Source organism: Polypterus senegalus, chromosome 18 (genome assembly GCF_016835505.1).
Source record: "Polypterus senegalus isolate Bchr_013 chromosome 18, ASM1683550v1, whole genome shotgun sequence".
NCBI classification, from domain to species: Eukaryota; Metazoa; Chordata; class Cladistia; order Polypteriformes; family Polypteridae; genus Polypterus; species Polypterus senegalus.
Genome location: NC_053171.1, coordinates 15,349,108 through 15,637,465, shown reverse-complemented (window position 1 = coordinate 15,637,465; position 288,358 = coordinate 15,349,108). Strand labels below are relative to the sequence as shown.

Genomic DNA, 288,358 nt, shown 5'->3' with positions numbered 1-288,358 from the left:
TCTCTCATTCTCGGTCTCAGTTGGCGTGCGTCACTCATATAGTCAACATCCATACGAGTGTATACTGTTTACTATAGCATGGTGACCTCGTGTGTGTGTTGTAACGTGTGAGTCCCTGTCTTGCACACCAAAACACGAAGCTGAGTCTCAGTATTTTAGCAACACCAACTTTATTCAGCTTGAAACAGGAACAGCACCGTTATTTATTGTAGCGGGATCTGCCGCCCTCCTATACGCAGACACAGCAGTCGGGCAGAGTCGGGGCCAGGTTAGTGGCCAAGTAATCCTGTGCCCTGCATTTCTAATGTTCCTTGTATCACCCATCGACGGCAGGCGCTTATAGCATGTCCACAATCAGATTCACTTTTGCAGCAAACTGCTACAGAGTTGGGGGCCTTGTTGTTCTTCCAATGGGGGAATCCCAAAAGAGTTTAGAAACCGTACAGTGTGGAAAGCATTTTTTATTGTGTCCAAGTGTTGTGACTCTTCAGGCAAAAGCAACTGTCATTGGAGAGGCTCCTTGTTAAACTTCACCTGTTTGTTGTCTGGTACAAATCTTGTAATCGATATTTAACACACTTCCTGTTGTCCAAATGACTTGACATGTCGCACACTTACTCACTTCCAATGACGATACATGAACCAATAATCAGTTTCACTAATTGATCAATGAATCCATGTTTATCTATCTATCTATCTGTCTATCTAATGAAGAAATGAAACTGTCATCTGAAGAATAGTTCAAAATTTCACCAATAGATGGCGCTAGTAACAGATAGAAATATTAAAGGAAGTGTTAAAATATTGATTACTAAATTCTACTAAAACAAACCCAAGTCTAAAATGTTGAAAATAATATAAATATATATAAATACTTTTTAAAAACCACACTTATATTAGGTTAAAAGGTAAAAAATAGTAAAAAATAAGTCTCTCACACATCACTCGTAAAATAAAAGTGTGGGTGCTTTTCATCAATCAAAAGACGCTTCTTAAAATCGTAGCTACAGCGTCCACCTTTTATTTTACGAGTGATGTATGAGAGACTTATTTTTTACTATTTAGTACACTTTTTAACTTACAGTTTTTCTCAAATGCTAAAACACAAAAGCCAATCCTTTAAACCAAATGACCAGTTGTCTAAACACGTTTACTAAATCTAGCCATCATTTTCCAATATCATAAACACATTTCACATGAAGACACAATTCACAAAACACAATCCTCCGTTCTCATAAATCTAAGCACATTTTTCCTTGCTAAAACACAAGTTGCAAAAGATCTGCTCATATTCTCGAATGAAAGCTCATGTGATGCAAAATGCTTGCCACAGTCAACAATATTTGAACACAACGAACACACCTGGCGTCATTCATTACACACAACGACTCAAAATTGAAGACACTTGTTGCTAATGCTGTGACCGCACGTAGAAAAGCAAGTTCAGAGTGCGCAGGTTGCTGAAGATTCCAAACAAACACAATGGATGAAGGCAGAGTCAGGGGAAGAGGAATTCGAGTCAGAGGAGGGAGAGGAGCAGGCCAACGAGGAAGAGGAGGAGGCCAACAAGGGAGAAGAGAAGGTCCAGGAGGGAGAGCAAGACAACCTCGCACCATCATTACGGACGAGATACGAGCAACAGTCATTGACCATGTCATTGTCCATGGCATGACAATGGCTGAAGCAGGACTAAGAGTCCGTCCAAACCTGAGTAGGTTCACCGTGGCCACCATTATCAGGGCATTCAGACAACACAACAGGTATTGTACTCTATCGCTTTCTTTGTCACAGTACAGTTTTACAAGCCTGTGAAAGTAGTCTATTGGTTTCAAATCAGTTGTTATTGTAAAACATGTCAATCGACAACACACGCTTCTTTCTTTAGAGTTGAAAGAATGCCACATAGAGGTGGGAGGGTCGCCATATTTACAGCGGCACAAGAAACCCTCAATGTGGATATGGTTCGTGAGAACAACCTCATCAGACTCCGGGACTCATTGCCGATAATGTCAACTTTGAGAGCATTGATGATGTCAGCTTGGCCACAATAGACCAAGTTCTCCGGCGCCAAAAGATGTGGAGGAAACAGGTCTATAGGGTTCCCTTTGAGCGTAACTCTGCGCGACACAAAGACCTACGTTACGAGTATGTGCAAGTAAGTATACATCCATGTTCACAGTACAGTTAGTGGACATACTGTGTTGCTCAGTGGCCTACATTACTTCTGGACAATACTGTGCTACCTGATTGACTGTTGTTCTGAACACCTGTGCACTTTCACATTTTCACAGAGGATATTACAGTTGGACGCGATGGCCAGACCTCATGAGTACCTCTTCCTGGATGAGGCTGGCTTCAACCTGCAGAAACATAGGCAAAGAGGCCGTAACATCATTGGCCAAAGAGCCATCACTGAGGTTCCTGGCTAACGGGGGGGTAATATTACTCTTTGTGCGGCCATGGGTTCGGAGGGGCTTGTCCACCGGCATGCTGTCCTTGGGTCTTACAACACCCAACGTCTCCTCACCTTCCTAGAGGAGCTAAAAGACATCCTCCTGGACCGCCAACAACACCATCCTGGGCCCGCACATCACATTTATGTGATCATTTGGGACAATGTCTGCTTCCACAGAACAAACCAAATCAGAGAGAGGTTCACCACCAACAGTAACCACTTTTTAAACGTCTGTCTGCCACCCTACTCCCCTTTCCTGAACCCTATAGAGGAGTTCTTCTCATCGTGGAGATGGAAAGTTTATGACAGACAACCATACACTAGAGAGAACTTCCTAAGGGCAATGGAGCTGGCCTGTCTTGACATCCCAGTGGAGGCCTTCCAAGGATGGATTCGCCATTCCAGGGCGTTTTTCCCGCGGTGCCTGGCAAGAGACAATATAGCCTGCGATGTGGATGAGGTGATGTGGCCCGATGCAACTCAGCGACATGATGCCGCACAGTGATTGTGGTGTGAATGAAGTAAATAAAAAAACTTCACACCCTGATCCTGTTTTCAAGAGTACTGTTGTGTGCAAAAGATTCTGTTTTTGCATTGAGTTGTGTTACAGTCGTGTACATGCACTTCATATGAAACTCACAAATCTAAATGCCTAATCCTCTGCAGAGATCTAAGAAGATCCGTTACTGTAAAGTTTCTAAAAATGTGCATTGGCAGTTATGAAACAAAGAACCTTCTCACACATTGAGCATTGTGTTTTCAATCGTTTTGCTGTAGAGTGTAATGATGTGTATAGTGGTTACAATTTTGAAAGCTTCGAGCTGCTCTTGTGGTGTGAAAGTTTGAGTTTTGAAGTGAGAAGGTGTGGTTGTGTTTAGACATTGGGGAACATGGAGGAGACGTTTGTGAAATGTGTTTTAGCATTTGAGAAAAACTGTAATATAAGCGTGTTTTTTTAAAAAGTATTTTATATACAGTATATCAAGTTCCTGTCTGTCTGCCGTCTGGTGGGCTACCTGTACTTTTTCGTTGTTTCCTGCTCGAGGTCTCGATTGTCTGCCATCTTGCTGTGTCCTACGAGGAGAGGAGCGCTCCTGAACCCGTCCACCCGTCTTCATCATGTCAGGAACGAGCGGTCGGACTGTCTTTACATTCCCATTCTGGCCTATCCACCGTCCTCATTACGTTTCGTCCGTTTTCCATGGACTTTGCTGTGTGTTTAATGTATAGTCACCGTACAGGGTGGTATTGTTGTTTTCATTTCTTTCATTACATTCTTTAATTGTTCTTTGATGACCACTTTGCTTTGTTTTTGTCTCTCTTTATGAGTGCGTGCGGGTCGGGCCAAGGCTGGGCGCGTCCCTGGAATGTCCACCATAATCCTAGCGGCACCGGACCGCTACAACGCTCAATATTTTATCTGCACACACGACACATACTGTATTCATGTTGAATTGGGGTCCTTTCAGGAGATTTTCCAACTCTTGATGGCTCACCGTAATCAGAAGCTGGCTCTCCATCAGACCAGGTTAACAAGAGCACCTCTGATGTTTGAAGTTCAAAATCGCGGCCCGCCACGTTTACGAGGCTTTCAGTTGGTTTAGAAATGTCACACTCAGTGAGCCGTTTAATTGTCCCCACCTGCTTTTAAGCCCAATGCACTCCCGGTTGTCTTACGTATTACACGTCTGGCCCTGGGAGACTACATGGGTTTCGAACTTCTCCGGATCTGCTGGTACAGGCTGGCTGACTGATCTCCATCTCCTGGACAGAAGGTGTTTGGGTGCCAGTGTCCACCCACTGCAGTGCTTTACTTTCTCGAGCTTAGCAGGTTCCATGCCAGGATGCCGGGTTCCACTGTGCTCCTGTAAATATTAGTGAGGGTCAATGGAGCTGTGGCCACACGTCAGAGGAGATCAAGGCCCAGCTGAAGTGCTAGATGCCCATGGTCACTTCAAGAAACTTGAAGCCATGTGCCAGTGATTGTGGTCTGCCTTCTCCTGCCTTAAGTGTATCATCTGCTCCTTGTCTTTGCTGACACTGAAGGTCAAATTGTTGTTATGGCAGACGTCTTCAGAAGGGCCGCTCAGGGCGAGGATGGAGCTGAGCAGTGTGGATTGGGAAGGGGCAGCCCAGAGACAGATGATGTTCAACTTCAGGGGCTCTTCCTTGTACTCCACTGCTCGGACACCCCACCTGTGAAGTCCTTCAAGTCGTGACACAAAGCCGGGCAGCGTCTGCGTTTAGTTTGTGTGTCGGAGGAGGAGGAGGAGAAGCGGATGATTTCTGCCACAGAGTAGACTGGTATGTCCCAGCATGTTATATCCACTGTATAAATAGAAATCTGAGGACAAGCGCGCTCCCATCCAGTCAACGTGCTGCAGCCCATCAGCATGGCGGAGTCGCTATATGAACTGACAGAGCATGAAGGAGAAAATTACATTGGGGTGTGCAAAATGAAAGAAAAAAAAAAAAAAAACAGCATAAGCGACATATTGAGGAGTCGGCATTCAATGAAAAATAAAAAAGGCCTCGGCTTTAATCACATTCTACATTCCGCTTGGCTCTCCTATCACATCACAGATGTATACTGTATATAAATATATATGTGCGTGTGTGTGTGGACGACTCGACGGTAATGACATTTCAGAAAGAAAAAAAACGCAACAAGATTCCAGATGACAAGTCGGAGAAATGTCAGTCGGAGTTCTTCCCAGTATCTCCTACATTTCACCAGCGACTAAAGAGGATTAAATTGGATTTGAGGCTGACATTGACAAGACGTGACGCCCCAGAGACCGCCGCCCAGACCCCTGAAAGTAAGAACAGCAGCCTCTGTGATTGAGTGCATGGTCTCGGCAAAGGAGGAACCTCCTGGAGATCCCAACAGCGTCTCCTAACTCGAGGCATCAGAGACTGTGCCCATTGAGAGGGACACGGAATGAAGAACGAGGCTCCTGTAGTGAGTGCTGGGGTCCTGCATTGGCACCACAGAGCACCAGGGTGTTCTGCTTTTAACCGCCCTGCCCGTCATTCATACATCAGATGCCACACCAAAGAGCCCAGAGCTGGGACGTAATTGGAGTCTGTTGGAATGACAAAATATATTCCAACAGATGGTGCACTGCAAGCGTTAATGCTGAGGTCAACGTTGACTACTTAGATTTCAAACAGTCTTAGAAGAGTAGCGCAGGCTAGTTGACATAATGAATGGACTCCGTTGTTTTACTGCTGTTTTCTGAACTGGACCTGATCTTGCATTTGGAGAAAATGTTCACTAAGGAGGACTCTGACTTTAATGGCAAAGAGTAGCAAGTCCTTAATCAGACAAACTGGACTTACCAATCGTAGTCACCCAGTGATTCTTATGAAAGCAGCAGGTGACGCATCTATCTGTCTGTCTATCATATAGTGCCTTTCATATCTATTATATAGTGTGTGGAAGTTGGCCTGGACACAGACAGGCAGACACGTTCATGTCACCCACAAACACGTTTATTATATATACGTACAATATTTACAATAATGGTCACTCAGACCCAGTCCAGTGCACACTCACAAACCCCAGTCTTGGCCACTCAATGCCTTTTCTTCGGGCCACCTCCACACTCCTCTCATGCCTTGTCCTTCCGCCTCCCGACTCCAGCCCTGAATGAATGGAGACGGCCCCTTTTATACAGTCCCCGGATGAGCCCCAGGTGTTCCCGGCATTCCTCCCTTGGCCACACCCCAACGTGGCGGAAGTGCCGGCTGTCCTCCTGGCAGCTCTCCGGGCGCCGTCCTAATTCTTCCCCCCAGCACTTCCTGGTGTGGCGGAAGTGCTAGGGTAACAGGTCCCCAAGGCATTGGGGCGCCTCCTGGCAGTGACCACGGGCCCCTACAGGGTGGAGCTTCCATGCCCTGTACCCGTGGCCCCCAGAGCAACCAGGAAGGCGACCCCCACGTGATCCAGGGTGGGCTCTGACCCACATCCGGTCCCTCATGACGTCCCGGCCAGGTCATGGACCCTGGCATCCCTGACAAGTGCCTTTTATATCTACCTATGATATAGTGCCTTTCATATCCATCTGTCTCTGTTATATCTTACACCACTATTATATTGCCTTTCTAATCTATAATATAGTGCCTTTTATATCTACCTATGATATAGTGCCTTTTATATCTATGATATAGTGCCTTTTATATCTACCTATGATATAGTGCCTTTTATATCTATGATATAGTGCCTTTTATATCTACCTATGATATAGTGCCTTTTATATCTATTATATAGTGCCTTTTATATCTATGATATAGTGCCTTTTATATCTACCTATGATATAGTGCCTTTTATATCTATTATATAGTGCCTTTTATATCTATGATATAGTGCCTTTTATATCTATGATATAGTGCCTTTTATATCTACCTATTATATAGTGCCTTTTATATCTATTATATAGTGCCTTTTATATCTATGATATAGTGCCTTTTATATCTACCTATGATATAGTGCCTTTTATATCTATTATATAGTGCCTTTTATATCTATGATATAGTGCCTTTTATATCTACCTATGATATAGTGCCTTTCCCATTTGTCTGTCATCGCTGATGTGTAGGTAATTGCTCTCAATTATCTTCCACTGCCTGGGATGCCCACACTATCATCTCACTTTTTCTCAAATGCCCCATTTCTGCTGTATCAGTGCCAACAATGGCAGCTCATAAGTGCCTCAAAAGCTTCTGCTGCGCTAATGCGATTGCCGCCTCATTAGAGCACTAAATGTTTAGTTCCATATTCAGCACTAAATAAAAATCCGATTAGAGTCTTGATATCAGCCTCCCATTTAGTCCCCTCAGCCCACAAACGAGCCGCTGATGTTTGTAAGTGAAGTTTTGTTGATTGGATTGTTTCTGTTTGCCACTCTCTGTTGCTGTAAACCGATGTGCTGATGTAGTAAACAATAAAAAGGCTGCAGGCCCGATGGGCAGTGATGGCACAGCTTGGCCCCTTGTACCAACGAGCATTGGCGCGCCCTTCACTTCATGGTTCCTGCCTCCTGCTCATTGCTGCCGGTTTGACTTCCTGAATTGGATTCGGCCAGTTGCAGTACGTACTTTATTTTCTTTTTGATTTTTTGCAGTTGTAGACATCCACAAAGGCTGACAAGATGTACATTTGCATAGTTGAGAGCACCCGTTACCAGTTACCAGTTTCCAGCTCCCATCCAGTCCACCAGTGCACTTCAAGTGGCTGCAATTGCTTTCAGATGTAAAGATGAATAAAGTTTCACTTGAGGGGCTCCTTCAATGAGCTCCTTGTTTGATGCCCACTTGCTTCTCTCGGATGGATGATTAATGAGCACTGCAGGCCACTTCATGCTTGTCCAGGCAGCAGGACGTTTTTTTTTTTTTCCTACCTTCATTTTAATCATCTGATTCTCATTTGCTGTGAGAGTCCAACAGGCTGAGTAGGAGGCTGTAATGTGACTCTTTAAAAAGCTAAATTAGGAATTGAAAACATCGGAAATATTAACATTCTGTCACTTTATAAGTGATGCCAGTCCATAAAGAAGGCAATCGTTCAGCTCCAAATAACCTCCTCCTTGCAGTCAGTGCCACCCAGCCATTTACTGAAACAACCAAATACTATTTTATAGACAATATATACAGTGTATTTGATCATATAATCTCACAGTGAGCAAATCAAAGGGTGCATTAGAATTTGTCATTTAATATAGCGCCTTGAGAAGTGAATATCATGCTGAAACATTTAACAAATCTGAAGTGACTTACCCAGCGAGGAAAAGGCAGAAACGGAACCTGCGGTGCCAGGGCTTAAGTGGAGCGCCTTACATACTACCGTAGACCACACCACTTAAGGTAAGTGAGCTGCAGCTCGTGATTTTATATAGCGCCTTTGCAGAGCTGAACACAATCCAAAGGCTCTTCACAGAGGCAAAGATACCCTTTCAGGATTTCAGTACTAGAAGCACAAGTCATTCATGAAACTCGGCCGGGATAACACAGTGAGTGGCAGGCACAGAGCCTGTCAGCCTTAGCTTTATATAGCGCCTTTCCGCTACAAAAAATCTCACCACATTTTACAGGTACAGTTGAAGTGAGCAGAAAAAGGTTATGTAATATCACAGAGTGAGTCGGTAAAAGACAGCTGGCACCGTGACCCTTCATCTACAGGTATAAAGTAATAGGGAGGACTGTTAGGTACAGTAGTGCCTTTATGATCTACTTCATACGGGGCCTTTCTTACCTGTCCATGACACAGTCAGTCAGTCTGTCTGTCTCACATATACTGTTGTTCACATCTATCTATATAATATAATTATCAATTTATCCAGATTTTTAATCTTGTCTACTATACCATCTATCTCTCTATCTATCTATCATTTAATTGTCAGTTAATCTAGATTTTTAAACTTGCCTACTCTATCTATCATATAGTGTCTTTCCTATCTATCTATCTATCTATCTATTATATAGTGCCTTTCATATCTATCTATCTATTATATAGTGCCTTTCATATCTATCTATCTATTATATAGTGCCTTTCATATCTATCTATCTATCTATCTATCTATCTATCTATCTATCTATCTGTTATATAGTGCCTTTCATATCTATCTATCTATTATATAGTGCCTTTCATATCTATCTATCTATCTATCTGTCTATCTATCTATCTATCTATCTATCTATCTATCTATCTATCTATCATATAGTGTCTTTCCTATCTATCTATCTATCTATTATATAGTGCCTTTCATATCTATCTATCTATCTATCTATCTATCTATCTATCTATCTGTTATATAGTGCCTTTCATATCTATCTATCTATTATATAGTGCCTTTCATATCTATCTATCTATCTATCTATCTATCTATTATCTAGTGCCTATCTATCATATCTATCTATCTATCTATCTATCTATCATATCTATCTATCTATTATATAGTGCCTTCATATCTATCTATCTATCTATCTATCTATCTATCTATCTATCTATCTATCTATCTATCTATCTATCTATCTATTATATAGTGCCTTTCATATCTATCTATCTATCTATCCTTTCTTCTCTCTCTGTCTGTCTATCCACAATAGGAACATCAGAGTTATACAGTGAGTCGGTGGTAGAGATTGCCGAGATGACCTTTCTTGTTAGATAGCACCTCTCCACCATTTCAAGTCACATTACAGATTGAGGATTCATAAGTTGCAGTGCGTAGCCACACATCAGCGATGAGGAATGCCAGTGTGATCAAGAACTATCGCACTTGGGCCCTTTCTTTCTTTCTTTCTTTCTTTCTTTCTTTCTTTCTTTCTTTCTTTCTTTCTTTCTTTCCACAGTGTCATCACTGGCAGGGTTTTCTGGTTTTCTCAAAGTGAAATAAAAGGTCTGTGGTAAGAACTGTAGCCTCCACCTCCCCTTTCATGTATGCCTTTCCACAGTGAGTATAACGTACTTTAAAAAAGTTGCTTGCATTATTTTCCGAATGTCAATTCTGACGTAGTGAGTGACTGGTGCCAATGCCCCTTTGATGTAGTGCCTTTCCTTCCGAGTGCAGTTTGCGTGGCAGTCATGTGACCCACCCGATGTCGAACACAGACTCAATGACAGGAGCTGATCCTGGGCCCTTTCCTTTAATATGGTGCCTTTCCATAACTAGGGCCATTTCAAGGGACTTTACAGGTACAGTTATGTTGTTTTCATAATTCCACGTTATAACCTCCAGCAATTTCTATGACTTGTGTCGGGTCACAAGTGGGTCAATGATGGGCACTGATCCATTTAATCATATAAAGCGCCTTTCCATAATGAGACCTTCATCATGCACTTCACGGATGCTGTCTACGTCCATAGTGTTATCAATGGCAGACTTTTACCAACTTCCTCATGTTCCTTATAAGAAGTCACTAGTAAGAACTTTGACCTTCATTTTATATAGTGCCTTTCCCTAATGAAGCACGTGCAATAAGTTATATAGATACAGTAAAAGTATTTCCACATATCCACAATTTATTACTTTCAGGCTTTTTGATTGTCTTTAGGCCCCTAGAAGAATGTTGAGGTATGATTTGTATCTCCATCCCTCCATTATCCAACCTGCTATATCCTAACTACAGGGTCACGGGGGTCTGATGGAGCCAACACAGGGTGCAAGGCAGGAAACAAACCCTGGGCAGGGCGCACACACACACACACACACACACACACACACACACACACACACACGGGACAATTTAGGACCACCAATGCACCTAACCTGCATGTCTTTGGACTGTGGGAGGAAACCCACGTAGGGAGGACCTGGGAAGCAAACCCGGGTCTCCGAACTGCGAGGCAGCAGGTTTGTATCTTTGACCTTTAATATTATATAGTGCCTTTCACAGATGCTGTCCAATTATTTCTGTATTTCTACGGTGTTAACACCGCCAGGCTGTGTGACCTTAAAGAGGTCTGTAGTAAGAGTTGCATCTGTAGGTCTTTAATATTATATAGTGCCTTTCCGTAGAAGACTCAACCCGAATGCACATTTCATTGACATTATTTCCACAAGTTTATGATATGATCCATTTAGATGCACGATGAACGCGTGACCCTGTCACTTGATATAGTGCCTTTCCTTAGTGAGGCCCCTTGGCAGTCACAGTACCTCTCATTCCATATTCGTCAGTCAGCCGCACACCGAGCCGCACACCGAGCCGCACACCGGGCCGGACTGGGAAGTGAGCTGGCAGCCTTTTGGTGCTCCATCCAGCCCCCTCGCTGTCAAGCTGCTCGCTCCTTGGTGGTCTGGGATTACAAAGTCAGAGGTTTTCAGTAAGTTGCTCAAGGTGGCCTTAAATCAAATGCAAAGTGGCGAAATAAAGAGCTGAAGATCTGTTAGCAGCGCAGAGGCTGATGCCACTCGGCGCCAAGGGCTCTTCACTGACACTCCTTGGCTTTGTCGGCACAACTCGCTGCTTCCTGTCATGAAGAAGCAGATGGAGACCTACAATGATGTCGAGCAAAGGAAAGTACCACAGAAAAGGAGAAAGTGAGGTTTAGTGCGGCTGACACGACGTGATCATTAAATGAAGCCAGCTCACACGGTGAGAAGGTCGCTTTGGGGCGCTCAGATTAACACGGCTGATAAATGGTGGTTTAGGGAATGCCAGGAACCCACCCAGCCTTGGCGCGGCTTCCCAAGGGGGAATGGGGCAATGAACAGCCTCTGTTGTACAGCAATTACGGGTCATGAAGACACACAATAGGTGAGTCACGAATAAAAAACATTTAAGAACCGCTGCTCTTATGACCTCTCTTGATTGTCGGTGGTTTTAATGTTTGGGCTCATCGGTTTGTGTGTCTGTCCCGGTGCGACGTCCCTGTCATTCCAACAGACATTAACATTGCCATACCAAGTGGCCTACAACAAGACATATGCATTGTGTTTTTCATTCCAGCAGATGGCCCAATGGCCTGAAAGAATCCCATACCAAATGGCAGATACCAGAGGCGTGTACTGCAAATGTTAAAGCTGAGGTCTGCCTTGATTGCTCAGAGTTCAGCCCGTCTTAGATGGGTATACACGATGTACTTGTAGTCTTTAGCGGACCCGTTACTGCGATTAGTCATGCGGTCACCAGAGGGGGACTTGAGAAATGGCCTGACCGCAGCTTTCTGCTTTTGTTTCATTTTTGTTGTTTCTGAATTATTATATTTCATGGTTTATGTAGGCCTTGTTAGTTATTTTTATTTAGTATTTATGTACTGCTGAAGGTCGAAATGTTTTACATTACCAAAGTTTTACTTTACGCTAAAGTGTAGACTCTGCATTAAAAGGTGCAATTCATCAAGATTAGAACACTTATTACCAGGACAGACTGAGAGAACAAAAGATGTGCCCTTAACTAATTTATGTAGTGAATAACCCACCAGCCACAGGTTATGAAGAATTATAAATACTCGGCTATTTCAGTTCTGTCTCAGTTCAGCCTGAAAGAAGTGCAAAGGATAACTTTGGAATTTTTCAAGTCAAAGTAATTTCTTCAGAAACGCAGCATCCTAGCTGTGCTACCCATCTAAGACACGTTTGAACTCAACGTAGACTTCAGCATTAATGCTTGCAGAGCTCCATGAAATGCACATGTCCCTGTTGTATGTCATTTGGAATGGGATTCATGAAGGCAGTGTTAAAGTTTGTGATGCGCCATTTGTTGGAATGACAATGAAATGCACACGTCTCTCTTATATGTCATTTGGAATGGGATTCATGAAGGCAGTGTTAAAGTTTGTGATGCGCCATCTGTTAGAGTTATAATTGCAATGCACATGTCTCTCTTACTGTATATGCCATTTGACATGGGATTCATAAAAGCAGTGTTAATAGTTTTTTTTTCTTATGAAAGATTCTTCCTCCTTTATAACAAACAGTTTGCATGTAATGGAATTATATACCATATATACTTGCGGATAAGTCAGGACTTGATTTTACAGAATCATTTCCGGTATTTTATAATGTTGGTCGTGTAAGTCAAATGCAGAAAACTCGCGCTATTGGTCCTCGAGATTACGATATGCTAATGCCCACCTGAGAGAGTCACCACGGAGCACACGGCCTTGTATTGTGCCCACGTGACCACACGGTGACACCTGAACTATTCCAAAGTGACGCTTGCACTGTTTTGTGTTTTTTGTATCTCACACCTTTCTCGTAAGAGCATCCCTTATCTACGATGGAGCGTTCAATCAGGAGAAAATATGAAGCTGGTTTTAAGTTAAACGTCATTGAAGTGGTGAAAAAAATTGGTAACTGTGCTGCTGCAACAAAATTCAATGCGTCTGAGAAACTGATGAGAGATTGGAGGAGGCAAGAAGATGTACAGTATGAAGAGAAATGCCTAGGACAGAGTGTGCTCTGCGAACTGGCATTGCCTCTTGGCCGGCACTGGAAACTCTGAATGGCTTTCTGAACAGATATGTGATTACAGTTACCTCACCGATATCTCCAACCGTTCAAAAAATGTAAGTGTCGTATTTTTGAACAGGCGTATAAGTCAGGGTCTGATTTTATGATCGATTTTTTTGGGTTTCAAGACCCGACTTATACACAAGTATATACGGTACTTTGGTTCTTTTGTAGTCAATGATTGATTTTTAATTGTTCAGTATACATAATTGTGTTAAGGGTTCCGTTTACTCTGTTATGCGATATTTATTTTAGTAAGCTGGTTAATTTGTATTTTTTGTGATTTTCATGGTAGTTTTATTCTAATGTTTGTGATATGCCATCTGTTGGAATAACAAATGCTTTGTTAGTCAGTCAGTCAGTCAGTTTCCAACCCGCTATATCCTAACTACAGGGTCACGGGGGGTCTGCTGGAGCCAATCCCAACCAACACAGGGTGCAAGGCAGGAACAAATCCCAGGCAGGGCGCCAGTCCACCTCAGGGCACACACACCAAGCACACACTCGGGACAATTTAGGATGGCCAATGCATCTGACCTGCATGTCTTTGGACTGTGGGAGGAAACCCACACAGACACGGGGAGAACATGCAGACTCCACGCAGGGAGGGACTGGGAAGCCAACTTAACTGCGAGGCAGCAGCGCTACCTACTGCGCCACCGTGCCACCCATGCTATGTATGTGCCATATTATATAGGATTCATTAAAGCAGGGGTACTGTGTGTGATGCTCCATCTGTTGGAATGACAGAGACATTGCAACTGGACAGACACACAGACAGACACACACAGAAACCCATTCCTTTCCATCCATCCATTATCCAACCCGCTATATCCTAACTACAGGGTCACGGGGGTCTTCTGGAGTCAATCCCAACCAACACAGGGCACAAGGCAGGAACAGATCCCCAGGCAGGGTGCCAGCCCTCCACAGGGCACACACACACACCACAGACAATTTAGGATCGCCAATCCACCTGACCTGCATGTCTTTGGACTGTGGGAGGAAACCCACGCTGACACGGGGAGAACATGCAGACTCCACGCAGGGAGCGAGGACCCGGGAAGCCAACCCAGACCTCTTAACTGCGAGGCAGCAGTGCTACCTACTGCGCCACCGTGCCACCTAACTCATTCTTTTATGAAGGTGAATATTTTGAACAGAATTGTGCTCTAAATTTAAGCAGTTTCTATAAATGTAACTAAATATATTGCCTGCCCTTGCGTTTTACAATGGAAGCCATGTGTACAGGGCGCAAGTAAAACACATATTTATTACATGTAAGAGGCAAATGCTTTTTCAGAGGAACGTTACAGCATCAGCTTTAACTTCAAATCCGCGTTCAAAGCCGAAATCCACGGTGTCAGATGTTAAATCCATTATTGACAAGGACAGGGTTATTATTCACGGCTGAATGTCGGTTTGTTTAATTCACGCGCTTTTACACACAAAGTCAGAGCTGGCGTTAAATCGAGGCTGACGGGCAGAGGGCCGATCGACTCCCTGACATGTTCTGTTAGAAACGCCGAGTTTGCCTTCAGCCTGAATGGCCATGAAATGAAAGGCGGCTTTGGAGCATTCATCGTTGAGGTTGGCAGGCCGTGACATACGCTGGCGGTGGAGCAGCAGGAAAAGGTCGAAGTGAACAGAAACGACCTGGACATCTGACGACCGGGCAGGAGCAACGGTGGCCACCCAGAGAACTGCTGGGAGTTTTATGACTGGGCAGACGTAAAGAGAAGAGCTCATGTTTCAGACTGGGCCTTTGTCTGTTGGTCGATGCGTTTTCAGAGTCTTCTCCATGCTGTCTGTTTCTGGGTGCTTTGTAAGCAACGTAGGAGACGACACAAAGCCCGCTGTTGAGGCCGCTAACGACGACACCTCTTCATGAATTTTAGAGAGTCCAACATGATTGACTTGGGCCATATTCACCTTGCAGCTCAGTTCTGATTTTTCTCACTCCTACTCTCACTGGGCAAATTATTACGCTCGCCTGTCCAGCTGTTTATTCGTGCAATTATCTAATCGGCCAATCACGTGGCAGCAGCACAATGTATGACCGCTTACAGATGAGGGTCAGGTGCTTCAGTTCATGTTCACATCAAACACAAATGTGAGCTCCGTTAATTGGACTGCGATGTAATTATTGGGGCGGCACGATGGCACAGTGGGTAGCGCTGCTGCCTCGCTGTTAGGAGACCTGGGTTCGCTTCTCTGCCTGGATTTGGCATGTTCTCCCCGGGTTTCCTGCCACAGTCCAAAGACATGCAGGTTAGGTGCATTGGCGATCCTAAATTGTCCCTGGTGTGTGCTTGGTGTGTGTGTGTGTGCCCTGCGGTGGGCGTGTGCCTTAACTCCGCTTAGCTAGCGAACGAGAGAACAATTGAATTCAACTTGGTTTGATATTTAAAATAAAGTGTTACTTAAGTGGGCGGCACGGTGGCGCAGTGGTATCGCTGCTGCCTCGCAGTTAGGAGACCTGGGTTCGCTTCCCGGGTCCTCCCTGCGTGGAGTTTGCATGTTCTCCCCATGTCTGCGTGGGTTTCCTCCCACAATCCAAAGACATGCAGGTTAGGTGGATTGGCGATTCTAAATTGGCCCTAGTGTGTGTCCTGCGGTGGGTTGGCACCCTGCCCAGGATTGGTTCCTGCCTTGTGCCCTGTGTTGGCTGGGATTGGCTCCAGCAGACCCCCGTGACCCTGTATTTGGATTCAGCGGGTTAGAAAATGGATGGATGTTACTTAAGTTAGGTCTTGATGAGTTTGAGTCTGGATATTCTCTTAAGTGTATGAAAAGATAGACTGCAATTCAAATTGTGGATCGTGATTTTTGTGTTAAAAGGATCGTGATATGATTTTTTGGAAAGATCGCCCACCCCTAATTTGACTAATCAAGTTTTCAAAGTTCTGTAGGATTCATTAACCCTTCGGTGAGCTACTTGGAGAGGGGTGGCCAGCTACCGGCGATGTGCTGGAGACCCCTGCTTTAGATGGATCAGATGGTGCCGGGGATCCCTGTCTCTAATGGGATCCTGATATGTCCTCCAAGTCCCATCAGGCCTGCTGCTCTTTCACAGACAATTCGGAGAGGCGCAGCAGGCAGGCGCTCACTTTAACATGCAAGTCTGATCTCAAAGCACAGATTAGGCGCCTTTTTATAGCTACAGATCAGTGGCTCCCCCAAATCGTTATTGATACTGCACGAATGCACAGCTCACACATTAAAAACACATTTTTAATCCTCAGCAGCAGGAAAGGAAAATATATATATATATATATAAAAACATTAATTAAAACAAGAAAACATGCCCAGAATTAATTTCTCCTTAGTAAAGAACATTCAATTACGAGTGCCTCATATTAGGCCACAGACAACGAGCAGATTGTTTCCATTTGAGCAGACATGAAGCGGCGGCATCTGAGCGCACACTTGTGACAGCAGCCACGCGGCGGGATGAAGGGCACGGCTGGGTGGGACGCAGGGCTTGGGGCTTCTGCTGAAACACCAGACACACGCAGTAGTCGGAAGCTTTAAAAAGTCCGGACACATGTTTATGTTTTTGATAGATATTCATAATTTTTTTATATCAAGATACCTTTAAATTGATTTAAAAATACAGACAAGACATTCCCAGTGTTACTGCTTGAAATGACTGGTTTTTAATTTATTATTCCTGTGTGACTGCACAGCCCAGTGCTCAGTTGCCGTCCCTTCAGTGTCCTGATGATCAACGTCCTTCACTTATCTTTAGTTCATTGTGTTTAAATGTTAATTGGTTATTAGAGGAACCTTTGTCATCGCACTACCACTGCTGGCCCCTGTTATTCTGCTCACTTGGGTAGCAAGATACTGCCATTCATAAAGTTCAGTTCAAGGTCCAGCAATAGCTAAAATTAAAACGTTTCCTCAAGAAACACAACACAACTCTTTGGTTGTTTGCATAATGAAGGTTAGTCTAAGTGACAGGTTGCCAAGAAACTCAAGATTTCATACAAAGGAATCCATTACTGTCTTGAAAATGAGGGTGCAAACTGGATGAGAGCAGGACAGGAAAAGAAGGTCAAGGTCCAGATGGAAAAATGACATCAGTGTGTGTAGTGTGGTAGTGTGTGAAACAAACACCTTTACAGGTCCTCGATTGGCTTCTTCATGAAATACACACCAGATACCAGTGTCACCTGCAGCAGTGGAGACCGCACTCAGTCAGCATTCCAGTTCATCCCAAAAGGCGTTCAGTAGGGTTGAGATCAGAGTCCTGTGCTGGTCACTCGAGCTCCTCCATCTCTTCATGGACCTGGCACATAAGGGGGCCTTTAACAAACTGTTGACATAAAGTTAGAAGCCCACCATTGTCTGAAATGTCTGTGTATGTGGCATTAACGGAACTCTTCATTGGAAAGAAGTGACCTAACACTAGCCAACCAAACTTTACACAGTAGGCACTGTGCAGTCTAGAAGGCTGTATTCTCCTGGCATCCACCAAACCAAGATGTGTCCATCAGACTGCCAGATAATGAAGCAGTAGCCATCACTCCATGTTTACACTGCTCCAAAGTCCATCGGTGGCCTGCTTCACACTACTCCACGGTGATCTTAGCATCTATCTATCTATCTATCTATCTATCTATCTATCTATTATATAGTGCCTTTCACATCTATCCATCTATCTATCTATTATATAGTGCCTTTCCCATCTATCTATCTATCTATCTATTATATAGTGCCTTTCATATCTATCTATCTATCAATTATATAGCACCTTTCACATCTATCCATCTATCTATCTATTATATAGTGCCTTTCATATCTATCTATCTATCTATTATATAGTGCCTTTCACATCTATCTATCTATCTATTATATAGTGCCTTTTACATCTATCTATCTATCTATCTATTATATAGTGCCTTATCTATCTATCTATCTATCTATCTATCTATCTATCTATCTATCTATCTATCTATCTATCTATTATATAGCACCTTTCACATCTATCTATCTATCTATCTATCTATTATATAGCACCTTTCATTTCTATCTATCAATTATATAGCACCTTTCACATCTATCTATCTATCTATCTATCTATCTATTATATAGTGCCTTTCATGTCTATCTGTTATATAGTGCCTTTCCCATCTATCTATCTATCTATCTATTATATAGTGCCTTTCATATCTATCTATCTATCAATTATATAGCACCTTTCACATCTATCTATCTATCTATTTTATAGCGCCTTTCACATCTATCTATCTATCTATCTATTATATAGCACCTTTCACATCTATCTATCTATTTTATAGCGCCTTTCACATCTATCTATCTATCTATCTATCTATCTATTATATAGTGCCTTTCACATCTATCTATCTATCTATCTATTATATAGTGGCTTTCACATTTATCTATCTATCTATCATATAGTGCCTTTCATATCTATCTATCTATCTATTATATAGTGCCTTATCTATCTATCTATCTATCTATCTATCTATCTACTATCTATCTATCTATTATATAGCACCTTTCACATCTATCTATCTATCTATTATATAGCACCTTTCACATCTATCTATCTATCTATCTATCTATCTATCTATCTATCTATTATATAGCACCTTTCACATCTATCTATCTATCTATTATATAGCACCTTTCACATCTATCTATCTATCTATCTGTCATATAGTGCCTTTCACATCTATCTATCTATCTATCTATCTATCTACATTCTCAGAAGCTGGACTTTAAAAGCTGCTTCTGGCTAGTCTATCATTCCATGCTTGGCTGGTGGGTCTAGGATTCTTTCTTTTCTTTTCATTTGGGTCCTTGTTGCCCCATTTGTCCATTTTGTTGGCCATATGAAGCACGCAGTGTTGTACAGCTTGGACCTCTTTGTTGTTCTCCTTCAGTTTTTCAGGGCTTTCTAAGCACACCCACAGGTAGTGGCAAGAATACCTTAGAATATTTGTCGTCAGTCAGACCCCACACATTGTGCCCGTCTCCTTTTCTCGCCCACTATAACCCCAAAGGAATCAAACATGTTAACTTTTCAACATCCTCCTCAATATGATCCCTGAGACACGTCGTGGTGGGCCGCCTTCCCACTGCAGCAGTGGATATGCCTTGACTTATTTTAGGAAAGGTTTTGGGTACAGAAGATTAGGACTTAAGTACCTTCCCACATGGGAGAGGTTGCTCAGTTCTGCTCCCATCTGTTATGGTGCCCCAGGGTGCTATCTAATCTTGCCCACTGGGCAGGCCGACTGGTCCTGTATACTTTAACGCCGTAAAGCTATGTTAATAATGGATGCTCACTGGTTTGCATTTCTTCTTGAGCTGCGATCCTTTGTTATGTGTTGTACCGCAGGGGCAATATTTCAGGGTATCTGAGATGTATTGACCCTCCTTTACAAAGCAATTATAGACATTGAGCGTAAATCTGAGCGTGAGACAAGGTTGTATGCAAATTTAACGCCTGATTTACCAAACGCGTGTAAACCGTCAAGTGTGATCACACACCCGGTCCTGAGCGAATAAATCACATCTTATCTTAGGCAACGTGCCCACGGACATTATGGTGAAGTTAGTATAAAAAAAACAACTCACTCTGTGAATAGAATGAATAATTTTTATAAAATATCAAAAAAATATATTTTTTTAAGTCACTTCATGAAAGTAAGGGGAGGAACTGCCGTTATGCTAACTAGATTTTTGTATGCCAAAGAAATTTGCGCTCCTGGGGTGATAATTAGAGTCAAAAGACTCAACAAGGAGCCAAGCAATAAACTGAGCAACCTGACTCCCTGTCCTAGAACTGGTGGCCCATAAATCAGGGAAAGAACACAGAAGAATAGAGAAGAGGGTCCGCAGGCCCAGGAAGTGCTCTCCTGCCCCGAGACGTCCATAGATGACCCCAGAGAAACAAGTCAACAACTGGAGAACTAGTGGTGTGCTAATGTTGTCCATTCAAATCCTATTGTGTCATCAGGGGTTGAAGGCAAGAGCCGACCCTAGATGGGACATCCATGAGTCACAGAGTACAATGACAGAAGTCCAGCTTAGAATGGCTTATTGACCTAAAAGGGACCATTGTGGGCATGTGGCGAGAAAAGCCACACAAACACAGGGAGACATGCAAACGTCAAACAGAAAACAACTGGGCGTGAAATCTGAACCGAGGACTAATTAGTCAGGCGGAGTCTGTCAGTCAATATGGCTCATTTTTTTATTTTCTTTAGGGACTCTGAATTGTAAAAGCAATTCAGAAAATTGGTGAATGGATGAACAATCCGTTTGACTTTTATTTCTTACTTAAATATCTGATGGCGCCGAGTCATCACAGAGGATGACAGAAGACTCCTGGCTGGCTTCTGCGGTTCATTGCGGCGGTGCTGTTGTCAAGCTCGATCTGAGCCGCTGTGTTTTCACCCTCTCTTTAGGTTGAACTGACAAAAGACTTGCAGAGGAAATAAATGAAGCAACAAATGCATAAGGCTAGTGGTTTACTTCTTCCATCTCAGACAGAAAGAAATTGCAATAATTTAATGTACTGTCATATTAAGATGATAGTAGCTTTACGTTTTATGCCTTCTTAGGATGTGCAGCCGATTGAAGAGCTTTTGGATAAGATCTAGAGGAGTCCAGATTGGTATGTCCAGCTTAATGTCTGTCTACTACAGAGTCAGAGGTCTTAAAATAAGAATATGTCCGGCTTAATGGCGTGGGTATCAGCGCTTCTTCATTTCGCCACATATTTCCATGTTGTTTTCTAATTTGCAGGGGTTACTGAATATGTGGAGTCCATTTCTAAAACTGGTTCCATAATTTGGTGTCATTTTCAGTTTGTTAAAAATATTTTTCTGTCTTGGCATGTCATTTCCTCTGGGCCCTTGCCATTAACAGTTTGCAATGCCTGTTTGCTGCCACGTGACAACAGGAGGTCATGGTGTGTGATGTCGCTCGTGTGATGGTATAAAGGCCACCGACGCACCTCTCCTGGAATCTAAACTTATGGATCGCAACAAAGAGCTTTCACTGAGTCACTAGCCTGGTTTATAAAGCCTTAAATAATCTCACCCCATCTTATATATCGGAATGCCTGACACGTTATATTCCAAATCGTAATCTTAGATTTCCAAATGAGTGTCTCCTTAGAATTCCAAAAGCTAAACTTAAAAGAAGTGGTGAGGCGGGCGGCCTTCTGCTGCTATGCACCTAAAATCTGGAATAGCCTGCCAATAGGAATTCACCAGGCTAGTACAGTAGAGCACTTTAAAACACTGCTGAAAACACATTACTTTAACATGGCCTTCTCATAACTTCACTTTAACTTAATCCTGATACTCTGTATGTTCAATTCTTCATAATAATTATTCACAGTGGCTCCAAAATCCATACTGACCCCTACTCTCTCTTCTGTTTCTTTTTCTGGTTTCTCTGTGGTGGCGGCCTGCGCCACCACCACCTACTCAAAGCATCATGATGCACCAACATTGATGGACTGAAAGCCAGAAGTCTACGTGACCATCATCATGAGGTCCTTCCATGAAAACCCTAAATACAAAGAGGACTGTTTGACTTATGTTAGGTAGATTGCCCAGAGGGGACTGGGTGGTCTCGTGGTCTGGAACCCCTACAGATTTTATTTTTTTCTCCAGCCTTTGGAGTTTTTTTTTGTTTTTTCTGTCCACCCTGACCATCGGACCTTACTCTTATTCAATGTTAATTAATGTTGACTTATGTTTATTTTTTATTGTGTCTTCTATTTTTCTATTCATTTTGTAAAGCACTCTGAGCTACATTTTTTGTATGAATATGTGCTATATAAATAAATGTTGATTGATTGATTGAATTCCTTTTTGGTCATTTGGTTTTATCATTTATGTTAATGTTTGTTTGTTCTGCTTACTGTTTGCCTAATTATGCATTCGGAGACCCTTTTGTTTATTATGTAGTTTCAATTTTGTTTGTCACGCCCCCTTTGGTTTTGTGGGTGGTTCCCCAAGAGGCGGGGTCACTTGTCTATCACCGTTGATTGACTGCTCCCAGACTTATAAAGGCTCATGGGAACTGCAGTCCCTCCATGGTACAGTGTAGGTGCCTTGGAGGTGGGTGAGCTGGAACTGCTACTCCTTTTGCTGGTTCACTGGACTGTGAATGAATTGCGCTTTTGGATTTTGGATTATGATTTAAAGATTGTGCATTGGACTTGTTTGAGTATTTTGTTATTTTTTTGCTACTTTGTTAATAAATTCTCCATTAACTGTATATCGATTTTTTTGTTACCCTGCTCTGTACAAACCAGGGGTTAACAGGGATGTCTCCCCTAGAGGGACATTTTCAGGGTCTTTTGAGACACTTCAGGGTATACTTTGAGAGTTCAGGGCATTTTAGCCTGGTGTAGACCAAAGCCAGCCACTCAAATGAAAGAAAGCTGGGCTGACTGTCGGTGCAGATCCTCAGGGCGGCAGGCTGGTCTGAGTCAGGCCCGCATCTCTGAGTATTTTTGAGGGGATCGTTACATTCACAATGTTTAGTGGCGATTTCCTTCCGACTGTGTTTTTCGGATGACATTTTGAGTTTTGATTACCAAACTTTTGACTCAGAGTTTCGACCTTGGCCTGTTCATCTGCCTCCTGCTCCCTTTCAAGTCTTTTCTTGTCGGCTTTTCCCACCCAAGCTGTACGCCTGCTGCCATTGCGCCCTCTTCTGCGCCCTCTTCTTTCCTCACACCTCATCTCCAGTGAGAATTTTGGGAGTTGACTTCTTTGTGTTCTCCTTTGTGTTAAAATTACTGGTATACCGGTTTTGCCTTTTAAGTTTTACACATCTGGATGTTGCATTGTGGCCACAGATTAATTAATTCTTCACTTCATGCCACAGGGTTTTTGTTTTGCCGCTAATTGGACTTGTCTTTTAAATTATTTCCTTTCTTATTGCTCTGTTTATTTTTCTATTTTTTGTTAATGTGCAGAATTTGATTAATTACCATTTCTTTGCCTTAATTAATGGATATTTTTGTTACATTTCAGCCTTATTAATAGTGTCAGATGGCATATTTGTGTTTAGGATGGTTAATGGAGTTTTGCTATGATTAATAAGGATCAAGTTGTGATTATTAAAAGTTAAGAAAACGAAGAGGTCAAAAAATAAGTCAGGGAAGAGAATACAGGCTTGGTTCAAAATAACAAAATAAAAAAAAGTCCACAGAATCGAGCGCCAGAAACTAAAAGTCTAAACTAAATTTCTACCAGAGAAAGGTCCTTAGACTGACTAGCATTTGTTTATGTGTCAGGATTGGGTGTTGGCTCAGTGCATTATGGGACCAGTGGCCGGCGTACTGACTGTAAACAACTGGGCCTCTGCCACGCCAAGATGGCCACAAAATCAATAAACAATATGACAAACATGTACGGAAGGTCTGGGCCAAAATGAGGACTCTGCAGGTTTTAGCTTTCCCTGTCTTGGGAGCAAAAAATTGCAACAAAAGTTCTTGTTATTATTCCATGACTTGGTTGGAATTAAATCATCACAGTTGTCATTATGTCTCAGAGAACAATACAGAGCATTTGGCGCTTGTTCCACTGGCACAGTGTGATGATGGCACCTCAGAATGGCTGGTGATAAAGTGCGGAGCAGAAGGCCAACACCCAGAAGCACACTTCAGTCTGGAGTCAAAAATACAAAGGATCATTCAGGGCAAGTGGGGCACGGCACACATCCTCCAGCAGATGGCGCTGCTGTGCCAAGATTACGCAAGCGGTGGGCCCACCTCAGCAATTTAACTCTTTCAAGGCTGATGTTGACTTCTGTCAAAATTCAGGGGTAGAGGGTGTTAATCGGTCGTAAACTGATACAAAACTTGCCCTTACTGTTTAGTTTGACTCTCTTTGCTTGAAGGAAAGTTACATAGCTGTGTTGATTTGACCTCAATTTCCTGCGTGTGCAGCAGCAATGAAGAGCAAACAGCCTTTAAAATGGCATCAGCATCTGGCAAGACTAAAGCCAATGTACAGAGCAAAATACTCCATGGACGTTGTCTGTATTATCACTGAATCAGCGTTTTGTCTTGGTAGAGTTAATATCCATCCATCCATTATCCAACCCGCTATATCCTAACTACAGGGTCACGGGGGTCTGCTGGAGCCAACACAGGGTGCAAGGCAGGAAACAAACCCCGGGCAGGGTGCCAGCCCACCGCAGCATACTCATTCATCCCAGGTCAATTAACCTATGGGACACATCTTTGGGATAAACACTTGGAGAAACATCCAAACACACACACAGGGAGAAGATTCAAGTGCCACACCGACCATACTTAAACACATTTTCAATGTTAATTTATTCATTGTATCCATCCATTATCCAACCCGCTATATCCTAACTACAGGGTCACGGGGTCTGCTGGAGCCAATCCCAGCCAACGCAGGGCGCAAGGCAGGAAACACACCCCGGGCAGGGTGCCAGCTCACCGCAGGGCACACACACACACACACACTATGTGCTCACAATGACGTGTGATATCTGAATCAGCACCCTCATTCGTGCAGGTTGTCCAGAATTTTCTTGACAGTCACAGAGCGGAGAATTATGCGGAGTTTGTGGAGAACCTGCTGAAAGTATATCAGCTTACGGGAGCCCGAATGTCACTGAAGACACATTTTTTTCCACCAAATCTAAGCGAGGTCAGAGATGAGCATGATGGGGAAAGATTTCATCGGGATACAAGGGTGATAGTAAATCGATATCGGGGAAAATTCACTTCGGGCATGATGGGTGACTACTGTCGGTTCATGCAAAGAGAGACGGGTGCGCAGTTCAAGCATAAAAGTAATTGCCTCAGACAATTTTGGGCACACGGACCTCACTTTTATATTGAGGTAATTTGACATAAATACATCTTAACGTGTCTCTGGTATCGTCTTCTGGTTTGTTTTCAGAATAAGACACGTCAAAACAATTTTGGTGGACCAGAGTCCAAACTCCAGATATCGTGTTGATATATTGATATTCAAAAGTGTCAAAACATCAATGATGTGTATTTCAAAAACCTGACATGCTAGCCCAGGGGTCCTCAATCCCAGTCCTGGAGAGCCGCAGTGGCTGCAGGTTTTTGTTCTGACCTGGTTGCTTAATTAGAAAGCAATTCTTGCCAATAAAGCACTAACAAGCTATGAAATTAAATGAACTCTGCTATGTCAGGTCATTCTCATATCCTAGATTTTCTTTCCCTTTCTATCATGCAAATGATTTGAAGGCTAAAATGGACGAGTAATTCTCAGTCCTTCACTTTTTTCTCTTCATTTTTCTTCCAAGTATTTAATTAAACCCAATGGTGCAGATAAATACACACGGGTGTAAATGTAAATAAGCTAAATGAAGAAATGCTGCTCTCTCTTGTCATGTGCATGTTATTGATAATAAGGAGCAATTAAAATAGCTGTTTAAGACAAAATGAAGCAATAAGGGCTCAAAATCACTAAAGTGAAGCAGAAGTGTTACTTTAGCAATAAGTGCTTTTTATTAAGCAACTGGGTTGGAGCAAAAACCTGCAGCCACTTCAGCTCTCCAGGACCACCGTGATTGAGGACCCCTGTGCTAGCGTAAGTATAATTTCATATATGAAATCAGCATAAAAAACTTAATAAAGAGATGTTCCCAGTAACAAACAAATATTTCTTTGTAGACCAGTGGCGTTGTTCCGTTTTCTTCAACATAACATTTTTGAAAGGTTACCCACTAGCTAATAATTACCAATTGAAAAATATGTATTAGTAGAAAATAACCAATACTAGCATAAAATCAGTATCAATGTTATCTTATGGAAGGAGAAAAGGAATTGAAATGTTTCCCCATCCAGCTATTCATATTAGTTCAAACACAGTAATTTGTTAAAATGATATAACAGAGAACATGGAAAGGAATTGATTTAATGTATGACATGAATATGAATGGCACACAATGGCAAGAAGACCAGCAGCTGGTGAGATTGTTCACGTATACCTGAGACTAAAGGATCAGTGGCTGGGCTGTTAAACCAGTGAAGCCCCCGCGTCACGACAATGCTGTCCATTTCCAACACCGTCCTGTGTTTATATCAGTTAAGGCAGCGGGCGTCTATTCCATGTTATTCATTACTTCAAACACCATTTAGCTGCAGGTTGATAATGTTGGTACTTTACAATAATAATCTGCAGACAATATCCCTCAGTCAGTTTAGTCGCATGTATGCTTACATCATTACTTTCCTATTCCAGTTATTTCCAGAGACGTGGCTTCTTATTGTGCTCTGTTAGTATTAGCAGCAGGAGAGGACGCTGCTGTGTGAGCTGTTTGGGCTCGGTGGGCTCTGACCACGTCTGGGTCACTTGTATTGGGTATCGGACGAGTAAAAGAGGACAATACACAAAATATACAAAAGTTCAAGCAACTGCTCTCAAGGTAAAACTGAAACGATACACTCATTCCTAGTTGAAGTTGAATAGGACATTTCTCTAATTTTAAGATGGCCAGTGCTTTTCAAATGGGACATTCTAAAACTTTAAACTTCATACAGCTTGATCTGTGCAAGATATCATAAAGACAATGGATGAAAGACGCTATCATGAGCAATCTGGGTGACTCGGATGTTGGACTGAGTGGCCTGTTCTTGTCCCCGTTGCTCTAAAAATGATCTAATGCCAGCTTGGAGCACAGACACAAGGCAGGAACCAGCCCGGGATGGGATGTTAATCCATCATGTGGAACACTCAAACCACATTCAGATTCACTCCAACACACTTAAAATATAAACAGAGAATCCAATCCAGTAAGGACCCTCAAGAAGACGATGCCACTTCTGGTGAGGTGACCCCAGAAAGGGACGAAAGGAGAGCAGAGGGGTCCATGTCAGCATTGAACATGGTGGACATAAGGGTGTGTACTCAATCCCTCCAACTCAGGACCAGCAAACCCGTTTATGTTGTGAGCTGGAGTTCCATATGTAACACGTATGAAAATCCACCGCATATCAGACAGAACTAGAAACAAGAAGACAGTCAAACTAAGGGGCTTGTGTGGCTCTGGCCACAGATGGCTCCATTCTGTTTAGCTGATGGCTTCACTGAATCATTACATAAAGATACATTAAACCTAACCTTCTCAAGTCTGCTTAATCCATGTCATGGGTGCCAATCATGGCAACACCAGGCACTGCAGCAGATAGGATGCTAGTCAATGGCAGGGCCCACTCACTACCTGTGTAGGGTAACTGGCATCTCTTTGGAGATATGGGAGGAAAAGTGGAGCACCTGGAGAAACCCACACGGGCTCAGAACATGCCCATATGCCCTAGACAGACCAAGAGCTGGAGATGGAGCAGGACTCAAACCCATCACGCTGTGCCACCCTGCGTTAGGAGTGTGGCACTTCTTTAGAATTTCACGATTAAAGAACAGGAAGTGAAGACATGTGTGGTATGACGTAACGACTCCTGCTTGTATGAAAACATTGGAAAGGTTGAACTGCTAATGATCTGTGTTCACCGACCTGTTCTTTTGATTGCCACAAATTATCAGGTTTAATTGTCTGTCCCGAATTAGCAATCTGCTTGGCGGCCTGCACAAAGCTGCTGTGAATAGGAAGCATGCTGTCAGGACTTTAATGAGCTCCTGCTATCCGCTGTGACGGTATTGACATCGGTCGGCGATGAGTGAGAGCCCGCTCATGTGTTATCATCTGCCTTATCAGGGGCTTCATTCAAGTAATGGCTGCCTTATGACACAGAGGACATTCTAATGACCTACCCCACCCCCTCACTCTCGATTCATGGAAATCAGGGACAGTGGGGGGGAAACGTAAAGCCCCTGAAGAGGACTATAAGGAAATGTGAGCAGGATGCACCCCACCAGGACTGTAGCCAGGAATTAATATCAGGTGGGGATGAGGAAGAACATGAATCATAATTCCACTTACAATCAATCTCTTGGAAGTGTCATACAATACATTTCACCATGGGGGGTCAGATTCAAAGCCCTTAATCTTTGTCTATACTCCTAAAAACAAAGGTGCCAAAGTAAAAAAACAAAAACATTTTAGTTCTCAAAAGAGCCATCCACATGAAAGCTCTAGAAAGTTCCGTACACTTAGATCCATAACAGGCTCCAAAATTCGCCCTGAAGAGATGACAACAGATTTATCAAATACCACTGGATTGATACATTCATTCATACAGCACCACGGGCTAAGTTCAGGTATTCTTCGTCCGTTTGTAGACATGGGTGGGGGATGAGGGGGGCAGACATAATTCTCAAATGAGCGCACACATCTGGGGACAACCCGGTAAAAAGTGTGCACGGCAACGGCTTCACCCACAGCGCTTCTTCTTAAAACGCCCGCCACCAGTTCCTTCAGTCCGTGCGCTAAACTAAAATCGTTGGGGTTCAGGGAGAGAGCAAAAGAAACCGAATAAAAAAATTTGACGTGGAAAAGAAATAAAAAACTAAAACTGCTATTACCCATTAAGGAGCTCAGTAGCACAAGCTAACCGAAGCTTAATGATTCATTTGTACAGGGGAAGCACTCCGAGACACAAACACACACACACACACACACCCAGTATGTAGACCACCGCAACTACACGCATTTGAGAACTGCTTCTGTCTGCTATGATATCGTTCTGTTATTTTAACTCCTCCATCACTATATGACATAACAACAGCAAACAGAGTTTAGATAAGCCTTGCGGCCTGTGCATGTACGACGTGTTACAATGCTGTGCCTATTCTGTCACGGCATGTTTGCAGTTCCTATTAGACGGTAATGTTACGTTTCTTTAGTTATTCGTTTAGACGTGCAGTTGGAAGGTGTGTGCCGTGCAGCCTCGTCTGTGCGTCTTCTGCTGTCATCGGGCAGATTTGTTGATTTTGGTGTTTGGAGTCCTGAAATCTGCATCTCCTGTGGCTCCTTGTCATGCACTCTCTCTTAATGGTGGTCCTTTTGATGGAGTGTGACATGCTGTTTACTTCAAGTACATATTTTGTAGTTCATATTTTCATGAATACAGCGGTCAGTTCTTTGAAGCTTATGTCGACTCCTGTCGTCATAACAATAAAGAACGGAGAGCACACACGGCGCCTGTGACAACATATCGCTCACATTTACAACTCACTTATTCATGTCCTCATACGGCCACTTACAAGCTGATGCTACAGAAAGGTTTTTCCCTTGCATCAGGCTGTGTTTACGTGCAATGTGCTCTTTGTACGTGTGACACACATTTATATGTCTGTTCACATTTTTTTAGGAGGCAGTTCAATTGTTAATTATAATCAGAAGTTTGCCATCTGTCAGACCAGGTTAACGAGAGCCCCTCTGCTCTTTGTAGTTTCAAATCTCCGCCCCTACTCTGAGCCCCGCCTTCACGAGTCATTGGATTGGTTTAGAAATGTGACAGTCACTGAGCTGTCTACTTGACCCCACCCACTTTTAAGCACAATTCACTGCTGGTTGTCTCCAGATGTATAAATTGCACGTCGGGCTTTGGTGAGACTACCTTCTAGGTAGCAGTCTAGACATGAAAGATTTCTACTTTGTCCACATACTGTATTAGGAACATTTTCTAATCCTAAAGAACCAACATCATGTGCAAAGACTCCTTCCCAGAATAAAATGGTTCTTTGTCAAGCAATGGGCCTACAAGGAAACACACAATCCATTAAAGTGCCGTTAACAGGACCAGTATGCTTAAGAGGGTAAGCACCCCCATCTCTTAAAAAAGATGAAGAAGAAGCACCCCAGTCTCTTAAATCTGCAGTCCCATACCGTCAACTGCACCTCAATTAGCGTTAAATGCTACTCGATCAAATAGCAGAATGAGTAGCGGTATAAGCCTCCCACTTCTCCCTCACTGGTTTGCCCCGTAAGGTGTGCACTCACCCCTAGTGGTTGGAAATAGAACTGCAAATCGCGGGGTGACCATTTTAAGTCTGATTTGATTTTAGTAAGGTGGAGATAACTTCACTCTTGTAGTGGTCCGGTGCCGGTAAGATTCACACCGTCGAAGATAAAGTGATGTATTTATTTTTTTGATGGAGATTCCAGGGACGCACCTAGCCTTGGCCCGACCCTCACACACTCAAAAGCAGGGACAAAAAAAGCCCACCAGTAATAAAACAAGAATATAATAATAAATTAAAACAGCAATCCCATCCCAGTTTCCCCTTACGGCAATGTGCAATGAACATGAAAACAAACCACAACAATAAACACTCACTATAAAGTCCATGGGAAACAGCAATGGATGAAATGCAATGATGGAGGTAGAGAGTCCAGAGATCAGCACACTGAATGGAAATGTGAAGATCAGTCCTACTGGGCTTTCCTGACGAAATAAAGACAGATGAATGGGATCAGGAGCGCTTTCTTCACAGGATGGCAGCAAATCCGCAGACCGTCCTCTTGTGCAGGAAGACCCCAGACGGACCATAGCCCAAAACAAGAGACGATCCAGGACAAAACAAGAATCCACAGGTTATCAGAACGGAAGGTAGACAGACAGGAACTTCAGGCACCAAACACAAAATACTTCTCTTTTCTTTTGGTAACATTAACCCCCTTTTAAATGTTGTGCCGGCCTCCTTGTACCCAACAGCCCCTGCACCCTCAGCAGATGACCAATCAGAGCCACTGCAGGGACTGCTGGGAGTTAAAATTTCAAGCACAACTACACTGTGTTATTCAAAACACAATAAGAGTTCAGTCTGTACCAGAATAAAATTTAAACCAGTCCAAGTACTGTTCATAGTTTGCTTGTTTGTTGTAAACATTTTATTGATTTTAAAGAAAAATAGGAACAGGCAAGTGAGAAATGTCATATCTCTCTATTATATTATAAAATAAAAAATTCTTTGAAGGAGAGGAGACGTGACTTTCTCAGAGAGACACTTTCACGTCCTGTGAGACGAGACTTTGTGCCAAGAGATTTAATCAGGCCCGGGGCCGGAAATAAAAGACAAAGAGTAGATGACAAAGTAGATAATAAAAGTACTATAATTCGAAAGTCTCAAAAAAATGATAATAAAAATCGCATTAGCACAAACAAACGGAAATTATTACGGAACAGCTAAAAGAGATCGAATATATTGTTCGGATTTAAACTAAGTTGGAGACTTGTAGATTATCTAATTCATGTTGCCTTCAGGGAAAAGTAGTGTTTCTTCCCAATGAAGAGGCGTATCCACGAGAATTAAAAGATTTGTTGTTTGGTGAAAGTGAAATCCCACGAGAGAAAATTTTAAAGTCCCACCCACATCTACAACATTTACAACCACGCACACGGTTCAATCATGTCTCATTTGTGTGAATGCTATTGTCAGACACAGTTCGTGTAAAGTGAAAGAAACGATATTCACTCTCGGGCAGTCATACATTGCGTTGTCACGATGCAATTCCAAACATGGAATCAAAATTCAATGCGATATTGACGAAAAAGTAAAAGCAAAAAGAGATCGAATATATGGACATAGGTGATATGACAGAAGTGTGTCGTGTAAGATGCAGATTAAGTAGCAGCAGCTGATCGAGCAAAGAGGAGGTAAAAGAAAAACTGTCTTTGTTTCCCATTGTATCACCGTTTAAGAGGGGGTTTTGGAGGAGAGGCCGCGTCTCCTTGGCATGTGTTCAGCCCCCTATTCACAACACAAGTGGCAGAGACACGAAGTGGCTGGCGCATAGCACAGGCTGGTAAGGGGGGGTTCGGGGTTGGTTTGGAAAGCAAAGCAAGCAGGAGGAAAAGCCCCCTCGCACATCAAAAGGAGAGAAGAGACCCCAACCCTTACAGAGACGACTGAAAGAAGAGCCGTCTAAGAAAGTAAAATCCCAACTTACTGTAAGTAGGTGAAAGGCTCCTCGTAAGCCCAGCCTCTGTTTCAGAGAAGGGCCTAGCAGTAGACCTCTGGAGCTCCGCTGACAAGCCAATGGAATCGCACGTTTATGTCACATTGCCTACGTTACCAGAATACATGCACAAATATTTGCCTCACGTGTGCCCTCCTCCAAAGCCTTTCCTCATTATCCTCGTGTGTCTCAGCCTGTCTTTTCTGGCACTTCCTCTCTCGATATGTTCCCACAAAAGATTGCTTCTCAAATTCTTCGAGTCACCTCCTTGTCCACTGTTTGACTGCTTCCAGTGCTGGACGGGACCCCCCATTACGCGCTGTGAAAACGCCATTCCTGCAAATACTACCTGTGTTTGAAGGTGACTCTTAGCATTCCTCCTGTTTCTTTAGTTGGTATCATTGTGTGTGTCAGCCTCTCTGGCCCAGCACTTCCTGGTTTGATCACATTTGACTGAGCAACCAAAGCCAAACAGACTAATCAGACCCCCACAGACGGTAGCGTTTTAATTAAATAGTAAAAGGATTCTTCAAGAAGTATCTGGCCGTGTCTCACACACTACATGACAAGAGACCTACTACAAGACAATCCTACTTGATAGTCATCCGAGTTAAGACAGCCCTCCCGTAACCGTTACCAAAGGCACCAACAAACTTTTTAGGTTCTTTTCTCGGTAAACTGGTTATACAAACATAGCCGTTACCTTTTACTGGTCTCATAGTACGTTTTGTACCCCGCCAAAAAAAAAAATGTACGCCTTGTGCAACCTGATGCCTGGATGACTTGATGTGTGTACGTTGTGCATCTCCACAATTCTGCTTCTTGGTTTTATAAGTCCCCATTTTAGCACTCCTTGTCACTTTGTCCTTCATTTGGAATTTTCCTTGGGTGGTGTCCCGAGCACATACCCAAATTTCACACACAACCCCAGATTTTCCCATTGCTAACATAAGCCCAGCATCGTGTGACCCCAGCCCAGCCATCGGCCTCCCTACATACAAGTAAAGGTTAGAGAAGCATTTATTCTGAAAGGCCACCGAACAGCAGACGTACAGATGTCTCTCATTAACAACAATTTCTTGATCGGTTACCACATTGGAAAAGTACTCCTGCTCGGATCGCTGGATGCAGAAGGGGCATTGGGGGGGGGAGCCATCACTACATTACAGTTCATTACTGTTATTTACAGACTTGTCGTGGCGAGGCAGCGCATTATGAGAAGATCAAATCCGCCTGTCCACAGAAGCCCAACTGAAAACAGGCGGACAGTCATCTGCAGTCAGCCTACATCCTCTTCTTTTATTATTTGAGGACATGAATAATAATGGGATATTTGGGCCCTTTTATCATAGGGATATATCACTGCTGCACAATTCAAACTTGCTGTGGGCAAGGTGAGCGAGTGAGTGAGTGAGTGAGATTCATTCCCTCTTTTTAATGCTGGTGAAGGTGGCTGGGGCCGAGTGTCTTGGAGAACACAGCGCAATGAAAGAGTCGCATCCTCATGGCCGCAAGGATGGCACTTGCTGAGAAAGCCAGCCTGCCATACTGTCAGCTAATGCAGCTTTCCAAGTTATACACAGTAGACACTGTAACTGTTAATCAGAATCAGATTCGCAGTCTCATTTACTGGCCAAGTCTGCCTGCATGCAAGAAGTCTGACTCTCCAAGTACATTTACATGGCAGACATCCACACAAACTGATAAGCACACACCTGAGACACAAGACAACAAAGTTAAGTAAATGCATGCAAAGTGCAAGAACTACTGAAATGAACACCGAATTACACGTTACTCTGCTGTCGGTTAACAAATGGTGAAAAAGAAGCTGCACAGGAAAAACCCGACAAATACGGAGTATAGGAATAATAACTGAGGATCATACTGTGTGTGAGGACATGAGGGCAACCATTAAGAAGAGTATCAGGAAGGCAGTCAGACTCACTTGTCATTCACCGGTACGTAATGTACAGGAATATTTGACTTGGTAGATTTGGAGCTGCTTATAACATAACACAATGTCACTTAACATAAATAGCTGAAAAACTTCATACTGTATAATGTTGCAGAATAGTACAAGAATAAATGATGATGTGCAAGTGAAAGTGTGAGTGTGTAGAGAAGACTATAGCAGATAATATGTCAGACAAGCTGAAATACCCGGTGTTGCCCAGGAAGAAAATAAAGAGTTTTTTTAAATTGTTTGAGAAAAATATCATTTAAAAAAAAACACAAGTTTACAAATAAAAATGAATTAACAAACAATGAAGACTCACTGATGTACTTGTCTTGCCATCTTGTATGTATGTATATTATCATCCGGTTGACGCTCTGAACTGGCCAACTCTCTTTAATTTCAAAAGCAACAGGGGCGCGGTGGTGCCACTCAAACATAAAGAATGCTGGCAGTCGCCTCCATTATGCCCTCTGGTGGTCGTTCGGAATGTCAACTGGATTTTAGGGTTGATTTCACCCTACAGTATTTTTAGTCAACCAATGAGAAACATGAAAATCGCTCCAGCTGTTCGGACGTGATGCTAGCACATACATACATACATACATACATACATACATACATACATACATACATACATACACACATTGACTTTTATATATACAGTATAGATAAGGCGCAAGACGATCTCAAAGAGATTCTTTCAGTATTTTAGTAGTAACAAAAAAACAGTCCAGAAGGAGGTGAAGTGCATCAGGAATAGTAAAGGGGGATTAAAAAATACAGACAGTGAAATAGCGGAACACAAAAGTGCTGCCCCTTGGGTCTCTAGACTCACATTTTTCAGAGGTCCTCACAAGTGAAGAAGTTCACAACCTCCCAGCAGTAACAGGGACTACTAAGGAGATACTGAAGGACTGGAAATTATAGAGAGAGAAGAGCTGCTCAGATTAAACAGGCTGAAATCAAACAAATCACCAGGACCAGATCATATTTACCATCACGTTCTCAAGGAGGTCAGCAAGTGCAGATATAATCCCTTGATGCAAATTTTAAGGAAGTCACTGTGCATTGGGGAAATTCCGAAGGACTGGAAAATGGCAAATATTTTCCTGTTATATAGAAAAGGTGACCGGGCAGATCCAAGCAACAATAGGTCCAGTAAGTTTAACGTGTATGACAGGAAAATTAATGGAAGGAATTTTTAAGGATAAGATTGAGCAACATCTGGCAAGGACAGGAGTTATTAGGAACAGTCAGCATGGGGTCAGAAGAGGGAGGTCATGTTTTACTAACATGCTGGAATTCTATGAAGAGACAACAAAAGGAGTGGAGCAGATGAGATTATTAACCTGGACTTTCAGAAAACATTTGATGAGGTGCCACAGTGGGAGTACGGGGTGTGGTGTGTAGATGGGTGCAGAATTGGCTCAGACACAGTTAACAGAGGGTGATTGTGTGAGGAACCTCATCAGAATTGGGCGACGTTAAGAGTGGCGTCCAGCAGGGGGCAGTGCTGGGGCCGCTGCTATTTTAATGTATTGTACATAAATGATATGGATAGGAATATAACTTACAATCTGGTTATGTTTGCAGATGACACTGAGTTTGGTGGATTGGCAGATAATCGAGAATCTGTTGAATCATCACAGAGGGACTTGGACCACAGGCAAGCTTGGGCAGATTTGAGACAGGGTAAAATTTACAGTAATGTCAGTAAATGTAAAGTATTACTGTACACGTAGGAAGTACAATTGTTAGGTTTGAATACACAATGAAGGTCTGGAAATCAAAAGTACTCCTTATGAGGACTTAGGGGTCACAGTGGACTCGACACTATCAGCTGCCATGTTCAGAAGCCATGAAAAAGGCTAACAGAATGCCAGGTTATATAGCGCCTTGATGTGTGCAGTACAAGTCACAGGAGGTTCTGCTCAAGTCTTTATAACACACTGGTGAGGCCTCATCTGGAGTCCTGTGTGCAGTTTATGACTCCATAAAGACATAGCAGCACAAGAAAAGGTCCAGAGAAGAGCGACTGGGCTGATTCAGGGGCTACAGGAGATGAGTTATGAGGAAAGATTAAAAGAGCTGAGCCTTTACAGTTTAAGATGAAGGAGATCAAGAGGAGACCTGACTGAAGTGTTTAAAATGATGAAAGGAATTAGTGCAGTGGATCGAGATGGTGACTTTAAAATGAGCTCATCAAGAACATGGGGACACAGTTGGAAACATTAGGAAGTTTGTCTTCACACAGAGGACCACAGTACTGTGCTAGACATGAGGTGTTTTAGAGACCTTCAAAACTCGACTTGATGTTCTTTTAGAATAATTGAGTGGATAGGACTGGTGACCTTCATTGAGCTGAATGGCTTTTCTTGTCCAGACTGTTCTGATGTTCTAATTAGTTTTATATAAGAATATCGCGAGATGGTGGACTGAGTAGAGACCATTTGTGAGCTTGATGCCCTCTTATATCTGCTTGTTTTGACATACTTTAGTTTATCGCATCTGCCAGATGGTAGAAGCACAAATCACTTGTATCCTGACGTTAGGGGTCCGTTTTTGATATTCATGACCCTGGAGTAGTTACATGTCCTGTAAGGTGGGATGACTGGTCCCAGCGGTCTCTTTGGCAGACCCAGCTCTTTGTTGTTGCCTGTTCTGTTCTTGTCTTGTTCAGTTGCTGATCCAAACCACACTGTGATGGATGAGCTAAGAACAGACTTGACGACGATTAAAATCCAATGGAGTGGCTTGTCTCAGATAAAGCCGCGAGTCTCCTGGAGAGGCAGACGTTGAAAGGTGTCCTTCTTATCACTCCTCTTGTTTATTTTTTTCCTTATGCTAAGGGCACACACAACAGGGGCTGCCATAGCAACCTATAATATTGAAGAGCCCCGTACTTAATAAACTCCACAGTTTTTCTTGCATGGTGCTTTATAATGGCAGAGGAATGCAATTTGTACAGTTTGATCTGTTTATATGACACGTCCAAGTACATGACAGTGAAAATAAAAATGCATATCCATCCAGGCAGGAAAGGCAGACTAAAAGATAATAGGACATGAAACAGAAATCACATGATCAACAGCCAGGTGAAAAATTAATTCACTACCCCTTTTCTCAATTCCATGGTTTTAACTTTTGGCCTTTAAGGGGCGTTAGTGAGTCCAAGCCATGATAACCTCAGGTAACATGAAAAAGAGCCGAATTGTTAATAAAAGTAAACACACCGGGGAAGTAGACATCCCAGTGTCACTGGGGGTTTCCTCCCACAGTTTAAAGACACGCCGGGTGGCTGAACTGGTGATGCTAAATTGTTATGTGAAGCCTTAAATTCTTATTCTACTGTACCCTTTAAATCCTTCCCCATAACAGACTCAATCAGTCCATGCGTTCAACGCTAAAGATGTTTTTACACCTACAGTGCCCTCCATGAAATGTTTCACTCAAAGACACAAAGAAGACCCGTAGCACCTGCTGATGTCCATGGATCACAGACGGCAAGCAGCCATTGCATGCAAGGGATATGCGACAAAGTCCTAAATATGACGTTGTTGTTGTGTGTGTGTGTTTTTGCCCAGAGTTGGACTTGCGCCCTGTCCTGGTGGTGTTCCAGGATTGGCATCGGATGATTGCTGGGATTAGTCTTCAGCTACCATACGACCCCACTCAGGATAAGAAGGAAAGGAAAATGGATGGATGGGTAAGAATACACTAACCAATTGAAAGGAATGCATGATAGTAACAACAGGAAACGATTCCTGCATGAAAACTCCATTAGAAAGACACAAGGCTACATTTTGAAAATGAAACAAGGGAGGAAAACAAAACTCGGGTAGCCATTTTTAGCAAACTGGTCAAGGAGGCAGTTGCCATGAGGTGTTGGGCTGAAGCTCTTTTAAATGGAAACTGGTGCTGGGAGAGGCAGAGGTAGAGATGAAGATGAAGAAAGAGGCAGAGTCAGGAATTGTCCTCTGGTCTTAAGGTTCATCTGGTGTTACCTTTAAATCCTTCCCCAGAACAAACTCAATTAGTCCATGCGTTCAACGCTAAAGCTGTTTTTACACCTACAGTGCCCTCCATGATGTTTCACTCAAAGACACTAAGAAGCCCCGTAGCACCTGGTGATGTCCACAAATTGCAGACAGCAAGCAGCCGTTGCATGCAAGGGATATGCGACAAAGTCCTAAATATGACAACGTCTTAAACAGACCTGCCATTGCTGTGTCCCAAACATTACGGTGCCCTGAAGTGAGGGGACCAAGTAGAAAAAGTGTTGTCATTTCTACACAGTGTGACTGAAATGTGTGCAAATTCCCCCAAATGAAAGTCTGCATTGTGCACCTTAGTCACATTTGAATTGTCTGATTTGTAATTTTAAACTGCGGAACAGAGGGGTGAATCAAGGAAAAGTGTGCCTTTATCCCAAACATCATGGAGGGCACAGTAGCTCAGTGGTTAGTGCTGCATAGCAGGGTCTCTCCTTACTCACAGGCCACCAGAGTGAAGGAAAGCCGTGCTGCCAAACTACATCCAGAGATGTTTCAGTACTGCACCTCACTCAGCATGTGAATCTGAAGACCAGTCTTCAACTGATGCATGGCGGCTCTTACAGTAAGGTCTGCCTCAACAGAACTGTTTTCACTGATTTGAACCCATGCTGCACACACACACACACTCGGTCCTAAAACATGACATGGGAAAATTAAATTGTGAGAAGGGAGTCCATGTGGAAAACAAAGCTCCCATTTAATATTGCTACCATCGTTCCAACTGGACAAAAGTGACTTTGAGTTATTTTATTGGGAAACCTGAACCCTTAAACAAAGCCCTGGACGCTCGTTCAGAGTCTAACGATGAGGTCCTGTCGATGGAAAATGTGCAGACGAAAAGGCATTGTTGTGTCTGACGGTATTCAGTCCGGACCACCCAGTGGTGAGTGGAGAGTTGCTCCCTATCGCATTTCCATACACAAAAGAAAAAAATCAAATTATGGGCAAGAATGACAAAACGGCGCAGATACTGGGACGAATTAATGAATGGGCAACAGCTGCACTGGAGAATGACAACTCATTACAAATGGCCACCTGTTGTTAAGCTGGAGCTGAAAACCAGAGGAGCTGTGGTCTCCTCTCCAACATTTCCATGGAGTATTGTGGTCACTTCAAGTGAGGTTAGGCTGCAGACTTCCACAGTGCTGTGAGCCAAAACCACCAATTGTGTCTCATGATTTGCACATAGAAAATTCTGAGAAGGGCGCGGCTGTGGGGAAGGAGCACTATAAGACCCACCTACTAAGAGACACGCCCACTGCACAGCTCACCCACTATAGGACACGCCCACTACAAGACAGGTTCACTGTGCAGCACAACTACTGCAAGACACACCTACCTCACAGGACACCTACTACAAGACACGCCCACTACAAGACACGCTCACTGTGTGGCACAACTACTGCAAGACACGCCCACTACACAGCATGCCTAATACTTGTTAGATCCCTAGTTGGCACTTGGTGTTGGTCATTTCCTAGGCCCATATGGTACTGTGGGTGCCAGTGGTTGCCAGATTTTGTTTAAGAGGTGTTTCCATGCCTGGCTGATGTTCTGGCATCATCAAGAGTGATTCGTTGATTCTTTATGTCTTATGTTTGATCCAGGTCTTTATTGGTGCCATTTGTAGGACTCTCCACCGCATGGGTCGCTTCCGCCATAGGAGTTTGTGTGGTAGCTGGCAGTTATCTATTCTATAAATGTGGCTGAACCCTCGTAACCATCATTTCTGAATCTGCTCCTCAATCATCAGCTGGTGTTCACATTTGCTTCAAATACCCTCATTTGGAAGTCAGTCGTGAAGCAAGACTCGTAGAATTTGGCATAGGCAGCACATTTGGAAAACTTTCAGCTTGGTCAGGTCTGATTTGAGTTGAGTTCAAGTTTCTGATCAATAGAGAAGGGTCTGCAGGATCGGGGTCCAGAAGATGTGAATCTAGGTTTTTGGTGGAGATATTGGTTCACTTCCACAGGCACCACTTGAGGGAATTGAATGTAGCCGTTGTGTAGAAGATTTGGGTGTGGACCTCTACTGTGAATGCTAATATTAGACATGCTCACTACAAGACGTGCTCACAATGTGGCACAACTACTGTAAGACACGCCCACAGCACATTACACCTACTACAAGACACACCCACAGCACATTACACCTACTACAAGACACGCCCACTACATGGCATGCCTACTAGTGGACACACCCACTTTTCACAGCTCATGATGACCTTACATGGCTGATTTTCTGTCTGCTGCCACATTCCTTCAAATTGTGGGCCCCCGTGGCCTTAAATACACATACTGGGCCAATACGGAGTTAGAAGTCAGCCTCAGGATGGTGACGTGTTCATTTTCTCCGGAACATTCCAACTCCATACGGTGGATCCACCCAGTTAGGAATCAGGAGCTGGCAAGTGGCACTGCTGACCTCTCTCCCTTCCTCCACCAGGGTTCGCAAAAGACCCCATATCTCTGTCTTTCTCTCTTTCTCACTGCATGTGTGCTTTTTAGCTACTGAAAATAAGAAATGAAATAAGCAACTCGGAGCGTGCAGACGGGCGGGCGGGCGCCTTTGAACATCTTTCAAGCAGATGATAATTAGGGAGCTTTAAAAAAAAACCATGGCATTTATTAGGGGGGTCTCGAGTAGTTTCCTCATTAAGAACTCCTCTCAGCAGCTGCATTGAGATGCCCACCCTGAGGGGGGTGGGGGAGGTATTTGCAGTCAAGAATCAGCCTTAAGCCCCACGTTGTGCCCACCCCAGCTGGAATGTCCTCTTTGGTGCTCATCCCAACATCCCCCACTCCGAGCTTTAAACGTTCCTCAGCTGATTTATTACAATGGTGACGTTGTTTTGCTGTTGTTGGCTTCCTCAATGCTCTTCAAGGCCGTTTGTTAAGGAGTCAAGATTCTGCCAAGCTGGCAGACAGATAACTTTTAAGACTAAATAAATAAAAACACAGCAGACTGTTCAGGTATGGCAGGGGCATCACTATTCTGTTCAACATATAAAGTGATGTTTGAAAGCTGCTGATAGACCCTCGTAGCCAGGCCTAGAGGTGGCGGGGGGACCCAGCAAGGCAAAGCATGAGATCTGGCTAATGGGCACTGCCAAGGGCAGAACCATGCCAATGAGACCTCTGCAATGCAATCTAACCTCTTCTAGTAGGATGGTACATTGGTTAGTGCCACTCACTCATGGCTCCACAGACCTGGTGGAGTTTGTGCTGTGGGAGGAGGTGAGGTGGAGACGTGTGTGTGTGTGAGTGTGTGTGTGAGTGAGTGAGCAGATTTCTAGCTCGGACGTACTCTTTCCATTTCTTCATGGCTGATTTCGGGGACCTGCATTCCATTTTCTTGTCACCATCCCCTGATCTGTGCTTTTCAGTCTCCCTTTCATGGAGTTGCTTGTTGTGTTCTTTTGTCTGTAGCGAGTTCCTCTTAAGTTGGATGAGAAGCCCGGCACACAAAAAAATCTCCTACTCTTAGGAAAAATAATTCTATTAGGAACGGAACCAGACTGAACCTTAGCCCCAATTTGATCCCCTCAGCTGGAGAGGTCCTTTATGAATTTATAAAAGGAAATAACCACCCCAACAATTATTAAAACAAACAAAAAAAATATACATTATAAATCAATCAAACAAAACAATAAACACCCTTTAACCAATCCTTATCAAATCTGTAACAACTAAACAAACACTAATTAATATGCCCACACCCTTAAATCCTGCTATAATATACTCCTCAGAAAACGGCGAAACAGAAAAGAAAGAAAGAAAGAAAAAGAAATGGAAATATCCCCTATTTACAGACAGCACAAATATATCCAGAGTACACACACACACACATACATATATATATATATACAAATTTAAATTAGACACACACACATTTCCCACACGTTCCTCAGTCCTGTTTATATTAACTTTGTTTTAAGTTTGTATCCAACCGGCCAGGAAACTCTGCGATAAACCTAACGTTCAAGTCAAATATATTCCACCGCCTCATTATAAATCTATACAAAAGAAGCGATCTCACCGGCCTGGCAATGACTCTTCTGTGTCTCGGTGTTAATGTCTGACTATGGCAGATGCCCGCATCAAAAATGCACAGTAAAGCCGTGCGCTCGGAAGAAACTTTCTGATTAGCCAGCACTCCTTTTCCGTGCGCTCAACCGTTATTGTACCGGAGCCTTATGTGCTTTACCAAATAGCTTCTTTTCTATTCACCTTCATAGCTCCTTCTTTAAACCCTCTTTCTTCTTTTCTTTAAAATACGCGCCTCCTTGCCTTTTAAAGTCGGTTCTCCTTAAGTCACACCAAAGCGCGTTTTGGCAAGGACCCACAGGCGTGGTTTGGCTCCCTGCTCCCCTTAAAGAGATATCACTTAAGACAATATTCCCTCAGACATAAACTCTAAAGGGAGCAAGCGGCAGAAACAGTTAAAAGCACACAAAATATATGACAACCGTTCCATGTCTTCATTGTGTTGGTAGGTCCACCGTACTGACTCACCACAAGTTGGCCCTTCCAGATGAGGGGCATTTAGATGACAATCAACTGAAAGCCCAGACAGACAGGCGACCTCCTTCTAAAGCCAGGTGACTGCACCAGTGATGAGTTAGGGGTGTCATATTAAAGGGGGTGAGTACTCATGAGATCAATTATTTTGTGTTTTATATTTGTAAGTCATTGAGACCACTTTGCAGAGAGAGCTCTGTTTTCACTTTGGCATTAAAGAGTCTTTTTCTGTTGATCAAGATCAAAAATTGCAAATGAAATCTACTGAGATTCAATGTGGTAGAACAAGAAAGTAGGAGAACATCCAAGGGGATGAATACTTTCGATAGGCACTTAATATTATATTGTTATACTATATTCTAATATAAACTGCTCAAACAAATTAAAGGAACACTTTGAAAACACATCAGATCTCAATAGGAAACAGAAATCCTCCGGATATCTATACTGATATAGACTGGGAAATGTGTTAGGAACGAAAGGATGCCACATCGTTTGATGGAAATGAAAATGATCAACCTACAGAGCCCTGAATTCAAAGACGCCCCAAAAATCAAGAGTGAAAAAATGATGTGGCAGGCTAGTCCATTTTGCCAAAATTGAATTGCAGCAACTCCAAATTGTACACAGCACTTTGTATGGCCCCTGTGTTCTTGTATACATGCCTGACAACATCGGTGCATGCTTCTAATGAGATGACAGATGGTGTTGTGGGGGATCTCCTCCCAGATCTGGACCAGGGCATCACTGAGCTCCTGGACAGTCTGAGGTGCAACCTGGTGGCATTGGATGGACCAAAACATAATGTCCCAGAGGTGTTCTATTGGATTTAGGTCAGGAAAGTGTGGTGGCCAGTCAATGGTATCAATTCCTTCATCCTCCAGGAACTGCCTGCATACTCTCACCACATGAGGCCAGGAATTGTCGTGCACCAGGAGCCACTGTACCAGCATAGGGTCTGACAATGGGTCCAAGGATTTCATCCTGATACCTAATGGCAGCCAAGGTGCCTTTGTCAAGCCTGTAGCGGTCTGTGTGACCCTCCATGGATATGCCTCCCCAGACAATCATTAACCCACCACCAAACTGCTCATGCTGAATGATGTTACAGGCAGCATAATGTTCTCCATGGCTTCTCCAGACCCTTTCACTTCTGTCACGTGCTCAGGGTGAACCTGCTCTCATCTGTAAAAGCACAGGGCACCAGTGGTGCATCTGCCAATTCTGGTATTCTATGGCGAATGCCAATCGAGCTGCATGCTGCTGGGCAGTGAGCTCAGGGCCCATTAGAGGACATGGGGCCCTTGGGTCACCCTCATGAAGTCTTTCTGGTTGTTTGGTCAGAGACATTCACACCAGTGGCCTGCTGGAGGTCATTTTGTAGGGCTCTGGCAGTGCTCATCCTGTTCCTCCTTGCCCAAAGGAGCAGATACTGGTCCTGCTGATGGGTTATGGACCTTCTATGGCCCTCTCCAGCTCTCCTAGAGTAACTGCTTGTCTCCTAGAATCTCCTCCATGCCCTTGAGACTGTGCAGGGAGACACAGCAAACCTTCTGGCAATGACACGTATTGATGTGCCATCCTGGAGAAGTTGGACTACCTGTGCAACCTCTGTAGGGTCCAGGTATCGCCTCATGCTACCAGTAGTGACACTGACTGTAGCCAAATGCAAAACTAGTGAAGAAACAGTCAGAAAAGATGAGGAGGGAAAAATGTCAGTGGCCTCCACCTGTTAAACCATTCCTGTTTTGGGGGTCATCTCATTGTTGCCCCTCTAGTGCATCTGTTGTTAATTTCATTAACACCACAGCAGCTGAAACTGATTAACAACCCCCTCTGCTACTTAACTGACCAGATTAATATCCCATAAGTTTCATTGACTTTACGCTATACTCTGATTAAAAAGTGTTCCTTTAATTCTTTTGAGCAGTATAATATGATATGCTATGTATTACACTATATACTATACTACGAGGGGGAGTCAAAATATAGTTAGAAAATGGAATGAATCTTCACAGAAATGATCATGTCATTTCTTAATGGAGTCTCAATGCGCTTGCTCCACCTGCCTGGATTCCAGAAGAATAAAAAGGTTTGTCTTATCCTCACAACACTCGTGCACCCGAGTTATTGTCAAACGCTACATGCTGTGGGGTACTACAGTCGCCAGTGCAAGTCACTGTGAAGACCAATGTGAAGCCAAGCGATGGGGGCTGCCGTCTCAAGGAGTCAAGACCATGCCCGTCCACACACTGCTAAGAGTGGCAGTGGTGTAATCTCGCATTTTCCAGTTGAGGTGGCTGTCAAAAATCAAGCCTGTTTTGTCTAAATGCAACCTTGAAACAGTGATACGTGCTTTTATAAGCTCTCGTCTAGATTACTGCATTGCGCTTCTTTTTTTGGAATTAGCCAGGCCTCCATTGCTCGCCTCCAGTTGGTGCAAAATGCCGCTGCTCGATTTTAAACTGGCACAAGAAAGCATGAGCACGTTACCCCAATTTTGGCTTCTCTTCACTGGCTTCCAATTCGTTTTCAAATCCATTTTAAGATCCTTGTATTTGTTTTTAAATCCTTTATTGGTTGTGCCCCATTTTATTTGTCAGAACTGCTGTACCCTTGAGTACCGTCTCGCTCTCTCAGGTCAGCAGACCAGACGCTTTTACTGCTCCTAAGACACGATGCAAACTTCGAGGTGATTGGGCTTTAAAACTGTGGAACGATTTGCCATTGCACGTTCGGCCGGCTCCTTCACTAGCTGTCTTTAAAAACACACTTTTACTCTCTGGCTTTTAACCCAGTATGATATGTTGGCTATCTGTGTACCTTTTATTATGAATCTCTTCAGCTCTTGTGTGTTTCTGTTTCTTTATCCCTTGGTTATTGTGTGTCTGATATGTTGGGTATTATTGTACAGCACTTTGGTCAGCCTTGATGTTGTTTTTAAAGTGCTTAAGAAAGAAAGAAAGAAAGAAAGAAAGAAAGAAAGAAAGAAAGAAAGAAAGAAAGAAAGAACGAGCACCAAGGCTTGCCTGGAGACACTGAAGTTTGAGGTATTGCCACATCCTCCTTGTTCGCCAGATTTGGCACCGTGTGATTACCAGCTTTTTGGACCTCTAAAAAACATCTGGGTGGTCGTCAATTCAAGACAGATGATGACGTGAAGAAAGTGGTGCACGAGTGGTGGTGAGGACAAGATAAAACTTTTTATTCTGCTGGAATCCAGGCAGGTGGCGCAAGTGCATTGAGACTCCATTGAGAAACGACATCATCAGGTTTCTGAAGGTTCTTTCCATTTTCTGATGAATCCTATTTTCTAACTTTAGCTTGACTCCCCCTCGTATTGTACTCTGCTATATTGTTATATTACTATATTATCTGTTGCTATTGATGTTTGTTTAATAACTGATTCTGCATGTTTATGAGCCCAGTACAGGTTCTTGGGGGTCTCGTGCTGCGTTGTGACATTTGTCAGTGATGCCAGGGTTTTTAAAGGTCAGTGAAAGATTCCGTTTCAAGTTTGCAGATTCAAAGTATAACCTCTCTTGTGCTTTTAAAATTCTTTATTCGACTCGGTCTCTAATTTTTGTCCTTGGTTTTGTCTTGTACTTTAGCTTTGGTAATGGTCTTTCCCAGTTTTTCCACCTTTTATTCTTCTATTTCTACTTTTTACTTATCAAATGTTTTTGTTTGCCTCCTAGCATAACATCTTGCAAGTGTGTAGTTTATGCTTCAACACATCCATCCATCCATCCATTATCGAACCCGTTATATCCTAACTACAGGGTCACGGGGGTCTGCTGGAGCCAATCCCAGCCAACACAGGACGCAAGGCAGGAAACAAACCCTGGGCAGGGTGCCAGTCCACCGCAGGGCACGGCTTCAACACATCTTTACATAAATGACCAGACTTGTGGTGAACAACTACAATTTTGGGTTCTTGCTTTAGGTTTGGCTACTGAAATGGCGACTTGGTTTTGGATGCTTCCTCTCCATTTACACCCACCGCCTTCCTCTATGTTAGGCGTAACAATATAAGAGGGTTAGGTAATGGGAAGGATTTAGAGGACCGCACCAAGAAGGGCATGATGGTTGCAGAGGCACTTATCTGTTTCCATTTTTATACCCATAGCTCCTGACTCCACCCCCAGCTCAGCATTTGACTCCTCCTCCTCTTCCAGTTCAGCAAGGAGCCACAGAGACGATGAAGAGGAGGACAGACCGAGCGCAGTGTGTTATAGAACTGAACCAAGAAGCATGAGGGTGAAGCAGAGTTGGGCACCTGGCCTCTTTATATTTATTTCTTTTGCCACCTCTCACTTATTTGGAGACATGATTTACAACACAGAGTAATATTTACTTCTTATTAAATCTGGTGCTGAACGTTAGAAGAGGAACCATCAGGCGGCTGCCAATGCATGCCAGCTTGTAAATAAACGCACAGCAAGAGTAGAAGTGACATGCCAGGCACATGTCGCCATTGCAACTGTTGTCATTGGGTTAATTCCTCAGGGGTTTGCTGTTTTTACTGGGGGGTGCCAGGTGTGGCTGTCAAGAGTATCAGACCACCTCCTTATCCTGAACCCCTGGCACCCAGGCAGGCAGACGGAGTAGAACAGGGCCAGGCTGTGTCTGTGCCTCCTGCCGGCCCAAGCTGACAAGCTGCAAGATTTTTTTTGTTAACAGCTTTTTGCGTGAAAGTATGGCCCCCGCTGTCTTGCCTGCTTTCCTACGGTGGGCTCGTGAGAAGTCTGAGGAGAGTATTAAGTAAATATTTACTGAATTGGGAGCTGAATGAAGAACACCGGGAATTAACGAGAAGAACAGCTTGTGTTTAACAACCCGCTGTTCCAAGTCGCCGCCAGCGGCGCTCTATCGTGCCAGTGGGTACCATTAAAAGTAGACGCCGGGAGCAAGCGGAGTGCAGGGCAGCCATCCTTATTCTGGAATCAGCTTTTCTTTTCATAAAAAAAAAATGTTAGTTGTAGTAACGCGAGCTACGGGAATCAAAGAAAAGAGAACAGCAGGACCACCGCTCTGCACCCGTAAGCCCCCCTGCTGGAGAGTTTACACTTGCGTGATGAGGCCACATTACATACAAATGTGTAATTAAAGAGACTCGTAGACATGTGGGATGAGTGAAAAAGTAGTGTGGTGGGCTTCAGGGACCTGTAGACCCTCTACTTGATGTTATGGATGAATGCGATGGAGGCACAGGGTGGCCTGAGTGGCCTGTTCTCATCATAATTGTCCAAAACAACTAATTGGCCTGTTTCAGATTTTTCAAAACAAGCGTAATCTTTGGGGGAGACGAAGAAAAGAACAAAAACCACAAAATCCAGTTCTAGTTTGGACGATGCCATTACAGGATCAGTCATTACTGATTATCTCTAAATGCTGCTCACCTGTATACGAATGTGAGCACTCCTAGGTGGGCTTACCCGCCTAAGACGGGCTTACAGCAAAAGTATACTTGGTAACATTAAGTTCTAAATGATACCACCTTTAACACGACGTTCTTCATAGTTTCATAATGTGTGAACCAGCTCATCTGATGGCACCTTTTCTGATGTCGGCCTCGGTGCCACATGGCCCTTTCTTCAGCCCCTCTTTGCCACAGCTCTGCCATTCCTTCTCTGCTGCGTAGTTCTTTCCTCAGCTGTTTGATTAGTCTGTGCCACTCTCGTTGCTCTGGCATTCCTTCTCTGCCGTCTGGCCCTTTCTTCGGTCAAGTACTGCTCTGCCATGGCATTAACATTTCCTAATAGCTGCCGTGCACGTCCTTCTTGACGTTTGTTGCCCCTCACTCAGCGGGCAGATGAAATATTTTGTACCCACTGAGCGTTCCTCACTTCAGGGAGTTCCACGCTGTCTTTGAAGCCTTCTCAGCTTCTGGTCCCTTGTCCTAATTGCCTCCCTTTACCATTTGGTCAGGTCAGCTTTACTTCGCCACATCCTTATGTTGCACCCGCTTTGTGAACCAAACAGACACACAGACACACACACAACATGGACACTTGTATTCTACACATAATAAAGAACTGTTACTGTTATGATAGGAGTGAACTGAAAATAGCAAAAAGGGTACGAGGTCTCCAAAAAGCTCCACAAGCCTAACCCTAGGCAGCCACATCCCAATCTCCATAGACTGGCTTCAGCATACACAGACCAAAAAAAAAAGGGAAAATGGTTAGTTAAGTTGAAATAAAAAGTAACGATGCTTTCCCAAAATATCCAAAAAGCCTTTTAAGGTAAAACATAAGAACAAGGCCATTGCAGAAGTGTAATGAATAAAGTGTCACGCATGCGTGCCTGGGGACCACCTTCCCTGCTCTATATCCTGGCGTGAGACGGTCGCTGACTCTAACAACATCTTCCCTTTCACCCAACGATACCCCATAGAAGATGCCTAACCCCACCCCTGATGGCCAGAGAAGACTCCGCCTCTTCCTGTACAAGCACTGTAAATTCGGCCCCCGCCAAAAAGGGGGTCGTCAGAGGTCAAACGGATGCCTGAGATGTACAGCGCTCCCGACATGTTGGTGGTTTCTGATTAGCAGTTTTTTGGCTCTCTTTCCTTTTTCTTATATTAAAAGGGGCTGCCTGGCTGGTACCCCAACTTTTTTTTTGGCTGTCAAAACCAGTCTGCTTCCCTGGCCACATTACAAACGATATTTAATTGAATGTCGAAAAAGAAGCACAGACAGGTGGAAAGAGTAAAAGGATTTGCCAGGAAAAGACAATCCAGAGCAAACATGTCTCAATACCCAACTATCATAAACCAAGAGCAGAAGCACGAAGATTCAAGAAATCCAAAGAAGTGATGAACTCCGGAGCGGCGGTCTATAAACTACTAAAGGGCCTGCTCACCACCGTCCTAGTGCACAGCCTGAGGCCGGGGTCTTCTGTGGTGAGATCAGGGCGGCGTCCTGGGGCTCCACCCACAAAACAAAAGGAACAAACGGAGAAAACAATACATACTTAGGAAGTAAACAAATCTCTCTATTATATAAAAAACATTTGGGACGAGACTTTTTGGGCGATGAGACGTGATCTTTTGAAGAGAGACAAAGAGACACTTAAGAGAGACAATTTCACGTCCCGCGACAGAACAAAGAGGAGCTTAAAAAAATGAAAACTTAAAGATGACACGTCCACGACTAAGCGAATCAGAAAGAGAGGCGCGACAAAAAGAAACACATAAGCACAGGAGAGAAAAGAATGCAAATTCTGAAAAGAAATGTAAGCAAAGACTTAGGGAAGAAGAAAGATCTACACGTTGAAATGCTGAAACAGTTGGTGGTGATGGTGCGGAAGATGAAAACATCAACTTACAATAATATCCTGTAGAATATCTACAACCATTAACACCATCCGGTCTCCCACCACCCGAATTACTGTTGAATAAAGGACGTATCGTAATGTTACTGCATAATTTATGTCTGAGTGATGGGCTATGCGACAGGACAAGATTAGTTGTATTCAAAATTGGTCAAACAATTCTGACATGTAAAATTTTAACAGGCGACAAGAAAGGTAATGTAGGACATCTTTAGGGGATAACATTAGACACCGAAGGAGATCTTGATATGCCTTTTGTATTAAAACATTTACAGTTTCTCATTAGAATAGCTTTTGCAATAACAATTAACAAATCACAGGGACAAACATTCAAAAAAGTCGCTTAATTTATAAAAGAGAAAGAAACGAAATTCACTCACAGGCACATATACGCTGCATTGTCACAATGTAACTCCACGGAATCAAATTTAGTTGCGCATTCTGATTGATAATCGAGCAAATGAGAATTGTGTGACTTGCTCATGGTTACGCTTCTGAAAATCAAACTAAATAAGAATGATGTCATTTGTTCCCAGATTTAGTTTGAGAGTCAAATGAATGGGACTCATGCGACTTGTTTGTGGGTAGTGAGTAGCGTGACTCATTAACAGGTAACGAGTCAGTTTGAGAACCAAAAGAATGTGAATCGTGTGACTTGTTCATGGTTCATGATTCAGTGGAAGCATCAAATTAATGAAAATTGTACAATTTATTTGTGGATAGTGATTCAGATTGAGAATAAAATAAATACCAATCGTGCGACTTGTTCGGCAATTTAGTGCTTCAAATGAATGAGAATCACGTGACTTGTTCACGGGTAATGATTTACTTTGGGAATCAATTGAATGAGAATCGTGCAGTTCTGCTCACTGATTTATGTCTAAAATCAAACGAATGAGAATCATGGGACTTGAGTGTGGGTAATGAGTCAGTGTGAGAATCAAATGAACGAGAATCGTGTGATTTGTTCAGTGATTTAGTTCCAAAATCAAAGCAATTAGAATCACATGACCTGTTGAGCGATTTAGTGCATCATATGAATGAGAATCACGTGACGTGTTTGTAGATCCTGATGCAGTTCATGAATCAAATGATCGAGAATGCTGCTGCTTGTCTGTCTGTGGGTAACAAGTCAGTTTGAGCGAGAGTCACGTGACTCGTTCACGGGTAATGACTGACTTTGAGAATCAATCGGACAAGAATCGTGCAGTTCGTTCCTGGATTTAGTTCTAAAATCAAATGAATGAGAATCATGGGAGTCGTTCAGCGGTGATGACTCGGCTCAGGGGGTTGAACTGATGAAGGATCAGGTGACTCGTTTTTGGGTGATGACGCAGTTTGAGAATCAAATGAATGAGAATCCTCTTATTTGTTTGTCAGTTTCCAAACATGGAAAAATTGGTGAATGATGTGTGCCGAGTCAGCCAATGAGTCATTAAAAGTCCACCATAATAATAAATTTATTAATAAAAGAAGAATGTAAAGTTGAAAGCAAAAAATTATGACAAAGTAAAAAAAATCTACTTCAGTTTTGCGTGATTGTGAATGTCCAAGGGGATGTGTTCACTGCCACGTTTGTATATTCGATTTCAAACAGTACCGATAACACTGTACACACAAAACTTTTCCTGTGCTTTCCGTGCTGGTGGGCAGTTACTGTCCTGTATGCGTACGAGGATGGAGAGAATGGCCAGCGACGTCTCTCGTTTAGCGGGGTAACAATTCAGTTCAAGCTTGGAGGAATGACAAGCGAACGAGAATCAGGAGAACTGCCAGTCAGAGCAGCGGCGCTCGCACATGCGCTTGGAACATCGTCCTCCAAAATGAAAAGCCGCCAATGGCATCCCGCCTGTGCCATCGCCCTCTTGGTGCACTTTGCACAAGCAGGTCGATGTGGAGGAGTCTCTGAAAAGCAAGTCGCCCGCCATTAGTAAGTCCCAGAGCAGTCAGAAGGTAAGGCTACCGTTAGCTGGGAGAGACGCATGGGATTAGTGTCTGTAGGGGTAACAGGAGGACAGGCCCATAAGAGGTTCAAAGTCATTTTGCCCGTATGGCACTGGCACTGCCCTGCTGTGTGTTCTTGAGAGGGTCGTGTCCTGTTCTCATCTGGTGACATCCTGTTTGAACCCGTAGTGCAGAGGATGAAGAAGCGGGCACACGTGGTCCGTTCAGAGAGTGTGGCTTCTCCTATGTGGTCATCTGCTCTCTCTGCTTGGCTCAATGGCCGCTCATACTGACACCTGCTGGCGCGTTGCCCCTCTCTGTCTGCCGTCATAGTCAATCTCCACAATGCCTGCCATCCAGGAATGTGCAGGTAAGAATCTCAGCACACAGCATAAACGTGACAAGAAGGCAGAGCTGAAGCCAAGTCCCCAGGAGCAGCACTGACCTCTGTGCCCCCCTCTCTGCTTCAGTTCCGTTTTTCTTACGTTGCTCACCACTAGGTAGCAGGCCGTGCCAAACGTGTGCCATCTCCACTGCCTTGCCTTGTTTGATGAGCTGTTGCTTGTTTAATATGCCTATAAATAAACTCATCCCACCGAGCGTACCCCCGTCCGTCGTTATTAGAGGGGCTGGGAGCCTGCGAAGCCGGCAGATTGTGCCGCTCCACCACTGCCGTCTCCAGCGCACTCGAGTGACAAGCAGATGGCGGCCTATAGGAGCCAACGGCATCATGCCTGGTCAATGAAACTTTATTGGGAAGGACCTCCGATGCGGATAAATGTCTTTAGACGGAATAATTAAAATGGCTCTTTTCATTAGCCGGGCCCATCTGTTAAAGCGCCTTGCCTGATGGAATTGCGCACCAGTTGAAATGAGGGGAGGTGGGCAGCAGTTACCACGGCACACCTCCATCCCATAAAACCACAGGGGTTGAGTGTGACTAATGAGATCTCTCCATCCTCAAAATGCCCAGGAGGGCAATTAGAGAAGAAAAAAACAACAACAACAACAACTCGCTACCAACTGGCAGCCTGCTGCCCCCAGCAGAACAGGCACTCCTTGGTAGTGCCCACCATACTGGCAGTAGACGTGTGGCTGTGTGTCACAGACACTTGTACACATGTAGAAATACCACTTGACCCTCTTCCATTATTGAAAAGGGTACATTACAGTGTAATGGTGTGGTATAGTATAGCGTGGCATGGTACAGAAAACAAAACATCTCTTGATCCTTTAGTTTCCTTCAGACTTTTCATTACTGAACAAGGCAGAGTTTGACAAAAGGTCTGAGGCCTCAGAAGTTAAGCCACAAATGAGACCAGAATCCTACCAAGTTGCCCTGGATAAGGAAGACTCCAAAGCAGCCTGAGTTCCTAATTTATAGGCTGGCCTCGGCCTACATCTCCCCAAATTAGGGCTTTGGCTTCAAAGTTCAGAAATATTAGCAAGGTCCTAAAACAGGGGTGCCCAAGACGTCGATCGCGATCGACCGATAGATCGCAAAGGTAGAGCAGGTAGATCGCGGTGCATTAAAAAAAAAACATTTTTAGATGTGAATCTATCATATATCCTCCCTATGGCATTTGCCACTTGATTGACATGCAGGGCGGCCAGTCTGAGATCTCTTCTCTTCTAACACACTGGTCATCCCGCACACACGATCAAACGCGCGAGCTACTGCAAAACTCCGGCTACCTAAGTGATCTGGTTAGCCTTCCAATTTATATCGACTAAAGAAGGGATTTAAAAAATTGTTTGGGGAGGGTATGGGCTGGATGTGGAATTGGAAGAGGATTTTTTTTCTCACAATGTCACAATCGAAGTGCGTTTGTCTGATCTGTCAATCTATCATTGCTATTCCAAAGCAGGACAATGTGGAAAGGCACTTTCAAACTGTTCATAAAAACTACGAAACTGACGTCCTTCCGGGTTGAAGAAAAGAAGTTTTTATCTGACCCAGAAGTGTTACCAGTCACATGGACAGAGAGAGCGAAACACTTCTGGGTCGAAGACTATAAAGGATTGTGGGAAACCCAGAGCGTCGAGCTGAGTTGGGAGGAAGGGAACAACGCGTCTGGGTGTGGAGGATTGATTATTGATATTATTATTGTATTGATTTATGAATATTGTGGCGTGGAGGGTGGTTTGTGCACATATTTATTATAATAATGTCAACATTTGGACTTTTATCTGGCGTCTGGTCCGAGGGTCCAAGGGGACAACAGCACCCCCTATCTGTCACAATATATATATATAGCGTTTATAATATAGATCATTTCAACCTGGTCATTTTAAAAGTAGCTCACAAGCCGAAAAAGTGTGGGCACCCCTGTCCTAAAAGTAATCAAAATGAACCACAAGGGAGGGGATAACCGTCAACCCCTGGCTTGGACAACAACAGATTACTAAAGGAATTTTTATAAAGAAAGTGTTTGTTTATTAACAAAGGATAAAAAAAAAAAAAACAGAAAAAGGATTTGCCTAAAAGGAAACCCACAGCACCCAAGTCCCAATACAATAATCCAAAAAAATCAAAACCCAAAGACAGAGCAAATTTCAAGAAATACGAGAGAACACAATGTCGCAGAGATAAATAAAGTAAAATTACCAGCAAGTAACCATAAACATAAAAAACAATAGTCGCAGAAAAGATCGTAATTAGTGAATTAAATATTAACAAAAAAAAATAAATACATAAAAAATAATGTAAACATACGCCTGAGAGGAACCCTGGTTTAAACATAATAGTAGTATACAGTAGTATTGTATGGTATGATATGGTATAGTATAGTACAGTGTAGTATACAGTAGTATAGTACAATACAGTGTGGTATGGTATGGGGTAGTATAGTATAATATAGTGTCGCACGTAATCATATAGCATAGCATAGATGAATGTAGTATAGTGTAGTATAGGATGGTCTTATACTGTATGTTATGGTCTAATATACAGTAGTATAGAGTAGTATAGTTTAACATGTTGTAGTATAGTATAGAATGGACTGTAGTATAGCGTAGTGTGGTGTAGTATACTATAGTATAATGTAGTAATTCAGTACAGTACACCCCATAGTATCATTTTGTACAGTATATTGTAGTGTTTAGTATAGTGCAGTGTTTCGTAGCCTTTGTAGGGACCCACTTTTCCACGTGGCAGTGTGTTTGTGACCCACGGGGTCTCCCTTCGTCAACTTGGCCTGATTATCTGAGCAGGGGGGTGGGCAGGAGGAATTTAGCACGATTGTCAGAGCTTGTGTACCCCCTCCGGATCACCACAGCTTCAGATGAATCAAGTGCAATCATCAATGTCGTCAGTGTCTGTCTGTGTGTCTCCAGCGCTACTGGATGTCTACTTTATTAATTATGAAAATCGTCAGACTGAAAACCTGTGGCCATTGTGGACCTCCAGGACTCATGTTGCAAACCCCCCGATTTAAAGGGTCCAAGTCTTAAATGAAGATAATTAGCAGGAACAAGTGGTCACTGATGAAGAAAATGCTGAGAATGAAAGGCAGCAGCCACTGTGGACCTCCAGTGGTCCTCCCCTGCCCTGAAGAACCACCTTGGCGCCCTTATTTTGCACCCCCAAGAGAAGACCCTGATGGACACAGGGTGGGGTGTTCAGTTTATGACACTACTTTCTTACTTTACAAATGCACAGAGATCTGGAGCGTAGCCCCTCAAGCAGCTTTGGGCTCAAACCAGGAGCCGTCCCGGACGGGTCTCCAGGCCATCATGGGGTGCTGTCTCAATGGACCACTTTAAAGTCGCCATGCGCTCCTCTTTTTGAATGTGGCAGGAAAGCCAGACCAGCTAAATGGGGCAGGCATGAACACCGGGGGGACAGACAGGGGCTATGGAGGTGGGCTCAGCTGCTCATGCCATGCCATGCAACCCCTGCACTTTAATGTGGCTGGCAGAAATATCAAACATGACAGAACTCCATCCACGTGGGTGGCAACGATTTGATAAATGCGGCTGCGCCACTCGCCCGTGGTGACTCAAGTCCAAGACCACGCAAGAAGTGACCTGGCAGTGCCAGGGTCAGCGATTGTCCATCATTAGTATGAATGTTCATCCCAAATGCCCTCTTGCTACCTGGAGGTCCACCCTTTGGTGGCAAACATATCCATGGAATCTTAACAAGAAGCAGGGCCTAACACACAAATTCCATTTACAGCAGCCGCCTAATTGGGCGAATGACGCTAATGAATTGTTTACTGCTTTGTATTCGGAGCGCCTGGAGTCTTTATTGTTTAAAGTGGGAGAAAATCCCCCTAATCAGGAGGTTGGGAGAGGGGGGTTTGCGATGCCAGTCCTCGTTACTTTACAGACAAACATTCAATTGGCAAAACAAGCCATTAAAGACGGAAAGGCAGCCAGCAGGAGGTGGGCGACCATTACAGGTCCCGGCAGCCTCGTCAGCACCGGCGTGAACTTTTTCATCTCGTGGCTTCCAGATCATTCCGCTCTTTCTTCACGCCAGCTTGCTTTAATTAGCGAGAGTAAGTGGCAGCATTTGGCAAAGTTTATGGGCGCTGCTTGAATGAGTGAAACGCCAGTCGGGCCGGCAGCAATCTCGCTGATTGGAGTGCCGTAAATCTGTGGGCGCACAACGTGGGCCTCCAGCAGGTACCGGAGCGCTGCTGGGGGCTCGTAAATTTCCTTTTAATGTGAAGACCCTGCAAGAAGAGCACAGGCCTGGAGTCCCTGCTGGGGTGGCACACTCATTCCCTTCTTGGCCAATTCAGATGGGCTGCTTCTGAGGCTGTGTGATGTGACAACCTCCCTTGTCGATGCCTGAAGCCTGGCAATGTGGTTGGTTTGGTCCTGGGGGCAGTGGACACTGGTGGTAGGTCTTGGCAACTGCTGTGCCAGTCTATGACAAATACAACAGAGAGGACTGAGAAGCTCTAGGGAGGTGCTGCAGAGGGTGACATGGGGCACACAGCAGGAACAAGCAATCCATCACACTGACACATTTAGGGGCAGATCAGAAGAGCCAGGAGACATGGAAAATTCACACAGACAATAGTCAAGTAGATCCAGGATCTTTGAGGGTGCAGTGCCAAGGACAGTATCACCCGCCACTAGCCCAGCCAGTGTTCTTCTACAAATTATACCCTCCATCCAATTCAGGGTCACTGGAGCCAAAGTCAGACGTGCTAGCCATGTGGTGAGATGCAGCTCTGGACTGGCTACCAGCTCATCACTGGGCATAGTCACACGTGGCCACACTACACCAGTTTAGAGTCACCAGCTGGCATGACTCGCTCCTGTGTTGAAACTGTGGGAGGAAACTCGGACTACGAATAGAAAACACACAAACGTGGGATATGAGAAGAACCCGAAATATTCTGGAATAACCGGCATCAAGACAGGGCACACACACACTCACACCGGGAGTGCCAATGGAAAACGTTGCCACCACACAGACGGTGAACGGGCTGGGGCTTGAACCCATTGTCACATGGGGACATATTAAAGGCTCTGTTGATGAGCACCTTTGCTCTTCATCCCTCTGTAGACCAGAAGATTGACGGCTTTGCCAAGTTTGATGTCACTTCCGGGGTCCGCCCACCTTGCCCCGCCTTTTCCTGCCAGAAGTCCTCATTACTGGAAGATCCACCATATTGAAGGACTTGGCAGGAACGACTTGCATCTGTCAGGAAGATTTTTCTTTTTGCAACGTGATTGTGACACAGAATTTTAATTTCCAGCTATATGGGGTTTGCCAGCGGGTGCCCTGACACCTCATGCCTGGTCTCTGATCTTTTTGCCCCCTGGTCCATGGAGTATTGAGGGAGCCACCTTAACCACTAGGCCACGAAATGTCTCCCGGGATTCTTAACTTTCTAAATTCATGGAGAGTTGCGCCTGTCCAGGGGGCAGGAAACAACCTCTGGATGTGATGCCAGGGCATGGCGGGCACAGCAGGGTTGCATCACAATGCCTTCAGTCTCCTTGAAATGATTCTGGTATAGCAGCGTCACACCGTTACAAAGAGCCTGTTGTTCACAGGGGGCGAGTCGAGTCCACCACAGGTCACTCACATCTGAAAGTGGCAACCAATCAAACCAACATGGCTTGGTGATGTAGGGTACAAGTGGCAAACCCACATAGAATAGGTCTGGATTAGCAGTTGAACCCAAGTGCACAAGCCATTTAGCATAATACTTTGGCGATACCCCAAACACTGCCACCCTTGGTCCTGTATGACTCTATTTTTTCCACTACAGCCACCCAGACCTTTCCTGGATGGGATGCCAATCCGGTCGCTCACAGGGCACACTCGCTTATGCCAGCCAGTCTAACCTGAGTGTCTTAGGGAGACACAGACGACAAGTACAAGCACGGCCAGACAAGGATTGCACTAGGAGTTGAACCCGACTCTTTGGGATGCCCACCATGCTGCACAGACTGGGTTTAAGGTAGGACCCCTGATGGGCCGCCACTCCATTACCCCCACCTGGAGGAATCATTTAGATGCTTTTCCATTACAGTGATACATCCTGACAGGAATCGGTCCGGGATGGGAAGCCATGGTGACCCTCAAATTTTGGGAATGCCGATTTCTGGACTGAAATCTGAACGCTGTGTCCAGGCTGAGAACTGAAGCTGAGACCCCAAAGCTGCAAAAGGCAGTGCCACAATAAAAGACATTTGGAAATCACAATTCAAAATGGTCCACGCTGATCAAATCGTGGCACGACGTTCAGTGCAGAGATGCCAAGTAGGGAGAAATAAAACAAGGAAACTGAAAAACGTCATTAACCTGGGAAGGAACTGCCAGCCATTAATCAGTGGCCATTGGGTGCCAGTCTGTCACACCAGCCTCCAGTCCAGGGTAGCAGGAAATGATGGAGTCTGGGGGGCAACGCAGGAACTAACCCCCTGGGTGCCAGTCTGAGTTAGACGACCCACCTTTAAATATTTTGATGATGTGAGGGTGCGAGAGATGAAGGAGTCGACTTGTCTCTTCTGCGCTAAGTCAACACGGTGCCATCGTCTTCATTCCTGTGTCTGTGCGTACAGTCCTCTGACTCGGGGTCAAAGAGAAACCCATCGTCTTCTACTCTTTTACCGCCAGCTCTGTGAGGGTCCAAACCCAATGCTCACTGATGGCTATGGACTCAGGTTGGTGGGCTTTAGCAGTCCTGCCCTTCCACTTCTTCTTTCTTTTTATTGGTGGCTGGCTAACCAACTGTAAAGGTGCATTACTGAGGGGTTGGGAGAGGAAGCCCAATAGCTACCATTGTACCACCTTGTGCCAGACCACCTGGACTCACTGCAATATGCCATTCGGACAAAATTGGAGCTGGCAGCACTGGGAGGATTCTGATTTTTGATTTCTACATCATCCAGTCATCGCTGTTAAGGGGTCAACTCAGTGATATGCGGGTGGATGAGCCTGTGGGGTCCTGATAATGGACTGTCTGTCAGGAAGACCACCATTTGTGAGACTCGAGGACTGTGTGAGTAACACTGGAGGACCACAAGGCACAGGCCTGTCTCCTCTCTTCACTTTGTACACCTCAGACTAGAAATATAAGAGCAGGTCAGGTCACCTGCAGAAATTCTCAGACGACTCTACACTTCCGGGGGGGTATTGACAAGGGGGACGAGACGGAGGAGAGGAGTCCGGAGGAGAACTGTCTGCAACTTGACCATCAGCAACACCAAGGAACTGCTGATCAACTTTGAACACACCCTCCACGTCTGGTCGCTATTCAAGGAGTGGATGTGGTGGTGGTCCACTCCTACAAGTACTTGGGGGTCTACATCAATGGCAGGTTGGACTGGTCTAGTAACATAGAGAGGAACTAGAGAAGGAAAGGCAGAGCAGGCTCTTCTCCCTTAGGAGGCTGAGGTCCTTTAATGTGTGAAGTGACGTCCTCCACATCTTCTGTAAGTCTGTGATGGCCGGTGTGCTGGGCTGGTCACATCACTTCAAGAGAAGCCCACCGAATCAACAAGCTAATAAAAAGGGTAAGGCTCAGTTATGGGACACACTCCGGACCCCCTAGAGGAGGACAGAGTTAAAACAAAACTGAGTGCCATCCTGAACAATGCTGCACATCCTCTGTGTGTGCCACACCAGCACTGAGGACAGAAGTGTGTGAAGAAACACCAAGGGGGTCCGGCTCTATTCAATAAGGGCGCGCAAATAAAGGCGAGCTTCAAAAGGGCGACCAAAATTGAGCGCGGCGAATAAAGGCGTTTGTAGATAATTTAGTTCAGATGGCTCTAGAATATGTGAAGAGCAACAAAGGTGCAGATCTACTCGTAGTCGAAGGCTACACATTCAGAAAGGAGAAAACTATCAACGGGAAACACATCTGGAAATGCACTGAATATAGGATTGGAAAATGTTCGTCTCACTGTCATACCAAATTTGTTCCAGAAATAGTTTGTTAGAAGTTCATGCATTAATTAATTGAATGTTTTAATATTCTTGCTTTCACCTTTTTATACATTCAATCATTGCCTTTATCTAATATATTTTCTGTAATAATTTTGTTGCGTTTGCCTTTATTCGCTGCGCCCAATTGAGGTCGCCCTTTTGAAGCTCGCCTTTATTTACGTGCCCTTATTGAAGGATACCCTTCACACCAACAGCAATACGCCTGCATAGCCTCACCGGGGCTGCCAAGTCACATATTTTTCCTTTCTTTTTGAAGTTTTCTTCCTTTTTAGTCAATCTGGTGTTATTTTATTTATTTATTGTGCTTCCGTAAACAGTTAAATGTCACCCTGGGGACAAATAAAGTCCCCTCTCTTTATCTAAATGACCACCCAGCCTTTCTTAATGAAATGGCCTCATATTGCCCAGTAACCCCTCTGTATCTGAATATCTCTTTATGATTCCCTTGGGGTCTTTGACCGTACCCCCACCACATGACCCCTGGTGACACGTTTATTTCCCGTAATCTGATTTCTGTCCTTTTCATAAATTTTCCCCTGCAGTTATTCGTGCCAGCAGGTCTCTGGTGGGTGACACTGTCCCCGTGTTCCTGACTTCCATCTTTCTGGACCTCACAGAAATGTCTGCCCCTTTAATGTGTGTGTCCCCTTAACATCTGCCAGGGTACACAAACCTCATCTTTAGTTAATTCATTCATTCATTGACACCCGAGCCTTCAAGGAATATCAGTTTTAATATCTTTGAGCTTCTCTGACAGTTCAGCCAACTTGACGACGCTTTCATTACCAAATCACCTTCACGCTCATTGGGAGCCCCGAACAATCCCCCCCAGTTAATACAGCCTGTGTGTCTGCGATGACGCATCGTGACCGTGACGGCCGTTAGACGAGCCCACCCTAAGACTGCATACACAGAAGCCCACTAGGGCTGAGCGTCTCCTACAAACTGTAGTGCCGTGACGACTGCTGCGCCGAGAACACAGAGGGACATACAGAGCCCACCATGAGGTTTACTTTTTTTTTTCTTGATTTAGCCTTCTGCTTCACAGTTTAAAATTACAAATCAGATGTGACTAAAGCACACACTGCAGACTTTCCTTTAAGGGGACTTGCACACATTTCGGTCACAGCAAGTAGAAATGGTGACACTTTTTTTCCCATTCCTTAATCGCTTTCTAAATACTTTTTAACAGCTAAATGAACGTTTCTGGTGATAAGGTGAACATGCGGGGTGACTTTGATGTATTAGATTGTAATCAACTGAGGGAGATGTGTGCAGTACAGGCCAATTTTCATTTAAAGAAAAAAATAAAAACCTACGCTTCAGGGTGGTCCAATGAAGAATGTGGGGTCCCATATGCCACATATGGTATGGCGCACTTATCCACGTCATGTCTGCACCCAGGTGTTTTCGTTTTGGAATCCAGCGGCATTTAGCAAAGGGAGATAAAAAAGCCAAAGCTGTCAGAACACTGAAGGGCTGCATTGTGCTGAGCCGCCGGGCCACCTGAGAAGTAGCGAGGGGCACACTCAGCCCCAGACACATCCGCGCACCTCGGACACTGCGGGGTCCAGTGAGGGATGCTCATTCCACAGGCACACGCGTGCGCTCTGCCAGGATGGAAAACGTTTGCCTGTTTAAAGTTGTCCTCGCCCAGACTTTCTGTCACCATTACTAGACGATACTATTCTCAACACAAAAATCTGCACTTTTTAAACTTTATTCATTTTGTTAATTTTCCCCATAGAGTTAATAACGTTTTCTCTGATCTAATAAAGTCAGGCAGTTTGTTATTAAGGTAACAAAACAGCAAATAATATGGTACTTTAGTCTAAAAGTAGAAGACAGTGTGTTAATTCTACAAGCTGTTCGATTGTACGACCGCCGTCAGACCATATCGTCCTGCGTACTGTACGTAAACGTACTTCTGAGGCTTGATAACGACTGAGAGGACGGAGCAGTGGGCGGGGCCTAAAGGGGGCGTCGTCTTACAGGCTTCAGAATGTCTCACGTCGCTGAATCAGCCGGAGGCTTCAGAGTGTCTCGTCAGCAGTTGGGGTCGCTGCATTTTCACACTTCCTCCCAAGAAGCCTAATCGGAATGTTCCCTGATTGGCTTTCACGGGTTGCTGGGGGCTTCTTTTCTAAAATGTAATGTAATGTTTTGAATGTACAAATACTGCTATGGTCGTGCTAAATTCAGCTGATATTAAGTGACCCATTTCAGGGCTGAAATTGATCGATGAGAATCCAAAGACCCCACCAGTGATGGCCCAGATTTCCCGGGTAATTCCCTCTTTCTTGACGCCTAACCCTGCGTCCGGTGGATTTTACAAAACTGTCCGATTGTCCGGGTTTTTCACACTGTAGCCCATCATTGCCAGATTTACTTTTATTTTAAATTCATCTCCGTTCTTTTTAGGTTTTACTTACCATATAATTCTTAACAAACATCTGATGAACCGGCAACGGCGATGCAGTAGATGAGTGGTTTGTGCCGCACATATTAGGGACATTATGGAAGTACAGGAATTACAAACGCCGTGTGTTATCTATCCATCATCCAACCCTCTATATCCTAACACAGGGTCACAGGGGTTTGCTGGAGCCAATCCCAGCCAACACAGAGCGCAAGGCAGGAACAAAACCCAGGCAGGGCACACACACACTAAGGACAATTTTGGATCAACAATGCACCAAATCTGCATGTCTTTGGACTGTGGGAGGAAACCCACACATGCAGGGAGGACCAGGGAAGCGCACCCAGGTCTCCTAACTGAGAGGCAGGAGCGCTACCCATTGCGCCACTGTGCCACCCCTGGTAAAGAGATATCAGATATTTTTGAAATTCATTCTATTGCCAGTCTTTGACAAGTAGCATGGCTAGTTATAAATATTAATCATCAGTAATCAAAATAATGCATGAGACACCACTACAGTCTCACACACACACATGGTGAGCCTAACCTGCTTGGAGAAACAGCAACAGGGACTCCACAGGTTGGTAGTTTCAAGGCAGGGGACTTGACTTCATATCTACTTGTAGGTCACATTGATGTACAATGATCTCGGGGACATTCTATTTTCGCATCCTCACGTATCAGCAGTGGTGGAAAAGCCGAGAGCCATAAGGAGGAGTTCATTTCAACTCTCAACAGCTTGGAATTCTTGTGTGGGCCAAATATATATATATATATATATATATATATATATATATATATATATATATATATATATATATATATATATATATAGATTCATAGAATCCTGAGTCTCTATCTGATTGTATAGGTTGTGGTGGACAGCCAGTTCCAATGCCTGGTAGGGATGCCCATGCTGCATCTGTTCCGGGGAAGCAACCATGGGCAGCTCAGTACCTCCCCCGGGACGCTTGGTGGAAGCCTCCCTCGCAGACGGTGATTCCCCAACCACCCGCAGGGCTCCATGGGAGATGGAGTCCTCCACAGCCTTGTTGGGGGCTCGGATGGCCGCTAGGGGGAGCTGCATGGAGTCAGCAGCCTGGCTGGATGATTCTTCAGCCCCACCCGGAGGTGCAATCAGGACCAGGTGGTCAAGCACCTGGAACACTTCTGGGTGGGTTATAAAAAGGGCCAGCCACCACCACTCAAAGAGCCAGAGTCTGGAGGAGGAGGAGGACTAAGCTTCAGGACGAGTGGTGGTAGAGGAGAGAAAAAGATTGTTTTGGTGTTGCAGGTGTAATTTGGGACTGTGTATTGCCTGTGGGTCACGGGGAAGACGTGCGCCAACGGGTGAAGAAAAATAAAAGTTTGTTTATTTTTACACGTGCCTCTGTGTCCATCTGTGTTGGGTCAGGCGCCTATATAGCACCTTTGTTACACAGTGGATACCTACCAGGTAACGTGTGTGGTTGGTCTGCCAGTCTGCAAACATCCACCACGGGGCCCTCTCAGTTGCTATACGCAGATCATGGAATGTTTACATAGTTTACTGTCAAATAATGCAAAGAGTACACGTGTCATCACTGACGCTGACGTCCGAGGTTCGATCCCTGTGAGGGGTGCAGTGGAGTGTGTACGCCTGATGAGCCCAAATAAGAGCAAAACACGTGTTGCGTACTCTTTGCATTATTTGATAGTAAAACTATGTTATATATATATATATATATATATATATATATATATATATATATATATATATATATATATATATATATATATATATCCTCTTTTTGATTCAAGAAATATGGTAACCCTTGTGACAGGGGCACTTTGGGTCCTTCAACTAATCAGGCAGCTCATGGGCAACTAAATCTCACTCTGTGTATGGCGGTAGAGCGGCTCAGGCAGTTTGCCAGTTCAGGTCAGCAGACGATCACACTAAAGGAAGCTGAAAGCTTTAAAATAATCAAACATCTCAACCGCACAATTAACTGACGCAGAAGGGGAACAATAAGCTTTAAGATAAATGGCTCGTTTGTTAGTGCCTGAGGGGGCTGGCTATGAAGATTGTCTCGGTCCCCGTGGGTCTGGTGACCGTGGTGAAAGTGGCTCCATGTTCCTTGACTTTGCATAAGGTCAGGTGCTGTGAATCGCTTGATCCTGGTTCCAGCGCCCTAAACCCATCGTTGGACTTGGTACTCCAATACTGGTGAAGGAGATCGATCACAACCTCGTGGGCAGATGCTGGAGGCTCCTACAAAGCTGCAGGATCTATAAAAGTGAATTCTGAACGCAGACTTGTTTGTGTTACTCTGAAGCTCCAGCGTAGGTCCAGTAGGCTACCACCTTCTAGGAAAATGAGACTGGAGCTGGGCAGACCCCAAGACCAGGCTGTTTCTACCAAGTTTGCATGCAGTGAGTGTGAGGAGCTTATGGACTTGGGTGCAACTGTCAATCCAAATGTGATGTCGGAGACCTTTGGTGAGAAGACCCTGAAGGGTGCCGAGGGTTGTGTTGGTGTTACCGGTGTCCCCAGAAGGAGGTGTTGCATCTCTCAACATCTGTTTTATCTCGCAGGGCTCTCTGGATATCATCGAGAGGAGTCGCAGCACACGGCTCCATGACAACTCCGGTCTGTACCGGGAACTGAGAAGGACGGCTGGAAGAGCTCTGAGGGCAGATTAGGAGGCGTTTGTTAGAGGAGTCTGTGAGCAAGTGACCACCATCTATGGTCTGTGTCCTTACAGGTGACGCTGCAGTTGTGACACGCTGGGCTGGCTACTTTGAGCAGCTGTTTAATAAATGTCTGTTCTTTGCCTACAGCAAATAATTGGATTAAAAGTAAACAGTCCCTTCGTTGACAGTCTTCTGTCCCAGGATTGCACACAGCGCCCTTGTTTTTTACGTTGACGGCCACGTGAGCCCTGCGCAGGACTTCTGTGCCACCCACCCAGTGGTGCTAAGATAGCCACTGGCCCCCTGTGACCCTATTCAATATACCCCTCCGCACATGCAAGATTCGATGTGTGCCTACAATGTCCGTTTCATTCTTGTCACTTGACTGCATGCTATGCCCGTGTTTAATCTCGGCCTCCATAGCTGTGGCCGGCAGTGTGTCTGCAAAATCATTACTGGGGAATAATGCAATAATGTACGGGGAGATTCACTTGACAGAGACCCCCGAATATTCTGTAATAACAAAGCAATCTGAACAAAACAATGTGCAATGTGCTCCTCATTATATGGAGCTTCGAATAAGCCGGGTTGCCAACTGCGTCGGAACGATAAGGTAGGCGCTGGACAGCCGTCGTGAAGTTTAACCTCCGTTTGCAAATTCTGGGTGCCTACCGCCCGTACCCCTTCACTCAGTCACTCGACTTCTCATCAGGATGGCAGTGTACAGCACAGTACTGAGCAGCGCGTCTTCATGGCCCGAACCTATCGGGTCACCAATTCGTTTAAGCGATGTCAGAGTCAACTTGAAGATCGTGAGTTAACGGAAAGTTACTTCAGAAAGATGGAGCAACGTGCCACACATCGGCAAGGAGCATGGCAGAAACCGAGTGCATCTTTGGCAACAGGGTCATTTCAAAGGGGCTTTTGCTACCACGGTCGCCAGATCTGACAACACCAGACTTCTTCCTTTGGGGTCTGCTCAAAGGAAAAGTCTATCGGAACAAGCCTGGCACTGTGGAAGATTTGAAGGAAAACATCCAAAGTGAAATTCCTGCTACTCCCCCTGTGATGCTTGCCAATACACTTAGGAACATGGGGCACCGCGTCGAAATGTGTCTGTCAGAAAACGGAACCCATTTCCAGCATTGTATGTAATGCAATCGATTACACACACGTCAACGTATACAGCGTCTTTGTTTGGTTCAGCTTGTTGTGTATTTTTACTTGTTTGTGCCAAACAACACATAAGACGTAGCCGCCACTCTGTGAGTGGAAATGTCCTGTAAGGCCGCGGCCCCCATGTAGCACAGAATCAGAAGAGTCCTCTGATCTTGAGGGTCTCTGCATTCGAATGCTGTGTACCGACATAAACGGCATGGCGTTGGGCTGCTTTTCAGGAGATTTTCGGTTTCAAGTGCCAGTGATATTTGGCCCCCGTGGCCTCCTCTCTCTTCAGAGACCTTTATGCGCTGCTAGCTCTCGCTGCCCCTTGCAGGTTTGTTTTTATTTTTTATTTTAAAGTGCTATTTGTCTCTGCGACTTTATTTTTAACCGGATAGTCTTTAAGCCCCCTTTGACAGCTCCCACAGCTGTATTTGAAATGCAATGCGAATCCGCAGGATCCTTCAGTGCTGCTCGGCATTGTCCTTGAAATGTAATTCCTCGCATATTTCCGAGCTGTGGCATTCAGTGCGACATGTGGCTGCTTATCCGTCACTGGTCTTGTCAATGACATTGTCACTTCAGGCCTTGTCACCTCATCTTTGTTTTAGGAGAAGCACATCTCTATAGAGTGACGCCATCACACGGCCCAGGTTCATTCGTTTCTTGCATCTTTTATCGTGCTGTTGGTGTTGGGCTCCACTGAAGCCAGTTCATGGTCATGAGTGGGTGGGGTTTAGGCCTGGAGCCTGTCCTAGGGGGATCTGGGGCACGGCAAGTGCCCACCCTGCCACTACAGGGCCTTTCAAAATAAGATGGTGAGAAATGAACCAAATGAGAAGAATGAGCTAAAGTCTTGCTGGATGTGTAAAAAATCACATAGCAAGTCTCCAAAGAGGAATTCATTCTCCACCACGATACACGACCCAGCATGAAGCGGATATTGCTGATTGTTTATAGCGCCATTCACATCAGGCATCGCCAGAGCCACTCCATTGAATTCAGGGTCATGGGGGGAATGGAGCCCATCCTGGCACTTTCTCCCCGCTACATAGGAGACTACAAGGCCCACTTCAATGAACAATAAGAAATAGCTCCAGATATGCAAAGCATTCAATTATTCAACTTAATATTTTTATTGAGCGCATCTGTCTCGTGTAAGATTGTCCAAAATTGATCCAACCTGTGAACGTTGCAGTGGAGCTCCAGCCTCACTAGGCCACATGTTTTGGGCCTGCACCAAATTAACATCATTCCAGGCAAAAATCTTTAAATGCCCTTCAGACAGCCTTGGCATCACAATTCCTCCTAATCCACTAACAGCTGTGTTTGGTGGGCTCACAGAGGGGCTTACAGTGGAGAAGGACAAACAAACTGCAATTACCTTTATGACACTATAGGCACGTAGACTTATCTTGGTCAACTGGAAGAATCCTAACCCTCCTCTGTTAAGTCAGTGGGTAACTGATATTATATGCTATCTGAAATTGAAAAAAATCAAATTCACACCTCAAAAAAACCTGGCAGGATATGATCAATAACATTTTAGAATAAGCACTTATATTGGGGAGAAAGACTCCTTTCCCTCTGTACTGTTCTCAGAAGTTTTACTCTGGCTGTTGGCCTTACTGTCTTTCTCATGGGTGTGGGTTGTTGATTTGAATTTGGTTTTATTTAGTTTGACTTGATTGTATGGAATGTTACACGCTTTACATAAATTCAATAAAACTATAAAAAAATAGCTGGATAAAACTAATACACTATATAATAGATAGATAGATAGATATGAAAGGCACTATATAATATATAGATAGATAAAGTACTATATAATAGATAGATAGATAGATAGGAAAGGCACTATATAATATATAGATAGATAAAGTACTATATAATAGATAGATAGATAGATAGATAGATAGATAGATAGATAGATAGATAGATAGATAGATAGATAGATAGGAAAGGCCGTAGGTGTTAGATGGCCAGACAGGGCAGCAGCCCCAGCGTGGATGTCCTTAATAACATTTTCACAGGCACAGATTTAAGAACAGACATTTTTTTATTAATCTTATTATTCACAAGAAGAAGCTGATGCAAGCTGCCTTACTGTACATTTTTACAAAGGATCTCCAAAATCCCATACAAAAGAATGATCGTAGAAAATATGATCTGATATGAAATGCAATATTACATCCATTGGTAGTGTAAAGTCATCCATCCGGCCATCACCCCAATGAAGGCAGTAGGCCATTGGCGAGTCCGTTGTTTTAGATAAAACAAAACTGTTTGGCAAATCGCTTGTCAGAATAATCGTTCACCACACAATACCAAAAAAAAAAGAAAAAAAGAATAAAAATAAAAACCACAAATCAAAGAGGATCGCCAAATACCATGCAGCATCTCCAGTAGGGCCTGAGAGTGGATCGTCCAGCGTGTGGCTCTCTCGTTTGCGTTGTGCTCTCCAAATGCCTTGAGGTCTCCTCACATCAGGCGGACACTCCAACGCTGACCGATGTGCTGACTGATCTTCCAGTCAGATGGGCAAAAGCTGCTTGAAAATTCTTCCCTTATTTCCAAAATGTTATGAATAAAGTGATGAAAGCGTTGGTCATCTGCAAATTTGGTTTTGGGTCACTGCACCCCTGACGTCACCTGAAACTCCCCCCACCAACCCCGGCCGAGGCGGGACGTGCATAGTGCAAGGCTGAGCACCTTAGGATACTGGGTTGCCATTCACCACCCGACCCCCATTCTGGGACTCTGCACTGGCAGCAACCACAAGGCAAAATCTAAAAAGAAGGTGGACAGCTGTGCCAACGTCATCGGAGGTGCTGTTAGGGTGCCCACCACCCCGGCCGAGAGGACACCCCGCCCCCCACCAGAGGGTCCAATGTCACCAGAAGGAAAAAAAAAAAAAGAGGAGAAATTTTAAAGGCTTTATGACCCATTGTATAACTTCTGAGGTTTGACATGAAAGGCAAAGTCTGTGATGCAATAATCATAAACTTATTGCTTTTTTTGCTACTTTTTTGTTGTCCATACTGTATACTCATATAAATACACTATACAATCCCATATAAAATACTTCTTTAAATACGCTCTCGGTTTGCTTAGGTATGCTGGTTTTAATACTAGCACCAATACAAAATAGCAGGTACTCAAAATCACCCAAAAATTCCAAGGCACTTGCAGGTTTTGTGTCCACCGTCTGTCTCTCGACTCGGCGCGAGTGGCTTTGTGGCACCGTCCAGTACATCTTCACTTCAGCCCTCCTTGTCCTGCCTCTGCTCCTCTGGTCCCCCGTCACATTCATGTCCCGTCATCTGCCATTCACTCACCTCGACGCTCTGTCTGTCAGTTTGTGTGTCTGTAGGTAATACTGTCTTCTCTACCCTCAAAAAAATGGCTTTGCATTACGCTTCTCAATGTCTTCTGCTCGCAGTCCTTCCTTGCGTTCCTCCATTTTTTTCTCATTCGCTCGCATTCTGCTCTTCACACCTCAACCTCCCGTAGCCCCTCTGGGCTGTCGGAGACCACACCAATGTCAAAACAGGTCACCATCATGACGTGTGACTTGCATAGATTGACGCAATACTCCAAGTCCTCTGTGGCCTGCTCCAGGGCCTCCAGGTACTCCTGTGACTCCTTGTCCAGACTCGGATCAACTTCGACTGTTGAGGACAAGTGAGAGGGGAAGAAAAAGGAAAGAAACAATAGGAAAAGGATCATTTGAGATGAAAGGTGCTACATAACGGAAACAAAGGGAAGAAGAAACCACTGATGTTAAATCAATCTGACATTCATCACAATAAAAGGTGCTATGTAATGCAAAATGAGGGGTGCTGTACCATGCAAAAAAAGAAAAAAAAATGTTCAGTCGTGTTGCTATATAAGAGAAATAAAGTCAAAAACAGTAATATTAAATCAGTTTTGACATTCAGTATTACTTTTGTGCTAATTATCAATAAATCAGTTTGTGGCATTCATCGTAAAGGAGAAAAACTAAATATAAAGAAATAAAGAAAGAAAGCGGTAATGTTAAACCACTTTATAACATGCCATAAAATGAAAGGTAATATGTATGCAAATAAAGAAAGAAACCAATAATGATAAGTAAACAAAAAAGCACACACACTTAAAAGCATAATAAAGAAAAAATAATCCAGTAATATTAAATCACTGTGTGGCATACAGTTAAATGAAAGGCACTATATAATACAAATAAAGAAAGAAATTAGTAATGTTACATCAGTTTGGAAGATACAGTTAAATGAAAAGTGTTATATTATGTAAAGAAAGAAAGAAGTCAGTAATGTTATATCAACTTGTGACATTCATTAAAATCTATCTCATTCATAACTAGATAGATGGATAGACATGAAAGGTACTATATAATGGATAGATAGACAGATAGATAGGGTTGATGTATATGACATGTTAATGACCGGCAGACCCCTTATAAATGTTAGAGACATGATGAGGTTCAACACCAAAGGGGGGGGAAGCTAAAACTCTTCCAGAAAGAGCAGGTGGTCAGTCAACTTCCAGTAGTTGTCTAGTACTCATACACTGAGAGGGGCTGCGGACCCAAGAGGGTCCACTTCTCTACTTGTAATCAGTAGACAAGAAGTAAATGTATATTTAGTCAGATTAGTCTATGATTTTCTGTAAAACATACTTTTATTTGAAATTTACATATAGGTTATTGTCCCAATATTATGAAATAGGAGTACAACAGTCTGAAGCTCAGAGCTGGCTTAAGACCTGGGGCATTCCTGTTGCTCTTGCCCAAGAAGAAAGCCCCCTAGCTCCCTCAAAAGAGCAGTTATGACTGGCTGGATTAGAAGACGTGCTGATCCGCAGGTTTCCTTGGTATGTTTCATTTGAGACTATGTCGAGCATTTAAAAGCAAGCTAGGCACTCTTCCCCTAAATCTTCACTGCTAGTTCAGTGTTATTTTCAGCATTACTAGAGTTCAGTGGTCATGTCTGTTACTTGACAATTTTTGGAATAGGTCTTCATGGTGGCTTGATTTTCTTTCATGGCTTCACTAAGCCTCCCTGTCCAACCTAAAGGACTGGCAATCATGGACTACCATGGGTTCCTAAGTGAATGGGCACCCTTTGCTGAACACTCACAACATGTCTTTCCAGTTAATTACAACACTGGTGAAAGACACTGGCTGGCCAAAAAGCTCTCGTTATGGCTTGTAAAGTGCCTTCAAATGCCCGTGTCCCATACTTTTCATAAAATGCAATTTGATTTCCCTTAAGAACTGCTTGGCTATTCAGGACAAGCAACTTGCAGCCGGAGAATAGCGCCTCCCTGAAAGGTGCCAAAGAAGCTTTTGTCAACTCATTTACTCCAAAAAGCTGCATTACAGGAAAACCCTCTCCCATCTACAAACAGCAAGAGGATGTTAGGCCTCAGCAACAGAATAGGCAAATCCCAGACAACTGCGAGGCAGATGTGAGGAGCTGCCATTCTGAGCATGCAACTCACATTCCCACCATCATCGGTTCACACCCCTCCCCCAACAGAGAAGGACTCGGCAAGCCGATACTCACACTCTCCTAGCCACTTGCCGGGATCCATCATCAGCCTCTGCTTTGTACCCTCCAGCTCCTCCTTCAGTATTTCATGCTTCTTCTTCAGCTCCTTAATCTGTTGTTGCCGTCGCTCTAGCAGCTTCAGTTTTGCATTGAAGTACAGCAGGCCCTGTAAAAAAGACGTGAAGTGGATATGAAATCGAGCCACAGCAGACTCTGGGAAGGATTAAGCAACTGATGAAATGGCCTCAATTGATTCTTGACTTTTATCAAAGTGCACATATTGTTGTGCTCCCCTATTTCACAGCATATCCTGTATAAATGTGCTGCCAGGGATTGAGACCACTGGGCTGACAGTGACAAGGACAATACAGTGATTAAAATAGTCATCTATTTTTGAACCAGTGTTCTCTATTACAGGGTCAAGAGAAGTATTAAAATATGTGGTTGACTGATGTAACAACTACCACTTTAAGCCTTGTCCCTTCTGGATTCCTGCCCTTGCCATGAGGCCCACAGTTTCACCATTTGAGACTGTGGTACTGCCATCGTGAAATTTAATTTCAGAAGTGTAAAAAAGGATGCTGGTTTTAAAGACAGAAAACCACCACAGCCGTGAACCTGGCTAGCTGCTATCCATGGTCCTGAAGAGGGGATCAGCATAATGATGGCAAAAGTCTTTATGTGGGGAAATTATGTGGTAACATTTTTAGAAGAACATCTTTGAGTAGCTAACATCATAGAAAAAGTCGTATTCTTTTAAAGTATCTGAAGAGGTTGGATAAAAAAAGTTTCTCACTCCTGAGAAATCTTTTGTAACAATTATTTTGCAAGCACTGCAAAACTATATACTCATTTCTGTGTGTAACAGATAGATTGATAGAAATGAAAGGTACTATATAATAGTTTTGATGTGCAAGGCACTATAGAATATTGATAGATATGTTGTGCAAGTTGCTTGAGTTCATGTAGATTGTATTTTGTGTTGCACTATGCTACATTATATTGTGTTATGTTATAGGTTATGTTAAGTTATGTTTTGCTATGTTATGTTTTGTATGATGTGCTGCACTAGTTAGATAGATAGATAGATAGATAGATAGATAGATAGATAGATAGATAGATAGATAGATAGATAGATATTACTGCTTGAAATGACTAATTTTAATGTATTATTCATATGTGACTGCAAAGCCCCATTTTCAACAGCCATTCCTTCAGTGTTCCAATGGTCAACTCCCTTAGCTTATCGTTAGTTTGTTATGTTTAAATGGGTTATTAGAGAAATCTTTTTAATTGCATTAGCACTGCTGAAACCTGTTATTCTGTTCACTTGGGTTGCAAGGACTGGCATTCTTAAAGTTCATTTTGGGGTTCAACAATGGCCAGAATTAAACTTTATCAAGGAACTAATAAATAAATATATACATTTTTTTCTGCAGAATGAAGACTACTGTTCCATGTGACAGTTGCCAAGAGACTGAAGACTTCATACTAGGGTGTCTTGAGAAGAGGACAAACTGGACTGCAGCAGGATAGATAAAAATGCAGATGTTCCAGATGCACAACTTACACATTATATATATATATATATATATATATATATATATATATATATATATATATATATATATATATATATATATATATATATATATATATATATATAAATAAAAGATATACTGTACTCTGCTACAGTCATAAGAAAAAGTATGTATTTTTTTTTCTTTTTCTAACTAAGATAGTCACTGAAATACAATAGACCACACCAAAATGGCGGCAGCATACCAACTCAATCATAAAATTAAAAAAAAGGAATCAAACTCAAAATTATCCAAAGAATTGGTACAAAACCAAGAAGTAATAAAGATTCACAACACTTACCTTTTCAACATCTTCGAATGGCTGTAAATAAAGAGAAGAGAACAGCATTAAGGGGACATTCTATATTTGACTTTTATCATTTGAATCTCATATTTGGTCCACCAGGTGCACCGGGTCTGAATTCTCTTAAGATCTCACTCCAGCCATGCCAACATTAAAACCTCACATCTGCAGTACAATGGCTGATCTTACTTTGCTATTTTATTTCAGGTTTTTCATTCTGTTGTTCTGCATCTTTGCCAGCATAAGAAAGATATCAGCTTATTCAGCATTCAAGGTACAAGCTTTGTTTCCTGCCCATTTGTTAACATAAGGCAGCCATGCACATGCAGTCTTGTCAGTGAAGCTCACCTCGGCACTCTCCTCCAGGCGATGTCTCTGGAGCCGCTCCACATCATCAATCTCGTAGACTTTGATTTCAAAGGGCTCTTTCAGGGTCCCGGCTAGAGGTGGCAAGTCAACCCACTGGCCTGTCGTGCTTGGCTTCCTCCCCAGGGATGACGTGTCGGGCATGGGGGTGGGAATGAGGCGACGTCGCTGGAGGCCTGAAAGAGGGCGACAAAAGTGACAACTGAATCCCTTAAAAATGCCCAAGTCATAATATCCTCAAACATACACTATGTGCCATTTTTGTAATGCATATTAGCTGAAGTATGCAGTGTTGCCCAGGTATTTTTGTATAAGGTGTTAAAGTAAAAAAGCAAATATTGATGTGTTTTTAATAAGAATACTTCACCCAAAATGATATTTTTATATGTTACCCCATGTACTTTGTAGCAGTGGTGGAGAAAAAAAAAATATTTGCTTGTATTCTTGGAGAAAGTTTATAAATAAAGAGATTCTCATAAAATGGGATCCAATGGTGACCAATGCTGGACAATGGCAAATGTTGCAAAAAACATCCATGAAAGAATAAACAATAAATAGGAAACTCAAAGACTCATGAGAGGGACCTTTAGGCTTGAAGATCCACCTCTCCCCGTCATTAGCTGGTCAAGTGTCCTGTATTCAGTTCCAAAGGTTGTTTATATACCTGATGATAATTCAGGAAGGAACTATGTAACAACTTTTAAGCAAAACAGTTTTTGCTTTGTATGTCTTGAGCTACAAACAAGTAACACAAGGTTTTTTTTTTTATTTTTCATGGATATTTCTCTCAGCATTTTTCATTATTGGTCAAAATTGGATCCCATTCTATAAGAATTTTCTTATGTTCTTTCTCCAAGAAAACAAGAGATTAAAAAATTCTGGACCAGCACTACAAAGTACATGTTGTAAGTAACATAAAAATATATAATTTTTGGTGGAGTATTCCTTTAAATGTTGGCTCGTTTGTCATTGCTGGTTGTTCCATCCATCATCTGCATTACCTCTCTATCTGTGTGTCTGCCCTCGTTAATTTAGAATTTTTTCCTTTTGTCTCTAATTGGATTCCATTTCTTTAGTAGCCCCTTGCTGTGTTGGCACCATGGACACTACTTCTTTGTATTTCATGGTTTCATTATTAAATATTTATTAAACGAGATGGCTTGTTCAATAACTGAAACATTGATATGGCAGGTGAGCTGAAACTCGTAAACCAACTTAACTAATATGTACACAAAATGTCGTGAACATCCATTTAGCTGTTTTTTGAGGTCTTTGTGGTGTTGGTTCTTCCATTACAAGTCCTAATGGAATCCTTGAAACTCCATGATGGTGATGTTTTAAATTGTATGAACAATGATATAAATACAGCATTCTGTGACAAAGACAGACATTTTTGAGTTATGTGTGATTTTTGTGTTCATCCCTGTCACACCATATTAAGTGTCATCATATCTGTTGCATCACTGACATGCAGTGTCTCACCTTCACTGTAGGTAGGGCCAAACCTAAACAATATGCCAAATTTATTACCTGAGCTAATAACGCAGTTTTGGTTTTGCACCAAATAACAACCCAGTTTCTCAACTGAACTTTTAAAAGACCTTAAAGTCCTTTCAAAATGTCATGAACGTTCACTCCACCGTTTTGCAGTGATGCATTAAACACATAACCCATTACAACCACCCTTCCTGATTACATTTTTAAAACGTCATGTAGCCTTAATTTTAAGTTGGTTTAGTTTTATTATACATGCAAAATTTCTTCTGTCTTCTTTTTAAAATGGCTGGATCTCATAATATTGGTGTGGGTGTTTTTTTTTGGTCAAAAATGACATGTATAACATGTATGACATGTATTTTACAACGTGTGCAATCGCAAGATGCAGATCAATACTCCATAGCTCTCTTGGCTTAAAAAATGTTATGTATTTGGTAAGTTTGATGGCTTTTGATTACCGCCTATACCCTGCCTCATTAACTCCAATGTAAAATGCCAGTGCAAGCAAGATACTGTACTTTTTAAAAAAATTAATAGAAATCTCTGGACTTTGGAACACAATTTCACTTGGCACATCCATATATACCATATTTGTGAACAAATAACTTTGACTTGCAAAATACTGATTTTATCCTTTAAACCCCCAATGAATTTTCTAAAATGCCATATAACCTATAATTGAATTTGGACCGATGGCAACCTACATACAAAGTTTTATGAAAGCTGGTTGGACCGTTTTTGTGACGTTGGCAAACAAACAGATTGACAAGACGTGACCCGAAGGTTGAAATGATGTCCTTAGTGTAAAAAAATGGACAAACAACATTAAACTAAGTCAGAAATCTCAAAAGACAGACAGAGTGTCTTACAATTTAATTTACAGAGATAGCTCAATTCCTGGGAGCCAAACGTCTAGTTATTTTACAAACACACTTGCTACTGTGCGAACAGCCATTCGTTTTGTGAACCCTGAGCAAACCCACGTGGATACGAGAAAAACATGGAAAATCCACTTAAAACAGGAGCAGGTTACCCTCTGAATCCAGGCCAGTGGTGCTATGAGCCAATAGTGCCGACCCCACTCTGCCATATAGCATTCCATAATATAGGGTGGTCCAGATCTAATTATGCAATTTTCATTACACTATAACTTTATAAATTTATTACATAGAAAATCACCCAAAAAATCCCAGACCATCGAGAAGAGTGCGAACTGACGACATGAAGAATCGTCTTCGCACCGAACTGGAATCGTCCCCGCATAAATCAAAGTCATCCAGATGATCTGGATCTGCATAATTAGATCTGGACCACCCTGTAAATTAAAACAACTGCTTTAAACTTCATTTCATGTTCGTGCAGGTGCTTAGTTGTAACTCCTTCATGTTTTAATATGATGTAATATCATACTTGAGCTCATTTCAATTAGGGGCCAGGAGCCTATACCAGTAGCACTGGGCACAGACCAGGAAACTGCCCTGGACTGGGTGCCTGTCTCATCATAATAATATTGAATTTACATAACACTGAATTTGCAAAAAATTAAAATACCAAGAACCTTAAAGTATATAATTCAGTTTAAATGGCTTCACTGGTAATTTCAGATCCTGCACCAGCTCTGTCAAAGACCCGTGTGCTGCTCTAGTTAAACATGTCACAAAGAGGAGGATGGAGGTCTTAAATGGTCGTGTGGCACACATGCATTTACTGTTGATTCAGCATGTCTATACAACTGGGAAAGAAATTAAAGCAAAGTATAAAAGTAGAAAGCATGACACACACCACAAAAGTGCTGTGAATAGAAAGTAATGAGCAGGACACTGTAAAGTCGGGTAACCCAGACCAAAGCAATGGCAACACTGCATACAGGGCAAGTATAAGGAGGAGACCACCACGTCAGGATCAGGAGGGATCTGGGCTCAAGTGCAAGGGTGACATTTGCAAAGTACAGGTGCTGGTCATAAAATTAGAATATCATGACAAAGTTGATTTATTTCAGTAATTCCATTCAAAAAGTGAAACTTGTATATTAGATTCATTCATTACACACAGACTGATGTATTTCAAATGTTTATTTCTTTTAATTTTGATGATTATAACTGACAACTAATGAAAGTCCCAAATTCAGTATCTCAGAAAATTAGAATATTGTGAAAAGGTTCAATATTGAAGACACCTGGTGCCACACTCTAATCAGCTAATTAACTCAAAACACCTGCAAAAGCCTTTAAATGGTCTCTCAGTCTAGTTCTGTAGGCTACACAATCATGGGGAAGACTGCTGACTTGACAGTTGTCCAAAAGACGACCATTGACACCTTGCACAAGGAGGGCAAGACACAAAAGGTCATTGCTAAAGAGGCTGGCTGTTCACAGAGCTCTGTGTCCAAGCACATTAATAGAGAGGCGAAGGGAAGGACAAGATGTGGTAGAAAAAGTGTACAAGCAATAGGGATAACCGCACCCTGGAGAGGATTGTGAAACAAAACTGTGGGGGAGATTCACAAAGAGTGGACTGCAGCTGGAGTCAGTGCTTCAAGAACCACCAGGCACAGACGTATGCAAGACATGGGTTTCAGCTGTCGCATTCCTTGTGTCAAGCCACTCTTGAACAAGAGACAGCGTCAGAAGTGTCTCGCCTGGGCTAAAGACAAAACTGCTGCTGAGTGGTCCAAAGTTATGTTCTCTGATGAAAGTAAATTTTGCATTTCCTTTGGAAATCAAGGTCCCAGAGTCTGGAGGAAGAGAGGAGAGGCACAGAATCCACGTTGCTTGAGGTCCAGTGTAAAGTTTCCACAGTCAGTGATGGTTTGGGGTGCCATGTCATCTGCTGGTGTTGGTCCATTGTGTTTTCTGAGGTCCAAGGTCAACACAGCTGTCTACCAGGAAGTTTTAGAGCACTTCATGCTTCCTGCTGCTGACGAACTTTATGGAGATGCAGATTTCATTTTCCAACAGGACCTGGCACCTGCACAAAGTGCCAAAGCTACCAGTACCTGGTTTAAGGACCATGGTATCCCTGTTCTTGATTGGCCAGCAAACTCGCTGACCTTAACCCCATAGAAAATCTATGGGGTATTGTGAAGAGGAAGATGCAATACGCCAGACCCAACAATTCAGAAGAGCTGAAGGCCACTATCAGAGCAACATGGGCTCTCATAACACCTGAGCAGTGCCACAGACTGATCGACTCCATGCCACGCCACATTGCTGCAGTAATCCAGGCCAAAGGAGCCCCAACTAAATATTGAGTGCTGTACATGCTCATACTTTTCATGTTCATACCTTTCAGTTGGCCAACATTTCTAAAAGTCCTTTTTTGGCATTGGTCTTAATTGATATTCTAATTTTCTGAGATACTGAATTTGGGACTTTCATTAGTTGTCAGTTATAATCATCAAAATTAAAAGAAATAAACATTTGAAATACATCAGTCTGTGTGTAATGAATGAATCTAATATACAAGTTTCACTTTTTGAATGGAATTACTGAAATAAATCAACTTTGTCATGATATTCTAATTTTATGACCAGCACCTGTATGTGACATGTGATTTACGTCTAATGCCGTTTTCTCAACCATAAATAGTAATCATTTTGAAATGTATGTCATTAAAATAACCTAAGGACTAGCAGCAGAAACAGGAGTGTAGGGTGATGTGCTGTCGGTGTGTTGTGGTTAACAGCGCACTTTCCAAACCAGACAAGCTGATTTTTTGACAGGTGATATCTTTGCACACTAGAGTCCATAATATGAGGTTTATACAGTTTATAAGATGGTCACTGTACGGACAGATGGTTTTGGGAGGTTTCATGCACTGATCAGCATGGCATCCTTACAGCCCCAGGAGGACGGTTTCAATGGCCGCCAGCCTGGCAGCATGTGGTGGCTGTGAGTATTGCTTGTGAAGTGGGAGCTGGATTCCTTCTTTGTGAAGTTTAATCATTATGTCATGCATTGAGGTCACGGCAAGAGAGAACAGTATTGAACATTGATCCATTACGTTTGTCCTACAACAGTAGTCTCATGACAAGAACAGTGGCAGCCTGTACCATGTTGGTCAAGTGTATAGTTAAGAATTTCTTTGCACTTTGTATTTGTGACAATAACTCTGACATTAACAGATGGAGACCAACTGTGCGACTACAAGTTCAGATTAGCTTACGGTTTCAAATTTTCTTAGAGAGTGGTTATCTCAACTTGTTTTTCTCTTTTACTTGTCTGTACAGAATTTGTTTCTGTGTTAAGATGGATGAGAATGCAAATTCACCAGTGCATTTAAATGGGAGATTTTGAAATTTCTAAACTTTGTACAGTGTGCTCAATTCATGGTATATCGCAAGGAAAATTGAACCACCTCAACAAAATTCATTAAACAATACTAAAAATCAAGTGTGCCAAATTTCAATAAAATCAATCCACTGGGATCTGTGTTGCATCATGCGTACAGACAGACATGGTGCTTATTGCATTATATGCAAACGTACCAAAAAAGGACTTCTAGGTGCACTTCCCTAATGAAGTGCAGGTGCCCTTACTAAATGAAGTTCCCCAGTGGGAAAAAAGATAAAGCATGGCCTGTAGTCATCCCTTGTACAAATGGAAAATCTGTACAGATTTTGACAGAGAGAGGTTCAAACATTTAGAATTGCACACATTCATATTTACATCGTAGAGACAGTAGGGCAGCTGGACCTAATTAGTGGGTCAATCAGTGCAGAGAACTTCTACTTGAAGTGAAACTTCATTAGGTCATCAGCTGTTCTTGTCTGTTTAGGAATTGAGGGGGCAGCAGAGGGAAACTGTAGTGGACCCACATGAAGCATCTTGAGGGCAAGAGGAATCCTTTGATACAGACAGAGGCTTCCACAATGCCAAAAAGATAAATAAGACATCAACTAACATGTCAGACATGTGCTATCATGGTGATGATGGTTCACGTAAATGATAAAATAAATGATATTTAATGGTGGTGCACCCAGTGCTTCTGTCCCCCAGTAAACCTAACCTAGATTAAGCAGGTTAGAGAATTTTCTATCGAATTTCACTGATGGCTCAGATACTCCCAGCCAGGAGAAGGAGGATGCCGATTTGGGATGATGAACAAATATTTCATTTTACAAACCTGAAGAGCCCCACTTACCATTCGATCTCTTCTTTGGCGATTTGGATGTTCTTGTACGGCCTGAGGACGACATGCCACTCTCACTCATGGAGTCGTGGGCTGATGAGGCACTGCCCGTGGCCTCACTGTCACGGATCATGCTTTCATAGCCGCTGCTGCCCCCACTATGGTAGAACAGGGCAGTACGACCCATGGCGGGGGGCAGCTCACCACTGAGAATGCTACTGTTGTCACTTCCATGGCCGCTGCTGTACCGCTGTGGCCGCCTAGGGGCAGTGATTTTGCTGTACGGAGAAGGCAATATTGGAATAGGTGACTGGTCATCTCCCAGGTTCACTCCGCTGTCATTCCCGCTGTCTGAATCTCCAGACCCTCTAAATGATCCTACTTTTCCGGAGCTTCCAGAAGCCAGTTCAGTCACTCGGCTATTGGCTGCACGGATGGCTTGCTTTGTGCCCATGATAGTTCCCCTGCCAGGCTTGCCATTAACCCCAGGAACTGACCGAGCTGGAGCTTTACCACTAGGAGGTAAGTTGGCACCTCGTGCTGTTGGCGAGGTCAGGGACTTGGTGGAAGAACTCAGAGGTTTGGAACTACTGGCTGACAAGCTACGGGCTTTGTTTCCATTACCATTGACCACCTTGGGGTTCACATTGCCTTTCACTTGACCTGTTTTGACCAGAGGTCCAGGGGCAATACAGGAAGGTGGAGAGGTAGGAGCTGGTGGGACTCCAAGTCTTGGCACAGATCGACCTGCTTTGCCGTTATGCCCCAGACTGGCACCACTATTCTCTCTAGAAAGGCTAGCTTTGGACCCAACGGATGTCAAGCTGTCACACCTCTCAAGTGACATCTGGCTGCCGTAACACTGGCCTGACTCGGACCTGGTGGCTCGAGCCTTCAGGCTGCCACTCATTTTTGTTGACCCATGGTCAATCTTCAAGCTTGAGGATTTGTGGTAGCTCAGCTCGGCCTTTGACCGCACGTCTAGCTCATCTTCAGACACCGCTACTTGTCTAGGAATGGAGGACTTTCCTGCATCTGGACCCGCAGATTTTAAGGCACTGGGCGGCAGCAAAACCCGGTTCTTTTGATCCAGGCTGGATTTACGGATTGGTGGTGCCGGAGGGGAGATGCCACCGGGCTTTGGGATCAAAGTAGCTTTCTGCACAGTTGCCTTTTTTCCCAAGGAAGAGTATCTGAGGTTCCCATTCAGCCCATCCTGGCATCCCTTGAACTCAGTGGATGATGGATTGGGAATAACAGGAACGGTGCCAAGTGTGGTAGCGCCTCTCTTCAGCTGTGGCATTTTGCTTGGCACCTCAGATTTTTTATTACTTGATTTCTCACAGCCATCCACAACCCTTTGGGATGAGGAACACAGCTGCATCTTAGAAGTGGCACGTGGCACAGCACCACCAATGTTGTTGTTTAGAGCAATTTTTTTTGCTGGCAGGCTTGTGCCACTTCTGTAGAGTTTGCCAGCTATGGCAGAATCAAAGCTTTTGGCTTCTGGGTTCTGGTCCATACGCATTAACCAGGGATCATCTTGCAGGTCATGGCAGTTCTGAGCGCTGCTGCTGTTATGAGGGGAAACTGAGGTAGATTTCATTTTCCTGGGAAGACTGGAATGAACAGCTTGATGGAGCGGGCTGGTCTGGGACAAGCCAAGGTTGGTGGCTTTCTCTAAGGAGCAGGCAGAGGCTTTACCCGACCTAGCAGCCACTTTGGTAGATTCCGGAGTTGATGGGCACTTGGTGGCATTCAGGGAGAGCTTGCTGGAAGTGGCACTGTCACCGTTAAATTCCGAGAAGCAGAACCCACTGTCATCCATGGAACATTTTGCAATTTGAGGAGACAACACATCCCCATGCAGCATGCCAAGAGAGTCCAAACAGAAGGCACCTTCTGGTTCCATGCCACCTGATTTTGTGGCCATAGTGTTGCATGACTGGGCACTGCTACCGTCCAGGGAGCACACGCTTACTTCACTCAGCCAGGAGCTAATGGAAGAGCGCCTGCTGCAGGAAGAGATCAGGGCTTCTTGGGGAAACGAGGACACCATATCTACGTTGGCGCCACATTTTTCCATTTGTGAGGTATAAGCATCAAACTCATCGTTAATGCTGCTGATGATGCTGACAGGCCGGGAGCCGGATGCCAGGGCCTGCAGCGAGCAGTCACTATTGAAGCTGATAATGCTGGACGGCCGAGCTCTGTTCAGCACCCCTCCGATGGACAGCTCCTCCACTACAGTGAACACCAGCTCGTCCTCACCATTCAGCTCCACGGGCTGCTGCAGGGTCACAGTAGTCGTCAAGATGTCTGGATTGAAACATTTATTCCTTAAGGTGGACCGCAGGTGGCTTATTTCCACAGGACTCCTGCTCATGGGATGTCTGCTGCTGAGGACTGGGCTGCACCGCGGTTCTGGTATTCTTCCAGTCTGGTGGCTCATCCCCACCGGTGGAGTCCTGATGATGTTGACCCCATCAAACTCTAGACCATCCTTTAGCTGAGGTGGTGGTGGAGCTGGTTTGGGAAGGGGTCTCCTACTGTAGGCCTTCTCTCTGACGACAGGCTCGCACGTGTGATCCACAGTTTTATATGGTGTGCCTTTTGGCAGACCACCACAAACGGTCAACTTCTCCCCATCAGCGTTTGTCCTTGTGTTCTGCTCAAATGACCCCCCGTCTCCTACAGATTGGGCCACCAAGCAGCTGGAATGTTCAGGCTTGGGCTTGATAGGAGAGCTGCTGGCCGGAGAGTGGGGGAGCCTCTTCAGGGAAAGACCTTCCTGCACACTAGTCCGTAAATAGGGGTCAGCCCCTTCCTTTGACGATTTGAAAGGCACGCCATCAGTTCTAGGATAACCCGAGCTTCCCTCAGCCGTGAAGGAGGAAGGCTCCTCACTGCCATCGATGCAATCCAGCCGTTCCTGTAACTCGGCAAATGTGTTACATTTGAAATGATCTCGGTCAAAACTCCTGGGGGCTCCAGCAGGGCTGTCCTTGACCCGCTTTCGGTTGAGTGAAGGGATGATGGGGACAAATTCTGGTGGGCCTTCATTGTCAGTGAGCTCTCGGTCAGACAGGGCTGCTCCCCCAGGCCCGACGTAGATCACAGTATCACAGGACTGCTCGCTGCTTGAGGAGTAGTCAGGGTCACTCGAAATGCTCAGGACAGGCATGTCGGGGTCCAGGGCAACAGTGCGAGGATGGAACGGCCGCAAATGGGATGGACGGCGAGATCGACCTTCTTCACAGGAACTCTCTCCACCTGAGGAACTGGAGGCGTACTAGAGAAAACAGACAGGAAAAGTAAAAGAGGTTAGAACTGGCCATGATACAGAGACAGAGTGAAAATGAAAGACTGAGAGACGGAAGGTGAGGGGAATGCTCTGGGGCAATGGATGAACAATTATGGAGTTAGACCTAAGGAGACAGTGGGGTTGTTGCTTGTACTTTATGATGTGTATTTATGGTGCTCTCTCTTTGTTCATCCTTTCTCTTGTACTTTTTTAAATAATGGAACAACGTTTGATGTTTTTGGCATTCTTGTCATCAGTCTGGGTTTGGAGGGTCATTACAGTCACCCCTCCCCATTACAGTAGACTGCAAGAATGCAACCCCAAATGGCAAAGAGCTAGCTAAATCACTCACCTTGGATTTTTTCTTTCTCATTCGATGGATTCGAGATGCAAGCTGGATGGTGGTGAGGGTCTCTGCATAGTTGACTGGTAAGTCAGAGATGTGGGCGATCATGGTCGTCCTACAGTTGATGTTCCCCAGGGATTCTCTCAGGAGCATCGTCAGCTTGCTGTCCCTAAAAGGTGCATGGTTCGAAGAACAGACCAATAAAAACTTGTCCCATTACAGAATAAATGTGATTAAAACCAATGGGAGAAACATGTGAGCTGTGAGGAAGGAGGCCTTTAAAGTGGAGAAGCAGAAGATGTGTGCAACCCTACCAAACTTACAAAGTCCTTTCTTGATGAGGCCTGCCACCTTGTGCTTTTATAATGAAAGTTCTTGAACACTAAATGATTCCCTTCAATGAACTCTTTGCATTTTATGTGTACTTTGTATGGTTGGGCTGTAGTTTGTTGTTATGTATTTCTGTTTTGTTATATTTCATGTTGTTTTGTATTGTGATATTTGATGTTATGCTGTGTTATGACGTCATTTTAGGTCACATTGTGTTATGTTACAATATTCTATTTTAAGTTATGTTACAGTATCATATGTGCTGTTAAGATGTATTTTGTTATGGTGTTATGTATTTGTGTTCTGTTATGATATTTCATGTTGTGTTATGTTATGTTGTGATGCATTATATTTGTTATGCTATGATATTTCATGTTATTCTGTTTTATGCCACATTGTGCTGTGTTGTTGCTATCATGAATTTATGTAACTTTGTTATACTACAATTGCATATGTTACATTGTTTTATACTGTTATGACTTATGTTACCTTGCATTATGTTGTGTTACATTGTGCTATATTGTTATGTAATGTTATGTGATGTTGCATTATATGTTACATTGTGTTATAATATTCTGCGGTGGGCTGGCGTCCTGCCCAGGGTTTGTTTCCTGCCTTGTGCCCTGTGTTGGCTGGGATTAGCTCCAGCAGACCCCAGTGACTCTGTAGTTGGGATATAGCGGGTTGGATAATGGATGGATGGATGGATGTTATAATATTTTATTTTTCATTATTATATGTTATATTGTAATTTTTTGTTATGACTTCCTGATGTATGTTACCTTCTGTTATATTGTAATGTTGTGCTACACTGTTCAATTTTGTTATGTTATATTGCATTACAATATGTTACTTGCGTTAAGTTGTGATATTGTATAAAATTGTGCTATGTTGTTATGTTATGTTTTGTTATGTCACTGAATAGCCATGAAGAAAACATTTACAGAACTAAAACTAGCACAAATTCCAGGAGCGTTCAATCTCCTGGCCGTCTTCTAGAACTTTTATGGAAAGGCGGTTCCAAAGCCTCATGAAGCCAGTAAGGTGAATAATGACTTACTTGTATGGGACGTGTTTGGCACCGTTGGCCAGAGCAAGTACCACATTGCCCAGGGCAGTCAAGGACAGACACAGGCCTCCTCCTCCGTCTCTACTCTTGCTCAGGACTTTCTCGCAGCTTCCCAGATCAATGAGGTGCAAGCGGCTCCGTCCACCCGACACTGCAGGAACACACAAAAGAGCGTTTGATGAGAGCTCTGACTCCTGTCATAGCTGAGATGTGAAGTCAGTGATGTCTCCTGTTGTATCAAGAGTACTATAAGAGGACGAGCTTGCTCATTATATGCAGACACCTTAAAAAAATGGAGCTCAGTGCTTTCAGTAGAGTTAACATCCCAACACACTTTACAAGCACAAATCTTGTAAAGTCGAGTGCAAGATGTCACTACAGTGGAATAAATATATTCTTACAATGGTGTTTTAACAGGTTAAGGGATTTCCTCAGAGTTGCTGTATAAGTGAGTGTAGGGAATGAGTTTCCAAATTGTGAATAATATAGTGCCTTTCTATACCAAACACCTTGGAAATACCATGCCATACTAAAACACTTTTCATGTACAGAGCTATAGTGCAATGGATTACATGTGTTGATTTACAAACAGCTCAGGCAAGTACATTTTGTTAATCAGTCATACAATGAAAACGTGAGCCCCCCCCATTTTGGTTTGCTTCAACGTTTTCCAATAGTTAATAGTTTCCACGTATAGTGCTAAAGTGGAAAGGACATCATTTTAAACTTGGGAGTTCAGGCAGCTTGGTGACTTATTTACAGTAACACGATGAATTTGAGTGGGGAATTTAACTGGTATTTTTGCTGTCTAATATAGTATCTTTCAGTAGTGAAGTGCATTCCAAGACATGCCACAACTGCAAGGTGACAGTACAATGGATTACATAACTTTTTTTTTTAGACTGTTGGACTGTAGGATGAAGCAGGAGCACCCAGAGGAAACCCACACAGACACAAGGAGAACATGCAGACTCCACAACAGGGAGCACCCAGGACTTATATAACCTGGCCCCCTTGCTGTGATACCACTGTGCCACCATGCCATGTGTTATATGCTTCATAAATCAACTTCAGGCAGGCTAGGTGATTTCTTCAGAGTCACACTGTGAGTTTAGTCACTGAACTAGCATCTTTGGGATTTCAAATCCAGTGCCCTATTCACTGTACCACACTGTCTGCCTGCCTAATCTTGCATTGGCACGAATATGTATTTAAAAGACAAAATAATCTTTGCCTGATGCTTCTGAACTGCCATGCAAGTTGTACTCTCAGAATCTGAACATTCATTAGATAGGAAGGCAGGAGGAAGTGCACTCTCATTACAGAGAGAGGGTGTTGCCAGGGCTAATGACACATGAAACATTATTCCTGTTCTCCCATCTGCATCCAGAAAAAAATGGAACATCTGACATCTAAACCTATTCAGAAGAGAAAGCAGGCAGAAAGCGTGAGGTTACATTCCAAAAGGGAGGTCTCGGCCTCAAATTCAGTCAAGCTGACAGACCTTTCAAATAAGTGGGCTCCAGACTTATTAGTCATTGGCGTTTATTCAGTTGACAAATGCAGGAAGGGATGCTGTGGGAGTTTAATATTAATGCTGGGCTAAGTGTACCGATTTCTCAAATGGCGAGTGACAGCAGTGTCTTATTAATGCTTGTTGTATTAAATGGTGGGGGTGGAGGGAAGTTGCCATGAAAAATTGTTGTAATTTGGACAAATGATGAATGTCTCAAAAGAGAGACAACCATGGTGGGCAACCTATGCCAAGAAACACTGTCAGAGGAAGTAACTTCCTGAATGGTGTCTTAATAAGGACCCTGCTTTTTTAATGTTATAGCCAGACTGGGAGATGAAGAAGGGGCTGACTGTTCCCACTGAAACATGGGGAAGTATACCTGGGGACCTTCACTCTGACTCCTTCTGGATCCATTATTGTACAGTAGTACACTAGAAAGCTCATCTGAAAGCCACTTACATGCACAACTAAAATTTTGACAAAAATTTTAAACACAGGTCACATCTTCAAAACAAAAGCAATTACAATGTCACACTCAGGACAAAATAACGCTGAGAAGACTTGTCATAAATGAAGCACTACATAGCATTATACAGTATAAATCAGTGAGATTTTTCTGGGTTAGGTACATGTATGATTGTTACTAATTCATCCATTATTTTTAATAATGTAACTTGAGGCCAGACAGGTTGAGTGACTTGCTCAACATCACACAGATTGATTGTGGTTAAGACTTTGGACCTCAGACCCAGAGGTTCAAATCCCACAACTGGCACTATGTGCCCATAAGAACATCACTTTGCCTACCAGTGCTCCAATTGGAAAAACAAAAGAAATGTAACCAATTGTATTTCAAATGTTGTAAGTTGCCTTGAATAAAGCCAAATAATAAATAAGTCAAGCAATAAAGCCACAACCTTACCCATTACGCCACACTGCCCTCCAAACAGAAAATTAAAAATCTGGGAATCAGCAAGTGGTGATGATCTAGTGTTTTGCAACCTACAACCAGTTCCCCCTGTCCGCACCCCCAGGGCACATTTGCCAAACACCACATAAAACACACAACTGATGAATACAAATGCTTTTAAGTGTTCTGGCAGGACTCCCAGACTGAGCCATCGTTAAGTCATCTAGAATGCAGCGGCCCGACTGGATTGCAACCTTCCATCACGTTCGTATGTTCCGCTCCACTACATAACAGCTGCAGCCTGCTTTTGATGTCTAAACCCTTTAATTAGTTTAGTAGGCCAGGCAGCAAATCCAACTTTCATATATCACCTTTACAAATATATCTAGTGGTTTTCTAAACTCATTTTTCTACAAGGTCAGAGGGAGTCAGTGCCTACCCAAAATAACTAGCTCTTGATGGGATGTCTGACCAAAGCAGGGCACACTCGTGTGCACGCCCACCCTCACTCATCCATTTAGAGTCACAGTAAAGCTGGGAAGTGAAAAGAAAAACAAAGTATCCCAAGAAAAGATCAGAAACATACAGGGAGGACTTGCAACCTCCACATGGATGGTAATCGGGCCGTTTTTTTAATTCTGGTCCCTGGAGCTGTGGGGCAATAATGTTTTGAATGTGTTTTGTTTTAAAATGTTTTCTTGTTTTTCCAGCATTTAATGGATAGTCAATATGTGTAAGACAGGTTTTTGAAGGAGCATTTATTTTTAAGTTGGAAATTATTTCAAGAGGGTTGCATTTTTTATGTCATTGTTGCTTTTCCTGCAGGCACTGTGCATTTCCTAGTCATCTGGATATACTGTACCATTACTTTTAAATTGGTGTGTGCTCTGCGATTTTGATTGCCTGTTTCAATTTCAGGCACAACTTCTAACTAAAACCAACATCACATTACATGATTTCTAGTTGGAAGGCATGTCAAATCTCAGCTCCTGATGTCAATTTATATTACTAGTAATCACTGGGCATGTTAAATTACTAGACTACGTAAAGACTTTCCACCACACTTTGACACTTCCAAAGTATCAATAGCTTGCTCCTTTTTCAGATAGCCACTAATGTGCTGTATGATGCATTCCAGATACGGTGAATTCAGGCACAGTCTCTGCCCTTTTGTCTTTTTTCCATTCTATCATGGTACATAAAACACACAACATTATATATATGAGCTTCTCTTCTGTTGGTGAATTTCAAAAAACATTCATTCCTTATCCCTCATTGTTGCATTATATGCATACTTCCGGTAGAGCACACACTGGTTATCAACTCTCGTGCGCTCTCTTTATGACTTATATTTGATTTTGTTGGGTTGAGCTGTGGACTGAGTCACAGAGCATGTGACTTTACAGGACCAGCTTCGTGGAAGTACACTGATGACTGTCTCTGACTCCCTCTGATTATGACTACGACTAAAAATCTCTGGAAAAGTTGTGTTATATGACAGGGTCTTAAGATGCAGCACACATTTCCACATTGGAAAGGAGAGGTGAAATCACTAGGACACTAATGCTGAATGGTTAGTTTACTTTATCAGTAACACATATGCCCCCACACTTAAGTTCTAAAATCATCATGCTTTTCTAGGCTTTCTTCACCACCCCCACCTGACGTCTCAGCAGTTAAGCCTATGCCCAGTTTACCTCCACACTCAATACTAACAGGGGATAGTCTTTAAAGCCGGCTCCCCATAATCCTCGGATTACTTTCAGCACCATGGAGAAGTGCTGTGGCAAGAGAGATGCTCCTGCACAGCCAGTGTCACTAAATAACAGGACTATGGATGGAAGGATAAATGGATTACAGAGACATTAAAATGGCTGTTTGACTACTAAATCACAGGAGAATAAATGGATGGACAGAAGGATTGTGGGAAAAGGGACTAAAGTAAAAGATTAGGGTACAGTGGGAATTTAAATGCAACTGTGTAGCTGTGGAAATGTTAAATTTGGGTAACTGATTGTGGCATTGTGGATATATATAACTGAACAGTGGATGGATGGATAGACTGGAGAGCTATGGGAGCACAGAAGTGAACATATCACAAGGGTACTGTAATAATTTTAATGTAATTATAATGGGTAAATTGAGGAGGGATGGATGCCAGAACAGGAGAAACATTAAAGTGACTATTTGATCAGGACACTGGGAGAACATTAATGCAACTAAATAACAGGAGGATGAATTGATGGAGAGGAGACTTGTGGGGAGAACTGAATGCCTGGGACATTATGGGAATTTAAATGCAACTGTATAACTAGAAAATTTCTGAATGGAGAGATGAACTGTGAAAATCTAATTGATTAGGACATTATGGGAATATTAATGCAATACATGACTGATGGATGGACAGATGTATGGAAGGCCACAAAGATTTCATTTCAGTTTACCCTGCTGCATTAAAAGGAGACTCTCAGTAGATGCATGTGCTTGTGTGTATTAGTATGCCCTGTGGTGATCTGGCATCCTAACTTGGGGTGGTTCCTGTATTCCATCCATAGCTCCCTCAGTCAATCACATTAGCCGAGATGCTGCAATGATTTCATTCCATAAAGTAACTTTTCAGAAGCATGGATTTCTTTTGCAGCAGGGCTCCTAAAAGCCGGGCCCAGTGCTACAGTTCAGTAATTCTATTCAGTTGAAGGACTTCCCTTTCACAGCCGATGTTGTAATCATTTACTCCTGTGTTAGGCAGTGCCACCCGCCTTCAGTTAAATACACCTCTATGTAAAGCCACAGTTATTTTATTCACCCTGCTATATCTCTCCACTTGCTGCCCCGCTGGCACCGCCCATAGCATTGCCACCTCACAGTGCCTTAGCTTCAAGTTCAATTGCAGGTTTCACTGCATTCAGAGCAGCAGCTCATCCAAACATGAAAGACATGTTAATGTAGTGGCAGCTGCCATGGAATGTCCTGGCATCCCTGTTTGAGGTGGTCTTACATTTTCATCTGTGACCACAGAGAGAGAATGATAGATCTAAGCTCAGGTGCCTTTACATTAATTTACCATTAAAGGTGCAAGTGCTGCCTTCTTAATTGAAAACCACCATCACTGGAGAGCACCTGAGGTCAAAAGTGGAAGTCACTCATAGTGAGGAACCTGAAATAAGCAAAACACAAACAAAAAGCCCAAAGTGATGCACTCACTTCCTCCCTTTCCACTCTTCTCCATGCGATACTGGTAGATGTGCAGGGTGAAGAGCATGTGTGAATTCCTCCTGTCCTCCTCTTCGCAGTCAACCCTGCTGGTGCTCCTGGCAGCGACCGCGGCATCCAGGAAGAGGGCGGCCTTCTCGGCGGTGGGGGCCCTCAGCTCGCTTTGATTCTGAAGCTAAGTGTGGATAGAGAGAGAGAGAGAGAGAGAGAGAGAGAGAGAGGGGAAGAGTCATTTTGCTAATTGGGCCCAGGCACACATTTCCTGCCCATTAGATTAGGTCTCCTGGGCAATCTGAGAAACAAATATGCACACAGAGGGAGAGGGATTAACAAAGGTAATGGAAAAGCGCGGGCACAGAGAGACGTCTTGGGCTGTTAAAATGCAAGAGGAATATACAGCAGCTTGAAAGACTCCCACCCTCTCCATCCCGCTCACCTCTCCGCACCCTAGGACCAGTGGGGGTCCATTGTAATGTTAGCACGCGTATAATTACTCGTACTACAAAGCCAGGGATCTGCTGGAGACAAGCAAAACACTCCAACTTCTTTGTGTGCACAAGGACACACATCTTGCATCTCAATAAGGGCTTTGCACACGGTGGGGTGCCGCTCAGTGTCAAAGGGGAAGGCAGGCCGGGGGATGGGGAGATAATGGGGGAGTGGTCGGCTGAAGGCAAAAAACAAAGCTGCTTGTCCTTGAAAGTGAGAAAAAAAGAGCAAAACTTAAAACACTGTCAACACCAGAAAATGGGCATCCCTGGTACAAAATTATGAGTCATTCCATGCGGCGTGATCAGGCGTGTCACACACAAGGCCAAATGGGCTAATATCACCCAATCCATTCCTGAAGTCCTGAGTCATTCCTGAAGGATTTCCATTTAGGCAGTAAGGCTTAGTGGTTAGGAAACTTGACTGGGCTTGACGAGGTTCTGGGTTCAATTCCCATATGCAGCTCACTTAATCTGCCTGTGATTACACTGGGAAAAAACAGCAGTGTCCAACAAAAAGGTTTCTCCCACATGAAATTGTGATTCTAGTCTAGAAAATACTGAAGGGCAATGCATGTATAAAATACATAATCATCATCTCTGTTGAGCAAAACCTGCTGAAACAATTTTAATAAAAGTCAAAAGGCCTTCAACCATTTAACAAGAATAATAACTGCCAAGTTTCATCAGGTTCGAACAATTCATTTTAGAATTGTTGCATCGACGGACTCTCAAGTAGACACACAGACAGAAAGACACCAACTCAAAATTTTCAGGGATACCTAAAACGAGGCAATCCCTCAAAAGATTAAAGCTAAATTTTGACCCCTCTCACTTTATATACAGTATGTATGTATATAGGGTGGTCCAGACCTAATTATGCAGATCCAGATCGTCTGGATGACTTTGATTTATGCAGGAACGATTCCAGTTTGGCACGAAGACGATCCTTCATGTCGTCAGTTCGCACACTTCTCAATGGTCTGGGATTTTTCGGGTGATTTTCTATAATAAACGTAGTAAGTTATAATGTAATGAAAATTGCATAATTAAATCTGGACCACCCTATACTGTATATAAACATATCTAATATAGACCAATCAGCCACAGTATTAAAACCAATTACCTAACACTGTCTAGGTCCCTCTCGTGTCACAAAAAACAGTTCTGATCCATTGAGGCATGGACTCCACAAGACCTTTGAAGGTGTCTTATGGTATCTGACAGTCGTCTAGCCTTCACAATTTTGCCTTTGTAAAAATCGCTCAGAACCTTATGCTTGGCCATTTTTCCTATAATGCAAAGTTTACTGACCCCTTCACTCACTTAATGGCAAAAACATGGTTTCCTGTTTAGTTAAAAAGGTGAAATTTGGCAGGATAGTACATCTAGGGCACTAGGTATCTCTTTAGAAAGGACACTTTGATATATCATAATTTAGGGGGTAAATCCCCCAAAGGAAAAACTAAATACCCAAAACCTCAAAAATGCTTTGACTAATTTGATTGAAATTTGGAGACTTTGTAGAAAAATGAAAATGATCCGAATTTTTTTTTTTTAATTTGTTGATAATAATACTGTACTGACTACACCCTGCCAAGGTGTCACACATTGCTGTGAGAAGCCCAAAGACAAAGAGGGGCAGCGGCTCAGTGGCCTCTTTGCAGTATTCCAGAGTATGCAAATAAAGGTCTCCAGCAGAATTGACGAGCAATACAGACAAACAGCACCACTGACTAATAGGATGGACTGACGTGTGAAGAAGCGGAGGAAAAAGAAAAGGTCTGGCAAAAAACTTGTTTCCACACACTGCGCCTGTTTCAAGTTGTATATTGGCTTTGATCAATTAAAATGGAATCCCTTTTGAATAATAAAATACCAATTCCACTTCATTTAATATGTGTAAAAGTGGACATTGTATATTGTATTATTGTTCATTGTGTGAATATGGTACTGATGTATAATTATGTTATATAATAATAAAATCATTATATTATGTATTATGTTTGGAAATTTGGCATCAAACTGTCCAATATGTAGTGAGAGACTGGGAGCAATACCAAGTTTTCAAATGTAATACTAATGGCAACAATTATGATAATGCTGTAATGTACAGCATATAAAAGATCAGACATGTGAGTCTTGTGAGTGTCTTCTCTGGAAGAAGGAATCTCAGGAGGAGGACATTCAGGGTTGAAGAGTCACTAACTTGTCTTTGATTTCTACCAATTGACTAAAGGAGGACAACATGAAGACAAAGAGACAACACTTCATCTTAAAGCCATGCTATTCTGGTACAAGTATATAAAAGAAGCCCTGCCTCTGAAAGTTGTGGCTCACTTGGGAACAATGTTCTTTTTGAAAAGGACCACAACTTTAGAAGCCAACCCTATTAAAGACAGAATGCCTTTTTTCCTATAATATTTCTTGATCAACACCCAAACTTGCTTCATATACACACACACACAAACACACCCTGTGATGAATTGGTGCCCTGTCCATTGATTGTCCTGCCTTGCATTCATTGCTTGCTGGGATATGCTCCTACTTCCCTATGATCATGTGGATTTGGAATATGGATGAATAGGTGAGTATTTATATGTCTATTAGGGTTGTCAAAACAAAAAGTGACAGATTTGAATTCTCTACAAAGCTGGTTTTATTCTTTATGGTATTTATAACTAACACATTGTAATGAAAACTCCACTTGGCTGTTTTTATATCATCTGAACTGAACAGCAGACAACTGTTCCACATTTGTAGGTGTGCGTCATTCACTACCACCATGTGTGCACTGATTTTGGTGGTTTCTTGAGAAACGAGTGAGACCTTTCTTAACTTTTTTCCATAAGGACTTCAAAGAAAGACGCTGTTCCTTCTGTTACCAGATCCTCCTGCTTCAGCTGTTCAGATTCATTTGTGAGCTTAAGATGTCTAGGAATGTCTAGTAATGGTGGCCACTGCAGGCTTTGCACCAATCATTTTCTTTACTTCTGCTGAGACTTTGTCTTTAAAAATGGCTAAAATTGAAACCTTTACTTACTGCTATAATGTTCTTGAAATTCTTAATACTAAAATTTCCTGTAAAGTTTCACTTATTGCTAGAATGTACTGAGAACTCTACCTTAGAATCAGAATGTTGACTCTTTCATTTTTTTATTGTTTATTAATCACTTAGCCAGTTTAGAATCCCATAGGAGATTACATGACCATACAAATAAAATGATCAGAGTGGAGCGACCTCTAAATATGTTTCACAATCAGGCTGAAAGTTCACAGGTAAGCAAGCTATTCCTAATGGACAAAAATAAGCCTTGTGGAGAAAACATACATCAACTCTTTGCATTGGTGTATGGATCACCATAATATATATGCCTTTAATAGAGTTGGCTATACACACATACACAGTACATATACACATACAGTACACAGTAAATCTGTTATTGTTCTCTTTCCTTTTCTCCAATTAGCATTAAGTTCAGCCTCTGAGATGACATCATAAATCAGGAAGTGCATCAACAAACTCAAAACTCCCCATTTGTAGAAAGAGAAAAGACCTTTCCTTTCTGATTCACAATCCTTTGAGCTTGGAAGAAAAAAAATGACATTTAAGGTACGTAAGAAAACAGTTATTTTTAAATTTGTTATTAAAAATGTGACCCCATGTGCTTCAGAGTAGTAAATTGCTGCTTGAAAGACCATTAATGTGAAACTGATCGGTTGAATGGCTGTCCAGTAACAACTCAATGTGCTTCTGACCACAAATACATATACTGTCCCTTCAGGGTCTGAGTGTGGGGATTCATGAGAGAAGGAGTTCAAGGTGACACGCTGTTCTTATCTGCAGGAGAGGAGACATTGGCCAATCAGAATAGCCATAAAGCTTTCAAGCCCTGCCTCTCCCCATCCCAGTGATATTTAAATGGCAACCCAACAAACTACCATTGTCATTTGGACCACCCAGAAAAGCAGACGCATGTCGTTCCAGTGAACTGCCAAGAAGAGAAGAAACATCACAAGACAAAAGGGTTCTTTTTGCTCCCCTTTCCTTTTTGTTTTCAGAACGAATAAATGCTGCTGCTTGTAGCATCCCACGCCTTTAAGCAAATTTGTTGTCTTTTATTTTATGAGCTACTAGTAAATTATATTTAGGACTATATCATACAAACGTATTTTCAACAGCAGTGGTGTCCAAAAATGATGGGGCACCATCTGAAAGAATACAGGTAGCTAATAAATAGATGTGGGTGCCTGAAGTTTAAACAGGACTGTTGTGAATTTGGGGAGCAGTGAGCCTAGATGCCACTACGGGGTAGCATAATGTAGAGGATATAATGTGAGGTGGGAGTTGTGACATCAGCCAGTGGTGCAGGAGATCCGACTTGGGAAAATGGAAAAAAAGGGGCTATAGCATGAGTTGACTGACTAGTAAGTCAGCTATATTTAATACCCATAAACCAGTACTCAGGGCAGGCACACCTAATGTGCAGCCCTTTTATTATGATTTCATGTTGTTTTTGCCATTTCTTAATTCCCATCCTGTAATTTCTTTTTCTTATAATAACATTTTTATTACCTGTGCTGGTTCATAAGAGTGAGAAAGAAGAGAAAAAGAGATAGAGAGTTTCCCTTTCATTATACTTTTCCCTACCTGAGTTCCACAAATTGGGTCCTCTCGGAGGTACACCCCTGGAGACTGGCCATCCTGGAGACTCCCGCTGGCCACATCTGACAACAGGTCCTTGAGGGTCTCGTCCTTTCCACAGATCTCCACTGCCGATACCCGGATTGAGAAGCGAGTGCCTGTTTTCTCCTTGCGCTCGTTAATCAGTTTGAAAAGCCAAGAAATTGCACAAGGGATAATGCCTAGGTTCTGGGTGGAGTTGTCTTTCCCAATCATGGTGAAAGTTTTACCTGATGGAGTGAAAAAAATAGAATGGAAAGCAGAATTAATGGAGGAAAAGCCAAGAAGCCAAGTTAGCAAGGTGATAAAGCATCAAAAGGCTCACCAAGCCTGACGTGGCCGAAGCAGAATATGCAGCCATCAGCACCATTCACAACTGACTGGATTACTTCAGCCACTGTTCCTGAGCACACCTCAGCCTGAGAAGTGAACAGAGAGACCTTAACAATCACAGTGACCAAAACAGGGTGCATATTCATTTTTTTGATACATGGCAGGGTCAAAAAATTGAGAATATAAAAAGTCAAATGTTATGTCTTCAAATACATGAAAGTCCTATATGTCATCCAAACTCTCTCAACTTGTGCTCAGTGTCGCCCTGTATAAACAAAGGAATGGTCTTAACAATCAATATTACAATAACCATCAGATTTTAGTAGTCGGAGAGGCCTGCTCATGACCACCCCTCACAAGTGTGTGTTGAAACCAACTACTTTTTTGGATCAGAGTCAGAAAATGCTCTGTGGGTGTTAGCTGAAATTTAGCAATACGAAATTTGAACAGTTTGACCCTAAAGAAAAAGTGGCAACATAATGAAACCTGATTAACGAATACAAGAATGTCACCACACTCTGCTGGTATGAAAGGTAATATATTTCAGTTGAATAAATGATTTAACAAACTCCACAGACAATGTGGCCTTAAATGAAATGATTAGATTTAGCGACCTAATAAATACACATAAAAATAAAAAGCTTTAAGGAGTACTTCATATAAAAAGCACTATATTATAAGTCAATAAATAATTTTCAAACTCCATAAACAATTATAACTGAATAAATGATTTAACAAACTCCATAAACAATGGGACCTTAAATGAAATTATAAGATTTACCATTCAAATAAACACATGTAAAATAAAGGCTCTAAGAAGTACTTAGCACGAAAGGCACTATAATCACTATATTATAACTGAATAAACTGCTTAAATTCCGCAAATAATGTGGTCTTTAATGAAATGATAAGAATTACGGACTTAATAAACACATACAGTATAAACATAACAGGCTCCAAGCAGCACCTGGAATAAAAGGCACTGTATTAAAATGGAATAAATAATTTAACAATCTATGCAAACAATGTAGCCCTCTGGACTAGTGCATGATATAATGTCCCAATAAATAAATATGCAAATCAGTCAATCATGTAGTAATTTCCAAAAAAAGACGCTATATGAAAACAAGCAAATGATTTAACACACTACACAAAACAATGCTGCCTTTGAGGAAAGGCTAAAATGAACAGTAAGTATACTAAAAGGCAAGTCCACAGTACAAGGCACTAAATAAAAAACAGGCAAATGTTCATTGACTAGATTAAATGTATTAAACTAATAAATAGATAAATAAGAACTTTAACCAGAATACCTGCTATGGCAGGCGCTATATAAAAGGTGAGCAAGTGCAAGCAAAAAACAGGAAGCAAAGTCTCCTTCATGGCCAGATTAGCAGGCTACGACTAAAGTCAATGTCACATTACACAACTTGTAGTGGGAGTACAAGTCAATTTTGATGACTGCAGTTGCCGATCTCTTAACCGGTGTATGTCAGTTTACACAACTAGTGATCACTGTGGATATCAAATTACAAAACTGTGTGATGACTTTCCAGGACAGTTTCACATTTTCAAAGCAATGTGAGCTTGCCCCCTTTTCTTGGTTACTGACAAAGTCTGTGCCTGTACAAAGGTTTTACACGTTCAGCTGAAATCTCTGCCCTTTTTTTTCTTTTCTCCCATTCTATTTTGGCATGTAAGACATAAAATATTAGATAGATGAGATCCAAAACACCCACATTCCTTATTCCTAAATGCTGCATTACATACATTATACTTCTTGGTGCGCACTCATTTGTTGTCAGTTTTCATGCACACAGAGCTCGCCCATATGACTTAAACCGAACAGGTTTGATTTTGTTGGGGTGAGTTGCAGACAGGTTAGACTAAGTCACTGCCAGTCAAGGAAGTGTGCTGCAGCTACCCAGACTCACTAGGATTATGCAAAGGAACTCAACAAATGAAAACTGCCAGTAAAAATCATGTGACGTGATATGACTGTATAATGGACATGCTGATTATAAAAGGTACTGAGAAAGTAACAAAGACAAAGGTGCTCTGAGACTGGCTCAATAAACAGGATGCTTGTTTGCAGTTCATTTTTAAGACCAGCATTTGACCACCTAGCTGGGGAGATAAATGGACTCTGACCACACTGAAAAATCACAAAGAATTACAGCCCTTTTCCATTCACAGCCACGGGGTGAGAAACTTGTTCCGGTCCTATCTATCTAGCTATCTCCAACTTGTATAGTCACTGTTTGATTTCCTTTTAAACATTGTGACTGCCCAAGGCTTGTCTTTGGGGTCAGAAGTGTGACTTTGAGTTTTGCTCTGTCATCCTACCTGCACCTCTGAGCGCTGGACCTGCCAATCCCCAAGCTCCATTAATGCTATTTATGGAGTTGATTGTTGGCAATGCTTTACGTGTGTGCATATTTGTGTATATTGTTATCTAAATGCGAGTGTGTGTGTGCGTATTTATACTTCTATCATCCTTATATATAAAGCTGTTAATCCTTACCAATTTGAAGGATGTGAGGCCCAATGTATCTTCTCGGTCCCTACGGACAAGTGGAGACGCCAGCTTGGCTTTCTGTTGCTGCATACTAACATTTTTCAAATAAAGCAAAGATCCTTGGGGAAAGCCAAGAATCACACGGAAGAGGCAGCTTTAACAAGTTGTTCTACCTTTTTATTTATTTATTTTCTTTTTTTTGTTTTTTTTTTTAGCGGGCCGGCGGAGTAGCATTCCAATTATCCACCGCTCCACTAAGCATATTCATGAGCATGCCTGTGTACACACGGCCACGCGCATTTAATTAACTGCGTTTTATCCTTTTGAAACTCCAATTTAAGAAGAAAAGAGAGACTTTAAAGCCTTTCCTTAGGAAAAAGATTATATGAAACGTGTCTCTTTCTCATTTTTTTTTTTCTAATACTGAAAGGAAAAAATATCCATACGAAAAAATTATATCTTCAAAATGGAATATAAAATTAAAGAAACTGAAAGAATGTCAGTTATAAATTTGGACATTCTTTTACCTTATTATAGTGTGCCAAAATAAAAGTATATATGCAAAATATAATGCCCTATTGTGCTGTTTGGCACTGGAAATCATAACATCATTGCACCAAACACTAGTTTAGTAAATTGTTTAATACAAACTGAAATGAAAGTGTTATGGGCACTAATGGCCTACACTCAGTTTAACTCCCAAATGATAGGTGACCTCCGTTGATCAGATTTATATACCCAACAGCTAAACACTGAATGTGTACAGGACACCAATCAGCCACACAGTCAGACAAAATGTCATCCTTCAGCACTGGTCAGGGCCTGGCATCGAAACACAGACCACACATGTCAGCAAAATCAGGAGCCTGAAAACTAGATCTGAGTGAGGAACAAGCACAGCAGCAAAACAAGTGCCAGCGTAAGGTGGTATCAATAGCATCTGCCATCACTGAAATTGCTTCTCAGAGGACAGGTAGACAGATAGGTAAGACATTATATAATTAATAAGACAGACAGACAGACAGACAGACAGGCAGACAGACAGACAGACAGACAGACAGACAGACAGACAGACAGATAGATAGATAGATAGATAGATAGATAGATAGATAGATAGATAGATAGATAGATAGATCATGAAAGGCACTGTATAGAATAAATGAATAGATACATAGATAGATCTACATTTATATGAAAGGTTCTATATATCAGAGATTTGAAATATATTATATAACAGTTAGATAGATAGGAAAGGCACTAAATGTCTATCAATCTCTGTTATATAATACATCTCTATTATATAATACCTTTGAAATCCATATAGATAGATAGATAGATAGATAGATAGATAGATAGATAGATAGATAGATAGATAGATAGATAGATAGATAGATAGATAGATAGATAGATAGATAGATACTTTATTAATCCCAAGGGGAAATTCACATAATCCAGCAGAAGTATACTGATACAAAAAAACAATATTAAATTAAATAGTAATAAAAATGAAAAAAATTAAAATAAAATTAATGTTAGCATTTACTCCCCTGGGTGGAATTGAAGAGTTGCATAGTGTGGGGGAGGAACGATCTCCTCAGTCTGTCAGTGGAGCAGGACAGTGACAAAAGTCTGTCACTGAAGCTGCTCCTCTGCCTGGAGATGACACTGTTAAGTGGATGCAGTGGACACTGTTAAGTGGATGCAGTGGATTCTTCATGATTGACAGGAGTTTGCTTAATGCCCGTCGCTCTGCCACAGATGTTAAACTGTCCAACTTTAATCCTACAATAGAGCCTGCCTTCTTAACAAGTTTGTCCAGGCGTGAGGCGTCTTTCATCTTTATGCTGCCACCCCAGCACACCACCGCGTAGAAGAGGGCACTCGCCACAATCGTCTGGTAGAACATCTGCAGCATCTTACTGCAGATGTTGAAGGATGCCAACCCTCTCAGAAAGTATAGTCTGCTCTGGCCTTTCTTACATAGAGCATCAGTATTGGCAGTCCAGTCCAATTTGTCATTCAGCTGCACTCCCAGATATTTAAAGGTCTGCACCCTCTGCACACAGTCACCTCTGATGATCACAGGGTCCATGAGGGGCCTAGGCCTCCTAAAATCCACCACCAGCTCCTTGGTCTTGTTGGTGTTAAGGTGTAAGTGGTTTGAGTCGCACCATTTAACAAAGTCTTTGATTAACTTTCTGTACTCCTCCTCCTGCCCATAGATAGATAGATAGATAGATAGATAGATAGATAGATAGATAGATAGATAGATAGATAGATAGATAGATAGATAGATAGATAGATAGATAGATAGATAGATAACTTTATTAATCCCAAGGGGAAATTCACATACTCCAGCAGCAGCATACTGATAAAAACAATATTAATTAAATAAAAATGCAGTGCAAGTTAAAACAAATGCAAGGTGGAGAGTGCAAGGCAGGTATTACAGATACTAACTTTGTATAATGTTAACATTTACCCCTCCCGGGTGGAACTGAAGAGTCGCATAGTGTGGGGTCTCCTCAGTCTGTCACTGAAGCTGCTCCTCTGTCTGGAGATGATCCTGTTCAGTGGATGCAGTGGATTCTCCATGATTGACAGGAGTCTGCTCAGCGCCCGTTGCTCTGCCACGGATGTCAAGCTGTCCAGCTCCGTGTCTACAATAGAGCCTGCCTTCCTCACCAGTTTGTCCAGGCGTGAGGCATCCTTCTTCTTTATGCTGCCGTCCCAGCACACCACCACGTAGAAGAGGGCGCTCACCACAACTGTCTGATAGAACATCTGCAGCATCTTATTGCAGATTTTGAAGGATGCCAGCCTTCTAAGGAAGTATAGTCGGCTCTGTCCTCTCTTGCACAGAGCATCAGTATTGGCAGTCCAGTCCAATTCATCATCCAGCTGCACTCCCAGTTATTTATAGGTCTGCACTCTCTGCACACAGTCACCTCTGATGATCACGGGGTCCATGAGGGGCCTGGGCCTCCTCAAATCCACCACCAGCTCCTTGGTGTTGCTGATGTTCAGTTGTAGGTGGTTTGAGTCACACCATTTAACAAAGTCCTTGATTAGGTTCTTATACTCCTCCTCCTGCCCACTCCTGATACAGCCCCAATACACTCACGGTGGCGCCTAACTTCAAGAGTTATGTAGTACCTTTCCTATCTGTATACCTATGTTATGTGGTGCCTATCCTATCTTTGTATAATACCTTTCAAATCTATGTTATGTAGGGTCTTTCATATATGTCTATATGTTATATAGTTCCTTTCCTGCCTATCTAGACATGAAAGGCATTATATAACATAGATACACAGTACATTTCCCCTCTATCTACGATATTCAGTATAGTAATTTTCAGATCTATGTTATCTAGTACCTTTCATATCTGTTAGTTATGAAATGTACTATATAAGACACTGATAGATAATGGTAGACACTGAAGCAATTTGAGCTTCTCCCGTGAATTAGAAAACATATGAATGTTAGAGTTGCGGTCAATATGTTGCAGCTGTGCCAAGAAATGTGTACCCTATGTGCAAAATTGGACACAAAGCAGAAGCCAATCTGTCAGTGCATTCCAGCGTTCATGTGCACACATCCACATTCACTTACTCACATTTAGAGTTGCCATAGAACCTAGCATGCAAGTTTTTAAGACACGGTGTTCCTCAGAGAAAATGCAAGTCAACACGGGGAGAAAATGTGCAAAACTCCCACAGGCAATGACAGGGCTTCACATTTAAATCTAAGTAACTGGAGATGTGTGGCTCTAGCCCTAACCAATGTGCCACTGTGCAACCTATCACCAGTGTCAACAGTCTTTAATTTTGATATTAAATACAAATTGGTGAAAAAAATCACATCATTGTTAAAAGATGGACTCATTAAAGATTTAAAATGTACAAAAATGCACAATGGTATTAAGTTCAGTAAAGTTAAAAAAAAGTTAATCAGATAAAAAAAGCAGTGACATGGTCACCTGTCTTATACTATTTCAGGTGATATCAGCACATGGATGTACAGCAGAGTGCCAGGACCCACACAGCGCACATCACACAATGATGCTACCCCTCTTCATAATCACTTTGAAGACAAAATTACATACCTAAAGAGCTTTGAGCTGGAAGGCACTTGATAAAGCCACTCTGGCAGCAAGGAAGGTTAACTAGAATCAGGAAGATGAAGGAAAAGTTGGCCTCTGCCTTTTACTAAGTGGCACACAGAGATCTTGCTCATTTTCACACACCAGTGGGTGCCTGTCATTTGGAGTCTGTTCTGTGTACCCATGCTGTCACCACCTCAAATGAACTAAATAGCTTCTGCCCAAAGGAAGGGGTGGAGCGTATCACAAATCAATTAGATATTCAAATTAACATGTCAGTTCCGGGTACCTTTAACCGATTATTTAAATGAGCAATTATTCACTGGCCCACAATTCAATTCTAAAACACACCCAGCTGAAAAACACTAAAACTGATCTGAGCTGACTTCTCACCCTGGTGCACACTCACTTACCTGTGAGGCATCCTGGGTGAAAACCGCATCAAAGGCAAACATCTTTGGCACTGCGACGACTGCCCTCCTGTGTCCTGAGTTGAGGTTCCCGCTAGCCGCAGGATCGTACAAGGTTAGCTGTTTCTTGCGGGGGTCCACCTTCAGGAAGGACATGGATTCTGATGTGTGATGCCCTCCTTGAGAGGTACAGATGCGGACCATCACCTTGACCTGCAAACCACAAATTAAGACAGATGACTGGTAAGAAATCCATAGGATGGACTGATCTGTAAAACAGTTTAAGTAGGCACCGTGTCCTTGTGGCTCAAGCCGTGGACTGGAAAGCGCAAGTCTGCTGGTTTAATCCTTGCAGATGGCCGACCTGGGCAAGCTGCTTAACCGGCTTCCACTGTCCAGGTTTTAATGACAGAAACCAAATGACTGAATCTGATGTGGGGTCAGATTTAAAAAACTTGTGTATGCAAAAAAAGAGGCTCAAAATGTGCACACACGACTTTCCACACAAAAATCGGGATGTTTTAAAAAAAACCTGATGGGAAAACTTAAGTATAATTACAACAACTCTGACTCATCCACACACATTTCAGAGAAAGTGGGAAATGACGACATCCTTGAACAAGTAGGGAAATTCAGCTAAACCAGCAAAATGATGGCTCACGCATACAGTATAATAACTCCCATAACCGAGGCATTATTATAATGTGCACTGATGTGGCAAACTTATTAAACCTTAAAAAGTGATGAATGTGACATATCGACTCTGTTGTAGTTTCCTTTTAAGAGGGTCATGTATTTGCACTGAAGAACTTTTTTGTTTGTTCATCAGTTTATATAGCCTACTTGTTGTCACCTTTCAGAATCAGAAACCAAAACACAAACATGATTCACTTCCTGTGTACAGAAAACTCTAAACCTCATGCCCTACAGCATACCCATGGCCTGATAGTTTGACTCAAAGTGGCTTGTTTGGCATGGCTTGAAAACTACACAAATGGCCATATAAGAAAAGAATGAGCTTTTAGGGACTAGTAGGAATTTTTTTGTGTCCATAATGATGACTGGCACATAAGCCAATTTAGACAAATGTTGCAGCTCAGTGGCCTGGGTCAACCCATTTTTTTTTATTTTGAGGCAAAGTAGCTTTGATCAGATGACTTGCTTATGGTACTGTACATGTTGGTGGCTGGATTGTTGGTAAGGTAACTGTTTGAAGCCTGAGTTTATTATATGGTCTGTACTATTCACTGTAACAACAATTATGTCATTACACCTGCCTGGTGATAGTTGCTACCCACTCTGACACTGGTGCCTTATACCTTTACCTAAACCTGCGCTTCAGTGCTGTGTGGACCACGTCATGGGAAATTCAGGTCAAAGCGGCTGAATGCATCAGCTCAGAAGCTGCTCTACCTGCCATTGAAGGTCTGAAGCATTGTGACTGAATATTATGAGGTTGATCAGAAGGCTCCATACATGTAAAGTAAACTGCTCAAACAAATTAAAGGAACACTTTAAAAACACATCAGATCTCAATGGGAAACAGAAATCCTCCGGATATCTATACTGATATAGACTGGGAAATGTGTTAGGAACGAAAGGATGCCACATTGTTTGATGGAAATGAAAATGATCAACCTACAGAGCCCTGAATTCAAAGATGCCCCAAAAATCAGAGTGAAAAAATTATGTGGCAGGCTAGTCCATTTTGCCAAAATTGAATTGCAGCAACTCCAAATTGTACGCAGCACTTTGTATGGCCCCTGTGTTCTTGTATACATGCCTGACAACATCGGTGCATGCTTCTAATGAGATGACAGATGGTGTTGTGGGGGATCTCCTCCCAGATCTGGACCAGGGCATCACTGAGCTCCTGGACAATCTGAGGTGCAACCTGGTGGCATTGGATGGACCAAAACAGAGGTGTTCTATTGGATTTAGGTCAGGGAAGTGTGGTGGCCAGTCAATGGTATCAATTCCTTCATCCTCCAGGAACTGCCTGCATACTCTCACCACATGAGGCCAGGAATTGTCGTGCACCAGGAGCCACTGTACCAGCATAGGGTCTGACAATGGGTCCAAGGATTTCATCCTGATACCTAATGGCAGCCAAGGTGCCTTTGTCAAGCCTGTAGCGGTCTGTGTGACCCTCCATGGATATGCCTCCCCAGACAATCATTAACCCACCACCAAACTGCTCATGCTGAATGATGTTACAGGCAGCATAATGTTCTCCATGGCTTCTCCAGACCCTTTCACTTCTGTCACGTGCTCAGGGTGAACCTGCTCTCATCTGTAAAAAGCACAGGGCACCAGTGGTGCATCTGCCAATTCTGGTATTCTATGGCGAATGCCAATCGAGCTGCATGCTGCTGGGCAGTGAGCTCAGGGCCCATTAGAGGACATGGGGCCCTTGGGTCACCCTCATGAAGTCTTTCTGGTTGTTTGGTCAGAGACATTCACGCCAGTGGCCTGCTGGAGGTCATTTTGTAGGGCTCTGGCAGTGCTCATCCTGTTCCACCTTGCCCAAAGGAGCAGATACTGGTCCTGCTGATGGGTTATGGACCTTCTATGGCCCTCTCCAGCTCTCCTAGAGTAACTGCTTGTCTCCTAGAATCTCCTCCATGCCCTTGAGACTGTGCAAGGAGACACAGCAAACCTTCTGGCAATGACACGTATTGATGTGCCATCCTGTAGAAGTTGGACTACCTGTGTAACCTCTGTAGGGTCCAGGTATCGCCTCATGCTACCAGTAGTGACACTGACTGTAGCCAAATGCGAAACTAGTGAAGAAACAGTCAGAAAAGATGAGGAGGGAAAAATGTCAGTGGCCTCCACCAGTTAAACCATTCCTGTTTTGGGGGTCATCTCATTGTTGCCCCTCTAGTGCATCTGTTGTTAATTTCATTAACACCACAGCAGCTGAAACTGATTAACAACCCCCTCTGCTACTTAACTGACCAGATTAATATCCCATAAGTTTCATTGACTTTATGCTATACTCTGATTAAAAAGTGTTCCTTTATTTCTTTTGAGCAGTATATATATATGGTTGTTTCAGGGTGGGAACTATGGGAGTTTGAGATACATTCACGTATGTACATTTACAAGGTGACTGTGATTAATAAAGGTAAATTGAATACAAATGTGGATATGGCAGGTTTTACAAATATTTATTTTTTCTTTTTTAGGTGTACCTATTTTCCTGCTTTTGGCATATGCATACTTTCATATTTGAATCCATGCAAAATGTTATAAATGAGGCCCCTGAGCACAAAATGTGTAGAGTTTGCATGTTCTCCTGTGTGAGTATCCCTCTGGATACTCCATTTTTCCTCCCACATATCAAAGATGTACAGATTAATTGAATGTGAGAGATAGGGAGAAAAAGGGGAAAAGGGAGAGAAAGAGAGAGGAAGAACAATCTCCCTGACTGCTGCAGCTTTATTCAACTTGTTGAATTCCAAAGGGGTTTTCATAGCACAGCCCAATGTGGATTGTTCACTGAAAGATCCTTTAATACATGGTAAATATTAAATTATTTGTGTCATGTTGACTTGATTTTATTGTTGCTTTTCCACCATTGTGGCTGTGAGTCACACTTATAACAAACAGACATGTGCTGCCTTACTATGGTGCATTTCCCAACAGTTATCTATTCATGGAGCTCCCTGCTAAATATAACCCGTCAGCAAGGCCTAGAAAGGAAGCAGTGCTGATTTTAATTTGATTTTCTTTACATGTAACTACTTCTCTGACATCTTGTAAAGCACTTTGAGCTGCATCCTTTGTATGAAAATGTGCTATAGAATACATCTTGTTTATTTTGCATTGTGTTCACTCCATGTGATCACCCGACCCCCCCCCCACCTTCAGCATTTTGGCCAACTTGGGTGTGATGATAGTTCATGGGTGGAAGCATCACAGCAGGCCAGTGATAAAGCAAGGCTTTTAAACTAAGAGGGACAAGCTCATTAGTGTTGACACCATCATATCAATGCATGCCCAGCACACAATGCACATGAATTTGAAGGATTTACCACATACAGTAATCGATAAGAGCTGCCTACATAAGAGGACAGACGCATCTTCAAAGTCCAAGAATAAGCACTGGCGCTGCATACTGTTGAGCAATGGCCACATCCCAACACTGTCAATACACATGGAAAAACATCCATTACTCCAAACAGCAAAACATAGACATGCTGGTATGTAATACCAGTGAGTACCATCCCACTTCAAGCACTGGATATACCAGAATGTTTTAAATAAACTAGTTCTATTTTTTGCTGCATTTGTGAGCACCTTATTAGAGTGGGGACCAGGACAAGCTCCTCTGCTGGCTCCAGCACTTCAGCAGGCCCTTTGGATAGGGTGTATTTCAAAGCCAGTCTACTATAGGGCACACAGACACAAACCCACATACACATGAAAATTTAGGATCAAAATGTATTGCGAACCACATGTCTTTGGGGCAAATGGGAGTACCAGTAAAAAAACTCATAAAGGCACAGGAAGAGCCTGCCAACTCCATACAGATAATGATTAGGATGAGAATTGAACTCAGGAGCTGTGAAGCAGCAGTTGCAGCACAACCCACTGAGCTTCCCAATTAATTAATAATGACGACTGCAATTAAATGCCACCAAGCTTGTCGTTAGCTGCAGAAGCAGATGTCACCATCCTTAAAAAGCCTAATGACCCCACGTTCAGGTAAAGGTCTATCCAAGTCCCAGGGTCATTCATTTAACTAAACTGAGTCTGCTCTTTGAAAAAAGAAATCATTTATCAGCCACCTTTTATCAATCCCCAGAAGGCCAGCCTCAAGTACGCCCACCTAAGCAGGCGCCACCAGACTGGTCTGAGATCATTGTTCTGTGTTGATAAAAATTGCTGAGCTACGTGACTCATTTACCATGCCAACAAGAACAAGCAGATCCTTCAAATCCGTCACCATGTCTGTTTTTATTGGAGGTGAAATTCCCTGTAGAATACAAGGAGAGTGACGCCACAAGCACTTCAAGGATCGTGCACATGCTCTGCAGCCCTTGGACGAAAGCAAAACGGCACATATGGTGAAGAAGAAATCACAGACTTTCAATCGGAATTCATTGAAAAGCATTCATTGAGGTTAATATGGCTGAACCTTCCATCAAATGAAACCTCGGTCACCACCACAAACTTGTTCTTTCATTGTGGTTCTACTAAGCAGCCCAGATGGCATCAGCTACATCATACAGAAAGTGGAAGACAGAGTAATGGATGCAGAGAGGCGAGCACTCAGTGACCACTGTGGCTTTCTAATTTATTTTTTTCATAATTTCCCCCAACACCCTAGTTACATTTTTATATTACATGCAGTAAGTAAATATAATGAAAGAATTGCGGTGTCACCGCTTCATCTTACTATTGTGTTATTCCCATGTATTGCTGTTTTTTTTAAGTATTTTTCTGATTTTTATGTTAATGTTGTTATATATATTTATTGTTAAATATTAATGTACTGTTTAATGTGCAGCCATTCCTTGTACTTTGCAGGTGAAGCCTCAGGAGGCAGGGCCACCCTGACGTCACTGCTGCTGTGTCCTTCCTCTGCCTTTATACTGAGGCTGGTGAGAAGGTCCCAGCAGAGGTTCATTGAGTTTGCTTGAGATTTAGAAAGTATTGTTTACTTTATTTTTATTTCTGTTCCTGGATTTTGCTCCTGTATCTCATATTGGGACTTTTTGCCTTATTTTTGCCAGTAACCCATTTCTTGTTCTTTTTACTGAATACAAAATAAAATCTTCATTTCATAAAGATTTGTTGTTTATTTTCATTCCATCTAGTCAGACGTTACATGATTTCTCTCCACAGAGGGGGCTTTATGAACTTTTAAACCATTTCCCTTTTTTAGGCCTATACAGCCAAAGCCTGACTGTGAGGGTTGGTCGCTGGCTGTCTGGGTTGAGGCCATACCTGGGCAGGTTGGTAAGGTCTTGGCCCTCTTTGTTGAATTAGTAGTAAGCCTCACGTTCTTTCATTGTGTTTGTGTGTCACTTACAAAACTCTTAAAATACAACAATTTCACCCCAAACATTTCAGTGCAAATAATAACTAGAGTTCAGGTTTACATTTTAAAATGCAATGTAGCAGAAAAAACAAAACAAAATCAGTGCCACCCAAAAATGTGTAATCTATGATGGCTCCCCCCTTACACTTCTGTGTTATCACACCTGTTGTGTTGATTCACAGCTCCAAGAGACTGGGTGTGAATCCTAGTACACTCAGTCTCAGTGTGGAGTCTGCATATTTTCTCCTTTATGTCTGTGTGGGTTTTCCTCAAAGACATGCAGGGTAAGTTAATGGGTGACTATAAAGCATGTTGTGCACTAGTACCCACTCCAATGTGGGCTCCTGCCATGCACCTAAAACTGCCAGAACAGGTTGTCTCTGAATTGAATAAAGCAGGTACACAACTGGCTGGATGGATAGTGAACAGTGTGTTGAGCCTCCACCTTGAATGTTGTTGAAACAATAAAGCAAATGCTGTTCTATTAAGAATGACCCAGACTGCTAACCACCTACAACTCAATTCGCATTATTTCTTTGTACAGAACTTTTCATTAAATACTGACTGATTTTGTTGCTACAATGCATTCTAATACAATAGAACAGTGTTTTTTTAAACTAAGGGTTGAGACCCATATTGGGTCATGAGCATATCTGGGATGGTTTGTCACATTATTGTGTAGAATAAATACCCAGAGTTCATTCAAGCAGGAATGCCATTTAGCATTCCATTTACTGTGGTAGTATGCAAAACAATACAATCTACACATAATAGCTTTCATGTCTATGGCATGAAAATACAGTATAAAAAATATTCCCAAGAAACCACCTACTCTACGTCTCCTCTCACAACCAGTGAAAAAAGTCAAACCGAGATGACTGACAAGCAAAGGGGCAGAGAGGCAGGAACAACAGACGAGCTTGTGAAGTGAACAATGTGGTTAATTTTTGGGGTGTTATGAAGGGTGAGTAAAATGCGTTTGGGTATACATGTTGTATACTAAAAGCAGTTTCAGTGGCCATGGATAAACAGTCAGTGCTTCATTGCATGTTTACTTTTATGGCTTAAAATGGATCAAAATCTGCAGCAGAGGTGCAAAAAACATTTGTCGTTAAAGTTTTTAATGTGCTTCAGCAAGGAAGGAGTCTTTCTTGTAACAGTGTTTTAAAGTGGATCAATAAAGTTTAATCTACTATTAGTGTGAAGTACATTTTTGTTGGACCACTGAGAACTGTAAGAATACCAGAAAATATCAAAAGGGTCAGACAAGCAGCAGCAGCACAATGTCCGTCAGTATCATTAAACATTTCAAACTAGACAGCTCACCAAATTACACTTATTCTGTCACTGTATAAAATACAAATAGTCATCATGTCATTCTCTAACTCACTTAATCCAGACCAAGGTTGCGGGGTTGCTGGAGCCTATCCCATATAGCATAAAGAGCAAGCCTACAACAAACCATGGACCAACAATCACAGGGTGAACACACATACACACACATACCAAACACACACTGTGGCCAATTTAGTATTGCCAGCTCACCAAACCTGCATGTCTTTGGACAGTGTGAGGAAGGCAGGGCACCCAGAGGAAACTCACGCGGGCACAACGAGAACATGCAAATACCACACGAGGAGGACCCAAGACATGAACTCTGGTCTCCTTACTGAGAGGCAGCAGGACTAACCCCGCAACAACAAATATAAGTAGTGAATACATTTTTAGGAATAATTTAGCTACTTTTTTACTCAGTTTTATTGAACTGATAAATGAAAGCTGTGATATGTTGAACTATCTGCACAATCATTTGTTAAAGGTGGAGTTTATTGAGAAACATTATTGAAAAAAGTTATTTAAGACAAGGTAAAAAACTGCATTGATTAATTAACTTTTTGACTACTATTCCTTATTCGATGCCAAAGTCTGGAGCACTCTGGTCCAGAGTACAAATGTGTAGCCCAGCTAAAGTTTTCTGTTCACATTCCCCTGGTGTTACGAGGCCAGCAGTTGGCCACAAAACCACTTGTCTGATGCTTTTCCAGCTTACAGAACTTGGTCTGTTAAACTTTATTTGTGAAAGAGGAATTCACATCATGCAGTCTGAGCACATTGTGAAAACATTTCAGCCTCACGTGCAATTGAACTGGAACTGTATCTTGAGGCTTGTCACTGCAAAGTACAAAGAGAGAAAAAGAAACAGCTGCATTTTGGCTTCCACCGAAAAGATGAACTGCAGCGTACTGACTGGATAATAGGCATTGGGAGACCAAGGAAAAAAAAGATGAGGGAGCAGCCTGACATATTTGTAACAGCTGAGTGATGGTGCTGTGTGCTCCAGTCTGCTAGTCTCACCCACTTGGAAGTTAAATCAGACTGTGAGGCTGCCCACACTAAGGTCACCTGGTGTTGAATGAGCCCAGCAGACACATTATTTTGGCTGTCTTGTTTACTCCATTACTGGTTATACTATACCATTTCTGCCCTCATAATATGGCAGATATGTTGTTGAGGGCAGGGCCAAAATGATGGAGACGAGGGGCAGCATGTGGGGCATTCCCCGCTGTCACACAAACCTATTCTGCAAAGAATCCAGCTGCACATTTTGAAGTGCTGAAGGAGATTAATGAAGTGGCTTTCTTAGACTCCTAAACAATGTTGCTCCAATTTGTGTCTCATGGGCACATCCTGCTAAAACCCATCTAATCCAAATCAGGGTCATGAAGAGGTGGTCAGTGGCTATCTACATTGAAAAACTGTTTTTAATGTTAAATTGTTTTCTCCAAAATCCCCACAAACAATGATTCAAAAGCAGAAGTTCCCAAATACTAAACACTGTCTGTAAAGTCTGTGTGGGAAAGCACAGCATCTGCTAATGCCAGCAACATCAAGCGACTGACCTTAGCTCAGGTTGAAACTGCTCTGGTTAAGGAGTCTCTGCTCCTTGGTAAGCTGCCATTCTTTAAAGAACTAATGTACTTTTGCTTAAACAGAGTCATCGTGTTGGTGGTGTTTTGCAGCTTTTAGGTGCAGGACAACTGCAAGTGGATGACCTCCTCCTGGATGAGATGATGGATCCTGAAAAGTTCTGTGGCATTTGCTCATATAAAGAACAGACAAGCAGAGACTGAGCTATGCTGGTGCATGCATCCTGTCCAGGGATCTTATATAAACCCATTCAATCTGAAAGAGGGTCACAGGGGAGTAACCTGTCTAAGTTTGATTCCTGCCTTGCACCCAGTGCTGTTGGGATAACTCATGAACTGTATTAAGCAGGCTTCTGAATGATACATTTATACTGTATGTATGCCATGTTATGGAGTGGCATTCTGTCCAAGGTTAGTTCCAGTGTTCATGGGACAAGCAGAAAGTCCTATTACCCCAAAAATTGATTACTCAAGATCAGTAATAAAGGAGTGATGACTTACTGTATATACACATATACTGATGCAAAGTGCTTTTGAGTTGCATTTGCATTTAATGTAATCTGGCACACTTATTCTTCAAGGGAATTTGAAGTTCTGTTTTTGAGTTGCATTTGCATTTAATGTAATCTGGCACACTTATTCTTCAAGGGAATTTGAAGTTCTGTTTTCATTGAAATACCTCAAATACAAAGCACTTTGCAAAGTTTTGAAATTTCAAGGTATCCCACTGAAAAGCATTGGTAAATTTGCGAACTAGTTTGTCTTAACAGAATGAAAGATTCTGTGCGACTTCAGATATGAATTAGTTTATATCAGCTTGTATATTTCGTCACATCAACTTGTATACAGTATTTTATATCTTTTCCTCTCTTATTAGTTTAACTGCCATTCCTCACACTAAAATGGATCCCCAATACAAGTTTAATTACAAGATTTTTTCAGGACTTTTCAGTCTCAGACTTGACTTACATAATATTAGCTATTCTAGGACTGTTTTGGTATGCTCCTGTGACCTCCAGTCATGTAATTTGACTTCCCCAAAGACTCAGTATAAGCAGTTTGTGACTCGCCCCGACCATATCAAACAGACTCTGTCTTAAATTGCAGGGTCGGGTTTTGTGTGTGTGAAAGCTGACAACCAATGAGCTCAGCTGGAAGTACAATGCATGTAATGCAGCCACACATAAACCAGGGAAATGTGTGTTTGGAAGCAGAAGCGCAGATGGAAAGCTTTTCATTTTGGCTTGTAAAACCTCCCACTGCCTCTAATTAAACAAAACAAATAAATAAATTTGGAATCAAGTGGGACGACCTTACTGCTAGAATGAAGACCCAAAGTTGGTCAAATGTACACATTTTGTTTCATAAAACTGCACCTTCTTATCTGAAACTTGTCAATGGTATGTCCCTTTTTTGAAACATGGTGTCTTTATTTTTTCACGTGATTTTAAGTGGGCATGGACAGATGACTGATTGTTGGGATGGATGGATGGATTGACATATTAAATAAGTGTATTAATAGGCCAGAGACGGACAAGCCAAGCAAAAGTATTAAGGTGGATGTGGTCCTTCAGAGGAGGGCATCCCACACATCTCAGTCTGTGCCATTTTCACCCACAAAACTCCTCCAGTCCAAAAGTTTAAGGTTGACCCCCAAGTGCTCACACCCCTACCAAGTCAGCATTCTCATGCAGAACGAGCTGAGGAGCTTTTTGCACACCATGCAATCAATGGCCTACGTCTAATTGGTGTCATTATACTGTGTGAATACCTGCTGTTCGCTAACAGTGCACGGATTAGTAAGTAGGTGGGCTCAATGGCCTCAGAGCAACTGAGCATAATTGGGACTATCAGGGGAATTGAAAAAAATATTTAAATAAAGAGAAAAAAATAGTAAGAGCAGCTTTCTTCTTTTTTTCTTGTTTTAGTCAATCAGTGCTGAAGGCCTCCTTTGAAATCCAGGGATTTGAGGTCATCATGAGGCTGCTGAGGCTCCATAAATCAGCCTCAGCCTGACTGCATGCTAACTAAAAGAAATGATATGTTTGATCCCGGCTTAGCCGCATGAGCAGCCACAGGTAAGCGGTTTCATATCTCGACACTGACTCCTTAACGCTCCGGCATGTCAGGTACAATTTCACTGCAGCAGAGATGAAGGTGGTAAATGAAGAGATTACGAGAGCCATGATCACCCCTTACTAAACGGCCATCTTTCAGTTGCCCACCTGGGACAAAGCCCCTCCCTTCCCCCCTTCCAAAATGTTCGCAGTCATACCTTTCCAATTCCTGGGTTGTCCTTGACTTTTGACACAGCTCTCAGAAGGCATGGCGGCGCAGGGGGTGGGTACAGCTGCAGGATGGTGCTGAAGTTAGTAGGGTAGAGAGATGACTCCTCGGGGGCAGGCAATGGTGGGTGGTGCTTCTTACGCTTAGAGGAGAGGTTTAGCTTCTGTGCTGCCCTGTACAAGGAAAAACAAAGGAAACCCATGAGGAGGTGTGGAGCTGAAATTGGTGCAACGCAAGGCTGCAGCAAGTGGCAGATTTGGGACAAGGCACTCACAGATGCACGGAGGTTAAGTACCCACCAACACTAACTTAAACAGGGCCAACCCAGAGTAAGCAATAGGACTGGCCTACACATCCTTGGGGGATGTGGGAATAAATCTAGAGTACCTGAAGAAAGCTGGAACAGTAACATAGGGGGAACACAGACACAGTACAAGACACTGATGAGGCTCATGGCTTGAATGAGCATTAACTTAACATCTCTGTACAATGTCTCATTACATTTTAACCACTGTAGATAAAAAGGGTAAATGTGAGTGGAGTACACCCATGTCATACGCATTATTGGTGCCAACACCTCTCAGTAATCATCCCTAATTCCATCTACACTAAATGGGTAAGACAAAAACAGAAATTGTCAAACAAACAGGATGGATACGAGGTGTGGCAGAAAAGTAATGAGACTGGCAACACTGCAAGAGATCTGGCAACGCTGCGCTGTTGTCCTTGATAGAGCACGTGTATCAGTACCCTCCCATATCTCAGTGCGAGTTTCAACTCCTTCTGTTAACTACGTGATTTTTGTGACTGCTATTAGCGAAGTTGTGTTTTTGGTTGTGCGTCACGCAAAATGGAACAGCGGAATTTGGAGCAACGTTGTGCCATTAAACAGCAAGTGTGACATTTGAAAAGTTAAAACAGGCCTATGGGGAACATTCTTTATCCCAAGCTCAAGTTTTTCGCTGGCACAAATCATTTTTGGAAGGCAGAAAACACGTTGAAGATAAACACCGTTCAGGGAGGACTTCAACTTCGAAAACCAATGAAAACATTGAACGTGTGAACACTCTTGTGAGATCAGACCGTCGTTTAACATTAAGAATGTTGAGTGAACAGTTAAATTTGAACAGATTTACCGTTCATCAAATTTTGACTGAACATTTGCACATGCGAAAGGTCTGTGCCAAAATGGTGCCCAAAAACTGCCCTCTCCATAACAGAATTTTTGACCTCAAAAGGCATTCCTGTGGTTCCCCAGCCCCCTTATTCACCTGACCTCAGTCCGTGTGACTTTTTCCTTTTTCCTAAACTGAAAAATGTACTCAAAGGACGTCATTTGGGGACTTTAGAAAACATCCAAAAGAGTGTAACGGACATGCTGAAGACCATACCGGTTGAAGACTTCCAGCGCTGCTGCCAACAGTGGGAACAACGTCTCCATCGGTGTGTAGCTGCCCAAGGGAACTACTTTGAAGGGGATAACATTGATGTTTGAAAAAAAATAAAAACTTTGGTGAATAAAAAATCATTCTCATTACTTTTCTGCCACACCTCGTATATAACATAAAATGAAGACACAATATTCAAAAGACTGATGATTTTATTTTTTTCTCCATATGCATACATAGTGTGTGTGTGTGTGTGTGTGTGTGTGTGTGTGTGTGTGTGTGTGTGTGTGTGTGTGTGTGTGTGTTGTGTAGATATAAATAGCAGCTGAGTAAACATTCAGGCTAGATGAGCTCATTTCAAAAGCTTTCCTATTGTCCATGCATTTTCAAGCCTTCTCTTAAAACATATTTGGTTACACATGTGTGTGCCCAGACTGGAGGCTTCCTGGGCACAAACAGACAAAAGCTATAACAAGCATCATGTTAAAAAGAGGACTCACATTGGTAAGAAAATTGCCCTTCTGCAAGCAACAGTGGAAAACAAAAGCTTTCCAGGGGTCCCACTTTCGTTACCAGAGGCAGACTCAGTCCTACCACTGACTCTCTGTCCAATCCCCAGAAAGTCACTTAACCTGCTTGTAGCTCCTATACATCTATACTCCTAATGCCCCTTGAGAAGGAAATGTTTACAACTACTGTACATAATTAAGTCAAAACTATAGTACAACACATTATGCAAAATGAATCTTGTTTGTTTATAGATACTATGTAATATGTCCCCTGGGAGCACTGAGAGGAGTAGCCTTGATAGCTATTATGGGATTAGCCCGAAACCCTATTTTCTTATGAATATCACAGGGCGTAACTTAGACTCCCATTCAAGGATAAGAAAAAAAATCTGGTCAGAATAATAATCATTGCCACATAAGGATGCATGCAATGACTCTAAAGAGGCTCACTAACACTGAAAAAAATGAAGAGGTCAACAGTGAACATGAGGGCAAGGCACCCCGCTCAGAAGCAAGTCGTCTGTCTTACGACCCGAGCTTCTCCTTCCCTGATGCTTATATGGAAAAAAAAATCAGAATTGTATTGCATTACTCAGACTTATTCATTACTCAACTTAATCAATTCCGTTCAGAGTCACAGTGTCCTGAATCTACCCTGATAGCACTAAGCATAAGGCAGGAACCAGTCCTGGGCTGGCCTCCAGTCCATTACAGAAAGCCCACACTCAGTCAGGCAGGACTGGCCTAGACATGCCAATTCACCTAACACCTGAGATGTTGCAGAAGAATGTGTAAATGTCACATGGGCAGAAAGCAGTCTGGGATACTGCATTCAGAACATATGTATATAATGGTGTTATGTATATGCAACTAGGTATATACTGTACATGTATACATACACACATATAAATACCGTACAATATTCATTCTCATGGGCATGATTATCAATTTACGCCCACTAAGACTAAGACAAGGGGAACAAAGAAGACAGTCCTATCAGCTTCCTTTACAGTTCCATTGCATCCAGAGCCTTTGAGGTGACTAGGTCTCATTTCTCATGACTGAAAAGAGGAAGACTATTCAAACATCTCATACCATGCAAAAGACAACATTGGAGGGAAACTTGCAACTATGCGTATATTGCAACAATATAGTATTGTTGTTTAGGACTGTGGCTCTTCATTTCTTGTGTTTATTTATATGTACTGTGTTTATATTATGCAGGATACACATGAATTGGCTGTATATCAGGTAGTCAAATGACAGACACACACACACACACATTCATTTAGGGTTGGCAATAAGCCATTAGTGGAATAACAGGTTAGGCAGTTTGATCAGGATAGATAGATAGATAGATAGATAGATAGATAGATAGATAGATAGATAGATAGATAGATAGATAGATAGATATGAAAGGCACTATATGATAGATAGATAGATAGATAGATAGATAGATAGATAGATAGATAGATAGATAGATAGATAGATAGATAGATAGATAGATAGATACTGGAAAATTCTTGCTTGAATGTTCAGGCAACAGGCAACACATCACCACTAACTAATGCCATGATAAACAAGACTAGATTAAAATAGTGGGACTTGCAGCAAGGCCCTCATATACTGTATATAAATAATCATGTGTTGCATTGTTGCATTAGAAGCGTATCTCAACTCAATATACAAAATACGCAACTCTAGCCCCCATATCACAATAACATAACTTTTCCAGACATTTTCAGTCATAGCCTTCATTAATATCTTGGCAAGTTGGAAGCCATGGCGGCACGCTCCCGTGACTGGCTGTTGTTGTAGTCCGACATCCCCAGAAACTCGATCCAAACAGTCTGCGACTCAAGATGATAAAAAGCACACAGGTCTGATTATGTCTTAAGCTGTAGTGTGAGCTTGTATGCATGAGAGTTGATAACCAAAAGAGTGCCCATCTATTGGACAACAGAAGACTGGAAAAACATTATCAAGTCTGATAAGTCCCCATTCCTGTTGCAACATTCAGATGGTAGGGTCAGAATTTGGCATCAACAACATGAAATCATGGATCCATCCTGTCTTGTATCAACGGTTCAGGCTGGTGGTGGTAGTGTAATAGTGTGGTAGATATTTTCTTGGCACTCTTTGGACCCCTTAGTATCAACTGAGCATCACTTAAATGCCACAGCCTACCTGAGTATTGTTGCTATCCACAGTATGTCTATCCCTTTATGACCACAGTGTCCCATCTTCTGATGGCTACTTCAGGCAGAATAATGTGCCATGTCACAAAGCTCAGATCATCTTAAACTGGTTTCTTGAACATGACAATGAATTCACTGGACTCAAATGGCTTCCACAGTCACCAGATCTCAATCCAGTAGAGGATGTTTGGGTTGTGGTGGAATGGGAGAGTCACACCATGGATGTGCAGCTGACAAATCTGTAGCAACTGTGTGGTGCTGTCATGTAAATATGGACCAAAATCCATGAGGAATATTTCAAGTGCCTTATTAAGTCTATGCCACAAAGAATTACAGCAGTTCTGAAGGCAAAAGGGGGTCCAACCTGGCACTAGCAAGGTGTACCTAATAAAGTATCCATTGAGTGTAGATAGATAGATAGATAGATAGATAGATAGATAGATAGATAGATAGATAGATAGATAGATAGATAGATAGATAGATAGATAGACACACATTTAGGATGTGGATAGAAACCCAGCATGAACATTGGAAGAACTTGCCAGATTCATACAAACCTAACAGTGCCAAGAAATCAAGCCCACATTCTCTTGAACTGCAAAAGTGCTGCAATACCATGCTGCGTACATCTGTATATAACCATATGCATAAACAGAGGGCTAGCTACAGGTAACTGACAGAATACAGGAAAAAAAAACATCCCAGTGAAGGCAGGTGGTGTGACACTGACATGGTCATCAACATCCCATTGTGCATCAGGTTATGAATATGATTCCTGAGCAGAGTCAGGTGCTCAAAATGTTACAAAGGAGAGAAGCCCTATCTCATCAGCTTTCTGAACCCACATAATAAAATCTGGCAGCACTGTGCAAAGGTCAGAATCCATAGACCTAGATGGGCAACTGACCTGTGTAGCTTTGGGATGTGATAGGAACATCCAGCTAAACACAAGGACAATGCTGGGTCCACACAAACAAGCTTGGATTTGAAAGTACTGTAGATCCGCTATGCTGCTCACAGCTCCACCCTTAAATACATGACCTTTTACATGAATAATCCAATCCAAAATGTTCCATCTACAAATTCTGACATCTTTCTATATATTCTAAAAACCCTACCCAGTAGAACATGCATGTTTGATTTTGTGGCTCCATTTAATATATTTTCCGAGTCAAACACCTTCTCTTTTGGTGGCCAAGAACTTCTCAATTATCCTTTCAGCTGTATGGGACCTGGGACCGTCTCCCTGGGTCATAACGTCAGACTGAAGAACGTTCAGCCTTTGAAGGTTAACATCTGTAACAGCTATCTGTTTTGTAAGTACCTGTTACATTATTTTTCTTAAATAGCTTAAAAACCAAAAGAACAGCGGGTATTGGTTGATACAAGATTAATTATTATGGGGTTCTGTTTCAATCCCATTCTGGCCTGGCTAGGGTTAGGGTGAGGGTTGTATGTGTAGTCACTTAACCTTTGAAGGCTAAGTATATAAAAATATGGAGACAGTTACACTGTAATAAGCATTAAAGAAAGGCAAAATATAAAATCCCAGTACTACTGGATTAATCCCCCTACTCCCAAATAACTTGTGACTCTGAGGAAATCATTAGGTCTGCGGACATTCACATCACACATACAGTAGTTATACTAAAATAAGTGTGTACAGTCCCTTTGAGTGGTATACACTGTAGAAAGGCACTGGTTTAATCACCCATTTTTACTTACAGTACGTGTGACCCTGGGAAAGTCACTAAGCCTAAGAAGACTTAAAATGTACAACTATCATTATCATGCCATTTATGTTTACAGTGGAAAAGCACTGTGTAAAATCTCATGATCACAGGTTCAATGGCTTTCATTAACTTATGGTGTGATCCAGAATGAGTGATATAGGCTCCTGATGTTTGCTCAGTAGAAATATCAAAACACTTATACCATAATGGGCATAAGATGTGCCTTGGGGTGATGCTCATGGTAGTAAGGCATCCCTACTGATGCATGTGTCACCTCATTAAAGTCACTTAAGTGAGGTGAACTCAAAATTCACAAACATGGGTACATAACATTAAAGTATCCTAGAAAGTCACTATATAAAACCTCAAGACCATGACTCTAATTAAGTTAAATAATCTGCCAAGGCTCGAAATGCAGAAATATTAAAACAGTTCTACTATAACCACAAATCGCTTTATAATGGTGTTCCCAGTGAACTGACCCTATATGAAACCTCAGTTCATTGGATCAGTCCCTCTCATTGTGAAATCCAGAGTGTGTCACATAATCTACCAGTGCTTGCATTATTGAAATATGTTACAGGCTTCTATAATGGAGAGAGGATCAGTTCCTTGGAGAAGTGGCCAGTGTGGAAAGGCACCATCTATTGGCTCAGTGTGAGTTCCAGAGTGAGTCACACAACCCTAGCACTGCTTGCATTATAGAAATATACTATAGGCTTCTATAATGAGTATACAAGCAGTGTCTTAGTGGGGTGTTCACAGTGGAAAGGCACTATATAAAACCACAAAATTACTGGTTTAATCTGCCCTACTGACTCATACATGATACAGATGAAGTCACTATGCCTATCTGGGTTTATACTGTAGAAATAAGAAAATATTTGGACTAAGCTGCCTCTGAATATTTATCAAAGTATAAACTATAAAGTGCATTGTGAGAGTGCTTTTTAGTTGTCAACAAACCCATTAGGTCACTGACTCACTAAATACCACTGCCTTACTGTCTGACTTCATGTGAGTCACTCAGCCCCACTGTGCTTGAATGTAGAAATATGGAAGCAAAAATACCGCAGTGATTTGTAATTTCTTTGGGATAAAACCAAAGGCTGAAAACATGAAAGTTAACAATCCACACTTACGGATCATTTTTCATTTTGGATTCAAACCCTTTATTATTATAATAAATATAAATTGGAAATCATCTAGAATACCCAAAAACCATTCACATAACAGCATGGTGGGGCAGTGGTTAGCTACGTTGTTTCAAATGTCCTGGATTTGAATCTCACACCGGATTGTCAACTGTGTGGAGTTTGCAAGTTCTCCCAGTGTCTGAAGCCCTTGTTTTCTGACTACTCTAGTTATCCTCCATCATCACCAGAGATGTGTTCTGTGTGTACGGAAGAGCGTGAGTGTGTCCTTTGATGGAATGGCGTCCCTTCTAGTACTGGTCTTTGCCTTGAGCCCAGGGCGGTTGTGATGCCCCGTATTGTATGTTATCAGCATTTGACCGCCACCTACAGGTGACTCTGCATTTCAAACCTATGCGCGGACAAGATGCCGCTAGTAACCCAAATGCTTAGCGAACAAGAGTACCATCAGCTGGTTTGAATCCTAACAGGCATTCATTCGTTCCGGGGACGCCTCCACGTGCACACTTGCCAGCGGCTGCAGCTGCTCTCACACTCGACATCTTTTTTTCATTCACACAACAAAGCGACACGCGTATGCTAATAAAACTTAACGCTTACGCTACAACTGCCGGCTGGCTTTACTCCCAAGATGTCTATTGTCCTTTTCATTGTATTGAGTGTCACATCCTTCCCTCAAAAGTGTCAGCTCCGATCTCAGGGTGCGCCCATTAGACTTGACAATATGGTTAACGGAGGGAAACATTTCAGAATTTGGGATATTCAGAAATACAGATTGAGACGGTCCTGGAGTGCCTGTTGTCCCGCGCGTCGGATCGCAATTTCAGCATAACGTAAATGTGCCTGCCTGTGAGTACGCAGGACATTTGAAAAACTCGTCTCTTTCTAATGAGAGTCCGGCGCGCTCGCTGCCACTTGGACAACACAGATCTGTTAGCAAGACGCTCTCCACCCCTGAGAAGCCATTCGCAGCATAATCAAGGAATACATGAGAGGCTGATGAAATAATTATTACTTCCATAAAGCGTGCAGGAGGACTCTCCCAAGGGGGTGGTCTCTGAGTGTGAGAGAGAGAGAGAGCGAGCAGGCAGCTCACTCGAGTGCAGAAAGCACCCCTTCGCCAACCCCCATGCGACAGCGGCACTCACATGCCCCTCAAACACAAAGCCACACAGGCTACACGGCGAGTCCCAGAGCCTCGATGACTGGAGTTTCTTGAAGTCTCAGCCTTTTCTAGGGCCGCTGCGGGCCAATAAACTCAAGTACTGCGCACTAACTCGAGAAATAAGGCCGCGCTGGCACGCTTAGCGACTTGCTGCGAGTCTCTGAAAGTAGCAAATTACGACAGACAGTGACAGCGACCACGAGAATAAGGAGGCCTCCGAATAGGAAAGAGTTGCACTCTGGTCTCCATGAGAGGAACATGTGTTTACAATGCCAAGCTAGTGCCAGAAATATTTCTGAGCCATTTTATTTTAATGAGAACAGACACATTAATCGTCTTTGTATTCTCATCATTGTTAACCTTCTCCAACTAACCAACACTGACTCTTAAAGAAAAAAGACAAGCCGAAAGTTAGCCCGCTATCAACTTCGACAACTGAAACACAGCAACGTTCGGCCATCTGCAGTCCCGCAGCCGCTGACGAGACTGGCTCAAAAGAACACAGCAGCAAAAGTCAGAATTTTAAAAGCAGCGATAGATAGATAGATAGATAGATAGATAGATAGATAGATAGATAGATAGATAGATAGATAGATAGATAATAAAAGGCACTCTATAGCGTAGACACTTATCTATCTAAACAGATATGAAAGACACTACATAACAGATTTAAAGACACTGTATAATGTAGATAGGTAATTAAGAAATACACTTTTATCTTTCCTTTCTCTAGATGAATTAGAACAGGCCTTTCAGACCAAAATATCACTAAATCTATTTACCTAAATTCTCCATATTAAATACAAAAAAGTATAGATCATTTTATTGACCCCTGCATGGAAATTTGCTTAGCTGTTTCTTTTGTTAATTAGCCTGGAAACGTTATTAATGCAGAAAGTAGACACAGAGTAAGCTACCTGATGCTGGGTCAAAAACATATTCTTGTGAGTAAGTTTGCCCATGTTTACCCCACTGTTGGCTACCTTGTATGGGATTGTAAGTTTATATTCATTATTAAAGATTAAATGCATCAGAAAAATCAATTGAAAAACACTGAAGGGTGAGTAGTAGATACGGTAGGTAGCTATAAAGGCACTATATAAGGTTTTTAATAGACATCTGGTTAAATACATTTTAATAACACACACACATACACACACACACACACATATATATATATATATATATATATATATATATATATATATATATATATATATATATATATATATATATATATATACTACAACATAATATTCTCAGTGTTGTGGGGGGCAAGAGCCAATGCAGACAGCATTGGGCCAAGGCAGGAAACAGCCCTGATCAGGGCACACACACACATGCAGAGGGCAACAATCAAACAGGGACATTTTGAAGTTGACAATTTGAACTCTTTGGGGATGATTATGGCAAATCAGATTAGTCAAAGGAAATGCAACTATTGATTTTAAATACCTTCTGAGGTGTATTGAATCTTTTGAATATTATGAGATATTGATTACTCAATTGAAACGCGTATAAACACATCTGTCAATCAATCTTTATTTAATATAGCACCAGGCATAGACCTCAACCTCAAATGACATTTAAATAAGCTGAGACATATGCAACATGCAATATCTGTATATTTTTCATTATAGGTCAGAAGGATATTCTTGCTCACTTATTAGTTATGAGAGATATGAGAAACTGAATCTAGGAAATGCACGTGCTCATACATGAATATATTTCTATTCACTCACAAATATAGAGTGCGTAAAGGAAAATATAAATATGTTCTTGTATACGGTCATATACCTGTCGGTGGCTCTAACTCACTCTCGGACAGTTGATAACTCCGCACACCCACACTTGCGCATATTATTTCCTAGCAGTGCCCAAGGAGTGTATGTTTATATAACTACATATCAGTATGCCTGGTCATATACACAAAGACAAGCGCGTACAATTGACATTACCGTATACCACTCTATATCCTGCAAAGCAATATGGTTTATGAAAAAAAACTGTTTAAAAATGAGAGATGGAAAACAAGATGATATTTTACAGAGCCAATTGATTGGAATCGATAACGGGTATAAACCATAAAGAAAGAAAGGAAAGGAGGAGAAGGGGGAGTGCTAGAAAGTGTAATGTATAGATTTACTTACAGTTCTCTCCAATCCATCATCTAGTTAGGGTTTGTAACCAGCCCATGAAACCAATAAACCTTAACTTTCCCATCCATTTGGTTGCGGCACTCCATTATCCGGCACAGAACGGCGGCTGCGAGGGGGAGGAGGGGGGGCTTTACGCTGAAAGGGTGGGGGTTCCCTCTTTCCTCCGCTTGCAATCATTGAGGTTTCCACATGATTACACGGTGACTTCTGACAAACCGCTGAGCTTGACAAAGAAACACAGCCGGCATTGCGACAGAGGCTTGTGCGAGGTGTCACCAACAAGAGTCAGCGAGCGGGTGAGTGAGTGAGATAAATCGGAGCGGAAGGGGGGGCGGCGACGGCGGAGGGGGTCATAAGGGATACACACAGGCTATGAATGAACTCTGCTAAAGTTAATCACGCGGCAGATCGAAGGCCCGCATGGTGGTACTTCAAAACCGCCCCTTGGCATATTCGTTCCTCGAATAGACAGGGAAAGTTGCCAGCAACTCTTCAACCAATTTTCTTTTTTATAGAGCAAGCGTCAGAGACCCTCCTGCATCCAGGTAACATCTGAGGCTACAAATTCCTCTCTCTGCACCCCATCGCATATTAACAAGACGCTACCATTTCCAGTCTCGTGCTATATCCTTCTAAAGCGTGCTGTCGTCGGAAAAGTCCGAAGAAACTGACTTAAGGAGTTTGCACGCTGATGCTGTTATCGCTCACAGGTTCCAGTTAAATATAAAGTCAATCAAGAAAGAGAAAATATCCTGCTCTGTGCTGCTGAAAACGCTGCCAGCTGTCCTTGCCTCTCCCAAGCGCCCGTTCGCCCCCTCCTCTTCCTCTCTCTCTCTCTCTTTCTCTCTTCTCTCACACACACACCAGCTGCTGTATCAATACACTGCAAATATGCAATCACCGCATCGCACTCTCCAGTGTCTTCTTACACGGGGAACGAGTATCACACATACTTTATACAGATTCTCGCACTTCAAAGGGATGTCTGTCATGCCTTTTAGGCAACCTAACCCTTCCCCTAACAGAATATAAAGTGTAATTGGTAAATTAAGAGATGGAAGCGTACACTATGAGGAGCAGTGACAGGGGGGTTTGTAAGACAGAAAAAATGAAAATCCCATAAATAATGAAACAAGACAAAAATGCCTTGTTACTAGATATGAAACACGCTTGCATGCAAAGTACACTTCAAAGCAGGAATGACAATACGTAGGAAAGATAGTGACTCCAGCAACGAAGTTTATAAGAAACTGTTGAGTCAAAAAATATATATGCCCAATAAAACGGAGTGGCACTATGTCGTAATGGTCAGAACTGCTGCCGACCGAATCCACAATCATGGGCTTGACTCCAGCGCCCAGTCGCTGTCAAGTCTTCCTCTGCTTATCCCATTTATTCACTAAAATTGGTAAAAACCGGCATGCCAGGTTAATAGTGGATTTTGAATTGGTGACTAAGCCCACCAAAGGGTTGGCGCCTTGGCCAAGTTTGGTTCTTGCCTCACGCTCGATGCTGCTGGTCGGTTCCCCGTGATACGTGAGCGAAACCTGGCTTCGCCTTTTCTTTTTCTTTGTTGTGATGTACCTTTCAGCATGCAATTTTATCTTGTAACGTTTCCTTCTTTTTTCTCGTTTTTTATTACAAACTGAAATGTAACACTGGATTTGGTGTTGCAAACTGTAATCTTAATAGAGAAGAGTTGAAATAAAATTGCACACATTTAATAGTGGCTCTCAAGCTGAGATAGATAGATAGATAGATAGATAGATAGATAGATAGATAGATAGATAGATAGATAGATAGATAGATAGATAGATAGGCACTATATAAGAGATGAATAAGGAACAATGGGTAAAAACAAAAGTTACCAAATAAAAGATACTGTATAATAGATATGAAAGACACTATATACTAGAAGAGATATGAAGTGCACCATATAATAGACAGATACAGTATGAAGTGTCTATATAATAAATAGGTGTGAAAGATAGATAGATAGATAGATAGATAGATAGATAGATAGATAGATAGATAGATAGATAGATAGATAGATAGATTCACTGGCCACTTTATTAGGTACACCTGTTCAACTGCTTGTTAACACAAATACCTAATTAGCCAATCACATGGAACAGGCAACTAAGGGTAGAGTTGGCACATGCTCACCAAACTTGGGCAACAGAAGATTGGAAAAATGTAAGTCTGATATGTCCCCTTTCCTGCTGCAGCATTGAGATGGAAGGACAGAATTTGTCATCAACAACATGAAAACTGTTCAGGCTGGTGGTGGTTGTGTAATAGTGTGGGGGATATTTTCTTGGCACTCTTTGGACCCCTTAGTACCAATTGAGCATCGGTTAAATTCCATGGAATACCTAAGTATTGTTGCTGACCATGTCCATCCCTTTAGGACCGTAGTTTATAAGGGCACTTTATAACAGATAAGGAACTATACAACATAAGATACAAAAAGCACTATATAACAGAGATATATGAAGGGTACAGTATAACAGATATGAAAGGTACTATATAACACATAGTGTGATAGATAGTGTCTTGTATATCTATTTATCTAAGAGATCAATATATGGATAGAGAGACAGATTATTACTTTTAAAATACTATAATCTCTATTCAATCAAATACTAATAACAATAATATAACATTATATTCAATTAACAAACAGTATAAGTTATAAAAGGAAACTACAATTCCATCATTATTATTTTAAATTCCTTCAAAAGAATTCCATAATCCATTTCCTTAGAACGTTTACCTAGCACATATACTATCCAGTACAGAATATAACACACCAAAAAGCAACTAAATGTTTGAACTGACAATCTGCCTTTCACCCACATTCATTGGTGGCTTCAATTCAAAAGCTCAGTCCCACATGGATGTGTTTCCCCCTTTAATGCCCTATGCTAATTTTGCTGGAAGTGTTTAATTAACAATAATTTAGCAAAAAAAAAAAACAGTGTTTTGCACATTGTAAGCATATTACTGAATAACTGAAGTGTGGACCATGCGGTATGAGTAATATCAGATTTTTTTTACATTAATATTTTTAATATCATTTGCCATTGTCCAGTGTTGATCACCACAGACACATACTCTGTCAGAAACGTTTTCTTATCTCCATTATTCATAAATACATGTCATTAAAAATTTTTCTCAGTTCTCACTACAGAAACACACAGGTTATGTAACACACAAAACATATACTGATATATACAGTGCATCCAGAAAGTATTCACAGCACATCACTTTTTCCACGTTTTGTTATGTTATAGCGTTATTCCAAAATGGATTAAATTCATTTTTTTCCCTCAGAATTCTACACACAACACCCCATAATAAAAACATGAAAAAAGGTTACTTGGTATTTTTGCAAATTTATTAAAAATAAAAAAATTGAGAAAGCACATGTACATAAGTATTCACAGCTTTTGCCATGAAGCTCCAAATTGAGCTCAGGTGCATCCTGTTTCCCCTGATCATCTTTGAGATGTTCCTGCAGCTTCATTGGAGTCCACCTGTGGTAAATTCAGTTGACTGGACGTGATTTGGAAAGGCACACACCTCTCTATATGAGGTCCCACAGTTGACAGTTCATGTCGGAGCACAAACCAACCATGAAGTCAAAGGAATTGTCTGTAGACCTCCAAAACAGGATTGTCTCGAGGCACAAATCTGGGGAAGGTTACAGAAAAATATCTGCTGCTTTGAAGGTCCCAATGAGCACAGTGTCCTCCATCATCCATAAGTGGAAGAAGTTCGAAACCACCAGGACTCTTCCTAGAGCTGGCCGGCCATCTAAACTCAGCGATCGGGGGAGAAGGGTCTTAGTCAGGGAGGTGACCAAGAACCCGATGGTCACTCTGTCAGAGCTCCAGAGGTCCTCTGTGGAGAGAGGAGAACCTTCCAGAAGGACAACCATCTCTGCAGCAATCCACCAATCAGGCCTGTATGGTAGAGTGGCCAGATGGAAGCCACTCCTTAGTAAAGGACACATGGCAGCCCACCTGGAGTTTGCCAAAAGGCACCTGATGGACTCTCAGACCATAGAAAACAAAATTCTCTGGTCTGATGAGACAAAGATTGAACTCTTTGGTGTGAAAGCCAGGCGTCACGTTTGGATGAAACCAGGCACTGCTCATCACCAGGCCAATACCATCCCTACAGTGAAACATGGTGGTGCTGTGGGGATGTTTTTCAGCGACACGAACTGGGAGACTAGTCAGGATAAAGGGAAAGATGACTGCAGCAATGTACAGAGACATCCTGGATGAAAACCTGCTCCAGAGCGCCATTGACCTCAGACTGGGGTGACGGTTCATCTTTCAGCAGGACAACGACCCTAAGCACACAGCCAAGAGATCAAAGGAGTGGCTTCAGGACAACTCTGTGAATGTCCTTGAGTGGCCCAGCCAGAGCCCAGACTTGAATCCGATTGAACATCGCTGGAGAGATCTTAAAATGGCTGTGCACCGATGCTTCCCATCCAACCTGATGGAGCTTGAGAGGTGCTGCAAAGAGGAATGGACGAAACTGGCCAAAGATAGGTGTGCCAAGCTTGTGGCATCATATTCAAAACGACTTGAGGCTGGAATTGCTGCCAAAGGTACATCGACAAAGTATTGAGCAAAGGCTGTGAATACTTATGTACATGGGATTTCTCAGTTTTTTTATTTTTAATAAATTTGCAAAAACTCAAGTAAACGTTTTTCACATTGTCATTATGGGGTGTTGAGTGTAGAATTCTGAGGAAAAAAATGAATTTAATCCATTTTGAAATAAGGCTGTAACATAACAAAATGTGGAAAAAGTGATGTGAATAGTTTCCGGATGCACTGTATGTATTTTTGAGTGAAGTATTTCTTTAAAAAACAGACTGTACATTTTAACAAATCCATTTAAAATCCATTATAAAGGAAATCTTATCCAGCGTAGTTAAATGGGAGACAAAATACAGTCTAAAGGAAGGGGTTTGCACTTCTTGAGGCATGTAATGCCTCATTCTACCTGAGGTTTCATATATTGATAGATTTTCGTCCTAAGATCAATTAAGGTCATATACATCTGATTAATTTAGGTCAATGACACCTATTGCCTATGTTGACAGTCTTCCCAGATCTAATTACTATCGGTATTTAACAAATATGTGTATCTGCAATATTGGTGTTCATGTCTGGGATGCACCTGCATAGAGTTTACATGTTCTCCCCATGTCCATGTGGGTTGCCTTACTTTTATAAAGTTCTTTTCTCACTACTCAAAGGTCTTTACTTAGTGAGTGGAGTGCCACTTCAACCACCACTAATGTGTAGCATCAACTGGTGGATGATGGCAACCATTTTTGCGTCAGTACGCCCACCACATATGAGCTGTTAGGTGGCGAAGTGGTGAGAGGGGATAATTAGGGGGTCAAAATGACCAAGTCATGGTGGCCAATTTATCCTGGACATCAGGATACACCCTGCTCTTTACAAAGGATGCCCAGGGATCTCTTATGACAACAGAGAGTCAAGACCTCAGTTTTACGTCTCATCCAAAGGACAGCGGAAATTTTAACCGCACAGTCCCTCATCACTGCACTGGGACATTTGGATCTGCACTAAAACCACGGGAAAGGAGCCCCCTGCTGGCTTCACAAACATATTTTCCACCAGTAACCTAGTTCTTTCACCTAAAATCAAATAATTATGGTAAGCTAAAAAATGTAGGTATTTCTCAACTAAGCAGGAAGACTTGCTGCAAAAGACACACAAGTGACAAACATGCAGAGTCCTTTGCAAAATCCAGGTAACCAACGCTACTAGCAGTAGCACTAAATCCTCATCTTACCAGTTGTGAATTGGCATTTTTTGGATATATAGCAATGGCCATAGGCTTATCTTCATGTTGGGGATACAAACAATTGTAGAAATTTCAACATCTCAGCACTTAAAACTAAGCTGTAAATGGGGAGAACCGTTAGCAATGTCCATCTCAGAGATATTCCATGTTATCATGTTTCAGATGCATGCTGCTTCTTTGGGGCCTGATGGTCAAATCAAAGGGTTTAAATAATTATAATATAACTGATGAAGTGAGCTGTATAAAGTAAGCTGCTGTTTCTAATTGTTATCGATTTAGTATATTGTACAGTAGTAGTTTTTTGATGGGATGGTTTGTTGTAACTGATCACACCTGCAATGTATTCCACCTGGATAGAGCCAGGTATCCCTGTTTGTGTTTGTCTCATATGCAAATGCACACCTTTGAACCTCTCTCTACCAGATTTCGCACAGATTCCCCAATTTTACACCATGTTTCTATTATTTAGCTGATGACCCACTCTGGATAGTGTGGGGTACCTGTACTTTCCCCCCAAAAAAGTCTTACGAACGTATAGTAAAAATTAACATACCTACACAAATCCCACCTGACAGCCTTTTGGATGAGACGTAAAAACTTAAGTCCTGACTTTCTGTGGTCATAAAAGATTCCTGTGCAGATTTTGAAAAGAGTTGAGAGTTTACCAATGTACTGGCTAAACTGCCCACCATGGCCTGGCCATTCTTGACCCCTAATCATCCATTTGCCCCTTATTGTTCTACCATCTCTCTCAACCCTTCAACATCTAATAGCTAATGTGTGGTAAATGTACTGGCATAAGAATGGCTGCTGTCACATCATCCAGGTGAATGCTATACATTGGTGTGGTTGAGTTGGTTCATCACTGTCATTGTAAATCACTTTAAGTAGGTTAGAAAATCACAATATATATGTAATTAATAAATTATTATTATTATTATCTTTACTCACAAATGCATGGCATTATCAAGCACAGTCCAAAAAAATCCCACTTCTCCCACCAAAAGAAACAAATGAGCTGATGTGAAATTCAATTCAATTCCTATGCTTCACATGAATGAACACAAGTGTTATAAATAGCAACCAAGAAGAATTCCTGCATGGCACAAAACAGATGCAGTCAGTGTGCATTTAAAAATTTCCAACTAATATTCGTTGCACGTGGTGCTCAAAGCCAGCATCTAGCAGATGTTAAAAGGAACTGATGCATCTGTCAGTGTGCAGCTCTAATTATTCAGTAACAAATGAGTGCGTTACTGGCCAACAGGTTACTTATTCAGACATGCATCACTTCAACCCTTTAGCAATTGTTATAAAATGAAACATAATTTTTTTTTCAATTTTTAATCAAATAATTAATTGGCCAGCTAATTAATGAATGCAGTTAACAAATGCATTCAGGGGAATAAAGCTTTTAAAAGGCAATAACTCAGAGCAGCCCAGTGTCTTTATGGCACGTTGAAAAGGCACAACCGTCAAGCCAAATAATCTAAAGATAAAAAGACAAATGCTCAGTCGCACAATTACGCAGCATGCTGATCTTCATACTCTGATTCCTTTCCGTAGCCTTGGGATGCTCCTACAGGTTTTGTATTTTTTTTCAACTGTGTTCTTGCCGAGCATAGCACAAAGGGAGAATGAAATGCAAAAATGAGTTCCTGAGCATGATGACATCTTCATTAAAGAAAGCCTTTATTATCTGCAGCTAGACACAAAGCCCAAAATGAAAAAGAAAGATGTCTGGCTAGGGGGGGGGTTGGCTTTGCCATTGGTTTTATGTCAATAATCTTTCAGAGGTTCTTTTCAGGATTTGTCAAATTAGGAAGAAAAATTCCAGTGCCCAGACAGTCATTAGTGAGTGAGTCCTATTAGCTTGTTTGCGAAAATTTGTCTTGCCTTTAACAATCAAGCGAGCTGTCCTGAGGCTAATTACCATTTTGGCCCCATTTACTATCCTTGACATTCCTTTTCTCTCTGTTTTTACCACGGTGGACAAGATAACATTGGGCTAGTTAGTCAGGCAGTGCTGATTGCCAGGGTTGATAATACCTTGTACTCTAAAAATCAGCCTCGGATAAATAACCGTCACTTGCTCATTTGTCTGGAAAGAAAAGAAATCTGTATGCTAATGATGGGCGATTTGACCGCTTTGGCTGAATTAAAAATAAAAAGGAATTGCCAGGGACTGCCTGCAGATTTCATTGGGCTCCCTGGCGCAGAGGAGGGTTTAAGGGGCTTTAGAAAGCTTAAGCTCTTAACTTAAATGCTGTAGAAATATTTCAAGAGCACATTTGAAGGCCAATGGTAGGATCTGACAGCCTGGTGTAAAAGACAAAAGGATTACAGACTGTATCTGAAGTGCTGAATGGATACAGTGGGCAGCGGTGACAGTGCCAATCAATCGTGTTCAGAGCAAGAGATGCCAAAAAGATTCAAGATATGTTCTGAATGGTTTGAGTGCTAATAAACAGGCAAACCACACCACCTTAAATGTACAACTAAGACTGGTACAAAATCAAATGGAAGTTGTATGGTAATATTGCAATTTGGAGGGTGCACTCATGAGCAGGACCCCCCCCTCCTAAAAACTAACAAACAAAACCAAAAATATATACAAGAGAGGGATTTGAGGAAAACCAAATGCTGCTGTAAGAATTATTGCAAGAATCAGAAAGTCTGACCACACAAATCCAGTTCTGAAGTTGTTACACTCAACATAAGAATATAAGTACAAAAGAAATATGACAAACAAGAGGAGACCATTCAGTCCATCAAGCTCATTTGTTTAGCAAAATCTCATCTAGATACATCCTAAAGATTGTCAAGGGTTCTGATTCCACTGCATCTCTTGGTAGTTTGTTCCAGATTCCCACAACTCCTTGAGTAAATATGTTCTTCTTGGCCTCAGTCCTAAATGTTGTTCCCTTATTTTTTTTTTTCTTTGAGCAGGTGATTCATTATTAAGTTAAAAAATTCTGCTCAGTATATTTTATCAATACTTTTGAGAATTTTGAAGATCTGGATTGGGTCCCCATGCAGTTTCATCTGCTCAAGACTAAAGAGGTTTAATTCTCTTGAATCTGTCACAGTAGGACATGTCCTTCATTCCTAGGATCCTCATGGTTGCTTTCCTCCGCACAGGTCCAAGTGCTGCTCTGTCTTTTTTGCAGTGTGGTGACGAGAATTGCACACAGTACACCAGATACAGACTCACAATAGTCTGAGCATAATGGCCCTCAATTTACATTTAATAGTTTTTACAGTATAACCTAACATTTTATTTGCCTTTTTAATTGCTTCAGCCCATTGCTTAAATGATAAAAATGCTGTGTCAACATAAACCTCTAAATCCTTTTCAGAGGTTGCTTTCGCTAGGGCAGTTTCCTCTCATCTTATATTTATAATTAGTGTTCTTTATGCCCACTCTTCTACCCTAAACTGCATTTCCCAATTGTTTACCCAGTTCTGAAGCTTGTCCAGGTCTTTTCAGTTATTTATGCTTCCTCCTCAATGTATGCCAGTCCTCCAATTCCAGTATCATCTGTGAATTTCTCAAGTTTAGTAACTATATCGAAATCAATGTCATTAATGTAAATCAGAAAAAGTAGCCCCCTGAGAGACTCCACTGATGACCTCACTCCATTCTCCTCTTATCTGTACTCTTTGTTTTCTGTAAGTTAACCAACTTAAGATCCAGTTTTGCAGGATTCCAATTTCCAAATTCAGTTTCCAAACTAATCTTCTGTGTGGGACTAAGTCAAGTAAAAAAGTAAAACTGGCTCCCAGTTAGGCTTAGGACTGATTTCAAAATCCTCCGTCTTACATGTGAAGCCTTAAACGGCCAAGACTCTGCTTATCTACAGTATCTTAATACAAACCAGAAAAAACATTAAGATCTCAAGATGCCTGCCGACTAAAGATTCTAAGGATTAATGAAATAACAGTGGGAGGTCAACCTTTTAGTGACAGGGCCTCAAAGCTGTGGAATGATCTGCCTGCTTATATAAGAGAAGCCCCTCCATTCTCAGTTTCTAAATCCAGGCTGAAAACTCTCAAGTTCAGTGTGGCAACCCCCGATTGGACTACTGAACCATGTTGATTTAAACAACTGAAAACTGCTGCTCATGTCACATTTGCTGATTGGGTGCCTACCTCACCTCTACTTCTGGTAGCCAATGGCATGCTGCCTAAAGGAGCCAGTGATGTACAAAGGATTAACAGCTTTGGTAAATTTAGCTTTAATCTCTGCCCTTTGTTTTCTTTTTTCTATTTTGATGTGGTACAGAAAACACCACCCATCAGACAGATGAGCTTCACTTCTGTTTGTGAGCTCCGGAGCACCTTGTGCTCCTTATTCTTTGTCGGTGCATTGTACGCATTGTCCTTCTGGTTGAGATTTCATTGGTTGTCAGCTCTGATTCACAAAGAGCCCACCTCTGAGACTAAAGACAAAAATCAGACCTGTTTGAGGGGCGAGTCGTGGACTAGTTGGAGTGAGTAACTGGGTATGTTAGACTATGCCACTGACAGTCATGGGAAGCGCCGCCAACTGCTTCAGGCTCACTGAGATTATGTTAATCAAGGCTGCAGCTAAAAACCCTTAGAAAAGTAATCTTGACATTAGAGACCCAGAGATTAATATAGAAATAAGGACTTTTTCTACAGTATTACCTGCATGTTCGTGTTATGTAAGTGCATATTGATTTATTGTCATCTAATATTTTTGGTTTGTTATTTATTCATTCTTATTCTTATCTATTTCTAATTTGTTTGTTTTTTGTGTGCATTTTTTTCTTTGACATCATATAAATCACTTTGAGTGATATCCTCTCAATGAAAATGTGATAAAGATATAAGAGATGTTGTTGTGGTATGATTAGTAATAGAAAATCTAAATTTGTAAAACATTCTTAAAGCTGAAAAAAAAACATATTTGTCCCACTGTTTATATGAGAATCAAATGTCAAATGACTCCCAGGCTCCTGACTTCTGAAGAAGGTGAAATGGGGCAGGCTTTAATATCAATACTAAAGTCTCCAACAGATTTAAAAAGAGTCTCCAAACCTGTTTATAAAACCTCAGTCTTATATCCATTTACCTTAAAATAGCTGAGACACAAACAAGAGTTAAAGTGACCCACATAATCAACCAGTCTGGTGAAAAGTCAGAGGAAGGCTTAGTGTGAACATAAATCTGTACGTCATCAGCATATAAATGCAACCTCAATCCACACCATCTAATAATGTCACCCAAAGGGAGAAGATAAATAATAAATAAGGGTGGGCCAAGTACCAAGCCCAGAAAATCACCTTGTTTCACAGGGACAGACGAGGATTTGCAGCTGGCAATGGACACAAATTGCTGTCTGCCAGTTGGATAGGACTGAAACCATGCCAAAGGCCTAAATAAGACTCAAGATGCTGAATGAGTACATAATGGCACACTGAGTACAAAGCCGCTGAAATAGTCAGCAGACAATTGCTGTTATCAGCAACTACAAGGAGATCATTCACAACATTTATGAGGGCAGTCTCACAGCTATGGTTAACCCTAAAAGCTGACTGATCAGGTTCAAATAGTGGAATCCCATACACTAATGGCACAATACGTATGAAACCAAAACTTCTTTCAATTCTACAAAGCATATGTGGACAGGGCTGACAAACTCTATGATCGATAAATTATCTATGCTAGGAAAAACACTTGGTCCACTCCTCAAAGGACAGGGCGGGCACTTCATTGTTTCTTGTGGATCTCAGATTCACTAATCAGCTTCCAAACCCACTTACTCCAAATTATACATAAACACATTTGAACAATGGATAAACAAGGGGATGAAAATAAAAATGACACCACAGGTAAACAGTTCACTCATGTACCCACTGCTCTGATACACTTACACCAAGTGATAGAAAACCTGGGCAAAAAGAGCATGAAACAAGGAATGACACTAATGACAAGCAGGAGCATTTATTGACTCATTGACTAACTTGATTATTCCAAGTTACACAAGGCAGTGATAAAAAGAGGAATGATAAAGGGACAAACAGAAATATTAGCCCATCTATTCATTTCTTCATTCATTCTTTCACTAATCTACTTTTTCCAAATTATAGAAAGCAGTGGTTAAAAAGAGGACAAAGATAGGAATGAGTCAATGATCAAGTACATCCTTGTAGTCCTTCATTCTTTTATCCACTGTTCAAACACACTTATTCCAAATTATAGAAAAGTGGTGAAAAATAGCACGAAAAGAGGAATGATGCACTGGACAAACAGGGACATTTATTTATACATTTGTTTTTTTCAAACCAGCTTATTGCAAATGTAGATCCAAGATTCTTTAATAAATAAAGGAAATAAACATCATAAAATAAATGTCATAAACTAGTGGTAAAAAAGGGGAATGATACAGGGGATGGGGCTATTCATCCATTTATTTCTATATAGATTCATTTCTTGCGCAAGCCAGCTTATTTCAAATATAAAATGTATTACTCTTAGGCTGATCCCTTTATCCAAGGCGACTTACAACACCGAAGATACAGCTGGCTACATTTCTTTTGCTTTTTTCAAGTGGAATTTAAGCAGGTGAAGGAACCTGCTCCTGGTCAAACAGTGTCCGTAGCAGGATTTGAACCCAACACTTCAGGGTTTGAAGTCTTAACCACTCACTATGCCACACAGCTTGCAGTTACCAGAATTACAAACATGGTGTCGCTCTCCATTTGCAGAACATCTCATAATTTTAAGGTGCTCACTCGCTAATTCCCTACAGTTTTAGCTAAGAGGCTTCCCCTGAACCACTACTCATTACTGCTAGCCTGGTGAACATTATTGACAGTTGATTTGCTCCTCGGTGTGCTGACCATAATGGAAAAAAAAAATCTTGCCTCAAAAAAAATAAAATGTGTCAAATGGTTTATAGTGTTTAGTGTTGTAGCTTTAGACAAAGTGAATGATTAATCAAAAATGACATCATATTATGGAGCTTAACTGTGATGACATCATTAGGGCGAGAGACTCGGAGTGCATTCAGCACACGGGGTCAAGAAAAAGACATTCTAGCACATACTACAATAAGACTGGTGGTAACAAATTGGCTTTCCCCATCTTCTCAGTGGTGTTTCAAGAAGGCCTAACAGCTGACATATTGATTTTTTTTCTTTTCTATGAATATTTCATTAAACTGTGGTCTTTTTATTTTTAACTGTTGACATTTCAAGCTGATGCAATCCTGTTTTTTGCAGGTTAAAATATGTGTCTGTTTTTTTTTCTTCAAGCACATTTGGAGAGTGCATCTAGATAGTTCAAAAGCAATGTGTATGTGTATGTTTATGTACTGGAGAATATTCTGCATAGCATGTTTCTGAATACCTCATTGTACCTATTGTGGGAATGTGTTTTGAGTTTAAATTTTAGGTATGCAAAGCTACATTTGTACATCAGTGTGAGCATGAATGTGTGATTCTGAGTGTATGTTTAGGAACTTGGGGTCAGGTTTTAATCAGTGGGAGGAAAACAGAGTATTCAGACATGAGGAGAACAGGCAGACTCCACACAGAGAGTGACTTGAATTCTAGATGTCTGAGGTAACACCATGTTTGGTAATTCTACACTGGCCCTGAATGAGTGTTTGTGCCTTGCGAGAGAATAGGATCCCTTCCAAGACTAATTCATGCCTTGTGTCCAAAGCTGCTGGGATGGACTGAAATGGAACAAGCAGGGAATAAGAGAGCTGATTTGCTGTTGTGTTATCTTTATCTGAGTGCATTGAAGAATGCTTCAGGGGTGGTGAGATTTAACTTCTATTAAAAATTCAAGTTTGTTATCATGTGTCCAGGGTATACTTGGATTCTTACTTGCACGTCTTCCACAGACAAGTGACAGGACGGTAATACCAACGACAGATTAGGAATATGCATCAGACGATAGACATTACAAAGACTCATGCAGCTGTCAATATGAGAGACCACTAAGGAGCCTTAGGACCAGAAGATAAACATTGAAGTGAGCTAATAGTCCTCAAGGGCAGAGAGAGAAAAGGGCATATCAAACGTGCCCATTGAGATCTGGACTCGGACTAGGTCACTCCAGGACACTCACATTGTTGTTTTGAAGCCATTTCTGTGTAGATTTGATTTTTTCCTTGGCGTCGTTGTCTTGTTGCAAAACAAATCTTCTCCCAAGGCACAGGTTTCTTGCAGGACCAAGTTGTCCTCTGGGACTTCTCTAGGTTTTGCTTCACTCATTTCACCCTCCATCCTCACAAGCCTTCTTCATGGTGGGGATGGTGAGTTTATGCATTATTCAAGCAAGGTGCTTAGTCTAATGGTGAAAGAGCTGAATTCTGATCTCATCAGACCATAGTACATTCTTCCAGCTGACTTCAGAGTCTCCCAGGTGCCTTCTGTCAAGATGTCCTGTGTGTTTTTAATCTTTGTTGCTGTCTCATAAAGCTGCAATTAGTGAAACACCCATGCATGGCTGTTGCCTGCACAATCTCTCCAATCTGAGCCACTGCAGTTTGAGTCTCCTTCAGAGTTTTCAGAGGTCTTTTGGTGTCCTCCCTCACTCATCTTATTTTTGCACAATCACTCAATTTTTGTGGACGGTCAGGACAATGTAGATTAACTGCTCTTCATTGCCATTTCTTCATGATTGATTCAAGCAGATATTCAGTGACTGATATTTTCTTGTCTTCATCCCCTGACTAGTGCAAATGTCATGGAGTTGTGTGTTGTGTTTTTGTGTCTTTATTGTGTAGGTTAGCCCAACTGTCTCACCGCTGGTTGTCCCTTCCATTTTCATGTACATTTAAATGACAAACAACTGAAACCCCAGACAGGTGACCTCCATTGCATACATTCTGGAAGTTCTAAAACCAATTGGCTGCACCAGTGATGATTTAAGGGTATCATATTAAAGGGGGTGAATAGTTATGAGATGACTTATTTTGTGTTTTATATTTGTAATTCATTTAGACCACTTTGCAGAGACCTGTTATCACTTTGACATTAAAGAGTCTTTTTTTCTGTTGATTTGTGTCACAAAAGCCAACTTCTCTTCACTGTGATTCAATGTTGTAAAACAATAAAATATTAAAACTTACAAGGGGTCGAAAACTTTTTATAAGCACTGATCAAATCCTCATAGGTAAAAACCCCCAAATACACAAAAAGATACATATATTACTTCAGGTTCAGGTTCAATTTGGAATCATCTTCCCTGTATGTCTTTGGGGATCCAAAAAAAAAACAACCACCTGGCCCCAGGTAAGACTTCACCCTCTTCCCTCTTCTTTTTCCTTCTCTTCATCTTGCTGATTTAATGCAATCTTGACAAGAACGTTTAATTTATCCTTTAAGTCTCTTAACAAGAAGACATGCCAAGCCACTAAGCCGCCGGCAGTGCTGGAGACGTTTCACTCTTCCCCAATGAGGACCCGGGTGGGCGAAACACAAACAAGCATTCTGTTAGTTTTAAGACAGCCAAAACCCCCTCAGCCGCACCAATCTGCTTCTCACTTAAGCCAGTCCTCCTCTGCGAGATACCGTCTTTAGGGGACTTTGTCAGGTACGCTTCACTAGACCCGATCAGCCCCAATATGCATTACTTTCGGCTCGTCTGCAGTGAAATTGAAGGGAAAGTCAAGTAATTGTGTGTGCGGGGAGGGGGTTAGCTTAGGTACAGTGGCGCCCAGTTGGCGTGGCATCTTCAGAATTTTTTATGCCCCAGTCCTACACTCTGCATTCTGTTCTTCTTTTTAATGTCCATACAATTTAATTACAAGGACTACTAGTGCCAAATGAGGTTACCAGGCAAACATTTGAGAATATGGGCAGGGAAAGGTTGGCTGTTCTCTCTAAAACAGAAACTTTAGTTAACTGAACAAAAATGTTCACATAAAATCACCAGTGAACCTGACTTGAGTGAAAGCTGGAATTACACAGCACCATGCTTACCACAAAGAGCTGGGCATATAGAGGGGCAAAAGGGCTATTAGTTCAAGAGCAGGCTCAGTATGGGACTTTGAATAAAGAATACATAAATAAATGCCATGACAGACACTATATGGAATCAGATCTTATAACAGGTGCCAGTACAGCTTGAAAATCTTCTCAAGTGAGCAGGAGCCACAGTGGCTAATGTGGGAAGCACACTCAACACACCGATTCTCAGTTAAAGGATACAAATAGTCTCTGCTGATGAGGATCCACCTGGGTTATTCTGGATAACACTCTCGGCACGGTGCCCATCAGTTACTGGGCTCAAAGCACTTTAACTGAGCACAGGCCATAGTGGTTAACGCCGTCAACACTGTGCCAGTATGTTACTGTGTTAAAACTGTCTCAACTGAGCAATGCTGACAGTGGCTATTCTGGGTAACACTCTCAGCAGGGTGCTCAGTTAGTGGGCTCAAAGCATCTTAACTGAGCAGGGATCATAGTGGATAGCACACACAACACGCTCATCACAGTGCCAGCTGTTAGTGGGAAAACCATCTCAGCTTAACAGGATCCATATAGTCTATTGGGTGGTAACACTCCCAACATGCTGTCAGTAAGTTACTGTGCCCACCCTGCCTCAACTAAGCAATGTTGACAGTGGCTATTGTGGGTAACACCTTGACATGGTGCCAGTCTGTTAATGGATCCAAATCCTTGCAGCTGATGAGGATCCATAGTATTTATTCTGGGCAACAGCCTTAGGATTATTCCAGGCAGTTACTGGGTCCAAACCCTCTTATCTAAGCAGAAGATATATATAGTCTGTGGTGGGACATATCCTGAATACAGTGCCAGTCTTACTTGTGTTTAGCCACTTTACAGTGGGAGCACACAGCCAGTACTTAGCTAATGTGCAGGACTGGAGGACTAAATGGTTCTTCACTAAAGTGACAGGCAAGAAACATACATGCCAGAGGTCTGTAAATGTCTTTAACCTTTAATACACAGATGGGCACAAAAGGCACTATTTTCATTAAAGAGACAAGAATCTAATAGATGAGGACAAACAGAATAGAACATCAGGATCATTTTGATGAGAACAGGCCATTCAGCCCAGCATAGTTTGTCAATCCTATTCACCTAATTTCTCCAAAATGACACCAGTTGAGTCCCTAAATTCCTATTGTCTACCACACTGTATTGTCATATGTTATGCATGCCTGTGGTTCTCGTGTGTCTGAATAAAAACTTTCTGATATTTGTCTAAAGTTTGCCCCTAAATGAGTTTCCATTTCTCTTTCTTTCTAAAGAACTGCTTCGAAAATAAAAGGGGATTCACTATATTGATTCCTTTCATAATTTTAAACACTTTAATCATATAACTTCTTAATCCACTTTTACTTAAATTCTAAAGGTTCAACTGCTTCCATCTCTCCTGATAGCTCACACCTCTCAACCCTTTAATTAGCCTAGTCGCTCTTCTGTGGAATTTCTCTAGTGCTCTTATGTCTTTTTTGTAAAATGGAGACCAAAACTACACATAGTACTCCAGGTGCAGCCTCACTACTGCATTATAAAGCTTAAGTGTCACCTCCTTGGACTTATACTCCACACATCAGAGCGCAATATAACATAGCAAACTATTAGTCTTCTTGATCACTTCTGTACACTGTCTGGATGTGGACAATGACCAGTTCGCTACAATTTACGGTCCTTTTTATTAGGTGGAATTTCATGTTTTGAAACCTTCCATTGTGTTTTCAGAATAGCATTGTTTCTGGTAATGTGTAACTTTCTAAATCTATTTATATGACCCACAATGTACAAAATTTAATTTATAAATAAATATGCAAATAACTAAATGCATTGTGCAATGTGACAATAAATAAGTAATAACAAAATATGTAAACACAAATAATTAAATATGGCACAAAATACTTCTTTTAATTAGTATTTCTTTATGTACTGTATTTATTTCAGTGACATGACACTGAAGACATGAAGGTGAATTGGTATTGCTAAACTGGTCTGTGCATACGTACCTGTGTGTGTTAATCCTATAATGCAGGGTTTCTTAAACGTTTTTTTTTCTCTTGTCAGAATTGTCCACCTTGAAGAATCACCACCGACATTCATAGCGGAGCAATGTTGATTGCTTATGAAAGCCACGGAAACCCTTTGCCCACCATGCATGATCCTTTCCGATAAAATACAGCAGTGAGTCACAATCCTCTGTAACCCAACATTGCAATGGGCTGGCAACCCAATGTCACAACCCATAGTTTAAGAAACGGTGCTGTAATGCATTGGCACCCTTCTCCAGGTACTGTTCCTGCCTTGCATCCTACCTGCGATCAGCACCAGGTAGCCCATAATAATTGGGATAAGTCAGCTAGTAAGATGGATGGATGGATTAACTTAGATTAAGTTTGGAATCATCTAGAAACTTAACCAATTTTTTTAATACTCAGCTCCCTCTTAGATACATAGATAGATAGATAGATAGATAGATAGATAGATAGATAGATAGATAGATAGATAGATAGATAGATAGATAGATAGATAGATAGACACTGTAAAATTCTTACTTGAATGTTCAGGCAACAGGCAACACATCACCACTAACTAATGCCATGATAAACAAGACTAGATTAAAATAGTGGGACTGGCAGCAAGTTCCTCATATACTGTATATAAATAATCATGTGTTACGTTAGAAGCGTATCTCAACTCAATATACAAAATACGCAACTCTAGCCCCCATATCACAATAACATAACAACTTTTCCAGACATTTTCAGTCATAGCCTTCATTAACATAATCTTGGCAAGTTGGAAGCCATGGCGGCATGCTCCCGTGACTGGCTGTTGTTGTAGTCCGACATCCCCAGAAACTCGATCCAAACAGTCTGCGACTCAAGATGATAAAAAGCACACAGGTCTGATTATGTCTTAAGCTGTAGTGTGAGCTTGTGTGCATGAGAGCTGATAACCAAAAGAGTGCCCAGCTAGAAGTAAAATGCATTCAATGCAGCAAGGAGGAATAAGGAAGGCAGTGGTTTCTTCTATACAGTATGATGTCCCGTGTTTTACATACCACAACAGAATGAAGGGTTTGAGACAGCAGCTGAACTTTTCATACCTAGAAAGCCTTCATATAGCCAGCATATTATTAGCTGACAGAATAAGTGAAGACCTCACAATACTTTGGACAGTGAAATGGTGCTGGAAAATCATCAGACAGTTGCATAATTTTATCACGGTCTGAGATTCCTGGCCATGTAATTTGATATTTTGGGGTGATGAAATCAGCAACTTCAGACGTTAAGTTTGACATCTCCTCTGACTAGAAGTCATGTAATGTGACATCAGTTTAAGATAAGTGGTTTTTTTTTTTTGCATTTTCATAAAACCTGAAACATTAAACTCCCTCCCCAGCACAACACATCTTCTCCATCTCCAGACAGATAGATAGATGTAATAATATAAAAACTGTACCCCTGCACAGCTAAGGCCAACTTGCTTTTTATTTTTTCTTATAGTTTCCATACGAAACCGAAGGAAGAAAAAGTGCATCTCTCAGCCGATTCCTCATGCGACACATGAGACACTGATTACAGGATATAATCCACTCTGTGGCAGACGATCAGGATAAATTGGGTGCCAGCACAATAAATCACTGTAACATTTTTATTTTTATTTTCTTCCCATACCTGGAAAGCAATCACCCCCCATATGTCCATGTTATCATAAACACAATGCCCAATTGCTTCCCACTCTGTGTTGTATGGAATACATCCATGTATAATTGGACTTGCTGCCGTTTGGGCTGCATGCTAAGCCAAGCAGAACCAAATTAATCTGCCTGAGTCCCCAGATGAAGGTAAAGACAACTTTCCTTGCCTGCCTGCCTGCTTGCCTGCTCACCTACCTTCTTGCCTCAACCCCCACACTCCACCCCCAGGTCCCCCTTTTCCAAAACCAATTCAAAAAGCCACTTTCAGCTTCATTGAAATTCTAACAAGCTCAGCGCCTGGGCCTCCTCCATGGCAAAGTCATAAAGCAGAAATAAATGGGAGAAAAATTCATTTACACAGCGATTAGGTAAACACTTAACAGGCTGTCTTGACAGTCTGAGCGGCCCGCTGCTAAATTGCTTTGTGTCTCATGAACAGCACGCCCGGCTTCAGACTCCACTTTAGGTGTTTTTTAATTACGTCTCCTTCCGATGTGTGACAAGTAGTGTGTGATGCTGCAGGGGCTTTACACGAGTCTGTCTTGGTGTAAAGTGACACAATGTGCCATGTGGTCACCCACCACATTCATAAGCAACTATGACCAACAACACCAAAAGAAGACGTAGATGCCAACCGGCTAGAAATCAAAGTAGATCCCGAGAGTTAAGGCCACTTTGTAGGCAAGGACCAAAGCTGAGACCTAAGAGTCAGGAGGTGACAGCCCTAACAAATAACTTTCGTATTTATAGCACCTTCCCTTAGAAAACAGCATGGTAGACAGCAAGCTATCCTTATAGCTCTGGAAAGCCTGGGTTTAAATCTCTTTGTAAATTTTCACACAATCTCCCAGTGTCTGTGAGATTTTCTCCAGTTACATTGGTTCACGTCCCACACCACAAAGATATATATGATGGTTGTAAATTGCCCCACTGACATGAGTGGCACCCCATGCCACATTGGTTCTCAATGCTGTCAGGATGGGCATTAGCACCCTGTGACCCTGAACTAGACAAGTTGGTTAGAAAATGCACACAAGTAGGGGGCACCACCCAATAGCTAAATCTGACACCACTCCAAGATTTTTAAGATGAAATTCCTTTGGATATTGCCATCCATGAAGATGAGGTAAATACCGTCACTATTTGATACATGACGGAAACAAACCCAGGTCTGGGTGCCCATCCATGACTGGATGACACCCACTTCTTACCAAGTAACCAACCAAAGCCACACTGGGGCACAGGAAGAACATGCAAATTCCATGCAAACAATGAGCAGGCCAGGATTTTAACCCAGGTCTCTGGGTGTATGAGAATTTCTGTGGACAGATCTTTCTTTCCCTTTCGATGCCTGTGTTGTTGGTTTGACTGTTCATCTGACCTCCATCTGTAATGGCTTGACTTGTCTTGAGGTTTACTGATATTTTCTGAATGCACTGTCTATGAATATGATTACTCTGTAAATGTGGGTATGAAATAAAGGTGACATGAACTAACCGGGCATTTCCTATTTTAATACACAGAAGATCAAATCAGTACAGAAATAGGAGCAGATGCAAAGAGGGGCCAATGAGGGACAGAACCCTGCTGTTCTTGTTGTCAGTTGGGAAAGAGGCACCTTAGCAAAATTTGGTCAGAGTTGGCTGGTGGGGGGAAATGGACACACCAGCCTGTGACTGTTTCCAGTTCAAATGGCTTATTCACTCCATCTGCCTCACTCTCGGGTGGGATTCTGGCAAGCAGCAGGACTGTGTGAAGGAGAACTCCCAACTCGCAGCGACCGCCTCCCATTGTCATCCAATTCCTGTCTGCTATCGCTTGACATTTCCAGTTCAATGCAGCCACCCCATGCCACATTTGTACTTATTTCAATATGAATTGGCATCCCACTGCTTGGGAAGAATGAGGGAGGCAATTACATGGCTGTTAGTTGAGAAAGTCACGCTCTTACTGAAGAAGACTTGTCGCCAGCTAATTCACATTCATTCATTTTCAAACTCCCCTTGTTCCAGAGTCACGGTGGGGGTCAGAGTCTATGCCAGGCCCTTTGGGTGCAAGGTTGGAATCATTCCTAGAAAGGGTGCCAATGCATTGACAGCCCCAGTTGTGCACACAACCTATTCTTAAACTCTCACAGAACCATTTTAAAGTTACCAAATCTGCATGTGTTGGAAATGTAGGGTGAAAACCAGAATACCTATAGGAAAATCCACATAAACAGAGGGAGAGCATGCAAACCTCACTTAGTGACGAGACATGGGATTCAAAAGAATTTATAAAAGAGCAACACTACTAACTGAAGCATATTATATTATATTATAATAATTGTCAGGAACATTAGTACTTAGGGAATTTCTGTAAGGGAAGATGGAGCAAAAAGAAAGGACTACACACTAATTAATATGCCTTACTTTTAAAGACCATAGACTGAAAGAGATCAAACCTGAAATCAACTGCTATCACCTCCATCCCCAACCCTTTCCAGGACTACTAAATATAAGGAAGACTGACACCCGAAGCAGACATTCACTGCTGGAACTGTCAATGGACCGAGCAGCCCTTTCTAAGACGACCTGGAATTTAGAAAGCTCTTCTTGGCTACTTATAAAACTTTAAGTCAAATTAAATGGGGTTTATTGTGGCTGGGACCCCACAATTTTAATGTTTACATGGGGTTTTTGTTGCAAATGCATAATAAAATAATATAATAGTGGAAGGAATGCTCCCAGAGTAGTAACTGGCACAGGATGGCATGCTATTCACACACTCACAAACACACACTCACTCTTTCACGGTGGGCCAGACAAGACCTGCTACTCAGGTGAACTGCATGTGCTCAGACCACAGGAGTGAACAAGATTTCTAAAGAAAAAACATTTTTAAATTCTTTTTATTACACTTATTATTGGGAAAGTAAAAGAAAGTGACAGTAATAACATTTAAAAGAGAGCACAAAGAGTAGAGTGTATTAAATGGTGCAACATGACTAGAGGAGGACACTATAGTGAGAAGTAAGCACAGAGCTAGAAGTAATTCACTTGCTGAACTGCAAGTATCCATCATCAAGTATAAGTCCGTTGAGCTGGTGGTCACAACACATATAGCAGCGGATGTGAGGCAGCTTACTCAATTAGTTATTTTAGGGGAAAACAGTCTCTTCAGTCAGTGTTTTCACTCAGTGATGTATCACAGAGATGTTCAGGTGATGCGTCACAATTGCCAGGACGGGCTAAAGCAACCCTAAACTCAGTAATGGAAAAAGTGTGTTTAGAAAATGGATGGATGGCTCAGCATAATATGCACCATAATCTCAAAGATACTGAACTATCATCTTTGTCCTTGGAGTATTTATAGCATCTTTATGATTTATAGTTTTTGCTATTATAAGGGATGTTGGATGCTCAGTAGTTCATGTAATGACATGAATAAAATACATTGGAGAATGCTATGTCAAATCATATCATACTGTATAGTATCATATCATATTGTCTTATATTGTATCACATAAAATATCATATCATATGGAATATTATCCTATCATATCATGTTATAATGTATCATATCATATTATGGCATATATTACCATATCATATCAGACCAAATAATATTGTACCATACTGCTTTACAACATTACATCATACTGCATCATTTAGTATACCATATGGTGATGCTTTGCAATATGTAAACTGAGGTTCAAGTTCTGGGTGCTCCCTGTGTTAAGTTTGCATGTTCTTCCCATGTTTGCATGGGTATCCTCCTATAGTCCAAAGAATGGCAGGTTAGGTGGATTGGCAATGCTAAATTGGCCCTGATGTGTGTGTGTGTTGTGCGTGTGTGGGTGTGTTTGTGCACATGTGTGTGTGGAGGGCGCGATGTTCATCCTGCGGGAGTTTGTTCCTGCTTGGTGCCCAATGCTTGGTGGGTGTAGACTCCAGCTTCCCCATGACCCTATTCTGGATAAACGGGTTTAGAAAATGGAAGGATAGATGGATTGTATTGTGTTTCATCATAGAATATCATATTATATAATATATTATATCATTCTATATCATATCATGTGGTATATAAATATATCACATTGTAGCACATTATATATATTATCATGCTACATTATCGTACCATACTGTCTCTTATCATCTCATGACATATTATAACATGCTATTATATTCTATTGCATTATTCAAAATTATATTGTTTCATATTCTATCACACCATATCATATTGTACCACATTATATGGTACTGTATATTCTCAAATCATAAAATATAATTTGTATTGTATATATCATGTGCTATATTAACATGTCAAATCTAATCATCTCACATTGTATCATATTACATTATATGATATACAGTATCATCAAATCACACCGTATCATGTGGTATAATATCATATGGTAGATAAACTGTAATAACATGTCATATCAAACCATATTATCTAACATCATAACACAACATGTCATATCATACTGTCTTTTATCATATCATATGATATATAGTACATTAACATGTCACACTATATCATATCATCTCATATTGTGTTATATTATTTTATATGCTATATAAAATCATACCGTATCATATTGTATTGTATCATGTGGTATACTGAAAAGTCCTATAACATCAAATATCTTACTAATTATATCATGTCGTATTGTACCCTGTCCTATCTATTACTTACCATATTTCTCAATGGCAATATTTATTGCTAAGTATAACAAAAAAACATTCTTGCAATTTTGATTAATTCTGTTAGTTCCAATTCTCATATTTCAAGAAAATATTGCGTTCTAGTCTGTGTGAACAAAAGTGGTGAATAGCACGTGGAAGTTCAGGCAAACTCTGCACAACACAGGACATTTACGACTTAGGTTTGGACAAAAGGTGGGCATAATCACAGGGAAGTGCTACTTGGATCATAAATAGAAACTGTGGCCCTTGCCTCAGCAGTCCCAGCTGAGGATGTCACACAACACAATAAACAGGAATAACTTCACTAAGAACTTCTTTACAGACATCTTAAGCCTAGTTGTCACCCAGTGGGGGGCAGTGGGGGATATGACTTGTTTACCATCTACAGCACCACACACACAAATTGAAAGTGCCGGAGATGTCACAACAACCAACATCAAACATTCATCCCGGGAAGACCTTGAGCCACCTACATGTCACATGCTTAAAGCTCTTGGTCAATACCCTGCACTCATTCAAGACTGATCTTGACAAAATACCTGTAGATACATGGCTCTCACCAAAAAAAAAACAAACATGCTCTTCAGTGCCACATTATTTGAAATAAATATAGCATTGGGTACAAGACTTAGTAAAAAAACTTAAGTATAATTGCACTGTAAGAGTCAGAGGGGTTAGGTGCAGCTGAACTGTGTCATTGTCACCATAGAAGAATGCAGGGAGTATAGCTGCTCAATAAGGCTTAGAAAAGAAGGGTCTTTTTTGGGTCCCATGGAATAGTCTTGTAACAGTACTGGACCAGCAGCTTCCTAAAAAGTCTCAGAGGTTCAAAGGTCTTCCATTGAAAGGTGAGCCTGAGTTCTGCAGGGTGCTGTGTGTCACCAGCACTATTCACACACTGATGGCAGTGCCAATTGTACCAAGTGAAAAAGATACTCAATTTCTATTAAAGAGCAGTGAAAAGTCAAGCAAAATGACACTTTTATTGGATAACTAAAAAGATTACAATATGCAAGCTTTTGAGGCAACTCAGGCCCCTTCTACAGGCGAGATGTAATCATTAAAGAGCATTAAAGTTATGTCAGCAGGCAACAAAACTCCTTGTACCTCACTGCCACTTGAACGTTATTGACACAATCAAGTCTTTACAATCGCCATCTCCTCATTGTTCCAAACTACCAGTTTCATCGATGTCACTCAACTTGTGGTCAATGTCAACTAAATCACTCTAGAGCTGCTGACACCTCTGCAAAATTAATATGATAAAATCCAGATGGAAATGTGCTTTGCAGCATTGTATTGGACTGCCTTATTTTAATGGACTGCAGTTATGAAATTGCACCAAAAAGAAAATTCACTGACTTGCCCTTCTTCTTGTGTCATCTGCAGCCATCTAATATCTGTGGCCAGCTTCTGCCTGCACTGAGCCAGCTAACCCTCATGCACTGGATTTGCTGCTGGACCTCAGAATGGTCTGTAATCTCCTGCTCTCTTTTATTGGTGCCGCTTAATCTGTTCTGCCAGTTTGTTACTGACAAAGATTAAGGCCATCACTCAAGGCACGTCTGCCAAGCAGATTGGCTTTCTGTTCATATATTGAAGGGAGTCACCAGTGGGCCTTCCAACTTCTCTGTCTTTCTTTATTAATATTATATAATGCCTTTCATAATGATCACACTTGCAAGGTGATTTAAACTTTCTAGTTTGTTTGTTTCTTTCTTTCTTTCCCAAAGTTAACCCATATTATACAGTATAATGCCTTTAATATTCTGATCACACTTATAAAGTATTCTAATCTTGTTTTCTCTCTCTCTTTGTTCCAGTTAGTTAACACTATATAGTGACTTTCAAAGTTATCACACTGACAATGTGTTTTAAACCCTCCTATTTCTTTCCATTGTTGGTTTGCAGTATAGATAATGCCCTTTAAATTGTTCTAAAATTTGCTTTTTTTCTCCTTTCTTTCCTTGATCCAGTTAGTTAACATTATACAGTGTCTTTCATAGCCATCAAACTGACAATGTTTTTTTTAAACCTGCCGCTTCTTTCTTTCTTTCTTAGAACACATTATATAGTACTTTTTTTATGAACACATACTGATCCCCCTAACAAATTATTCTGATTTTTTTTTCTTTGCTCCAGGAAGTTAAAATCGTATGGTGTCTTTCATAGTAATCACACTTCTAAAGTATTCTGGGCATTCTTTCTCTCTTTCTTTGTTCCAATTAGAAAGCATTATATAGTGCTTTTAATAGTAATCATATTTTGAAAGTATTCGAGACATTCGTTTTTCTTTCTTTTACTTTCTTCCTTCCCCGTTAGAACAAATGATATAGTGCCTTTTATATTGGTCACATACTGATCACACTTACAAAGTATATTCTGTCTCCCTTTTAATTACTTTCTTTCCTCCGGTTAGAACGCAGTATGTGGTGCCTTTTATTGTAACCACATGAACTTCTTTCTTTGTTACTTTCTTCTGATGTCTTGCACTAATGTGACTAAACAACAGTGCACCACCGAAGCTCAGGATCTCTCACCTCCAAGAAGAAAGCGGAGGCAAAGTGCGATCTCTCGAGGCCGCGCCTCCAACAGTGCGCGATTAGAGGTGTGCCAGACGGCGGCTAATTTGCATATTGAGACGTCTCACGCCTGCCGTTTTTGACGCCCGTGTTCTCTTTTCGCTCCAGAGCCGTGATACGCTGTAGACCGAACGCTGCGATTTTAAATGTCTAAATTGCGGATTGTATACACATGAAAACCCTCCTCCTCTGGCTTTCACTCTGTAATCAGAACCAAGTAACCGAAGAATGCTTAACGAGTCAGTGTTGTAAGTGAGATGGGTTGGTGCTGCCACTACAGGGGAGCCCTCAACCTATGTGCAGTAACGTACAGTACAATGACCTCTGCATGACGATGTAATGAAGGAAAAATTACGTTTGGAAAATGAATGGATGCTTCAGCACCTTCAGCTCCCTCCTTAGTCCCTCCACCCTGTACCCACATCCAGCAAGCTGCCAGGTAAACGTCCAGTCATGACCATTAAGGTCTCAGTCCAACTGGGAGGACTAAAGTGAAAGGGGCACGTTTTTAAACCTTAACTGTAGACCATATGAGTGACTGTGGAGCAATTGAGCCAAACAGACATGAACAAGATGAGTAAGTGAGGGTCTGTCAACATTTGATACAGAGGAGGGCAAAAAGGGCAGAAAGCAATAGTCAAAAGGCTACACAACCAGGAAAATGATAGGCCTGAGTTTAGATGTTAAAGAACAACCAGCACAGACAGCAGCACTCTGGACAGGACGGATCTGTTAAATGTTTTAACAAGACTGGAATGTTGGTCATAGATAGAGTTGACTTTGATGATATTTAACAGCAGAGTGGCAGGTTCAGCATCCATAGCACTTGGCACAACACTCAGCTTCACAAACTGATAAGACAAAGGACAAATAAGACGGCACTAATCGGCTACCAGCCTGCACTTTGTGTTTGCTTAGCTCCATAGAGAGCAAACATTTATTACTGGATGGTACACAGGGCTTGTTGTCTGATGAATATCATAGCTTTTAGCACAGTAATACACACAACCTAAAAAAGTGCTTTATAAAGAATATGGAATGGAAGATATTGCATCATTGGGGGAATGGCTTCAAAAGCCTACAGTAGAGACATAGGAGACCAAATACATTAATTTCATAGGCAGATAGATAGTGGTGGCTTTATCACGTATGCAAAGTGCAGTGAAAGTCTTACTTGCATGTCCAACCAACATGCAACACATGGCCACTCTCTGGTGCCATGATAAACAAAAATGCAGTGTGGCTCCCTTGTGACTAAAGCTTTCAAATTTAAACTATATAGCTGCTGGTTCAATTCCCAACATTGACTCAACATCAGACCCTGTGCATGTCACCCAACCTGCCTCAGTGCCCACTGCACAACATACAGAAACAATTTAACTGGTTCTATGCTTATACCACATCAAGGCATGGTGGTCCCTGCTAATCAATGATGTTGGCTTTTTGACGGTGAGACATGGAGCAGGGAACAAAACTTATAGGGTGGCAGTGTGACAGACAGAGGGGCCTCTAGAGGCTAAGACACAGAGCAGCAGACATGACTGGTGCAACTCACTTATCCTGTATTGGCTCTAGTTTTAAAGAATGTATAGAAAAAAAGCTGCTAGACTGTATACTTGGAGAACACCTTGACCTGGTACTATATAAAACAAAGATCTGATGTGGTAATTTAGTAGTACAGCAGATAGATGAGAACAGCACTGTATGATAGATAGATAGATAGATAGATAGATAGATCCCATAACTAGACACACAAAATATTAATAATGATATAATATAAAGAAATATAATTCACAATGTCAAAGTTGATGTTTTAACTGGCTAGTGTGAAAACTGGCATGAAAACAGTCTTGATGACTGGGGGAAAAACCAAGCTCCTGTGGCACCTCTTAGCCTGCTGTGGTGTAATGTGCTGGAGAATGAAGTTGCTCTAGGACAACACTCCGGGGTCAGTCCTGTCATACACCTGGCCGTCCTGATCGGGCATCCCCTGAGATGGTGCTACTCCTCCAGCCCATCAAATCATAGATGAATATGCCAGCCAGAAACAAGCAATTGTACAGAAATATGAAAAATGACAATGTAAAATTACAAGAGCAATCAGACAAACTCACTTTCTCTATAAGGCAAATTACCTGGAAAAGGGCTTTGTGAAAGTGCTCATTATGAAAGACACTATACAAAGCATTACTGTATAATTAATATTATTGAACAATTGATTGAGTACTTTGTTCATTTTTCATCAATTAATTAATAATTTGATTCATTGATCAACTCTTTAATTTATTCATTGTTTCATTCATTCATTCGGTTAACTGAGTAGCCATATGCATGAATACAGTGAAGTGAATTACCACCTGTTTTTCTGGCACCTTTACCAACTACCTTTGAACATAAGAAGATACAGCAACCTGCAGAATAACAAGGGCCTATCTGTAAAAAAAATTACTTGGCAAACATTGGTCTGTTATCTGTAAAGGTGAAAAGCCCCACATCAGCACTGTCAGCTGTATTTCTAATATTGTTTGCACCACAGGTTTTCTGTCACTCTCCCCAGCTTGCCATCGCTCTTTATTCTCTTTTCTTTATTCCTGCATTTGTGTCTCTATGGTTACTCCCAAGGTCCCATCTCAGAGCTGTTCCACCTCCAACACAAAGCCCTGGTCTCACTGCTCAATGGGATTTACACTTTTCCAATTAAAAGAAGGCCTGCAAACAACCTTGATCAAAAGAATTTGGACGACGACTCATGACCAGCCTCTCCCAAGACAGCCTCTCAGGTAAACTGAACAGCTGTCACTGCAGCCTCGGAAAAGTCTCCTGATACAAGCCTGGTCCCCAGTCAAACTGCATTACTCACTACTGCCATTATTATTATATAGACTCTGTACTATTATGTGTGCATATTAATAAATCATTTTGCATGTATATATTCATATATTCATACATCATACACACAAACATTATATATATTTCTACACATACACAAACACTGTAATGGACTGTTGCTCCTTTCAGAATAGGTTCCTACTTTTTCCACTGATGCCCCAGGGATATTTTTCAGGTCCCCATGAGCCTGAACTAGACTAAGCAGTTCTGAGAATGCATGTCTACAAGGAAGTGTCAAGGTGAGTAAGCACCACCAACAGACATCTTTTCATCCATGCTTAGAAGATGGCAAGAAAGATATCAGAGAAGTATACTAAAAGAGGATAACAGGTGGATGAGCAAATAGAAATTACTGCTAAACACTGGAGAGCATCACCTCGGTTGAGGATGTCTAATGTCACAAGTAGGAATCATAGCAGATGATGGATTACACAACTGCCTCATGACTTCTCAGCACAGTTTCAAATTTTCTACTGAACCATGACACATTTTTATGGCCCATGAACACAGAAAATGTTCTGTTCTCTCATGATGTGTAAAGACAAGACATCAAATACACATATGTGCTGGCCCCAGAATTCCAAGAGTCTTCCTCTGTCTGTTGGGGTCCGTAATACCCGAGTATCTGTAATTCTTGAACCCAGCTTTGTACTTCATTCTTCTTCTTGCAGGCTTCATCAGGCTTTTATTTGTTTGTGGCCATTGTATTCATAAAAATTGTAGCTGAGTGCTCATTGGCTGTCTACACTCACATGCACAATAAACTAGTGACAAAATCAAACCAGCTGTGGCTAGCTGAAGAGCTCCATCCCTGAGTCACTGGGGATGTCTCACTGCATGACTGGCTGTCAAGGGCATGTGTCATGGCTGTCCACAACATTTTAAGTTTATGTAATTGAAACCTTTCACTGAACATTGCTGGAAAAATTGTGTAGCATGATGGGGCTTCACAAGTATTGGCAAGGGGATAGATATTGGAGACACCAACACCTAAAAGGAACATGACTGGGTGTGGCTACAGTCTTTCAATCTGTAGTGCTTAAATTTTACCCAAGGGTGTAGGAACATCAGGAGTCACTAGGGGATGCTGTAGTCTGATGCTCCTGTTATGGATACGGTGCTGCTTCAGACCTGATAGTGATGCACAAAGTCAAATTTGGGGAGGCGTTGTAATATTCAACCTTCAAGAGTGAAATAATTCTTTGAAAATTTGGAAAATTAATTTAAAACGAAATACTTCAAGGGGAGTATGCAATACTATGACTTTTATCCATCCACATATTATTAAACCTGCTTAATTCAGTTCACTGATGGGTGAAGTTTGTCCCAGGAGCAATGGATCCAAGGCAGGAAGCAACCCTTGACAGTATACCAATACAGTCGATTCCGGTTAATTGTACCACCCGCTTATTTGGACCGAATCCTAAAGAACCGAAACAGATCATATTACATAAGACTAATATTGTTTGCTTATTTGGTCCAAAATTCGGTTTAATCGGACCAAAGAATGTGACAGAGAATAAGAGAAAGAAGCCATAAGTAGCCCACGGAAAGCGGATGTAAAGCAGGTCAGCGACATCGGGAGGATCCCTGGGCTCCCCAGGAGAATTTATGCTTTTATCAAAGGTCAGGAAGTCGGAAAATTTGTACCAAGTGCAAACCAGTGGGGGTGAACATGCCTGCCCTTTCTTTCCTAAAACAGACTGCCCAGTAGCCGGCGACATATAGTCGAGCATAAACAAGTGCAGTGCGTCAACAGAATGCGTCAGATCACACTAGACAAGTTCTTCAGACGTTGACTGGAATTTGGTAATGTAACCTTTTTTATTGTGCTTCGCATGCTGAGCGTCGTGTAGATCATTTCAAAGAATTTGTAGATTTCTTTTTCAATAAACAAAGTTGTAAGCAACCGTACATGGACATGTACGTAGTTCTTGTTTGTACATTCGCCATACGCGTGTGCAGCACAATAAAAGTCATAATGACATTTTAATATGTTACTTATAGCACGTCCCGTCTTGGTTGCACATGTATAGGGCATGTCCGTGTAATCGGACCAGCCGGTCATTAGGACCAAAATGATTGCCTCCCGATGTAGTCTGATTAACAGGAATCGACTGTATTAGAAAAATGTAACATAAAATAACATAACATTGTCAAACTTGCTAAATCTAATTCAGGTTTGGGCTCCTGGAGTCTATCCTGGCAGCACAAGCTATTGGAAAGGAACCAGTCCTGGACTGGGAGCCAACCATACCAGAGCCCACTCATTCAAATGGGATAATTTCTAATTAACCAAACAGAGAGATCCATGCAGACAAGGAAAACATGCAATGTGCACATGGACAACAATTGGGCCTGGGATTTAAATTTCAAATGCTCTGTCAGCAGCAGTGCAAATCACATCATCATTATGTCACTGTATAATCTTATACATAAACGTCTACTTGTGGAAGTGTGTATGTCTGTCTTTCTGGCACGGAAGTGCAAGGGTACAGCATGAAATTCAAGGAAATCGACTCTGTCCCCAAAGTGAAACTGCTGACAAAAGGGAAACTCACTTAGCCACTAATAAACAAGCGAGGTGAGCACATCGGCAAAATGAAACCTCAGAGGAGAGAGAAACTTGCTTAGCTACTGATAGACAACAGAGGTGAGCATGTCAGAAAAACAAAACCTCCAAGGAAAGAGAACCTCACTTAGCTGCCAATGCACAACCAATGCGATTGATTGATTGAAGTATCAGAATCCATGATTTCTAGGAGCCCGGCCTTTTACAGCACAGAGTTACACAGCTACTATAATATAATATAATATCATTTTGAGTCTGGTTGTATATTAGTGGGTCATAAGACAGACTGGCTCCCTGTCCAGGTTTGTTACTTGCGTTGTGCCCAGTGTGTCATGCTGGATTGTGGGCACTGTAATCTTAAATTGGATTAAGTGGGTTTGAGAATGTTAACAGTGGCACGGTGGCGCAGTGGTAGCGCTGCTGCCTTGCAGTAAGGAAACCTGGGTTCGCTTCCCGGGTCCTCCCTGTGTGGAGTTTGCATGTTCTCCCCGTGTCTGCGTGGGTTTCCTCCGGATGCTCCGGTTTCCTTCCACAGTCTAAAGACATGAATGTTAGGTGTATTGGCGATCCTAAATTGTCCCTAGTGTGTGTCCTATGGTGGGCTGGCCCCCTGCCTGGGATTTGTTCCTGCCTTGTGCCCTGTGCTGGCTGGGATTGGCTCCAGCAAACCCCCATGACCCTGTGTTAGGATATAGCGGGTTGGAGAATAACTGACTGACTGAGAATGTTAACAGGCCCTGACCTCATCACAGCTTACAATGAAATTATGTTTATGTAGAGGTGACTCTTTAGTTTTTCTACATTACAGATGAGTTTAGTTGGATCCTTCAGTCTTGCTCACATTCACCTGTTTTGAAAAGCATTTGTGGTAGCCAATGCCTATCAAATCTTTCTTATGGCTCAACATTTCACAGTTTACCACATATGTTACAAGCAAGAGTGCTTTTAATCTGCCTTTCTGCATTCCCATAGGGGAATAACTGTTTAAAAAAATGGCTGTATGAATCAAAAATTAACTTTCGTAATAAGTAAATTTTATATATAATATATATATTATGGTTGCGCAGTATTCCAGTACTGAAAAAGTACCAATAAAATTAATTTTATTTTATCAATTGGAAGACTATTTCATTTTCTCTCTGTTTGTGTGAATTTTCCACCATTTGCTCTGGTTTTTCTGGCACAACCTGTAAAGAAGTGTACATTAGGATAAATGGCAACTCTTAAACTAACCACAATGTATTTGTAAGTGTGTATGTATGTGTGTGTGTGTGAGAGAGAGAGTGGATTCTGATGCCACCATTTCCAGGGTTGTTTACAGACCCCCAGGACTCCAAAATGGATTAAGTGACTTTGGGACTGTAATTGTATAATATAATATAATATAATATAATATAATATAATATAATATAATATAATATAATATAATATAATATGCAAAGATCCTATAAGTCCTGTAAGTTCTGAGAACTCCATGGATCAGACTTGTTTTCCCAGCACATCCCTTGATCAGATTGAGATCTGGGGAATTTGGAGGCCATATCAACAACTTAACCTCTTTGTCATGTTCCTCAAACCATTCCTAAAAAATATTTGCTGTGTGGCAGGGTGTATTACCCTGCTGAAAGAGGCTACTATAATCAGGTTATATTGTTGCCATGAAGGGGTGTATGTGTACATGTCAAGAAATATCCAACTGAATTCCAGGACCCAAGGTCTCCAGTAGAACATTGCCCAGACCATCACACTGCCTCCGCTGGTTTGCCTCCTTCCATAAGTGCATCCTGCTGCCATCTCTTCACCAGGTAAATAACTCACATGCACCCATCCGTCCACATAATCTAAAAAAAAACATGATGCATCAGACCAGGCCAGCTTCTTCTATTGCTCCATGGTCCACTTCTGAGACTCACATGCCCAGTGCAGGCACATTCAGCAGTTGCTCCCCATGCACATCAATAAGCCTTGGGTGCCCATGAACCATGTTGCTAGTTCACCGCTTGTCCTTCCTTGGACTACTTTTGGTTCATACTAATGACTGCATATTGGGAACACCAAATAAGATCTGTCGTGTGGACATCGCAATTTGGCCCGTGTCAAAGTCGCTGAGATCTTTACGTTTGCTAATTTCTCCTGCTTCCAACACATCACCTTCAAAAACCGACGTTTCACTTGCTGCTTGATATATCTCACCGCTTAACAGGTGCCACTGTAACAAGATAATCAATGTTATTCACGTCACCTGTCAGTGCTTTGAATGTTGGGCCTGAGCGGTGTATATACCCAAGTCTGTGTCATTATACAAATACACTCACAAGTAGCGTGCAGACCTTCTCACACCTTTTCACTTTAATGACACAGACAGAGAACTTAGAAAATAAAAAAAAGAATGACGGAAATCATGGACTCCCCCGTCTTTGTCTTGTCATCTGTTTAAAATAAATGAATACCCTCTGTGCAATATGCAGGTACTAATTGAGCAGTGGGATGCGCAGCACAAACACGCATTAGTCATTTAGCGGCCGTGCCGTCATGGCTCTGTTTGTTCGCTCGTTTCATTAGGTGCCGCCCGTCAATACGCTAATCATATGCTCAGTCACAGCACAATCAGAACGCCAATCCTCGGCAAGCTGGCCTCCCAAACGCAAGAGCATGCACACACATTTAAAGCTGATAAGGTCCCTGGCCTTTTACTAACCTCAATTTTCGGCAGGCCACTTCCACGGTTAGCGTAATGGGCAGTTGATCATAGCAGACTCGCTCAACTGGCAGCACACTCCGTGGGCTAATTGGGTGTCAGCCTACACTACCTGCAAACTGCGGCCTCCCACATTCCCACATTTATATCTTCGAAACAAGGAAGACTTGTAGAGGAAAAAGTCCTGGAATTGTATGGAGTAAAGTGCTACTAGAATTGTTAAAGCAATCACCTGGACCAGGCAATATTTACCCAAAATGCGTGTGATTAGGATGCATTTTCCAAAATTACTAAATACTGTTGAACTTCTTGAAGTGTGGAAACCAAAAACAAAAAATTTGCCATTGTTAAAACAGATAATCGACCAGACTTCTGTGACTATCGCCCACCTAGCTTAACGTGCATCACAGATTAATTACCACAAGATTGGGAATCAGTCGGCTAGTCCAAGAGTGCCAGTGGATAGACAATGGGGCTATACAAGGGGTGATCTTCTAATATGACACATTTTATTGCAATGATAGCCCTTAATTTTCAAAAAAACTCTTGATACGACACTTGGGAGGCCAGTGGTTTAACGATAAAATGCAAGGATTTAGGGCACAGGAGGGTGGGCTAAAAATGGAAATTTAAAGGGGTCAGTGGTTTTTTAAACTTTAAATAGATATGCAGAGGGATTCTCATGGTGCAGGCATTAGCTATGGCTATCTCATAGGGGCCCATAACCCTCTGCCTTACAGACTTCAAGTCACTCAGCACCAGCTTACCAGAGACACTAAAGGACACCTGCTTTAGCTCCAGTGAGTGAGCAGGAGTCTGACTGCTGGACTGCAGTTGTGAGTGGGTGGATGCCAGTTGTTACTTGGGTTTGGAAGAATGGATGCCAGTTAATACTTGGAGTTGATAGGATGTCTATCTTTTATTACATGGAGTTAGAAGTGAGGATACCAGTTTTTACATAAGGGCTAAATTCAATGGAGTTGCAGTGTAATTAAGATGATTCTGTCCCCGACGGTACACTCATAAAGACAACAGGCCACAAGCTTCCCAGTCATCACTCCCATAAAACGTGCAGCTGTATGCACCTGCTGTTATTTGAACACAAGCCGTAAAGGGAAGCGTCCTGCCATTAACGCTGGAGGTGAACATCTGTGTCGATGAAGACCCCAGCCAGTCTTTTAGCCCCTTCAATTTCCTGCTTTAAACTTTATGGAGGCTGACAAGGACAGCCATTCCCGGCTCCTCATTAAACTTCCTGCTTCATTTTCTCTTTTATTCCTTTTGCACTTTGTGGGCACACTGTGTAACAAATCCTCCAAAATGCTTTTTTTTTTTCCTTGACAATTTCCATGACGAGTGCATTTCTCCAGCAGGTTGGTGTGTTGCAGTTTCTAATTAGTGGACATTACTGTAGGCTGCTGCCACCACAAGCCAGGTCTCTTATTTGTGGCCTTGGACAGTCACTGCAACCGTCACTTTAAAGCTTGAAAGGAAAGAACAATGTCTGCCACTGCCTTGACGTTTTTAAGCACAGAGTGGGAAAGCTTCCTTTCATTTAATACACAGTAGCTACAGCTGCATGTGTGCCGCTGACACTGTCAGACATATTTTAATAAGAGTTGGATGAATTAGTAGTAGTAAGATAACACAGGACCTGCGCTCAAATGTGAGCCGTCAAGCAGGAGCTGAAATTAATGTGCCCTCCTAGTAATACCCACACATGAAAGTCATCAAAATGGGGGTAGTAGGGGAGCCCTGTATATGCAGATCTCTAGATGTCCTGTGTAGTACCCCTGTCAAAGTGATGTGCTCTAGACTTATGCCTATGCCATAGTCTTTAAGGAACTGTCAAACAGACATAAGGATTTGCATAACAGATTTGTGGGGCAACATAGATAAATAGAGAAAAGACACTAAATACTAGGCAGAATAATAGATGGACACGTATGGTACTGCAACAGATAAATAGGTAGACATGAAAAGCAATTATATGTGAGATATATACATAGGTATGAAAGGAAATGTATAATAAATGGAAACATGCATAGACATGAAAGGCACTATATAACAGACAGATAAATAGGTAGGCATGAACAGCACTATATATTACATAGATATATACTAAATAGACAGGTTGGCATAAAAGGCACGATATAATAGATATATAAACAGACATGACAGTTGTTATATAATAGACAGATATATAAATAAATATGTAGCTTGAAAGGCACTACAGTATTAAACATAAATAGACAGGCATTAAGAACATTCAATAATAGACAGATAAACAGGTAAGCATGAAATACTCTATATAACAGGCAGATAGGTAGATAGATTGAAAAGCATGAAAGACACTATATTACAAATACATGTATTGATTTATAGGGGTCTTGCTGTCACTTACTTACAAGTGCTAATCAACAAGCAACACATCGGTACTCTACAGTGCCATGTTTAGTGAGTAGAACTAACTTAAAATAGATAAATAAGCATGAAGGGCACTATATGATAGATAGATAGATAGATAGATAGATAGATAGATAGATAGATAGATAGATAGATAGATAGATAGATAGATAGATAGATAGATAGATAGATAGATAGATAGATAGATAGATAGATAGATAGATAGATAATTCTGAAGCTTCTTCCTTCCTATCCAAACACCATCCGCAGTGATGCCTACTCAACTCCCCAGTTCTGTGGCACCCACTTCTTGTAAAGCACACTTAACTACGGAAGCAGACTCAATTCCAACACTATTGCTTCACAGCACCCAATAAACGGTAATAAAACATGAGAAGCAGTTAAACTGAGTGGAAGCATTATTTACTGCTACTTGAGTGCCATGATGGTATCTTATCTCTCAGACACACAACTTTGGCTCTTTCTCTTAACTAGGGCCCCCAGTTCTGTTAGTAGGTTTTGTCAAGTCAGTATGGCAGCACAGTTGACTAGAGTATATTATATAGTATATATTTACTATTGAATGTTTTATTTTTCAGAAGGGAGCTTGCTGTTTAATTTCTGCTGCTCTGTCACATATTTTAGAATTCTTTGTTTTGATAAGCCCTGATCTTTCGACAAATGGCACATCTTCCTGATTCTGATGCTTGTGCACTGATGGCTGCAAATTGAAATAAGAGCACTTGTACAAATGATTTTTTACTGTCTGACTTATAATAAGATGTAATCTGTGTAATGTAAGAAACACAAGAGTAACAAATAAAAAATTCAGGTTTAAATTTATTTTTTGGGGTCTACTGCAGAGGTATGGAGGAATATTATGAAATATATTGAGAAATGTGACAATAGACGAAAAAGTAAAGTGATTTGCATGCATTAATAATTAAATGTTGCTCAAAACATGTATTGCTATTATTATTTCTTGTATGTATTTATTCATTACAGAGACACTGCATGCAATACAAAATACACCTCAAAGACATGCAAGTTACATGGATAGGTGATACTAAATTGGCCCGTGTGTGTGTCTGTGTGTTCACTAGACATAGATTGGCAGCATCTCTGAGGATTGTTCTACCTTGCGCCCAGTAATTGCTGGGATAGGCTCCAGTTTCCCTGCATCCCTGCCCTGGATAAGCAGCTTAAGAAAACAGCTGAGTGAATGATTTTACCCCTCAAAGTTGAGAGGGCGGGTTCTCGCGAATAATGTGCTTTAATTGGTGATTTGTCTGTAGAGTGCATATAAGTCTTCAGCCATCACATTTACAACACGCACAGTTCAGAAGCAGACTACAGAATGAGCTTCACAAATTAAAGCAGTCACTTCACGCATGAATTCTGGACGATTTGTTCTTGTACTCACACCCACTACAGATGTGCAGTTTTGCTTGCCTTGGGAATCCTGTGGCTTATAAGCATCTCTTATGCTGTCTACAGATGATTCACCAATCAAAACACAGTATTCTCTAGAGCCCACACTCTCAACTTTGTCGAGAGAAAAGGACAGTTTTCATTTCATTGTGTATTTAATATACTGCACTGTGTCAAAGAAATAAATTAATGAACAAATACTTAAATACTTAAACAATAAAGAACAGAACACATATTTCATGACACATGTAATTATCTATGCTCACACATAATTTTGTCATTATTTATTGTTACACTTTATAAAACATTCATTTGTTTGCATATTTATTCCTTAATGTATTATTATGACTTATTATTTGATTGATTTTTATACAGGGTGACTTACATTTGAGATACAATTGGTTAAATATCTTTTGATTTTCTAACTAGAGCACAGGCAGGTCAATTGACTTGTTCATGGTCAAACAGTGTCAGTAGCAGGATTGAACCCACAACCTCAGGGTTTGAAGTCTAAATTCCAAAGTCGTACATGTTTTTGTTTGTTTATTTGTTTATTCTTATCCCAAATGTTCCTCCATATGGAAGAGGGCAGAGTGTTAGTAAGGTGCCTGGCAGTATGGGTGTAAACCATGTCACCGTGACCTTCAGGATGTATTCCTCTTCCTGGGCCAAGGACTAATTTTCGTCAATATTACTCTTCATTTCTCATCTGGTTCAAAAAATGTTTTGAACAAAGAAACATCCACCAAAAATAGATAAGGACATAAATAGTAGGGATCTTACCTAATGAAGAAGGAAGCAGCAGCAGATGTGCTGGCGCTCACCCCAGATGCAGCCAGAAAACCAGAAACTTCTGGTCCAGCATGCCCACTGGCTGCAGGAGTGGCACGGCTGGCCTCCAACCCATAGCTTTCCCTTCCAGTCTCTGCTACAGAAGCCTGCACCTAAAGAATACAAACAAACAGAAGATGTCAGAAGACCCAGTCAGGTGCATGGTACCACCCAGGACTTATAAAGGTGCACAAATTATAAATATTAGAATTGACAATAAACTGTAATGCAGTCCTAACATTTACCACTTTTAAAAGAAAATAATATTTTATGTCCCCTTACATAGAAATTATTTTGTTTGTGTGAGCATATAAAATCCTAGAATTCATTGATGCTATTACACTAAGTATTATATAATGTCTTACAATGGAAAAGCAATCCCAAAGCACTTTGGGTGAACAGAAGAGAAAAGTGATGCATCTTCTCTGTGCCAGTCAGAGTTCTGGAAGCACTGAGGTAAAGATTACAGCAGGGATATATAATTGGCACAATGCCAGTGCCATGCAGGCCAGGCAACCACTTGCACAATTTAGGGCCCAATGAAATAACAGGAAAGTCCCCAAAGAAGCCAAATATCCATCCACTGCCCAACCCCCCTACCCCAACCGCCCCAAGCTTATCTTGGTTAAGTTCATGGAAACCCAGGGCCCATGTGTGACGCTATTCATCTGTTTGCTTAAATCTTAAGCCAGCAGCCTGAATGGCGACTCGAGTGCCAAAGCAGTTTCATATAATGGAATTTTGATCTGCACTCTCCTAAATTCAAATCAGCCACAGCAGCATGTTTGTAATTTTTCTTTTATTATTACTACTGCTGAAATGTGCAGGCCTACAGTCCTAAAATAAACGATTATATTCATTTTTTTGCATTTCCAGGACATATCTGGTCATAAGTTTTCGATTAAGACCAAGATCACAAGTTGCTAACCCCACTAATTTGCAAGCAATTGCAAGACAGATGGACAGACATTAGCATTTTATTTTTATTATTATTATTATTTATTCTGGGTCTGCCTCACTGGGCATCAATATGTTGTGTTCATTTAAGCTGCTTTGCTGTTTCTAATGAGTAGATTTGTCTTGACATACACAATTTCACTGGAAGTTCATATTTTCTCCTATTAGAGACCCTTGTGACAGTGAATGAATTTTTCAGCATTTAGTTCTGCTTCATTTATTGTGAGATTTTTACAGCATGTTTCAAAGCATCACTACACTTCTGCTCATTTATTTAGAGTGCCATGCATCACTCTGAGACTGACCAGGAGACTATTTGTGTACTGGTGTTAAGCTCACAACAACCATCTGATCAGAATCAAGTATTAACAGAGCAATGGAGGGAAAGAAATGGAAAAAGCTGTGAATGTGTCGGCATCCTGTTATTTGTGCTCATTGTATTTGTTCCCCACAATTCAAAACACAGGAGGTTGTCCATTTCACATTTTGGTTTGTGTCATTAAAGTCAAGGGACAGACACACAAGAAATCCCACAGTAACAGGCCTGGAACACAGTGATGAGATATGCGGGCACCCACTGCTGGCAGACCTGGTATTACTGCTGATTGAAGCTGCCTTAACATGGTAAACAGTTTGCCCACAGGCCCTGTGCTTACCCACATTCCTCCCAGGTAATGGTGCGTACGCCAGACATCTTTCAGATGAAATTTATCTACAAAGCCAGTAGCTGGGCATGGAATGCCTGGGTGCTGTGAGGCCCTGGCACACACAGGGCAAATAATCAAGCAAAGCCCTGTGTTTTAAATAAAGTAATAATAAAAAAAACAGATAAATTGAATTAAAAAACTTTGGAACATTACAGCAGACACATGCAGTAGGTTAAGGGGAGTGGGAGGGGTGACTCTAACTGGCTGTTTCTAAGAGGTAATTTGCATAGTAGAAAACTGTCAAATGCCTATGTTAACTCACCACATTACAATATGCTCTCACATAGCTCCACCCCTGACCACACCCACTCCATTTCTCCCTGCTTGTTCCACATTAGTTATTGAACAATTATGTTGTGTTCATGTGCTAGCAAACAGAGGATAAATGGGAGTTTCTGACTCAGAAATACCACATGAAAGCAATATGAACAAGTTGGATAATCTGGAGAAAATCTACCCGAATTATTTCACTTTACTCAGTTGTGTAGAATAAAAAATACAATCTGGTCAGACAGAAGTGCAATTTTTTGTGGTTGAATTGCATTTGGAGCGAAGTAATACACATTTAATTAATTGAATTTGTTCTTTATTTTCAGGAAAAAAATCCAGTTCATCTTTGATTGCTTTTTTTTGCAGACCAGTTGGAGATTCATATGAACTTGCTAAAGTGGGAAAGTCACAAACGTCACAAGTCTGAGAAGTGAGTGAATGTCACAAAATTTCGAAGTAACGAATGAACATCTTATTTTGTTTATACTGACCACGTGGAGCCTAAGCGCACACCACAATGCAAAGCACACGCGCAGTCAGTAACCAAAGCATGTTCACACTTGTTGTAGCCTGTTCACTCGCTGCATGGGTAATGATCCATGGACACTCAACTCAGTGTGTACAGGATTTCAAACCAACCGGTTTCATAATTAGAAGCCAGGCCTAGCCAATAATGAAACTTGATGTTTAATTATATATCTTGTTAATGCTTTCATTCTTACAAGATAAAAAATTGTATATTTTTTGTTTTCTGAAAACATTATCCATATATTTTGTGGTCCGGAACAGATTTGTACCTTTTGGTCCTTCCTGCTCTCTCATTTATTTCAAAATAAAAAATCTTTAACACAGAGGGAGCTGCTGGTTCCTTTGTCATTTACATCTCTTTATTAACTGATGGCTGGTTAAAAAAAAAAACAGGCAACAATAAAAACCTAAATGTGACTGTTAAAAACTAAAACAGACAATGAAGGGTTCTCAGTCGTAACAAACAAGTTAACTAAAACTAAACCCAAAAGAACATATTGCTTTAGTAGTAAATAAATGGGTTTTAATTAAAAATGTATTTAAAGCAAAAATCTGCAGTCACTGCAGACCTCCAAGACCAGAATTGAGTATCCCTAGTAGGTGACAGTGTTTGGTCAATGTCACATACCTAACATTTTAATGGCAGGGAAAGTGAGACTCCACTGATGGATGAAGAGTTCTGCCTGCTATTACTGACTTAAGAGTTGGAAAAAGACAACAGAGTGTAATTGCATCCAGCAATGCCTATGGGGTCAGTCACATAACACCCCAGCATCACAAAATGCCCACAATGTCAGTCACGAAACGTCCAACACCTACCCTGTTACACTATGGATAAGATTAGGGTTGCATGATGGTTATCCAGCACAAAGGGCATTTAGAGACTGAAGTTGTGGGTATTACGTGACTTATGTCAGGTATTATGGGCTAGTTAGACCCATCTCTAAAAAGGAGAAGGTGGAGACCTAGTGACCAAAGCTGGTGAAAGCTGGATGAGTATAAAATTCCTGTGAGTGGGGTGACATACATGCTGAACTGAAGCACTTGACATATTTTCGCATGTCTAACTTGCATTTTGTTACGTCACATTCAGCTCTTTGTTCATCACTGCCATCCATGTAACCGGCCTCTCCTCGAAATTCACCGTTCTGGACAGACGGCGCCGTATCCGCATTGCCACTCATTCAGGAAACATTCCATGCATGATGTGCATAAGGGGGTACGTCATCGCGTCTGACGTCATTTCCGTCGCCAGGTCCTCACAGCCAGTGCAGACATGTCATGTTATAAACCTTTTGACCAGCAACGGATGGCGCTGAATTCACATCTCTAATTTCACTTCACTTCCAAAAATTGATTTTTGCAATGAAAAAAAGGATTGTTGAACAGAAAAAGAAAATGAAAGTATCCAAGAAAAAAAAAGGCAAAGGCAATACAATTTTGTTGCAGGGATTACCTAAGTTTGTTAACTTTTAATTGTCAGTATGGTAGGTTCAGCTATCCCAGTGGTTCCCAAACTTGATCCCAGGGACCCACTGTGGCTGCAGGTTTTTGTTCCAATCATCATCTGTTTTCAGTTGGGCGGAGTGGTGGCTATCTGGCTACAGGATCTGGGCTGGCAAAAGGTTGCCTGTTTGAATCCCAGCAGTGACAGAAGAAATGCTACTCCGCTGGGCCCTTGAACAAGGCCCTTAACCTGCCATTGCTCCAGGGGTGCTGACCCTGCGCTCTGGCCCCAAAACTCACTGGATAGTAAGTTGGGGTATATGTAAAATGACAAACTCCTGGTACAAGAAATTGTCTATGGTGAATAAAGGATTAAAAAAAATCACTTCAAGACTAATTAAGTGAGCAGTTATGTCCCAGTTTCTGTATTTTGGAGTCAATGAAGAAAATGCAGAACTATATTTGGCAAATTATTATTAAAATGTACGGAGTTATATTTGTAAAGGGGTGGTAGGATTTGTTAAATAATATTTTCATCCTGATTTCCATTCCACTTTTCCAGGTGTTCTGGTTATGTAATCAATTATTTACTAATTAGTGGGTCTGACGCTGAGGTACTTGCAGCCTTTCATCATTCAGTGGTGTCTGCTCTGCTTGTTGCAAATTGTCATTATTAGGATACAATGAAGAGAGAAAACTACAGAGGAAAAGGGTGAAGTAATAGAAAAGGAAAATAAGAGGGTTAAATCTTTTAGGCTATAGCAAAAACTGAAAAATCTGTGTCTTATACATGTAAAAATCATACTGTTGTGCTTTACTGAATGCATAATAAGAGATCAGCTTATAAAATAAGATCAATTATTATCACTGATTGTGAATCGGGTTGGAACAAAAACCTGCAGCCATATAGTGGATTCCCTGGGCTGAGCTTGTGAATGGCTATGCTATATTTAACACCATACCTCGCTCCGTTTTCATATTGGGGTCTTGTTCAGAAAGCGGACGCCACTTGAGACGGCCTTCCCCTTGCCCAAACACTAACCTTAAGGTCAATAAATTAGGTCGTCCCTACTTTGCATTTACTGCACTAGTAAAGTTCCATTCTGCCCCTGTAATTCATACCCATACTCTGTAGGAGTGGTAAGGACTTTATGCCAACTTGGCGTCTGTTGGACCATTAGTCATTTGGCACACTAACTCTAAATTGGGTGTTACTGTACCTTTTACCTGGCATTTACTGAACTGGTACCACTTCTCTCCTACATTCCTCACTGTTATCAAGCTCTGCAAGTGCTGTCAAGACTTTATAATGTACCAGTTTATTGCCCTCTTACCTGGTGGCACACTGAGATGTTATATTGGGAATTGACATGTCTTGTACCTGTCATTTCCTGGGGTGGCACAATTACTTACTTGTAATTCTTGCAAAAAAACTCTGAAAGTGCAATGAAGACTTTATGCTGCCCTGGTGTAACTGTGCCCATTTGGCTTGTGATAGACTGGCCATTTAACCCAAGTGAAGAAATACCATATGCCTAGCATGTATTAGGACAACTCCACTTCTGTCACAAATTAGCAGGATGTCACAGATTTGCAACCCAACCTTGGTGAAGCACAAAGCCTCTCTCGACCTTTACAATCGATGCCAATACTCTAGGTCCAGTGCCAATTTTATACCATCCTAATTCCTGGCCTTCTGGGTGCCATTCTGAAACACTAACCCAGATATTAACACTCCTTACTGGGGTGGCACCCATCTTCTCCTACAATTCTTACAAAAGCTCTGCAAATACAGTGAAGACTTTATACTGCCTTGGTGTAAGTGTGTCCACTTGCCTTTGTGACAGACTGGCAACCTAACCCAAGTGACAAAATGCTTTGTGTCTGACATTTAGTAAGGTAGGTCCACTTCTCTCACACCCACCCAGCCCCTCTCATAATGTCTGGGACTACTGTGACTTTAAATTGACTCGGTGAGAGCTTGTATCCACGCTCACTCTGTGGCCAACTGGCACCAGGAGTATGGCTATTGGTGGGCAGTGCCCTAGTGTCCTACTATGAAAAAATAATCAGTAAAGCTAATGCTTTACCTTATTATGGCATTCAGTTGCCCTACCAATATATCCAAATGATCACTCCAGAATGGCATGCTAGTAATGCCACTGGCTGGCACCCCACAGAGGGTGCTCACATCCAGGGTTAGCTGGGGTTGGCTTGTGGTTTGCAGTTCCACCAGGCCAGAATGAATTACACAAAAGTAGCTGGCCAACTAAAATCACGCAGCTAGAAACTGAACTGTTTTAAAACAATCTGTAAGCTCACACCTTGGCAGCGGACATAGCTCAGCTCTTGAGCACTGAGAGTTTGTAATTGATAGTTGTAGCGCGGTTATTTGCATAACTCAAATTACCCACAGTGCTTCGGTGTGTTGGAGCACCTAGTGCGCTTCCTTCTGTGGATCTTAGAGGTTCAGGTGCCTGGATGGGGGTTGGGGTGGTCCAGTGGGGAGAAAATTCATTTAAATAAAGGACAGTCAGAGGACGAAATCCTCGAATTATGTGTTATACCGGAGTACTAAATACCAAGTAAGTTTAGGTGAATAACACGGACCCACCCTGAAGGGGGCGCTCGCGTAACAGAGCCACTTAACTCCGATGCTTTAACGCTCTGTCCGTTCACGTGGTCACGCTCCCCCTGGCCGACCCCAGTACCTCATTAATGCACTTTCTCCCCGGATCATTTTCTAGCCCGACATTTTTACTCCTCATCTTTTACATTAGCGGAGCTGTAACCAGATTACCGGTAAGTCGATTAGTCTGCAAATTGGTCATGTTTCTGTGAAGAAGCAAACAGGATTACTGCTATGGATCTCATCAACATGGCTGTAAAATAAAATTAAAGAAAAGATGACAACGACACGACACTTGGCGCCTTCTGCCAAGTCTCTTTATAATGGGAGGAATATGTTTCTGCATATAATTTTACGATCAATTCATTGCCACTGTTTCTCCCCCTCCTTTTATTGTATAAGGCTACAGCAAATAAAAGGCAAACGTGACATTTCTACCTCGTTAATAAATAAAAAAAGAAGCGAAAAAAAAACGAAGCCGGAGTAGAATGGACTTCATTTCTCCGCTGGAATATATGACAGCAAAATCTCTGTGTAAATATACAGTTGTAATAAAAACGGAAAACGAAAAAGAGTGGTTGTAACAATAGATACTGCGTCCGAAAACAATATTCTACTTCTTTTTTTTTTTCAGGTGCCGCAGGGAGCCATATGTAACTCAGGCGCTGAATGATAGCGCATTTTATTACTTGCTGCAAAATAACTGTCTTATTAACATAATCTTCAAGTCGAGCAAAGCAAATTGATTACGGAAAGAATATAATAACTAAAGCAAATGCATATCCTCTCATTAACCAACGGAATATTAAATGGGGTTTCAATAACCTAAAAGATAAAAGACAGGTTTTCTCCCCATTTATTGACTGATTAGCAAAACAAATGACACAGCTTTTGTCTTTACTTTATTATTACTTTGTTATTCTTATTATTATCGGTACTAGAACGATGACGCAGTAGTTAGTGCTGCAGCCTCGCCGATCCAGCGTTCTCCTTCTCCTCGCTCTCGGTGTGTGGTGGTGTAGTGCTTAAGCTTTGGACTTAAGACCCTAAGGTTTTGGGTTTGAATCCCGCTATTGATATTGGGTGACCATGAGCAAGTCACTTCGGCTGCCAGTGCTCAAATCAGAATGTAACAGGAGTGATGTAACCAACTGTATCTTAAATGTTGTATGTTGCCAAATAAGTAAATGATAATTTTCTTTTAAATGCTCCACTATTCCTTCCTTATTACCAAAGACGTGCGCGACTGATTATCTGGTGAATCCAAACTGAGTGAGCGAATGAATGTGAGTGTGTGAGAGTTTTACCTAGAGCTTGTCCTTATTTTGTGTCCAATGCTACTAGGATAGGCTCCACGCCACTTCTTTAAAGCAGTTTTGTGATTATTATCATTAATGATATTGTTAATCCTTTTTAAAATGTAATTTTACATCTATTCTCAATAATACTGCAGGTGCCTTTTATTTGACTGATACTATCCCTATGCTACTGTGCCATTTCTGACCTCTATGGGGCAATCTAACCAGGTTAGAGATTACCTTTTTCCTTTAGTGCAACGATGATTTTGAATACTCCTGTGGTGCACTTGGTTATTCCAAACACTGCATATTAGCATTCGTGTAAAAGTAGACTGGTTTGAATCCTGCAGTGTGGTGACTGTTGGTGAAAAGCTGGCACATTCTTCTTGTGTGTGTGTGTGTGTTTGTCGGTGTTTCCAGATATTCCTTCTACATTTTTGCAAGATGCATGTTTGATTAAATTACAGATCTAAAATGGCCCAGAATGAGTGAGTGTGCCCTTTTCAAAAAATGGGTGTCCCCCATCCCGAGATGACTCATGAACAGATACTGTGGGAAGTGTGGTTTAATGGTTAAGGCTTTGAACCTCATACCCTAAATTTGTGGGTTCAAATCCAACCACCAACACTGTATAAGCCTTTAGCAAGTCATTTCACCTGCATGCGCGCCAACTGGAAGAACAAAAGAAATGTATCTCAAATATTGTAAGTCTCCAAGGATAAAGGTGTCAACCTAATAATGACCCCATAATGTATGGATAGATGCATGAATTAAGGCCATGTCACACTACATGATGAAGACTTCATTTACATAATCTTGGGGTGTGCTCCTCTGACAGACAGTCGTGTAGTTTGACATCACCAGCAACTTGATCCAACCAGTCTCCGACTCACTCCAACTAAATGGGTTGGGTTATGTCTTAATTGTTGGGGTGGGCTCTGTGTCCATGTGAGAGCTGACAGCCAATGAGCTCCTACTCAGAGACAAATGAGCAGGAGCGGTGCATGCTTTGGACCAGACAAACAGAAGAGAAGCAGGTCTGTCTGGTGTCCTGTGTGGAAGTGGAAGGTGGGGTCACAGTTGTGGCTGAACTTGCCATGCCTGTATGCCTCTCAAATGGGCACCAGCTCTTCCAGGCAGTTCACTATTGGCTATCAGAATGTGTTAAACGAGGATATTTTGGAAGTGTTAAACTGTGCCAGGGAGTCATCCCAGATTCATGTCATTTCTCAACTGGATTTCATCAAGTCTGACATCCCCTTCGACTAGAAGTCACGTAATGTGACATCCCTTGGAAAATTAAATTGCAAAGATAAAGTTCTCTTCTGTAACCTAACAAACAAAAAGGTGACATCACCGGCCTGGCTTCCTTAGTGACCCCTCTGCTATACTGTGGTGCCATATCCTCCCTCCAGGGGTCAAACTGACAGAGTTAGACATCAACAGTTTTTCATTCAATCCATTGTTTTCAATCAGTCACAGACTATAAGCTGGCGCAGTACCCTGCAATGCCTGCTCTGGAATGGCAGTTGATCACTGTGTGAGATGACAATTTACTATTGATGCCAGGTAGTTAAAATGGCAGTTTAGAATATCAGCTTACTTTTGAATAAGTTGGCACACTACCCTGTAGTGCCCACTTAGTGCATGAAACCAGGACGAGACTCTGGAATGGAAGTTTATCACCATTTTGCACTCTAGGATGCCAGTTTAGTGTAGAATAGATGGCACAATTCCCTGCAATGTCCACCTAGTGCAGAACAGCAGGGTAAGCCTCTGGAATGGCAGTTTACCGTTAAGTGAGATACCAGTTAGTTTATGACTGTGTTACACTCTTGGATGCCAGCTTACTGCTGAATAAGTTGACACAACAATTGTAATGCCAGCCTTGTGCAGAGCACCAGGGTGAGTTTCTGGAGTGGCTGATTATCACTGTGTGAGACTCTGGCATGCCAGTTTACTGAGTGAGATACCAATTAGTTAGAATAGCTGTTTATTATTGTGTGACACTGTGGGATGCATGGTTACTGTTAACTAACTTGGCGCAGTACCTTGAAATGCCCACCTAGCATAGAACATTAGAACGAAACTCTGGAATAGCAGTTTATCAGTGTGACTCCACGACACCAGTTTATTGTTGAATACATTGGCACAGTACCCTGCAATGTCTGGCTAGTGCAGAGAGCCAGGATGAGACTCTGGAATGGCAATTTATCATTGTGTCACATCCTGTGATGCCATCTTACTGTTAAATACATTGGCATAGTACCTGGCAATGCCCACCTAGTGCAGAGCACCAAGATGAAGCACTGGTATAGCGGTTTACTGATGAGTGGGATACCAGTTAGTTAGAATGCCAGTTTATGATTGGCTGATGTTGGGATGCCAGCTCACTGTTGAATAAGTTGGCACTATACCCTGCAATGCCCATGTATCCCAGGATACAAGTGTGAGTCTCTGAAATAGCAGTTTATCCCTGTTTGTTTGAGACTTGGGGATGCCAGTTTACTGTTGAGTGAGATGCCATTTAGTTGTTATGTGGCATTCTGCAGCAAACAAGGTGGGTTTATATGCTGCATGGTGAATGGCACTCCTTTGTTTGTGACAAAATAACACCATTTACACCATTCACATGTATATTTTGTCCAATTAGTTTCATACAATTCAGGTTCATGGGAGGCTGTTGTCTATTGTATACCAGCAGCAGCACCAGGCACAAGGAGGGAAACAGGGCACCAGTCCATCAGAGGGCCCACTCATGCCCAAACTTGGGTCGGTTTAGTGTCACCAATTAATCTAATATGTACATCTGTTTGGGTGGAAAACTAGGGTACCCAGGCACAGGAAGAACATGCAAACATCATGAAGTCAACAGCTGGGTGTGGGATTTGAAAACCAAAATCTGAAAGGCAACAGCATCAACCACTGTGCCAGCCAGTCTACCAAAAGACATGAAAGTATAAATTATTACAACAAAGCAGAATGCCAATCCAGTAGTATGCATTAGATGAGATGATGGCTTTAGACGCCAGTCTATTGCACAGCACAAGGTAGAATTTCATCCTAGAATGCCAGGCTGTCACGGGAAATGCATTGGCACAACACCCTGAAATGGAAAATCTGTGCACTGCACGATGATACCTTTGAATTCCAGACAAGTTCCAGGTGGCACCCTGCAATGCCAGTTTTTTGCTGACAGGGTCTTACATTTTTCTGGACCCTTCCACCTACAGTGTATAGTGCCTTAAATCGTGTGCGCCCGAGGTGGGTGAGCCCCTTCAGCTCTGCAGCATTTCCTTTCACTTGTGTTTCCCTTTCTCTTTGGCCGTCTCATCGATTTTGCCTCAGCACTCGAGCGTAATGGACATCTAATGAGTGGCGCAGGGGAGAAATCAATGTGCAGATTATTGGATATGTAAATGCGCGCTGAGGTCACTTTCCACAATAAATCGTCTGTATTGATCGGCAGAGGGACGTGTGACGGTTTGTGTGTGAGGGTGAGGTAATTGTGTATTCCCCCCTGCCATGTAAATATTTAGCACACCTGCTCAGGGGGCTCTGGCAGTCACTCGCTAGGAGGCCATTGTGTTCTGCCAAACATCTGAGTAACCATCACGGTGGCTTGTCGCATTCCACACCTTGCAGCTAAGGACACCAGCGACACGCTGACTGACTGGATGTGAAGGGCAGCAGGGTGCCCATGCCCATCTTCTCTAAAGCAACACAGATATTAAAGCACCCAGAATAAAGGGCCTAGTCCAGCCTTCGAGATGCTTGGACACACAGATGTGTCATACTGGGACCAATAGGACAGTCAGTCCTGCAGCACTGTGCTGAATAAGCCACACATGTTAGTCACACTTAGTCGTTATACTGGACATCAGAGAGTCACTTGGTCCCCATTGAGGATGGTCCATTTCTGTGCTGAATAAACTACTTGTGCTTGTCACCCACAGTCATTGTACTGGACATTAGTGGGACACTGTGGAGGGTCGAGTGTTGCGATGAATAAGTCACTTTTACCAAGTCACCCTTAGTCCACTGAAGATGGACCAATGCCATGCTGAATAAGCCATTCATGCTAGTCACTCTTAGTCAATATACAGGACATCACAGGGACATTCAGTACACATTGTGTGTGTTCCAGTGCCATGCTGAACGGAGCACTCATGCTAAAGTTGTCCTTGTGCATTATACTGGGACCAGAAGGGTATCCAGTATCAAATTTTCACAGGGACCAGTAGAAGGTAAATTGTGCCTTTGTCTATTTCCTGGACATTTCTTTAAACATTCTTTTACTGGCTGCTTCCCAGTGGGGGTGGACTGGGGTAAACTTGACTAGGATGGGATGAAATGTAGCAGACAGGATTGGAACGGATTATGGTGGCATCCACTGGAGTGGACGAGGTAAATTGGGTAGGATGGACTAAAACAAGGTGAAGGGAACATAAGTAGGTGGGCAGAAGTGGACCAGAAGATGGACTGGAGTGACATCATATAGGATGGTTTAAATGGAGGAGACTGGATTTGGATGGAATAAGGTAGAGTCCACTGGAGTGGACAGGGTGAACTGGGTTAGGGTGGCATTAAGTGAGGTGAAGAACACTGTAATAAGGGGGATCAGGGTGGACTAGGGTGAAGTCCATTAGCATATGCATTCACTGAACATGACAGTAATGATGGTGGGAAACAAGGAGAACTGGGATGGAGTCTACTGGGTAAACTGGGATAGGAAGGAGGATTCAAGTGGATGAAGTGGACTCCTCAGGGGCAGACTGGGGTAAACTAAGGTAGGCTGAGCTGCAATGAAGTGTGACGTACTAGGGTGGTCTGGGGTGGACTAGAGTAGGATAGACTGAACTAAGGAGGCGTGGATGAGCATCACAACAGCAAAAGTCCACTAGAATAGTAAAATGAAGTGGACTGGGATAAGGTGGAACCAACTGGGCAAGAATGGGACAGGGTGGAGGGGACTGGTCCAGACTGTGAACTGAAGGCTGAGTGGATTGTCTTTCACTAGCGCAGAATGTCATAACGTGGCATTCACCAGGGTGGACCCCGAAAACCCAGAAGCTCAACTTTCATCCCTAGACATTTCAAGTTCAGAGAGATGCCAGCTACTTACCAGGCAGGTCTGAGGCAGGAAGCTGTTGACCCGTGAAATGCTCCACATGCCCTCGAGGTACTGCTGTGCTTGAATGGTGACTGAGCTGAGTGTGCTGCTCAGGGCACCTGCTCCCACCGTCACCTGGACGCTTGGCTTGGGCACACCGGAGGCAGTCTCCAACCACGCTTTCTTCCTCTGTGTCTCTGCTAAGGGGCCGACTGGCTTGCCCACCTGCCGGCTAGATTGCAGGGCCCAATCCTTACAGGAGGGCAGGGCCAGCAAGCTTGCGTCGTTGGTCTTGTGGGATGGCACAGGGAAGATGGCCTCTCTGCTGTCTGGCTGAGCGAAGGCCTGCGCCATCTGGAGCGCTTCATGTCTCAGCTGGCTGAAGTGGGTGGCACAGATGTCACAGCGGCCCTCATGCCAGCCTTTCTGCGGTGAGTCAGGCACTTGTAGTTTGTCAAAGAGAAAAGCAGCAAAGCCGGGGTCCTAAAAGGAGAAAAGAAAGGAACAGTCAATAAAAATGAAAAAAACAGAAAAGAAAAGAAAAGAATCAAGCAGGCAGGCAAGTGGTGGGTGGGACCAGACTCACAAAGAAGGTGGGGCCTAAGAGGACTGGCCGAGACACAGTTTTGGGGGTGTTAGGGCTCATCACTGCATTATATGCATTGTACTTCCAGGTTGGTGTTTATTGGTTGTTGCCTCTTAAGCACGTACAGCCCACCACTATGACTTGACATAAATTCAAACCTGTTTGATGTCATCCAGGCGAGTCGCAGACTGCTCAGACCGACTATGTCAGACTTTATGTGATTGGCAGTCATAGCATCACACCAACAACTGCCTCCGACAGTTATGTAAATGAAGGTTACGACTGAAAATCGCTCAAAAAGTCGTCTGATGTGGCATAGCCCTAAGGAAAAAATCAATTAGTCTTGAGCTCTGTACGTCTTTCCAACTTTCCACCAACCAGCCAACAAGTCTTTCAATTACTCAAAAGTTGAATCAAACATCCAGCCAATCAGAAATCAAATGTAAGCAGTCTTCACGTAAATGAATAAAGCAATTCGTTTAAATCGTAAATCAGCTTCACATAACCAATCGCTAGTTCAATGAATAAATATGTCCACCAATCGACCAGTCAATGCCAATTATAACCAATTGAGCTTTAGTCCTAAGGAGTATAAGGCAGAGATCAATCAGTCATCAGGTCAATCAATCATTCCATCCTGCCACCAAGCCATTCAACAAACCAAGTAGCCAATCAATAATTCAACCACTGAATCAAATATCTAATCAATCCGTTATTAAAAACATACTCTCAATGGCCAAACGTTTGTGGACACCTGGCCATCGTACCTTATTTGAAATTGTTCGACATGCCATTCCAAAAAAACACGGACATTAACATGGAGTCGCTCTCCACTTTGTTGCTGTAACCACCTCCACTAGTCTTTCCAGAAGATTCCACAGTGTGCTTACACTTTTGAGGTCAGGTGATGATGTTGGCCGAGAAGATCTGGCTCACAATCGGCACTCCAGTTCATCCCAAAGGTGTTCAGTATGTTTAAGGTCAGGGCTCTGTGCAGGCCACTCAAGTTTCCCATGTCTTTATGGACCTGGCTTTGTGCTCAGGCATGCTGGAACAGAAAATGGCTGTCTGTAATACTACTGGCACAAAGTTGGAAGCCCACCCGTTGTCTAAAATGTCTTTGTACGCTGTAGCATTGACAGGACCACAGGACCCTTCACTGGAACCAAGGCGCTCTGCCCAAAGCATGCCATTATCCCTCCTCCTTCAAACAAATGCAGTCTGGAAGGCAACATTCTCCTGGCGTCCGCCAACTCTCGATTGACCCATCAAGACTGCCAGATAGGGCAGTGTGATTCATCACTCCAGAGAACACATCTCCACCAATCCAGAGTTCAATGGCGGTGTGTGCATTATGCCACTTCAGCTGACGCTTGGTCTTGTGCATAGCGACCTTTAGGCTTGTGTGCAGCTGCTCAGCCATGGAAGCCCATTTCATGAAGCCAGTTGACATGCTGGTGTTGTTTCCAGAGGAAGAGGAGGAGGTTGGGAGCAGGCACTGACTGTGCGTTGCCGCTCCCACCACACAATGAACCACCTGGATTGGGACCCAAGTGCAGTGGGTGACCCCTCACCACCACACTGGAAGGTTTTTTTATGGTGGCTGGAGTGCCAATCCTGCCACCAACCCCCAAGTTTTCCCCTGTAAGTTGGAGGATCTGCTTGTAGGGCTGGATGCATATTAACATCATACCCCGGACAGAGCAATTGCTCAAGGGCCCACCGGAGTAGAGTCACTTCTGGCAGATACTGAATTCAAACTGGCAACCTTCCAATTGCCGGCGCAGATCCCTAGAGGCAGTTTGTAATTCTGTTGTGAGTGATGCAACACAGAGCAGGACATTTTTCGGGGTTTCAGCATTCCGTGGCTACTCGGTGGTCTACCACTCAGTGGCGGAGCTGTTGTTGCTCCTCAGTGCTTCCACTTCACAATTATGGCACATACAGTTGACTGGAGCAGATCTGGAAGAGCAGAAATTTCATGTACTGGCTTGTGTCAAAGGTGGCATCCTGCGACAGTGCCATGTTTAAAGTCACTGAGCTCTGCAGCACAAGCCATTCTACTGCCAATGGAGACAGCATGGCAATGTGCTTGAGCTTATTCACCTGTTAGCAATGCCTGAATTTGATGGATGGTCCACATGCTTTTGGCCATTTAGGGTATCATCAGTCTCTCAGTGAATTAATAGATCGGTCAAGTAATGAATTGACTAATCACTTTTAAAAAAAATAAATCATTCAACCAGTCAATGTATAATATAGCCAATCCATTGTTCAGTGAACAAATAAATCAATCAGCCCGTTGACACAAAATTTAATTAATCCAAGCTCTAATCAATAAATCATTCATTCAATCAGTCCAACAGACAACCAATCAATAGTTCAATAAATAATCAATCATTTAATGGATCAATAAATCCACCTATCAATGTAACATATGAACAGTCACTTACTGTTTGAATAAGTCGTTCATTCATTTATTTTCCACCACTTATCCAAGACCAGGTCGCGGGGGCAATAGTTTTAGCACTGAGACCAACACGTCCCTTTCCCCAGCCACACTTGCCAGTTCATACTGTGGGGACCCAGCCATCCGACAGATATAATCCTTCTTTCAAGCCCTCTGTCTTCCCCAAGGTTTCCTCCGAGCTGGTCCTGCCCGTAAGACCTCCACAGGGAGGCGTCCACATCAGATGCCCAAACCATGTCAGTTGGCTGCTCTTGATGTGGAGGAACAGCAGCTCTACTCCGAGCCTCTCCCAGATGTCTGTGCTCAGTGCTTAGACACCCTGTGGAGAAGTGCATTCCGGCCACTTGTATCCACAATCTTGTCCTTTTAAGTCAGTAACCCCAAGTTCATGACCGTAGGTGAGGGTGGGGGCATAGATTGACTGGTAAATCAAGCATTTTGTCTTCCAGCTTGGCTCTTTCTTCACCACTATGGATCAGTAGAACAATCACATACCTGTGCTCGCTGCCTCCCATCTGCCTGTCAATTTGTCACAAGAGGTGACATTCCACATCCTAAATGTCAGTTAATGTCACCAGGTTCCAGTCTGCCAAGACCACTACCCAGGTCACATCGCATCCAGACCCAGGTGGTGGGCTAACAGGAGGGATCAATTAATCATATGGACAATGAATCAATGACTCCAGCAGACCCTTAGCCCAGGAACCAAACAAGAATCGGTTAAAATAAAACAATCATTAAATCCACCGACTAATCAACAAATAAACTACACTGTTTAACTAATCACTCTATGAACCAAGCAGTTAAAACAGCAAACCATCAATTATCCTCCAGTGGTCTGCAGAGCAACCATTCAGATTACCAGCAAGTCAATCAATGAATCAACAAATGCGTCAATCAAATCACATACAGTACAAGTCAATAGGCAAATCAGTCTCCTAATTTATCTATCAATCTACTGTACCAATGGACTAATTAGTTAGCTAACAAAGTAATCAGTTGCAAAAGAAACCATTTAATAGGCCCTGTTAATTCATCTTACCAATAAATCGATCATTTGGTCTGTCAGCTACTAAGAAACAGATAGTCAAAAAACAAATGGAGATCCAGATCAGTTCTCAATCAATCAATCAACCAATCAGTCAACCAGTAAACCAATCAGTAGATGCATCAGTCTATCTGTTAATCAAAAAAAATCAATAAACCAATGAGTAAGCCACCAATCAATCAAAACAATAACTGACCCTCCCAAACAGACCACTAATTAACCTTGAACTAACATTCTATATTTATTTAATAAAGCGCCTTTCACAGGGCACTTTCCTCCCTTTTTGTGACCCAGAAGGTTTCCTAATGGCTGGCTAATAGAATCTCCCCCCCTGCCCCCATCCACCCAGGTTACTTTTCTGCAGTTCTATTAGTGTAGAAGTGCCCATCACTGTCTTCATCTAAACCGAAGATGGCAGGGTTGGCAGCCAAATCATGGCTTATTTATGAGTGCTAATTATTCAGATGTGATAAGACGCTCCACGTGACAGTAATCCTGAGCAGAACACCTGACGGCGGCATGTCATCTCTGTCTCTCACATGGCGCGCTGTCTCTTCTGATGCTCAGTAGATGGGCCGCTGTTCAGACAAGGGCCTTGCCAAGTCTCACAGTCGCAGATGTCCCTGGAGAGACACAAAAGCCAAGCTTGACAGCCATCACTTGGCCTCCAGCATTTATTAGGCCTACAGTCATTCAAGGAGGTCCAATGTGGCCTTCAATGAACAGAAGGGCACATAGGGTGGAGTGGCACTGCTAAGGTCTGCACATAGGGTGGGGTGGCACTGTTAAAGTCTTCAAGACCATTATAAGTGCTTTATCAGCTTATTGTGAAGGTCAGCCAGTGAATGTCCCCTCTGGGACAACTAAGCAGCTTGAACTCAAGTTTCATGGCAAGGTAGACAAGATAAAATTGATCAGAGACACAGTAGGTGAGTTATCTGACTAGCAAAACAAATCACTTGATATCCTGCAGCATGCCACCTGACAGCTGGAAAAAAAAAAACAAAATTGAAAGGAGGCACACCCACTTGGCAGCACTTGGGTATTACAGTAATAGAAAAAGAAGCCTCTGGCCACCTCACTATAAGGACACTCACGGCCCAGGTGGAGTCCTTATTAAAAATTACTTTTAGGGCAGACAAGTGCAACTGGCAGACCAAAGCCACAGAGATGCCATCGTGGGCTTTGACTCACATTTTTATCTGTACAACAGAGACCAAGTCAATTCCAAAACCCCAGAGGGAGCAAAGCTGTGAAGAAGGAGGAGGCGCATCAGTGTAAGTGTAAACAAGAAAAGGTGCATGGGCAATGCCAGGCTCTTTAAAGGGGAAAATGGGCACCAGTGTTGGGCACCTGCTTAATCAGGCAGGCTTTAATCCATGTCAGATATGAAGCCTGCCTGTCTCACTCTCTGGAATATTCCTCATACAACACACAGCCTTTCGGAGTACGCAGAGTGGCCACTTTGCTATGTCCACCCATCCTTGCCACATACAGTAATTGACGTTTCTGTTAATGTAGTCAGTGATGGTCAGCTAGTGCCAGTGTGCCAGCAATTCAGAGGGAGAATAGGCAAGACTAAAGGTTTAAAGTGGTCTTGAGAGTGGTATGGGAGGGGCACACCAGATATGTAATCATGAATGGATCAGGAAAGAGCAGCTCTGCTGGTAAAATTGTGCATTGTTTTTTTTGAGAGAGAACCACCACCAAACCACAACGCCACCTTCTTATATCTTAACAGGTTAGTCATCATCATTGTCATCATCATCATCATCATCATTGGTTTATCTGCCATTTTTCATGAGTGGATCAGGAAGGGAAGCTATGCTAATAAAAGTATGACTCGTTTTTTGAGAGTGGGCCACCACCCAAACCACCATACCACCTTCATATATCCTTCATCATCATCATCATCATCATCATCGTTACCAGATTACTGGGTATTTACTATAGAGAAATCAGGAAGAGCAGGTCTGCTGGCAAAAATGTGATTCACTTATTGAGAGTGGGCCATCACCCAAATCACCATGCCACCTTCATATATCCTTCACTTTAATCATCATCAGTGGTTTATCCACCATTTTCCAGGAGTGGATCAGGAATTGTGACCACCTCTTAGGAGGAAGCCACCACCCAAACCACCATGCAACCTCCTTGCAGCTTACACTTTTATCATCATCACCATCTTAGCATCAATTTTCTCAGTTTAGCCGGGTTAATGATTGCCCCCAAATCTTTTCCACTGTTCTTCACAGTTCTGGGCACACTTTAGGATGATACCCATCTGACACTACCACAGCCACATCTTCTTCAGCCCTTTCTCTTGGCCTCATTTCCCTCCACATCTATCTTGGTGTTCCTCCTCACCCAATCATCCCCTGTCATTTGCTCTGCATGCCCATGCCACTCTAGTCTGTTTCCCCACAGCACAATACAAACTGGCTCCATTCCAAGTCTTTCTCTGAACTCGGCATTCATCCTTCTCTTACTCCATGACAGTCCACACATCATCTGATCATTCTCTATTTTTTCCAGTTTTGCTTCATATTCCATTCTCATTGACCATGTCTCATATGTAAATATACAGTATAATAATAATCAGTATAATGATATGAAGTATAATATGTAGTATCAGGTATGTATGCCTAGGGAGCATCTACAGGGCTCTCACAAGGTAAGCAATACCACTCCGATTCAACAGGGGGTGTTGTCACTAACTCATTTTTCTATTCTTTTCACGTTTCTGAGCGACGTCAGTCTATATAACTGAGATGGCCACCAGAAGTGGGTCTTCAATTTGCACCAATGTCTGATGGAGACAGAGCTCCTGCTCAGAATCAAGTAATTAAGACCCTTTTGTTATATGGTGGATGTTCCTAATCTTGCACTTTTATTTTGTGCTGTTTAGACTCTCTATTATGAAACAAAAGCCTTGACAACCTTTAGGAAGTATCAGGATGAGATATGGGATACAGAGATATTCAGGTGCAGAACAAGAGGGCAGCTTTTCTAAAAGAGAAGGGTGACACAGTGGTTAGCACTGCTGCTGCGTCATTGATCCGCAATCTTGGGTTTAAATCTCCCAGTGATCTTGCGGATTACATCCCAAAGTTATGCTTATCAGATTGGGTGGAGATTCTTTTTCTTCCATGCTTTATTTCCATGGCCTTAGCTATATCCTGATGCTAGTTGCTTCTAAGAAGTCCGCTGTCCATTGTAGTTCAACAGAGGGGTCCCTAGCGCTTGGTAAATTGGCCAAAAGTGGGTTCTTATTTCCTGCACAAGAGGGCAGGGTTCTGTTCCCATGAGCCACATTCACACCTTACCAAATCTCTCAGATTCAGCCAATTGAGGTGTTTATTGAGACAACAGTTCCAAATTCCAAGGTGGGCACTGGTCTGACTACCCTGGCTTAGCTTATTGAGGTGGCCCTGCTGTGGGTCATATCCAGTTTTGAACTCTTTGCCTCATCGTATGAGATGGAGATCCAAGACTGGGAGAGCTTTGGCCAGTTGGTCTGCTTCTTCATTGCCAGCAATACTAGCATTGGCTGGTATCTACTGAAGTACACCCTGAGGCTGTTGGGGAGTTGCTCGGTGGATAGGTGTCACACATGCGCTCATGGCAGCCAGTCAATGGGCTTAAATAAATGAACTGATACGCTGAACCAGGGGGTGACAATGTGCACTAATACCTTCTGCCTTTCTCCTACAGACCAACAGAAGGAAAACCTGCCTGATCTCACTTCAGGTTACAGCCCTCAAAACACATCCCTTCCTGTCAACCCACTATACAGTCGGCATATCATACCACTTCACGTAGTTCTACTGTGGACTCAGTCTGTTACTCTAAAACATTTTTGTTTTGCCCTTTTTCAGCTCTACGGATCCCCAAAACTTTATCTTGGTCTTGTTGTTTCTTTTTACTTAGGTCAGTGGGGCTGGACATCAGGGATTGGAGGGCTGGCATGGAGTCAGTGAAGAGTTTGATGCTCTGTTGGTTTCAGCTTTTGTCTCTCTGGTGCTGCACTGCAGTTTTTAGGGCAGGTGGTTCCACTCTGTAGTTGGAAGAGAGGGGAAGAGATGGAGATGATGGTGATGTGGATGACACTGACACCATTCCTGATGGCATCTTCAGCTAAACTGTCTGTGTTGGGATGATGTGTCTTTGGGAGTGCTGGCTGCTTGTGCCCTTTTGGCCCCAAGTTTTGGAACATCAGTACAGACTTGTGGAAAGTTCTTGCTAGCTGTTCAAGTGTATGGTGTTAACTCTTCACGCTTGTTGGGGTCGGGTTCTAGGAAGCCTCAGTGTTTGCTTTGGAGGTATTTCAGCTGGTGTCCACCCTAGCCATTGGACCTTATTCTTATTCTATGTTTATTAATGTTGACTTATTTTATTTTCTTACTGTGTCTTTTATTCTTCTATTCTTTATTATGTAAAGCACTTTGAGCTACGTTTTGTATGAAAATGTGCTATATAAATAAATGTTGTTGTTGTTGTTTTAGGCTTGCTCATTAAAGGTGGTTCCATCTGATTGTGCTGAGTGAGAGGTCAATCTCTTCACCTTTTTACTTTGTAATCACATCTGGTCTCCAGTGGTGGAAGGTCCACAGTATTTTCCATTTGGTGGTGATTTTAAATTGGCCCCATGGAGTTATGTGTATGATTTGACCCAGTAATAGATGGGTGCCCTGTCTAGGCCTGTGTTGTGCCATGATCCTGCATTGGATCATTCAGGTTGGAGACCTGAAGGTGTAAGCATTGGAGGTGGTAAGAATTTGGTCATCCTCAAGGTGCTGGAGATTTTGCACATCTGGTTCCCATCTACTGATGGATGTGGGAGTTCCTTATGGGGTGAATGTTTTAAATGAAAAGGGCTTGGCCAGCTGGAGTGCCACTCTTCAGTGCAGAGGAGTATGTACCCTGACACCAGTCAGAGACACGCTGTGACATTGCTGTAGCACACTGCCTGTCACACAGGGTTTTATTAAACTCTGGAGGGAAATCAGAACAGCTTGTGAAGCCGAGTTGTATCAGCCTTCACATTAGAAGCATAAACAATGACACTTGGGGGGTAGTATGGGGGTCCAGATGTGAAGCCTCTGCCACTGGTGCTGTGCAGCTTCATTTCAGCTCAAGAGTACCATAAATTAGGGCTGAGTGGGAAGAGGCGGATGCCGAGAATGGAATAACAACAATGCATTCTGGTGCCCAAATGTTTAGGTAACCTTCCACTTAAAAAGCATCAAGGGACTTGAAATCTGAATACAAGCCGCAGCCTCACTAGGAAACACCTGCGGGATGAGACTCGGCAGAATCGAAATATTAAACAACAGGTAGCTTCTATTAAAGAGCCAGGACTCCAGATTCCCGGAAACGGACCGATCCGTCATTATAACACAGCAGGGCGTTTGTATGCCTAGCTTATCTACAACATAGTCGTGTTGGTGGCAAAGTCTATTCTGGCAGCAAATGGCTCAAGGCAGCAACCAGTCTTGGGTGAGGGGATTAGACCATGATATTATGATGATAATGAAGATGATGATCAATCAGACATCCACTTTCCTACTCGCCAAATCCAGTTAAGTGTCAGGGGAAACATCTGGCACAAGGCTGCAGCCAAAACTGGATGTGCTGCTAGTCCATCACAGGGTCCATTATCTGTATGATGATGATGATAGTTAATAATACATTCACTTTCCTTCCTACTCAACCCATTTAAAGGTCATGGGTCCTGGACCTTATCCCAGAAACTTCTAGCAAAAGGCAGGAACTGACCCTGATTGGGATACCAGTCCATCACAGGGTGAACACAGATCTTCTAGGGCCAACCTAACATCGCCAGTCCTCCAAACCTTCATGTCTTTGGACAGTTGGAGCAAACCAAAGCACCTGGTGGGAATCCATTCAGACATGGGGTGAACATGCAAACTGCACAGAAGGAGCATTCAGGATGGAAACTCTGTTCCCTTTGTTGTGAGGCAGCAGCACAACCATTGCACCACTGTGTCTATCTAACTATTATATAGTGCTTTTCATATCTATCTATCTATCTGTCTGTCTATCTAGTGGTGCCCTTTATAACTACAGTATATCACAGGTTCCAATATTAGATAAATACAGGCTGTTGTTTATTGTGGTTATACAGTATTATAATAACCTAACATGCCATTGTCAAACCCACTTCATCCAACTTATTGTTATGGTAGGCAAAGTCTATCCCAGCAGCTTCAGGTGAAAGGCAGAAGTAAACCCTGCATGGAGAACCATTATTATTATTATTATTATTATTATTGTAGCTGCTGGTGAGTGAGGTAGGATTGAGCATGGGCCGAAAGAAATCTGTCCAAAGGTTTGTTTTAAAACGTTTAGTGTAAATGCAAAGCAAACAGTCCACACAAGAATAAAGAAAATGGCTGTTACACATGTAGAATAAAAGGCAAAAAAAAAAATGGAAAAAATGTCTTTTCTCTAAACTTAGCTTTCCTTTTCAAACTTCAGTCATTTCTCTACTTAAAAATGCTTTACTTTGCCTTCAGTACACTCTAAAGGTACGGCGCTGCATGTTCAGTAGAGCACGTTGTATTACATTCCATCAGGCACGTTAACACACAGTTTAAAACAGTGTGCCCTCCACGTCTTACTCATGGCAAGGCAGGTCACTAAGACTAATTTGTAGTCCGAGAGACAAGAAATAGAGTATACCAATTTAATTCTGCTTGTGGGGGTCATATGAACCTCCCATAGACTATGCACTAATATATAAGCAAACATATAATATAACTTAAATAACTAGCAAATGGCTCTTACAATTATTATTATTATTTCTTGTCTTACACAATTACAGTTAAGGCTCATGACAGCTGAAGTCTATCCTGGCATGATCTGATACAAGAACGGATCTGACCATGAATGGGATTCCAGTCCATCTAAGCAATTGGGGAACCTGCTGAACTGTGAATTATTATCCTGTGTTAAAGGTAATTGTTCTTATTTGTTTTAATTTTGAGGTGTGTGTGCCTGTGCTCACTATAATAATGACTGTTTTATGTTGTGTATTGGCGTATCGTCTTGTATTTGTGTAGAAATGTCTTGAGCTTTTGTACCTTCCTGCTGCAAACAAATTTCCAACTGGGATAAGAAAGTCTGCCTGATCGGTGTCCATTTTTAATTATTATTATTATTATTATTATTATTTAGTTTTAGCAGTGTTGGGTGCAAAGCCCATCAACCAGAATCCCATTTAAGATATAAACTAAACGTGAATGCCACACTGGGCCATTGCACGGCACAGGCCAGCACACAGTCACCAGTTTGCCTACACAAATACACAAGTAAATTGCTCCAGGGGTGCTGTACAATGGCTGACCCTGCACTCTGACCTTCAAAGGTCATGTGAAAAGACAATGTCCCCTAGGGGATAAATACAGTGTACCAAAAAAAATAAATACATTTTGGACTATGGGAGTAAAACCAGAGTGCAGTACATGGTGGACACTGAGAGAACACGCCGACTCCACACAGACTCAGCAGCCGGATTGTGGAACTCCAGCCCCGTCTTTAGCTCTTCAGTAGAGTGGCACTCCCACTCCTGTTTTTACTAAGTCACAAAACACTTGCTTAGTCTCTGTATGAAGTCAGGAAGTCGAATTCAGCAGACCCAGTTGTGTGCCCATCGTGTTTCTTTTATCCTTCTCATTAATTTGTTGCCACCTTCGGCACTGGCAAACAGGCAGTGGTGCTGGTAATGGCCTTTGAACCCCAAGCCTGCTGGCTCATTTCCCACTGTGTGACCCTGAGTGAGTCACTTGACACGCCTGTGCTCCAGCAGTAAATAACCTGAGCATCATATATTTGTAAGTCACCTTGGATAAAGGAGTCTGCCAGATATATTAAACAGTATAGCATTAAAAAAAAAACTCCCAAGACGAGTTGATAGGTCCTTAGATAGGGAAGAAGACATAAAGACCTCCACGTAGTGAGCTAATGTTTTCAATCGAAGTGACTTGCAAATCACAAGCGTATCATAAAAGGGCTGGCAGCCGTGTGGTTTACAGGCCTGGGGGGACATCATTATATCAGCTCAATTAATGGGCCTCTCAAACGTCCAGCCTGTTTTGACATAACATTTTTAAATCATGCGGAGTAGGGGGTAGTCTGTCTCAGGACCATCTCATGCAGGGCAGGAATAGGCCCTGGACAGAACGCCACTCCACTCCACTCACTCAGTCCAGCACACACAAGCATGTCTGCATGGGGGCAAACTGGAAATGGGATGTGGATGTTAATAAAATTATTTTAAAAACTTTACATCAAGATTTTCTTAGTTTGTTAGTCATTTGCACAAAAATATACTCTTGACGCTAAGACGCATGTTGTCTCTTCTTGCCACATCAGCGGAGATGCTAGGAGTCAGAGAATCCAAATATAAAGGATTTTGTTTTCCTATTAAACTGCCTGTTATCAGCAAGAGTGAAAGGGAAGGTCTATTTGATGGTAGTGAGACCAGCTATGTTATATGGGCTGGAGACGGTGGTACTGACCAGAAAGCAGGAGACAGAGCTGGAGATGGCAGAGTTAAAGATACAGTGTATTGGGAGAAGGATGTTAAGGATAGAGCTGCCAGGGAAGAGAAAAATAGGAAGGCCTAAGAGAAGGTTTATGGATGTGGTGAGAGAGGACATGCAGGTGATGGGTGTAACAGAGCAAGATGGAGAGGAGAGGAAGATATGGAAGAAGATGATCAGCTGTGGCAACCCTTAACGGGAGCAGCCAAAAGAAGAGGAAGAAGAAGAAGAATTAAACTGCCCAGCACAGACTCATGTCTCATATTTTACGAACCATAACAGAATGGAAAAAAGACAATTAAAGGGCAGAGATGGCTGCTCAACCCACTTTAGCACTTTGTAAAGCAGCTCTCCATCACGCAACAACACTACTGGCTGTCAGAAAAAGGGGTCGGGCACAACTGCACTAAGAGATTGGCACTCAGTTAGTAAATGTGATACATGGGCTGCGATTTGGAGTCGTGTAACTCGACATGGTCCGGCAATGAGATCAACAACTGAGATTGGCAAATCTGACACCCCATGAGAAAAAGTCACGTAATGTGACACGAGCTTTGTGAAATCCGGTGATTTTGTTCCAGCACTCAGCCTGCACTTAATGAAGAACAGTACACAAAATAAATTGCCTTGACTTGACTATTTCAGTATAGACTCAACCTCCACCCAACCCCATACTGAATATAACTTCTTTCACTCAGCAACTCAAACAAAGACATGCAGTTCAAAGTGACGCTGGCATTGCCTACCGTGTGTTTCCTGCTTGCATTGCCGCTTTGGATGTGGATTTTCTGCCTGATGCCAGCAGACAGGTGTGCAGGAGAAGCACCGATGGCCTCACACGCAGACACACGGGAGTCACAGCGTGGAGGTTTAAACGCTGATTGTCAGTAAAGACCCTGCAGGAAGCGCTGGGCTGTGGGCCCATAAGTCAAGTGGTGGCGGAGTCCCAATTCATGTCCTTCCTCTCCATTTCACACCCGTTGCCTAACGACCTGCCGCTTCTTTCCACGGCTGGCTTGCACCATCTCTGTTCGAATTCATAACAAATGAAGGAAGCGGCTGTTTGTTGGCAGTTTAGTGGGGATTAAGCAAATGATTTCTAAGCACTGATTAGATCTCATTGTCCCCAGTTGCCCAGTACAAACAAAGCTAATCATCATTTAAATGGATTGAAAACAGCCCCCCACCCCCCAAAAAAATATTTTAGAAAGCATAGTGATGAATTACTGAGGGACCTCATTGCACCTGACACAGCTTCAGCAGTTTTGCAAAAGACGAACGGAGGTACGGTAGAATGGCAGATATAAAAAGCTGATTGAGAGCGAGAGAGAGGAGAGACCTGAGCACAAAGACTCAAAGCTGTCACGAATGTCGACTTGGGGTGGGGGGTGCTTGTGCAATAAGTTGTAGTGCTCCTGCCTCGCCAAAAGGAGACCCAGGGTTCACATCATGGGTGCTCCTTGCATGGAGTTTTGCATGCTCTCCCCATGTCTTGGTGGGTTTCTCTTTAAAATGTAGACGCAAGAGTGGTTTCAGAAAGACCCATTCATAGAAAAGTTCCAGATAATTTTAAAACTGCTACAGAGTAGATGGTAACAGGTTTGAGAAATACTAATGGGTCATAATTATAAAAGGACTCTCACTGTAGACAATATCCAGGCTAAGTGCAGGTTTTCTTGATCTGTTTGGGTCCTGCTAGGTCGCCTGCCATACATTAGAGATTTCAGCTTTTTTCCACATATAAGGACACTTTTCAAAACACAAAGAACTAACTTCACATGCAAAGGACCCTTCCCAGAATGAAATGGTGCTTTGTCAAGCAAAGGTTCTACGAGGAACCACACAACCAAGTAAAGAAACATAAAATGCCATTAAAGAACCAGTATTTTTAAAAGCACACAGTCCATAGACTTGCAGGTTACGTGGACTGGTGATGTTAAATTGGCCCTGGAGGACATGAGTGAGAATGTGTGTGTGTGTGGGTTCACCCTCTGATAGTTTGCTACCCAATCACCAGGGCCTCATGTATAAACGGTGCGTATGCACAGAAATGTTGCGTAAGAACTTTTCCACGTTCAAATCGCGATGTATAAAACCTACACTTGGCGTAAAGCCACGCACTTTTCCATGGTACCTCATACCTTGTCGTACGCAAGTTCTCCGCTCGGTTTTGCAAACTGGCGGCACCCAGCGTCAAAGCAATGGTACTGTTCTTGTGTGATTACTCATTATTTTCATGACGCGGCTTTATAAATACACAGAAACTAACCGCATATTGTTTATTAGTGTAATGCATCTGATTGTAATTAACTCGTAACAATATAATGGTCCAGGGAACAGCCATAGTATTCCAAATACCATAACTGCTTTAGCGTTGTTACTCTCACTTCTCTTTCTTCTTCTTCTTCTTCTTCTTTCAGCTCCTCCCGTTAGGAGTTGCCACAGCAGATCATCTTTTTCCATATTACTCTCACTGCACGACTCAGAGTATTTATATCACTGTATCTGAGTGTGAATCACAGCAGCAGCTGATCGGAAAGAGAATTATCGGTATACAGCTTTAAGGACACGCTGTGTCAGCCACTGCAAAACGTTTTAAAGCCTTTCCTGTACGGACCTCGCGGTTCAGAAACAGTTTAATCCCAAGAACTTTAAATGCACTCAATCAATTGCTCCTTGTAGAACGGTTTGTACTTATAAGTACAATCACCCCACTGTAAACTTGCACTACAGTTATAATATCTCACAACCTGAGCCACTTTATAAAGCGCGTATTTACATATGATGACAATATCATTTTTAAGGTGAAATGCAGCAAAATATGTTTGTTAAATTATACACATAAAACTTTAACTTCATTTAAATAATCTATATTCTTCACTGGGAGTGTCGTGAAGGATAGAATAATTAAACATGTACTACGAAGATATTTCAATGTTCTTTAAACGTTTTGAAGAATCGGCGTTAAGCTTACAGATGGCTTAACGTCTATTACAGAGCTGATTGTGTGGCGATCGGTTACTTGGGGAAAGAAAAGCACTGACTGCAGTGACGGCTACGCCAATATATATTGAATATAAAACAGAAAAGAAAATAACAACACAGCTAAAAACGCAGCGACAAATTTCGGCAAAAGATAAATGCTTGTGTCATGAGCACGAGGCTGCTATGCAGTGTCGCAACGGACGTAGCCATCCACCGTGATAAGCTACCTTACTGACATTGGCCGACGAAGGAGCCACTGATTCTTCCTCTGCCCAGTGCCACCACAAGCCTAGAGCCGCCCCTGAGTACTGCTGCAATAAATTATTTCATCGAAGTGAAACATGTTTAATAACGTGCTTTAACTCCTATCATCATGAAAATGACATCACGTATACATCTCAGTATTTTAGTTATTCAGAGAGCTGTAATATCACGAATGTAATGGACTCTGTGTCCAGTTGGAGGAAGAGAGCCGGTTTAAGAAGCAAGTAGTGATTCACACACATAGAGCACATACGAGTAGAAGATCAAATACAAAACAAAGCATTTAACGTGCTACTTTAATTACGATGTGATTTGAGAAACTGGTTAATTAAACGATTTTAAGATGAAGTTTATAATGTTCTACTAAATGACAAAATAAACTACGTGATTAAAGTGGAAATGTCGAGATTGAAGTTGACATTTCGTGCTTTTTCCCCACCGTGTGCCTTTTTTCTCTGTACCCTAATAAACTTTCATATGACACTCAGACAGTGGGCTTACAACTCGGCTTTTCACGGCAACTTTGATATGTGACTTCTTTTTTATTTCCGGCACTGTGCGATTTTGTGAATGTGAGCTTTCAAGTTTCTCCAACACGCTATGTCACTCGATCAACTTCATTTTGTTGATTATACCACGGTTTATTTGAACAAATAGTATGTTTTTCCTTTGCCTCCACTTGGTATTCGCTGAAATTCTTATATTTTCCCGTGCTTTTCCCATTGTCTTTTCACAGAAGGCTGCGCTTAAGGGCGATTTATATTGATTTGCATATTCAAATAGGCGTAATTCTGGGAGGATTTGGGGCGTTACATAATGCACGTGCACGAGCGTTAGTTTTCACGCTGATCGGGATTTATGTAGCGGAAGAACGTGGAAGTTGGAGTACGCACAGATTCCTGCATCTGGATTTTTCTGTGCGTAAGCACATTTCAGCTTTTGTGCTTACGCCATGTTATAGTGCAAGTTCTACGCACGGCGTTATACATGAGGCCCCAGGATAGCCTCTAAATTTCCCACAACCCTGCTCAGGATCAACAGGATGGATGTTATGTTTAAACAAAATGGTGAACTCATACAAGTTTGCCAGTGATACACAAGGTTGTATTTCTCCTTATTTTGTTGTTAATGACTGCTTTAATAGGCTCCAGCTCCTGTGACCCTGAACCTGATTTTGATTAGTTTGTGAATTTGATGAAAGGCACTATATAATAAATAGATAGATAGATAGATAGATAGATAGATAGATAGATAGATAGATAGATTTATTGAAGCTAAATGAAGTGATTTTCTATTGGATTTCCTTATTAATTGGGACAACCCACTTCCATGGTCTGTCATTCTTGCACCCGGCTGCACGAGGCATATTACCTTTGGTCAATATGGAGTCCCAGTAGCTTTTCTTCTGCTGAATAATTTGGTGGCTGATAGCCCTCAGTGTTGGTGTCTCACAGAGAGAGGATGCACGGCATTGTTCACAATGGCACTCAGTTTTATTTTCATTCTCTCCTTTCCTACTAGCTCCAGAGCATCCAGTGTGCATCCTGTAACTGAGCTTGCTCTTTTAATTAGCTCGTTGATTCGCTGAGCCTCTCTTACAGTGATGTGAAGAGCCCAGCAGACCACACTGGTCATCAAAGAGTTGTAGAAGATGTTGTGCTGTGTAATGTATTTCTGTCTATTTACACAGAGAAGCATCTTCATAAAGATGCCCACATGTTGCGTGATATTATTCTTCCTGTTATCACATTATTATTATTGACTCGGTCTCTTTCAAGGTTGTTTCCTGCTTTGTGCCTAATGCTGCCAGAATAAGCTTCCAGCCCCCTTGACCCTGAAGTGAGCTTGGTAGGCTTGAGAATTTTGTTTTATGCGCTTTTTGCACTTTTATATAAATGTGGAAATATTGGTTGGTATTGGGATGCAACAACGGGACTTGTGTTCATGTTCTGGCTGTTCCATGAGTGGAAGTTACATATCCCCAGCAAGTCTAAAAGAGTTTCCTCCCACAGTTCAAAGACATACAGGATAGGTAATGCTAAATTGCTCCGTGTGTGTGTGTGTTCACCATGACGGATGATGGACTGGCACCCCTGTCCATGTCTTGTTCCTGCCTTGAGCCCAATGCTTTCTGGCATAGGCTCCAGATTCCCCGTGACTGTTTTGGATGAGGGAGTTTAGAAGATGGATGAGTGGGTATGGTATTTCTTGTCAACATTTTATCAATAACTGGAATCCCATCCAGGGCTGGATCCTGACTTGCTCTAAAATCTGCCAGAAGAGGCTCCACATCCTGGGACTTTGATTCGGATTAAGCAGGTTTGAAAAGGTTGCTGTGTTATTTAAACAGATCAATGCTACTATACAAATATGACATCATTACATGGTGCTATATTTCATATTATTATATTTGTACTGATTGGCTGAACAGTCATGGCTGCATCCTGCCTTACACCTCATGCTGCTGGGATAGGCTCTGGCCGTTGCAAATCTTAACTGAATATCACTACTTTCTCATTTTTGATCATCTCTGTGTGCTCTAATTTTGCTTTCCAATAAGAATTTAAACACAAAATATTGTAGATGTGTTCATACAGGGGTTACCGAACCCAAGTCCAGGACATTAAGCCGATTACAAACCCTTCCCCCCGCCCCATTGCGCCTCACACTCCTTCCTTTGGACCCCTGATTTGTAGCTGTGTCTATTGATCACGTCTACATCTGCATGTGAAGGCAGTCACAGCCTTTGAAGAAACTGATGACCTCCTCCTCCTCCTTCGCTTCCCGGCCCACACTTGCCAACTTGAAAGTCTGCATGCTATAATTATGGGCCAATGGGTGGCCTCAGGAATGAGCAGGAAATGCGTCCAGCTGCTTTCAGCCTCTAACATATAAATTAATAAAAAAAAGAGGAGTTCTCACCCTAGGGCATTAAAGACCATCCTGTGTGAGAGTCCCACTGAAAAAATGCACAACGGCTAACTTGGTGGGCAAAAGGCTAAAAAACAGACAACTTGACATTCTGTTTTCTGCTTCCTTGCCTAGTAATGTGAAGGCAAAATGTATTTTGTAGTAAGCCGGTTTATCTCTATTTTTATACAGTGCCTCTCAGGCTAATGCATGTTACCATGAATGGAAAGACCACAGATTTATAAGTGGACGACTGCTTCATGACATGCGTGTCTCACTCAGTGTCCCATTTAAATCAGACACTCAGCAGAAAATCAAGATGAAAAGGAGCCAAGTGATTCAAGGTCCTGCAAGCCGAGGTACTGAGCAAGGGCACAAGGGGAACAAGGGGTACGAGAATGAGGGCGACAACTTAGTTTCAGATGTATTATTATGTCTTGTGCTGACACCTTAATCCAAGGCAACTTACAACATTTTAAATACAATTGGTTCCATTTCTTTTGTTTTCACATTTGGAGTACAGCCAGGTGAAGTGACTTGCTCAAGGACACATACTGTAGTGTAAGCAGTGGGATTTGAATCGTCATCCTCAGAGTATGAAGTCCACTACGTAACACTACCTGCCTTAAATGTGCACACACACAGTCTATGGTGTTCCCCTGTACAAATGGGGAAAATTATGAAATATTTGATCATCTTACCTTTCAACAATGCAGATTTGCAAATTGAATGTGCAAACACAAGCAGCCCAGATTAGGGGGTACCAACTACAGTTTGGAGTGAAACATAGCCTACTGTCTTTCCCTGTAAAAATGGGGAATCTGTGGAAAATTTGGTACAGATGTGTTCAACAGTATGGATATGCATACTGGAGAAACACACATAAGAATCTTTTTAACTGCAGGGACTGCACCCAGGCTTGTTTTTTATACAGTAAAGTTTTAATTGGAATTTGCAAATGTAACTGCAAGCCTGAAATACAGGAATGGATTGTAAATTAACAAATGAAATGAAGTTGAGCAGACGAAACATGAAATATCTTGGGTTTATTCTGTCTGCAAAGAAATAAAAGTATGAAATGTATGAATCACTGCATTTTTTTTTTTTTTTGCATTTTCCATACCATACCAGCTTTTTCTGAAGTGGGGTTGAAGATAGACCCTGTCATGGGGGTCACTATCATAAAGCTAAAGCCAGCTGTGTGCCATCTTCAAGCTGACCATGAAGATGGAAAAGAGCAAGATCACATTATCTGAACCCCTATGAAGATGATCTCCACCTTAGTCCCCATCAATCACTTGGCAACTTCCTGGTAGTGTTAAGATGACCTACCAGTGCTTCAGATGTATGACACGTCTTCATATAAGTAATGCTCCATCTTCCAAAGTCTTATCCACAGCAGGGTCGCAGGAGCCAGTCTAAGACCAACACAATCATAGGGTGCAAGGCAGGAACAACCCCTGGATTACAGGGTGAACGTACAACAGACACGCACACACACACACGGACCAATTTAACAATTGCAGTCCACCTAACCTGTATTTGTTTGGTCAGCGGGAGGAGACTGGAATACCCAGAGGAAACCCGCACAGACACTGCGAGAAGAGGCAAACTCCACACATGGAGAATCTGGGACGTGAACCCTGGTCTCCTTACTGCAAGGCAGCAACATTACCACTGCGCCAAAGGAACTATAAAATAGATATAAAAGCTACTATATGATAGCTAGTGTGAAGGACGGCCAACAGTTCAACCTGGCCCAAAACCCCCAGGACGCTAGATGACGACTGCCCTGCAACTTAGCGGTGCCCCAGATTCCCACTGGGCGCTATGGGAAATGGAGTTTGGCTTCACAGCCCTGCTGGGTGCCGTGGGTGCTGCCAGGGGACGCTGCAGGGAGACATGGGGACTTCTGTTTCCAATATAGCCTGGAAGTACTTCCAAGTCATGGGACAGAAGGACAGAAGTACTTCCGGGCTGAAGAAAATAAAAGTCTCCATCTGATCCGGAAGTGCTGGTGAATCCACATTGATGGAAGGACAGAAGCACTTCCGGGTCAAGGACTATACAAAGGAGTGGAGGAGACCCAGTAGGCGAGCTGGAGTTGGGAGGGAGTGTGACGGAGCTGCTGGGAGGAGATAATTGTAGTGTTATCATTTATTTATTGTTTATTGTGGTGGTTGTGGTGCTTTGGGGCACAATATTGAAAGAAGAAGTAATAAAATCTACTTCTTGGTGATTTTACCCTGTGTCATGTGTACTGTCTGTTGGGAAAAATGCAGGCAATAATGCCACCAAGTGTCTACTTACATACTGTAAGATATGGCCGGCCATGTACCCCGGCCAATACCCCCAAGCCTCCAGGTGGAGCCCTCCTTGCAGCATGGAGGTCCCCAGAAGACCAGCAGGGCATCATGGACAATGGAGTTTTTATGCACCGCCCTACTGGATGCCATGGGGGCTACGAGAGGGAGCTGCAGGGAGGACCGAAGAGTTCTTCGTGCCCTATGACCCGGAAGTTCGTCATAGGAAGAGCGACGGGCTTCCGGGTGGGAAAAAGCATTGTTTACCCTGACCCGGAAGGAATAAGGACTTGTGGACTGTTGGATTGGGAACACTTCCAGGTCGGGGGATATAAAAGGACTGTGGGAGCTCCCAGACGGCGAGCTGAGTTGGGAGGCAGGGTGCCTAAGCGTCTGGGAGATTGGAGGATTTGGTTTATTGGTTATTGTTTATTGAGTATTTGGGAGTGGAGGGTGCTTTGTGCACTTTATTATTATAATAAATATCATTATTGGACTTTTACCTGGTGTCTGACGTGGTGTCTGAGGGTGCAAGGGTGCGAGCAAGCACTTTAATCTGTCACAATACACTAGCTAGATAGATAGTCTTTCTCAGTTATCTATCTATCTATCTATCTATCTATATAATAGATCAGAGGTATTCAGTGGGTGCAGTTTTCCATTCTAACCAGTTTCATAATTAGAAACCAGCAGATAATGAAATTTGGTATTTCATTTTATGGCTTGTTTTCATTCTTCCAAGACAAATCTTTATCCCATTGTAGATTTCACATTTTCTTAGGACATCATCCATATGTTTTGTGGTCTGGGACAGATTTGTACCTGATGGTCCTTCCCTTCCCTCTCATTGTATTAACGCAGATACTGTACATCATGATGCCTGTACTCAGGATCTGATTACGAAAACCGGCAAACAGTTAAAACCTTAATGTGTTTTAAACTAAAATGGGTGATTAAGGGTACTGAATTGTAACAAGCAAGTTAACAAAAACTGACCCCAAAAGAATACCCTGCTTTAATAACAAATAAATGGGCTCTGATTAAAAAATTGTTTAAAGCAAACCTGCAGGATTGGAGTTGAATACCCCGTAATAAAGCAAAGACAGATGCTTTAAATGTTTCTTTCCTGTTAAGAGGAAGCCAGAAGTGACTGCCCTAAGGGGGTTCCCATGGAGGTTTGTGAGGAGTGGAGATCCCAGTGTTCATGCCCGTGCGTTGATTGCTCATTTTCCTGAGCTAACACACAGTTGCTCTTCTTTGCCACCTTTCACTTTGGCACACATTTTAGACAAAAAAGAACAAAGTTCAGCCAATGAAAATCACCAGTGACTAGTAGCAGACTTTGAGCTTTGCGTCTGTTTATAAAATAATAAAATAAAAAAATAACAACACTTCCTCCTGCCCTCTGAGTTAACCTTTCCTTAACATGAACTTGTAGAGCCTCAGGATGAAGATCATTCATTTTTTACACCCAGGTAGTCTGTGCTGCTCCATGTTCTCAGCTCCATGTTCCAGCCAGCCACTAACTGTGTGGGGTTTGCATGTTCTCCCTTGTCCTCTGGCTTTTCCTCCTGCACCCTAAATGCCTGCTTCAGCCCAGTATGAGTGACTGAGTGTGCCATATGATGGACCATTTGATTTGTGCCTTGCACCCAAATGATGCCAATGTTGGCTCCTTCTTTCTGCAATTCTCTACTAGTCATTGACAGACAGATGCAGTATGCTGTACCACCAGGCACATCACACTTGGCTGCCACTTCGGTTTTCACCCTTTGATCCTCCTTACTATCACTTCCCCTTCTTTCCTTACTTGAGTTTCTTCCCTTTCCCTTCTCCTAATTTGGCCCTCCAACCACATGTAGACGTTTGAAGTAAAATGAGCCTGGTGACTCTGATTCCTGTAAAGTGTGTGTAAGCTGAGCCCAGCAGACCAAAGGCAGTCTCATGCTGGGCTCTTGCATTTCCCATGCCCCGAGTTGGCGTTTCTAGTTTTTCTTTCACTACCTTGTCCGCCCTCCCGTGTTTTTTTTTTTTTTATCCCTTAGACCTCTCATGTACCTTGCTACATATGTCATGCATGCATGTCTGTGGATCACCTAATCGGCTCAGATCAGGTGTGGGATACCACTCTGAGACGATAGATGCCCCATGAGGATGACTGACCCCAGTCTCATCACTCCAAGATGACCCTCCCCTTCCAGTCCAAACTACATCAAAGCAGCCATTCCCAAAAGGAGGCATCTCAGACCACAGGATGGAGGTCTAAAGACAGACCCTTAGCACACAGCCATCAGAGGCTAAAGTTCTTTTGTATGCATTTCTCTTTTTTGCACCATCACGTGCCAGTTTATTTTGTTACTGAATCCTTTTTTGTTGTTTGTTTTGCAACAGGGTGGCCAGGTTAGCACCCCAACTTTTTTTGGGCTTGATCAGTTACTCGTATCCGATACATGTAAATATCAAGCTGCTCTCTTAAGTACTTTACAAATGAGCTAAACTCCAACACCAGTAATCTTTACTTCTATATAGTGTCTTTTTAGAGTCTGATATATCCTCATATATTCAATATGTAAAGGGCTTTTAAAAAAAAAAAAAAAAATGCTTGGATGTTTTAAAGGCATGCACAGAGTCAGGAGAAGGTGCAGGGCATTTCTTAACAGTGCAGTGCTTTAACCACTATGGGGTGACACTGCCTACATCCACACTGCTACAGTGGACCCTTCACTTTTTAATATTTTTTTGTGTTGCAGCCTTGTGTGGAAGTCATTTCAATTCATTTTTTTCCCACATCAAAGAACACTCAATACCCACACATGACAAAGTGATAACTATAGTTTAGGAATTATTGCAAATTTATTAAAAATAGGAAGCTAAAATCTCACACTAGCACAAGTATTCAGAGCTTTTTGCTATGACACTTGAAATTCAGCTCAGGTGCATTCCATTCAATTGATTATCCTTGAGATGTTCCAATACCTTGTTTGGATCCACCTGTGGTCAACTGAATTGACTGGACTGATTATGAAAGCCCCACAGTCGTCTATAGAAGATCCATATTTGAGCACAAACAAAGCCATGAGGTCCAAGGAATTGCTTGCAGAGCTTAGAGACAGGATTGTGTGAAGGGACAGGTCTAGAAAGGGTTATACAACATGGCTGCTGCATTGATGGTTCTTGAGTAGACAGTGGCCTTCACAATTAATAAATGGAGGAGGCTTGGGACAACCATGACTCTTTCTGGAGCTGGCTGCCCGTCCAAAGTGAGCAATTTGGGCATAAGGGATTTGGTAACAGAGGTGACCAAGAACCTGATGGTCACTCCAGCTGATCTCCAGAGAACCTATGTGAAGGTGGGAGAAAATTCCAGAATGACAACCACAACTGAGACATTCCACTGATCTGGAATTTATGGCAGAGTGCCTAAAGAGAAGCCTATCTCCAGTAAAAGAGACATGGAAGCACACTTGGATTTGGCAAAGAGGCATCTAAAAGGCTCTCAGACTGTGAGAAATGGGGTTTTATGGTCTGATGAAGTCAAGATTGAACTGCTTGGCTTTAATTGTTTAACATCATCATTGACTGTTTCGAGAGTTTGAATATGGGGCACATAAAACAACGCCTCCCTTCATCATGCAACTCCTTGAAGTTTGCCTACCACTGCCACTGATCCACCAAAGATACCATTAATATCTGCTCTACACCTGTCACGTCTCTCATGTGGACAACAAAAACTCCTGCATCAGAATGCTGTTGATTGACTTCAGTTTATCATTCAATCCATCGTCCCTCAGAGCCTGATAGGAAAGCTGAGATGGCTGGGCTTCAGTTCTTCATGTTGTAACTGGATTTTGGGCTTCATGGTGGAAAAACTTCAGACAATTTGTCTCTCCAATAACATCTCCAGCACTAACACTAAGCACTGGAGCCCTAGAGGGTCATTTCCGGAGGGTGGGAATGGACCGCATGTTTGCCTGGGGAGTTGTAAACCGGGATCCCGAGTTGTTTTTTTGTGTAGTGGGTGCAGCAACGCACTGTACTAGTGCATGCTCCCCAGCTTGACTTGATTGGAGCCCCCTGCCAAGGAATGCTTTTTCAGGCCCACTTTTGCTCACCTTGCTACCTCATGACTGTACTGCAATGTAAAGCTCCAAAAGCATTATCAAGTTTACTGATGAATCAACAGCAGCATGTCTCATCAGCAAAGACAATGAGACACAGAACAAATTGGACATGGAGCAGCTGGTAGATTGATGCAAGTACAACAACCTGTCTTTCAATGTTGATGAAACTAAACAAATAATCATGGATTTCAAGATGTCCCCTGCATGAAACATGATGTAGTTACAGCCAGATAAATCAAAGTAGCAGAAAATGGACAAAAATGTGTCTGAGTTTAAAGGGTTAAACGGGGTAGCCCGGCTGGGGTGCCAACATTTCTACCTTTTGTTTCCCTCAGTCTGTTCCTCACTCACAACGGGCTCTCTCAAAAGGGCAGCCATTTGGGTGTTTTCTGGTACTTTAGAGGTTGGGGTTCACATGCCACTAAACTCACTCTGCCATTCCACTGATGAAGTTGATCCAGCAGAATTCTTTCAACTTTATGGTAAATCACGCACTCAGGGTGGAAATTATAGGGAAATGCATTTAAGACTGAAGCCAGGAAGTACCACTTCTTTATGCAAAGAATCTGAAGAAACCGGTGAGACATGGAGTTGAAGCAGAAATCTTGTGAACCTTTAAGACGTATCTGGACGAGATATTAGAACAGCTTTGTTATTAGCTAATCAGAGAGGCTTGATGGCCTGAATTCATACCAACTGCTCTTCAAAAGAGGTCACCCACCTGAAGCTAAGCATGTTTGGGACCAGCCACTACTTGGAAGTGAGATCATCTAGGAAAGGCTTGGGTTGCTGCTGGAAGAAATGTTGGTGAGGTCAGTAGAGGTCGCTTACTGTGGTCTGAATGTGGATCCCAATGCCTCAGTTTAGTGATGGGACACTGTGCTGTCAAAATGGTGCCATCCTTTGGATGAGACGTAAAATCAAGGTCCTGACTCTCTGTGATCATAAAAGATCCCTTCATAAACAGTTGGGTGTATCCTGATGTCCTGGTTAAACTGCCCACCATGGCCTGGTCATTATGGCCCCCTAACCATTCCCTGTCTCTAAATGGCTAACTCTCTCACCACTTCCCCACCTAAGAGTATGTGGTGGGCGTACTGGCTGCTGTCACATCATCCAGGTGGATGCCACACATTAGTGATGGCTAAAGTGGCTCCCCACTCACTGAAACACTTTGAGTAGTGAGAAAAGCGCTATATAAATGTAAAGGATTACTATTAGTATTTATTTGTTATTTTCTTATGGACTGAAGTCGCCACACATTGTTAAAGGGTGTGGGTTTACATCTGTTCCTTTTGCTCATCCCTCATTTATGCTAATGAAAAAAAGACTCCTCTGATGTTATTTCATATAAGGACCCGGGAGGTAGAATAATCTTGAGCAAATAATTATACCTTAGAAGTAATCTTCACCTGCCTCGTACATTTTTAAAAGCACTTGCCTTTTTTCTTTTTTTTTTTTTGGTATCCTAAAAGCATGGAGTCTAATTGCATTCAGTACGCTGACAAATTTACCGCCGACACCTTGTTAGTCTAACATTTCAACAGCATTTCAAGCGTTTTAGCATGCGACGTGTCAGTTACGTGTGATTTCCACAGAAACTGAATTAATGCATTCGGATGACGACTCTTCAGAATTAGGCAGCCTGTTATTAGCCACACGATTATTTGCCTTTGCTTTTTGATTTAATTACAGCTCTCACTGGACTAAAGGTTAAAGCGCTCTCTGTTGTTTTTTCTTTTATTGTTATTTTTTGAACAACACAAAAATTAATATTCAAAACGCAAAGCTTAATATTTCTGAGGCTGTGTGGAATAAAAGGGCTTCAGCACGAAGTCGGCCCGCGTTAAAAATGAAAGTGCAGCTCAGGTTCCATTATATTGCCGGGCTGCCACCATGCTAGCACTCACATTCCACTTCTCCGCTGCCACCAAGTCTTAGGCACGTGCTACAGATTTCGAAATCAACATGTGTTTGTGTGTGATTGACTTGGCAAGTTCTGGTTAGAGCTTTGGACATTAAGTGTAATTCAAGGGACACTATATTGGGCATTATGATTAGGCGGTGTGGCATATTGACTAGGGAACTGGGCAAGACTATCAGTTCAGATTCTTCCTGGCACTCCCTGGGCAGGTCACTTAACCTGTCTGGGCTCTCAATGTAAATTTGTGAACAGCTGTAATGGAACCAGACCAAGGGTGTCACCTTGTGTTAAAGCAGCAGCTTTGTATAAAGGGGTCTGTCATGTAAGATGAGTTTTTCAATTGACTGTTCTCAATTTATATTTTCTTACTTGACAGATGCTCTTATCCAAAGCGACTTTCAAATGAAGTCACCATAATCGAATAAACAACAATCTTGGGGGGCTGTTTGGGAACAAGTGTTATAGGACATGGTGGCAACGGTAATCACCTCAAGCGTTGAGTTCAGAACAAAATACAAGTGAGTTCCATTTCCTAGGTTACAAAAACCTAACAGCTAATATCAGTGAGACAGAAATTCGCCAAACAAGAGGGTCTTCAGACGCTTCTTAAACAAATCGAGGGAGTCAGAATTTCAAATGGAGGTGGGCAGCTCAGCTCATTCCACCAGCTAGGAGCTATACATGAAAAGAATTTGACTTGATATCTAATGCCATTCATCAGCAGACCTAAGTGGTCATGAAGGAGCAGAGGACCTCACAAGTGTCTCCATATATACGGGGTTCGACCCACTGACTACTCTATAGGCAAGTATCAAGGATTCAAGCTTAATATATGGCGCTGCAGGGAGACAATGTAGTGATCTGAAGAGAGGAGTGACATGTGCCCGCCTCAGCTGGTTGAACACCAGATGTGTCTCTGCATTCTGAATCATCTTGGTGACACATGCTGGTGCTCCTGCCTGCAAGACCAACAGACCATAGCAGCATGGTCCCTGCAGGACAGCTGATCATCAATCGCCACCCCAAAGTTATGTGCTCACATGGTAGGTATTAGCGATAATGAACCAAGCTGAACAGAGATGGGGTAATGAATAGATGAGATAACAAGAAGTCCCATCTTTGCCTGGTTGAGCTGGAGATGGTGTTCCTTCATCCAGTTTGCAATATCAGTAAGACATGTAGAGATTCTAGCTGATACAGTGTGGTCCTCTGGAGGAAACAAAAGGTACAGCAGGATATCATCAGCATAGCACTGATAAGAGAAACCATAGCACAGGGTGATAAGTGAGGAAATGTATAGGGAGAAGAGCAGAGGAGAGGAACCAGCACTGATCCTTGGGACACCCCTGTGCTTCCCTGGTGCACGCTTGACATCTCTCCTCACCAGGACACATAGTAGGATCTGCACAAGAGGTAAGAATCAAACCACCTGTGTGGCACCAAGGTCAAAAAGGGTGGCAAGGAGGATCATTAAAAACACATTCAGAACACAGCTATCTGTAATTGATTGATCATCAATCATCATGATATGCAGAGAAACAAGAGGAGTGACAGTTAAGCCACACTACGGAGGTTTAAGGCTAAGCAGCAATTCTCACAGATGCTCTAACTTACACATTTATTGCAATTTGACCAACTTCAAGTCATGCAGATGATCTGTTTCTAGACAACAACCAGCAATGGCATGTGAGGAGAACCCATACTGACAAGAGGAGAACATGCATAAACACCACATGGACAACAGTGATTTTTTTGTGATTTTTTAATCCTTTATTCAGCACATACAATTTCTTATATTAGGAATTTGTCATTTTTTGTATACACCAACTTACTCTCCAGAGAGATTTGGAGTCAGAGCGCAGGGTCAGCTATTTGCACCCCTGGTGCAATTGCAGGTTAACGGCCTTGCTCAAGGGCCCAACTGAGTAGCATTCCTGTCACTGCCAGGATTTGAACCGGCAACCTTGAGTTACCAGCCCAGATCCTTTAGGCAGAGAGCCAACATTCTGCCCTATGAGAGCCCAGGAGCCTGGATCTGTCAGGCAGCAGTGCTAATTACTGTGCCACCATGCTGGCTGACAGCCATCCTTTGACGCAGTGCCTGGCCAAAGAGATGGGTGGAGTGGCTACCCTGATGGATGGCCGCACAAAACAGTCTAGACGGCTTTCTTGTCATTTTCTTTTGGTGACTTTTTCTTTTTTTTTTCAAAGCTTGTGAAAGATAAGAATCTTACACACAGAAAAAAGCTTCTGATGACTGAGAGAACATGGACTGTTAATCCACCTAATGATGGTGGAGCTCTTTGTTCCTAAATTGCCTACTTATCAAGGGGCAAACAATGGCCATTTAGCTACTTTGTCTACAGGAACAATTGGGTGGTGGGGGTTAGAAGTTGAAGTTTTGTGTGAAGACGACTCACTTCCTTTCTGCTGTTTGAAATGCTAATGACACGAAGTGTCGCCTTGGGGGGCTTGGGGGTGGGGTGTTGAAGGGTACTGGAGCCTCGTGCCACCTATAGTGGACCTTGTGCAGCAGTGTTGGCCCAGCTGCCCAGTGGCAGACTCTCTGCAACTTTAGTGTTTTTTGTCACTTTTGAGACCGTTGACTGTTGTGACCATTGCAGTGTGCCTTCTGACTGTTTGCCTCTCCTTTACATCTCTTATTAGGTGGAGCTGTTGTGCTCTGGTCTACAGTTGTTGGTGGCCATTGTAGTATCTGCCATCGACTTTTTATCAGATATGGAATACAGGTCTGTGTAGCTCCTAGTGTAAGATTTTAATTTTGTAGAAGCTGGCTTTGCTGTTTTTTTATTTTGATTAAGAATACCAGTGCTAATTGAACCTCATTTATAAGGACAGCTACCTTCACTCTTGTACTTCTCCATACCATCACCATGCACAGTGGATACTGCTGTTGTCTCGCATATAAAGCATCCTTTATAAATTGCATTATTATTATTATTATCACTTATTAACATTTGAGATACAATTGGTTATAAGTAGGTGAAGTGACTTTTTCATGCTCACTTTGTGTTAGTAGTGGGATCGGATCCCACAACCTCAGGGTCTGAAGTTCAAAGCCTTAACTACTACACTGCACTGCTTGCTTCCTATGTTTCTCCAAATTTTTCTCCAACATTCTCAGAGACACGCAGGTTAGATGTATTGGTAACTCTGAAGAGACTCCAGGGTAGGTGTCCAAGGCTGTGCCCACTACTAGAGGATAGGCTCCAGGAATCCCCCATGCAAGCCCCCTGCCATGAGCAGCCTTAAAAATATCATGTTATATCATAAATGGCTTCTAAAAATAGCAGTGGGTTACCCGGCAGCTTGGCTTAGTTAGAAGGCAGTGCTAAAGTCTATGTATTATAGCGCTTTACACTGTACAGGCTTAAATCAAATTACACCTTTGAATCCCAATGAAAAACCAAACAAATAAATACATAAACAATCTGCAAAGCCCAACGGTCACCTCAAACAGTCATAGTGCTGTCACTCAGCTTATCTCGGGGAGTCCTCGTCAGTGAGCTGGTACTTTAATTCACATCCCACTTCCAGATGTTAAACATTTACACCCGGTCAACACCACACTCACCACACTCAACAGGGACTCAACATGTGAGACGGTCGATCTGGAATTATTTTTCCCAAAAATCGGATACTGATGGGGGTTTGAGGGTGCTACACTACGCCGTGTTATGTTACATTGTGTGAAGTTACATTATATTAAGCTGCATTACGTCATGTTATGCTCTCGTGCATTATGTCATGTTGAATTATGTCACATTTGTATGCTAGGTTATGTTACATGTAGTTTCGTTATGTTGTGTTGTGCTGTTCTGAATTGTGTCGCGTTACATTACATTAAATTACATTGTTAATAAAACTGTGTTATGTTATGTTGTATTACAGAATGATTTTCTGCATTGTGTTGTGTTACGTTGTATTACATTGTGTTGTTACATTACACTGTTATGTTATGTTATGCTGTATTACTAATCTTTTTACATCAAGTTACATTCTGTTATGTTAAATTGTGCATTGTGTGTTATGCTGTTCTGCATTGTGTCGTGTTCTGTTATGTCATTTTGTTACATTTTGTTACATTGTGTCATGCTCTTCTACATTTTGTTGTGTTGCATTACATTAAGTTATGTTGTTAAGTTACATTTTGTTGGGTTTCATAATTCTTTTCTGCATTGTGTGGTGTTACGTTACATCGTGTTTTTATGTTACATTGTGTTACTTTATGTTATTATATTATATTGTTACAATACGTTGGGCTTTGTTGTGTTATGCTTTTCTGCATTGTGTCTTATTATGTTATGTTATTTTGCTACATTTTTACGTTGTGTTATGCTCTTCTACATTCTGTCGTGTTGCATGTTGGGTATCTTAATTCTTTTCTGCATTTTGTCATGTTATATTATGTTATGTTGTTATGTTACGTTGTGTTATGTTGTGTTTTGTTACATTAAGTTACGTAATGCTTTTCTGCACTGTGTCATGTTACATGGAGTTACACTATGATATGTTATGCTGTTCTGCATTGTGTCATGTAACAATACTTTATATTGCTTTGCTGTGTTATGTTATCTTGTGTTATGTGGCATTAAATTACATTGTGTTATGCTCTTTTGTATTGTGTCATTTTATGTTACAGTATGTTGTGTTATGTTATGCTAAGTTACACTATGGTGTGTTATGCTATTTTTCTTTGTGTCATATTACAGTACATCATGTTATTTAGTTATGTTACATTATGCTGTATTAAATTATTTTGTGTTATACTGTTCTGCACTGTGTTGTGTTACATTATGTTATGTTGTTATGTGCTGTTGTGTTATCTTACAATAAGTTATATTAAAAAATAATAATTGTTTACATTTATATAGCACCTTTCTCACTACTCAAAGCACTCTCCATGCAGGGAACGTGTGTTGTGCTGTTCTGCATTGTGTCATGTTATGTTACACTGTTTTGTGTTACCATATGATCTTTTGCACTGGGTTGTGTTGTATTACATTATGTTATCTTGTTATGTTAAATTGTTTTATGCTCTTTAGCATTGTGTCGTGTTACGTTGCTAGATGACGTTATATCATGTTGTGTTGTGTTGCGTTGCATTATCTTGTTACGCTACGCTGTGTGATGTCACGTTACTTTATGTTTTGCTGTGTTATGCTCTTCTGCATTGGGTAGTGTTGTGTAACGCTAGTGTATGTTAGGATATTTTGTTACCGTGTGTTTTCTGATGTTATGTTAGTTACATTATGTTACACTCATTATGTTATGTTAAGTTAATCTGTGATATGTTACGTTACATTTTGCCATTTCTGCGTTCTACTTTGTTCATTTTTGATCCATCTGTTTCTCGCTTTAATATTGATTGTTACAAGCTCTTACTAAAAGTTGAAAAGGTCAGAAATGATTTGCCTTGACTTGGCCATTTATAACGGCCAAAGCTAAAATTCCAGTAAGAGTGTGTGTTATTTTTCTTAATTCCTTCTAACAGAACACAACTCAATTAAACAAATGCAGATAAGAAAGCATGTACAACAGTTTTCCTCACAAGCTGTCCATGAAACTCACCAACCAGTGCATGGTCTTTTAAAAGTTACTGTATTATTATGATGATGATGATGATGATTACAAAGAAATCCTGGGGCACCCAGCCTGCTTAGCCCCCTAGTGGTCCCTGGCTGTATTGCAGCTCTTCAGTCTACCCTAGGTGGTCCATCACTAGGTGGCCCTCTAATCTCTGCTTTCTGCATCGCTTATGGATATCAAAGGTGAAGGAGGTAACTGTCACCCCTGAAAATCAACCCCAAGTGCAAGTTCTGTACCGTACATTTATAGAACAGCTTTGTCAAACTTTCAGAATGCAGTTCTGGGTGTCTGAGGCCAGAAGCCTATCCCAGCAGCATCAGCCATGAGGCGTACATAAACCTTTATTTTCAGGACCGCTCGCTCTATGAGTGTCCACCAAACTCAGTAAGCATGAGTGACAAATCCCAAGTGAATGGAGGACATTCCTCTTCAGTGCCCCATCCCCACTTTCCCACATCTCTTGCATCTGCGAGGCACACATGCGGGCACTTTTAGGCCGGCTGACAGACACCCGCATTCTTGTCATGCCAATCCCTGTGACAGCTCAGCGCCAGTTTATCTCTACCTGTTGACATTTACTCTGGGGTGGGTGGGGATTGGGAACTTGGTGAGAGATAGTCTTCCATCAGCACGTCGGGTCTGACCATGCTGAGTGTTGGATGGGGTCTGCTTCACTGTGCTTCACAGTAGCCCAGGTGGCACGCTGTGTTTTTTTTCACCCTTTTTCTATTTTTACACAGAGCTTACTGCTGCCACCGCTGCTGCTGCTCTGGTTTAGTCTTTTTATTTTTATAGCCACTCCCTTCCCCCAGCCCCACTAGGGCACCATTTTGGAACTGTCCAGGACTTTATTTAAAAAGAGTACAAGTATCCAAAAAACAGCCCTCTTAACCCAAGGGCACATTAAATACTGGGCTGTCATACGGGACAAGCTGCGCAGTGATTTCTTCAGATAGCAGCTGCTGTGGAGACTCACCATCTGTTTTTGACAAACTTTTAGCAAACACAGGAATGCCATCCTTCTGTTCAGTCAGGGTTGGGGGGGGGGCTTTGTGTTTAATGCGTCTGAGCATTTCCAAACCCTTCTGCCCCTCATTCTCTATTTCTCTCTCTCCTCTCTCACCATGCCAGAACTTGGGTTCAAGTCGGTAACCTGCCAGCTTGCTCAAATGGCACATCCTTTGTGGCGTTTTTATGAACACGCTGTAATAAACTTTGCCTTGCTGTGGCTGCCAACATGTGGCGCTGCCATAACTCCTCTGTCGTCTGGCATGGCAGGGCTAAAACTGACTGTTGCCTTCTGATACTCATTTGCAGGCAGATGCTCATTCACTCGTTAATACAAGGAGCTTTCAAGATAACAGAAGGAAAAGACAAGGACACTAGAAATATCTGAGTTTTGGATGAAGGGGGGTGTGGAGGCCAATATCTCATCTGGATTGTCAGGGTGTTAACTTAAAATCCATGGCTCGGACCCACAACCTAGTTTCTGAAAAATGCTTGTTTACTTCCCCTTTCTCTACAGTAGATGTCCTCACATTTACAATCCATTGTCCTATTGGATTAGCTTTATCAGTGCCTTCGATAAATTTGTAGACCTCTAGTGGGTTTACAGGTTTTCTAGTCAAGACTAAAGAGTTTTAATTCCTTTAGCCCATCAGGGTAGGACTGGCTGCTTTCAATGCTGTCCTTTATTGTTATGTGCTAGCCAGACGTCATCTCACTAGGCACACTAAACTATAAAATTGCAATATCCCATTGGCACAAGTATTTAGACCCTTTGCTTTGGCTCAGGTGCATCCCATTTTATTGATCATCATTGAGATGTTGCTACATCTTGTTTGGAGTCCATGTTTGGTCAATTCAGTTTCAGCAGTCTGTCACTGAAGCTACTCCTCTGCCTGGAGATGACACTGTTGAGTGGCTGCAGTGAATTCTCCATGATTGACAGGAGCTTGCTTAGTGCCCGTCACTCTGCCACAGATGTTAAACTGTCCAGCTTCATTGCTACAATAGAGCCTGCCTTCTTAACAAGTTTGTCCAGGTGTGAGGCGTCCTTCATCTTTATAGCTCAAGATGAGAAAGTAATCAGGAGAACAGATGCAGTCAGGAGGAAAAGGAGGATCAATACTGGGAACTCAAAAAATACGAGCAAATAAAACTTCAAACAAGAAGCAAAATTTGTAGCCATAAAGACAAGACTTTTTTAACCAAAGTACAAAGAAAACTTTTAAAGGACCATTAAAAACAATGGTGTTATCTGCAATCTCGGATGGAGACGTGACCCAAGCTACAACCTGTTATATTTTAGGAAACTTATGCACAAAATGTAACAGCCTTAAATAAACAAAAATGGTGACAAAATGATAAAATAAAAATATGAAAAGGCCACAGAAAACCAAGGTAACAAATGAAATCCTGTCACACATGCATGTCAGAGGGTCACCTTCCGGACTAAGCATTACCACTCCAGGTCATGAGGGGGCACTGTCACGGACGGCATTATCTCTTTTCTAACCCACAGCTCCAAGAAGTCACCCAATGAGATCAACTGACTGCCCTCCTTCAGGTCCGAGGACTATTGCTGCATTTCAAGAGGGACTGAGCACTTTTGCAAGGCACTGTGTCTTGTTCCTAATAATCAGCAATTTCTAATAAAAAGTCACGAAGCATTTTCAGAATTATTCAGCAAGACAACAATGGTGGTACCTAAAAAGGTCCTATGGGATCCATGACAGGCGGCCAAGTCCACTGTTTCACACCACAAGTTTTCTACTGTTATTATGTCCTCACAGGTGGCGCACTGGTAGTGCTGTTGCTGTGCAGTAAGGAGACTGTGGAAGATTGTGGGTTCGCTTCCCAGTTCCTCCCTGTGTGGATAGCGCTTTGAGTACTGAGAAAAGTGCTCTATAAATGTAATGAATTATTATTATTTAAAATGTTCATATATCCTTACTCCATGGAAATACTCAAAACAACGAAAGGGACTTACTCACTAATCCTGAAATGGGAAGTCCTAATTTCCATGTTCCCAGTCAGAATTTTCAAATGTAATGTCCCCCTTAAGTCACATTTTCAACTTGGAAACTCTGGGCTGGTCTGTTAAGTCCAAAGTTTGTTCAACTTCAGATCATGATATTAATCCAAAATGCCAAAGTACACTGTGAACTTTAGAGAAAGCTGTTGTATTATACTGTTTATCAGCACTTCTGTTTATTTGTGTCTCATTAAATCAGTCGTCCACACAGTGTTGTCCAACTACTATCCGTGGACATGTTGATACGGTGTCTGGATACACAAAATAATACATTATGCGTTGTTATCAAGTGCAATTTATTCTGTAGTAACAAGCACAACAAAGGCTTACCTTAAAGCATCCATATTGGTTTTCTGAATGTTTTACTGAAACACATTCAACTCAGTTGTGACATCATTCCCAGCTCTGACTTCCGAGGTAAATGGAACGCAGCGTAAGACTCTCAGAAACCAAAACTGCACATTGCTCCTCTCATGCTCAGTGACAAGACATTGCTGATTCTCTAGAGACAGTTGGAGGGGCAAGCCAACTCGTTTCCCCTGAAGGTACACACACACAGCAGGGAGCCCTGCACTATTCCTCCTGTGATCCTGAGTACAGGACATTAAAGAGAAAGTGACTTATGGCTCCATGGCAATCTGAAAATATTCCCAGGAATGCCTAGGCAGTGATCTGTACCTTCAGAATTAAACTAGGAGGAAAGTGCTCCAGTACAACACAGTACAGTCATAAAGAAGCCATCAGAGTTGACAGGAGACTCACCGTTCGACAGGACAGCCTCGGATCCTGGGCACTGCCCTCCAAATGTTAACGAGAAAGAGATGCGGTGGTGTTGAGCTCTTACATGTGTTCTGGCAGATCGCGTGTTGGCATGCTTATGTGAGTCAACACCACGCTGCCAAGTCTAACACTGGCTTTATTTGCTGGGTTTCAAACCTGGATTTGTGAGCTGAGTGTATACACTGTTGTATTAACACAGATTTCCAAGAAAGAGGATTTGTGGGTATTTTTCGAGCGCTGTAGGAGAAACTCGGGCCGCCTTAGGCGAAGCGATTAATTCCGCCACAGGAGTCGGTGCACTTTACAAATAGCTGCTTACTGCACGGCTGGGTGGGAGTGCAGCCCATTCTGAAAAGCTAATATTTGAACATGTAATTTGCTACACAGGCAGATGCTGGCAGCAGATATTAAAGAATCCAAAGACAGAAACTGGTCAGAGATGACGTGAAAAAGGGAAAGACCTTCACCAACTGAAAGGTGAGGATCGCTATGGGGGTCATCATTTCGGTGAGTGTTGAATTAACAGCTGCACTGCCGTGGCATTCCCCGAATAATCCTCTGAAAGCATCCATCTGTCTCTGTGTTTGTTTCGTGATCCGATATACGTGTGTGTGAGTGTGTGTGCATGTTAGCATATAAAGGAGCCACGTGATACATATTGGTTAAACACTGAGACTCAGTCAACACGACAGCACTAATACAACTACGGTACTAGAGAGATGTGCATGTAAATAAATAAGAAAGCACATACAGTATACCGTATATAGCGCCCTCACAAAGCATTCAGACCGCTTCTTTTCACATTTGTTATGTTGCAGCTGTATGTTACAATCATTTATATTCATTTTTTTACACATCAGGCAGCCAACACCACCCCAAATTGACAAAGATTTCTGAAGTTTTGACAATTTGTTAGAAACAAACTGAAATAAGAAAATTCAGACCCTTTGCTTTGGCTCAGGTGCATCCCATTCTATTGATTATCGCTGCAATGTTTCTATACCGTGTTTCAGTCCACCTGTGGCCAATTTAGTTGAATGGACATGATTTGGAAAGGCACACATCAGTCCATAGAAGGTCCCACACTTCAGCAAAATACTGAGCCAGGAGGTTCACAGAGACAGGATTGTGTCGAGGCACAGATCTGAGGAAGGCTACAGAAGTGTTTCTACAGCATTACAGGTTTCCTAGTGCACAGTGGCCTCAATAATTTTTAAATGGAATGAGAACAACCACAACTTTTATTAGAGATGGCCAATCAGAAAAACTGAGCAACCAGCAGAAATGGGCCTTAGTAAGAGAGGTGACCAGAAAATTAATTATCACTCTGTCTGAGCACTGTGTGGAGATGGGAGAAACATCCAGAATGAGAATCATTACTATCATTACGGCAACACACCACAGAGTAGCCACAATGAAGTCCCTCCTCTGTCAAGGTATGTAATAACCCTCCCGGACAATGAGGGGCACATTTTCTCCTTGTATCCCTGCAGTTATCAGGAGATCACCTAGCCCATCCCTTCTAATTCTGCAAGAACAAAGTGCCGCTAGATGCCCCTCCCAAAGATTGACTGCATAATTGCAACTTTTACATTGTTGATTTTCTTTAAGCCGGAAGTTAGGGCAGAGCAGTGCCACAATGGGCGTCATCTTTAGTTTTGTTCTTTCATTAAATAGGATGACCCAGTAGGCACCCCAAATTATCCTGAGTTCCTCTGTTACTCCTGTACCCAGTCACAATATATATATATATATAAACTGCCAGATAACACATTGGGGCTCATCAGGTGTATGCACCTTTGCTTCCCTTGCGGGAATCAAGCTTGAGATGTCAGCACCTGAGGCGAAGCCTCCAGACACGCTATCTGGTAGGTAACCATCCAAATAATCAGATTATGATTCAGACCTATGAATGTAATACTTCGATCCTCACCCTGGCAGGTAAGCGAACCAGCCGCTATGGCACAATGTTTAGAGGCTTTGTCTCAGGTGATGACATCCAAGGTTTGATCCCTGTAAGGGGAAGCAAAAGTGTGTACACTTGATGAGCCCCGTTTAGGGCAATACACCAGTTGTGTACTCTATGTATTATTTGGCAGGTACTGTACCACATATCTATGATATGCTTCTTGCAACTGAGAGGACATGGCAGATGTTTGCCATCTGGCTGACCAACCACACACTTTAACCAAGTAGGTAAACATCCAAATAATCAAAATGCAAATCAGACCTATCAATGTATATATATATATATATATATATATATATATATATATATATATATATATATATATATAGATAGATAGATAGATAGATAGATAGATAGATAGGGGTGGCATGGTGGCACAGTGCTTAGTAGTAGTGGTGCTGCCTCAGTGAATGATTCTTGATCCTCCTGTGCTTATCACAGTCTCCCGTGCCTTTGCCATGCACAATCCAGGTTATCCACCCTTCCCAAAGACATGCAGGTTAGGTCAAATGATAAGCATACAATATGTGAGTGTGGATGTTAGTGGCATTTAAAGTATCTCACTCTTTTTTTTTTCTTCTTTCATCTTTCAGATGTTTTCATGCTTTCCCACCTCAGCATTCACAAAATTATTTGGCACCGGCCAGAAGGTGTACAATAAATCAATTAACAAGGCTGACGTCATCTTGATAGCATGCTTCTCTTTATATCTGGCAATGAGTTGTGATGGGCTTCTAGACCCCCCAGCCAGTAGCCTGCCTCCTTTAAATGCTTTCAAGATCTTATCAGGCTAAACAGAAGCTTGACTTTTTTCCAGCTGTAAAATACAAAAGACCCCAGCATTTTGCATGAAATTCTTTTTAAGATAAGAAACATCACTGGAGTCCTCAGGTTACAGAGTGCGATGATCTGAAAACAGACCTATTATTATTATTATTATTATTATTATTATTATTATTATTATTTTCCCTACCCTCCTCTCAGCACACTATGATATACCGGTGTGTTCACCAGAGCCTTTTAACTCTGCTTGTTTTTCAGCAGAGGACTCGTTTAAGAATGCAGGCCATGCCGAGGAGTGCTATCTTCTGGATCTCTTTTTCAGTCTGTCCAGCTGATCTTCAAACCCAGTCTTGATGGTTGCCAGTGGGCCTATCACAAATGGAGCCACTCTTGTCCTTGTATTCCACATGCATCTGACTTTGATCTCAAGGTATTTATACTTGATGATCTTCTTCTCTGCCTCATTGCTCAGGATGTTGTTCTCATCTGGGATTGTCACATCGATGAAAATGCATGGCTTGCTCTTCTTGTTGTGGTTCCTGTGTTGACAGTAATGATACAGTCTGTGGGAACGGTCTTATCCCACATGACAAACACGGTCTCAGGTGTCAACAACTGCATCTGGTGTATGCTTGTGCCACTTGTCTGCCATTGGAAAATCTGGCTGTTGGCATAGTGCCCACTGCAGGTACATACCAACCTTGTTACTATTATTGTTATTATTATTACTGTATGTATATTTATTCATTAGTGCAATTTTCCAGCAGCTACTGAGGAGTCCATATCCTGACCAGGGACCTAAGGTTTAACTCAGCAATTTGCAGAGAATGTTCATGGTTCCCATCTTTTCAATCTTCTGTACTTCTTGGGCTGTATGGTATCTTGGCAGCTCCTGCAGGTTCTTGTCAAATTCATTCTTGATGGTACCAAGAGCCCCAACTATCACAGGCTCAACTCTAGTCACGGTGCCCCATATCCTGCTGATCTTGATCTCCAGATCTTTATATTTGCTATGTTTTTCAGCTTCCTTGATTATGATGTTGTTATCTTGTGATGGACCAATATATTGGGAAGGTTAGCAAAATGGTACAATTGGTTTTCACTGCTATGTCCCACAGTAATGTTGACAACAGCCTGCAGCATGTACTGGTATCATATCTGTAACATCTGTCATCCTAACCTTCTGCTGCTTGACCACTGCAGATATTTATCAACCTCCAATAGTTATACTGGTTTATTTATTCTGTAGAAAGTAGCACTATGCACTCAGCGATGATATGGCTGATAATCTCCTCAGTCCTGCTGCACGTTCTACATTTTCTCTCTTCTTGCTGCTGTTCTGTTGCTGGTACATGGTGTTGAGTGTCTGGTCCTGAGCTGCAATGAGTTGACTTTTAGTTTATCACTTATGTCTGGGTATATTCAGGTATGCCATATTGCACTTCTGTCCACAAATGGTTGGTCAGTGCTACAGTATTGTAGTACCAGCCATACATTATCTTTTTGTTCAGCAGCTTGACCTTCTGAGTTTCAATGCTGGTCTTTCATCGAAGATTGGTGAAGCTATTGTTGATTTCCTTTGCTGTTGCAATGAGGGAGTATTTTGCTCTGCTCCCTCATGGATCTTCACAAGTTTGGTGAACTTATCTTTGCCGAACTCAATGTACTCACTCAACTCAGCATTGGCACTGTTATATGTAGAATTGAGTTTGATGTGTCCACAGCTACCATTCCTGCTCGTGCTATGGAGTCATTTGACATCTACATTTGGATGGTGAGGTTCATGCATGGTCAGGAGCACCTTGGGTTTGGTGTCCATTCTCTCAATCGCAGATCTTACATGGGGACTGGACTCTCTAGGCTAGTCTTTGCCTGAAATCTTGTTCTTCAAGTTGAGCTTAGACATGAGAACCAGGCAGATCCATCAACAGTATTCCTCTGTTATCTTCGACTTCATCTGAATTTGCAAGTTAATATAATTTTGGTTGATACCCAAGTATTCATAGATGTCTTCCTGTTGAGGCTCTTCCTTCCTTATTATCCATCTTAAGGACAAATGTCTGTGTGTGTATTAGTGTGTCCGTCCAGCTTCAATGTCTCGGTTATATGCCATTTGGCATGGGTATTGTAAACACAGTGCTAATGTTTGCGATGCACCACCTGTTGGAATGAAAAATGCATTGCAGTTTATTACTACATGCATTACATAAAACATTGCACTAGATGGTGCACTGCAGACGTTAACATTGAATATGCTGAGGTCTACATTGATTACTTAGATTTCAAGCTGTCTTAGATACAGTATATAGCACAGCTACTCCAACATAATAAAAGGACAAGTGTCTGTGTGTGTGTGTGTGTGCATCCGGTTGCTATATGATATGCCATTTATATTTTATTTTTTAAACATATTTTGTGTTTATATTTATATGCCATTTATTATATAATAATAATTTATATGCCAATAATTTATATACCCTTTATATTCCAATTATCCGGTTGCTCTGTCATTTGGTATGGGATTCTTAAAGGCAGTGCTTATGTTTGTGAGGTGCCATATTGGAATGAAAAATGCAATAATTTGTATTACTATATGCATCACAAAATGTATTCCAACAGATGGTGCAAATATTAACATTGAATATGCTGCGATCTAAATTGATTGTTTAAATTTAGATGGATCTGTGTTTGCATCTGTCTTACAGCAAACTGCAGAGACAAACTGATCAAGAATGTGATAAGATAAAGAAAAGTATTGACATCTGCTGAATGTGAGGCACATTGCAAAACCTGATTATTATGATGAGAAGAAAAAGAATGAGCATCAAGTGCACGTAGAGTGGCAATCTGTTGGTACTCGCAAATTACTGGGGCTGGAAACTCAATCTTGGGAATGCCAGAGGGCCACACTTAACTGAGTAGTTATTATTATTATTATTATTATTCAAATGTTATTTTGCTCCATTTTGCATGTCATATACATAAGGTCACTGCCCACATAACAGTACACAAGTTTTCATTCCACATCTGTTAAGATGTATCCATAAAGATTTACACTTTAAAAATTAAAAAAAATAAATATAAAATGTATATTTCAGAAAGTACAGCTATATGTGCAGGCATATATTATAATTGTATTCTGCTTGAGGCTCTTTGTGTCTTAATGCCCCTGTTTTAACACTGCCCTATTTTAAAAAACAGCAACATGCAAATTCAAGATGGGAAAAAAAAGACATCTTGGAATCAGAAGCCCCCCCTTGTTAATGAAGGCGCGTTTCCAGGGTATTAACCTCTTGCCTCGAACAGGCGTGATAATAATGACAAGATCTATTCCCCCTAGTTACCTGAGCGGAGCGCGGTGCCTCACTGCTCCGGATTAAATCGTTTTCAAGAGAAGCCAAAGCCCCCAGAGGACCCGGCTGATCTATTTTTTTTTTTTTTAGAAAAAGGGGGGAATTCTCCAACCCCCAGACCAGTCAAGCTGAGCCTGGGCATAATTATCTGATAACAAATGCTCTTGCCCAGGCCGCTCCCTCGGCTATCCATGTCCGCACACATATTTTCTGATAGCCTCAGTAGCCTTGGGACACAGATATTGCAATTGCTTTTTTTTCCTCTCTTTTTTCTTTTCTTTTGACCCCCTAAAGCTAATACCCTGTCAGGCTATTCAAAGAAAAAGCACTAATTGAAAACTCTTTTGGATGTGACAGCACGTGCAACTCGTAACGAGGCCTTGCTTATAGGGGCCAAAAGGTCAAAAGACTAATTGTGTGGCTGATGAAAAGTTTAAATTTGCTCCTCCAATGTGGAAACGACCGCAGTGCCTCACTTCCTTATATTTTTTTTTTTGTTTTTTAGCAGCACATTTGTAAGGATTTGCTGCTTGGACAAAATCAGGACCTGTTCATATCAGAGGGCCGGGGGTGAATTTCTTGAGGCAGGAACTTTACTGACAGGCTGTTAGCCAAGGGGCAAATAACTAGACAGAAAATGCCCATGAGCGTGAAGATTATTATTTTATTTAATTGACTGATGCCTTTATCCAAGGTCCCTTACAAAATGTAAGATACAATTGGTTATATTTATTTTGTTTTTCCAGTTGGAGCACAAGCAGCTTAAGTGACTTGCTTATGGTTACTTGGTGTTAGAAGTGGGATATTAAGTTACAATCTCATTGTTTTAAGTGCAAAGTTTAAACCATCCTGCCACACAGGCTGCACTACCTAATAAAGTCACTGAGGACAGTTAGACCACGGCTTTAGAAAGAGGGGTTCCAGTAGGGGGTTGCACATTCTTTAGTGTTTTGGGGCATTTTATATGTGTCTTTTTTTCTGCAACAGGGATTTTGTTTTTGTTGTTTCATTTTTAGAATATTAGAACAATCTAGACAGGACAGAATGTTCATTCCAACAAAACTCACCAGTCCTATCTACTTAACTCCTCCAAAATAACATCAAGTTGAGATCTGAAGGTCCTATTGTCTACTTGATAGATTTTTATTTAGGGTTGAATGGACAAAAGTAAATTTTTATTAACATATTGTTTTCGTTGTCTCCACAATGCTCCGAGGGGCATAAAATGACCAAGCCAGTTATGCTACTGACATCACGGTATATGACGCTATCAATATGGCCACATTCATATCACTCACTCATGGTGAGGTGTGATCCATGGCGTGTCTGAGTAGGTGCAGGTATTTTAAGAGAATAGTGAAGCTCAGACCACAGGAGTGTAGGTAGGTGGGAGGAAAGTCATGTGATTGCAGAGAACTTAATGGGAGAGTTGTCTAATTGCACATTTACTCTCATTAGCGCAGTCGGTCCAGCCTTCCTTCATTGAGGCTCCATGAATGGTTAAGTGCACCTGCACTCACAGGGTTCTAAAAAGATCTGTATAAGTCAAAACAAGAGGGAAAAAAATAGAGATCAAGGACGCATATCAAGGGGGCAGAGCAAGGAAACAGTACACAATCAGGATGGAAGAAGGTGAGCGGTCACGGAAACCCCGGAGAGAAGTGCAGAAAGCGGTGTTCCAGGGGCAGATCAACCACTGATGGTTTTTGTGGAACAGGGATGCTCCAGGGGTCCTGTTGCACCAAAGGAAAATGGCAGAACAAAGAAGCCGGGCTTTGAGCATCCCAGTGGGTTACTGACAGAGGTGGCAGGAATGGGAGTCAGGTTCATGGACCACAAGTGCTGGTGTCTCAGCCCTGCTGAGTGAGTCTGCCAGGTGAGTATGGTGAGTGCACTGGGGAATGTTTCAGACTGATTCAGACTGATGTTATCCTTGATTTTTATTTTATTTTATTGGATTTACTTAGTGAATTTTAACTTCCTCACTGCATCCACTGTATTGTATTGATTATTTATTGTAGACGTTTTGCACTGCACTTTGTTTGGGTCACTGTTTGAATTGTTTTAATAAAAATTGCTTTGCACCATACTTGTTGTGCGTACCATCATTCACCCTCATCCATCTCGGTTATGATTATCAATGTCTTGGGAGCTGGAAGTGGCCCATGGCTGTTGGCACTCAGGCATCACATTGCTGTCCCTAGGTGGGTACACTTGAAGAATCTCTCCAAAAACTTAGCTACAGTATAGCTGATTGTAATTCAAGTAAGTCCTAATGTCGGGCTTCTGTGACACTTTTTGAACTTTAACCTCGATTTTTACCTTTTGGCTATGATATCTTGACCTCCATGTTCTTACAGTTTTCACTTCTGCCTGCTTTTTGACCATTTTTACATCTCTTTGCACAATAATTAGGAGACAATACTTCTAGTAACACACTCACCCATTTAATGGACCTCCTTAACTTAATCTAGCCCTGAGGGGAACTGGACCCAAAAAAGTGCATCACACACTCAGCTACGATAGATAGATAGATAGATAGATAGATAGATAGATAGATAGATAGATAGATAGATAGATAGATAGATAGATAGATAGATATCTGGTCTCAAAACACTATGTGCATTCAACTCTAAACAGTAAAATAAATACATAAAATAAACTCATATAATATGATATAATCATTTTAAATAAATTATGGAAAAGTTTAGACAACATATTTACAAAATGGCAGAAATAAAGAACCTGGTTGGAGGATGTTTTGTGAAGTTTCATGGCACCAAGTAAAAAAGACCACACATAACAGCCTCCTGTAGCCCTATGGCTAAAGTGCTCTTGTGCTGAAGGTGCTCCATTAGTTGCATGTAGTATTCATGAAACAGCCCAACAGATAAGGATTTCCATGTTTACTTGTTTATATGTGTTTACTGTTCATAAACATACATACAGTATTTGTATTATATAGTGAGGCAGCAAGGTGGCTCAGTGGTAGCGCTGTTTTCTCACAGTGAGGAGACCAGGGTTCATGTCTCAGGCCCTCCCTGCATGGACCTTGCATGTTTCCCATGTGTCTTTGTGGCATTCTTCCAGGTGCTCCGGTTTCCTCCCACAGTTCAAATACATGAAGGTTGGGTGATATTGTTAAATTAGCCCTGCGTGTGTGTGTGTGTGTGTGTTTTTTGATTCTGCAATGGACTATCACCCCATTCGGGTTTTGTTCCTGCCTTGAGCTTGATGCTTGCTGGTATAGGCTTCCTTACAACCCTGCTCAGGATAAGTTGGTTTGCAGATGGATGAGTAGATGGATGACATCGTGTCCTTCCTATCGAGTGCTCTGTCTCTGTGATGCATAGCCTTACTCGTCTGTCTATCAAGTATACAGTGCCTGTGATGCTGGCTAAGTCCCCCTCTCTGACTCATTGACTCTCAACATGCCTGGGCTCCACCTATAAACCTTCATAAGATGGTTGTGTGCTGGTGTTCCTTCTGAGTTTGTTGAGCTGGTCTGCTTTAAGGTCCATGATGCCTGTGGCTGGGTTGCACTATCTCTGTATATTTCACTTAATGGTTTTGACCACTACATATCAAAATACAGTATAGCTAGAAGAAATAAAAATGAGATGAGCATGAAGCCACTGTCAGCTACAGCCTGCAGTCCAACTTGGTGCCCAGTCAGACTGTGAGCAGCCTTCACCTGGAGCCCCACAGAGAAGAGGGCTTTGTTATAGTGGGATGTACACCTGTAGTGACAGTGAGCATGGAAGCGGAATTTTTGCATCTTCTTGATTTGTGTCTTCCACTACTTACAATGATGTTCTGGATTGTAACACATTGTTGTTTGTCATGATGGTGTAGGGTGCCGCAGTGTTTCATGTTGGCTGGACATGTGAATACATATGAATACCGGTTTCACCACACTCTGTACCTGTGACAATACAACTACTACAACCCATCACCTCACCCATAAAGGTGCCCTTCAAGCCCTGCACTGCTTTATTTTTCACCCTCTGATGGAGCTGCAGTAATAATCATATTAATGCACTGGCAGGGTGGGACGCGATTCGATTCCGACTGGCTTTCCTGCGCTAACAACACATGCAGCCAGGAAAAGGTATCTTCTGTGACCCAGCGCGGCACACAGTTTCCCCCAGCGCGTATATCGCACTAAATAGGAAATTCCATTCTTTCAAAGCAATTAAGTACACAACACGTTTTGTGCTGCTCAGCTCCCAAGCCTCACTGGAAACAGGAATTTCCTGCAGAGCCTATTTTCTCATGACAAAATGGCCACAGACGAAAGCTGGCTCCTTGGCACAGAGGCTTTCATGTGTTCTGCACCAAGTGGGCACTGAATGCAGACCATTGTCAAGGCCGTGCCGGGGACAGCGGCTGTGAATAGCATCAGCCCGGCTCACAATATGTGTGTGTCTAGGGGGTGTGCGGGGGTGAGTGATGAGGCCAGGCTAAGGGCCCTTTGAGCACAACGACGTCCATTTAGCCACCCAGCAACATGCTTGAGATTAGCACCTTTGGGGCCTCCAGATCATAAAAGGCCAGAACGTATGAGCTAAATGGCTTGATCTCGCCAAACCTACTTCTAATATTCTTAGAGTGTCTGTTGCTCCCAGACAGGTAAAATGTCCAGACCCCTAAATTCATCCATACAATCATCCATTTAGATGGTAACTCCTGCCCCCTTCTCTCTGGAGGTGCTCCTCATTCTACTCTGTTGTAGCCATTCACACATCCCATGCCTGCGCTGATCACAGATCTGAATACCTGAAAAGGCTAATGAAACAGAACTGCTCTGTGTAGCTTGGCGCTTTAGCATTGATTATAATATATGTCATCTTCTCCCATGGTCCACCATGACCAGTCTTAAGGTTGAATTTCACACTAAACTCCACCTGTTTAGTCTCAGATCTTAGTTCCAGTTAAAACTGTCTTTTATGGTCAACTCTGTGCCTCATTTTATGTTGCAGCCTTGTACTAAAATTGTTTGCATTTAGTTTTCCCCCATCAAGCAACACTCAACCCCCAGAATGAAAAAAATGAAAACAGGACTTTAGTGTTGTTTGTAAACTTTTTAAAAATAAAAAAAGTAAATGTTCCATTGGCACAAGTGTTCAGACTCTCTCCTTGGTACTTTAGTTGAAGCCCCTTTGCAGTCTCCTAGGTTGGACCTGACAAGCTTTGCACCATTGGATTTGGGGATTTTCTACTATTCCCCTCTGCAGGTCCTCTTAAGCTTTGTCAGGTTGGATGGAGATTGTTGGTAGACAGCTATTGTCAGGTCTTTCCAGAGATGTTCAGTTGAATTTAAGTTTTGGTCTTGTTACCTCCAGACATGATGCTAATCTTGGTTTCAACAGACCAGAGAATATAATTTGTAACAGTCTGTAAGTCCTTTAGCTGCCTCTTTGCAAAGTCCAAACAACCTTCCACGTGTTTGTTACTCAAGGGACACATCTGTCTGGACATTCTGCCATAAAGCCCAGAACAGTGGAGTGTTGCAGCGGTGGTTGTCCTTCTAACAGTTTTTCACATCTCCATTCAGGTTCTCTGGAGCTCAGCCAGAGTGAAGATTAGGTATTTGATCATGTCTCTTACCAAGTGCCTTCTCTTCTGATTGCTCATGTTGGCCGGGTGGCCAGCTCTAGGAAGAGTTGTGATTGTTTAAAACCAATTCCAGAATTACGGAGGCCACTGAACTCTTGGGAACCTTCAATATTGCAGATTTTTTTGTAAATTTCCCCAGGTATGTGACTCAACACAATCCTGCCCCTAAGCTCCACAGGTAGTTCCTTCAACCTCACAACTTGCGTGTGCTCAACTGTGGGACCTTCAAGAGTCAGGTGTGTGTGCCTTACCTAATCATGTCCAGTCAATTGAATTGACCACAAGTGGACTAAATTAAGGTGTAGAAACTTCTTAACGATGAGAAACAGAATTCCAAAGCAAAGGTGTCAAGGTGATATTGATTTTTTTTTCAATTAATTGGCAAGTATGTCTAAAACTCTGTCATTCTGGGGTATTGAGTGTTGCTTGATGAGGAAAAAAATTAAATATTTAGCATTTAGCATGAGGCTGCAATGTAACAAGACAAACAAAAGTGAAGGAATCTGAAGAACACTATAGACATATATATATATAGACATATATATATATGTGGCGCAGTGGTAGCGCTGCTGCCTCGCAGTTAGATGACCCGGGTTCGCTTCCCGGGTCCTCCCTGCGTGGAGTTTGCATGTTCTCCCCGTGTCTGCGTGGGTTTCCTCCGGGCGCTCCGGTTTCCTCCCACAGTCCAAAGACATGCAGGTTAGGTAGATTGGCGATTCTAAATTGACCCTAGTGTGTGCTTGGTGTGTGGGTGTGTTTGTGTGTGTCCTGCGGTGGGTTGGCACCCTGACCAAGATTGGTTCCTGCCTTGTGCCCTGTGTTGGCTCCAGCAGACCCCCGTGACCCTGTGTTTGGATTCAGCGGGTTGGAAAATGGATGGATGGATATATATATATGTATGGAAGAGAAGGAGATCCACAAAGGGAGAAAAACGAATCACATATCATAAAGTAGTTTTTATTCTTGAGCTTTCAACCCCTGCCAGTAGCCTTCATCAGTGGATAATGCTTAGACTTACAAGAATCAAAAGCAATATATAGCAAAAAATTACGTAGGGGGGTGGCTAAGTCAGTGTGATCGGGGGGGTGGAGTATTGGGGGTAATGTACAAGTAAAATTTAAGGCCAATACTAAAAGTGCCAGAGAGTTGGCCGAATCTTGGCAATCAAATGAGAACGCCATCAACAGCCAATTGGACATAAATCCAGCATATGCAAACATAAGAACAATATGTTCATAATAAACAATTTTACAACCAATAACCGATTACACTGACTTAGCCACCTCCTCATGTAATTTTTTGCTATATATTGCCTTTGATTCTTGTAGGTCTAAGCATTATCCTCTGATGAAGACCCCTGGCAGGGGTTGAAAGCTCAGGAATAAAAACTACTTTATGATATGTGATTCATTTTTCTTCCTTTATGGATATATATATATATATATATATACTGTATATATTTAGAATATCATGTCACATGCATGCTCTTGGGGAGTCTGAGCAGCTTTAAGGCAGTCAATTAGAAAGCCAGGAGACAGCAATCACAATCTGTAGACCAGAGGACAAGCTCCAGGCTAGACCAGTATGATCCTGGAGGTGCCACCCATGCCACCCCTGAAGCCACTTTAACCATGGAAGGTGCCATCTACTATATATGCTCATTTAGTGTTAAAAACTCCACACAAGCAGTTTAGTGACTCAGTAACTAGCAAGGACTTGAGATGTTTATATTGTTACTTTATTCTCAATCTTTATAACACACTGGTGAGGCCTCATTTGGAGTACTGAGTGCAGTTTAATGTCCAGGCTACAAAAAGGACAAAACAACACAACAACAACAAAACAACAACAGTGCTACATGGAAGGAGTTATGTAGAAAGATTAACAGAGCTGAGCCTTTACAGTTTAAACAAAAGAAGATTAAGAGACCTGACTGAAGTGTTTAAAATTATGAAGGGAATTAGTAGAGTGGATCAAGACGGTGACTTTAAAATGAGAATACGGGGACACCGTTGGAAACTTGTTAAGGGGAAATTTTGCACAAACATTAGGAAGTTTTTCTCCCACAGAGAATCACAGACACATGGAATAAGTGACCAAGTAGTGTGGTAGACTGTAGGACTTTTGATTTTACTTGGGACTGGTGAGCTTTGATGGTCTGAGTGGCCTGTTGCTTTTTGGACTGTTCTAAATGTAATATTGTAATGTATTATTTGCCCTTATGTGAACAGAATATATATATATATATATATACACACACATACACACACACACACACATACAGAGTGACGTAAAAAAGTATTCAATCACCTTGAAAGTCATCATAGTTTATTACATGACAAAAGATTTGTACATATATTTATCCATTCAGTATTTTGAATGTGAACTCTTTTGCTGCAACAATACATTTTCAAAGTCAAAATAAACCATTTTCTGTAGATATTTAACTGAAGAAGACAGACTCTAAAGTTAGTGTTTGCATACGTATTTAAACCGTTGTGCTTTCGAAGCTCCAGGTTTAGACAAAATGACAAATGAATCACAAAGGTGACAGTTATAATTAAACATTATGAGGTACAAATTGTGAGTCCTTTATATCTCACTGGATATAAAAATCACCCTTTGTAAAGCCATCATCTTTGTTGGACATTCATTGCAAAAATAAAAAGACAAAGGAGCATTCAGCTGATATGAGAAATAAAGTCATGGAAATTCACAAAACGGCAGGAAATGGCTACAAAAAACATTAAAGAGTTTGAGTGTCCCGTTGCACTCTGTTGAATCTGTCATCAGACAGTGGAAGGTTCTTCACAGCACCCTGGCTCCCGTTCCTCCAAACTAAACTCAGAGTGAGACATTGACTAAAAATGTGTCACTCTCAGAAGTCTGCAGTGCTCTTTGGCTGAAACTGAAGTGAAGGTGCAGGGGTCCACAATGCCAAGACCACTCCACAAAACAGACCTCTATGGAAAGGGAGCAAGAAGGAAGCCATTCCTTAAGAGGGTCCAGCATGTATGGCATTTACTACAAAGCATGAGAAAGACCCAGTTAAGGTGTGGGATACGGTTCTGTGGTCAGATGAGACAAAAATAGAACTTTTTGGCCAGACTTCAAATAGGTAAGTGTGGTGTACAACTAACACTGCCCATGCCTCAAGAAACGTCATACCTATGGCGAAATATGGGAATGCTTTTCACGTGCTGGGGCTGGGGTTCTTGTCAGAGTTGAAGATGAAGAGCTGAGGACAAATAAAGTTCAATCTACCTTTATATATATATATATATATATATATATATATATATATATATATATATATATATATATATATATATATATATATACACACACACACAAAGAGAGATATTAACCAGGGGTCAGTGCTGACTCCAGCGTGCCACACACATGTCCCCCCTGTGTCTCAGTGGGTTTTCATGTTCTTTAATCTAACTGACTACGTGTGTCTGTCTGGTTATGACACCCAGGCAGGACAAACAGAAGCTCAGCTTTTCCAAATGGGTCCACCTTACATGCTAATACGTCCCAAATGGCAGTTCAAACAGTGATCTAAATAAATAAGATATGAGCTCGGTCATCACTACGGGTGGAGCACCTCATTAGAAGGATGAAGCCAGCCCACTGACAACATTCACACCAGCAGTCAACAGCTGGAAAAATCATTGATTTGACTGAAGGTTTCAGTCTCTTTATGGAAAGGGATAAATATAAAGCCATCAGGTGTCCCACTGTGGTTCCTGTCCTTTATGGGCTTGTTTTGAACCAACACTGCCCTTGGCCACTTGGGCTGGGCCTTCGGTAAACACACAGATTAAATATTCGGCCTCCCTATCTTCCCTTTTGATAGGCTCATTTCCCATTTGGAAAGGAAGTGCACCAGAAAGCAGCCCACTCCATCACCACACACACACACACACACACACACACACACACACTGCTAACCTTTTCACCACTATGATCAGCAACCTCGACACCTCACTTAAAAACAGGAAAAAAAGAAACTGCGTTTAGGAAATGAAAAAAGCACCTCTGAGAAGCAGGCAAGACCTCAGCAAAGGGGTCCATGTATTTGTGCACATGGTATATGGCACCTTATAAAGTCTACTTCAACATTCTAGCACAGCAGAGTGGGGGTAACAACTAAAAATCAACTTTGGTAAAGTCAGCTCCACTCAGAATGGGACCAGGAGATGAGGCTCACTTCTGGAGCACAGAAAGCCTGTTTCTGTTAAATGCTCCAGGGTCACAGTGGACAACATCACAGATGTTTAGGGAGGCATGGTGGCATAGTGGTTAGTGCTGCTGACTTCCACCTTCATGGATGAAGGTTCTGTTATGAGGAGTACACCAACCCACAGCTTCTGTTAAGGGGAATCCTGTGAAACTGTAATCAATAAGTACAGTTTAATCACTTCACACTTACTTAATACATGCAGTTAATTTATTTATAGATAATTCTTATTTTATGGACACCTGTGCTTTTTTGTCTGGTGGTGTAACCTTGCAATTTCTTTTGGATTAATAAAGTACATTATCTATCTATCTATCTATCTATCTATCTATCTATCTATCTATCTATCTATCTATCTATCTATCTATCTATCTATCTATCTGTTTTATAGTGCCTTTATTTTCTATCTATTACATAGTGCCTTTTGTATCTATCTCTCTATAGTTTGGTGGTTCTACTGACTTCAATGTAACACTATAAGCCATCTGCCAGGCAGCAAACACCAAAATCACCACACGTGGAGTGGCTGGCATTTTGCCTTTTTGTCAACACACACAATCACACACATGTTTTCAGTCATTGTCACTAAACAATTCACAAATCAGGACCACGAGGTACCGTTGCGCGTTTCTGCCACCTCCTCCGCTCAAATCAGCTTTAATTTTTTTTTAATGAAATATCTGGCCATGCTCTAGTGACACAAGTTAATTGCTTTTTGCTGTCAATTTCCAAGCAATGCCGGGCTTCCTTTTGTTTCCTATGCATTTCATATACCCTATAAAGTATTAAGAGACCTCCACAAGATCTACCCTCCACACTTACATTACACATTTCAAATTAGTGGTCTAAAGCAAGAAGCAAAAGCTGAATGAGGCATGTCATGGAGAAAGTACAGCATTTACCCACTGCCAACCATCACCACCATTCCAGGAAGACATGGGATGTCATTTGGGGTGCATCTGAGAGATCTAAAGTTTTACATAAGCAAAAATAAAAAGCATAGGAAATGATGAGATATCTGAGAGAACAGTACATAAATAGATAGATAGTTATGAAAGGATAGATGTGAGGTACTACATAGCAAACAGACACATAGATAGATAGATAGATAGATAGATAGATAGATAGATAGATAGATAGATAGATAGATGGATGAAGGGGCCTTAGCTGCCTCAAAAGCTTGCATTTGTAATCTATTTAGTTAGCCAATAAAAGGTGTCTTTTCACCCTACTTTCTCCTGTATAAAGACACTATATAATAGACAAGCCATGTTACCTGTTGACGACACATAATAGAATAATTAAAAAATATTTACTATTTCTTGATCTGCATGTATCTTCACTTCACTGGCACTCTATTTCTCGAGCACATTCCTGCAAGCCTGTTTTTTTGGACTCTGTCGTTATTTCTAAGGCACCTTTCTCGCCTCCTGTCCACTCTTATACCTGCTGTCTTTGAAGGCGACTCTCAGCCTCCCTCCTATACCTTTACTCCTCCTCATACGTCTCACACTCGAACTTCTACTTTTGTTGTTTCGCCAAAGCCAAACTGACCAATCACACAAAAGCCAAACTGACCAATCAGATTGCTCAGAAGGACTGGAAACACACATGCTTTAGTGGTTCAATGTATAGCTGATAAGTAGATAAATACACAGATAGATGGAGTTGATAAGCACTATATAATGCATGGATAGATAACATAGGACAGAATGCCATTTCCCATTCTGTTTTGCTTAGGCTCACAAGCACTATGCTTAAGAAGCAGTTAACAGACCCGCTTAACTTCAGCTCAGGTGTCAGTTCTCTCCTCACTGTGGCCCCTCTTTGGAATGCAGTTTCTGGGTCCCATCTGATAAGAGTCATCAATCACAGTCAAAGTGATGCCCTGAGATGTCTCTGTGATGCACCATTTAAAACACTTGGTCAGTGAACAAAGAGCTATAACTCAACAACAGGTAAATTTAATTGACAAAACTTTGCAACAATCGTCAACCAAATCTTGGAGCTTAAGAGTAGCCAACAAAAAAAAAAAAAAAAAACAATGAGAAAATGTCCACTCTTTCCTTTATAGCCCATTGCAAGCAACCTACTGCTGAACTGTAAGAGTGGAAGACCATCTGTAATGTTGTTAAACTAGGGCAACATTAGTCCAGACTTTGCTAAAGTACACAAGGGTGCAAAAGAGAGAATACATAAAGCAATGCGTTCATCTTTCAGAAGAACTTTATTCATAAATTGTATAGATCTCTTCAAAGTTCTGGCATCTGAGATAGAAAGTGAACAAGCAACCCATCACTCATATGATAGATATGCAAGGCATTATATAATAGATAGATAGATAGATAGATAGATAGATAGATAGATAGATAGATAGATAGATAGATAGATAGATAGATAGATAGATAGATAGATAGATAAGGCACTATATAATAAATAGACAGATTCACCTTAAATCTCTAGTAGTAGCTGAGAAGCTACCCTAAAATGGCCCATGCAAGCCATAAAAACAAGTGGGCCTATTTTAAATCTTCATGGCGCCAAGTGGGCACACCAGCTATCATCATCACCTCTCGAAACTGTGAAAGTAAAAGTCAAGCAGGGCTATGACAAGCTGTAAAGATAAGAGTGCGAAAGAACAGGGCAACAGATAAGAGGGAGCCTGACGAGTGATGGCAAGCTTAGTAAATACAGAAATAAATCAGTCAACATGTGAAGAGAAAGCTGTGTGTCTGTTTGAGAAGATCCCCTCAAGCAGGAATCAGGGCACTGCCAGCATGTACAAGGTGCCCAGTGTGGTTTTGATGTCAGATTTGAAGTAACATCCCCCCAAACCAGAACTCATAAATAAAATCATGGGGGTGGTGGGACTGGGTTCAGCATAGGAGCAGATGTGGTGGGGGGCACTTGAAGCACTCCTGCCAATATGTCAGTCACCACAAATCACTAACATTCCACAGTAAATGTCAACCCCACTAGAATGCAGAAAGCAGTCAATGGTGGTACTGAATTCTAAAGAAATGATGAAGGCAGCTAAACTATTGGGGTCTTTTTTTAATGGGTGGGTTCATTATAAATGCAAATGCTCAGAATAGCAGAGGGCGCATGACCCCTCGGCTGTGACTTTTTGGACGTCTCTGTTAGATTCTGAGATGTTAGATGGCAGTGTGTAGGTGCTTATGTTGCCTAGACTTTGAGAAAGTGGACAGCCCAGTCTGTGGTCAGCTCAGGCTGGTTAGAATCAGAATCTTGTGTGTTTAGAGCAGTGCCTCTCGGACTATTTTGTTCCAAGGGTCCCCAAGCCAAAACATAGACCACCATATCCCCTTCTCCTCCTAATAATTTAAAACTTCAAGGAAAACAATTTTTAATTAAAAAATTAAGCACATCCTGGTGAAAAAGTAACACTATCCGAACATGACTTCAAACATGTAGCTTGACTTTTGAGCCGAGACTGACCACCGCTTTTGGTGAACTAAAAATAAAAACTAAGGGAGGGAACCACAGGGAAATAGAACAGGGGACCCTATGGGAAAAGAAGGCTCAAGGGTAGCTTGTTCTAGCCTCCTAGGACCTCAATGTTCTCATCTCCTTCAAGACTATCACATTTAGCTCCTAGAATTTTCAAATCAAACAATTTACTCTGTGGCCATCCGGTGGGATCCTGTGGTCCCTTATGGAGTCGCCGGCCCACTGTTTGAGAAGCATTGTTTCAATGTGTGGATGTCCATCCATACCCCACTTTTAAGACACTGTTGGCTGTCATTTATCAGCCTCCTGAACAATCTGTCACCCCCTATAGGCTTCCACAGGAACCTACTGATTTGAGGGGCATGTGAGAAGTTGTTGAAGTGGCTGCAGCATTTGGGCCCTGTTGGACTGCCACAGAAACAAGCAAGTTATGATATTCAAAATGCTGTATTATCTGGACCTTGGCACTGTATGACATTGCTTAACCATCCATCCATCCAACCATTTGTTCATTCATCTTTCCATTCACCTGGCCATTCTTCTGTCCATCCATTTATCATTCCATCTAGCCATCCATCCATTAATTTACTGAATGTACCAGATTCAGGCTCTTTAGGAGCTGGAGTCTACATCATCATGTCTAAAGCAGATTTTATTCTTAAATGAAACTCCAGTTCATCACAATGCTCACACACACACACTCATACCGGGCCAGTTTAAAGCCCTAAATTAACTTGACCCATACATCTTTGGGATTTTCAAGGAGTATGAGGTCAGCAGGCCCCCACTATAACAGCCCCACTATTATGTGCCGCTGCTCCCCACTGCTCTTGACTTCCTCAGAACATGTGATCATGTTTGGGGCGGGGGGGAGGGGTAGAAATGAGAAACCAAAAGCTTCAGAATATTCCTCAAGTCAAGACCTGTCAAAATGGCAGTCACCCCACACCCATGCTGCCACTTGACTTCATGGGGGCTGTCATGTAGGCTGAGTCACATATCTCAAGTGCTTTTTCCTGGTGCTTCTTTCTTAGGTCATCCGTGCCAATCTGTCTCATTCCAGACTTATCTTCTCTTTGCCATCCCCACCCAAATGCAGCGATAAGCGTGTCGGGACGGTGTCTCCATGATTTTATGACACCGGGGTGGAAAGCTCTGGTGCGTCACTGACTGCATACCTCTGTGGCATGCCTGACTTCTTTAGGAGTGAAGTGAACTGTGGGCCTCCCAGTCCATAGACCTGCTCACATAACACACAGATGGTGGTCCCACAGTCTGAACTGTCAATGTCAGTAGGTGACTCAGTGTCCACACAAACAGCTTCTACTGTGGAGGCACTCATGCTCAAATGAGGAAGAACAAGAGACGAGTGCCAGTTCAGCTGGGACAAACCCACCAGCTCATAGTTTATGAAGAAACTCAAGAAGAGAGGTTAGAAGATGGGCCTTGGTGATCTCAGGCCCCATCTGTCTAGCTTATAACTGGAAAACTGAAGCAAGGACACCTCCCAGTCACAAGGCAAAAAGACTGGCCAGTTCATCTCTATGAGAAAACAGCACAGAGGGTTAGAGTGGACATCTCAGATACCAAAGGAAACTAAAGTGGAGTTGATTCCTGATCTTTATCATAGGGGCCTCTCAGTGAAGTGTCAGGCCCACATATTCTTTCTCAGCCAGACTTGACAGGTCAGCCAGCAGCTCTACCACAAGCACTTCAGAACTGGTAATCTACCTGAAATTCAACATGTTCAGGCCCGGCCATTATTGGGATAGAATACCCTCTAGGAGAAGTTTGGGTAGCTGCTGGAAGAGGTGTTGGTGAAGCCAGCAGGGGGCTCATACACTGTAGTCTGTGTGTGGATCTCAGTGCCCCAGTGCAGTGCTGGGGACACTGTGCTGTAAAATGATGCTGTCCTTCAGGCGAAATTTAAAACTGGGTCGGCTGGACGAGAATACATGATGCTGAAAGACCCACTTGAGGAAACCAGGAACATCACTGAAGTTGTGCCCAGAAGCATCACAAGATATATTTACTCAGTGATCACAAGACTGGCAACAGACACAGCAACCATAAACAATACGGCACACTCACTTGAGTCACCAAGTATGCTAAGCTGCATTTCAATAGGAGCACTTGGGGTCACTCCGCTCAGATAGTGCCAGAGCCACAGTTTGAACCCAGAGCTTCAGTGCTATAGGGTTGCAGCAGTCCTACTGGGGTAACTTTCATAGTTCTGCTGCTGGAGTCCAAGCCGAATATGTGAGACTGAACTGGCAGCTCCATTGTCCCCAGTCCAGTAGCTCACCCACTGAGCCCCACACTCCCTTGCCTTTTCCATGTTGTTTTATTCCAGACTTGATTTTCTTAAACAAAAGGTGGGGTCTGCGGATCTCGCCTAATTAATCAAGTTCAAATAAGGGAAGTCAACCCCACAGGGAGACAAGAGAGCAAGAAGGAGACTTGCCAATAAAAGCAAAGATTAGAAAGGAGCCCGAGGGGGACAATAACAAGTTAGGAGAAGAAAAGGAAACAAATGACAGCTAAACAAATAAGAGTTCTCCTCCTCCTCCTCCCTATCTTTACACTTCTCGGCGTGGACTGGAAACGCATGCTGCACGTGTTCAGTCAGAAGCCGTCTTAATTATTTATTCATACGCTTCATCCATCTGTGTGTCACTCTGAGATTCTTTACTTCTAACAAATGCTCAATGTACATTATGAGGTCAGAATACAGGTGTCGGCTTTATAGAACGCCTTTCATGGTATGTGTGTCACTCTGAGATTCCTTACTTCTAACAAACACTCAATGTACAATTACGGGGTTAAACTGCAGGTGTCAGCTTTATACAGCGCTGTTTGTGGTTGATATGTCACTCTGAGATTCCTTATTTCCAACAAACCCTCTTCTCCTTCCTCAGTTATCTCTACATATTACTCTTGAAGATGCCACCTTTTCACCATCAGTCACAGACAAGAATCTCAGTGTGACTCTGGAATCCTCACTTTCTTTCATTGAATGTATTTTTTCAATGACACAATCCTGTCATTTCTTTCTTCATAATATTCAGAGGACATGACTCTTCCTCACTATTTATCCCATACAACTTCTTGTTCAGCCACTGTTTTTTCCTCAGATGGACTATTGCAACTTTCTCCTGGCGGGGCTTCCTTCAACTGCTATCCATGCCCTCCAGATCTTCCAGAGTGCAGAGTCTTGACTGGGGTCCTCTGTTCCTCATTTCACTCCTGCTACTTCTGCTTTGTTTCAGTCTCACCACTGGCTTCCTGTTGCTCCAAGGCTCCAGTTCAAAACTCTTGTCTTGACCTACGATGCTCTCAATGTTTCTGCTCCTCAATATCTCTAGTGTTTGGTCCCTCCAAGAAGTTTCCGTTCTGCCTCTGCCTGTCTGCTGACTGCCCCTTCTTTTTACAGATGTGCCAAGACTGGACTGACTATGCTTCTCTGTTCTTGCTCCAGAGCTGTGCAATGATCTCCCTGACTATTTGAACTGCACCCAACTTACTCCTGTTTGGGAACCTTTTGAAGATGCACCTTCTCATTAATTATTTTGGACCAGCACAGCCTCTTCTGCAGGACAGCAGCTGTTGTGGTCGCAAAGAAATTTGGATGCTGATTTGGGTCTTCATCAGGCTACAGGTTTAATGATATGGTAGTAGTAGCAGGACTTCCTCTTGTTGTCTGATGCTTTGGTGCTCGCATCTTCTCATCCTTCTTGTTTGAATCATAACTTGCTTTGGATGAAGGCATTTGCTAAATAAATTAATAATAATAATAAGATGAAGAAGTTGACTGCATATGAGTATGTGAGAGTCTGTACCTGAGTGTGCCCTGTGATGCATGCTTCCTGCCTTTTACTCAGTGTTGCTAATGTAGGCATCATCTCCCCATGTCTCTGATCAAGCACAGACAAAGGCAGAACATACATGCTCCACACATATATGAGGAAGCAGCATTAACCACTGAGCCCCCCCACCTGCCGTCTCCTAATCATGTGCACACTTTCAGCCATTTATGCCATCAGTGAAGGACACTATATAAGTCAAAAAATGACTGACTCTGTTACACAGAGCAGCTTCAGCTGTCTCACATCAGAAGAACGTCCCGACTAAGCAGCCTGAACTGGACCACCTCATTTACAAAATGCCCACCATCTCCATCTGCATTAACACAAGGCCCTCTTTACATGGCCCAAATTGCATCAGTGCAGGCGAGAGGAAGCCGTAACAACCTCAAGTGTCACAACCCCATCAGTCTAATGGATGTGCTTCTGTGCTTCTACTGGCTCTGATCCGAGGACTCGCCTGCAATGACTTCAGAGCCCGGCCCGCCGATTACTTCATCGCAGCTGCAGAAGCCTCGACTCTGATCTGATTACATGTCGTATAATTCGATTGAGAGTGGGCAAATGGCCCTTTTGGGTTAATGGGCACCCGCCCTGTTTCCTCCCTCCCCTTCTGGATTTTGTACTTTTGCCCTCAAATCAGTCACTTCAGGGGAAGTGGGCAGTTAGGTGGCATCAGTTGTCTTTAAACTTCATTTATCAAGGGACAAACATGTCCTGCTTTAATTCTCAGATAGTGAAGGGAAGGCAGACATGAAGTGCCCCCCACCCTTTACCTATCACCCTGGACCCCTCTGATGTACTTTGACACCAAGCAGGTGCCATCAGGTAGAAGGGGTTCCTTTGCACTGCTGGACTTGGATGATTCACAATGTCACACATGCACATATATAAGGAAGGGAGGATTACAGGGAGCCAAAGAATGCACACCGCACAGTTTATTTCACTTCTGTCTTTTTACATTTGTAGACAATGTTTATTTTTTGCCCTTTTACAAATGAAAATATTGGCAGATGTGCTAATGAAAGGGAATGTTTCTTCCAGATTTCTTGAACCCTGCCAAGTTGCAATGGCTCAGGTCAGTACTGGGATTCAACCAGTGCTTGGTATTCCTTAATGGGGATAACAGCAGGACTAGTGGTCATCTGTGGTCACGTGAGGAGTACTGAACTTATGTAGCAATGAAGGATGCTGACTGACTGACCAACTGATGAATAATTGTAGGCCTGGAACTAATGCTCAGCACCTGGAAAGTGATGGACATCTCCATGGATAAGGAATTGAAAACAGTGGTCAACATCTGTATGTATATGAGGACTGAACTGGTGCTCATTATCTGCAGTAATGATTAAAGATGAACAAGTGTCCAGCATCATAAGTGGGATGAAACTGGACAAGGACTAAAGATATGCAATGGTTCTATGGATGGCTGCAAGCCAAGGAATTATGACCAGCAGTCAGCATTTATACATCTGTAGAGAATGAACTGAAGCTCAGCATCTGTAATAACAAAGAAAGATGGACAAGTGTCCAGCATTGGTAAATGGGATGAAACTAGGCTAAGGCTAAAAATCTGCAATGGTGCTAAGGATTTTTGTAAGCCAGGGATTTGGGACCATTGGTCAGGTTAGAGGTTGGGGAGCATGCACTGGTACAGTGCGTTGACGCACCCACCACATGATGAAACAGCTAGGGATCTTGGCTGGCAACTCTCCAGGCAGACACGCCCACCGTCTAGTCTCACACCCCAGAAATGACCATCTAAATGACCAATGGTCAACATTCATAAATCTGTACAGACTGAACTGGTTCTCAACATCAGTAACAGTGATCAAAGATGGACAAGTGTCCAGCATTTTTAAGTGGGATGAAACCTGTTAAGGACTAAAGATCTGCAATGGTGCTATGGCTATCTGCAAGCTGCAGAATTGGGACCAGCAGAGAACATTTGGAGGTCTGAGAGGACTGAACTGGGGCACAGCATCTGTAATAGTAGTGAAAGAAGGACAAGTGCCCAGCATCAGTAACTGGGATGAAACTGGAGTAAGGCTAAAGATCTCTGATTGTGCTACGCATATGTGCAAGATGAGGAAATCGGACCAGCAGTGAACATTTGTGGGTCTGTTAGGACTGAATTGGTTCTCAAAATGAGTAATATCGATTAAAGATGCACAAGTGTCCAGCATTTATAAGTGCTATGAAACCTGACAAGGACTAGAGATCTGCAGTGGTGCTATGGATATCTGCAAGCTGGGAAATTGAGACCAGCAGTTAACATCTATAAATCTTAACCAGATTTCAGCATCTGTAATATTGATGAAAAATGGACAAACTGTACAGCATCCATAAGTGGGATGATACTGGGCTAATGCTAAGGATCTGCAGTGGCACTAAGGGCAAACGTAAGGCAGGAAGTTGGCACAAATGATCAATATCTCTAAATCTGTAAAGACTGAGTTTGTGCTCAACATCTGTAATAGTAATGAAAGATGGGCATGTGCCCAGCATTCATAAGTGGGATGAAACTAGACGAGGACTAAATGGCTACAATGGTGCTGTGGATATATCCAAGCTGGAGAACTGGTTCCAGTGGTCAACATCTGTATGTTTGTGAGAACTGAACTGGAGCTCAGCATCAGTAATAGTGATAAAAGAAAACATCCAGCATTTGTAAGTGGAATGAAACCTGACAAGGACTGAAGATCTGCAATGACACTAAAGATATCTACAAGTTGAGGAATTGGGACAAGTGGTCAACATCTGTAAATCTGTAGAGACTGACCTGGAGCTCAGCATCTGGAATAGTGATGAAAGACGGACAAGTGTCCAGCATTGGTATCAGTAAGTGGGGTGAAACTGGACTAATTCTAAAGATTAGCAATGGTGCTAATGATTTTTGCAAACCAGCAAGTTGGGACCATCTGTAGATCTGAGCGGACTGAACTGGTTGTCAACATTAGTATTAGTGATGCATTAGTGATGAATGAAGGACAAGTGTCCAGCATTTATAAGTGTGATGAAAACTGGATTAACGCTAATGATCTGCAATGCTGCTAAGAATATCTGCAAGCTGGGGAACTGAGACCAGCAGTCAACATTTGTAAATCTGTAGAGATTGAACTGGTGTAAGAGTGATAAAAGATGGGCAAGTATCTAGCATCTGTTGGTGGAATGCAAACTGGGCTAAGGTTAGAGATCTGCAGTGGCACTAAGGAAGTTGGCAGGAAGGCCATAAGGCAGGAAGTTGGCACCAGTGGTCAACGTCTTCATGTCTGTGAAGACTAAACTCGTGCTCATGTTAAAAATGGAATAGAGTTGAACATTGTTAATGATGGTCCACCAAAATTTTAGCTCTTCTCCTATCAGGATAGATAACGTAGAAGTACTGGAATTTAACTAGTAGGACTTGCTGATCGTGGTGGTCAGACATGTAAGTAACAGCTGACAACACTTGAGCTAGAACATGATGAGAGCTGCAGTCACCTGAAGAGGCACCCAGCCATCGACAAGGCCAAGCACTGATCCGCTGAGCTGTAACAGTAAACGTCCACTAAGCATACTTTAAGAGATGCACACCACAGTTTACTGCACACCTGGAGACCTGAAAGCATGCAGCTTGAATTCCCATCTGGTCACATTCTTCTAAACATCTGTCTGCGATCATCATCAGCTGCTGGCCTCTGCAGAAAAATTTATAGCACCCAGAGGTTTAGGACTAAAGTTGAGCTGTTATGATGTACAGTAACTGATGAAGCTGTCAGCTGGTGGGTTGCAGGACTGTGTCTAACGTGGACGTGTCTTGAGCAATTAAACGTGAACTTCTCTATAAATTGCTAATATTGTGAGAACTACTTGATAAAGCTCCGATCATTTTTGGAATTTTGTGCTAGATGATGAATTTGACAAGCAACCTGAGATAAACCTGAAAAGTCACCTGATGATTACATTCACTCCATATTTTTTCCTGTATAATGGTTCTCCATGAGTTGACTCAAGAGTCCTGGGTTCAAATCCCAGCCTGTTTGCTATCTGTGTAGAGTTTGCATTTTCTTTAGTGGGATTTTCTCGCACATCCCAAAGTTGTGTAGGTTTGGTTGAATGGTGACTCTAAGTTGGCATAGTATGGCTGAGCGTGCCCTGCAATGCACTGGCAGCCCACTCAGGGTCAGACCATGTCTTGCACCTGATGCTTCAGCCCCTGCAGCTCTAAATTGGTTTAAACAAGTTCAGTGATAGAGGTCTGAATGAATTCCAAAGGCACATTAGCCCACCTGGCCAAATGAACATAGGAACACAAGCAGCACCTTCTGGCTAATCAATGTGACACTGTGTCATCTACATCACACTTAACTAAACAGCCTCCTGGAATAAAGAGGCCTCCATTCCAGCCATGTCAGCTGCTCGGAGTTAACTGTCCTGTTTAAAGCTGGGCTGGGCTCTGCTGTGATCCTGTTATCTTTCTGTAATCCATAGCAATTCAAAAGCCTTCCACCAACTTGAAACAGGTGCTGTATTCCAGGTGGCACTCACATGGAGGTTTGCCAGCTGCCATTCTCACACACAGTCATCTACCACGACTTTACCATGAGCCAAGGCGCAAAGAGCAAAGGTTAGCATAGGACTGTCACCTGCACTTCTTACCTGCAGGGTCTCGCGAGGAGTCGTGTTATGAGGTCACTCAGCTCAAAGATAACATGGGAGTCATATTTACAACCTGAGGTCCACAACTGGGCAGCCTGATGCACAGAAGATGGCCGCAGAGAATCAAGCTGGTGTGAAATGTAAGAGGACGTATGAAATAAATGAGACAAACTGGCAAACGGTACTCAGGTAGCCACTGAATCCTTGTCAGCGTTTGAGGACCTTTGTTCTATGGAGCAGGTTTTCATAAAATGTACACCTGCAGATGAGTCCCCCGTGTGCACACCTTCCCTTTTTTCTGCTCAGTTTGATATCTCATGTCTTGAGAAATAACCTCACCCAGTCCCAGAGCTGGCCGAGTCACCTCGCTGATGAGTGTCGACCTTTATCGTCACCATCTGCCAAAATGGCTTTTCTGCTCCACAGCTCTCTGACACTTTAGGCCAAAAATCCACAGGGGCTTGTGTCAGGAAGATAATAGACGGGGGAAGTGGGGGTGGGCAGTGTCCACTACACTGGTCAGTCAAACACATAGAATATAGCTAACCCACACCAAATCAAGTGCCACCCCAGAGACCCTCTCATTAACTGATTGGAAATGAATACTGGGATTTCAAATGTAGGATGGCATCATGTGACAGGCACACAGTGACAAGGCCTGACACCTGGGGGAAGGGATTATGGAGGAAGGCAAAAGAATATACAAAAAGGCACTACATAGATAGATAGATAGATAGATAGATAGATAGATAGATAGATAGATAGATAGATAGATAGATAGATAGATAGATAGATAGATAGATAGATATGAAAATCACTATAGACATTAATATTAGAGATATATAGATGCAGAACTGCTTCTGCTCAGCCATATTATTAGGATGTCTGGGGTGAATGGCTCTCTTGAGGTCATTCCACAGCATCTTTACTGGCTCTGACTGGCCAAATTTTCTTTTTCCTAATTTTCTTTGATCTTTAGGGTTATTGTCCTGCAGCATCAAACAACTTCTACTGAGCTTCAGCTGATGAACATCCACCCTGACAGTATCCTGTAAGACAGTGTTTCTCAACCTTTGTGGTATTGTGTCCTTGTTTAACCTTTTTAAATTCATTGATGAACCTCACAAATGGCGAGGGTCCCCCTTAGTGAAACAAGCATGAATGGAACAGCAGGGTTGGTCTGTCGCCCTTGGTGAAATGAGCGCAAATGTTTGAAAGATATAAACAGAGAAAAATATTGAGCCACAATGTTGATCATTTAGGCAACCCACCATAACCAAGTTGTGCACCAAATGATGGCAACCACAGCAGCCATAGTACCAAGTCATCTTCATTTATATACCACTAGCTGTACTATATGTCTAAGATGGGCCAAAATCTAAGTAATCAACATAGAACTCTGTTAAAATTTGCAGTGTGACATCTTTTGTAATATATTTTGTAATGCATGTAGTAATAAAATGCATTGCATCTGTCATTTCAACAGATGGCACAACAGAAACATTTTTTGTAATAAAATACGATACTACAAATGTTTGTGATCTGCCATCTGTTGGAATGACAGAGACATAGCAACCGGATGGACACAAAGACACCTTTATTAAGGTGGATTAAAAATATCTAAACTGCTTTGAAACAACTTTATAATGCTTAACAGCTTTATGCAAATCAACAATTCATGATCACAGATTTTGTGAGATCTCTTTTACTGAGGCCTGCTTAACAACAACAGATGGTTCTTGGGAGTAGCAAACTCGAAATTTTTGAGTTTTTTTTATTGGTCAAAGTGTCTCTAAACCACGCTTCAAATCTTGTGTCTTGGTTGGACTTCAAATTTGCTGACTCCTGACTCCAGTTAGCTTTTGATGTTTAGGTCTTCACAGAGTTTCTTCAACCAACACTGTGAATGTTGAATGAAGTATTCAGAAATAATAGAATACTTTGTGCATTATTAGGACTTTGTTCATTATTGTAACTTGGATGAAGATCACACCATATTGTAAGTCACATACGGTGGTTTCCAAACTATTCACATGCTTTTTCTTCCCACGGTTGCGAGCAAGTGGTCTAGCTTTCTATCATGTAGCGTCTTTCATATATGTTTGTCTGTCTGTGAAAAACACGTGCTGGGGTGGTAGAATGCCACTTTAAGTCACGTGTTGCAATTTCTAAATGTAACCTGTCCCCGTGTTTGATTTTGGCAGCCCCTTTTCGTGTACGGTCGATCTCGTGTTTCAAGTTCCTTAACGCAGCGCAGAAAATCAGTTTGACTTCAGAACAAAAGCCATTGGTACGGATAAAGAATAAAAATACATGAAAAAGATGCCAGTAGTGCCGACGAGGACACGCCTGTTAATTATAGTAATAATAATAATAATAATAATAATAATACAACGCTTTTCCCATGCTCAAGTTCGTGTGCGTGTTATATTAATAGTTGTATTTCTTTGTACATATTTATTTGTCCATGCACGTCACTACAGATTCTTCCACAGACGCACAGAAACACACACACACACATTGCACCATGTCAGCCCTCTTCTGAAGCGCCTTGCACATGTTCTTCCACTTTGGCCAGGTGCCACAGCCCCGCAGATTTCCCCCTCATTTAATTTTTTTATTGGGCCGTCTGCCTGTCCGTAATCTGATTCCTCCTTATCGCAGCGCAGCTCTGTTGCTCAAGCTTTTTTAACTTCAAGGACGCGCCTCGATAGGAATCTGCTTTCCAGGCAGCTCACATCTGAGAACCCAAACCCACGTCCCCCCCATTGTCCGCTTGACAGATATCCCCCGGTCGCTCCAAGACATTCTTATTAGCGTGCAGCAGCAACTGGCGAGGTTTCAGCGACTCGACCGTCCACGCGCACGCGCTTTCCCAGGCACGGGCGCGCTACCCTGGCCGTCGCCTGCTCGATCCTTGGACAGCGGACTCCGAAGGTCTAATCAGCGCGGCACATCTTATCTCTGTTTGTCATCGGTCAGCTCCATTACACCCAGGGAGCTCTCCACACGGGCCACTGAGCTCACAGCCTGAGGGAAAGAGCAGCTGGAGCTGATCAGATATCGCGGGGTTCTATGGTGGGTTTGTGCGCAGCTACAATAATTGCCCCCTGACAGTCACTGTTTAACACCTACATGCAAAAAAAAAAAAAAACAGTTGAATGAAATTGAGTCATGTACATTTGAAAATGAAGGCTGTTTGTGTTGTGAAGTAATCCAAAATTCAAATTCAATGAGCCCCTGTTCTCTGCAGTCTTCCGTTGTCAATAGTTAGTGCCAGAGACCTGACCTGTGACTTATTGGACCCCCTTATTATTACCCTAAAGACTTCCTCTGCCCCACTCAGCCTGTGACTCAATATCATCGTGTCCAATTGTCACAGTTATTGACATCAAAGGCTACTACGCAGAAGGTGCAAGTTGATATTAGTGTCCTTATTGAAGAAGCAATCACTTTATCACAGTGGATACTCTTCAGTGGGAGTTTCTATATCCTCATTAAAGTAGGAGTAAAGTCAGGTGTAACTGAATAAGGGAGAAAGAACAGTGGGGCTGGATGCCAGAGATCAGGGGCTAAAGACCCAGACGTTACTCCCTCATAATGCTTCCAAGGTGGACCAGGCAGCTGCTACATTAGTAGTGAAGGAGAACTTCTAATAGAAGGTACTCACTCTGCTGGCCGACGATGGCCTACTCTGTCTTACCTGAGGCAGCCATCAATGATTACAGACTGCAGACTCATGAGGCTCACTTGGCCTTTCTGCAGAAAGTGGTGGAATTCTTCTTTGTGATCAAGTGAGAATATCAGTAATCTAACAGAACCTCAAAGGAATTCCTCCTCTAGACTGAGAAGTAGTAGGGGTAGGAGGAGGCATAGGAGTAGGAGCAGTAGGAACATTAGGATTAGGATTAGGAGAAATAGTGGTAATAGAAGTAGTAGGAAGAGAAGGAGGAGGAGTAGGAGTGGGATGAAGAGGAAGAACAGCAGTGGAATGAGTAAATGTAGGAAAAATAGGAGGAGGAGGAACAGTAGTAATAGTAGAAGTGGCACTAGTGGTAATAGTAGTAATAGTAGTACAGTAGCAGAAGTAGTAGTAGAAGGAGGAGGATGAGTAGCTCTAGGAGGAAGAATAATAGTAGGAGTAGCACCATGAACAGTACCAGTGAAAGCAGTAGTAGTAGAAGGAGGAAGTGGGTAAGCAGTAAGAGCTGTAGTAATAAAAGTAATAGGAGTATGAAGAGGAATAGTAGTTGCAGGAGTAGTAGCAGTAACAGTGGGAACAGTAGTAGTAGTGGAAGTAGGAGGAGGAGAGACAGTAATAGTAGGAGTAATAGGAAGAGGATGAGGAGGAGCAGTGGGAACAGTAGTTGTGGGAGTAATAGTTGTAGGAGAAGGAGGATGAGTAGGTATAGAAGTAGTAGTAGGAGACGAAAGGGGAGGTGGAGGAATAAAGGAAGGACAAGGAGGAATAGTAGTAGGAGTAGTACTAGTGGCAGTAGTCGTAAAAGAAGGAGGAGGAGGAATAGCAGTAGGAATAGGAATAATAGTAGGAACAGGAGTACCAGTAGTAGGAGTAATAGTAGAAGGAGGAAAAGGAGTAGCAGTAGGAACTTTAATAGTAGTAGCAGTAGTAATAGTAGGGGAGGGAGGAGGAGGAGGAAGGGGAATAGTTGTAAGAGTATGAGTAGCAGTAGTAGTAGTAATAGAAGGAGGAATAGTAGTAGTAAAAGTAGTTAGGAGGAGGAGAATTAGTACTAGTAATGGTCGTATTGTTACATGTGCTGGGTCCAGTGAAGTAGCTCAGTCTCATTGAAAGAAGACCTTCGAGCAAACACCCAACCTGCTACAGGGATCTCCCAAGTTGATGTACAAACACACAGCAGTGTCTTAGGAGGGGTCTGGTGCAAGGTAGTTTAGCACAACGTGGTCAGCTTGTTACCACGTCAGTGCTCACCAGGAACAGGAGATTAAAATGGATGGATAAATACATGAGGAAGGGAGAAAGGATGGATGAATGGATATGGGGATTGGGCTGCTGAATAGCCAGTCCAACATAACTCGGTCTTCCCAAGGTTCTTGTATTTGGCGTTATTTTCTGGTGTCAGCTACAACTGGCAACCACTGACCACAGATGGATGCTGAAAGACATGTACAGCTCTTCTTGGTTTAGTCCCTTCTAATGCCAAATCCAACAATCTCTATAGAATGGCTGTCTTAGTAGGATAAAGAGTATGTCTTGTTTTGTGAAAGTCCAGAGCCCTCTCATCTACATGGATGTCACATCCTCCTCAAATGGCAAATCAGAGTGTTCAGGTAACCTTATTTCGATTAATTAAAATGAAGTGCACCAGAAAGTGGCAATGTGTGACGTAATTTACCCCTGGGGACAAACTATCTATCTATCTAGTAAATACTACCTTTTATATATGCCTCTCAGTTATAAAGTGCCTTTCTTATCTATCTATCATATAGTGCCTTGCATATCTATTATAAGAGTGATGGGTTGCTTGTTCACCTTCTATCTCAGATGCCAGAACTATCAAGAGATCTGTACAATTTATGAATAATGTTCTTCTGAAAGATGAACGCATTGCTTTATGTATTCTCTCTTTTGCTTTTGCACCTTTCTGTACTTTAGCAAAGTCTGGACTAATGTTGCCCTAGTTTAACAACATTACAGATGGTCTTCCACTCTTACAGTGTAGCAGTTGGTTGCCCTTTATTGGTCAGACACACAAGTAAGAGTTGTTTTCTGCACATGTGACCATAATGCTACTACTACTATGACAAGATCCAATGGCATCTCCAATTTCTTGTCTTTCCATTCAGCCCAATGATCATCACACATCAATTTTTCAAGTCATGTCGTCCCTCAGTTGTCCACTTTCTTACACAGCAGCAGGTCACATCACCTTTGTGGAAGTATAGATGTCAGGTCTAAAAATTTCAGATTCTCTCCTAGCACTCAGGCTGCCCTTGGTGACCCAGGGGTGTGGGTCATATACCCCGATCTTTCTGTAGCTAGCGGCTATGTGGGCTGCTACCATCCCACCTGATACAGAGATTCAGAATTGTCCCCATCACTCGTATCCACTGGGGAGATAATGTCCCCTCTGTGACAACTGATACCTTATGCCAGCCCTCACACAAACAATCCCTCAGTTTCTTTGTTGAGTGGAAATAAAAAAGGCCAAAAGTTCTTTATGATAAAGACCACACATGACTCTCTACTGAGACCTCCAAGCACCTGTGCCAAGCTTGAGTGAAAAGAGACCCCCACCGCCTGCCAGCAGCACATAAAGCTTCAATTCTAAATCATGAGAAGCAGCCATTGTACACAGCTATAGAGCCTCTCTCTGCGCTACCGGCAGATTTCAACAAAGAAAACAGAAGGGCACCTGAATTCGCTGACATGGACAGAGAGGGTTGGGGAGTCCAGGAGTGGTAATCCTAGCCAGGCGGTCCAGCGACAGCTCCAAACCCGATCCCAGATAGGGCCGCGACAACAATGAGGGTCTGAGGGCTATATTTAAAGGGCTCTGGGAACGGCCTACTGGAGCGCTTTGAATGAGGACTCAAGGTCAGCAAGCTTGAACTTCCTCTGTAGACACCGACGTTTGCAAAGGGACTTTTTTTTTTTGTTTCATTTTTTTTTTTTTTGCAACACATTAAGATAAGCATTGTTTGTAAAAACAATGTGCAGCTTCAAAAGCTAAAAAAATATGAAGAAATAAAAAAAACAGATACTGTGCTCTTTGTCACTTGCATTACTGCTGTGTAAGAGAAAAAAAATACTTAATTAAAAGGAAGACCCTTCAGGGGAAATTTTCAATATGTACTATTTCTGCATCTGTTCCTCTTATCCAAAGCGACTTCCAAATGACACGGGTAATGTCAATTCAGGCAAAGGTAGAGTGCATATACATCTGAGGTCCCATAAACTTATAATGGAGTTCAGAAATCCCTGCCTGAGCAGAGGATGTAGCTGGACGCAGCAAATGCAACAGCTTCCCGCACACATCACGTGTATCTCATGTCCCTTATATACAAAGCGATTGTGCTGTACTGTACTTCTATATTTATTTTCATGTGAACTTTCCATACTTACTAATTAAAAGCTTTACCATATAACAGTGCTATAAGCGTTATAACTGCGAATCACAAAACACTTCCCAAAATGCTAACTAGAGGGGGAAAATCCCATCAAAAATCCCCAGCTAGACACTAAAAGGGCCAGGTAGAATCTTTATAAAACAACATTTATTCTTCTCAAAAATGTTCTGTATGTACATTAAGCTCCACAGTACACACAAGGCAAAACAGGAGTTGCCAGCAAGTGCAATCCAATGAGAACAAGTCCCAAAACACAATCTGAGATGGAGTCAAAAAACAGAGCCAAATGTCTGGAAATCCAACCAAAATCACAAAGTAGATCAGGGCACGAGAAAACTCACTAACTCCACAGCACATTTGAAATGAACTGCTAGGAACTGTGGGAGACCCTGAAGATTTATAGGGTGGAGGGCAGTTCTTGGTGTCAAGGACCACCCACAAAACAGATAGGACATAACACAGGCTTGGGCATGTATGTATAAAATGGAAAGAATACTGCAAATCATAAGCAAAAAAAACCAGTAACATATACAAATAAATCCAAAATGTACAACAAAGACACAACACAAGCATTTGAACCCCACCTAGGTGGAGGAACCCTGGCTGAGATACAACAGTATCGTGTCTCACATGGCATCTCTGGAACATTGTGCTGTTATCTCTCGGTGTACACTACAGCAGTGTTTCTCAACCTTTTTGGTGTTGTCACCCACTTTTTCCCCTATAGCTTTCTTTGTGACCCATCAAGAATCTAATGTGATTGGCAAAGCTCTCTCCCATGGTGAACAGAGTACACACAACAGAGAGGTGGTGGTCGGGAGAATCAAGTCGAAGTGATGACCCACCATGACTTCTTTGTGTCCCACTTGTGACCCACCAGCGGCAGCTTGTGACCCAGAAGTTGAGAAACACTACACTACAGTGTCTCACATAGATATTACGCTCAACGTCCAACTCACATAACATCCTGTTTCACAGACAAAATCATGGATGTCATGAGGAGCATACCAGCAGTATAACTCTCGCGCGTATTAAACTGGGCATAGGAGTATGCAAAAGAGACAGCAAGCAACTCATTGCTGGGCAGTGTGGCAGGGCACCTGTGGCATTGGCCGCTAAGCCCTGAAGTAACTCACTGTAAGTGCATCATTTAAATTATCTGAGCTTAGCTGCTCACTTTATTGTGTTGCAGATTTCATTTTAAATGGAAGCAAGTGCCACTTTTTGCCCATCAGTCAATAACCCATAATGACAAAGTGACAACGTGTTTTTGGAAAGGTTTGAAAAGTTATTAAAAACAAAAATCAAGAACTGAAACCTCTGATTCTTGTAAGTCCCTCAATTCAGTACTTTGTTGTGGTCCCTCTGGCAGCAATTCCAGCAATTCTGTCTTCTTGGGTAAGTCTCTACAAGCTTTGCACATCCCATCCATGCATAAAAGGAGATCCAAAGAAAAATGAAACAATCAATCAACAAGCCCCCAGAGCACCATTAAAGCACATGAGACATGTTAACATCTTCAGCTGGGGGAGCAGCTTGCTTTGCTGGCACCAACAGGCACAAAGTAGAACCGAGATGTTGACAGAACGCCACTCACTCACTCACTCACTCACTCACTCACTCACTCACTCACTCACTCACTCACTCACTCACTCACTCACTCACTCACCCTGTTAGAACCTGAACATTAAGGCGTGGAAGACACCCACACCTGTGCCAACCTGAGATTAGCCATCATTCCACCCTTCCATTGTATTTTTTTTTGTAAACTCGCTGGTTTCATTTTTGGACCACCAGGTGCTAGAGCTTATCCCAGCAGCACCAACCGTATACAAGATTCCAGTTTCTTTCATAGTATAAATCAGGGGTGGGCAGTGTCGGTCCTGGAGAGCCGCAGTGGCTACAGGTTTTCATTCCAACCCAACTGCTTAATTAGAAACTAATCCTTGCCAATCTCAGGCCTTATTTAATTTGAAGGCTTGTTAATATGCAATGTAAGGCTCTTATATCATAGATTTTTTCCTTTCCATGGATGTCATCCTAATGAGTTGAAGCATAACACGCATCATGTTCAGTCTGTCACATTTTTCTATTAAGTTTTTTTATTAAATCAAAAAGTGCATGATGAACACACATAGATGTAAATGGAAACAAGCTAGATGGAGAACTGCTGGCTGCTTTGTCATTTACATCTTATTACTAAATAAGGAGCCATTAGAACAGTGAATGCAGCTGTTTAAGATTAAAATAAGCAATTAAGGGTGGGTAACCTTAACAAGCGAGACCACTAAAATGAAGCATCCAAATGTCACTTAAGCAATAAGGGCTTCATCAGTAATAATTGACTTCTCATTAAGAAACTGTGTTGGAACAAAACCCTGCAGCCACTGCGGCTCTCCAGGACCTACATTGCCCACCCCTGGAATAAATGGAGGAAGGTCACTTTCACTCATCCTTCCATTTACTTTTGGGGGGCTTAGCCAGAGCCTTTTCCAGCAGCTAAGTATACACTCACCAACTGTAGGATAAACTTGTTAAGAACACATGCCAGTGCTGGAATACTAAAGGCTTCAATGGGTAGCCCACGGGCCCCACACACCTGGTGCCAGGGGTGTCGTAGTTAGCCCACCCCCTGTTCCAAGCTTTCCTTTGTTGTTCTCCAAAAATAAGATATGGCTGATCTTTCTTGTGCTTAGCTGATCAATAGAAAGCCTTCAATATTTGAACCTTGGCAGCCACCAATGTGGCTCCTGCACTGTTGCTGTGTGTCGAAGTCAGTGCCAGCAGAAGATTAAATGACCAGAACGGGAAACTGAGTCTAAAACATGAATAAACAGTGTCACTGCATGATATAAGAGCCACAAAAAAAAAAAAAACACTGGAGAAGCCCACCAGAAAACATGAGAAGAGGGTCCAACACCCCGGGTTACATTAAGACCTTGGTCGGGTCAGGTAAGTGAAGATGTGTGAGCGACTGACACAGATATGAAAGGGTTAAAAAAGAAGCAGGTGGTAAATACAGAGGAGGGCAACGCCATGCGTCCCCCCTTGTTATTAGGCTTAAGCATTTGCACCTTTGATCAGACTAAACAATATCCCAGATGCCTGGGCATCAAACCACGAGTCTTTAAAATGCTGTGTTAAACTGAGATGGTGGGCAGCCTGTCAGTATGCTCAGAGTCAGCATTTAACATGGCGGTGATGGCTGTCATTAACAGAGCCCTGAAGCTGCCTTGACTTGGTTGAGGGGGGGTGCTGTCAACTTTACTATACCAGGGGACTTCCTAAGCGCTGCTGATGAGGAAAGAAGAAGGAAATGGCAGAAGGGCAAAGAGACAAGAAACGGAAAAACCTCTGTGGGCCTATAAGCTCTGATGCAAGGTCTTTAAACAAACATCATCGCCTTCTTCATCCAAGTGGAGTAGCCTCAAAGAGAGACAGCGTGGGTGGGCATGAAATGGGATGTTGATCATCAGCCTAAAGAACTGACAGCAGAGTCTACACTCATCATGCTGGATAGCATAGAACGTGGAGGGTAGCTGGTGCCCACTTTATCCCAAAACTATTCAATCCCAATAAAGTAACAGGCTGGCAGTTAATGCTACATTCGCTGGTCACTTGTTTTTGCTCAAACTGGAAGAGAATTGTGAACAGGGAATAACAGGCAAAAGGCAGGAATCAGCTCTGCAGGGAATGGCAGCCCACTGAGGGGCACAGACACCCATCCACTGGCACTCACATTATGCCAGTTCAGAGCTGACAATGTGGTTCATTAAGGAACCTCAAAGTGCCAAATCCACACAGAAGACTTGCCAGCCAACAACTGAAGATGGGTACCAATATGGTGTTGAACATTTGAGTGTGCGGGACCAGTTCTGGCACCCTCACTAACACTATATTTGCCACTAGGAACAACTACACCAGCATTTTAAAGGGGCCTTATTCCCACATGCATAGTCGAGAGTGGGATTTTTCCAAAAATATGCCAATGTCTATACAATGTGTCCCGACTCTCAGTGCCATGATTGCTGATAGAACAGCCTTAAGATAATGTAATGGGAAAACATTTATGGTAAGAAAAGTAAAAATGCTTCAAACCACCCAAACTGTGCCTGTCTGATTAATTGGGTTATCCTGACTTCATTTGCACCAGTGCATCAACTTCTACATGAGCTCATACTTTACATTGTCTTCTCTGATAATCATTTACAAGTAACAAGTCTTATTCTCTGAACAAGATATTTCCCAAGACTTTTAAATGTTTGGACCTTTAGATAATACTTAAGAGACATGTGGGTTTGAGAATTACGCCATTTATCTGTGTGCTGATGGTGAAAATTGAGATGGCTTTGAAGTTGTTATGTAAAATAACCTAAATGATATTTAAAACAAAAAAATTAAAAAGGTGTTCTGTTTCATTGGGTAGTCTCACCATAGAGAACTCAGCTGCTCACACGGCGGAGCTCCACCAGCTTGGTGAATGAAATAAAAGACATCCAGCCTTGGACTCATTTGTAATGGTCACTCATACTGTAACTATTCTTTACTTACTGAATATTTTCCCTAACAATAGATCAATATATAAGGATGAAAGGCACAATAGATAGATAGATAGATAGATAGATAGATAGATAGATAGATAGATAGATAGATAGATACTGTACTTTATTAAACCCAAAGAAATTGCAGGGTTACACCATCAGACAAAAAAGCACAGATGTCCATAAAGTAAGAATTATCTATAAATAAATGAACTGCATGCATTAAACAAGTGTGAAGTGATTAAATTGCACATACTGTACTTATTGATTACAGTTTCACAGGATTCCCCTTAACAGAAGCTGTGGGTTGGTGTACTCATCATAACAAAACCTTCATCCATGGAGGTGGAAGTCAGCAGCACTAACCACTATGCTACCCTGCCTCTCTAAACACCTGTGATGATTTCCACTGTGGCACTGAAGCATTTAACAGAAACAGGTTTTCTAGATAGATAGAATGTGAAAGGCACTATATAACAGAGAGATAGTTAGACAGACTGAATTATTCTGAAGCTTCTTCATTCTCATTCTCTCTTTAATTCTAATGGGCCATGCTGTCCATCTGATTTCTTTAGTCAGTCTGTTCTTTTTTACTTTTAATTTGGAAAACAAAGCCTTAAACTAAACACAACCCAGTCAAACAAGGGAGTGTACTGTACAGTAACAGATGCTTCCAAAGCAAACCAAAAGCAACTCAGCATTTAAGCTCCACATGACAAAGAGAACAATGAAAATACAGATTCCTATCTACAACACATCTTTGTATGAGAAAGCAAAAAACGGCAAGTAAAGAAAAAGGTGAAGCACAGGCCCCAGTCTGTTAATAAAGTTTGGTACTTTAACCCATTCTTGTCTGTCATGGTGCCAGAGTGATGTTGTGTGTTAGTCAGACCTGAGTTAGTATTTGGCTGTCCTCTGAACACGTGATGTTCCGGCTGCTATTTTCACTACTATGTATCTTCCTCTTTCATACTTAGAACTGTAAGACTGGGACACGGGAAAAAAAATAAAAACAAAGGCCTCACATCAAGCCCCGCTTCTGGCACACCCCTTCCAGTCTTCCATCTTAAAAACACCAGAAGACAAAATTTTTCCAGTGCAGTAGATGACAGTAATGCACCACCACCATAAACACAAAGAAGAAGAAGCAGCAGTTACCAAAAATCAAAGACCAAAAAACTACGAGGAAGTCTATATGACTCTGTTTCAACTTTGTTTCTTTTGCCATACCAGTGGCCATTAAAGGCAGTTATCAGGGGCACACTGACACATTTAACAATTTTAATGTGAGTTCTTTTACTATTATATATTATTTGGCTGACATCTTTATTAAAGGCAACTTAAACATCAGAGATACAATTGGTTTCATTTCTTTTGTTTTTCCAGCTGGAGCCCAGGCAGGTGAACTTACCTGCTCATGGAAGTACTGGAATTTGAACAAACAACCACAGGGTTTGAAGCCCAAAGACTTTGCTGCTATGTCGCACTGCACACAGTTGTGAGGGAGGCTGTCTCATCTGTTATCCCACCATGCCACTACACAGTATGGTATTGGGAGAGCCAGGGCCAAACTCATCAACATGGAGCACAAAACCAAGCCCTCCTCTGGGTGGGATGCCACCAGGGCCAGATTTAGACATAATGAGGACCTAACAGAGACCATGGCTGTGTCACACTTGAACTTGACAAGAGTGCTGCCAATGCTGTGCAACAGTTGAGGGGAAGACTCTGAATTATTCAGTTTCCAGACATTTTTGAACAGGGAAGTTTCTGCTGCAAAATCTTAAATGAAATTCTTGTTATATGTCATGGTTTAAATACCATATTTTAAAAATGGGCACTTTCTATTGGTCAAGATATTTCATCCCATCACAAACTGTTGCTTAATAATAAATGTCTCCCTAATGCTGTGAGGACATGGACAGCCTCAATTATAAAAAAAACCTTCGAAACAACAAGCTGGCATCCATTGTGTGGTGTGCATACTGCTCTGTCTGCAAAGGCAAATTAATGAGGGTCTCGTGCTTGGTATCACTTAGTATCAAAGAAAAAAAAAAAACACAATTGTTACCAATTGTTATGTATACATTGCGGTCTCATTGTACTTATCTCTCTGACCAGAAGGTGCAACTGCGTGGAGAAACAAAGCAGACCTTCACCCATTAATGAGGGGCATATGAGCCATGAAGGAAGGCTTCATTTACGGAGACTTTCAAATATGAAATTATAACAAAAACTGAAAACAATTCTGAAACTGTGAGCAATCCCCTCAGACTATGAAAGCCTAAGCCTTGTTCAGCTTACATGACACTCACTCATGTGGGCCATTTTTGATGGGAGGAGCAGTGCGCCAAACATGCAGAGAAAACATAGGAAGAACCTGAGATGGACACACAAGTGACTATGGCTAGTAAATGACCCCAGGACCCTGACAGTGTGAGGCAGCAACTCTAGCCCATACACCGAAGCCTAGTGAATCCACCATACAAATTTCAAATGAACAGATTCTACCTTCTCCAATATGGTGGACTTGTGCCATACAAAAGTAAAGTGATACACACCGACCATTAATCCTCTTTCTATGTGGGGGCAGACCACCCATACCCTGAAACCAAGCAGATCAAACATACAAAATAAACATCTGCCCATGAGAAATCCACTTTTTCCAACATGGTGAACTAAAGTAACATAAATGCATGACTTTCCATGAAATGGTAGGTGACTCCATCAGCTTCACAATTCAGAGTTGTGACCCACTCACATTTCACTCCTCAGAGAACCTTTGCAATCTTGTCATCTTCCCACACAGGAATGAAGGGCAAAAGCCATGTGGACTCTCTCACTTAACTGTCATGAGGAAACCCCTTAGGGACACCTAGAGTCCATGAAATTAAATTTGTGACAGTTGCTTTAATTAATGAATTCATCAATGAACTGAGCAAACCAGAAGGTTTCTTATTCAGTGGAATCACAAGCACAACTGATAACAATCCGTTCTTCCTCCAATGATTTAGAAATCTCACCGGTGCAGTGCCAGAGAGGCACAATTTTCAACAGCAGGATCGTTAGCAGGGTCAACTTTGTTGGCAGCAAATATGTGACATCCATCAATAGGGGTAACAGCCACCAAAGCTTTTTAAAACTTGCCACATGAATGTCATAAATTAGCATACAATAAAGCCACACCCACTGTCTTTGAAATTTTCAAAGAGAATCTCCTCCCCACCACCTAAAGTGTTGGTGGTTCCTGCTAGTAAACACTGTGATTAGCATAAAGCCAGACATGACACAAACAAGTCCATCACTTTGTCCTCTGAAAGTTCTTCTCCACAGTGCAGTGCCATCTCCACTAGGATCAGACCGTCTACAAATCACAACTGAAAAAAGCGCCCCACTTGTCACTCATCTCAAACCTGGAGCCGATTGTGCACCAAGGGGATTTTTCGGGTTGAACCCAATGCACAAGCTCATCAACACAAACTGTTAGAAGAGTCAGTACTGATCAGGACCTCAAGGCTCACCAGCTCAGCCACAATGGACCTTTAGCATTCATAAACCACAACGACAATTTATAAAATGTAAGGCAACCAAAGTACAGAATCAAAGAAACCCACCGACCTTAAAGGAACCCGGGACTGCCAGCGCCAGCGCCTGCCTCTTCAGCTCACATAGTCGGAATTGACACTTCTTGCACCAGTTGCCCTTTTCTTCCATCCTGTCAAGGGGGCTGGACTCGGTGACACTGACTGACCCAGCTCCCTCTGGGGGTGGCCGGCTGCCACATTGATCCTCTTCGGCAGACTGAAGCCTCTTACGTGGACCAAGTGGCAGGGGCACAGGAGCCTCTTTGGTGGAGCAGCCTTCCACAACCTAAGGAAAAGACAAGAGAAGAGTTTAGGATGATAAGGGGGAGCAAGAGGGAGTCAAACCAAGGAAAAAAAGTGGCAATGGTAAAAAGAGCCATTTTGTAAAATGTGCGATTATCTGTTTCGTATTGTCACACACATGCGCCTAGGGGTCAGCCAAAGGGTCCAAATCCGGGTGGTCAAACGAAGGAAAAGGGTTGGTAATGAGTACTAATGCCTTTCTCTTCTTCCCACAGACATGCAGAAGATGAACTCATTTTTTCAACACTTCAATTCCGTCCTGATGGCCTCACTTCCAGCTACCTGCCATCATAATACAGTATAAGAACTCTTTAACTCATTTCTTTGTCTTTGTTGTTTTACAGTAAAAAGACCAGTTTCAGTCTCTTACGATTACTCATTATATGCTACCAAATCTTTTTCATCTTTATTGTGCCTTATTATATATATATATATATATAGATATATATATATATATATATATATATATATATATATATATATATATATATATATATATATATATATATATATATATATATATATATATATATATATAGGTAAACATGAACAATGAAAGCAGGATGGAGCAGCAGGTAATGTTACACCTTAAACCTCACGGCACTATTTTACATCTACACCATTTTCAGTCATAGCTTTAATTTAAGTAAACTTAGCATGTTGTGGACAGACACGGTGTGTCCCATGACCACCATTTGTGTAGTGTGATTCAGTCATAGCTCTCTGTGATGAGCCATGACAGGTCAGATTTTGTCCTTTGACTTAGGGGCGGTCTGTTGTGTGTGTGAGTTTTGGCAGCCAATGGAGAATTCAGATGGAAGTAAAATGAATACATTGGTATAAACAGAGAAGAGACCAAAATAGATGTTCAAGCAGAAGAACAGAAAAGAGAAATGTGTTAAGTTTCAGCCAGGATTCCTCTTCTGTCTGGGGTTTCAACTCCAATTTTATGTCCATACTGTCCATTTTTGATTCTTTTGTTTATGTTAATATTGACTGTAATTATTATTTGCATTATTCTTTGTGCCTTGTGTGTGGTTCCCCTAGAGGCAGGACCTCCTGCCCATCACCACAAGGACTGTCCTCTGCCCTATATAGGTGAAGGTTTCCCACAGTTCCTGGCGGTTCATTGGGATGTGTTTAGGAGTCGGTGAGTGTTTGTTGTGTCTCTGCTTATGCATATTGTGTTTTCTGACTTTTTTGACCTTGTCTTGGATTACTGTATTGAGACGTTTTTCTCCTTGGGTTACCTTTTTGTGCTCTATGGAACTTCATGTAATTTCAGAACATTTTCATTAAGAACAAATCTTTTATTTTATAAAGATTTTATGTGACCCTCTATGTTTACTAGCCAGATTTTTTTGATGGGGTTTTTCCCCTAGTGGGCTTTTTTGGAACTGTTCCAGACTTAATGTGCTGTAGGTCTGTTGAGTACACAATAAAATGGTGGCCTCAAGAAATAAAGAAGATGGGCTTTCTGGACCTCAAGGACAGAGGACAGACTCATGGAAGTCTGCAGCCTGCACAATTGTTTATATGAGGTCTTGTTTTTATTCTAGTATGTTCCAAAATGTGTTGACCAATAGGAAACAACAGGATGTTTGAAATTGCACAACGCTTCGTGAGGGAGACGTGTAAGCCGTCATCCCCTGAGATGTTTAGTCATGTAGCCTGACCCCCTCAATTTGAGGAGATCTGGAAAATGCAGTCATTAAAGGAATACTCCGCCCAAAAAGGACATATTTTACAGTATATGTTACTTATTGCACCTTGGATAATTAAAGACAGGACTCTTGACCAGTAAATGGATATGAGAGGCAGGTCTGTAATTTTAAAGGAGCTTCTTGTTTGTGGACTAATTTCATTATACAAACTAATTTATTTAACAATATTTTAGCAAACATTCCAAGCATTTTGCACATTGTGGGCATATGACTGGATGACTTGATGTGGACCATGAGACAAGAGTAATGCAAGATTTTTTCATGGACATATTTTTGTTGGCTGTTGTCCCGCATTGGTCTCCATTGGATCACCTTCTTTATTTTGTCCTTTCTACACAAAAACATGAGATTACATTTTTTTCCTCAACCACAACTACAACCTACATGTGGTAATTAATGTTGAAAAGAAATATTTTTAGTTGGAGTATTATTTTACATGTGATGTAGTCGGGTTGTGTGACCCCATCTTTAAAAAACTTGGAACTGGGCTGTGGATTCTACATGTTCTTCTTGTAAGGGTTTCTTCCAGCTCTCTAACTGTGTTTTGTCTGATATTGATGTGCACAAACTTCCCATGTCCACTTGACCCTTGGCCTTGTACTCACTACTGGGAGAGACAATGTCATATCACAGCCCTTAACCACGGCTTTTACACCAATCAGATGGTGTGTCATCTAAAAATGGCCATGGTTTTATAAAAATACTATCTGTGCTATCCATTTAAGGGCTGACATCTAAGTAATCAACGTAGACCTCCATGTTAACATTTGCACTGCGTCACCATTTTAGGAAGGGCATTGGAATGCATTTTGTAATGCATGTAGTAATAAAGTGCATTGCATTTTTCTTCCAGCTGATGGCAAATCACAAGCATTTCTAATAATAAAATACATTTCTGTAAATGTCTGTGATGGGTGGAGGAAGAACAGCAATGCATTTTTTGGCTTTCTTGTAGTTTGATATTAAAAGCTAAAGTCATGTCAAGAATTAAGTTGTATTAAGAAATGCAATTGTTACAAGAATTGCAAAATCACTTAGGTTACCGTTAGGCCAGAATGTTCCGGTAACAGGTTTCATATTTCCATGGGACTAGGAATGAAGAAATGTATTTAGATCTTTCAAATTAATTAGGAGAAGCTCATTTTTAAAATCTTTAGTGCATGGAATGATAGAAAGCCTGATGTTCAAACAATCAATCAGAATTGCTATCATGACTTCCATGGGGTCTGATGCCCTTGTCTAATAAAACTATTCAATCATAGGCTTGGCTTTGACTTTGCCTTTTTGCCTCCACATACGTTCCATCTGTTGGAATGACAAATGTAATGCAGATCTCTCTGTTATATGCCATTTGGTATAGTAGGGTTTATAAAAGCAGTGTTAATGTTTGTGATGTGCCATCCATTTTAATGACAAAGGCAATGCACATGCGTCAGTTATATGCCATTGGGTTGTGATGAGCCATCTGGCTGGAATGATAAATGCAATGCAGTCTCTGTTATGTGCAATTTGCTATGGAGTTTGTAAAGCAGTGTTAATGTTTGTGATGTGCCATCTTAGTCTGTTATATTTCATTTGGTACTGGATTTGTAAAAGTGATGTTAATGTTTGTGATGGACAATCTGTTAGAATGACACACGCAATACATTTTATTACTACAAATGTTTATAACACACTATCTTTTGCAATAATAAAGACATAGCAACCGGATGAGCACACATATACACAGACACTTGCCCTTTTATTAAGGTGGAAATTGATATTATTTAATGACTCTTGCTGGGCCACACATTTTTCAAATATACATTTGTAAACCTCTTAATCCAGTATAGTGTTGCAGTAACCCAGACTGGAATAAATCCCAAATGAGATGGCAGTCCATTGCAGGACACACTCACTTAGTAATACCGGGTTCATTTGGAGTCACCAATCAATCAAACACACGTCTTTAGAATGCTGAGCAGTTATGGGAGTCAGACCACCTGCACACTTTGAGAAAGCATGAAGATTCCATACAGACAGAGCCAGGACTGGGAAGCAGCAGCACTAACCACTGAACCATGCAACTACTGTAGATTACATGCAACAGCAAGTAAAGACCCCTACAGAACATATCCCACATTGAGTACACATAATGCAATGTATGCTTGATCCAATATAACCTGATCCAGTCGTGCTTGTCTATCCGGCCTTTACAATGACCATGATTTTGTTAGGGGTAGGGTTTAGCCCACCCTACTGCCACTAGATCAAAGAGTAAGGGTGGGAGTCATTCCATGGGGTTTCATGCAAATCATACATGCAAGTCAGGATGAAGTACTGGGGGGCTCTCAAATATTAAGGGATAGGCCCTGAAGCCCCCAAATGATGCCACTGGGTAAATGTTCATAACTTGGCACATTTTGCATTTGGGAGGGTTTTGTGACCATAAGCTCCACAACCCTGACCCAGAGCTCCTCTAAACACATTACAAGAGTAGCTTGTCTAAATCCTAAGTGTGGACATTCATACAAGTCACTAACGGGCATGGGGAGGACACCCAGCCATTCTACCCACTGAATAATCCAGCATGGCCCACCAGAGTCAGCTATGTTACACACACACAATTCTTGGGTGCACACAGGACCTGAAGACTGATCCTCTCAGATATTATTTTGTGTTCGTAACATGAGCTTATATATCCTAATTAAAAGCATGCCAACTGGCTAATCTGGACATAGAGACCACTGAGCTGTGCCAAAGGACTTGATGCTATGTCCTTCTGCTTCCAATATGCAAATGAGGTGACCCACGTTCAGCATGAGTGCCCAGAGGCACCCACATCCTGACCTTGTGTGCTATGTTCACAGTCGCCAAGGAAGTCCCCAGTCGCTGTCACATACACACACCTGAGCCGGCCATCGCCTGTGCCTACTGATACATTGTTGCATAGTAACCACCAGCTACACAGACACAGGCTTTTCTTAAAATGGCTTGGGTATTTCCACGCCCAGGCTGGATACAAACATCAAAGCAGGCCAGTCCTCCCTGATGCATGCAGCTCCTACTTAGCTATGAAAGTACTTTCATAAATTTACAAATGCAATGAAAAAAATGAATTTTATATAGTGTCTTTTTGTAAAGATGGCTCTAAAGTGCCATTACAAGAATAATATTGTATAATTGTTGCAATTTATGTCCTGGTAGGTGAAATAATGCAGCATAAAGTGTCCACTGCCTTGGCTACTGAGACAGACACATGCAGACTGACCACTTCAGGAACACTCCATCTTTGACTATGTCTACATTTGGAAGTCATTTCTGCTTGCTGATACCTTGGGATATCAGCTCTTCACAGTCAGACACCCATACAGATCACAGAACCCACCACCACCAACAACTGGTGAACTCAAACCAAAAAACACAGACCCCACACTATGAAAATCCCCAGATGTACATATAGAATAAATGCGCAGATTTCAAACCCTCACTGGCTGATCTTAATGTGGATGCCTGCACACCCTGGTAGACCCTTAAATTAGTTAACTCGCACTTATCATTACACACCGATCCTCCCTGACTGTGCAGACACCACCCTCAACAACACAAACTAATCCATCGGATTTCCGTTCAGAGCTTAAACCGACACCAAAAGGGGGCAGTCCACTGAAATCCGAACTCTCACCGTCCTCCGGCGACTGTCGACCTCTGTCCCCCAGACGCTCATCTTCTGACAGGGCGGACGGTTCCGTGCACGGGGCTTCGGAATTACGATCTCCTCCAATGCAGGTCAACACGCAGAATTCACGGAGCTGACCGGAACGGGACCCTGTCGCTGTCCCATAGCGAGGGCAGCGAGCGAGAGCTCCGGCGGCGTCACTGCGTACAAGTTTTGAGCTCAAAAGTTTGCGGAGCGCTTTTGAGCGGAGGAGGCGGGGCCGCGCGCACCCGTGAATGAGTGCTGGGCGCGCTCACGTGCGGCTCTGCCGTACTACGTCGCATGGGGACGGATTGGACGACATGGCACTGCGCTAAACAGACTGGTGGATATCATGTTCTGAAGGGGCGAGAGGGAGAGGGTGCATATCATTTTTAATGAAAATCAAAGAGCTGTCATTTCATTGGGATCAATTTCGAAATGTTTACATTTATACTGGTCGTATATTAGGGGATGACTCCCTTTGGGTTTATACTGTATAAGTTTACTCCAAAAAAAAAGAAGATAACGCAACCGTAACATAACATACTCGACTAAGTAGCGAAGTGTTACCTGCCTACTTTGAACGGTTGGGAGAGCGTTCGGTTCTGTTTGGTACCTGAATTGGGCTGCCACTTGCAGTTTGGAGTATCGGGAAATCACCTACCAGCATTTTCTCACAACTGTATGCGGTCTCCTGGGATTGGTTGGGGGGACAAAAAATCTTCCTGCCCGTAAACGTTTATATTTACGAGATGGCACTCCCCCTTTGCCCCCAAGGATCTTTAAAGTTAAAATCTGTCCATCTCGAAACTTCTATCTGTATGAGCTGAGGAAATCGAAATACATAAAGTACAACCATCACCCCCACCATAACGCCCAGTACTGGTTATGTTATGTTGTACTGTGTTGTGTTGTGTTATGGCAGAGCCGGTCAATCCATCAGGCTGCATAGGCGGCCGCCTACGCTCTTAAAAGTAACACATTTGTGAAGTACCAACGGGTCCCTGATTTTAAAACATCTCTTGTTGTATAGAATAACACATAAGTTTGGGTTTCCGTGACCTGTTAGTATCCTGATAGTCTACTCTACATCAAATATTTATCTTTTATCAGCGTATTATGCAACCATCTTAAAACTCAGAGAACCAGCTTCCTATGTAAAGAACCCAACTCAGATTTAAATGGTTCTTTATCAAACAACGGGTCTACGAGGAACTACACAGCTCAGTAAAATGCCATTAAGGAACTAGGATTTTTAAGAGTGTAGAGTGCATATAACTGATGGGCGCAGTTTTTGAGAGTTAAGGGGCGCATGCCCCCGACAGCGAGAGGTGTAGTTTATTTAACACCAGCGGCGCGCGCTCTATACCTCTCCTTTGATAACTCGGGGTTCACCGAGAAGGGGACTCATTCCAAATCGCACCCACCCCACCCTCCAAGTACTCGAAGTGTGCTGAAATCGCGCAATGAACGCCGGCTGGTGTAGACCAAAACCTCCTCTTAATCTGGTAATACTGAAAGCGACCAATAGACTCGGAGGGGTGCGGTTTATGTACCTAAAGAGGCTCCCAACCAACAACCAACGGACTCCAAATGTGCTCTGACTGGCACTGTGCTGTGTTGTGTCGTGCTGTGTTACGTTAAGTTCTGCGGAGCAAAAAATCGTTTTAAAGTATGGGTACCCAATGTATGTTTTTCACCCCTTAGCGATGTATCCCATTCAGCATTGTACTCCATTCCCCCCTGAAGACTGAGCGATATATCTGTATCCACTACCATAGGGTGAAGGGGGCCCGTTGAAGCTAGCTCTATAGCTAATTAAGTAGTGAGGCTCTTTATGGACCCCCACTGCTATTACTCAACCCTCGACCACAAATGCAACACATCTTTTGCATCCCGCATTTTGTGCCTCTGGATATGTCATGTTATGCTCAGTACTTGAAGTAGGCTGGCAATCTCCAGTACACATGCCGGCATTCGTTGTTTGAGGTAACGTGGGTGTCTTGTTTTTTAAGGAGAAGCAGTTCCCTGGGAATTTTAGCGAGGGGGCCAGACTAACGTCACCATGGTCTTCAAACTTTTGTCTATTTATCTGTAATAGTTTATAAGGAACGGGGCACAATTTAACACCGCCATTCTTTAAACTTAAAACCTAACCATCTCTCAACTTCTTGAACGACATGAAGAGGCACACCGAAACACATGAAGTACCGCCACCTCTTTTGTCGCCCTTTACTCACATGTTAAGTGACGACACGTCACTCACTGGCACACATACGAGCCATTTGAGAACCGCCAGACAAACGAACCTGCCTATCTGAATGTCGGAGGAGGGCCGGAATCACTGCGGAAACGGATAATGGGCACTGGTGCATTTATACACCGTTCACTCCTAAAAATGAAGGTGCCAGAGCGGTTCTGAGCGATGTCATTCCGGGACTATTTTCGGTTTCCAAAAGAAACATCCAGCTGAAGGTTTCAGAAAGAACTGTTTATTTAACTGGACCCCAAACAGGTTCCATACATTAAATAACCATGATGGGGTGGCAACAGATTTCTGAAATACTAATGGGTCATAATTCTAAAAGGACTCTCACTGAAGACAATAATACGGCAGGCCAAGTGCAGGTTTTCTTAATCTCTTTTGGGTTCTACGGCCTACCGTACATTAAATATATTTTAGTCTATTTCTACATATTAGGTCATTTTTCAAAGCACAAACAACTAACTTCATATGTAAAGAACTATTCCCAGAATTACATGGTGCTTTGTCAAGCAAGGGTTCATCGAGGAACCACACAACACAATAAAGAACCATAAAGCGCCATTAAAGAAAGAATATTTTTATGAGAGTGTTTGTATGGGTGGGGGCTCCTAATTCAGACGAAACAATCAACCTGATCGTCCATAATAATAATAATAATAATAATAATAAGGCAACGACAGGTACGTGTTTACACACGGCAGGCAGAATTTTATTAAAGGATTATTTTAAAAAAGGATCGATTTGGATAAGAAAACGGGTATACACGTATTTAAAAAAATTCCGGTGTTAGCTTTTCAAGTTAAGCTTAATATACTGGTGCCCTGTACCTGGTTTGTTCCTGCCTTGAGCCCGCTGTTGCTGTAGCAGGCTTCAGCATCTCCGTCCCCACCCCCAGCACCAACTCTGTTCAGGATAAGGGGGTTTAGAAGATGGGCGGATGGGTGGTCAGATGCATTTTGAGGAATTTTAAAATGTCGAACTCGTATGTGAGGAAGCCAAATAACAGACGGAGGAAGCGCTGTTTCTGAAAACTGGACGAACTTCAACAAGAAAAGTTTCATTTCAGCTTTCCCTTCCTCCCCCGTTTCTGAACTCCGGTTGTAGCCGACTGACATTCACTTTGCTTTGTTCGAGCGCCTCCTAAAGGTAGTCACCAGTCATGTAATAATTTCCTAATAGACCGCGACACAACTTAAAAATTCCGAAAATAAGTCATCATCTTTAACTTTGATTCAATGACAAAACGCAATACTTACTGACTCCATCATTATGCTATTTTTAGGCATATCAAAATATTAAGGAACTGAAAGATCTTTTTTAGTTATTTAATATTGACGAGACTTATTCGTCTTTTTAATGCATCGGCACTTCGTTGAATTGGAGTCCAACATTGAGCTCAAATAAAAGGACAAACACCCGGTTAGCGGCACCAGTCCGACGCACCCACACCACCTCAGTCAATAGGGGCCTTCCAAACTTTTTTTTTTTTGTCTTCAGCAGAACATCGGATATCTGGGCACGGGAAAAGGTGCAGCCCGCCCTGAAATGAACGGCAAAAACTAAGCACTGCGCCATCACGGCCATCAAGTGAGATATTACAAATGCCCCAAAGAAGACGAGATAATGTGATGTGTAGTTGTGGGGATGATGCACTCGAAGCAGTCTCGCAAACTGACCGGTGATTGACAGCTATTAAACTACATGAGCATTTCCAGTCCGGGAGTTTCTTAGAGACGGCGAGTCGAACGGAGCCGGAAAGTGTCAGGCGGATTTGAATTGCACGGACCGCGGGGACTTTGTGTGGGGAGTACAGTTCTGAAAGCAGGCGATTCTCTAATGGACAAGGTAATGTATTTTCAGAGGAACACATTTCCTAACTTCCCCCTTCGCACAAAATGATCGGATGAGCAGTAATTTAGATTTAATCTACCCAAGCAGTGGGGTGCATCCATGCGCATTGAGCTGCGCGCACGAGTTGAAATGGTCGCTCTCGTGCTGGCGACATCACTTGTAGATGCGATCTGTAAAGCTCAGTCACCCGAGAGGTCTGTGACAATCTCCTCGGATGATTGTCTTCCTTTTTCAATACATGAACACATGAAACTGCAACGCACGGAAAGCATTTTCCGCTGAAAATTACTCATAAAGAATGTCTAAAAACGTTTGACAAAGCTATAATGACATCGTCATAAAAAACGAAGTTGTATTACTGTACTAATAATCTGTTGCCTATTTCGATAACATGAGAAGACTGCAGCTGTTTATATACTATGTGCATATTTTTCAGAATTCCTAATGTTCTCAATTTCAGTGGCCAAATTGTCTTGCAAGCGGCAACGAAGAAAACCGCGAACAACTGTAGGGCGGGCGCGTTTGCCGTTCTTGTTCCTTTGGCGCCACCACTTGGCCATTTTTAGAATTTCTTTTGGTTTTACTGTGAAGAAAGTAGGGTAAGTTGTAAATATTTCATGCGTTTTCTTTAAATACTTCATGAAGATGATTTTATAAGGGCGTATTTACATTTTGAATGTGGTCTTTTTTTACATTTTGCTGATACAGTATTTTGTATTTCATTCTTTGGTTTGTTTAATGTACTCTGTCCAAAAAGTATATTTACCAATTATTTCAAACAGTCATGTGCATGAATAAAGTGTAAAATTTACAACATGACTGGAAATTGATTCTGTAAAGACACGTATTTAACAAAAGAAGGATTGAAATGTGATTAAAATATGATAAAGTATATGAAATAATAATCATATAAACGTTATTTGTGTTTAAATACGGGTGCACTCTTAAACATAACGGTTCTGTGATGACACTTCATTGGGTTGTGTGCTTAATCATAGAAACATCACTTAATCAAGAACCATTTAATTCTGAGAAGGGTTATTTGCATTTGAAGTTGGCTCTTTTGGCTTTAAAAAGGTTCCTAATGTGGACCAAACAGAAATCTCTACAGTAATGCGTAGTGGGCTATACCTTGCATGAATGCGAACTGATCAAGAAAGCCTGAAATTTGGTTGTGTGCAGCACGAGCCTTTTTAAAATCACAAGCCCACTGCTACTTCGCAAATCTGTTATTATCTATCTATGGATCTGTATGGAGCCTGTGAAGGGTCTAAATTAATAAAAAGGTTCTTACTAGAGACTTCATATGGACGGTTGTTTTGAGAATCCAAAATGGTCCCCTAAACGACACTTCAACGCCTTTATTTTTAAGAGTGCAGAAAACACACGCAATTTGAGAAATGAGTGTTCAATGAAACTCAAGTGGCCCTTTGGGGTGTCTCTCCGTCCTGGGGTAGTCCCTGTCTGGCCCCAGATCATGAACTGCACAAATCGGTTCAGAAAATAAATGAAGGTTGGACACCAGAATTCATCCTCACATTGCAAAATGAAGTGGTGTGGGGAGGGGGGATTAAATTAAAGAAAAAAGAGGATACGCTTAAGATGGCAGCTTCAGCAATTCCATTTCTAAATGGATTGGGCGGGGAGCAGTATAACTTTTTATTGGTTCGCATGCAAGAAAGCAATTGTGTGAACATCCCATTTGACTGTGACATAAACTGTGACGGTCCTATGAAAGCTGACAAAAGAATCTCACAAGTCTCACTAAAGCAGTTTCAATCAACCCACTAGCCATCTGGCTAAAACCTGCGCGCGGCCATCGTGCGGATCAAATGAAACCGAGGGAGCGTCCGGAGGTTTGATGGAACAGCTTTCCGTTTCCAAAATAAGAAAGTCAAATAATATCAATCGATAGTCTGCAAGGTTAGGCTGCTAGCACCCAGATGTCGGGCACAGACCCGAGCTCGGGCATGCGCCCAGGCTCAGACTTAGACTCGGGTTCAGGCTCAGAGTCGTTCACGCCCGGCCAGTTTGAGTCGGCAGCAGTCCGTGAAACGAACCGATTGGGGCTGTAAGAGACCAACACTTGACATTGAAGTTATTATTATTAATAACAATAATAATAATAATAATAATAATAATAATAATAATAATAATGATGATGATGAAAGATAGGTGAAGGTTATTCCCAGGGTGCAAAAATTAGGAGCGCAGCAGCATTTCAGCAGCCTTCATCAGATGTCTTATTAGTATTAGCAATATTAACCCATCCATCCACTTTCTAAACCCGTTTATCCCAAGCAGCGTGAAGCTGCAAGCATATAAGCTCGCAAAGCAGTAACAAGCCCATGTTTCAATATTTTGGAATACTCATAATTTGAGGGTGTCTCTTTTTGATATGTACATAATTTTAGGCCCGAATATGCGATGAAAGTCTGTTGATTATCTCCTCATACCTTCTCTTCTTCTTAGAACACGCCAATATTTTAATTAACCAGAAGTTGGACTATGTCGCCGTAACTCTGGTAGTTCGTCCGTGGCCTCGGCGCGTACTTGCGTGTGAGGGACAGGTGTTGTGTGCTGGTCGCTCTCTTTCGTCTTCGTATTGGCATAAGTTTTTTTTGTTGGTGGTGACGAGTGCTCAGGTTAACCTGCAAGTGAAGGGACGTTTCGTAGGACGCCACTAAAGCCGCATAACGCCGAGCGAGTCGATGCCACGGAGGACTTTGTCAAAGGGAGTACCACTGCCCTTTATGAAAATACTTAAAGAGGGCGAGTGTTTAATCCGCCCTTTGCCAATGCATACTTACAAGTCGCATATAATGTGTTTATTCTCTTTTTTTTTTATAAATCACTCAGTTCCGTAAAGAAACAGACATTTACTGCACCCTGTCGGTAGCAGTTAATAGAATAAAATGATGATTAATTACCGTAGGATGCATTTTCCCAGAGTTAAACGGTCTTCGTCTTATTGAAATGTTATTGCGATTAACCCTAACGCCAGAAACTGCGAGTGACACCTACCTTGGTTTTCCTTCTTAAAAGATGACTCGTAAATCCAAAAATGATGTCTGAGTCCACATAGAAAGTTCCCAAATCTATAAGGCCGGGGTTTTTCTTATTTGCCCTGGAAGTGTCGGATGTGTTTTGTAAAGCCATGACACGTGAATGTTAAATAGAAACGGGTTAGAAATATATTCCAGTGCCCCTGAGAGTCAGGGTGGGGATTCATGTATTCCTTATGACAGCCATTGCCGGTCCGATGTCTCTGTATCCACCCAACATCGCAGAAGCCCGGCAGCCTCTGTCTTCCTTTCGACTTCCTCCCTGCCTCCTTCCTATTCGTCCCACCAAGGCAGTCTGTTCCCGTAGAGAGCTGCTCCACGTCCGCTGGTCCAAAGGCGCAATAAGGCGGCACAATCCATCAGCAGATTCCCCGTACTGAGCGTGTGCCACACTGGCCGCTCCGCAGTGCGTGCGCGAGTCTATGTATGTCGGAGTCGAGGCAGGCGCGCTCGATTTCCCTCGGCACACCACGTCTCAGACGAGGGTGCAATCAGAACAGAGTGCAACAGAATCACTCCCTCTTCGTGTACTGCTTGGCTCCACTCTCCGCTTTTTAAAAATTACATCGATAGAGTCCTGAAGCGCGTGGCAGATCCGGCGATTGTGTTCACCTTTAGACTGAGCATCTCAACAAGTCAAGCGGAATAAGGAGCTGCTCCAGTAGCATGTCCAGTGGCACGAGTATTTCAAAAACTAATCTTGCCTACATGTTTGGCACCCTTAATTTTACTTTAAACTGAAAAAAAATCTTTCATTTTGTTACTTTCTATCTTTCTGATCTATGGGTTAAAAGAAAGCTGCGTTCAATCCCGATATCAAGTCCGACTCTGTTCTGAGCGACAGGATAGTCCAACATGCGGGGGCCGGGTCAATATAGTGTAGCTAGCCACAAAGTGACACGTCTTCGTAGTGTGGGAGGAAACCTGTGATGTGACTACGAGGAGAATCTGAATGTGACACTTCCACACCGAGTAGATGGCAGCTGCAATTCAACTGGAGATCAATCATTCTTCAAAATGACGGTTTGGTGATGGCACTTTACAGGGCTGTGTGGTTCCTGGTGAAACCATTGCTTGTCAAAGAACCGTTAGGGAAAGATTTGCATACAAAGTTGGTTCTTTGAGTTTTGAAAAGGGCCCTGAAATGTGGACAGAGACAGAATTCTTGAATGTACAGTAAGCGGATACGACACATCAAGGCAATCTGAAGTTAGTCTTTGTGGTTGTATGGAGCAAAATCCTCTAAAATCCATGAAACCATTGATCTTTCATACGCTATCTATTCACGGGTATTAATAGAACATGTTGCTGGTTCTTTCTGGAACCTTTTGTTTTTGATGGGGCGGGTAAAATGTTTTCCCTTTGTCATCGCTCTGAAGAACTTGGCACTTTTATGTTTAAGAAGGCACTTAATGGTCACATTTTAGCAATATCAAGGACCGACACCGGATGGAGTTCTTATCAAAGCGCACCCCTCACAAAATCAGACCAGCATGGAAGAAGAGCGAGGAAAGCCCACGCGTGCCAAATATACACACAACGAGGACCAGGTTTGGATTAGAATTTGTGGTGTCCTGGTGATCTGATGTGCCACTCCTCCTGCCCGCCATTGTCTTCTGGTGGCTCATTTAAGGTTTTCGGTGTCAGGGTCGTCGGGAGCTGATGACAATTCCTGCAGCATTTCACTGGGCACATTTAGACTGGCCTGTTAACTTAATGGGCACCTGTCCGGGATGAGGGTGTAAGACTTGTACAGATACCGAGAACAGGTGCCTGCTACAAGCAGCTTTTGAGAGTGATGCCATTTTGGTTCCCAAAAGATCCATCTACAGAGGGGCCCAAAAAGAACCTTTATTTATTTAGATGACCGCTTCCATGGGAATACTGACTCTACATTTTAAAAGGAGTCTCCCATGTACACAGTAACACGGACGCCGTCCTTTGGTGGTCATTGTGCATAGTCAGTTTTTGACTTCAACGACTTTGTGCCCAACCTGGTACCCGGACAGCGCGGCCCTTCCGCTCCCATCAGGTGTAATAATGAGAACTTTACCTGGTGCGCGAGCCCCTTAATTTTCATAAGCGCCGCCCCTCACGGATTGACTGTCTATCGGCTGCCAGCATGTCTGTCTGCCGCTCCCAGCAAGATGCTGCCAATGTCACCCATACCTTCGAAAATACAATCCGGGACGCAACTCATTTTATGTGCGCACGTGAAGTGCCACACGCCACCTATTATTAAGAGAATTCCATTGAAAGACGGCACGAGGTAACACAAATTTACATAGAGATTCCTCCATTCATGTGACTCAAATGCGAATTATTGTTCTTTGTGCTGGCTGAAAATTCCCTAACACGAATAAATGAACAACGTATAGAACAGACTGACTACACCACCCAGCGATGAACCTGAGAACTCGCGAGTGCAGATATCAACAAGTAGATTTAAGTGTTCTGTATTGCCCATTTTGTAAGGTAGTTTGATAAATGCCCACCAAAACACTTCAGCATTCTAAAGATAAGGTGACCAGATTTTCAAAGACTCAAACTGGGTCACACCTTATTAATCAAGTGATCAGACAGCGCTCACCTTTGAGTTCCATGCGATAAAAACGAGACATTTTCATATGCTGTATTTTAGTTTCGAAACGTAGCGAACTGACTGGACGGGAGTCTCTCGGAAGAAAAAAATGTACGACTGGTCCCCCTAAAGTGCCAAAGAGCACGTGTGTGCCAAAAGGACTGAGAATGGGACATCTCAAAGAACAAGCGTGCTCCTTCTTCAGGATTCCGTACATCCACCCCAATAAGCCTTGCTTTGTGTCGCGTTTCCAATGCTGGTCGAGGCCCACATGTAGCCGTAGGCGATTGGGGGATACGGCCCTCGGTGTCTATAGTGCGCTCTTTAGTTTTAGGGGGCTAGTGATGTGGTTCCCCTCGATCTCCGGAGCGCGTGCCCCTTAATGGCGCCCCTGTTGACCAGATCGCAGTCGTGGCAGAAAGGTACGAAGCGCGACACCCCCTCACCAACCCTAGAGTTACATAAACGACGCACCCCGCTATCCGGAACGCGCACCCCATTACATAAACTGCGTTAAAGACAACCGCGCTTGTCGCCTGATGAACTGACAAGCTCATCGTGTAACACTGCTTTTGGCTCCTTGCATGTCAGCTACGTGAACCCCTGGTGGCCCTCAATGGCAAACAGTCCGTTAGAGACCACCGATATCATCCATGTGAAGAGCCGCAGCACCACTTGTTACCGTAGGTGGCGGCCTGCAGTTGTAGACATGCAGTGGCGTTACTAGAGGGAAGTCCGGACCGCACCGCGGATAACACTATCGGAATAGACAGAAACCCATATGAATATCTAGAAAACTTTGATCCAGTACTTCGGGCTGAAATCACCAATGGCGACCACCCTCGCGTCTCCGCACCCAACTCGATAAAATGATCGAGTGTCCGCTCACCATTAATAGTGAGATTAAATGGCCGGGTGTCCGCGCGCTGCATTGTTTATCTGCCCTCAAGCCACTCAGGGGTTTGTGGGGGGTATCAATCCGGCCTTGGTTATCGTTTTAAATTTTATAAACCTGTTATCATCTATTCATAATTATTTATGGACCCTGTTTGGGATCTAAATGTTCTTTCTAGTATTATCATTTGGGTTGTTCTTTTGGGAACCGCAAATGGGTCCTCTATGGCATCGCTCTGAAGAACCACTCTGGCACCTTCATTTTTAACAGTGTGGGGCTTCAAATGGTTTCGACCGACAGGCACAGCACACACCTTACACTACGGACGCTCTGAATGTTGTATGTGTCATAAAAAGTAATGTAACCGATTTGAGGCGCTCGTGTCACCAATAGCAATACACGAATAACTAAATATATATATATATATATATATATATATATATATATATATATATATATATATATATATATATATTCATGGAATTCGTAGTCTGAATCACAATCTGATTGTATGGGTGGTTACCAACCAGGTAACGCTTGTGGTTGGTCAGCAAATCGGCTAACATCCGCCACGGTGCCCTCTTTTCAGTTGCGAGAAGCAGATCATAAAATGGTTGAAATAGTTTTACTGTGCAAAGAGTACGCGACACGTGTTTCGTCCTTATTCTGGGGAAACTCTCGGGAATCGAACCTCGGACGCCTGATGAGCCCAGAATTAGGGCGAAACACATGTCGCGTACCTTTTGCATAATTTGACAGTAAAACTATTTCAACCACATATATATGTGTGTGTGTGTATATACGACACATGGACAGGACACCTACAGGTATCTATATGGATTAAAAAACAGCAGTAATAATACGAACAACAAAACACTGTGGATAAAGAGGAAATGCTGAATGTTCTTGAAAAACCAAGAAGGTAATTGATAGGCTTTGATTGCTGTGAGACATTTCCGTTTATCGGTCTGTTGGAGAGACATGCATAATTAAAGAAGAATAAAGATTGATGGATGGATCGATTGATTGTCAATTCGTCTATTAATCACGCGGACGACGCTCAATCCCACAAACAACATTAAAGCAGTCAACGGAGCAAACAAGGCACAAATCATTACTCAATTCATTTTCGGAGGTCACGATCAAATGATAATTATGATGTGGAGGTTTTAAATGTTCAAAAGAGAAGAGTGCGTGACATTAGGCATGGTCGACGGAACAAAGCACATACAGAGAGGCAATCTGCCTTTTCATCCATTCTTTTCTCCACACGATCTTCTGCTTTCTTAAACTGCCCGAAAATAAAGCCGTCAACTGTCTGCGACGCCAAATCTTCAAGCGCTCCGATAAAACACAAGAAGAATCCGCGAACACGTCTACTGTGGCGCATCTGCACTGAGTCAGCATTTGTAGAACTCGCCTGCATGGCGTGTTTATGAGTTAAAGTGTTAACCCTTTGCCGTGGAATCGAACAATCTGGTAAAAGAAAGAAAGAAAGAAAGAAAGAAAGAAAGAAGTTGCTTTGATTTTAGGTCTGGACCTTTTCAACAATGGACCATTTCCTTGACTGCACTCAGATGACTGGCCTGGTATTATTTGAGGGATTAAATAAATTAGATTAGACAACCTTTATTAATCCCATGGGGAAATTCAAATGCTTACAGCAGCAGAAACATAAAAACAAAGAATATAGACTCACATGACATATAATACAGCCAATCAATCATGCAATCAATCAATAAACTTAACAAGTATATTGAGTGGAAGCATTGAATTGCCTGATAACAGTGGGCAGAAAAGACCCTCCTACAGGTACTTCTTAGCTCACACTGGTGGAATAAGCCTGTGGTTAAAAGTGCTCCAAGAAAGCACCTCACTGAGGGTATTTTTCATGATGGCACTCAGTTTACCACTATCTTCTTTTCCACAACAGCTTCCAGTGTGTCCAGGGTGGGTTCACCTTGTGATAGAGCAGGCTTTCCTGATGAGTTTCTTCAGGCTTTGTGCTTCTTTTGTGCCCAAGTTGCTTCCCCATGAGACCACAGCACAGAACACCACACTGGCTACTGTGGACTGGTAGAACATTTCCAGTAGCTTGCAGCACACATCAAAAGACCCGAGTCTCCTTAGGAAGTCCAGTCTGCTCTGGGCCTTCTTGTGCTGTCAGACCAGTCCAGTTTGTTGTTCATGTGGACCCCCAGGCACTTGTAGCTCTGCACCATTTCCACATCACTCCCCTTGAATGGTGACTGGTCTCAGAGGCTTCTTGGCACATCGGAAATCCACCACCAGCAGCTATTTTGTCTTGCTGATGTTGAGTTTCAGGTTGTTGCACCTGCACCACAAGACAAAGTCATCCACAACCTTCCTGTACTCCGACTCGCCTCCATTAGTAAGACAGCCTATGATGGATGAGTCCTCTGAAAATTTCTGTAGATGGCAAGATCTGGAATTGTGCCGGAAATGTGTTGTGTAGAGGGGATCAACAGGACAAATGTGGCTACAAAACATGAGTTTCTTTCTTTTTTTCTTTCTTTCTATCAGTGAGTTTGCTCTATGTATGAAGGTGAGCACTCAGGGTTAGATTTCTCCTTACAACTGTCACATATTCTAATCAGCCCCACTCTTAAGCTTGTTTCATTGCCAGGTGCCTGAAAACACCAAGACATATTGGGCAGAGCTTCTGTATTTTAATGCAAGTCTGAAACAATTTATAATTGTTCAAATTGACTTGCAGCCAAATGCTTATTCAGCAGATGTGTGTCAAGAAATGTTAAGGGGGCTCCTTTATACCAACAGCAATATGTCTGTATACTGCCCCACATGGACTGCCAAGTCAAAAGTGTTTTTTATTTTTAATTTAGATAGATAGATAGATAGATAGATAGATAGATAGATAGATAGATAGATAGATAGATAGATAGATAGATAGATAGATAGATAGATAGACTCTTCAAAATGAAGGTGCCAGAGTGGTTCTTCAGAGTGATGAGATAGGGGAACCATTTTTGGTTCTCAACAAACCCATCCATATGAAGGTTCCAGAAATAATCTTTATCTATTTGGTCTCTATACAGTAAATAACAACGAATAGATGGTTAACATATCTGTGAAATCCCATTGAATCATAATTTTAATAGGACTCTTGCTGCATACAAAAACACAGGCTAAGTGCAGGTTTTCTTAAACGTTTAGTGTCCTGCTAGGTAGCCTGCCATATATTAAACATTTTGGTTTTCTTTTCCTTCTACGTATTAGGAATTATTTTTTTCAAAGCACAAAGAACCAACTACATAAGCAAAGATCCCTTCCCAGAAAAAAATGGTGATTTGCTAAACAATAGTTCTATGAGAAGCCACACAACCCATTAAAAAAACCATAATGTGCTATTAAAAAAACATTATTTTTAAGAGTGTAGATGAAACTTTATTTGGCCCCAGGGGGAAATTTGGCTTTTTACAAAAGCTCTTTAATTAAAGACATAAATACAGTATGTATATACAGTGGGATGCAAAAGTTTGGGCAACCTTGTTAATAGTCATTATTTTCCTGTATAAATCGTTGGTTGTTACGATAAAAAATGTCAGTTAAATATATCATATAGGAGACGCACACATTGATATTTGAGAAGTGAAATGATGTTTATTGGATTTACAGAAAGTGTGCAATAATTGTTCAAACAAAATCAGGCAGGTGCATAAATTTGGGCACCGTTGTCATTTTATTGATTCCAAAACTTTTAGAACTAATTATTGGAACTCCAATTGGCTTGGTAAGCTCAGTGACCCCTGACCTACATACACATGTGAATCCTATAATGAAAAAGAGTATTTAAGGGGGTCAATTGTAAGTTTCCCTCCTCCTTTAATTTTCTCTGAAGAGTAGCACAAAACAACTCTCAAATGACCTGAAGACAAAGATTGTTCACCATCATGGTTTAGGGGAAGGATACAGAAAGCTGTCCCAGAGATTGAAGCTGTCTGTTTCCACAGTTAGGAACATATTAAGGAAATGGAAGACCACAGGCTCAGTTCAAGTTAAGGCTCGAAGTGGCAGACCACGAAAGATTTCGGATAGACAGAAGCGACGAATGGTGAGAACAGTCAGAGTCAACCCACAGACCAGCACCAAAGACCTACAACATCATCTTGCAGCAGATGGAGTCACTGTGCATTGTTCAACCATTCGGCGCACTTTACACAAGGAGATGCTGTATGCGAGAGTGATGCAGAGGAAGCACAAACAGAGCCGCTTGAGGTCTGCTCAAGCACATTTGGACAAGCCAGCTTCATTTTGGAATAAGGTGCTGTGGACTGATGAAACTAAAATGGAGTTATTTGGGCATAACAAGGGGCGTTATGCATGGAGGAAAAATAACACAGCATTCCAAGAAAAACACCTGCTACCTACAGTAAAATATGGTGGTGGTTCCATCATGCTGTGGGGCTGTGTGGCCAGTGCAGGGAATGGGAATCTTGTCAAAGTTGAGGGACGCATGGATTCCACTAAGTATCAGCAGATTCTGGAGACCAATGTCCAGGAATCAGTGACAAAGCTGAAGCTGCGCTGGGGCTGGATCTTTCAACAAGGCAACGACCCGAAACACTGCTCAAAATCCACTAAGGCAGTGATGGCGAACCATTTAGAAACCAAGTGCCCAAACTGCAATCCAAAACCCACTTATTTATCACAAAGTGCCAACATGGCAATTTAACCTGAATACCACCTAAAACTGAACACCAGCATAACCAAGGAGCTGGTGGTGGATTTTAGGAGGCCCAGGCCCCTCATGGACCCCGTGATCATCAGAGGTGAGTGTGTGCAGAGGGTACAGACCTATAAATACCTGGGAGTGCAGCTGGATGATAAATTGGACTGAACTGCCAATACTGATGCTCTGTCTGTCTATCTATCTACTGAGCTTTTAGTTTAGAAAAGCAACTCATACATTAACATCTTTTGTCTTAAAAGAAAAACATAATAACAGAGCTTTCAATGATACAAACAACTTTTTGTTGAAAGGTTAAAGTTTGCATTCGGTATGCTTTTGAACAATTAATGTGCTTTTTGCTGTTGTATGCATGCTGATAATTTGTCTAACCTTGGCTCATACTTTGTAAGCTTGAGAGCAACACATGCAGCACTCAGGTCATCTGTTAGTCTGTTTCTGGTGTCAGATTTGATTTAATTCAAAGCTGAAAACAGCTGCGCACAAGCATAAGATGTTCCAAACAAAGTAAGGAAAGCAATCTCAAGTGCCTTCATTGACTTAAGATTATTTGGCAGAGAATTCCACACTTTAAGGATTTCATTTTCATAACTAACTGTGCTGTCCTTTGTCATCCCTTCGATCCTCTCAAGTGTTTCACGCAGGTCTTCTCTATTAAGCTCCGCCCCCAAAGCTTCCATTATATATTACGGGGTCGTGGATCAGGTGTGGCGATTAGCAACTCCTGGCAATAATTACAGATGTGGACGACTCCTCACCTGTGCGCTTAAGCGAGGTCTGCCCGCATCACAAAGCTCCCGGAAACCGCTCCGGCCACTCTACCATAACCCCCTTTAAGCCGCGAGTGCGGCAATTATCTGTTAAAACTGGCCTTTTCAATTTTGAGCTGTGGACCCGCTATACCACATCCCCTCCAACCCCACCATGGGAATCACAGACTCAAAAGGCTGCAGTCCGTGCCGCACCCTCAAGCAGCATGTGTGCCGCCCGCCTTACCCCAGACAGGAGAGGAAGGAAGCGCTCCCATTGGGCTGCTGGGCAGAGGGGCGGGTAATGTGAGAAACGTCCTCCGGCGCGCGTGAAGAGGGGGAGCAGTGAGGAGAGCAGCCTGGCCCCGCACTCCTCTGGCTTTATAGTAACGAACTCTGTGCTCGGGCGACGGCGCGCGTGCCCACTGAGAGGGCTCTGAGTGCCCCCTTTGGCATGCGTGCCATAGGTTCGCCACCACTGCACTAAGGCATTCATGCAGAGGAACAAGTACAACATTCTGGAATGGCCATCTCAGTCCCCAGACCTGAATAGAATTGAAAATCTGTGGTGTGAGTTAAAGAGAGCTGTCCATGCTCGGGAGCCATCAAACCTGAATGAACTCGAGATGTTTTGTAAAGAGGAATGGTCCAAAATACCTTCAACCACAATCCAGACTCTCATTGGAACCTACAGGAAGTGTTTAGAGGCTGTAATTTCTGCAAAAGGCGCATCTACTAAATATTGATTTCATTTCTTTTTTGTGGTGCCCAAATTTATGCACCTGCCTGATTTTGTTTGAACAATAATTGCACACTTTCTGTAAATCCAATAAACTTCATTTCACTTCTCAAATATCACTGTGTGTGTCTCCTATATGATATATTTAACTGACATTTTTTATCGTAACAACCAAAGATTTATACAGGAAAATAATCACTATAACAAGGTTGCCCAAACTTTTGCATCCCACTGTAAATAAATGTGTATTATACACACACACACTGGGATCTTAACACACACCAGAATGATAAAAAAGAATGAAAAGAAAACTTCTGCCTTGTCAGTCCCAGTCCCAGTAGTCCCAGTGAGGCACCATACAGGTGTTTCTGTTGGTGTAATGGAGCCCCAGGCTCATTTTTTTTGTCACACACTTCTGCTGAATATTATTAGTTGAAAGTCCGTCCTCAGTGCTAGTATGTCAGAGAGAGGATGTGCAGCATTGTTCATAATGGAACTCAGTTTTGGGTATTTGTAGAAAAAGTGGTGCTTTTTTTTGTGATGCACTAACTGTTGGAAAAACAAATGCACACTACAGCTTCCAAAATGCATTCCAATTAATGCTATAAATCAAATGTTAACACTGAACACGTTCAACAGAGAGCAACTGTTGGAACTTCAAACATAAGCATGTGGAGCTATCATTTTTGATTGTTTGAAGTTCAGTGATGTTATTTTTGATCCCTTAGTAGGAGTCTAGCCCTCAATGAACCTCAATCAGAGGTGTGGAAATGTAAAATTTCTATTACAGAAATTTTAAAAAATTTAACTGAAGGACACATTTCAAAATATCTGACATAACTATTCTTGTTTATTATGTAGGTCTATGTCATGAAGTCATCACATTTCTTATGCACTCCCTGAATTAGGACTGTTTATGCTGATTCTGACTTTTTAAATAAATTTGCAAACATGTCTAAAATCCTGTTTTTGCTTTGTCATTCTGGGGTATTGAGTGCTGCTTGAAGAGGAAAAGAATTTCTAAAATTTTAGCACAAGGCTGTAAGTGCAGGCACATTTACAAATGACATTCCTCCATGCATTTTCATATGATGAAGTTGTTACAGGTGCAAAGATTTATTTTCTTAATAATTAGACAATAACATATAATAGTTGATGTTTTGATAACAGAGTCTAAGCTCCCTTTGTATAAATAAAGTCTTACCATAAAAGATAATTTGGAGTGAAGTGCATGTAGTTATAATGCAAACTAATAAAACTACAAAGTCTGTCCGAAACATGGCTAAGCCAGATGAGAGGCCTCTATTGGGAAACTACTGAGATTTTATTAAATTTACCAAACAAGTTATTAACACCATAAACATGCGTCACTGAATCACGGCAGAAGTAAGATTTTTGTTTTAAGTGGCATACAAACAGACATTAAGGGTGAGACCATCAACTTGAATTTCACTTTAGGCTGTTAAGAAGATAAGGTACAGGTGAAATGTGCTGAACGGATTCAATGGGTCACAATCAACGTTTATTTAAAAAAGAAAAATGCAATCACAACAACACAGTTTTTATGATTTTTTGTTGACAAATTTCATAGACAATGGACTTACAGCATAGAAGGGCAGCTTATGCAGTGGCTGCTTTGTGTCATCTCTGACTTGCAGATCCTGCTTGATTGTGTGGGCGGAGTAAAATGTTAACCCCGCCCATGTCTGCAGAAGCCCTGTTCTGATGACTGCACTAAGTAGTACTTGAGACAGGACCCTTTAGGCAGGGATAGGCAGTGTCAGTCCTGGAGGGTCGCAGTGGCTGCAGGTTTCCTTTCCAACCAAATTGCTTAATTAGAAACCAATCCTTGCCAATCTTAGACCTTTTTAAACTTTATGGCTTATTCTGCAATATTAGGTTTTTATCATAGATTTATTTCCTTTCCAGTTATATCATCTAAATGATTTGAAGCCTAAAACAGATAATTTTCAGTCTATCATATTTCCCTCTTAAGTGTTTTATTTACCAAATAGTGTTGGATGAATCCATGCAGGTGTAAACGGAAACAGGTTAGATGAAGAACTGCTGGCTCCTTTGTCATTTGCATCTTATTGCTAATAAGAAACCATTACAAATGGTGAATGCAGCTGTTTAAGACTGAAATAAGCAATTGGGGGGGCTTAACAAGCAGGACCTCTAAAATGAAGCATGTAAATGTCACTTGAGCTAAGTGCTTCATCAGCAATAACTGACTTCTCACTAAGAAACTGAGTTTGAGCAGAAACCTGAAGCCACTGCGGCCCTCGAGGAGGACCGACATTGTCTACCCCTGCCTTAAAGGGATGTGTAGGAGTAAGAGGTGCAGGGACACCAGCAGCCACTGGTGGGAGCTGTGGCAGGGTATGTGAGTCACCATTTAAAGAGGACTCTTTCATGAAAAAAAGAAATCCAGCAATTAGAAGAATGTGACCATGAAGGGGGTTTAAAGTAACTTTAAGCCAGAAGATGTAACTGGAGCCTGGAGGTGGGATCTTCCTGCTCGCATCTGTCAGGGACTAGGAGTCTCAAAGTTCCCAAAGCCACTTCCAAAATTTCCCACTAGAATAGGACATACCTGTCAAACCCCAGCTTGTAACAGGACAAACACGTCATCTTAAAAAATAAAAAGATTTATTCTTCACAAAACTGCTTGTAACATGAATGAAACTCCGTAGAAGCACAAAAGTCAAATAAGTAGCTACCTGTAACACTAAAGGCAATCCAAAGCAAACAGGTTCTAATATAGATAATCAAGAACCATCAAAATACAAACCAGGGAGTTGAAAATCTCGAAATCCAATAAATAAAATAAACACTGTCATGCATGGGTGCCTGAGGATTGTCCTTGAGGTGTTTCTACAACTTGATTGGCATTAACCAGTGACAAATTGAATTGAATGAACATCATTTAGAAAGGCACATGTGTAGATGTGTCTAGAAGGTCCCACAATTCACACTGCACATCAGGACTAAAACCAAGGGTTTACCGACAAAAGCGCGATAGACATATGAGCCCCGACAAAACCGCGACGGACAAATGAGCGCCGACAAACCCGCTAACTGGTTTTCGACAAATGCGCGCCGACAAAATCGCGAGAGAAGGCATTACGTACACATCATGTGCTAGGAACTGTTATAACTGCTGATGGCATGCCGCGAACAAATAATTCAGTCGATGGTTGGCATAACGTGTCGTATACAAAGCGGAATTACCAGCAGTCAGGCAGCCAGCAAGTCTAAATACGCTTGTAAGCAGGAGTTCATATCAGGAAATTTCAATAAAGTTAATAGATTGTTTAAGGGAGGAGAAATATGGTGGGTGGAGAGAGAAGAGAGGGAGATAGAAAAAAACACAGAAGTGGTATTTGTGTAGCTCAGTGCGGTATGTCCACAGTTGTGTTCTTAAAGAAATAAATATAACTGGCAAATAGTCCACAAAACTGGGGTGACCATCTCTTTGTGCCTTTCCACACATCGAAGACTCAGTCGGCTACGCTACCGAGGTCGCCCGCAAGACAAGAAGAACCGACGCCGAATTCTGGTAAGGAGAGTAGAGGATTCTTAACACCCGCTCTTACACGCTCAACTATCAAGACGTCTTGCTGCAATTCTTCCTACATATGCAGGACGTGATCTTAAGGACTATCTGCGCGCCGTGCTGATGGCATGTCGCGTCTCATAATATAGACTTCTAAAATAAACATTATTATATATGCTTTAAACTAGTAATTCATATTTAATGAAACTTTCGCGATTTTGTCGGCGCGATTTTGACGCCGCAATTTTGTCGGCGCTCATATGTCTATCTCGCAAATGTCTGGTCACAAAACTAAGCCATGAACTCCAAGGAACTCTCTGTAGATCAAATTGTGAGGGAGGCAAAAATCAGGGCAAGGGGATCACACCATTTCTAAAGCACTGAGTGTCCCTAGGAGAACATTGGCCTTAAGAATTGTGAAATGGAAGAACCACAAGTACTCTTAGTGCTGGCCATCTGGCAAAACTGAGTAACCAGGAAGTAAGGGCCTTGGCTAGGGAGGTGACCAAAAACCCAATGGTAACTCTAACAGAGTTTCAGAAGTCCTCTGCTGAAATGGGACAACCATCTCAGCAGCATTACATCAAAAAGGTGTTGATGGTAGGGTGACCAGATGGAAGCTACCCTTGAGTAAAATGCATATGATATTTTAAGGTACTCTGAGAGCAGGAGAATAAAGATTCTCTGGTCTGACAAGACAAAAATTGAACTCTGGGCAGAACTATAAGCACTATGTCTGGTAAAGACCAGACACTGCTCACCACCGTCCTGATACCATCCCTACAGTGAAGTATGGTGGTTGTAGCATCATGCTATGGGGGTGCTTCTCACTGGCATGGAAAGAGAGACTGGTCAAAACTGACTGAATTTAGCCAAATACAGAGAGGTCTTTGAAGAAAACCTGCTCAAGAGTGCACACCATCTGAGACTGGAGCGATGGTTCTCCTTTCAGTAAGACAATGACCCAAGGCATACAGCCCTGACAACACCGGAGTGGCTTTGAGACTTTAAGTGGCCCATCCAAAGTCTTCATGGAAAATCTATGGAGAAACCTGACGACGTCAGCTTACAGACACTTCACATCCAATCTAATGGAGCTGGAGAAGATCTACCTGGAAAAATGGGATAAGCTGCCCAAATACAGTTGTGTAAAGCTTGCAGAGACATACCAAGAAGACCCAGAGCTGGAATTGCTACCAAAAGGTCTTCTTGAATGAATGGTCCGAATACCAATATGAAGGAGAGAGTTCAGTTTTTTACTTTTAATAAATTTGTAAACCTTTCTTAAATATGATAACAAGTGGATAGGACTGGCAAGCTTTGTTGGGTTTAAAGGCCTGTTTTCATCTAAGTTGTTGTAATATTTTTGCTTTGTCATTATGGGTTATAGAATGTAGATTGATTGGCAAAAATGAAAAAGAATCAATTTAAAATTAAATGTCCAACACAATAAATTGTGCACCATTGAGGGTGCCTGAATAGTTTCTGAATCCACTGTAAATAAATGTTCTTTCTGGAACCTTCATGTGCATGGTGGTTTTGGCACCACTTTGAAGAACCACTTTGACATCTTTATTTTTAAGAATGTATTCCTGTAGTCATTATCAACTTTTCCTCTTCCTTATTCAGTCCTCTCATGGTTTTATTGTTTCCTCTAACATTACTCTTGGTTATAATTATGTGAACTCCAACATTTATCCTTCTTGTTGCTACTGTCATTTTTTATTTATTTATTTATTTTACTATTTTTTAAGTAAAGATAATCGATTGTTTTGTCAAGTACAAGAGCACCCGCCCACCATTGAGCAAGTCGGCTTCTTCTCACAGCCCGTGTTATGTCCTAGTAGGTGAAGCAGCAGTCAGTCGATGCCTTACAAAGCCTAATAGAGAAGATAAAGTCCATTATTCTCCTGCCTTTGAAAGTGAAACCCCGGCATTAACTCAACTCTCTTAATAAATATCTTATCGCTCGGACACAGAGGACCCTACTGCAGATAAGCAGACCGCCGTTATCCCCGTAATAAACTCATTTCTGTCAAACAGTCTTTAAAGGGTCTCTTTCGGAGCGGACGTCCCGGGTGCTGCCCTCTGATGCTTTACAGGCTTATGATTGAACGCGCGATTCTCTTCAGTATAATGCGCTTGATGAAGTCCAAATCTGTTTTAGAGGAGCGCCATTCTGGGAGGAAATTAGGAGGGGGCCAGCGTTTGGCACTAAAATCCGCCGACCGTTAGGGCAAGCGATGACATTCACTTAAGGGGGCATCGGACGGGCATTTATTTAGCACAGGCGGTGGTAGAGCGTGTTTAACGTTTGTCGCTGTGTTTGAGAAGATCTGAAGATGGAGCGTCATTTGGCGTTTGGAGCAGCGGGCAAAACTTCGGCACTATAGGTCGGTTAGGTGAATTAGCGTTCTTAAATCAACCTCTGCGTGTGTGTTTGCACATGCGCACGTGTGTGTGTGTGTGTGTGCGCGCGCGCTGCCTTCTTAAAAATGCTGGTTCTTTAACTGCACTTTACTGGTTTGTGTGGTTCCTTATTGAACCATTACTTGACAGATCAGTATTCTTGGACGGGTACTTTGTATATGAAACTGCCTATCTGGACATCGTGAGGGTTATAATATGTGTACGAAACTGGAATTTAAAAATCTGCAATCATTCATTCATGATTATTTAAGGAGCCTGTGTTAGTAATGTCAGATAGTCTGGTGCCATGTTCGGAGATTGTTTCTACCTTGTGCCCGATCAATGTTGGCATCGGCTCCAGCTGCCCCGCGACCCTGCCCTGGGTAAGGGAGTTAAGAAAATGAATGACTAGATGGACGGTCATAGAAAAAATAAAGTTTAAATGCAAAGTTCAGAAACCTGCATTCCCTGATTAGCTTGCATTAGCTGAGGTGGAAACCCCTTACAGAACTGGCTCCTTTAATATTTGAGCACCATCAGTAAATTATATGTTAAATAATAACGTGAACGTGTTGAAAGGATGCGTTCAAGGGGCGATTGCTGTCTTTACTGATCTGATTTCAGCCGGACAACTAAGTTAGAGGACACTTCAGCCACGCGGTTTAAGAATTTCACTGCTGTCGAAGGGAAACTGAACATTCATTCGAACTTGACAGTAAATTCAGAAGCTGCGTAGCAAAAAAGTGTGGAGGCTAACAATGCAAATTAATGATGAGCTCCGGCGCGAGACTGAAATAACTCAACTTAAATAAGCGTATCTTTAAAGCTTCGTCAATATTCAATTAGACTTTCAGAGATTATTCATCTATGGAAACTGTACAGCGATAAACGGATCGGGTTAGTTAGGCTGATGATCACTTCGAAATGGGTTCGGCTTGGCAGAGTGTGGACGTGTGCGCAGGATGTCGGGCGTCGCTTTCCGCCTTGCATAAGGTGCTGAGAATAAGGCTCCAGGGCCTGAACTTCACGCAGCATGGGCTTCCTGCAGTACTGAACAGAATAAAAATGTTATAAAAGAGACATGGATGAAAAAACGGGGTAACAGTTCATGTACTGATGTTATCAATACAGACAGTAACGATTGATTCAGTACAGTGCGTCATACAGGAGCGGACTCTTACAGTACACGTTTTATAAAGAGATGCACGATGGCACGTATAGGCTGTAGAATTAAATTAAAGATGTCATGCGTACGAGTGCCAGGATTCTTCCTGCCTTGTGCCTGGTTAGGCTACAACCCCCGTGATAAAGTCAGTTTGGGAAGGGTGGTTCAAAGATTTAAATAATGGGTTTGATAACAACCCAGATGAGACGGGGGCGGGGATAGTTTTGAAAGGCACTAAATAATAGT

At 42.2% G+C, this 288,358-nt stretch overlaps 1 protein-coding gene across 3 annotated transcripts; it reads right to left on the bottom strand.

Annotated features, from left to right (window-relative positions):
* Positions 1 to 68,842: 68,842 nt before the first annotated feature.
* kif26ab (kinesin family member 26Ab) lies at positions 68,843 to 271,767 on the bottom strand. Of its 3 annotated transcripts, none has more exons than XM_039742348.1 (16): positions 271,246 to 271,767; positions 258,433 to 258,684; positions 178,623 to 179,093; positions 165,615 to 165,775; positions 115,698 to 115,881; positions 104,447 to 104,656; positions 97,403 to 97,496; positions 97,045 to 97,307; positions 91,897 to 92,080; positions 86,258 to 86,417; positions 84,874 to 85,036; positions 81,230 to 84,509; positions 74,573 to 74,766; positions 74,222 to 74,242; positions 72,356 to 72,506; positions 68,843 to 70,459 (listed from the first exon to the last, which is right to left on the bottom strand). In XM_039742348.1, exons 1-16 carry the CDS (start codon positions 271,378 to 271,380, stop codon positions 70,281 to 70,283), a joined length of 6,102 nt encoding a protein of 2,033 aa, XP_039598282.1. In that variant the 5' UTR covers positions 271,381 to 271,767; the 3' UTR covers positions 68,843 to 70,280. The 3 variants fall into 3 exon arrangements, with proteins under 3 accessions (XP_039598282.1, XP_039598283.1, XP_039598284.1); XM_039742349.1 differs by lacking the exon at positions 271,246 to 271,767 and adding an exon at positions 264,090 to 264,302; XM_039742350.1 differs by lacking the exons at positions 165,615 to 165,775; positions 178,623 to 179,093; positions 258,433 to 258,684; positions 271,246 to 271,767 and adding an exon at positions 126,006 to 126,342.
* Between the last annotated feature and the right edge of the window lie 16,591 nt (positions 271,768 to 288,358).

Bases quoted from the DNA above. Each gene is read 5' to 3' on its own strand.
- kif26ab (XM_039742348.1), bottom strand. From the start codon at position 271,380: ATGGCTTTACAAAACACATCCGACACTTCCAGGGCAAATAAGAAAAAC. The intron at 74,243-74,572 runs GTGAGCTTCACT...CTTTATTTACAG, and splicing joins GCCTGGAGGAGAGTGCCGAG to CCATTCGAAGATGTTGAAAA. The intron at 72,507-74,221 runs GTAAGTGTTGTG...TCTTTTTTACAG, and splicing joins CATTCGAAGATGTTGAAAAG to GGCCTGCTGTACTTCAATGC.